Source organism: Schistocerca serialis, chromosome 5 (genome assembly GCF_023864345.2).
Source record: "Schistocerca serialis cubense isolate TAMUIC-IGC-003099 chromosome 5, iqSchSeri2.2, whole genome shotgun sequence".
NCBI classification, from domain to species: Eukaryota; Metazoa; Arthropoda; class Insecta; order Orthoptera; family Acrididae; genus Schistocerca; species Schistocerca serialis.
This window is the reverse complement of record NC_064642.1, coordinates 494,468,442-494,756,799: the sequence shown is the minus strand read 5'-3', so window position 1 is coordinate 494,756,799 and position 288,358 is coordinate 494,468,442. Positions and strand designations below refer to the sequence as shown.

Genomic DNA, 288,358 nt, shown 5'->3' with positions numbered 1-288,358 from the left:
CGAGGAGCTTACAAGAAGTGATTGCAATGAACTGATGTGACTTCCTTGACCCAAATTTCATGGTATAGAAAATTGATTCCAGAAACATCTAGAAGGTTCTATTAGTCAAATAATGTACTTTCCACTTTTAATAGTAGAGAAAAATTTAAATGAAATTCTTTGTCATGAATGACAAATTCCTGGAAATGCAATAGGAACAAAAGATATTTATATAGTTATGAAAATATATTAAATAATTTTCAAAATATACCACATCACAAGCTTCATAGAAATCAAGTTTGTAAACTAATCATATATAAAAGGCATATGTTACGAAAGATAATGCATCAGCATCAAGAAGGAAAAAAATCAAGATGACTTTTGTACTTTATGATGAAATTTTTAGGATAATTAATTTTGGTAGCACAACACTAGTCAGTAGAATGTATTAAATTATTACTACACAGTGGACAAATACTGAAAGATGTAGAACTTTTGCAGTGAAGCAATGTGTTGTGTAATTATGGAAAAACGTTTATACATATTTTGTATCCAAAAATTTCCATAAAAATTACTGAAAAATGAAGAAGTATCGCAAATTTCTCTTATTCCATTAAGTTACTGTAAAGCTTGGTTTGTTATAAGTGTACGAAAGCCAAGAATTGTTCAAAACTTGCATATATTATGACACTCTCAGAAATTTTTTGATCTGATCTCAGTTCTCTAATTTTAGTTCATTCAATAGTGTTTCTTGCAAACATAAACGTTTACGCTTCTTTATCCGTTTCTTCACACAAACACTTATTTATTCTTAAAATTTTGTTCATCACGTTTTTTTTTCTTCAACTATAATAACGCAAGCATGGTGGCAGCTGTTCTGCATTTTGCACATGACACTGTTAACTTCAAGGATGTAATTCTAGTGGAAACACTTCTGCAATTACTTGCAGCAGGCAACTTGCCCAAGTGACTAGTAGAAAGAAATCGCTTATTTTTTTCTTATGTAAACACCTCGATAAGAACTTACAGACACTGCTTATGGAATTTACTTGCTATTGGACACTAGCCTTCAGGAAACAATCCAGCCTTTAGAAATCTTCACTCTTAGTCAGATTCTGTTAGTAGAAGTCACAGTACAATAACAGTAAATCCGTTCGCAAATGCTTGGAGTATGATCAGGGCCGGTAAGGCACAAGCCTCATTAGGACACTAAGCTCAGAGAGGTGCCAGGTGCTCCACAGCTGTAAGATTTGTACACAGGACATATCACAATTGGTAGTGGACGCTTGGGGCGCCGAGCTCAGAGGGGCGCCAGGGCCGCACAAGTGCAACATTTGTACGTAGTGTGTTTCATAATTAGCAGAGAAGAATGACATGATTGAAAGAGTACGAAGGAAAAGGTGGGAGGGGAGGGCACCAAATGATAAGTCGCTTGCGTGCAAAAATGTTGTCGAACCAGCCCTGCGTATGTTTTCATTACTAGCCTGACCCGTGATTATCGATAGCTCTGAAAATCCGCCCGAAAGCGTCTGCCTCCGTAGGGTAGCGGTAGCTTTACCGCCTACCGGGCAAGGTTGCCTGGGTTCGATTCCCGGCAGGGGACTGGGTGTTGAGTGTCCTTCATCATCGTTTTCATCATCATTGACACGCAAGTCGCCGAAGTGGCGTCAACTAAAAAGACTTGCAATACAGCGGCCGAATCCCGAAGGGGATATCCCGGCTAACAAATGCCAAACTTAAAGCAACATCACCTTTGGTTTGTTACCGTGAGCTTCGTGCAGAAGATAGTCCGTATCGGGATGTGTGATGCATGGTTGCGGGTAGTGTACGGTTGACGCTAAAATAACGTTAATATGTCAGGATCTATAGAAATACCACTCCGTGATACAAGTGAAGAGGTAACCGAAATGGTTTAGTGTGTTGTACTCTCCTTGTTGGTGGTGCAAACGCTACTGCAGAATCGCGCGAGTAAATTTCAGCAATTGCGTACATTCGAGCTTCGAAATCACAAGCGGAGAAATGTTTATCGTTACAGCATTTGATGGTACATTACCAACGAGTTAATTGTGTTTTTCCCATCCGTAGGTGATAGAACTAGATTTGGACCAGCTACCAGATGGCGATGAACTTCTTGGTATTCTGCGACAAGAACATGCCCAGCTCAGTTACTGGGTTAGTCTTGCGGTAAGTTCAAGTGTTTATATTGCTTTTGTGGTTTTAATTTCTGTGCTACTCTTAAGTTTCTTGCGGTTTCATTTTGAAACTCGTATCTACACATAATCAATCTATTTTTAGTGTTTCCTTCCTTCGTTGTGAGAAGATGTAGAACTCTAAAGGTTGCAAGAATGCTGTATAGAGCTTAAACTACTTCCATTTGTGTGTTTGTAGCAAGATATCATTGGTATATTTATGCAAAAATTAATTCTCCCATGTTTTCTTTATGACACCACAACGAAAATATTTTCATCTGTGATGTTTAATATTTGAAACTATTAAGCCCAGATAGCAAAGATTTAGGAATCATACATTTTTACCATAGCGAGCTTAATACCAGTTTTGTTCAGAAGTAAATATTGTTTGAAAACTTGTATGTAATTCAAATCGCCCTATTAGTTTGTCCAGGACAAGAAATAGCCCTTGGTAAATTATTTCTCTATTTTTTAATACTATCAGAGGTGTTAGTTATTTTTAGCCGTTGGACATCGATGTTAATATTGTTTCTTGTGTTGTTATTGTGGTATTGAAATACACACACACTTACTCTTTGAGATATCTACTGATATGCCTCCATAATTTGTGTTTATTTAGGCCTATATACTTTCAATGAAACAACAATTTTCATTGTCTTATTTAGGTGCTCTTATTGAAAATATAACTGAAATGCGTTTGTGTATTTTAATTTCGCTTAAAATTGTGTGTCCATGATTTGCATAAACAAAATGTTTCCAGTTTCCAAGCATTGTAAACAAATTCACATTTGAAATAAAATATCATTTCAGTATACATTCTCATCTCAAATAACATTTCTTCCTTTTATTCATGAAGCACAATCATCTCTCTTGTCCAATATTCCCCTTCCAGTGGCAGTATTTGAACTTAATGTCAGCATTTTGCTTTGTTTTCTGTTGTTTGTTTTCCATTTAGTGGTAGTGCGATGTACTCAGCCAAAGGCGGCAAGAAAGGGATTTGTGAACCCATGGACCATGTCAACATATGCATTCTTCTGATACAATATGTTCTGCATCATGGAGTATGATTGATGTAGAATTGTTTGCTGGCCTGTAACTAAGTAAATAATTCAGAGTTAATTAACAACATGATACCACATCCATAGACAGATGATGTCATTAACATTGTGAAGATACAAGTGTGAAGAGCTGACCAATAGTTGGCCACACCAAGAAAAATTAGTGAAATAAGATCAGGCAAACTAATAGAATATCCAATGGAGTTGTAGATTTTAGGTTTGCGGTGTTCTTGGTACTAATACTTACAAACACATTAAAAGCTTGAAAATGTCAAACCACAGTGGAAAACAGGTGTTATGATCAGAAGTTCAACTGTAACTATCTATTGCGAATTGTATATTAAAAAATATTGTTGTGGCATATTTGCTGGCATCGCCAGCTTGCAACAAAATGGTCACCACACTACCTAACCTCAAGACTATAATTTAGCCTGGCACCGCAACCGTATAAAATGAATAAGGTACATAGATCATACATATATAGACTGAAGCAGTGAATGAAAATTTGTACCAACCCGGGACTGAACCTGGGTCTCCTGATTACTAGTCAGGTGCTTTAGCCACTAAGCCACCTTAGCACAATGGCTCACACAGGTGCGTGGATTACTATGGCATGCCTCCTTCCTTGATCCAAATTCTAACTACTGCCCCATTCTACTTTAAATTCTTCCTTATACACAAATAGAATTGTCAAGGCACTCCATATTCTGGAATAGCACCTCAGCATCTAATGTAAATGGGGGATTCAGCCTGGATTTTGGTATCTGTACAAGTACCTGCACCTGGGTTTCAGGTCGGGTCCCCCCTTTACATTTGATGCTGAGGTGCTATTTCAGAATATGGAGAGCCTCGGCAGTTCTGTTCATGGATAAGGGTGAATTTAAAATAGACTCCGGTGACACTGAGAATCTGGATCAAGGAGAGAGGTGTGCAGTTGTATGAACTGCTGTGCCAAGGTGGCATAGTGGCTAATGCACCTGACTAGTAAGCAGGAGAACTGGGTTCGATTCCCGGTCTTGGTACAAATTGTCATTCGCCACTTCAGTCTATATACATAAAAGCATATCTGTATGAGACCAGTAAGTCTCCGACATTGTGTCATTTCATTTGTATAGATCAAATATGAAACAAAATCCGAAACATTGTTTCCCACATTGGATAGCTAACTCCTCCAGACCTATATAGGTCCAGTTAAGAAAAAATCTAAGCCATTGTCCATAAGAAATAAATGACATATTATAAAAGAAAAATATGCAGTTGATATTTACAACTGAAACAAACAAACAAACATTCCAGATATCATTTTCTTAAAATATGATGTCACATTTTACAGAATATTGTGACAGCTTCTCTTATTCATTAAACCAAATAATTCCTAAAAACTTGGAGGATGACTCTATTGATCTAGAGAAAACGATGAATCGCATCAGTACATCCACTAGCACAGTGTTGGCACATTGCTTTAAGACCGCAAACAGTGTACATATCTGTTGTGTGAGTGAGTGGTCAACCAGAGATACAGTTTGCATCAAGTAAACATGGAAGATATGAATCTTCTGGATACAGTTGAGTTCGTTGAGTGCCTCTGTCTTTAGGTATGGTTATCTGCAAATCTTCATGTATATCTACACTCTGCAAACCATCATGAAGTGCATGACAGAGGATATGTCCCATTGAACCAGTTATTAGGGTTTCTTCTCATTCCATTCACATGTAGAGTGCAGGAAGAATGATTGAATGTCTGTGTGCGCTGTAATTCTTCTAATCTTATCCTCATAATCCTTATGTGATCAGTAAGTGGGGGGTTGAAGTATATTCATAGTCATCATTTCAAGCCAGTTTTTGGAACTTTGTTAGTAGACTTTCTGGGGGATAGTTTGTCTTTCTTCAGGAGTCTGGCAGTTCGTTTCTTCAGTATCTCTGTGACACTTTTGGGGCGGCAGGTAAATATCAAACAGGTTGTTTCTTCTGTTGCATTAGTGTTTAAAGGACACATAAGTTATCTGTGCGTACATTACACCTGCGTTCACCATTTACAAAAGCCTGAAAACTATTTTTGCAGTCAGCCAGAAAGCTCCTTAAAAGTGGAAAATAATCTCACCTCTTGCAATGTAGTTTTGTCAACATTCCGGTTGGCACACAAGCAGCTACTTCCATGAAATCCAAGCAATGCAGGATGGTGTACAATCCTCAAAAGTTCGCTTCGTACATTTATCAGAAGCACTTTTGGTAGCTGCTTGGCTCACACCGTCTGAGGCACAGCGCGTGCAGGCATTTGACTGGCGCAGGCAGATTAATATCTCAATGTGAAGTGTCCCTTCTTCTGCCTCTCTGGCTATACTTATATGTGGGCACAGTGGACTGCCAAATGGAACATGTGCTATAAACTGCCCTAGCTACAGGTAGCAGTATTTAAATTGCTCCTTTCTTGGTCCTGGCATTAATTAATTGCTCTGTCATTCAATTCTCAGGCCGTACAGTGTTAACTTTAATACATTGAAGCATACACTGATGAAGTTCAGTAAAGTTATTTTACTTTTGAATTTCACTCTTAGATTAATGTGCAACGCTTTGTGCATTAAGCACATGCGCATTATGACAATGTGGTGCTGGTAGTAGTGAACTGGGGTAAGCCCTGTCACAGTTGCTCGCCTCTATCTCTCACAGTGATATAGCTCTTGATTCACCTCGCACTCTCCCACGGATAAAACCGTTTTGTGACCATTCATGCTGCCCTTCTCTGTATATGTTCAATATCCCTGTTAGTCCTATTTGGTATGGGTTCCACAAACTCGAACAGTATTCTAAAATCATTCATTTGAGTGACTTGTAAGCAATCTCTTTTGTTGACTGACTGCACTTCCCAGTATTCTACCAATGAACCGAAGTGTGCCATCTTTACCTACTACTGACCCTATGTGATCATTCCATTTTGTATTCCTACAAAATGTTACACCCAGGTATTTGTGTGACTTGGTCAATTCCAGCATCAATATTTCAGTCATAGGATACCACATTTTTTTCATTTTGTGAAGTGTACAATAATTTTATGTTTCTGAACATTTAAAGCAAGTTGCCCATCTTTGCACCACTTTGAAATCTTATCATGATCTGACTGAATATTTCTGGAGCTTCTCTCACAGTACTTCGTTATAGATAACTGCATGATGTGTAACATGTGCAGCAAGGTTCCCAACACACTTCCCCGGGCACCCACAATTACTTCTACATCTGACAATGACTCTACATCCAAGATAACATGCTACATCCTCCCTATCAAAACGTCTTCAGTCCAGTCACAAACTTCGCTTGATACCCCATGTGATCATGTAGGTGTGGTACTAAGTCAAATGCTTTTCAGAAATCTAGAAATACTGCATCTATGTGACTGCCTTGATCGATAGCTTTCAGTATTCATGCGAGAAAAGTGCGAGTTGGGTTTCACACAGTCGATTGTTTTGGAATCTGTGCTGGTTGAGGTCATTCTGTTCGAGATACATCGTTATGTTTGAGCTCAAACCATATTATAAGACTCTACAACAAATCAGTGACAGGAATTTTGGATAGTAGTTCTGTGGATCACTTCTACTATCCTTGTAGACAGGTGTGACCTGTGCGTTTTGCAAGAACTGGGCACAGTTTTTTGTTCAAGGGGTCTGTGGTAGATTATAGTTAGAAGAGGGTCTAACTCAGCTGCAAATTCACTGTGTAATCTGATATGGCTTCCATCAGGCCCTGGAGCTTTGTTCAGTTTTAATGATTTCAGCTGTTTCTCAACACCACTGACACTATTACTTATTTCACTCATCTTCTCAGTGGTACGAGGATTAAAGTGGGACAGTTCTCCTTGGCGTTTCTTTGTAACGGAGTATTTCAAAATGGAGTTAAGCATTTCAGTTTTTGCTACCCTCAATTTCAGTTCCTGTCTCCTTCACTAGGGACTGGACACCCTTTACACACAACCAGAAATTCTTTGTATTTTGCGAAAGATAATGTGATGGTATTCTGCTATGGTAATCATTGAAGGCATCATGCATTGCTGTCTTAGACAGCCAAATGCGTTTCATTCAGCACCTCTTTACATATGGTCCTATGCTTTGTTTTACACCTATTACACTGTAATCTCTGTTTCTTTAGAAGTTTCTTTACAGTGACTGTATACCATGGAGGTTCCCTCCCATTTGAACTGTTCTACTGGGTACATATATATCCTGTGCATGGTCAACTATTTTTTAAACTTGAGCCATAGTTCCTCTACACATGCTCCTGCCCTGTGCTAAAAGTTTCAAGTTCCTCATTGAAATATGGCACAACAGCTTTTTTTGTCTAGTTTACTGAACATACAGGGTGTATCAGGAAGAATCTTACACAGTTGCTGTTATACGATGTCTCATTTCACTCATTGATGTGGGTAACGAAGGCGTATAAACAGTGTGTTTCATAAACCCCCACAAGAAATAATCACTTACAGTCAGGTCCGGTAACTGTGGAAGTTAGTAATGGAAGGCTGAATCATTTGGTCCAGTGCAACCAGTTCGTCATTCAGTAATCCTTTGATTTAAAAATTCCCGCACTTCCAGATGCCAATGTGGTGGTGTCCCATCCTGTTGGTTAATGAAGTGTTTCAAATCAGTCTCCAACCGTGGAAAAAGAAAGTTCTCAAGCATATTGAAAAATGTGCTTCCTGTAACAGTGGTTGTTGTTGTTGTTGTTCTTGTTGTTGTTGTGGTCTTCAGTCCTGAGACTGGTTTGATGCAGCTCTCCATGCTACTCTATCCTGTGCAAGCCTCTTCATCTCCCAGTACCTACTGCAACCTACATCCTTCTGAATCTGCTTAGTGTATCCATCTCTTGGTCTCCCTCTACGATTTTTACCCTCCATGCTGCCCTCCAATGCTAAATTTGTGATCCCTTGATGCCTCAGAACATGTCCTACCAACCGATCCCTTCTTCCAGTCAAATTGTGCCACAAACTTCTCTTCTCCCCAACCCTATTCAATACCTCCTCATCAGTTACTTGATCTACCCACCTAATCTTCAACATTCTTCTGTAGCACCACATTTCGAAAGCTTCTATTCTCTTCTTGTCTAAGCTATTTATCGTCCATGTTTCACTTCCATACATGGCTACACTCCATAAGAAACGACTTCCTGACACTTAAATCTATATTCGATGTTAACAAATTTCTCTTCTTCAGAAACGCTTTCCTTGCCATTGCCAGTCTACATTTTATATCCTCTCTATTCGACCATCATCAGTTATTTTGCTCCCCAAATAGCAAAACTCCTTTACTACTTTAAGTGTCTCATTTCCTAATCTAATTCCCTCAGCATCACCCGACTTAATTCGACTACATTCCATTATCTTCGTTTTGCTTTTATTGATGTTCATCTTATATCCTCGTTTCAAGACACTGTCCATTCCGTTCAACTGCTCTTCCAAGTCCTTTGCCGTCTCTGACAGAATTACAATGTCATCGGCGAACCTCAAAGTTTTTATTTCTTCTCCCTGTATTTTAATACCTACTCCAAATTTTTCTTTTGTTTCCTTTACTGCTTGCTCAATATAGATTGAATAACATCGGGGAGAGGCTACAACCCTGTCTCACTCCCTTCCCAACCACTGCTTCCTTTTCATGCCCCTCGACTCTTATAACTGCCATCTGGTTTCTGTACAAATTGTAAATAGCCTCTCGCTCCTTGTATTTTACCCCTGCAACCTTTAGAATTTGAAAGAGAGTATTCCAGTCAACATTGTCAAAAGCTTTCTCTAAGTCTACAAATGCTGGAAACGTAGGTTTGCCTTTTCTTAATCTATTTTCTAAGATAAGTCGTAGGGTCAGTATTGCCTCACCTGTTCCAACATTTCTGTGGAATTCAAACTGATCTTCGCCGAGGTCGGCTTCTACCAGTTTCTCCATTCGTCTATAAAGAATTCGCGTTAGTATGTTGCAGCTGTGACTTATTAAACTGATAGTTCGGTTATTTTCACATCTATCAACACCTGCTTTCTTTGGGATTGGAATTATTATATTCTTCTTGAAGTCTGAAGGTATTTCGCCTGTCTTATACATCTTGCTCGCCAGATGGTAGAGTTTTGTCAGGACTGGCTCTCCCAAAGCCGTCAGTAGTTCCAATGGAATGTTGTTTACTCCCGGGGCCTTATTTCGACTCAGGTCTTTCAGTGCTCTGTCAAACGCCTCACGCAGTATCGTATCTCCCATTTCATCTTCATCTTCATCACATCCTCTTCCATATCCGTCATATTGTCCTCAAATACATCGCCCTTGTATAGACCCTCCGTATACTCCTTCCACCTTTCTGCTTTCCCTTCTTTGCTTCGAACTGGGTTTCCATCTGAGCTCTTGATATTCATACAAGTGGCTCTCTTTTCTCCAAAGGTCTCTTTAATTTTCCTTTAGGCAGTATCTATCTTACCCCTAGTGAGATAAGCATCTACATCCTTACATTTGTCGTCTAGCCATCCCAGCTTAGCCATTTTGCACTTCCTGTCGCTATCATTTTTGAGACGTTTGTATTCCTTTTTGCCTGCTTCATTTACTGCATTTTTATATTTTCTCCTTTCATCAATTAAATTAAATATTTCTTCTGTTACCCAAGGATTTCTACTAGCCCTCGTCTTTTTACCTACTTGATCCTCTGCTGCCTTCACTACTTCACCCCTCAGAGCTACCCATTCTTCTTCTACTGTATTTCTTTGCCCCATTCCTGTCAATTGTTCCCTTATGCTCTCCCTGAAATTCTGTACAACCTCTGGTTTAGTCAGCTTATCCAGGTCCCATCTCCTTAAATTCCCACCTTTTTGCAGTGTCTTCAGTTTTAATCTACAGTTCATAACCAATAGATTGGTCAGAGTCCACATCTGCCCCTGGAAATGTCTTACAATTTAAAACCTGGTTCCTAAATCTCTGTCTTACCATTATATAATCTATCTGATAGCTTTTAGCATCTCCAGGATTCTTCCATGTATACAACCTTCTTTTATTATTCTTGAACCAAGTGTTAGCTATGATTAAGTTATGCTCTGTGCAAAATTCTACCAGACGGCTTCCTCTTTCATTTCTTACCCCCAACCCATATTCCCCTACTATGTTTCCTTCTCTCCCTTTTTCTATGCTCAAATTCCAGTCACCCATGACTATTAAATTTTCGTCTCCCTTCACTACCTGAATAATTTCTTTTATTTCATCATACATTTCATCAATTTCTTCGTCATCTGCAGAGCTAGTTGGCATATAAACTTGTACTACTGTAGTAGGCATGGGCTTCGTGTCTATCTTGGCCACAATAATACGTTCACTATGCTGTTTGTAGTAGCTTACCGGCACTCCTATTTTTTTATTCATTACTAAACCTACTCCTGCATTACCCCTATTTGATTTTGTATTTATAACCCTGTATTCACCTGACCAGAAGTCTTGTTCCTCCTGCCACCGAACTTCACTAATTCCGACTATATCTAACTTTAACCTATCCATTTCCCTTTTTAAATTTTCTAACCTACCTGCCCGATTAAGGGATCTGACATTCCACGCTCCGATCCGTAGAACGCCAGTTTTCTTTCTTCTGATAACGATGTCCTCTTGAGTAGCCCCTGCCCGGAGATCCGAATGGGGGACTATTTTACCTCCGGAATATTTTACCCAAGAGGATGCCATCATCATTTAACCATACAGTAAAGCTGGATGCCCTGGAGAAAAATTACGGCTGTATTTTCCCCCTTGCTTTCAGCCGTTCGCAGTACCAGCACAGCAAGTCTGTTTTGGTTAGTGTTACAAGGCCAGATCAGTCAATCATCCAGACTGTTGCCCCAACAACTACTGAAAAGCTGCTGCCCCTCTTCAGGAACCATACGTTTGTCTGGCCTCTCAACAGATACCCCTCCGTTGGGGTTGCACCTACGGTACAGCTGTCTGTATCGTTGAGGCACGCAAGCCTCCCTACCAACGGCAAGGTCCATGTTTCATGGGGGGTAACAGTGGTCTCAGCAAAGAAAAATGGACCATACACCTTTTCCCGTGAAACTGCACAAAACACATTAAATTTTGGAGAGTCCTTCATATGTTGTACAACTTCATGTAGTTGTGCCGTACTCTATAATCACACATTATGACAGTTCACTTTTCCATTTAAATGGAAACTGCAACTGTTTGGCAGTTATCATGTACTGTGAAGAATTTCAACAGTTGCTGTTTCAGCCATGTTTAAAATCTTGATTTAAATGGAATGTTACCTCGTTACTAAACACTAAGAGTGGAAGGAAACTGTCATTCTACATCTTGCTAAGAACGAAATTGCAGAACTCCATGTGTCATTGTTTATCACCTTCATGAAGGGTTTTAGTAGCTGAATTTTGTGTGGTTTCATGTGTAAACATCAATGTAAGACATGCCAGATGGACATTGGAGGTATGTTGAGCTGTCAAGCTGCATGGCGAATGTACGCAAACAGCGTGTTTCTTGAAATTGCCCAAGCCATTGTCTAATGCTCTGCACTGTAGGAGGATCCACGCCATACTTAGTACGAAAGTCACGCTGAACAGTTATTACCGACCCACACAGTGCAAAATGTAGAACAAAAAATGCTTTCTGTTGTCCCGACACCATTCTTAGTACAACTGAAGTGGGTGTACACTGGAGCTACCTAGTGGAAACAATGTAAAACTTGAGAGTTTGCTCTTTCCAACAATGCATTGTTCACACACATATCTCATTTTGCACTGCAGTGCTCCAAGGAGGTGCCACTCACCCAAATTGGAAGAGGCTGTACTGCATCAACGAGTACATGGGCAATTTCTTGGGCTATTAACAAGTGGGACTGTAAAACAAGTGATGTACTGGGCCAATCCTAATCAATTAGATATAAAAGTGGTCGCATTACCAACGTGTTTTCAAATGGTTGTTGCATGGAAATGATACGTTTCCAGATGTGGGTTGCATTTCAAAGTCTACTCGCTCCCTTCTACGAGTCCTGGAAGTTTCTAATGGGAATTTCCAAACACCGTGTATTTCATCTGTTATAAGTAGTTTTCAAAGAAGGCATTTAGTAATATTTCACAGGATGTCTTACCATGCCCACCACTAACAAAACTGTAATTTTCACAGTTGATTGTTGTATGATTAAAATCTCCACTGATGATTACAGTATGACTGGAGAACTTACATACAAGTGAACTAAGGTTTACTGTAAGTTTTTCAGTTCCATCAGGATATGAGTGGTGAGCGATAGAACGATACAGTTCTTATTTTATGCTCATCCATGATACTTAGTCTAGCCCAAACAGTCTCACATGCAGCTTTAGTTTCTATCTTGGTAGGTTTGAATCTGCTGTGACAAATACCCCATCTCCATTTCCCATTTGCATATCCTTTTGATTTACACTTAAATTTTCCCCAAAAATCTCACTGCTTTTAATTTTAGGTTTCAACCAGCTTTCTATACCTAGCTGTGTGTGAGCTTCACTGCTTTTCAGGAGCACTACAAACTCTGGCACTTTGTTGTGAAAGCTTTGACAGTTAACCAAGAGGATTTTAGTGCTCTCACCTGTGGGAGGCACTTCTTTCAATCTTACACTGTTGTGTCTGGGCTGCCTTCAGCTATCGTTTATCTGGATTGGATGGAGAGTCGCCTAATCTAGGAAAAACCTTGCGTGCACCCCACACACAGTCAGTTACCTGACAGATAATGGATTGGAGATCTGCGAACAATGTCACTCACTTTGTAAATGTTGTTTAATGTCTAAACACAGTGGGCTAAGGATTATCTTGCCATTGTCGTGTTCATTTCAGACAGTAGCAGACGCCATATCGATATAGTGGTGTTCACATAAGCAGTTATGTGGCGGTGTGGTGCACAGTGGCTCTGGCCAATAGTGTCTTTCTGCATAGGTTTTTATGTTAGTTTAGGTATGGTGAAGGTACTTAGCCACTATAATGTTCATCACAGGTGGCATAAAGTAAACATCAACTGTTGCGATAGTTTTTCAAGCATATGGTAATTTTTCCAACAAGAACAGCGACCCAGGTCAGCACTTGCCACAGTGTTTCCAATTACTGGGGTAAGCAGTGGGTAGAGCGCTCATCTTTGCAAAGCACACTGCATACCTCCCTTCTTTCTTGCACACCACTATAGCAAGAGGGAAACTTGCAGGCATTTGAGTTGTGTGGTTCATGTGCACCTTGAGGCTAGTCTCAAAGTTGATATTTTGGGGTCAGTGATGGTGTTTCCCCTTAAAATTACTTGCTAGCTGTCCGTACTCACATTTTGTCGTAAGGATTGTTGCAGATGGAAACAAATGTGTGATAGAAGTTTGGAGGTTGTGCATCTCATGTAGTCTGTTTTGGATTATTACTAGTATTACTTTTAAGTCATTATAATTTTTACTAAAACTGTTGTAGAACTCTCACAACATTTTTTCAGTTTCCTACTGAAAGTGCCATCAAACCATGATTCTTTTTTTATTATTCTGTTTTTGTCTTGAACCCAAATGTTGCTACGCTTGGTTTTATTCAAGAAGGAGCTTCTGTGCAAAATTTTGTTCGGATTGGAGATAGTCAGTTGGGGTCCATCGGTCCACTTGCTGTGGATCTGCTTTATATAGAGATACAGAACATTCATCCAAAAAGAGCAGAAGCTCTGGCTTTATGGGGTTGGTCCTTATACCCCAGCCTTACCATCCAGCTGTAAGGGCAGGTACATGGAAAACTGCATTTCAGCAAAACAACTGGATCATCCCAAGCCATTAATTCATCACTTTTTTCTGGTACTAATACATGCCTTCAGAATGTATTGAGAACAACATATTTCAGTAGAACTTTTGGATTATTGTAAAAAATTGATTTGTTGCTTTTCTCTTATATCACAGATAGTGTAGTGCAGTGGGAAGTGACCAACAAGTGGGCACTTTTAGATCTAAATAAGTTAAAATTACTAGACAACATGATCCCATACCAATAAACAAATGTCATCAACATTATTAGATGCAGAAATGAAAAGGGGGGGGGGGGGGAGAGAGAGAGAGAGAGAGAGAGAGAGAGAGAGAGAGAGAGAGAGAGAGAGAGAGAGATGCACACTCTCACAAGAAAGTGCGTGCCCACACAGTCTCTCTTCTAAGAGTTGTCAGGTGCATTTTCTCTGACGTTTCAGCAGATATTTTCAATTTTGTTTATGCAATGTGTAACTGGAGTCAGCCAAACAAATATTGCTCTTCATGCCCTTTAAGCAACACCCATTGTCAGTTTGCTTCCCATTCCAAACAAAATTATTTTTACAATGAAATTTTACATGCCCATTTGATACAGTGGTCTAAAATTACCTTAGTGCAATATTTGTTTTATTGATATTTATGAACAGAAACAATAAAACATGAAGAATAGTCAGTACTCCAAAAGCGACAGGACCATCATAGCCCATGTTGGCTGCTACCACCGTACCTCAGTGCTGATGGAGTACTTTGTCAATTTTCATGTTTTACTGTTCCTGTCAATGCATACTGATAAAATAAATATAGCACTAGACTAAGTTGGGGCTGCTCTATCGAATGGGCACATAAAATTCTGCTTTAAAAATGATTTTGTTTTTTAGCAGGAAACAAATTGTTTCTGTTGGCAGTGGGCATTGCATGAAAGACATGGTGGGCAGTATTTGTATGGAATGACTCCAGATATGCGTTAAAAAAACGAAATTGCAAGTATCTGTCAAAATACCAGAGAATATGCCCCTGACTCTTGTAAGTGACACCATGTATATGAGACAGAATTGTTGACCAGTACAAGAAATCTCAGTATTATCAAAAGACACATATAAAAGTACATACACTATCCTAACTTTTGGAGTTAATAGTTTGTACCTCAGGGAGGGGAAATGGGTAGATTGGGAGCAACTAACCTCTTGTGAGATCGAGGGGAGGCCTTGTTCCCTTGCCCCCTGCGGGTTCAGGGGTTAGAATAGGCCCGCGGTATTCCTGCCTGTCGTAAGAGGTGACTAAAAGGAGTCTCAAAAGTTTTGGCCTTTATGTGATGGTCCCCTGTTGGATTTGACATCCATTTTTCCAAATTCTTCCGCAGAGCGAGCCAATTGGGGAAGGGCACCGTACATGGTGCATTTTGTCCATCGTGCATTAAGACCTCTAGCCCGCTTTCTTGTCGTCGCATTGCCGTCCCGCTCGTTCTCCATCTCTTGGGCGAGGATGTGTTCATGGATGCAGTTTTCACTATGCACTGTGTAGTGTTGCTTTTTGTGGAGACGACGACCATGGACTACGTGTCACCTAAAATCCAGCACGGTAGCCAGTCCGTTGTGGTGGGCTGCCAAGTACCCTGTTGGTTGTAGCCCCCTGACAACACAGGGATCGCTCTACTGATGCCTGCGCCGTTAACTCCCCACGTATGCCAAGGAGTAGATGCCCATCTCCCTGGGGCATCAGGACTCCCGGCCATGGCCATCCTGCCAGGTGGCCTTTGCTGAGGCTGGGTGGCACCCATGGGGAGGGCATCAGGGCGGATGACCCGCAATGAAGCGTGGTACATCATCTCTCGCTGGTGGCCTGCCGCCAGCAGCCTCTAAGCATTCTCGGGCTCAATTTAATGCTCAGAAGTACGATCCGAAAATGTTCCCCTCCCTGGCCACACCGTGGGAGGAGCGTAAGTCTCAGGGTGGCAGTCACAGTTATTCGCCCCCATTCTTAGTTTGTACGAGAGCTGATGGGGAGTCTTTTCTATCCACAAAGCCTCAGTTCTTCGTCGAGCATTTAGAGGACAAGTTTGGGGAGGTGGAGGGCTTGTCTAAAATGCGCTCTGGGTCAGTTTTGATAAAAATGGCATCCTCTGCCCAGTCACACAGGTTACTTGCTTGTGACAGGTTGGGGGATGTTAAAGTTACCATCATCCCAAATAAGAGTTTCAATATGGTCCAGGGTATTATTTTCCATAGGGACCTACTTTTGCAGTCTCATGACGAGCTGCATGCCAACTTAGAACATCGAGGTGTCCATTTCGTCCGGCGCATTCATCGGGGTCCGAAGGACAATCAGGTAGCTACCGGTGCCTTCATCTTGGCCTTCGAAGGTGATACATTACCAGAGAAGGTCAAGGTGATGGTCTACCGATGTGATGTCAAACCCTATATCCCTCCCCCGATGCGGTGCTTTAAGTGCTGGAAGTTCGGCCACATGTCTTCCCGCTGCACTTCCAGCCTCACATGTCGAGATTGCGGACGCCCATCGCATCCCAATACTCCATGTGCCCCGCCTCCCATCTGTGTCAACTGCGGAGAGACGATTCACCTTGCTCGCCAGACTGCAGGATCTTACACAAAGGGCGCAAAATTATGGAATATAAGACCCTGGACTGACTGACCTACACTGAGGCCAAGCGGAAATATGAACGACTACATCCGGTACGAATGACTTCCTCCTATGCTGCTGCAATGACAACCGTGTTAGCCCCATCAGTTCAGCATATTCCAGCCACATCACAGAGCCGTACAACTCCACATGCCCCCTTGCCTGTGGGGGGCACTATCACCCCTGTTGCTCCTGTGCCACCTACCTCAGGAGCAACACTCCCCCACACATCAGGGACATCCATCCCCGCTTCTCAGCCGGAGAAGGGTCCAACTTCTTCGGCTTCTCACGCTCGCAAAGGGTCCCTTGGGGCCCTCCATTTCCAGGTTTCCACAAGCGGGAAGGCCGACAGTTGCGTAAGTGCCAACAATCAGCTGGTCATAGGGCTTCGCGATCCTCCTCCGTCCCGGAGACTGAATCGGTGAAGCCCTCCCAGCCAGTGAAACCCAAGGAGCAGCGTGAGAAATCCAAGAAGAAGAGCTCTAAGCCCAAGGAACTCGCGGTGGCACCTACCCCACCGCAACCTTCCAGCTCTACGTCTGAGGACGAGGTGGAGATTCTGGCGTCTGCTGAGGACCTCGATCTCGCGGATCCCTCAGATGCCATGGATAGCACTCGCACATGTGCTCAATCGGAGGCAGCAGGTGACCCAGCGGCGTAATTTGCCTTCCCAGTCCATTCACGCCTTTCTCAGTTATGGACAATACCATCCTCCAGTGGAACTGCAGCGGTTTCTTCCACCATCTAGCTGAGCTCTGACAACTTATCAGCCTTCACCCTTTCTTCTGCATTGCTCTTCAGGAAACTTAGTTTCCTGCAATGCGAACCCCTGCCCTCCGTGGCTATCAGGGTTATTATAAGAACCGGGCAGCTTATGAAAGGGTGTCTGGTGGCATCTGCATCTATGTCCTTAACTCTCTTCACAGCGAGTCTGCCCCTCTACAAACAGCTTTAGAGGCTGTCGCTGTTCGGGTGTGGACGCCACAGGCTGTTACCGTCTGCAGTCTTTACCTTCCACCAGATGGTGATGTTGCGCAGCATGTCCTGGCTGCGCTGATAGCCCAAATGCCGCCACCTTTCTTGTTACTGGGCGACTTCAACGCCCATAACCTTCTGTGGGGTGGGTCAGTGGCAACAGGTCGAGGCGCCACCGTTGAGCATTTATTGATGCAGCTCGATCCTCGATTTTAAATGATGGTGCCTGCACACACTACAGTGTGGCGCATGGCACATACTCCGCCATCGACCTTTCGATCTGCAGCCCTAGCCTCTTACCGTCTGTCCAATGGAGTGTGCATGACGACCTGTGTGGTAGTGACCACTTTCCGATCTTTCTGTCACTCCCACGGTGTCATTCTTCTGGGCGCCCCAGCAGATGGGCTATGAATAAGGCTGACTGGGACTTGTTCTCCTCCATTGCCGCTATTGAGCCTCTCTCTAATGACGACATTGATGCGGTGGTTCACTCAGTCACCACCAGCATCGTTACTGCCGCAGAATCTGCCATTCCCCTTTCTTCTGGGTCCCCTCGGCGGAGGACTGTGCCTTGGTGGTCGCCTGAGATCACTGAAGCGGTTAAAGATCGCCGGCGGGTGCTCCAGCGTCACAAGCAACATCCCTCCATAGAACACCTCATCACCTTGAAACGGCTGCATGCGCAGGTGCGCTGCCTTATCCGCCAACGTAAGCAGGAGTGCTGGGAGCGGTATGTTTCCACCATTGGCCTCCATGTCTCTCCATCGCAGGTCTGGGCCAGGATTCGACACCTCTATGGCTATTGAACCCCTGTCAGCGTCCCAGCGCTCTCACTGAATGGTGCAGCGCAGTTTGTACAGACTCCGACGTCATTGCCAACCGCTTGGCAGAGCATTATGCTCCGAGTTCCACTTCTGCAAATTACCCCCTGGCCTTCCGCTCCATTAAAGAGTGGATGGAACGTCGGATCCCTTCGTTTCGCACCCACCATCCAGAATCGTACAATGTTCCATTCAGTGAGTGGGAATTTCGCAGTGTCCTAGCCACTTGCCCTGATACCGCTCCTGGGCCAGATCGCATCCACTGTCAGATGCTGCAACGCCTTTCAGTGGACTGCCAGCAATGGCTCCTCGACCTTTACAACCATCTCTGGGTCGAGGGTGAGTTTCCGTCGCAATGGCGGGAAAGTATTGTTATCCCCATTCTGAAACCTGGCAAGAACCCTTTGGAGGTGGACAGCTACCGTCCCATTAGCCGCACCAACGTTCTTTGCAAGTTGCTTGAACGGATGGTGAGCCGGGGCTTGGAATGGGTACTGGAGTCTCGGGGCCTTCTGGCTCCGTCTCAGGGTGGGTTCCGTAAAGGCCGCTCCGCCGCCGACAATCTGGTGAGCCTGGAGTCAGCCATCCGTACTGCCTTTGCCCGCCGTCAGCACCTGGTCGCTGTCTTTTTTGATATGCGGAAGGCGTATGATACGACATGGTGTCATCACATCCTTTCTACGCTTCCTGGATGGGGTCTTTGCGGTCCACTGCCGATTTCCATCCGAAATTTTCTGTCGCATCGAACCTTCCGCGTGCAAGTCACAGCCTCACATAGCTCCTCCCGAGTTCAGGAGAACGGGGTGCCACAGGGATCTGTTTTAAGTGTCTGCCTGTTTTTAATAGCAATTAACGGGCTTGCGGCAGTGGGAACGTCATGTCTCAGCGTCCATGTATGCTGAGGACTTCTGCCTTTACTATAGCTCTATTGGCATTGCAGCCGCTGAACGTCAGCTTCAGGGCGCTATCTGCTAGGCGCAGTCTTGGGCTGTAGCGCATGGCTTTCAGTTTTCGGCTGCCAAGACCTGCGTTATGCATTTCTGCCAGCGACGCACTGTTCACCCGGAGCCACGGCTTTATCTTGAAGGCGATCTTCTTGTTGTGGTTGAGACGCATAGGTTTTTGGGTGTAGTTATTGATGCCCGGTTGACTTGGCTGCCTCATATTCGGCAGCTTAAACAGAGGTGTTGGCGGCATCTAAATGCTCTGCGATGCCTGAGCCACACCAGCTGGGGCGCCGACCGATCTGCCCTCTTACAGCTCTACCAGGCGTTAATCCAGTCCCGTCTGGATTATGGGAGCCTGGTTTATGGTTCGGCATCCCCTTCTGCGTTGCGGGTGCTGGACCCACTCCTACACAGCGGGATACGACTTGCCACTGGTGCCTTCCGGACCAGCCCTGTGGACAGCATCCTCGTGGAGGCAGGTGTCCCCCCACTGCTGTTACGGTGCCAACTTTTGCTGGCCGCTTATGCTGCCCATGTTTTTAGCTTGCCCGGGCATCCAAATTATCGTCTTCTGTTCCCACAATCGGTTTTCCATCTGCCAGAACGTCGGCCCTGGTCAGGTTGTACGATCGCGGTCCGCGCCAAAGAGCTTCTCTCTGGGCTTGGGGTTTTCCTTGTTCCGTCTCCTTTCAGGGTCCCTTTGCGTACACCCCCATGGTGTGTTCCTCGCCCTTGCCTTCGGCTCGACTTGGCACAGGGCAAGAAGGACTCAGTCCCTCCGGAGGCATTCCGCCGTCGCTTTTATTCCATCCTGGCCACGTATCGGGGCTCTGGCGTTGTTTACACTGACGGCTCGATGGTTGCTGGTCGTGTCGGTTATGCTCTGACTCTAGGGGACCACTATGAACAACATTCATTGCCAGCTGGCTGCGGCGTTTTTACTGCTGAGCTGGTTGCCATCTTTCGTGCCCTGAGCAGTTTACGAGCTATTGACCAGTGTTTCCCTCGTTCTCATCTGGTGATGGCTATGCAGGATTCCCTGCATACTCTTGCCTGTTTCAGCCGTTCTGTGGTCTTTGTGTGGACCCCAGGCCATGCTGGGATACCCGGCAATGAAAATGTTTAACGCCTGACGAAAGGGGCCACTAGTAAACAATCTCCGGACGTTGGCCTCCCGGAGACTGATTTGCGAGCAGTCTTGTGCCGCAAAGTTTTCGCGCTATGGGACGCTGAATGGCGCGGTCTGACCACCGCTAACAAACTCCGTGCCGTCAAGGAGACGACGACTGTGTGGCGCTCCTCCTTGCGAGTCTCTTGCAAGGAGTCTGTCGTCCTCTGCCAACTGTGCATTGGGCACACACGGATGATGCACAGCCATTTATTGCGCCGTGAGGACCCCCCTCTATGTCGCTGCGGCTTGGCATTGACAGTGGTCCACACTTTGTTGGGCTTTCCACTTTTAGCTGTGCTCAGGCAGACGTTTGCGCTACCTGATACACTCCCTGCCCTTTTAACTGATGACTCTGCTATGGCAGGTTTAGTTTTGCGTTTTATTCGGGCAGGGGTTTTTTATCATTTAATCTGAGTGTTTGTTATGTCTTTTCTGTTTTGATTCTGGCCTTTGGCCTATGATTTTAGACTGAGTTTTTTGTAATGTGTTCTCGGTGGTTGGCTTTTCCTTTTTTTTTCTCTCTCTCTCTCTCTCTGGTCGGCCAACCACCATCACTCTCTGTGTGATTTTAATTCGTTTTGTCTTGTATCTGTATAAGTCATTCTTGGCTTGTGTCGTCTGTCGTCCTTTCCATTGTCGTTTATATTCTGTGTGGGTGTTTTAGTTTTGGAAAAAGGGACCGTAGCAGTCTGGTCCCTTTAATCCCTCAAACCAACAAACCTTGTTCTCTCTCGTTCTGCTGTCTAAATGTGCCTTCCTCAATCTCTCTCTCCCCTTCCCGAGAACGAGACTATCAATTCCTAAAGCTAGAATAGAATAAGTACTTTCACGAGTGTGTGTCAGTAATACTGACATTTCTCCTGAAGTACTAGCCAGCCTTTCAGTCTTGTAATATGAATGTCGTCTTGTGAGAACTTTCCTTTTGAAACGTGTGTGGTTGAAATTAGTCAGTCTTGAGAGATACAGTATCTACCGTATGCTACTATAACAAGTGACCAGCTTTAAAGAGATGGAAAAGATTTTGATGGTTCTCATTAATCCCATGTTGCAGGCAAATCCTCATGAATAGGTTTAGGTGAGCAATAACCAGCTCTGCCTCATTTGAAATTGCAGCTGAACAAAAAATCAGCTACTTAAAGATACTGTCTTGCTCAGTGGAAAGCCTTAACAGATTATTTATTGAGACCGAAATTTACATATTGGCAACTAAAACCGAGGCACACCCAGAGATGCTGTTGGGAAATGATAAGACCATTAGGGATGCTTCTAAGAGGTAGTGTCTGCAAGAAAATGAATAGTAAACACTACACCTGTTTTTATAGACAAAGATCTTGCATTAGCAGAAAGAAGACCATGGGAAATAGGTGCAGATCTATAGCAACCTTACTTCTCTTTTTATGGTGTTACACATGGGTATTATTTATAGAAAATAAGTACATTGTTAACATCTTTTGTCATATGTGGTGTATCCGTGAGAATAATCACAGTATCTTTACATTATTTCAGTTGGAATATTATAAGCAAGAAAAAATTGATGACTTCATTAAGATATTGGAAGCATCTCGGACCGATGCTAACATCGATTACAGAGACTTCGAAAAAGACCAAATGCGAGCTTTGGATATGCTGGCAGCATATTACGTACAAGAGGCCAATAGAGAAAAGAACAAAGATAAGAAGAGAGAGCTCTTCACTAAAGCGACATTGCTCTACACAACAGCTGACAAAATTATTATGTATGATCAGGTACGTATTCATTAGCCACACACATTAATCATTGAAGTGTGGAAGTTTAACACATCCTGTAGTTTTGTGATGTGAGTTGTTGTCTAAGGCATAATGCTTTGATTGCCATTGTCTTGAATGATTTTTGTGGCAATAGGTCGTACTTTATTCCAGTTGATTCATTCTTATTTGTTATCTACTTCTCTTATTTTTAACTCTAAATTTGAATAAGTTATATTCTTAATACAGTGGTTGACAATATTTTTTTCTAGTAATCCTGCTGATTTCCTTTCTTATCCTCATTCAGCTGAGATAACACTTCATCCCATGTTGTCTCAAAGATGAGAATTATGAAGCCTTATTGTTACATTCTAGACTGATTGATGTTTCCTATAACATTATTATTATTTTGCAGAACCATCTTTTGGGTCGAGCATACTTCTGTCTGTTGGAAGGCGATAAAATGGAACAGGCAGATGCACAGTTTAATTTTGTGCTAAATCAGTCCCCAAATAATATTCCATCATTGCTGGGTAAAGCCTGCATTGCGTTTAACAAGAAAGATTACAGAGGAGCTTTGGCTTTCTATAAGAAGGCACTTCGCACTAACCCACAGTGTCCAGCTGCTGTTAGGCTTGGTATGGGGCATTGTTTCATGAAGCTTGGAAATCAGGAAAAAGCTAGGTAACACATTTTCTTTCTGTCTCAGTGCGTGTAACTATCAGAAATATGTTAAAAATATGTATAATGATGTAATATGAATGTGATTATTGGGCTTCCAGTACATAAAGTGAAGTTGATTATTTCCTTTCTAGAAAGAACAATACACATAACTGTGCTACTAGATGCATACACTGTTTTGAGTAATTTCCTAGCTAACAGTATTTTTCATCTGTCGGTGACAATGCTAGATTTCATGTTGTATGGTACAGCTCAGATTTTTAGTTCACATTTTTAATTTTTGTACAGTAGTATTTACATAAGTAGTAGGTTAGATAATCATCCATTACTATTTCATTCCAAACATTTTGACACTGCGGTATTCCCTAGCCACTAGCCGTGTTAAGGATGAAATTTTGTACTGAAGGGCATTGTGTGCAGAACACTATAGTCTCTTTGCTTCAATGTAATATTTATTATCTGTCAAGAACATGAGTGGAATTACTTTCAGTTTAAAAAAAATCTTTATCTTTAGAGCTACATGCAAGGAAGAAACAGCAACATGAAGTTCTATTTTTAAGCTCAGAGACATATGTTAAAGTATTGAAATGTATGCCAGAACACAGCTGTCACTAAAATAGTAATAGGTCTACACAATGTACATATTGTACAGTGACATGTAGTACATATTTTATTGATAGGTGAAATCAACTAATAATTATGTAGTCTGAAAGCTGTTTATCTTCTTCAATTCAAATCCTTGCTTATTTTGCTTTCCTATGGCTACTAAACTCTTTTACTACAAAGTGTTATTGAGTAACCACTCTGTATATCTAAGTAAAGTAGTAGATTCCAAATGTGTTGTATATCATCCTTTGAGGGTGAAATCAAAAATTGTTCTAAAATTGCCTTCGGCAAAGTGTCACATGTCTAACGGCTTAGGAAAATGTTTCCTTAATATCTCCAAAGCTATTGTGTGTTAGCTATTTACAACAATTGCTAGTATGGCTTCTGTCTAAACTACGTAATTGTTCCCATGACATAGTGCAGAGGTGCTGAGTCACAGATAGGTACAACAAAAAGACTGTCACAAATAAAGCTTTCAGCCATTAAGACCTTCGTCAACAATAAATCACACACACACACACACACACACACACACACACACACACACACACATCACATTCATTGTTTTACCTTGTTAAGATTTCACTTGTATTGATCGAGTACTCAAATCAGTTATGCTCTTTTTCTTGACAACTTCTTTCCCTACATCTTAACAGTGGAACACTTTCGAACAAACAGCATTTTTGTGCCAACATTTAAAGTCAAACAATACTTCAGCACATGAGCAACCACACACACTTTTAGCCTATTTTAGTTTTTACGATAACTTTATATTTATGACATAGCCATGTATACAATTGTGTGACATTATTTTCTGAATATATCTTAAAATTCCTTTCTGTGAAACATTTGTTACATGTCCCTTTCATTTGCCCTTCATTAATAAAAAAAAGAGCATACACACTGTGCACCGCTGCTTGTTTTATTGTATCCTTATAGCTTATGTTACAGCTTTTCGTACAGGATACTGTCATTGATATCAAATTGCTATGTGATATTTACAACAGCATAAGAATTTTATGAATGCAAGGTAGTGAATGATAATTTGAAAGGAATTGGCTATGTCTCCTAATTCAGAAAGTTTTTGAGAATTGATTTGGTGTTATGACTAAATGTCTCAAGTAGTGTAATTTGCTTAACTTCTTGTAGTCTTGCCCACATTTTCATAATTTGGCTTCAGATTACATCCGTAGAAATGAAACTTAAGTATTCTGTTGTATAAATTATAAACGTGGAGCTACCTTTGCCCTCTAAAAGTGGAATAAATTACCTCTTGCCCACTGCAGTTTTATTCCTCGATGTTAATTGTAGACCCACTGTGAATTATGTGTGCAATACATATTATGTTCCAAGGTTGGCATTTGAACGTGCCTTGCAGTTGGATGCACAATGTGTTGGGGCACTTGTTGGATTGGCTATTTTAAAATTAAATCAACAAGAACCAGAATCTATCCGAACAGGAGTTCAGATGTTATCTAAAGCATATACAATAGACTCAACAAATCCAATGGTACTAAATCATCTAGCAAATCATTTCTTTTTCAAGAAGGTATGTTAATTATGCATAAGTACTTGTTTTAAATTATCTAAAAAGTATTGATCTTAATAGTCACTAAAATACCGATGATTTGAGTATCCAAGTTGCTCATTTTTTTGACTTACATATTACTAAAAGTTTGACATTATTTTCTCAGGATTACAACAAAGTGCAGCATCTGGCACTACATGCATTTCACAACACCGAAAATGAAGCAATGAGGGCTGAAAGCTGTTACCAGCTAGCACGTGCATTTCACGTTCAGGTAGTCTTTCAGATAATCTTTGAGATATGTGGCAATATAAATGGGAAAGTGTCAACAGCACTTTAATATAAATTAAAGCTACTATACTGTAGGAAATTTATACTAGATGAGCAACTGTGTATTAAATTAAAATAAAATAAGATAAAGATACAATAAAACCTTCATTTAACAAATGGCAACATACCTAAATGTGAACAAAGGCGGCAGAAACACATTTGTTGCATTTCCTATCTTTTCATCTGGCATCATTACTCTGTAGAAAGCTAAAAGAACCAATAACTTTTTTCTTCACTCTTTGAGTATACGGTGGTTTCGTAGTTCATTTTCTTCATAATGAATTAACAAACCAACATTAACAAAACCCACCTCTACTAATTTGTCGGAAGTGAGGTCCACCAGTTACGCGAAACAGCATTTTTTTCTCAGTACCCAAACATGTTTCAGCACCACTGTTCCATCATCAGTGGGTTTCCATTTTATTTATTCTGTAATGTGAACGTTTTTATTAAATGATTATAAAACTATGTGGATGTTTAGTTCAAACAGTAGTTTGTTTCTTTTTGTTAATACCTTTACACTTGGCGTGCATGATTTTTCTGGATTATTCACTACAGGTAGCTTGTCATCTGCAACCAAACGATGTTGATGAGAGATTTTGCTGAGAGTTAACCTATCATCTAGAATGTAATTTAGCTTGTCATGATATTTCGTGCCTAGATTTGTTTTTACTTAAGTTTTCGTGTGGCAAGCCCTTCTCCGCATCATGGTGAGGTGTCGTGATGCACACATAAATATAACACGTATTTTCCACAAATAAGCTCGTAAAAGCACTTTTCACTTCACCAAAACAGTGTGATTGTGGTTTGTTGTGTGTCCCAGCCCAGTAGCTGTCCTGTGTGTGTATGTGGTTCATCAATCAGGCATATGTTGATGGCATAATATGCCTGATTGATGAACCACATACACACAAAAAACAGCTACACTATGAAATAACTTACACTCAAAAATTAACTTCACATTAGAAACGGAAATTAACAACACACTACGTTTTCTAGATCTCACCATACATAAAACAAACAACACACGCAACTTCACAATATTCAGGAAACCAACAACCACAAACACCACCATTCACAACCTGTCAAATCAACAATTGACACATAAGCAAGCACACTTCAGATCCATGCTCCATGGATTACCATATTACCGCACCTGAAAAATGAAGCTTGAAAACAAGGAAAAAAAAAAGTTTCCGTAATGTAAGCTGCACCTGAAATTTGAGACCCGAAATTCAAGGGAAGAGAAAAGATTTAGATCGCACCTCCAAATCGAAACAAAGTTGGTGCATTGTAATGTGAGATGCAATTTAGGTCGAATGGATGAAGGTACAGCTACAGTAGTTTGGTTCGAGTCGTAAGCTTAGCAGTTAAGCTTTACCAGGTAGCTATTGCTGTGCATCCGTATTTATAGAGGTACCCATCCTTTTTCATGTGCTTCATCTGGTTTGAATCGTTTGCTTATTTTGCTTTGATCTGATATGTGCGTTCTCTTTGCTATAGGTGTTTATGTCACTCTAAGCTGCATTATTGTACTGTGTCATGCATTGTTCGTGCATTCTGGTAATAAATGTTTACGACCTGTCGCCGCTCGCAGCACGGCTTGCTTTTGTGCACACTACCACCGCTTGCAATAAAAAAAGAGAGGAATTGTCTCATTAGCGAAACAGTGGCAAGTGACTGCTATTTGTTGTTACTTACACTACTGCTTTCTTTGATAATGATCAACAAGAACCAAATAATACACTCCGTATGACAGAAGATGTTCAGAACGAGATTTTAGTGAAAATTTTTCTCCATTTGAAAATCTTTGCAGAAATTAGTCATCTTAGATTTAAAAATCTAGTCAGTTGCCGTGCTTCATTTCTGACTGTATCACTATTCAGCATAAGAATAATACGAATATAAACATGACCTGACATGTATATTCTTCCACGTTTGCTGTTGTCTCACTCTAGTTTCGTAGTTTATTAGGCAGACAGGATTTAATTTTCTATCCTGTGCAACGCAGAGTAGCAACGCTTATAAAATAGGAATGAAAATAACTTAGAAGTTAAATGCTGTAATTTAAAATAAAATTTTATTAGGTTTGTAATACATCTTATACAAAATGTTTAACATACTAGCATGATTCTGAATCACTATGACTCGATTCTTTGTTACTAATTTCTTCATACAGAGCATCGTCCTCCATACCATCTAGTGCATTGGATATCGAACATTTTTTAAATGCTTGTTGCACAGTGATTTTGAACACACTTCCAGGCATCATAAATCCATTGGCGCACTTGGGACAAACTTGTGCGTTTTACATGTCCTGTTGGTGTCAGTTGTCTGTCACTTTTCGAAAGCCAGTCTGTGTACATGCATTTAATCTTGTCCTTAAATTGTTTATTCAAACAGACGTCAAATGGTCGCAGAATTGTTGTCATCCCACCTGGAATTACTGCCAAGTACGTTTCGCTTTCCTCTAATCTTCATTTTACTGCAGGTGTTGTATGGCCTGCGTACACGTCTAATACCAACAGACTGCGTAAACCAAACATTGCGCCAGGACGACGATTCCTCACATGCCTAATCTATTTCACCACCATGTCCTCCGAAAATCACCCAGTTTTGTTTGCTCGTACAATTACAGTTTTTGGAAACATTTCAGATTTCAGTAAAGTCTTTCGCTTGAAAACTATGAATGGGGGTAATTTATGTCAATCTGCTGTGCAAGCAAGCGATGATGGAAATCTGCTTTTTTTCACCCCCTGATGTAAGAACACTTATATCTTTCTTTCCTTTGGTGTCAACCATATAATTTGATGGCATGTCAAAATATACAGGAGTTTGGTCAGCATTTCCTGTCTGACCAAGAAGGTATTGCTTTTCTGTGCACCACCTAATTATGAAGCACTGAAATTCCACACGTTTTTCTTCATAATTTTTCAGCAGCTTCTGTGCAACTGAAGTTGGTTGGTTTGGGAGATTAAAGGGACCATACTGCTACGATCATCAGTCGCAACTGAAGTTCGCCTCCGAAGTGAAAAACCCCCAGCGCTTCATAAACAGATCAATCCAGCTGCGACTAGCCTTAAAATTTTCGATTTTTTGCTCTCTAGCAATTTCATGTGCCTTAATTTTTAAAATTTTGGCACTCACAGGCAGGAATTTCTGACGCTGTTCCGTAACAAATTCATTTAAAATCACTTCTAATGCATGATATAGGCCACACTTTGGCCCACTAAATGCTTTTCTTCTACTTGAATATTCAAATAATTTGTTTCTCTGTAGTCGCCATCGCCTGACGTTGCTCTCATCAATCCTGTATTGCAGACCTGCAGCACGATTAGAACTTTGTTCTGCAAAAGAAATAACTCCCCTCTTGAATTTGGCACTATAATGAAACCGCTTCATTATGGTTCACTAACACCAACAAGTACTTCACAAAATTCCACGAAGCAATAGGTGCCGCTACTTGAAATCTTAATGCGACCCAGCGTATCAACTTGTGCAAAAATCCTAAAGCCTTGTACATTGGTGGTATTTTTGTGTGAAGAAATTGTTTTGTTGCTACGAATATGTGAAAGGCTGCTACATTCGAAGATGAATGATACGGAATTTGTGTTTACTTTGTTGGATAATGTATGAAAATGCAATGGTCGAAACTTGGGGCGGAGAACAAATCTCATCTTCTACCTTTTTTTAAAATTTTGTTTACTGATGTAGAGGTTTTGGTGCCAGTATTTATCTTTGTGCCTGCAAAGCATGCCTGTGTAGCACTACAAACATTCGATGGCAGAAGTTAGTTGAGGCAGCACCTACCAACATTTTGCAGAACTTCCGCTTGCTTTGCACTCTATTCTAAGCCACAGACGGCTTTTTGGATTACAAAAACCGGAAAAAAAGTGCAGCTTACATTCGAGTAAATACGGTAAACAGAACACGCGTGAACAAACAGAACTACACACAAGAACTAAACACAGTAAAAGAAATAACAGTAGAAAATGGTTATGATACTCATATGGTAGACAAGTTTAATCACAAACTATGTAAACATTACAAAAACGAACATACCACACACACATACACACACACACACACACACACACACACACACACACACACACACACCCCAAAAAAAAACACAACAGAGCAACAGCAAACACACAAAACGAAATGGCACATACACATAGATTTAAGAATACAAAAGCCCAGCCACAGCCTATACTGCAAAATTGAGGAAAATTTCCCCATACAGAAGGCAATAGCAGAAGTAAAACAGGTCTTAAATGAATACACTACACTCTGAAAGGGCACAGTATTTAACACATTAAAGAAATTTTACAAAGAAGACAACAGACAACAGAAACAGACACACACACACACACACACACACACACACACACACACAGAGAGAGAGAGAGAGAGAGAGAGAGAGAGAGAGAGAGAGAGAGAGAGAGAGAGAATGTAAACAAACTTCAAATTTGGCACCGAACACTCTGGTGAACAAATGAACACTGACTGGGCTGGGACACACAACAAACCACAATCACACTGTGTTTTGGTGAAGTGAAAAGTGTTTTTATGACCTTATTTGTGGAAAATACGTGTTATATTTACTTGTGCACTATAACAACTCGCCATGATGCTGAGAATAAAAGGGCTTGCCACACGAAAATGTAAGTAAAAATGAATCTAGGCACGAAATATCGTGACAAACTAAATTACATTCTAGACGATAGGTTAACTCTCAGAAAAATCTCTCATCAACATCGTTTGGTTGCAAATGACAAGCTATCTGTAGTAAATAATCCAGAAAAATCATGTACACCAAGTGTAAAGGTATTAACAAAAGACATGAACTATTGTTTGAACTAAACATCCACATAATTTTGTGATCATTTAATAGAAATGTTCACATTACAGAATAAATAAAATGGAAACCCACTGATGATGGCATAGTGGTGCTGAAACATGTTTGGGTACTGAGAAGAAACAGTGTTTTGCATAACAGGCGGACCTCACATCCTACAATTTTAACTGCAAACACGGTCAACATAAGGATCTACAAATCCTAATGATGAATACCTTACTCTTCTGTTAGTTCCAGTGAAACTGCTTTCAAAACAATGTTATTGAAACCTCTTTTAACCTAGTTTACTTTCAAGGAATGTGAAAGAACAAATTATCAAATTAAAATATAAGAGATGGTAGCTCTTCCTTTTCAAGCAGGTTATGGTGAATTGCTAAAAGAATAAATAGTAGAAATCTGCAGTTAATTATTTTGGTGGGTATGCAGGTAATATACCAATCTCTATTCTAGTGTGTTTTCATAATGAACTTCTAAATGTGTTAGTCTCTCTCTCTCTCTCTCTCTCTCTCTCTCTCTCTCGTGTGTGTGTGTGTGTGTGTGTGTGTGTGTGTGTGTGTGTGTGTGTGTGTGTGTTTCTTTCACTTATAGGACTTTTATTTGGTGCTCGATTGACATGGGTAACACGTATGTCAGCTTAAAGAGAAGTGCCAGTTGAAACTTAACACACTCCACTGCCGAGTCACATGTAGGGTAGGGACCTCACCACCCTCTTGTGTCTGTGCATAACAATAGTGTTACCCTATGTGGGATGTGGGTGTCTGATCTATGGATCAGCTGCCCCTTGAGCTTTGCAGTTACTGGATCCAGTTCACCACTACAGTATATAGCTTGTGTCCAGACTTTATGAATGAGCCCTGTGGACTACCTCTTTGTAGAGGGTGGGGTTCTTCCCCTATGAATTGGACGTTGTCAATTACTGCTAAATTATGCAATATGTATATGCAATTACCCAGTGAAATCATTATATCCTTTTCACTGACTGAATCTTTACCTCCGTTATGGATGACCCGGTTTCAGTGTTCTAGTAGCATGGACCCTATGTCAACCCTAGACCTTGCTGTCAGTGGGGTGGCTTGTGTGCTTTGGTGATACAAAAGGCCATACCGCAGGTACAACCACAATGGAGGGGTATCTGTTGAGAGGCCAGATGTGTGGTTCCTGGAGACGGGCAGCAGTCTGCATGATTGACTGATCTGGCCTTGTTACATCAACCAAAAAGGCCCTGCTGCACTGGTATTGTGATGTAGTGGGAATTAGTGAAGTTTGGTGGCAGAAGGAACAGGACTTCTGGTCAGGTGAGTACAGGATTATAAATACAAAGTCAAATAGTAGTAAAAGCAGGAGTGGATTTAATAATGAATAAGGAAATAGGAATATAGATAAGCTACTATGAACAGCATAGTGAAGACATTATCTTAGGCAAGATAGACATGAAGCTCATACCTACTACAATAGTACAAGTTTACATACCATCTATGATGAAGAGAGAGAAGAAATTTATGATGAAATAAAAGAAATTATTCAGATAGTCAAACGAGGCAAAAATTTAAGTGTGACGAGGGACTGGGATTCAGTAGTAGGAGAAGGAAAAATTGTAAGTGAATACGGACAGGGAGAAAGGGTGAAAGAAGAAACCGCTTGGTAGAATTTTGCAAAGAGCATAATTTAATCATCACTAACACTTGGTTTAAGAATCATAAAAAGTCATATATGTGGAAGAGACCTGGAGACATAAGAAGGTATTCAGATTGATCATATAATGGTTAGACAGAGGTTTAGGGACCAGACTTTAAATTGCAAGACATTTCCAGGAGCAGATGGTGACTCTGGCCACAATTTATTGGTTATGTACTACAGATTAAAACAAATAATTGGAAAAATATAGGAAGTTAAGGAGGTGGGACCTGGATAAGTTGAAAGAACCAGGGGTTGTTGGAAAGAACGAGGGGTTGTTGAGAGTTTGAGGGAACATTAGGCAATGGGTGACTAGAGCAGGGGAAGGAATACAGAACAACATGAATTGGAAGTTTTCAGGGATCAAAAAGTGAATGAATGTAGCAGGGTATCAGATAGGTAAAGAGGCAGGATCTAGTAGAATTCCTTGAATATCGCAAGAGATGTTGAATGTAATTGATGAAAGGAGAAAATTTAAAAATGCAGCCAATGGAACAAGTGAAAGGGAATAAAAAATAAGATTGACAAGAGGTGCAAAATTGTTAATCAGGAACGGCTAGAGGACAAATGTAAGGATTAGAATCATGTTTCACTATGGGAAAGATGGATACCACCTACAGGAAAATTAAAGAGGCCTTTGGGAAAAAGGGAAGCAGCTGTCTGAATATCAGTAGCTCAAGCAAAGAAGGGAGAGCTGAAAGGTGGAAGGACTATATAGACTGCCTTTACAAAGAGTTGACTTGAAAGCAATAATATAGAAAGTGAAGTGGACATAGATGAAAATGAGATGGGAGGTATGATATTGCAAAAAGTATTTGACAAAGCTCGGAAAGACCTAAATTGTAACAAGGCCCTGGGGTATACGTATTGCATCAGAACTACTGAGAGCCTTGGGAGAGCCATCCATGACAAAACTGTTCCACCTCATGTGCAAGATTTATGAGACAGGTGAAATACTGATTTCAAGAATAATGTAGTAATTCCAATTTCAAAGAAAGCAGTTGCTGACAGATGTGAAAATTATTGAACTGTCAGTTTAATAAGTCATGGGTGCAAAATACTAACACATTATTTACAGAAGAATGCAAAAACTTGTGGAAGCCAACCTTGGGGAAGGTCAGTTTGGATTCTGGAGAAATGTAGGAATACACAAGGCAATACTGACCCTACGTCTTATCTTAGAAGATAGGTTAAGGAAGGGCAAACCTACATTTATAGCATTTTTAGACTTAGAAAAAGCTGTTGATAATCTTGACTGGAATACTCTCTTTGAAATATTGAAGGTAGCAGGTGTAAAATACAGGGAGCTAAGGGCTACATACAACTTGTATGGAAACCAGACGGCAGTGATAAGTGTCGAGGGGCACGAAAGGGCTGCAGTGGTTGAGAAGGGAGTGAGACTGGGTTGTAGCCTATCTCCCATGTTATTCAATATGTACATTGAACAAACAGTAAAGGAAACCAAAGAAGAATTTGGGCTAAGAATTAAAGTTCATGGAGGAGAAATAAAAACTTTGAGGTTTGCTGATGACATTGTAATTCTGTCAGACAGCAAAGACTTGGAAGAGAAGTTGAACGGAATGGACAAGGTCTTAAAAGGAGGATACAAGATGAAATCAACAAAAACAAAACAACAATAATCGAATATGGTTGAATTAAATCAAGTGACACTAATGAAATTGCATTGCGAAATGATACACTTAAAGTAGTACATGAGTTTTGGTTTTTGGACAGTAAAATAAATGATGATGGCTGAAGTCGGGAGGGTATGAATTGTAGACTGGCAATGGCAGGGAAAGCATTTCAGAAGAAGATAAATTTATTAACATCAAATTTAGATTTAAGTGTTAGGAAGTCTTTTCTGAAGGTATTTGTCTGGGGTGTAGCCCTGTATGGAATTGAAATATGCATGATAAACGGTTTAGATGAAAAGAGAATAGAAGCTGTTGAGATGTGGTGCTACAGAAGAATGCTGAAGACTAGATGGGTTGATCACCTAACTAACAAGGAAGTACTGGTAGAATTGTGGAGAAGGAAATTTGTGGCACAACTTGACCAAAAGAAGGGATTGGTTGACGGGGCACATTCTGACACATCAAAGGATCACTGATTTAGTATTTGAGGGAAGTGTGAGGGATAAAAATCATAGAGGTAGACCAAGAGGTGACTGTAGTAAGCAGATTCAGAAAGATGTAGGTTGCAGTAGTTATTTGGAGATGAAGGGACTTGCTCAGGATAGAGCAGCATGGAGAGCTGCATCAAACCAGTCTTTGGACTGAAGACCACAACAACAGCAGCAGCAGTTCTTATGTAGTCTCTTCACTGTCTTCCACTTCCCCCCTGCTGTGGTGCGCAGGGGCACGACAACTATGCTGCACAGGCAAGGAAGGGTGCCGCTTGTGCACATGTCCATGACATTGCTGGACACCTAAGTTACTGGCAAGTCACCAGGGGGGGTACCGGGAGTGAGGAGCCTCACCAGCCATATCCAGAGGCTGCTGTGGTACCGCTTAGTCACACCCCTGCCGGTCATGTGTGTTGATGTTAGCACATCTCTTCTAGAAGTATGGGTATTTAAGCAGACACAGTGATCACAGCGGGCAGTTCCCATCACTGCGAGCTGGCCTCTTCTTGTGCTGGCTGCACTGCAGTCCCTCAACAGCTCTCAGCTATGTGTCAGCGAAGTAAGACAATGACCGGAATTGAAGCTTTGTTTATAGTGCTATCTGTGTAGATTGTTTATTTTCTGCCCGACTCTTGGGCACTAGCCAGAGTCCAGATTGTTAGTATATGTGTCATCCCTCAGGAGGAGTGGATGTTTGTTTCTTACGTAATTTTTGTTTTTTGTTGACCCTCCTCGAAGGAATAAAGAGCCATAGTGAACTCCCGCTAGGGCTAGTCGTTAAGACCCAGTCTAGGAACATAATACCTCCACTGAACCATCTCATCCTGTTACGTTCGTGAACCCACCCGTGGTGCTTATCTCGTCCAAAGATCTGGCTGGATCTTTCCATTACCATAGAGAATGTTAGGCAACTCTGCATTTTGGCGTTTGTTTCTCTCAGTTATTGGCGAATTCCTGGTTCAAAAGCCATCCAAACTGATGAAATTTTAATGAAATCCAGACCTTTAGTTGCTTACAGGTGTTGATAAATATCAACGGGGACAGTTGAAAAATTGTGTGCCCTGACTGGGACTTGAAACCAGGACCACCTGCTTCATGGCAGACTCTTTATCCAACTGAGCCACTGAGGACACAGACGATAGTGTGACTGCAGGGACTTACCCTGGGCATGCTCTTCGTGGGACCCACACTTTCCAACTTTCTGTCCACACACTATATTTGTAGTGCCCCTGCCCATCATACTCGTTACTCGGGGTAGTCAATCTACCGATTCCCGTAAGAATTGGGCAGTGTGAGTGCATCTGCACTGAAGACGATCATTGGCTGATAAGCCTTATTTGTATGAAGCTGATATCTGTACAGATATCATTGGTGATTTTGCAGCTCTCGAAGAATGAAATTATAATGAAATCTAGACCTTAAGCTGATTACAGGCATTGACAAATATCAACAGGGACAGTTGAAAAATGTGTGCGCAGACCGGGACTCGAACTCGAGACCTCCTGCCTACGTGGCAGGTATCTGTCTGAGCCACCGAGGACACAGAGGATAGTGCGACTGCAGGGACTTATCTCTGGCATGCTCCCCGTGAGACCAACACTTTCAAACTTTCTGTCCACACACTCCATTTGTTGTGCTCCTGCCAACTATACTCATTACGGCAGTTTTTGTAATTTCATTCTTCGAGAGCTGCACGATCACCAATGGTATCTGTTCTTTCCGACATGTCTGAAAGAACAGATACCATCTACATATAGATAAAGCTTACTGGCCAGTGATTAAGTGGGGATTCACTCACATTGCCCGAACTCTTACGGAAATCGGTAGATTGACTGCCGTGAGTAATGAGTATGGTGGAGAGGGGCACTATAAATACAGTGTGTGGACAGAAAGTTGGAAAGTGTGGGTGTCACAGGGAGCGTGCCAGAGATAAGTCCCTGCAGTCACACTATTGTTTGTGTCCTCAGTGGCTCAGTCGCATAGTGTCTGCCATGTAAGCAGGAGGTCCAGGTTGGGGCACACATTTTTCAGCTGTCCCAGTTGATATTTATCAATGCCTATAAGCAGCTAAAAGGTCTGGATTTCATTATAATTTTATTCTTTGAGAGCTGCACGATCACCAGTGGTATCTGTACAGATACCAGCTTCATATTCATATCTATACTGATAGCTCAAAGGTCGACAATCACAGGAATTATGCCTTCACACATTCTGGGGGCTACGAACTACTCAAAAGTATTTGTGTGTTGCCATTATCCAAGACCACATCTACACACACACACACACACACACACACACACACACACACAAATATTCTATTCTTTAGTGACTCTCTAAGCAGGCTGTAAGGCAATGCTATCCTTTGAACCCATTGGTTCTGATGATTCACAATCTTCTTTGTAGCCTCTGTTATGTTGGGAACCCTGTTGTATTCATGTAGACTCCAAGATCCCTTAACAAAGAAAGCTACCGAAATGGAAACCCTGGAGATGAGGATGCAGGGACACAGCTTGCGGTCAACATTACAACTTCAGCTTTTGGAGACTTGAAACAAGGAATGGCTCTCTGTGGTCACTACAAACAAGCTATGAACCACAAAGGCAGTCCTTTCTTTTCTTTTCCTGCAAACGTTTGGTCTTCAACTATTAAAGAGAGAATTGGACTGATGAACTTGATGTTTAGTCCCTTTCATTCCCCTTAAAAATTCATTCACTGTAGCATGTTCACTGGTAAATGAATGGTCGTACGTCAAGTCATTGTACCAGTTGAAACAACTGCATGATTAAAAAGATACAAGTCTTTACGTTTGTTGCTTGCTTGCTCATTTAGATTTATGCCTAAAATATACATCTTTGTTAAAAGTAAGTGGTGATTTGAGAAAACCTTCCAAAAGTGCCATCTTTTTTGCAGAAAGTGTGGAAGTAGATAGTTGCTGTGATACAGATAAACAGAAATGTGAATTTAATTTTATATATCAATATCTGTAGGAGAAGCTGCAGGATTATGTAGCAGCTCACACATTGCAGGCATTGCATTCAACTTGTAAAAACCAACAAAAATTCACTTAAAATGAGATATTTCCCTAAATGTGTCGTGTGGAAGATGAATTAAATAGTAATAATGCCACCAACACCAACAAAGTTTTGAATTGAAAATAAATCAATCATCACATTCTTTTCTGTAACAAATTGTATGTCTGTGAAAGTGTTATCATTATTGCCAGTAAACGGAAAACTTAACATTTAACTGAAGCCATCAGTTATTTGCATATTGAAGACAGTCATAATTTAAACCCTTTTATTTAATTGTACAGATAAAAAAATCTACTCACCAAGTGGTGGCAGAACACACACATAAAAGACGGTCTTAATTGGCGAGCTTTCGGAGCCTGTGGCTCCTCCTTCAGGCAGAAGGGATGAAGGGAAGGAAGAGGGGTGAAAGAAAGGGACTGGAGAGGTCTAGGAAAAGGGGTACATTTTGGGAAAGTCACCAAAAACTGCTGGCCAGGGGAGACTTACCATACGGTAAGTCCGACTCTTTGGCAGTAGCCAGAGTCCAGATTGTTAGCGTATGTGTCATCCTGCAGGAGGAGTGGAAGTTAGTTTCTGTGTAATTTTTGTTCTTGGTTTACCCTCCTCAAAGGAATAAAGAGCCATTGTAAACTACTACCAGACCTAGTCGTTCAGACCCACTCTAGGAACATAATAATACCTCCAATGAACCCTCTTGTCATGTTACCTTCATGAACCCACCCATGGTGCATATCTTGTCCAAAGATCTGGTTGGATCTCTTCATTGCCATAGCTAATGTTAGGCACCTCTGCATTTTGGCGTTTGTTTCTCTCAGTTATTGGCGAATTCCTGGTTCAAAAGCCATTTATACTGATGGCTTAAAGGTTGAAAATCACATGAATCATGCCTTCACACATTCTCCCCTGACCTACGGCTCTAGGTGACTTTCCCGACATCTACCTCTTTTCCTAGACCTCTCCAGTCCTTTTCCTTCACTGCTCTTCCTTCTCCTTCAACCCTTCTGCCTGAAGAAGGGGCCACTCGCTCCGAAAGCTTGCCAATTACAGTTGTCTTTTATGTGTGCGTTCTGTCACTGCTTGGTGAGTAAATTTTTTTATCTATCCAATTAATAAATTTGTCAACAATTGATTGTTTTCATTGTTATAATTTAAACCCTGTCACAGAGCAATGAAATTTTGATATGAAACTGCCTTCTTTGAGTGGTATATTGAAAAATAGAAGTTATCCAGAACATTAAATATTTTTTCCTAGTACCTCTTGTCACATTAATCATATGCCATAAGTTGGGTGGAACAGTTTATTCATAAATACTATTTCTTCTTCTGTTGGATGTTTGCTTACAAATCAAAACAATGTTTTGTGGTTTTGAAGGATATTTAAAAGTATAATCCTGCCAGTTAAAGTGAGGCTATAGATTAATTTTGAGCACATTACATGCTTATTATTAGTGTTTATATATCATGGTAAATGTTGCTACATTTCTGTGTTTGGGTCAATTCTTCAATGTAGATGAAAGTAATATCCACATAAGGCAACCTTCGTTTAAAGAAGAGGTATTTAGGTACACAGGCTTGTAAATTTTTTTAGCAGTAAATGCCTAAAATAGGTTTTTATAAAGCGTTAGAGAATTTTCAAGGCCAAAGGGAAAATACCACATTGCACTCTTGGTAAAATCCCAGTTGGAGGTGATTTCCAGCTGCCTTCATGTGTTGTCAGACTGTCTTCTTTCACCTAACATTGTTTAGGTGTTACTGATTTAACTTTAGTGACTAACTGAAAACAGTTAATCTCATGGCCTTGAACTAGTTTTTTTTCCATCAGTTCTTGGTTCTGTTCTTCTGCTGTTTCTTGCCTTGTCAATGTATGGCCATTGTTCATCAGTATTCAGATTCAGGTAGTAAGTTGAAAATTACCAGATCTTTTAAACTGTCCTTTTTTTGGGAGGGGGGGGGGGGAGGGAGAGACAAAATGTCACTCACTCCAGGCTGCCTCTGTCCACTGTGTGACAAAACCACCCCCAGGGGGCTCGCCACTCATTGGTGGGTTGATGCTTGGCTACCAAGGGGCTTCAGCCTTTGCAGCATCTTTTCTCTTCCATGCTGCATGTCTATCCTCTTGTTATTCTTTTTCCCCCTCCCCTGGGGAACATGTCTGTGATGTTTTTGGGAACGTGTTCTGCATTTTCAGTAAAAGACATCAGAACAGCCTCTCCACTGTTTTTAGTTCCTTTTTTCTTTCTTCGTTCCCTTTCTTCTATTCTTCCTCCACTTCAGTGTTTGAGGTTCCTCTGTTTCTTCTTCCCCCCTGTGTGCTCCTGAAGGCTGAAGGCTGGCCCACACGTCTGATGTGTAAAAGGTGATGGCTAATGTGTAATTCTCAGCCCCTGGTCAACAGTTAAGGTTTGCATGTACGCAATGGTACAGGCCAGCCTTTCCAAATTGCCAATTGGTCTCTCTGTCCCGAGTATGGGAGGTGTGACCTGAGGTGTGAACAATCACATAAGGCGGGTGCACCCCCTCTGAGGGGGTGGGGGGGGGGTTGGGGGGGGGCATTAGAAGGAGTGCATCTTTGGCAGCACTAGCAAACTTAAACAGAATGAACCTCAAGATTCATGGACATCTCAGCTGCACCACGGTTCCTCGTGGTTTCACGTACTGACGACGGTCAGTCCTTTGCTGTGATCAATCTGGAAAAAGTGCCTTACCTGGTCGCTCACAAGTTGTTGGCTAGTTAAAAACTCCATGTTCTAGCATCTGGCACTTACAGTACTGTTATTGCCACATCTTGCTCCACAGAGGACATGGCCACGGTCACAAATTCAGCATCGCACTTGTAAAATTGCCCAGTGTCACAGTAACATCCCCATCTCCTCCTTCAGCTTTGCAACAAACCACCAAACTTTTGCCTATTAGGACAAGTAGCCTGCTACACACCTGACATGCTGGAAAGGACAGAAGGAATACTCCTGCTAAGACTTCTTACATCCCGCCAGCCAACAAACATCAGATTCTTCCTCTGCCAACCAGAAAGGTTCCAATAAATCAAACAAAGGCAAGCGGTCTTCTCCTTAACCGACTCAGAGATCCTCTTCAACAGTATTACCATGTGATACCCTCACCAGGCCGACCACAGTGTTACCGGTGCGAACTGCCAACTTTTTTTGCCCTGGACTCCACAGACAGACAGATAGAGGGAGAATGCCAATGCCTCTATAGATCCCATGGAGCAGGATCCTCCAGCCTGTGCACCATGTAGCTGTGAGTCATCAAAGGCTGTCACCCGGCAGCCCCTTCATTTTTCTCTTCTCTCCTCTCCTTTCCTCATCATGACTCTCCTCCAATAGAATGTTCATGGTCTTAGAGCCAGCAAGGAGGAATTGCTCTTGGAATCACAGCGTCCACTTTTTCTCTGTCTCTAGGAAACAAAATTGCATCCTCATGGCCACTTCGAGCTCTTATATTTCTTTCCTGTCCGATTCAACCTCCCCCACTCTCCCTCCCCCCCTCCTTGAGGATGACATTCCATCCCATGGGGAAACATTCCATCCCATGGGGGAGTCATGCTGCTCATCCGGGATGACATTCATAGTCTACCCATCTCTCTTACTACCTGACTTCAAGCTGTTGCAGTCCACATTTTCCTACCTCACTTCACCTTATCCCTCTGTACCTTTTATATCCCTCCATCATTCGGTGTCACTGGGGTAGACTTCCTCCAGCTTATTGGGCAATTCCCTCACCCCTTTCTGCTGCTTGGTGACTTTAATGTGCACCATCCCTTTTGGTACTCCCACAGAACCTGTCAGAGAGATGCCCTCTTGGATGATCTTCACAGTCAACTGGACCTCATCTGCCTTAACACTAGTGCACCCACGTTCCTTTCAGACACGATGCACATCTATTTCCATTTGGACCTCTCCTTCTGTACTGCCCAGCTTGTCCATCATCTCAAGTGGGCTGTTCTCTCTGACCACATACTCTAGTGACCATTTCCCTACCCCACCTCCGTGCACAACCAAATGAGTGTAAGGCCGACCGGAGGCTTTATTCATCCCTGGCAACCTTTGACAAACATTCACCTAGTTGTGATGACAAGGTAGAATATCTTACAAATGTTCCATTCCTCACATTTCTCTTTTATTGCACTGTGTCCCGGTTCGTTGGTGGTCCGAGACACGCCGCAGCGCAACTCGCGCAAGGAGACGTGCTCTCCGCATTTTTAACTGTTGTCCTACGATGGCAAACTGCATTCATTACAAACAGTTGTGCATGCACTTTCATCGCATTCTTCGAGATAGCAAAAAAAGCTACCTGGCTTTCATTTACTAGTCCTTTTAACAGTTACACTCCCTCTTCTGTTGTGTGGGCACACATTCAGTGGCTCTTTGGGACCAATTTCCGGCCTGACCTTAGCAGATGATGTCATAGTGGACCCTGTTGCTATCTCAACGCTTTGGGCTGCTTTTCTGCAGAGATTTTGAGCCCCACCCACTATCACCCTGCCTACCTCCATCAGAAACAAGTGGAGGAGGCCCGAGTGATACCCTTCTCTTCTCAGAATTGTGAGTGTTACAATACCGCTAGATCATGCTCTCACTTCATCTCGGTTCTCCACCTAAGCGCCTGATTATGTTCATATTCAGATGTTGCAGAACCTTACTCTTGCGGAAAAGGACTTTGTCCTTCATACATACAATGGCTTCTGGGCAGAGGGCATGTTTCACAGATGCTGGCTTTTGAAGCCTCTGTCATACCCATACCTAAACTCAGAAAGGACAAACACTTTCCATCTAGTTATCACCCATTTCTCTCACCAGCTGTATTTGCAAGGTGATGGAACATACAATTCATGCCTGGCTGGTATGGTGGCTCGAGTCTCGCAATTTACTAACCTCTGCCCACTGTGGATTTAGAGCGCACTGTTGTGCAGTTGATCATCTCGTTGCTTTGTCAACCCGTGTCATGAATGATTTTCTGCGGGAATTCCAGACTGTAGCCGTGTTTTCTGATTTGCAGAAAATGTGCGACACCTGCTGTAGGACTGGTATCCTCTGTACTCTCTACACATGGGGATTCCTTGGCCACATGCCCCGTTTTCCTTCAGGAATTTATAAAGACCGATTTTTCAAGGCACATGTGTGCTCTGCCTTCAGGAAAATAGTGTGCCACAGGGTTCCAGCTTTTTCATTGACAATTTGGCAGTCTATTACAATTGTTCACGGACTTGTCTCCTTGAGCAGCATCTTCAGCATTGTCTCGATTGTATTTATTCATGGAGCATCATCAATGGTTTTCGCTTTTCCCCTGACAAAACCAATTGTATGAATTTCTGGTGGCGCATTTTGTTTCTTCCACTGTTTTTTACTTCTTGGGCCTATTGCTCTTCCATTCATTGAGACTATGAAATTCCTGAAGCTCATGCTCAATAGGAAATTTTCTCGGTCCTCCCACGTGTCTTACTTGGCCACCCACTACACGCGGTCCCTCAATGTCCTACATGTCCTCAGCTGTAATTCCGGGGAACAGATCTGACCACCCTCCTCTGTTTGTACCAGCCCCTTTTCCATTCAAAAAAATACTATGGGTGTCTAGTTTATGCATCTGCACATCCATCCCTCTTACACCATCTCAATACTAGCCACCATCATGGCATCTGTTTGGCCACTGGCACCTTTTACACTAGCCCAGTTGATTGTCTGTATGCAGAAAATGTTGAACTACCACTGTCATACCGCTGTAACTTCCTCCTTAGCATATACGCATCCCATTTGTCAGCCACTATACCTCCTTCTTCGATGATGCCTTTGATCACCTGTATGGGGCATATCCCTCTTCTCTGCTACCTCCTGGAGTTTGCTTTCAGCTATTACTCTGGCAGCTTAACTTCATGCTACCTGCCACTTTTCCAGTGGGTGTGAACTCTTCACTACCTTGGTTTCATATGGCGGCCCGTGTTCATGTTGACCGAGGGAGGTGGCGCAGTAGTTAGACACTGGACTCGCATTCGGGAGGACGACGGTTCAATCCCACATCCGGCCATCCTGATTTAGGTTGTCTGTGATTTCCCTAAATCACTCCAGGCAAATGCCGGGATGGTTCCTCTGAAAGGGCACGGCCGACTTCATTCCCCATCCTTCCCTAATCCGATGAGACCAGTGACCTCGCTGTCTGGTCTCCTTCCCCAAACAACCCAACCCAACCCGTGTCATGTTGACCTTCATTTGCTTCATAAGGATGCTATTCCAATCTCGCTTATTGCCTTCAGTTTCACGACCTTCACTTGGAACTTATTGGTAGTACCTTTGTGTACACTGATGGCTTCTCAGACTGACCATGGTGTCGGGTGTGCCTTCGTCATCGGCACTGACGTTTTTCGGTATTGGCTTCGTGAACACTACTCAGTATGTACGGCAGAGCTCTTTACTCTGTATCAGGCAACACAGGCTTTTCAATTGTGTCATCTGTTCCAACTCTCTCTGTGCCCTTCAGAGCTTCTGTGAGCTGTACACGGTCCATCCTTTAGCGGAACGGGTCCAAGAGAGCTGTCACGTACTCATTCTTGACGGAGCCACTGTGATGCTTATGTGGATCCCTGGTCACTTTGGTCTCATGGGAAACAAGGCTGCTGAGCTGCTGCCAAGGCTGCAGTCCTAGTACCTCGGCCTGCTAGTTCATTCATTCCCTCCGATGATCTCCGTTTTGCTATCTGTCAGCAGGTGGTGTCACTTTGGCATCACCATTAGTCCTCGCTTCCTGGGAAAAAGCTCTGGGGAATTAAACCTCTCCCAGCAGCTTGGACGACCTCCTCTCACTGCGAGGAGATTATTTTCACTAGGTTGCATATTGGGCACTGTCTTTGTAGCCCACATCATTTGTTAAGTGGTGATCCCCCACCACTTTGTACTTCTTGTCCTCAACCTTTGACGGTTTACCATTTCCTGACGGAATGCCCTGTTTTTAACCACTTATGTTCTCATTTAGGTTTGCCATCTGAGTTATCAGCTGTTTTAGCAAACAGTGCATGGGCTTTTTACTTTTCATGGACAATATGATGGACATTTAATCTTTAGCTCAGGACCTCCATTTTTTTATGGTGTATTTTATGGACCTCTCTCTAACTCCCTGCTTTTAGCTGTCTTTCCTTCCATCAATTGGGCCCCCCAGGGGTCCACAACTCTTTTGTGGATACGTGCGTGGCGAGCACAGGGCCCCGAGCTATTGCAGCCTTCTTTCTCTCCAGGGCTGCATTTCCTTCCCCTTCCCCTCCTTTCCCCTCCTTGCTCCTTTCCCCTCGCCCTCTCCTCTCCCTCTCTTGGTGTCCTTGCTTATGTTGGCCCCCGCTATCCTCCTGGTTCTGTTGGTTCTACAATTTGGCTTTGTTGCGTAATCACCTCTTCCTTTTGGCATTCCCTGGTCCCCCTCTGGAGTTTGACCTCCATTCCTAAATTTCTCCTCCATAGTGTGAGCCGTTTGGGGAAGAGCACCTTACCTAGTGTCTCCGATGTGTGCCCTCCTAGTACATTCCACCTCTTTTTTTTTTTTTTTTTTTTCCACATCATTGTCTGATGCTAGGGTGCATAGCCAGCACGGTAGCCAGCCCATGTGGTTGGGTCGCTATGTACCCTTTTGGTTGAGCCCCCTGAACACACAGGGATCACACTTCTGATACCTGAGCTGTGACCTCCTCATGCATGCCTTGGAGTGGTTGCTCGTCATCCTGGAGCATCGGAACTCCCGGCAATGGCCGCCATTCCAGACGGCCCTTGCTGTGGCTGGGTGGCGCCTGTGAGGAGAGCCCCTGATCGGAGTAGGTGGTATCAGGGCGGACGCTATGCAAATGAAACGCATACGGGTCCAGATCTCTGGCCATTCTTCTGCGGCCGTCTCTCTGCGTGGAACTGTTTTTCTCGAGTGCTGCTTCTCTTGCCCCTTCAGTCTTCCCTTCCATGGCTACCCCCTGGGAAGAGGGTCAGGCCCGTCGGCTAGGGGCGAAACCTTTCCCCGGTTATCTAGTTTGCACCAGAACTGATGGGGATACTTTCACCAATACCAAACCTTTATTCTTTGTGGAACACATTGAAGACAAGTTTGGCGAAGTGGACTCCCTGAGCAAGATGCGGTCGGGGGTTCGTTGCTGATCAGAACTGCTTCAGCTGCCCAATCTGTGGCCCTTCATGCCTGTACCCATCTTGGCACAATTCTTGTGTCCATTACCCCCCACCACATCTCTAAATATGGTTCAAGATGTGATTTTTCACAGGGACCACATCCTTCAAACTGATGAGGAACTTCGGGACAATCTCAGACGGTGGGGTGTTCACTTTGTTTGGCGTGTTCAGAAGGGTCCTAAGGACAATCGCATTGATACTGGTGCCTTTATCCTGGCCTTTGAAGGGGATACCCTCCCTGAGAAAGTTAAGATCATGGTCTATCAATGTGATGTGAAGCTGTACATCCCATCTCCTATGAGGTGTTTTAAGTGCTTGCATTTTGGACACGTCTTCCCGCTGTTCACAGGCCCCTCTCTGTTGTAACTGTGGACGTCCACTCCATGAGGGGAGTCCCTGTGTTCCCCCTCCTGTGTGTGTAAATTGTCATGGCAGTCATTCTTCACATTCACCAGATTGCCCAGTATATAAGAAGGGAAAGAAGATACAGGAGTATAAGTCCCTTGATTGTTTAACCTACACAGAGGCCCGTAATAAGTATACACGTCTTCACCCTGTGTCCATGACATCTAGTTACACTTTGGTTACATCTTCACCCCTTCCTTACCCCCATCCCAAACCCCTCTCCTCCCCCACTCCCCTGCGGCTCCCACACCTTCTCCTCTGGGCACTGCTCCCCCTCCCCAGCCGGAGAAGTGTCCCACTCCTTCGGCATCTGCCGGTCAAGGGCGCCTCTCCCAGGATGCCCCTTCCCGGCACCTTCCAGGCCAAAGGTCTGCTGCCACGCGACGACCGCGAGAGCCGCGGTCTGTCGGCCCTCAGGTCGCCCGGTCTCTCTCTGTTCCCGATCTTGCTGCAGCTGGCTCCTTTATGCCACACAGCCCTCCTGATCTCAGCCTGAGAAGAAGAAGAAACATAAGTCCTGGGACAAAGAGCCTCTGGTGTCACCAGAGGTCTCATCCCCGGCTTCACAACCGGATTCTGACCTGTTGTTCATGGATGTCGCCCCCTCCTTGTCCGTGACGGGTGAGGACCCGGCGGTATGACTGGCTGTAGCGTGTTCAGCCCCCATTTAAATCATCGTTCTGTGGTTCTCCAATGGAATTGTAATGGATACTATCGTCACCTTCCGGAACTGAAATCCCTTCTTTCGTCTTACTCTGCAGCTTGTGTGGTTCTACAGGAATCTCATTTTACTGATGCTCACTCACCAACCCTCCGTGGGTTCTGTCGAAATCGGGTCGGACCCCTGCGGGCTTCTGGTGGCGTTTGTACGTTGGTCCGTACAGACATTGCTAGCACGTGGATTGCTATTCAAACTACATTGGAAGCGGTTGCTGTTAGGGTCCACCTGGACTCTGAGGTCACGGTTTGCAATCTTTACCTCCCTCCTGACAGGACTCTTACACCTGCTGCCTTAACTGCCCTTCTTCAGCAACTTCCTCCTCCCTTCCTCCTCCTTGGGGATTTTAATGCTCATCACCCCTTGTGGGGCAGTGCCTTTCCATCTAGACGAGGTCTTCTCATACACCAGTTTATTGCAGACCACGACTTGTGCCTTCTTAATGATGGCTCCCCTACTCATTTCAGTGCCGGTTATGGTATCTTTTCTGCCATTGATCTTTCTCTTTCTTCTCCCTCTCTCCTCCCTTCATTACACTGGTCGGCACATGACTACCTTTGTGCTAGTGACCGTTTCCCGTTGATTCTCTCTCTCCCTTCCCGCTCCCCGATGGACAGGTTACCTCGTTGGTCTTTCCAACGTGCCGATTGGCCTCTATACACCGCGCAGGTCGTGTTTTCTCCTTCTTTGTCAGGTTGTATTGATGACGTCTTACGTGATGTGCCTGACGCGATTGTTTGCGCTGCTAGCCTGGCTGTCCCGCACTCATCTGGACCATTTCGTCGCCGGCAAGTCCCATGGTGGAGTACGGCCATTGCCATTGCCATCCGTGATCGCCGTCGAGCTTTGCAACATTTTAAGAGGCACCCATCCATAGCCAGCCTTACTACCTTCAAACGCCTCCACGCTAAAGCCCGTTATTTAATCAAACAGAGCAAGCGGATATGTTGGGAACGATTTGTTTCTTCCCTCGGTTCTACTGTCCCTCTGTCATGGGTATGGGCTACACTTTGCTCTCTCCAAGGTTGCCATCGGCAGTCCACCCTCCCAGGCCTTCACCTCCCAGATGGCCTTTGTACGGACCCATTAGTTCTTGCAGAACATCTTGCGACCCATTTTGCAGTGGCATTAGCATCAGCCTCCGATCCAGCTGCTTTCCTTCACCAGAAACAGCAGGCTGAAGCTTCCACCTTATGTTTTACCCCTTGTGAGTCAGAATCTTACAATGAACCTTTTACTGAATGGGAATTTCTTTCTGCTCTATCTTCTTCTCATGATACAGCACCTGGCCCAGATTCCATTCATAACCAACTGCTTCAACATCTCAGTGCTCCACAACGGCAACATCTTCTTCGGGTGTTTAACCGTATCTGGCTCCAGGGTGGCTTCCCTTCTCAGTGGAGGGATAGCATTGTGGTTCCTGTCCTTAAGCCTGGTAAGAACCCCCTATCTGTTGACAGCTATTGGCCAATTAGTCTGACCGAAGTTGTTTGTAAATTACTTGAACAAATGGTAGCCTGTCGGCTCAATTGGGTCCTCGAATCTCGGGATCTATTGTCCCCTTACCAATGTGTCTTCCGAGAGTGACGGTCTCCAATCGATCATTTACTTCGCTTGGAATCTGCAGTTCGGCAGGCTTTTTCCAAGCGCCGCCATTTGGTTGCAGTGTTTTTTGACCTTCGCAAGGCCTATGACACAGCCTGGCGCCATCACATCTTGCTTACCCTTCATCAGTGGGGTCTTCGGGGCCCACTCCCGATTTTTATCCGCCAGTTCCTGTTCCATCGGTCATTCAAGAGTTCAAGTTGGTACTGTTTTTAGTTCTCCACGGACCCAGGAGATGGGTATCCCACAGGGCTCTGTCTTGAGTGTCCTTCTTTTCTTCATTGCTATCGATGGACTTGTGGTCTCTGTCAGTCCTTTGGTCGCCCCTGCCCTGTATGTGGATGATTTCTGCATTTGGGTTAGTTCCTCTTCAATGGCATCTGCAGGGCGGCAGCTCCAGGGAGCTATACGGCGTGCCTCTGCATGGGCACTCTCCCACGGGTCTCAGTCCCCCTTGGTTAGTTCCTTGGCCTCGAATTCGGATGGATCTCCGCCGAGGTCCGAAAGATTCCATCCCCCTGATGGTGTTCTGTTCCTTTTTCCGCCAAATTTTATGGGAGTTTCGGGATGCTGTTGTTTTTTACACTGATGGCTCTAAATCTGCTGATCATGTGGGGTATGCCTTCACGTCCTCTGTTGGAACGGAAAATCATCTGCTGCCACCTACATGTGGGGTGTTTACTGCGGAATTGATGGCAGTTTCCCAGGCCCTTACCTTTATTAAACAGTCCCAACACAACCGCGTTTTGTTATGTACAGACTCAATGAGTGGCCTTCTTGCTATTGACCGCTGTTTTTCGCGCCATCCCTTGGTCTCTGCCATCAATGACCATCTCGCTGTTACTCACCGTGCTGCTTGTTCCATTGACTTCCTTTGGGTCCCTGGCCATGTGGGTATCCTGGGTAATGAGCTCACTGATTGTTTGGCTGGGGGAGCAGTCACTTACCCCCCGTTTTCTGTAACACCTCCTGCAGCGGATTTACGGCTTCACATCAAATCCCACTTTGCACAGTCATGGGCCAACTCTTGGGAGGCTACTCCCCTGTCTAATAAACTTCGTGCGTTTAAGGTGACACCAGGCCCGTGGCGTTCTTGCTTTCGCCTCTCCCGAAAGGACATGACCACACTGTGTTGTCTCCGCATTGGCCATACCAGGCTGACCCGTGGTTTTCTTTTGCAGGATGAGCCATCCACACTTAGTGGTTGTGGAGCCTTCCGGTCAGTAGCCCACATTTTGGTTGAATGCCCCCTTCTTTTGGCTCTGCGTGCTAAGTACAGACTCCTCCACACTTTACCTTTGATGTTGGCTGATGATTCCCGGATGGTCTCTCTGGTTTTCGATTTCCTCTGGGAAAGTGGTTTTTATTCTCAGTTTTAAGGTTTTTAATCTCTCTCTGGTGTTGGGGCAGGGCGGTGGGTGTTTGGGTGTCTCCCACTGTAAGCTGTGTTTGGAGATTTCGGACTCACCTCCCTGCCCGAGATCCTCTTTTCTTCCCCTTTTACTCTGTTTTAACCCTTTTTTTTTAAGGATTGGTTAGTCTCCTTTTCCCATACGTACTTCTACATTCTAGCGGTTGCACCTTTTAAGTCACAGGTGATCTTGCCTATGCTGCTTCAGCATAGTGTTGGGTTCGTTCTCTTGCTGACTTCCCTCATTTTGTTTTTACCGTTGACAACATGACTGCCCTTTTACAGTTTTAGCCGTTTCCCTTTTATTGTTCTGACTTTCCTGAGATGTCACACTGGTGGAATGGACCACATTTGCAACAAGGGACTGATGACCTTGCTGTTTGGTCCCTTAAACCCCACACAACCAACCAACCATCAATTGGGCTTAATGTGTAGTCATTTCTACCTCCTTTTTTGTCTTTGTGTTCTATGGTTCTGGCATGTGTGGGTATGACCCTAATTGTTTTTGCACCCAAAAAGAAAAGAGAGCACACTGTCCAACAAAGCTGGTAATCCTGCTTATAGCGAATATCCAATATTTTGCAGAATCTTATTGGTGCCAAAGGTGCGTGAGAAAGGTTTAAATTTTTCCCATTTTACGAAGTCAGAAATGCAAACTTTTTTATTTTCATACCTCTACTACTGCGGCAAATCATTCAAAGAAGTGTTCAATACAGTGCAGTTTGATACTCGGTTATTTCTGTGGTCACTCTTCTGTCTGCATTGTTTTTAAACTAAGAATACATTAACAATGTTAGTGCTATCGTTTTTGCATATACTTCTTTATATTCATGTGTTGCACGACACAATTTTGATTTCATTATCGTTCATTCTCGCTGGTCTCTATGTAACTGTGCTGTATGCTGCTTGTTAAATGAATGTACAAGAGCAAAATCATTTGATTATATGATAACAGCCACAAAAAGACATAGTTATTTGTTACAGAAAGCAGTAGTTATGGTGTGGTACTTTTGCTTTAATGATAGTATTTTAACTTCCTAACTTGTAATTCAGGAAATAGGTGGCATAGAATATAATGTATGTAATGGCAAAAAAGACACTAGAAGCACAAGACTAGAGAAATGTGTTAACTTTGTGGTGGAAACATTTAAAGCTTTTCTTTAATGTTGATAATTTACGATTATGTGTGTTATGTTCTTTTGATTGTTTTTGGCAGGGAGATTATGACCAAGCCTTCCAGTACTACTATCAGGCAACCCAGTTTGCTCCACCTTCCTTTGTTCTTCCACACTTCGGCCTTGGACAGATGTATATCTACAGGGAGGACAATGAAAATGTAAGTTGGATCAGCAGACAGAAAAAAATATGCTGAAAGGAAGCTGACTTGTCACATAAAAACTATAACTTGACACTGAATTATATGTAACTTGTGCATTCATATTATTGTAAATATTTTGAAGTTAAGACTGTCAGTATGAAGAAAGTCTTAGTGTTTGCAAAACTGAATATAAATACTTTTCTTACAGGCAGCTCAGTGTTTTGAGAAAGTGCTTAAAGCCCAACCTGGAAATTATGAGACAATGAAGATTTTGGGTTCACTGTATGCAAATTCAACAAGTCAGTCAAAACGTGATATTGCCAAGAGTCACCTTCGAAAAGTAACAGAACAGTTCCCAGATGACATTGAAGCTTGGATTGAACTTGCACAGATCTTGGAACAGTCTGATTTGCAGGCATCTCTCAATGCTTATGGAACAGCAACCAAAATACTTAAAGACAAAGTACAAGCAGAGATACCACCAGAAATTTTGAACAATGTTGGAGCTTTGCACTACAGGTATAATACTTAATTGTTGATTGCAGTATTTGATTTGCAAACAACAGAACAGGACTCTGCTGTGGAGTAAGTGCACTAATGAATGACAGCTTGACCTTGTGTTGGCTGTGGTGCAATACGGGCCACGTGTCAAGGTCCACCTCCTAGCTTTAAGTCTGAAATTAGCTCCCTCTAATTTTACAATGTTCATGATGTGCTTGTGCCTGTGCCTGCTTGCTAGGTTACGAAATACCAGTAGCCCCTGATAATTTAAAGAATCAACTCCCTTGTATAAAACTGCTTCAAATTACTGACTACTTTATAAATGCATTAACGTGTTAATTATTTGACATTTAGCATGTAAGCGAGAAAAAAGTTTAGAAAAGATTTGAAATTATGTGTCAAGCTTTTTGCAAATCAATAAGTACTCTCATTTTCATATACTAGATGAATGTGGTGTAGGTATTGATGGGCGGTTGAGTTATGCTGCCTCAAGAAATACACAGTTTCTAACTGTAATACTTCTCTTACTATGTGCAACCTTTAACAGAAGAGTATACCTCATAATTAGTAGATTGACATTTTCAATTTTTTAAAATTTGGTCAATAATTACCATATATGAAATATCGAAAATCAAATTTTTGCTTGATGTTAGCTGAGCAACTTACAACTAGCACCAAAAGCCATGAACTGGGTTAGCTGTTCAGTAAATATAGGTGATATAATTTAGATGGTTTAGTCACAATCTGTGACTTTCTGTGAAAAATTCAGATGATTCCACATTTAAAGCACGGAACTGATTTTTCAAGAGAGCTGGTCTCAACTCAGTTTCATCCATCTTAACATTTTTTTAGTTCCCTAGTCACTGCAGACAATTGCAGGGATGGTTCCTTCTGATGAGCCACGACAGATTCTGAGCTAGATCATTGTCTGATGGAACTAATACTCCAGTCTTATGATTACCATATCAACAAGATACTTAGCTGTAACCTGCCTCCCAATATTGCTTTATGTATTAAACTTGTACACTATAGCAAGCTTGCCATAAAGAACTTGCTTGACATTAAAACTGTGTGCCAGGCTGGGGCCTGAGCACAGACCTTAGCTTCAATGAATAACACTGAACAATCCAGGCATGCTTAATGGTCTGACCCATTTTCTTTGTATCATAACTTCTCTGAGTTGTCAGATTGAATCTGAGGATAGGCAATGACTCAGAAGGTGAAACTTCATCCCTGAAAGTTATTGGCACTACTCCCCTCAACCCTTTATGCAGAACGTTTTTCAGGGCTTTAAAAATCAGAAACAGCTGATAAGGGATTGTTTTGCATCTGGTTTATTGTTACTGCCCTCACAGATGTGAGGATATGAGATAATTGTAACCTCCCTTGCACCTCTCTCCCTCCGCCCCTGTCCCTCCTATTTGTCCCAGTATATTGAACTCCATTGTCAACTTTAATAATGGGTAACAAAGGTCATTTTTTCCTCTATTGTTGTAGTTATGGACATCACTATTATTCTTAAATTGTGATTATTTATGACAAATTTCATTAGGCAATGTATGTATTGTTATGGTGCAGCAAAAATGCCGAACTCCTTTAGTAGGTGCCTACGTGATGACCATGGGTGAACACAAGGCATTATTCTTACTGCTTGCTATTGTGCAATCAATACCTTCTTTCTAAGTGATGAGTTAAACCAGAAAATAATTCCATAAGACATTATTGAGTGGAAATATGCTAAATATTGATAGAGGTTGATTTGTTTGTTTCTAAGACTAGCAAAAGTAGCTGAACTTATTTTTATGATCAGCTCAGTAGTATCCTTCTTCCAGTTTAACTTTTCATCAGTATGTACACCCAAAAATTTAGACATTTCTGCCCTGTTCACTGACTCCTCTTTGTGTGCTATGTAAATTATTGATATATCTCTTTGTTGTAAATGAGTGGATATAGTGTATTTTCTCAAAATAAGGGAAAGTCAGTTTTCAGAGAACCACTAAATAATGCTTTGAAAAACATTGTTACAAAGTATTCTGTTGCTTTCTCTTTGATGAGATTCATTAAAACCAGCCCTGCTTTTCTGGGGGATGCATACCCCTAAACTTTTTTGTCGACAAAATAATTTTTTTACGATGTTGAGAACTTGGAAGAGTGCCAAAGATTTATTTCATGGTCGAAAATTTTTTATTTCATTTTTCTGTGTTGGTAATTGCAATATGAACGATACCAGTGCAGTTTTTGTTGGGAAAAGCGATGTCATTGACTGTTTCAAGCATTTCGAAGCTGTGGCAATCGTTCTCGACAACTGACTCACTGGCAGCCAGTTCAACAAACATGTAGTGCCCTCACCTGCTAATAGTGAGTGATGGTAGTGCTAAATGGATATGCGTACGCTCAAATGCCGAGCTACCGATAGATGTCTCTACGGTACCGCTATATGATGATGATGTTGATGACATCATGGCTAAAAGCAGAGGAGTGATATCCCATGATTCAGTTATTAGTAATTTTCACTGCATTATAACCAATGTCAGATTACCCTCAAACTTTTTTTTAGAAAAAAAGCACTGATTAAAACACTAGTATCATCTGTAAAAGTACAAATTCTGCTTAATGCATGTTAAATGAAAGGTCATTCACATATATAAGGAATAGGAGTGGATCCAAATTTAACTTTCCTTTGTGATTCTTCCCCAGTCACTAAAATTTCTCTCCTTTCAGTATTGCTAGACTTATTGAGCACAACTTTTTGTATTCTCTTTTTTAAAGTATGAGGTTTGGCTTTTTAGAGTTTTTATAATTCTATAAATTTAAGTGAAGCATGTTGGTGCTGCCTCTAGCTGCTTAGTTATGTGAAATGACATTGCTAATATATTCTCTTGCTTCTTACACTAAACTATTGAATCCTGTTTTTGCTGCTACATTTAGAAAGTTGTTCAAAAAGTGCTTGCAACTTAAGAATTATCAGTAAGAACATTGCTATTTAGTTTGTTGTGGTATTTTGTACACGGATTGATTTTCCTGTCTCCTGTTTCACAGTATCCCATATAGTTTTAATCTTACTATCTGCATTTTATTTTCTAGCAGGATATGCATATTTCCGGACATTTTAATGACTTATTTTAAAATATTCCAGTACTTTTTAAAGAATGCAAGTAACAATGGACCTAGACTTATTCTGGTCTCCATATAAATTCCCTCTCCCTCTTACGTGAAATTTTAATTGCTTTAATTATCCCGGGCTTACTTTTTTTCTTAATGGACTTTCTGGATAACTTTTTAGGAAAGCTATTTTCGGATGTAGACATAAATTTATACACACACACACACTCATCCATTACCCACCGCTTAGATCTTACTGTTAAAACATTGTACCCTGCTCACTGCTGTGTGTGAACATTCCACAGAGCTGTAATGTAGCAGTGGCTCTGCTGAGCTGAATACACCATCTGATCACCACCATCAGGCTTGGCCAGTATTTGAATGGGTGACCGTCTGGGTATGCCACATGGTGTTGACAATTTTTTTCTTTGTCTTTATGGGAGAGGGGACAGGGCGGGTAGCGGCATGAAGTGCCTGATCATTCATGTCTGTGCCAATGTCCTGGCTTAAATTCCAAAACTTTCTGCAGTGTGTCATGAAGTGAGGGCTTGCCACACTGTGGGTGATGATCCATCCTGCAGATGAGGTTAGGTTAGTGTCCACATGATCCATGTTTATGTTTCGTGAGTTTGCTGTTTTCTCTTGGTTTACAGCTCTCACGTCAAATGAAAACAAAACAGCTTTCTGTGACTGGGAGCTATCAAGTGAATTGAAATACATTCAGATAATTATGGAAGACTAAAATATGTTATAAGTTTCAGTTTTCTTATTTTATTTCATTTCCTCATTATTGGCAATCCAGCATTAATCATCGTGCAGAACAATGAAATTATTTTTGTTGGTTTGTGACAGAAATTTGGCTTTTATTAATCTTTTCCTCAGAGGCAGCCAGTTTATTTGAAGCAAAGTGTTTCATCCCACACTGTTAGCTACTTTCAACTGTCTTCTGAATTTCAAGTGCACATTTTCATCTTCTGACATATACGGCATAATGCCACAATAAAGAACGACACTTGAGGTAATACAGCACTTCTATCCAAGAAAACTGGCGTTCTGAAAACCATGCTGAAAAGTTTAATACCAGGTAGGGGCTGACTTCAGCATGAATCTGGACAGATCAATGTGCGCTTCACGCCAAATTATGCATTTTAATGAGGTTTACAGAATTCCAAAGCTCTTAGAATATTCTTATGTCCTGTGCCTTTTATGACATAATGTAAGATCTGTTAATGCTATATTTCAAATGTATGTAAGTGTTCACTTGAAAATGATGAACCAACCAAATTTAGTTTCAATTATTTTGACAGCTTTAAGAGAATTTTACAAATTGCCTTTCATGAAACACAATATTTTATGATCACAAGACATGTTTCAGCACTTGTCTGGTAAGTCCTCTAGGCTTGACGTTACTTCTTAATTTGTGTTGTTTACGTCTAAATTTACAGAACACCATTCTTCAGTAAATTATAGGCTGTCAGCACACGATGCTTTATCATCGTAACTCCCACAGGGCTTTGTATTTTCTCCTGGAGTAGAATATAAAGTGCTAGACCAAGGATGTGTTCCAGAAGAACAGCTATAGTGACCGCCAAATTCGACGCGCCTTCAAGCAGAAGACCACACCACAGCCAACACCTGATGATGATCCACTGAAAGCGACAGCCTACATACCATACACGGACAACGTATCTGGAAACATAGGCAGGATTCTAGGACGTCATAACATCAAATGCGTCTACCGCCTGCCGCCAAAGATAAATTCCCTTGTAGGGACAGTGAAAGACGATTTAGGACTCCGGAAATCTGGAGTTTATTTCATACCATGTGAGTGTGGGAAAGCATATGTGGGGCAAAACATTCGCATGATCGAGGAAAGGTGTACTGAACACAAACGGCACACCGATCTCCAACAGCCTACAAAATCTGCAATTGCAGAACATTGCCTCCAGACAAATCATTGTATGAAATACGAGAATACAGAAGTCCTGCACAACACATCCCGCTTTTGGGGCTGTGTATACAAGGAAGCAATTGAAATCCGGCTGCACGAGAACCATATTAACAAGGACAATGGATTTCAGCTCAGCCAAGCGTGGAATCCAGCAATAAAAGTTTTGCAGGAGCAGTGGAAACAGAGCACCCCACCCGCCGAAGGCGGCATGCGTACTGATGCCCGTCAGTCATCTCGTCAGCGCAAGCTACCCCCACCACTGCGGCCTGCACGTCCCTCAGTCCATATGCGGAGTCAGTGGAGGGGAGAGGCGACAGGTATATATACCACACCACCCGCCGGCCTAGGACGTCAGTCAACAGGAGTAACCTGATGATGATGGCACTTTACGCCGCTGAAAATTCGTTCTACAATAACCAGTCAACCCGGCTGCATGCCTGAGAGACCTTCAAGCATGTAGGATGGGTGTTGATACCATAGGTGAGGATTGCTTTCTTCCATTAACAAACGTAGTTGCTTGGTCAATTCAATATTACCATAACTATTTGATCCAGCAAATGTTGGACTACCTTTTATTGATCACCTTCTCACTCTCTGTATTGGACATTGCAAAGCCTAAGTACTAGGATGCCAGGAAATGAGTAGAAAGGGAAAACAGTACCCAAAGAGCTATTGGGTCTCTAATCACATTGCATTCATTGACACATTTTTCTTATTTCAGCGTACTACCCACGCACTCTTTCAGCAGTCCCTTGAATAGGGGACAGGTAAATTATGTTTGTGGCATATTAGACGTGCTGACTGAGCACATAGAGCACTGTACCCAATTAAATTACACTGCAGATGCCCCAAAACTCTCCGTCAGTCTCTAGACAATTACCATAAGAAATACTTACATTAATTTCAAATCTCTGTGATGTAACCTTTACTTTCATATTGAGAGCTATACTGCTTGTTCTGAACACTGCTTGTCTCATACTACGTAACCTTCTGTTATCTTTCCACCCAGCCTCCAAGGACTTGCTGCTGTTGTCAGTGTTGCGTCGCTGGTTGCCCAGCAGGATATGATGCCCTGTGATGTTCCACAACATGATGTAGCATGGCAGAAGCAAAGGCCCACTGGTGCTGGGAGAACCAGTGGAAATGGCTTCTGGCACCCGGGTCACCCACACTAGCTCTTCTGACACCCTCTTCACAGCCTTGAAATAATTTCTAATTATTAACACATTTAGTCTGTGATGAAAACCACAATGATTTGCCTTGTTTTGTTACATTTTTACTTAGGTTTTCTTCATCCTGATTGTATCTGTATTGCTGGCAAAGAAAAGAAAAATAAAGTTGTGTGACATGAATGGCTGGTATTATCACAACAATTAACAATAGTCAGCATCGGATTTGGTTGATCCAGTCTAGCTTGAAAACTAGAATTTATCAGGTAAATCCTGAGGGATTGATAATAGGACAAGTGGGCTTCCAGTAAAACTGAGCTCATATATGAATAGGTAAACTGTTCTCAGTTGCATTTTTATGAGTGATGGGATGCAAATAACAACAAAATATATTATTGTCATCACAAATAAGAAAATTAGTAATGGCATCTAACCAATTTATGCAGCATATCCATGCTTGCATGGTAATCTGAGGTCAGTCATTTCTGTTCTGTTCTGACATTATGTGGTACGACCATGTATACACTAGGAAGCAACTATCACATACCTGTAATGTGTGACACTTGCTCTCTAATGACAGTGCAAATTGCTGTGCAGATCAGCTACTTGTGCATCTAGCTGCATAGGACTTGTTTAGTGGCAGTTTCTTGTCTCCTGCTTACCACAGAGGGTCTGCTTTCCAGTTATTGTATATGCTGCCAGAAGAATTAGTGGGACTGGTGTGTCCAAACTTTTCTGCACAATGCAGGTCATTCTGATTATTTGAAGAAGACACTCAATTTGGCAAAGGATAACTAAAGAAATAAACTAATCAGATGGATTTTATTTATTTATTTTTTTTAATTGTGCCTACATCAATTGTAGTACAGCTATAGTTCGCTTCAACTTTTACTGCAAGTATAAATCGAATACGATTTCTGTAGTTCTAAAAGGAAGAGCCTCACATTGCAGGTTCATTTGCAGTCATGTGTTTGTCATCTATTGCTCAGAAAGGGAGTAGTACTGGTACTACCAACAGGAGAAAATCCCATATTGGGACTGTGACAAGTGACAAGTGTAAGTATGCTGGCTGTCTGTGTCCCACCATACACCCAAGGCCTCCACTGTCTTATTATGTTATGGTGCCCAACCTGCCTGTCCCACATCACACCACCCTGCATTTCAGTATACATGCAACCTGTGGGCATCACTGTGCCAAAGTCATAAATTTGTTACATTTGCTTTTGTGACATTGAATAGTACACTTCTTTCAAACTGATTTAATAATGGACATTGTATTTTCTCCTACTGTCACAGCAGCTCATTAGAGTTTTTTTTCCATAGCAGAGAACATGAAAAATTAATCTGGCTATTCTAACATGTTTTAAAACAGCCATTTGTGCTATTTTATGATTTTGGTATAAATGTAAAAGATACATAGGACAATCTGCGAAGTACAGAAAAGTGAGAGATAATTGAGCCCCTTAAAGCTAGAGTAGTGTAACTCAACATTTTGTAATTTTTTAGTGGAGTCCAGATCTTATTCAGCTTTTGCCTTTCTGTTAATGGTGTAATTTGTAAATCACATAGCAACCACAATTTTATGCTGTAAGCAAAGACAGCTCTTTGTTGACAGATGAAGTGATGTAGTTGAGAGGGATGAATGGTGTTCAGTGTGATTCACAAGTTATTGTGATAAAAGACAGCATCCTGGAATCAGTTATTAGGGACTATAATGGATCCAGTAGGAAATATTTTCCATCACACTGTCATCCAGTGCTGTTCAGTGTTCTATATTTTCTCATTACCTTATTACTTTACATCAAAATTAACAGTTTCTTGTCCGCAGCTCGTGGTCGTGTGGTAGCGTTCTCGCTTCCCGCGCCCGGGTTCCCGGGTTCGATTCCCGGCGGGGTCAGGGATTTTCTCTGCCTCGTGATGACTGGGTGTTGTGTGATGTCCTTAGGTTAGTTAGGTTTAAGTAGTTCTAAGTTCTAGGGGACTGATGACCATAGATGTTAAGTCCCATAGTGCTCAGAGCCATTTGAACCATTTTGAACAGTTTCTTGTGTATGTGTTAGTTTGCCAGCGTAAAGCACATCTTAGACATAAAATTGTTGATAAATTATACGTTGATATGTGCCCAAATGAAACAGAAAATGCCTCCACATTGATCACCAACAGTTGGAAATTAACATTTTTCATGTGACCATAGCTGGAGGAATTGAAATAGTATGTAAAAATACCTTTAGGATGCCTCAAAATCTCTGATGTTAGAATGACTGGAGCCAAAAAAGGTAAAACTTACAGAGCCTTCAGGTAAGACAAATGAGACAATTAAGTTCCTGGCAACAAAACTTCAGAAGAAAAAATGGCGGTAGTATGTGAACACATACTACTTCTTCATCATATCAGTAACACTATGCAGTATCCTACAACCCAAACAGAAGATATTTGCTAGAAAATTTGAATGTTTGGCTCCTCTATAATTTGTACAAAGACTACTTCAAAAGTCAAGGAAAAGAGCCTGCTGCAGAAGTCATTTACGATAGAACACAGAGTTCAACTTGCATTTCCACGGCTATCCCAAGAACACTTTTGTACAGTGTGATACTTTTGCTAACAAATTCAAGCATTCAGCAGATGAACAACCAAAGATACAGCTTCAACAAGACCACGAATTGCATCTATGTAAGGCTGAAATGCTCGGGAGTCCATGAAAGTGCACACTGAAGAATCAGTTCATTATAGCTCATGCTATGTCTTTACTTTTGATTTGGAGAAGACACACTCCTTTCTTAGACTTGCTGTGTCAAGTAGCTTATTACAACTGTAATTTATATGTTTATAGTTTGGATTACAAAGAGCTATCATCAAAATTAGGATTTATATACTGCTGGATCAAAATGACTGGATCTCAAGATTTACTCTTTGGTCAAATACATCGAAACAAGATCACTGCCCACAAAACATGTTGTACTAAATAGTGATACTTTTACAGGACAGAACAAGAATTGGAGAATAGCCTTGACATCAATAAAAAAAAGTTTTAAGTGAAAAGAATAATACTGAAATCAAAGACCAAAAGTTCATGATAGTGACAGTTCCTCTCTCCCCAGTGATGGTGATTTTGTCTTAGCAGAAAACTATAGGAAGTTACAACAGATATTTTATCCCAAAGATTGGTACAATATTATTGCCAAGTCAAAGGAGGACAAACAATGATTTCTTGTCTGCGGAAAAGTGTTGAAAGTCAGTCACCAAGAGAAAAAGTAATGATGAGAAACATCCACGGTCATCGTTAAGGATGCAATGGATTCAGTATCAAAAGAGTGATACGTTCACACTCTTTTTTGAGGAAACACTTTCACAGGTATGGGATTTCACTAGTGGATCTAGGATTTAAAAAAACTATACATATTTTCTCTAACATAACTCGAGAAAGTCAAAGCCTTGAAAGTCCAGGCTGAAATAATAATGATGTGGAAAGGTAGATTGCTACTTACCACATAGAGCAGGCACTGAGTCACAGGCAGGTACAGTCAAAAATAACGCAAGAAATATTATCAGCATTCAGAAGTAGAGCTCTTACACATTCTCACAACTCTCACAGCACCTGGAGACACTGACCATGTATATGTGAGGCGCTCTCTCTCTCTCTCTCTCTCTCTCTCTCTCTCTCTCTCTGTGTGTGTGTGTGTGTGTGTGTGTGTGTGTGTGTGTGTGTGTGTGTGTGTGTGTGTGTGTTTCCTATTTCAGAAGGAAGTATTGTTCAAAAGCTTAATATTTTAGTAGTGTTCTTTATAATGACTGTCTGTGATTCACCTCTGCGTGGTGAGTAGCAATATATACTTTCTTTATTGTTGCTATACCTCTGGGAACACTGTGCCCAAAGACCTCAGGCTGTTAAAAAAGAGAAGAACAACTTGAAAGAACTTTTCTCTTCATTTCACTTGTTCTTCACCACTACGTTCAGAGTCTTCTTTCATCTGATGATGCTGAAGACATTAAGCCAGTGAATGGAAATGATAGTATTGATGATGAGTAACAAAGATTATGTAAGTGCAGTATTGTTGACTGCCACGTATGTTTTCATAGCAAAAACATTTTACCTGTTTGTATCACAAGAGGTGTAACTTCATTTTGGCCCTTATGTCACAATTATAATTGGAAAAAAGTATTGAAATTGTTAATTTGGGATAGAAAAAACTATTCCAGTAACATACAGGATGTACATAAAGTCCGGCAACACTTTCAGTTATTCATGGCACAAGAACAAAACATTGACATATGTCATTTTGAAGGGAAACCCTGAAAGTTGTTGTTGTTGTTGTTTTCCATGTATACTGCCGCAACGTAGTATGGTAATTTGCCGATAGTCAGTCCTGGTCGCAAATATGGCGAGTTCAGGTGCAGAGCGAGCTTTCTGTGTGTTGCAGTTCATGAACTGGCCTCCCCGGTGGGGACGCATTGAAGATTTGGTGTATGTCCCATCTCTACCACGCGATGTAGCAAAGCTCCAGGAGAGAATATGGGAAACAACTGCCACAGTCGATGATGCCATGCTAGGATGGGTATGGCAAGAATTCGATTACTGTATTGATGTCTGTTGGGTCACTCATGGTTCGCATATCAAATCTTTGTAAAAAAACTTTCAGAGTTTCTCTTCTAAATGCAATATGTATGACATCTGTACAATGTTTAGTTCTTGTGCAATAAATAATTGAAAGTGTTCCTGGACTGTATGTACACCCTGTATATGATTAAAAAAAACTAATACAAAAATACTGTTGAATCCTAGTAAATATCTCAAAACAAGAATAGTGTGTGTTACACCACGTGGTCTCTAAAGGTCTGATTTGCTATTGAAACTTGCACCATGTAAAGTATTTAATTTGTAGTATTGGCTACTTGAGCTGAAAGGCTGATATTCTTGTTCATTTTTCAAGTGGCAGAAATGATGGATTGAATGCATTAACTGCAGCAGGGACAAAATGTAATTCATTTTAGTAATATTGGATCTCCAGAAAGTTCAAGGGAGTTTTGTGGGCATGTTAACAACATTGCAAGGCCATGCAAAATGAGCTGTATGAAGTGATATGTCTCTGTTTAGTGTGTCTTTGAAAAAGAATTTCGTTGACTCTTAATTTCCAAAACTATATCTACATCATTTTAAACCAGCTCACATTGTGATATAAATGACTGCTTTAGTGTAAGAATGTCTGCAGTTAGTTTATCTTTGAAAGGGGAAGGGAATGGAAGGGGATTTGTGGCAGCACCTTGCTGACTTCTGTTGTTAACTGTTTCAAATCCAGTATCACAGGAATACAAACGATTTTATATTATATGTAAACATATTAAGCTGATTTTGAAGTTGTCTGTATTTTCAATTTCTGTGCTTTACTAACGATATACTTTCTGGTAGTTAGTGCGAACATGAGGTGAAACTGACAGTTTTCACTAATGTAATAGTAGCACTAATCCCCCCCCCCTCCTCCCCTCCGCACACGCACGCACGCGCGCGCGCGCGCGCGCGCGCACACACACACACACACACACACACACACACACAGATCGTCCATTTTTGCAATAACAGGGAATTTATTATGATAATCTTAAATATCCCTATTTTTACAAGTCATTTAAATGTTAAAAATATTTTTAATCAGCCCATTTTCTACAATACCAAATCCTTCAGTATACCTCTCTCAATGACTGAGATCTTTTCTTAAGCGTATCTCCCATGAGAAAGATAATTTCTAACCACTTTGGAAGGAGGAAGGGTAGCTGTCATCAGCACCTAAATTCCAAGTAGAGTTCACTGGCCAATATTATCTTCTTATCTAGACTGTGCTAGTGAAAATAAAATACAAAATCCAAGATCGTTCTTTCTTTAAATAGTTAATATGAAATAGAAATTTGAAACACATTTAGTTGGTGCTGCAGCATTTTAAAAGTTTACAGTTGGCTCGAAACAGCTGGATTTTCATTGTTTATTTGTTTTTCTGTGTTAAGCCTTAATTCACTTGGCGTTCTGTTTCCTACCGCACAAGAATTTTTGAACTGTCTCTCAAAGATCAAATCTAGCAGTATGTTTCTGTAACCCCCCCCCCCCAAATCACCACCACCACCATTGACCACAGACCACTTTAAATAACCAACCCTGCAAATGTCTTATTGTTGGTTGCTTTATCACCTCTTTGTTCATTGTTGCCACATGTTGGGATGTTTTTTTTTAAATGGAGGAAAATGTCAATGATACAACTCAAGAAATAGACAAAAAATATGGTGATTTGCGATAGCCAATGATTACAGTTCTGCAAGCAAAAGGCTCATTCAGAGGAAGAACTTCAGTACAACGGTGGTGGAGTCCTTTCTGTTTCGCCAATAAAATACTTGAAAGGTTAGTTAAAATAAAGTATGTTCCGAGTGGTGGTAAAGTAAAACGTAGAGCCCAGCACTGAATGTCAGTTTAGCACATTTTCTTTTTGTACCTGTAGAGTGCAATTTTTATGTGCAAGTTTAAATCCTGGAATTTAGCTGTATATGAAAATTTACTAGCTATAGAGATACTATAATTTTTCAGGGTGTAAACTTCAGTTCTCTAACAGTTTATGTGTTCAATTTAAATAACTGCGCAAAAATACCTGATTTTGTATGATAAAAAGTAAAATAGAGCGGGCTTTATTTAGTGCAGTAAAATCAACAGGAAGCATTTAAATAACACTTACACAATTGTAAAAATAAATGTTATGTAACATGCATTAAATTTTCTGATGATATTCCTTCAATTTCGGTTTAAGCGTAGGGTTCCTCGAGTTCACAATTTGTAGTACGTTTTACAGAATAGTCACTTTGTGACTTATGGGTTAAATGTGTTTGAGATATGTGGTATGTCATTGTATGGAAATGCATGCCCTGTGTGAAACGGATTTTCTAAGGTATAAATCTGAAATAGGAATAAAGATATTTGATACCAGTTCCAGTACATTGTTGTGTTTTATGTATTGTTATGCATAAAGAAAACTTAATATGAACAGTAAAGGAATATTTGTTTGTGTTATTTGTAGTTATCATGTTTTCTACATGGCTGATGTAATAAAAGTTTAACTCCTCGCATTTAATTTGCTGTTTTGAAAATGTTGCAGGTTTGTTTGTTTGTTTGTGTGTGTGTGTGTGTGTGTGTGTGTGTGTGTGTGTTTTGTAGTAGTAGTAGTAATACTAATAGTGAAAAATATTATCTAATCTCTCTTTCTTCCAGATTAGGGAATTTGGAAGAAGCAAAACAGAACTTGGAAGAATCATTAAATAGATCTAAAATTGAAGCAGAGCAAGATCCAAAATATTACAATGCAATAGCAGTAACAACAACCTACAATTTAGCAAGGTTATATGAGTCGCTGTGTCAATTTGATCGAGCAGAAAAACTTTATAAGGACATCTTGAAGGAGCATCCAAATTATGTAGACTGTATGTGGAAAATTATTGTAGTTGTTTTTACGGGTCTCACTGGCCAATGTACAAATTTTGTAACCAATTCCCATCTCAGGTTATTTACGTCTTGGCTGCATGGCAAGAGACAAGGGTCAGATATACGAGTCTTCAGATTGGTTCAAAGAAGCACTGAGAATTAACAACGAGCATCCTGATGCGTGGTCATTAATGGGAAATTTGCATTTAGCAAAAATGGAGTGGGGTCCTGGCCAGAAGAAATTTGAAAGAGTTCTTAAAGTGAGTGGATGAGTATTGATAATTGATAAAATTACAAAACAGATGACATGTAGCAGTAGAATTCTCACTTATCAAGGTATTTAAATTCTGGCTTTCGCCACTGTTAGTGGTACAAGTGGTAGCTGCATAGTCTGAATTTAAATCCTTAATAATTGTAAAGCAAACGTGGACACTGTGGTCACAAAAATGAAAAATTCTTACTCTTTTAATGGACATGCAAAAATCAATATTGGTTTTATCTGTTCTAACAGTTACGCTTACAGATTTCCCCTTTTGAACACTGTGAAGTTATAGTATCTCGTGGCTCTTCAGTTAAACGCCATTGCAACATTTGCTCTGTGGAGGCAATTAGCATTTATTTGAGATATGAATGAGGAAACTCGAGAGCAAACAAGCAGTGCTGTGGCCCAAGTGCCAATATTCAGAGGCCTATGTGGCTCGCTGCTGCATTTTGTATCCTCTTTAGCTTCTGTGCTTTCCAGTGGATCACGATGCGAATAACATATTGATTCCCAGTTTAATGTGAATCATACTTGTGTCCTTACCCAGCATAGTAAAAGTAAATACACAGTCTCTGATGTCTTTATTATTAACATTACCTCAAATGATGTAGCTTGCCAATACTTGTCAATATGTAGCCCATTGACTGCTAAAGATAGAGGCAGTATCATTTCATAACAATGACCATAGATTTTGTATTATTGGTTTCCAAGAGAAGGTTGTTTTGTTAATTGTTTATCAGTTTAATAAGAGTGGCCAAATGTATGTGGTATAGGCTCATTGCTAGGTATAATGGCTAGTAATTTTTCAGATAAACATTAATCATAAAAAAAATTCTGTACAATCTCCAGTAAAAGAGTAGTGATATTTTTTTTAATTCAATTTTTGTGGCTATGCAATAGTGATGCTTCATGCCAACATTGTTCTTGTTCACCATTGTCATTTTTATAGTGTAACAAATAGTTTCCCATGTTATTAGCTGTAAATTACTTCCCTAATGATAAAATATAAATTTGGCCCCCAGAAATTCATAAACTAAATTAGAAGTATACCTGACAAGCTTTTCCGTTTGTAGATTACCTGAAAATTAGATTTTTGTATTTACAAATATCTGTTAACATTTTAAGAAGTAATGATCATTTAAATAAGCCTCCCATCATTCACTTCATATTAACTGCTGTTTTTCAACATTAATCAATATAACCACATGATTGTTAAGCAGATAGCAGTAGATGAGTAGTATTCTTACAGAAACTAGAACACTTTCCTCAGTAACTATTTTTGTCCTGCCACATATATAATACACTATTTTTCTGGTCCTATTAAGTGCAAGTAGTTTATAACAAGTGCCTCTGACAAATCGATGGAAGCTGTTCATCATAGGTGCATCTCTGTGGTAATGTGTGTTTTGAGCCATTTCTCACTTCTGAGTCCTTCTTCTTTGTCTTCTTTTTCTTTTTCCTCTTCTTCCTATTCCTCTCTCTCTTCCCCTTCTTCTTCTAGACAATATCTGAGGAACACATTGTGTTAATCTATAAATGTATGGATTTCTGGTTAACTGCCCCATCTTCTTCTGCAAAATGTTTGTAAAAGATGTTTCAGAAAGACGTGGTAGCATAAACTAATTCAGATAAGACATTCTGTATGACTGTTGTCCAATTGTTATTGGTAACAGACATGTAGCTGTTAGAATGTAACTCAAATAATGCTTACACAAGATCTAAAGCAAACCGAAAGCTCAATGTTGATTTTCATAAATTCCACCTAGACTTCATAGCACTTTTGAATTTTCTTGTCTTATATGTCTTGGTGAGGTCATCTTGGCATTATTTTATAGTGGCAACACTATTTTTAATAGGTGAAATCAATTTGTCTCTTGCATTTACTTTTTGTATGGAGATTTCGCCTTTCAACCACCTCCACAGGCAAAAATCTAAAGGGGCGTGGTCAGGAGACTGTGATGGTCCAGAATTGTGGCCTTCTCACCCAGTTCATCTTCCCGGGAAAAGTAGGTTTAGATGATGTCATCTGACAACTAGAATGTACAGTGGCCCCATAACACTGGAAGAAAATACCTATTCTTGTAGCCAAGGGAACATCTAATTATGCTGGAAGCTAGTTTTCAAGATGGACCAGTGTAAGACAGTGCTGTTAACACAACAGGTGTCTGTCATACCACACTACACATTTGCAGCAAAGTGTTCTTGAAACACTTTCTCCTCAAAAGCATGTAGGTTTTCATCAGACTACCAATGTTAGTTAAGAGTCTTATTCACACTGTCGTGAATGAAAATAACTTCACCAGTAAGCAGTATTCACAGATTTACTCAGCAAATTGCATGTAGCAAATGATGAAATTCCTGTTGTTTACCTTTTTCCCTCACTTGAAGGTGTTGTACCCACTGGAAATGACAAGGATAGAGGCCACATATGTAATGTCGCATATGTTCTTGTATGTAGAACACCAAAACATGTAGAAATATTAAATTGTTGTTTGAGGACTGTGGTTACCAAATAAATAGCATCTGCTTCTTCAACACTCATTTCATTTGCACATTCAGATAAAATATGACTGCTGGGCACTGCATTAGTGTCACACAGTGTAGTCAAAATGCGAGTAAGCACCCTCGAGTCTGGTATTGTGCAGTTAGAAAATCATGTACTGTATTCAGTACAAATAGCACCAGCAGCTTTTGTGTTGTAAAACATCTACACAAATTGCATATCTGAATACCCATCATTTGTAAATATGTGTGACATGCTTTAAAGATACAGTAGAATTGACCAACAAATCACAGTCACAGTTGAAAAATTCGATTATGTAAACTCAGGCACAACTTTATGGCTTGAACTTCATAGCAAAGTGCCAGTCGATAAAAGGACCCATAGAAACTGCAGTACCAACACATGTAATAAACAAAAAATGCACGCATTCCATGGCCTCTGCCCAAATTAGTCTATGCTACCACCACCTAAATATTTTATTGTTCCTATGGAAACACTCTTATGTTTCTCGGTTGTATGTTCACTCTACTCACTGAACAAAATAATCTTGATGTTAAAAGCTTGAACTGTAGTGGATTAGGATTTTTGATCTTTTCCAGCTTGTTGGTATGCATAGTATTCTGAATTGCTTGTGTATCTCAGACTACAATAGTCATTATTATTCAAATTTGTTCCTTCTCACTTTGTCCTGGTTGCTGTAATAAGACCTTTGGTCTATCTTGTATTTTGCAGCTAAGGCACAGAGACTAGTAAGAATATTCACCAGTCCTATGAAACATGATGAAAATTATAGCTTGTTCAAAGACTGAGTTCTAACAGAATCCTCACCCTGCAGATGAACTGTGATTTGCAGCATTTAAGTATGGTTATGAAGATGATCTGTAACAAAGGTCAAAACTGGTAATCCAAATATATATAAAAAGTGAGCCAGACAGAATATGTTTATGTTTGCTGTATTAAAAGTGGTCATGATGCCCTCAGACATCATATCTACAGTTAGAAAATTATAGCTGCCATGCAACAATATTTAGATGTTAGCTTCATTTGGAGAAAATGACCTGTGTCTGTTGTAAATGAAATTTCACTTATCATATTGGGGTAAGGAACAGAAGAAAAGCCAAAGACTTTCAATCAGCTTACTCTATTATTTTTCTGTTGCAGAATTTGAATTAAACTGCTAAAAAAAGTATTGCACTATCTGCATATCAACAAACATTTGTAGTCTTAGATACAAAGAGAGAAATGCATGAGAAAACAAGCTCCATGGAAAAAAAAAAATGTAATAATCAAAATAAAGGCAGTTTGTTCAAAAAAGTGCATCTTTGCAAATTTGTAAATCAACTCTGCTGCTGGTAATATGTTTTGACTGTGCAGCTGGACAGAAGGTTAGAGGATCCTGTCCTGATACTAAAACAGCCCTCAAATTACCATTGATAACTATGAGAAGTATCAGACATCACTGAGCTGAAACAATACTAACTCACTTCCCTGCTGAGTCTGCAGGACTGTATATCTAAGACGTGCTTTGGTACCAGGCCATTGCACAATTTTCTGTGGCAGTCATTAGGTATCTGACAAATCCTGCACTTGTTGGTGATAAAGCCTGACAAAATTTATTCGTGCTCCACTCCTGGTATTCCGTTGCCCATGTTATTTATGCTACATGGTATGGGCAGTTTTAGACGGTTGTTCATAATGAACACATTGAGGCAAAATTGGTGGTGAAGAGACAGATATCAAAAGTTTAAGTTAAAAATCTAACTGTACTTTTTACTACCTGTGCATCATAACTTTAAAGAAGTATCTATTACACTGGCCAGTAAATTTAATTGTGAGTGGTAAAGTTATGATCTGTCAGCAGTTGATCTTTTATTAACTGGACCTTTAGGTATTTGGTGTCACAAAGAATGCAGTAAATTGTACGAGTGCATTTATCATTACATCTAACACTGCCAAGATTCTGACAGTGAAACCTGTTTTTCCATAGAATCCTGCTACATCAGCAGATGCATATTCCTTAATTGCTCTTGGTAATGTATGGCTGCAAACTTTGCATCAGCCAACCAGAGACAAGGAGCGAGAGAGAAGACATCAGGATCGTGCCCTGGCTATGTACAAGAATGTTCTTCGGAATGATCCTCGCAACATTTGGGCTGCCAATGGTATAGGTATGTTTTTCACACATTGTTTGGTAGTCCAATGTATGAATTTATTTTATTGTTTTGTGAACTGACATATTTCTGTTGAAATTGTAGTTAGCCATCATTTGCTACAAAATAGTATGAAAGGGTTGTATATAGTTATACTGATTTCTCACCACAGTATTGCCGCTTGCTGATGTAGGAGACAGGTAGGGTTTCTAAAATGCATTTTAGATTATTATTATTCCGTTATTTTGACATTTTTCACAGTTTCAATTCCAGAGCTTTGAGTAATTTAAGGTTTAGCTATAAGTGACTCTCTTTGATAACTGCTACTTGATTTCTGCTATGAAGTACAGGGCATGAAATTAAGACACACAATGTCTTACAGTACTGAGCAACTATAGTTGAGCAGGCACCTTGTTTTGCTTTTCCTTCACTGTTTCTTGTATAACTTTTCCTAACATACTAGTTAATCAAACATGTGTTGGAACTGTATGTCGCATGGGGGTTGCCAGTAAGCATTTCTCAGTAACCGTGTGACAATAGTTTTGGAAACTGAACTATTAAACTTGTATGTTAAGAAATGAAAATGATTATTTAAACTAATCAGTATTGTTAATGAGCAGATTATGTAAATTGTTTAAACAGGTTGTTGTTTGTCTTGACTGTGCTGCTTAGACACTTAAGTTCTGTAATTTATGAAGCAGTATATTTTACTGCAAATTAATTTTCAAACTGTGTTCTTGATTTGAGAATATTTTCTGTACACACAAAAATTCAACTGTGTTAGTAAATATCCATAGTTATGGATTCTTCCATCACTTCTTGTTAGGGCAGTTCCATATTTAAGGCTGATTAATAAGTAAAAAAATCAGTGGAACAAAAACAGTTTACTTATTATTCAAAATTAAATATCCTTAGGTATTTTTGTCTTCTTTACCATTGTCATTTTTATACCTTCTTTAAATTTCTGTCTCTCTCTCTCTCTCTCTCTCTCTCTCTCTCTCTCTCTCTGTGTGTGTGTGTGTGTGTGTGTGTGTGTGTGTGTGTGTGTGTGTGTGTGTGTGTGTGTGTGTGTGTGTGTGTAGAAGCAACAGCTGTAGGAGAGAATGATGATGCTGGTGATTCGACAGTCCCTAGATACAGCAGAAGAATACAATAAAGTTTCAAAATTAGTCTTTGATTACTTCAGTCCATGCTGGATGTATGTATTTCTGGTGTTACTTAATATGAACAGTTTGTGTATTGGAATACATGTCATACTATTCATTAAAAGAAGAAAAAGAATCCAGGTTTTGCAGTAAATGTCCTTTCCATTAAAAGAAGAGGTCATATCATTCAGCGAGCCTTCTGAATTTTTTACAGGGGCTGTTTTAGCACACAAGGGATGCATCAATGAAGCTCGTGACATATTTGCACAAGTAAGAGAAGCCACTGCAGACTTCTGTGATGTCTGGTTAAACATTGCCCACATATATGTAGAACAGAAGCAGTATGTTGGAGCAATACAAATGGTGAGTGTGCAAACTTACTTATATGTAATATCTTCATTTACACAGATGTATGGAAAAGTGATTTGTAATGCCGAAAGCTTAATATTTCTAACTGTTTAACAAATGAGACTTAATTACAGAAAAGCTACTGCAGACACTGACGTTTTATTGTTGTATTAGAAATTTGTGTCTTGAATAATAGCGCACTCTGTGTGGTAAACCCATCTGCTTTTCTTCTTTTCTTCTTATTAATTTATTGAAAATACGGTTAATTTGATGCTTGTACAGTTCTGCTGCTATTGAATGTCTTCATGTGGCCTTTGGATCTCTTATTAAACATCCCATAAGTCTTCAAACTGTAAACATAATCTAGAAAAGTATAAAGAATTGACAGTTAGATGCAGAAAAATCATGTTTGCTCAATTGCAAAGGCTGAAGCAGGCTTTATACACAAGAACATGATTGTTCTCATGCTTGTGGAATTTTTATCATTTCCTTCATCAAGAGAAATAAAAACCTGGACCACTCAAGTGATGGGTTTCCTATCTTCATTTTGAAAAAAAGTTAAAATACAAGTGTAAACAGAAAAAACTCATTCAGTTTATAAACAGAGAACCTACACAAATTTCCTTCCATGGGACAAAATGAAACAAAAATAATTCGCAAATAATAGATGGGTGATTAGCCAGTATTAGCAGATCAGGCTACATGTGGGATAAACTTTAAGGGAAAAAAGAGGGGAGAAAAATACAGGTATTGCAAAAAAGGAAACATTACCACAAGCCACAGATCAGAAGAAACACAAGGATCCAGAAGTTGCAATGGGTTCATGTGCTTTCCAGACGTAACACTGGACTAATTAACATTTAAAACCTAGAGAGTACTGATAGTGAACTGTTGGTAGATAGTAGGTTGAAAATGAGGAGGAAGCTCAAAAGTTTACAGACATAAAATTGAAACAAAGAACACATTAAATAGAAATAGGATGCAGATAAAACTGTGAATAATAAACGAAAAGAGGTGAATTTTGAAACGTGACAGGCAAAAATGCAGATTGTAAGAAATATGAGAGAAGAAAGTGGCAGAAGAGTATGGAGATGCCAAAAGGGAAGAGATAATCATATATTAAAATCAACTGCCTGCTCTCACAGATGTTATTCTCTCTTCTATGCATGTGTACTGCCAATTGTGGATCTGAACATGATACTGACATGGTGCATTGCACAGTTTTTCAAATAGGTCACATACACGGGTAAGAGATATGGGGTAAGGAGGCAGCATAACAATTATACTGTGGAAGATTCAGTGGATAGTACAGAATATGCTTACACATGAGCTCATCATGGTAGTTTTGGAACACAAAATTGACATTACATTTAATTAGATGTTTTGTAACATAACAAATCTGTTTTCCACATGGTCCAAGTCTGTGGAAGAGGAGGCAGTTGCCAGGTTGAAGGAAGGTAATGTTTTTTTAGTGGGCTTTTTGTGAGATGGAGTGTTGTGATAAGAGATATTAGTATTGAAAATATTAATATGGATTTTGGAGAAAGGCAGTATGAATTTTGTGAGAAAGGAGTAGCTGAACTGCTAAAGAAAAAGAAAGGGAGGTTCAGTTCAGTATGAAAAATAACAATATGTTAATCTAGACTGAATCAGAGGGTGCCAACCATTGGATACCAACAAAGCAGCCTCCATGATACTGGTTCAAATGATTGGCACAGAGGATGCCACATATATGTTCATCTGGTTATATACCTTCTTTTTTGAACTTGGGAGTGAAACCATTATTATTAAAAATGAAGTTGATCAGAATGACAGAAGAGTATGCCTTACATTTACAATAAAAGGGCAACAGACAGCAGTATGTCCTGCAGACCATACATGCTGAAGATTGGTACAGAATCATGTTGTGTCGTACTAATCAGGAGGGTATTTGATAATAGTGGAATGGAAGAGACTGAGGCTGAGACAAGTGTCAAACAGGGAGGTGGACTTTCACTAGTTTTGTTCAACATACCATTGGTTGAAGTGATCGGACAGTGGAGAGTAACAAACAAAACAAGAAAAAGTACCAAAGAGAGAATGTGACTCAAGTGGACTGTTTGCAGGTAACATAGTTAAAGTGATTGAGAGGGAACAAGATAAAAAGAAACGACTCAGCAGTGTGATCAAGATAGCCAGAAGGGTAGGAGTGGTCATAGCCTACAAGGCAAAGACACTGGATTCCATTGTGGGCTGGAAAAGACTAGAAGGATCCCTGTGAAAGATAGCGAAATTTAAACATCTGGGAGAATATAGAAAAGGAAGAAATGGGAGCAGTGAGCAGACAGTCAAGAGAGGATAAAGAAGATTGGGAAAGACATGGTGTGGATGTAAAACTCTAAAAGAGTTGGTGAAAATGGATGTGAAAACTTTGGGAACAACTGTGTTACAAGTACAAAATACGAAGTAATCAGACCGGAAATGGTAGGATTCCCAGGATGTGATGTAAATGGATACAGACAGAATGACCAAGATACTGTGGAAGACAAGATGAGAGACAGAAATTTTCTTTTGGAACTCTGGAAGGATTTGTCTGACATACGACTCGAGGTGAAAGGGAAGGAAAACTGGAAAAGCAAGTAAATGCCTAGCACTGTGCCAGAGACCAACAAAAGAAAAGGGTGCTGACAAAGATTGGAGTGCCATCAGGGGAACATGCAAGAGAAGAGGATACTGAAGATCTCAGAAGAAAAACTAGAGAGAAGGAAAGGGGTGATATTCTGGGATGAGAAGATGAAAGAAAACATTCACAAAGGTGCTACCCATGGTCTTACAGAGACCGTAACAAAAGGACGAGAAAGTGATACTAAATTTAGTTAACAACTAGTTATTCATCTAAATAACAGAAATATTGCAGCAGGTGTATGTTTAACCAAAGCAAAACCAAATTTGATGAGGAACAATATTATTGTGTACGTTCAAAACTCATTACTAATAACTCAGAGCCATGGGGTTTCCCCCCAGGGTCTCAGCATTTGGTTGCTGGGTACAGACGTGATGACCCCAGGTTCCTGAGCTGGAGATTGGTAAGTGCCATCAGTCCTCTGTTGCTGTAAGCTCTGGGCAAGCTTCAGTGACCACCATGCAGCGCAGCAGTGGAATGTTGTGTGTTTTTGAGATCCCTCAACATCACCTGATTTAATTCAACTGCATTCCATTATCCTTGTTTTGCTTTTGTTTAAGTTCAACTTATGTTCTCGTTTTAAGACACTGTCCATTCCGTTCAACTGTTCTGCCAACTCCTTTACTGTCTCTGATAGAATTAAAATTGAATAACATTGGGGATAGGCTACAAACCTGTCTCACTCCCTTCTCAACCACTGCTTTCTTTTCGTACCCCTCGACTCTTGTAACTGCCATCTGGTGTCTTTACAAATTGTAAATAGCCTTTCGGTCCCTGGGTTTTACCCCTACCACCTTCAGAATTTGAAAGAGAGTATTCCAATCAACATTGTCAAAAGCTTTCTCTAAGTCTAAAAATCCTAACATAAGTTTGCCTTTCCTTAACCTACCTTCTAAGATATGTCATAGGGTCTTCATTGCCTCACATGTTCCTACATTTCTTCAAAACCCAAACTGATCCTTCTCGAGATCAACTTCTACCAGTTTTTCCATTCGTCTGTAAAGAATTTGTGTTAGTACTTTGCAACTGTGACTTATTAAACTGATAGTTCAGTAATTTTTACACCTGTCAGCCCTGCTTTCTTTGGGATTGGAATCATTATATTCTTCTTGAAGTCTGAGGGTACTTCGCCTGTCTCATACATCTTGCTCACCAGATGGAAGAGTTTTGTCATAGCTGGCTCTCCTAAGGCTAAAAGTAGTTCTAACAGAATATTGTCCACTCCCTGGCCCCTGTGTGAACTTTGGTCTTTCAGTGCTCTGTCGAATTCTTCACACAGTATCATATCTCCCATCTCATCTTCGTCTACGTCCTCTTCCATTTCCATAATATTACCCCCAAGTACATCGCCCTTGTATAGACCCTCTGTATACTCCTTTCACCTTTCTGCTTTCCTTTCTTTGCTTGGGACTGGTTTTCCATCTGAGCTCTTCATAGTAATACAGGTGGTTCTCCTTTCTCCAAAGGTCTCTCTAATTTTCCTGTAGGTGGCATCTATATTACCCCTAGTGATAGAAGCTTCTACATCCTTACATTTGTTCTCGAACCATTCCTGCTTAGCCATTTTGCACTTCCTGTCGATCTCATTTTTGAGATGTTTGTATTCCTTCTCGCCTGCTTCATTTATGCATTTTTATACATTCTCCTTTCATCAGTTAAATTCAACATCTCTTGTGTTACCCAAGAATTTCTATTAGCCCTTTCTTTTTGCCTACTTGATCCTTTGCTGCCTTCACTATTTCATCTCTCGAAGCTACCAATTCTTCTTCTACTGTCTTCCTTTCCCCATTCTTGTCAGTCGCTTCTTAATGCTCCCTATGAAACTCTGTACAATTTCTGATTGTTTCAGTTTATCCAGGTCCCATCTCCTTTAAGTCCTACTTTTTTTGCAGTAGTTTCTTTAGTTTTAATGTACCATTCACAAACAATAAATGGTGATCAGTGTCCACATCTGCTCCTTGAAATGTTGTACAATTTAAAATCTGGTTCCTAAATGTCTGTCTTACCTTTATATAATCAGTCTGAAACATTTTGGTGTCTCCAGGTCTCTTCCACATATACAACCTTCTTTCACAATTCTTAAACCAAGTGTTGGTGATGATTAAGTTAAGCTGATTAATCTAGCAGCTGAGAAAGATGCTGGTAGATTACTACTTTAAGTGGATGAGGTCCTTGTTGATGCGTTTTATTTCTTAGAGAAGAGTATCAAAAGAAAAAAAGTCTTCAGAAATTTCAAAACTTGCACATTAAAGAGGCAAAGAAAATTCTGAAACATGTATGGACCAGGTGGTTACCTTTAGGCAGATGTTTCGAAACTTACTGGATCAGTGGGAACCACATCTTTTCTTCAGTGAGGAAGTAATATTATGTACCCAAAGAATTTCTGCAAGCTTGATATGTTACAGAATATCTAGAGTTGAACAAAGTGGATCCAAAGAGTATCACAAGAAGAGAATTCTTGATTCTGCTCCTACACATGCTCCTAAGAGAATAGCATGTTCTTCCAGATGTGACAAACCCATCCTAAAAAGTAAGACTTCTGTTATAGCTTGGGAGGAAAAATTGTTTATGTTCCTGTCCTCAAACTTGAACAAGGCCTTTGGTACTTTCCTTCCTGTGGCTATTCCTGTATTGGACAAATTGAATGTTGGCCTTCAGACTTCTTCCCCTCAAGTTCACTTTTTGTTAGAACTTATAATGGATTTGTTATAGCAGTTGTTCACCGAATTTGTTAAGCGTAAAATTGTCAAAAGCTCCTCTTTGCTTGAAATTGAATACAACCTGATTCAAAATCAGAGAAGTGATGATGAGTTAGTTATTGGCATTCAAACTTCGAACATAGTGATACAGATAAATCCCTTTTCTTTTCATCAGTGAGAAACTACTTTTGTACTGCCTGTGACTACATCATCAAGTTTCTACTCAACGATGATGTTTTAAATCATGCTCAAGTTGTTAGGTTGGACCAAACTGAAGAGGAATATTTTTCTTCCATTTGTTTTTTCTTGGAAAAGTTCTCTTTCATGTTATGCAAGGCAGTGAATGAAACTACAGATGAGGTGGTGAATGAGCTTCAGAGGCAGTTTACAGATCTTCAAGTAGATGACACTTTGGCTGCAAATCGAGATTCCAATTGGGCACAAATATAGAGAATTCTTGGAGCCAATGGACTTCTTAAGTATAACTGAATTTCTAGAGTAATGCTCTCTATTCTTACCCATATCAATGCAGAATGCGAACATGTTTGCAGCCTTGTGAAGAAAAATAGAACAAAGTTCAGATCACCCATGTCCAGTGAATCTGTGGAGTCTTTCTATTTTGAAGACCAGGAGTTCTGGTCCCTGTTATGACAAATTTTCTCAAGTCTTTTTGCAGGAAGCTAAAAAGGCAACAGCTCTGACTTCAAATTCAACTAGCATGTGATTTGCAGTGCGTGTTATATTATTTCTTTCCTTTGTTACATTAAATAAGTTTCATTGTGTAAAGCCTTTTAAGTTATTGCATATCTGCTTAATTTATCAAGAAAGTCCTGTTATGTACACTCCGAACCAATATTCACCACGCCTGCTGGTGTTTAATGTGGATTTCTTCTTGATTGTTATGTTCATCTACAGATCATTGGCCTATGATGTAAGTAGATGCGATTTCATTGAAGTATCCTGTTTAAAGCATTAATTATCGTATTTTGTTGCCCAGAAGTATTATTATTTTCATCAAGCAGGGGATGTTGCAAATCGTCAGATTTTTTTGTCGTGCATGAGTATTACTGATAGCCTTTTTCAAAAGTTGGCAGCTACCCTGTTGCTTAGAGTGCCATGAATATTTGACATTTAATGAAAGACAATTCCATTTTCCACCTTGGCTGCTATGCAATCACTTGTATCTGTCATTTCTATACATTTGCAAGCTGTTATAGTGTAAAAAAAACAAGGAAAGGTACACACTCATGAAAATGACAAACTGCTGAAATCAGTTGAGTGCGAAATAAATGACAGTGATTGTATAACAGTGGAGGTGAAAAATGGAATTGTCTTGCATGTAAAAAACACCTTACAAGGTAAACTCTGAATTACAAAACCCACTTGTAAGAAAATTCCCCTTTTAACAAATATTTACATTGATTGTGGCAAAACTCCCATAAGAACAATGACGTTCCTCCCCACTGTCCCATTTTTAACAAGCCCCGCTTTAAGCAAACTATCATTTTTCAGGAATAAACCTGAAAAACACTGCAAATTCAAATCCACTTTTTATGCAATTCCGCAGATGTCTGATTGAGTTTCTGATTTCTTTGTTTCACACAAGTCATACTTTGTGTTACGTGACATAGTAAATGGTAATTGTCTCAGTCTGTCGGCACATTCCGTAGATCATAGTCATTACCTTGACTTCTATTGTATTGATACAAGCTGATGCACTGAATGAAACAGGAGGAGATTTACACCCTGCCTAGTATGACCTGACATCACAGTTACTGATTCTACGAAGTGTGAAAAGTGTAATTTTTAATTGAATTGCCAGAATTGTCCGTTTTGTGAAGTTATGAGCTGCAAACCTAGAAATCTTACAATTCAGCAAAAGCTGACAATCATCCTGAATATCAGGGACAATTGTAATATAAAACTTTTCAACATGACGACGAAATAAGATTTAACACCATCTGCATGTACATGTGTGGCATACCCAGAAAATAAGTAAGCGTTCTTGAATGCTGAAGCTATTGCTTCCTGCATATCCAAAAGCAAGACCATTCATTTGTCTGCATGTGGTGATATGGAAAATATTCTTTTAAAGTGGGTTCAAGGAATGAGAAGTGACAGCTCCTGTAAATGAAAACATGTTGTGAAAGAAGGCTTATGAAATTTCCATGAAGATCAGTGTTGGAAATTTCAGTGCATTGAAAAGCTGGCTGGATTGTTTTAAAAAAAGTCATGATCTGTCATTTCAAAGTGTAAACAGAGGAAGTGATGTTGAGGTCTTAGAAAGTGTAAACTATTGGAAGAACATTACATTGCCACAACTGATACAAAATTATGAGCGTACAGCCATTTTCAACACTGATGAAACCAGCATCTTTTGTGATTTATGTCCTGCAAAATCATATTCCATTAACACAACAGACTGTTTTTAAGGTACACAAAGACTGATTGCAGTACATCAGTTGCTGTTGAAGACCGCTCTCCTGAAAGAAAGGATATTGCGGAGACATGGTTTAGCTACAGCCTGGGGGATGTTTCCAGAATGAGATTTTTACTCTGCAGTGGAGTTTGCGCTTATATGAAACTTCCTGGCAGATTAAAACTGTGTGCGGACCAAGCACTTGCCCGTGAAAGACAAAGGTCCAGAGTTCGAGTCTCGGTCCGGCACACAGTTTTAATCTGCCAGGAAGTTTCAAATAAAGGATGTGTTCTATGAAAAGTGTGATGATTACATATTGACCACATTTACATTTGTAGCACAAGATATGGTAATTTTGTAATTAAAAAGCACTTATATTGCCTATATTCTGGGTCCCTCCTTCTGTTTACTCTGGTAAAACCCCCATGTAGAGGAAATCCTTTTTAAGGAAAAAAATATTTGTGTCCTCAGAAATTCGTTAAAAATAGGTTTTACTCTATGTTGACATTTAAACTCATTATGTGATTTTAGTTTCACTAGTCACTTCTCCTTCTTTACCTTTCTGTCACATTTGCACAAGTTCCTTCTCCCATTTGCTGTTTACATTCAGACTTTCCTTCTATCTGTGTGTGTCTCTAACTACTTCCTCCTCCCCCACTCTCACCCCAGCCACACAGAAATTTCGAGCAGATTATAGCTGTAGTGCTGGTGGTAATTTAGCTGTTCAAGGACCATTTTTACAATGTTATAGAAATTGGGAGCATCATACAAGAAAAAACATATACAGAGACATACAAATGTACACAGATATGTTTAAATACGATTGGTCAGCCAATGGGGCATGGCCTTGTTTGAGGAACCATCCCAATACTTTAAATGGTACAGACCATGAATTTATCTGGACTCTTTAACTCTTGTGAACAACACATCTCACAACTTGACTTCACAGATTCTATTCTAATTCAATAAAGGCCAATAGGATGGATTTGCCTCAGGTGGCAATATCGAATGTCATGCTACTCTAAATATGGGGAGAATTCTTGTTTCTTGAATTTCTGTATTGTGCAGCTGTAGTCTGTTAAGATTGTGTTATCAGCACTGGACAGAGTTTGAAACAGGCCTTTTTGTGGGCCTCCATTTGGCTTGCTATTGGAATTATGCATTACGCAGATTTGTGGGACATTTGAATATGAGAGTGGCCTGATGTTGGACTGCATCATAATGGTTCCAATCAACCACATCTGATCACTTCAAGGGGAGATTACCATATTGTGCGCCAAGCACATTGTAACACCTTCACATCCACACCTGCTATAACGGCCTTCCAGCAACCTCTGTGTTATCCCGCACCATTCATCAGAAACTAACAGCAGCCGAACTAGAGATTCACTGTCTCATGCATAGGCTTCCATTAACACCACAATACAGGCAGCTGAGTGGTGCTGTAACTGGGAAACATGTGCTGCTGATGAATGGCATTGTATTATGTTCAGTGATGAATTACAGTTCTATATTACCCCATATGACCGTAGTTGGTGAACATTGTGGAGACCTGGGGAGAGGCCCCTTTCTGCAATGCTTTGGAGAGGTCCAGCAGTGTTACTACTGGTGTCATAGTGAGGGGTGCCATTGGGTTTGACTTCAGGTCGTGGCTGGTAGTGATTGAGGGAATTCTGATGATGGCAAAATGGAATGTCATGGACATCATGTCTCCTCATGTGTTACCTCTCTTGTGACAGTATTGAGGTGCCATTTTTCAACAGGACAATGCTTTTTCACACATGGCACTTTTTTCTATGAACTTTCTGCGTGATGTTAACGTAGTCCTCTGTGCAGCAAGATCCCCATATGTGCCTTGATAGGACACGTGCAAGATCAGCTCAAATGTTAACTCTGTCCCAGTGCCAATAACCAGAATATCAACAGTTGTTGGCCAGCTTGCTTCAGGAAAGGATATGACACTTTTATAACCCCTGTCCCAGCTGAATCAGTGCATGCGTAAAGGCCAGAGGAGGTGAAACATCATACTGATAAATGGGCTCACATTGGCAAGTTCTTTGTAAATTTTGCCGAATATTGCAATCTCTGAAATAACATCATATGCCCTTCCTGTCAGTGAAGTATGTCTCCATTTTGTCCTCCTCTTCTGGTTGCTGCCCTTTTTTTCCCCCAAGCAGAGAATTTGCCTGCTGTCCAGTCTGCACTCATCCTCACAACTGGTAGGTTCGTCACTCTCTGGGATTTGAGTGAACTGCCCTCCTTCCTTACTTTCACCAACCTCTCCCTATTTCCTCTGCAAGGAAGGAAATAATGCTACTGAAAATTAGAATATTTATTAAGTTCTTGTAATTTTATGTGTATGTATCAGCAGTACTCACTTTTGTATCCTGAAGGTGAGTACTGACTATCCAACTCTGTCTTCTTGTAATTTGATAACTTTTATTCCCATTTGTGAATATCTGAATGTATTAAGATTTTAAATTAGATCAAGCCTTTCTAGATCAAGATACTGATATAGCTAAATTAATATATTATTTTAAGTTGATGAATGGTTGTTAAATTTTAATTCTTCTGTTTTGTTTTATGTCTTCATTGAATGATTTCTCATTGTATTGAGCTTTACACTAGTGTATAATCAACATTTGTCATGTTTATTTTACAGTATGAAAACTGCCTAAGAAAATTTTACAAGTATCACAATGTCGAAGTGTTGCAGTATCTAGCTAGAGCCTACTTTAAGGCAGGGAAGCTGAAGGAAGCAAAAATGACATTTCTTAAGGTAACTAAGGGTCCTACTTTAGTGATTAAACTTGAATAGGTGTAGTAAGTTCTGATAGGGTTAATAAGAAAATACGATTACAAATTAAAGTGGGAATGTTCAGAGTAGATAAAAACATATATTAATAAATGACTCTGTTCCAGACATTATAGAGATTTAAGTGTAAGTGCAACAGATGATAATGAGACACTGAAGCAGTTCTTGTCCATGAAACAGTTGTTTGAGAAGCGTGTGATAATAGTACCAGTATTTAGATACTTTTGTGTATCACATATTTTTAAATGTTCATAGTTTATTTTAAAAGTTTAAATGTCTTGACTTGGCACACAAGTGCCATTGATATCAATGAAATTTTGTTTTCTTATGTTGATACGTGTGTAATAATGTGATTAAAATGTCATCTGGTTCCTGTCAGCTGAACATATTTCCTGTTTGCGCCATACAGCACAGTCACTTTCGAATCACAGAAAATTTTCATCTTAACTTGACAGCAATACAGAAGGGAAAAACAAGAAATTCGGGAAGGTGCTGAAAGGTACTAGCTTGTGCTTCTAGTACTCTCTCAAAGTCTGAGATAAATACTCTTCAACCAAGAGAGAGTACCTTGCAATTGTTTGGGCCATCTACATGTTCCAGCAGTATTTATTTGGCAAATTGTTCACTGTTGTCACGGGCCACCACACTCTATGCTGGCTGACTAGCCTGAGGGATCCATCGGGTTGACTGACAAGATAGGCACTGATGCTTAAAGAGTGATATGCCACAGTGATATACAAAAGCAAACACAAAGACTACCTTTCAAGGAATCTGGAAGAACACAGCAGTGTGAGTAAAAAAAGAGACTGGTAATCCTGACTAATGAAGAAAACTGATAGCATACAATCTAATATTCAAGTGAAGTGACAGAAATCTCTCTCTCTCTCTCTCTCTCTCTCTCTCTCTCTCTCTCTATCTATCTATCTATCTATCTATCTCTCTTGCTGTCTTTTTCTGTGCCTTCTTTTTTGAGGCTCTGCAGGCTGTGTTGAGTGTGTGGCAGTAACTGTAAAAATCAACAAGGTCAGTGAACATCCATTATTCAATGTACTGCAGATAATATTTCATTACTTATAATGAAGAGATGATACATTGCAGTTGAAAGGACTGAAAAGCCTGTAGAGTCCCCCATCATGAAGAGAGAGACAGAACAATGCACCTGTGAAATTTGCTATCAGCTAAGAACTGTTACCCTAAATGAGATATTCAGTAAGGCATTCTACAATATCAAATAGGATTCATTGTTCTCATAATGTGTGTAAGAAAACAATCCTCGGAAACATCTTGTCATTATAGAGATGAACTACATTTCTCAAGTACAATGTACTTCAGATACTATTCTATTTTGCACCATAAGGGAAAAGATAGTGCATAACAGATGGAAGTGATCCATTGTAATTATGTGATGAATTAAATTACAAATAACATTGAAAAAAAAAAAAGTATCAGAAAAAGTAGCCAGAAAAACTGTAGCTCATGTGCATCTGGGTGTGATGTTTGAAGGAAACGAATCTGGAGGACAAATGTAATCGCAATGATGATGATTCTCTCATACTTCCTAGGAATGATCGTCGTGGAGACAGAAATGAAAATACGAGTTCATATGAGTCAAGGTACAAATCTTGATATAATTTTTATAAATATGTTTCTTCCTAATGATGCCTTCTTGATATGCTGATGTGCTCTTCTCTCATCATCTAATGAAGTATTTTTTCTCCAGAAGATAGTAGAATAATATGCTTCTCAAAACACACTAGGCACACTGTATGTTGTTGCAGTTGGTATCCTGAAAATATTTCATGACTTCAATAACCATGTGTGCATATTTACCCATTGTTGTTAAGTTTGTTTTGATGTTTTGTGAGCTTTTTATACCACAGTGGTAGAGTTACAGCTCACCATTTCAATTTTTCAGGCTCGACGTGTGGCTCCGCAGGATACAGTACTCCTCTATAATATTGCCCTTGTGCTGCAGAGGCTTGCTACCCAAATTCTGGAAGATCAGAAGTCCACTTTGGAGACAGTGTTGCAGGCTGTCCATGAGCTTGGACTATCACACAAGTACTTTTGATTCCTATTATTTCTCTGAGTATTCATTCTGTGTACAAATTAAGCTTAGAATAATATTATCATATAGCAGAAATAATTAGGTGCCCTAATCCTAAAATGGGAAAGTGTGGACATGAAATTTTCATGTTACAGATTGTTGTATTTTTCTCAGTTTGAAAATTCTTGAACTGTGTGAAGATGTCTTAAATTTGAACGGATGAAACAGGCATTGTTGTGAAACTTCCTGGCAGATTAAAGCTGTATGTTGGACTGGGACTTGAACCTGGAGCCTTGATTTTAATGGCCTGTGTTCTTACCGACTGAACATCCAGGCAAGATCCATACCCGGGGTCATGAATTGTGCCTGGATAATTATCTATATGAACACTGCTCTTGTGCTCTTGAAAAGACTGTGTTTTAATCTGCCTGTAAGTTTCATAACAGTGCATGCTCCACTGCAGATCGAAAAATTCATTCAGGGTGTTTTTGTTGGAAAGGGGGGGGGGATGGTTAGTGGGGAATATGCCAAGTCAGACTGCTTTCTTCCAAGAGAAAACTACAGGCTTTCTGAGTAATCCCTTACAACAGGCATACGTAGTATCAGGAGATCCATCATTGTGGCCATGGCTGTTAAATTTCAGCAATCCCATTATACCCATTCTGAGATCAGTCTGAATCACAAAGAGTTATTTTCACACTAGGTGGTTGGTTAGTGAGTTAAAAGTATCATAATAACGAGCTCTGGAATATTAGATTTGCATTGTCATATAGGTTGAGGTTCTAGACACACTGATTGGTGTCGTTGTCTGAGTGGTGGCACACACTGCATCTCTCTCTCTCTCTCTCTCTCTCTCTCTCTCTCTCTCTCTCTCTCTCTCTCTCCCCCCCCCCCCCCCCCCCCTCTCCCTGTATCTATCTATCTATCTCTCCATACCGTGCCCCTTTTCAATAGGAATTTTAGTGTGTTGCAGGCTGAGGATTACATTTTTAACTGAACGGTTAAAGAACATTTTTTCATTAAAAATTCTGAGCATCTGCATATTTTGTATTCAAATGAAGCATAATAATCTACAAAACTTTTACTAGGAAGTTCCATTGAGGTTTTGTGTGCAATGCTTATTCTGCTGTATCCCGTTTTAGGGTTATTTTTTCCTCTGTCCCTCCTGTATGCAACTAATTCTTTCTGTCAGGGTTGGATGATTTTTTTTTTTTTTTTTTTTTTTTTTTAAATAGTCTTTCCGCCACGTTCTTGAAAGCCTCAACCTGTGAATAATGCAGGTAATTTGCCATCGGCAAGTCCTAAATTCATAACTGTTAGTGAAATGATACATTTTCTGAATGAATAGTGCCAAATGCCTTTTGCTAAAAGTGAAGTACTGATTTTGCAAAACTGCTTTTCCAAGCTTGTAACCAATAACCATAGGTACCAGTATCTTTACTGCAATAATTCCTGTGCACAGTTTGGTGAATTCTGTTAAAAATTGTGTCTGTATAGCAGAGAATTCTACACATTCTTCAAAGGAATTTGAAGCTGACATCTGTCATTAATACTGCCACATGTTTACTCCCTGCACTTACGGCTTCTTCATATGAGTCTCATTATACCTTTACTGTGTTGAACATATGTGCTCAAAACTGTCATTCTTTTTTTTCCTTCCTCCAGTTTTCCTCCCAATATAAATTTTTTGCCCCCTCTCTCTGCCTCACATTTCTTACATTTCTTACATTTCTACTTCCTCCAAATGGGGTAAATATAGAATCTTCTATGTTTTTGTGGTTTTCTGTAAACAAATGGTACGTATTTGATTTCTTAAAACTAATTTGATATTTCAGATATTTCCAGTACTTATCAGTACATGGAGATCGTTTAAGATATGATGTTAACATAGCAGCACAAGAAGCTAATAAGTGTCAAGATCTGTTGTCACAAGCTCAGTATCATGTGGCACGTGCCCGTAGAGTAGATGAAGAAGAACGACAACTGCGTCGCAAACAAGAAGAAGAGCGCGAAGCCTTTAGACTTAAACAAGTTGAGGAACAGGTAGGAGGCATAATTCAGAAGTTTTATGGACAGTCATAGATCATTATCACTGTAAAATGAAATGATAGTTTAAAAAAAATTCTATTTAGACATTGAGATCACTGTGACAAACTTTGTGTATCCATATCCTTTTTTCTTCTTCTTCTTCTTCTTCTAAATGGCTGGTTAATCTGAATGATAGATATTTAGATACATTTTCCTGCCTTAAAAGTGTTTACTTAGCAGCAAGTGCCTTCTGGATGTAACGTGATTGCAGAAATACTGGAAAATAGATGTAGTCTGACAATGGCTGGTGTCTGAAAATTGAGTTTCTTGAACTGACATTTACTATGCATAGTTACTATACAGTTTACCACAGGCATTTTAGTGATAGTACCTACAATATTCCAGGAGTTGGTTTTTATTGGTTACCTGTTTTATTGTCTGACAGAAAAAACTGGAAGAAAAAAGAAGGCTGGAAATGGAGGAGATGTTAAAGAAACGCCAAGAGTTCAGAGAAAAAACAAAGAATGCACTTCTCTTTGGTGAGATGCCAGCTGAAAAGCCTGGAAAGAAAGGAAAGAAGAAGACTGATGTATATGTTTCAGATTCAGGAGGAAGTGATGGAGGGAATGTTGATAGGGAAATCAATCGTGAGAAAGGAAAGAAACGTAAAAAGAAGTGAGTAACAATTTTTCTCTCTGTAATTAAATTTGGTCCTTACTTACAGAGCCTGATATTTTATGTGGATATTTAATACACATTGCCCATGGGAACCATTACATCTACAACCCTGATGTAGGGTCTATATAAGCGGTAAGGTTTTAAACTTGCTGCATGTTTTTAGTACAAGAGGTTTGGTACTGCTTGTAATGTAAGTGTTCCTCTCTGTGAACTATTATTTTTATAATTTTCCGACATAGTGAGTTTTGTATGCATTGTCTGAGTGTTTTATCAAATAATTTCACTTTTTGTGAGCTTTAAATATATTTGCTTTTGAATTATTTTGCTGCCATCTATATAGAGGTATAACAGACCTAATTAATGACAGTATTTCTTTTAAATGGTAATTTTAGTTCATATGCATTTAAATCATAGACTTATCTGTGTCAAAATGAGTACTGGAACTGCAGCATATGGGTAAAAAACATATATTATAAAGAATATACACTGTACAGTTGAAATGAAAGTAATGGTCTATCTGTATAGTTATTTGATTCTATCTCGCTGCATTTTTCCTTTTTCTGTTATTGTTGTATATTCTTCTGCAGACTGACTGCTCTTGATAGACGAAGAATCACGCATGTTTTTAATATTATTTTGTCATTTGACAAAGTGGTCAATTGGCTTAAGTCGGAGTCATTAATCCAATATTTAAATAGGATACCCTTTACATATAGGCTAATGTCTATCTAATAATTCTCTTACTTCTTATGAACATCAGCAGAATGAGATTCTAGAACTCCGCATTGTGTTTCAACATTTTATTTAAATAGTCTTACTTAAGATGGAATTTGAATTACATTGTTATTTTTGTGGAACAGTAATCTTGATGGAGAGAAGCGAGGCCGGAAGAAAGGTCCTGGAACAAAGAAACGGCGTGATAAACATGCCAGAGATAACAGCTCTGGATCTGATGAAGATCGTCCAAAGGCTCCAAGGGGTCGAAAGCCACGGAAGGTGGGATAACTTTTATGTAATGATATATTTTCAAACAAGAAACAACTTTATGCCAATGTTTCCCTTTGACAAAAAATACACTCATGAAAATATATATTTCATTGGAAACTAGGCTATTTTTATATCTGTTTTCTGAGGTTTTATTAAATTGAAATACGAGGGTCGGTCAAAAAGTAATGCCTCCCATTTTTTTTCTACTTAAAGAAATTAAGTTAAGTGAAAAATTTGAATTTGGCGCCATTCCTCAAACCTTCTTCTGCAATCCACTGCAGTAGTAACTTTCTGTGTCAACAGGTGGCAGCACAGCAGAAGTTTGTAAGATGGCCGACATCGATGTTCGTTTGAGACAGCGTTGTGTGATTGAATTCTTGAATGCAGAAGGTGAAACGCCCATACGCATTCATGAAAGACTGAAGAAGGTGTATGGTGTTGTGACAGTGGATGTCAGCACTGTTAGACGATGGGTTCGTCGTTGTAAGGAAGCTGAAGGGCAAACACCGTTGACTGACGAAAAGCGGAGCGGCAGGCCGGTGAGTGCAGTGACTCCACACAACATTCAGCAAGTTGATGACATCATTCGTGGTGACCGTCGGGTGACTGCAGATGAAGTGTGTCGCATTATTTCTCTTAGTAAAGGCAGTGTGATCACGATTATTAAACAATTGGGGTACTCAAAAGTTTGTGCACGGTGGGTTCCAAGAATGTTAACCGATCAGAATAAAGAGGCAAGGAAAACAATAGCCTCCCAACACTTGCAGCGCTTCCGTTTGGAGGGAGATGAGTTTCTGAAAAAAATTGTGACCGGGGACGAAACATGGGTGCATTTTTTTGAACCCGAATCAAAGAGGCAGTCAATGGAGCGGCATCACACAAGCTCGCCGAGGAAGAAAAAATTCAAAACTGTGCGATCGGCAGGGAAAGTTATGGCAACAGTTTTCTGGGATACAGAGGGTGTGATTCTGGTTGATTTTTTGGAGCAGGGATGCACAATAAATTCTGTTCAATACGTCACAACCCTCAACAAACTTAAAGCACGTCTTCAGCGAGTTCGCCCAACAAAATCAATGGCAGATGTTCTTCTTTTGCATGACAATGCAAGACCACACACCAGTCGTCACACCTCTGACGAGATTGTCAAAATTGGATGGGAAGTTTTGCCTCATCCCCCATACAGCCCTGACCTGGCACCATCAGACTTCCATCTGTTCGGGCCACTAAAAGAAGCTCATCGTGGGATTCATTTTGAAGATGAGGAGGCCGTCAAAACATCCGTGCGTCAATGGCTTAGGAAGCAGAGCTGTGATTTTTACCGTGCTGGGATACATGCCCTTGTTCAAAGATGGACCAAAACTGTAGAGATGGGCGGAGATTACATTGAAAAATGACAAAATGATCCTCAATGTTGTGGTTTTCAACCTATGTAATTGCATTTAAATTTCCTGACAATTAAACGTAGAAAAAAAAATAGGAGGCATTACTTTTTGACTGACCCTCGTATGTTACAGACTTTGTACAAAATACTCAAATGTAATTAGATTTAGGTCACAGATAATTGATAACCCATCTCTGTGATTTCTTACGAAATAATGTTTTTTCTAGGAAAGGGAACCAAAACCAAAAGTTAGAAAGGCAAAGAAGAACGACGATGGAATTCCAGCTAAACTTAAGAGCCGTATTGTATCAAAAGCTACAATTTCCACCAGCGAATCTGACAGTGACAGTCACCAGTTAAAGATTGCTAGTGGGTAAGTTTTGCTGCTGATTTGTCCATAGCTGTTTGAAAAAATACAGCAGTGATATATTGCTTGAGTCTGAGTGCCTTCTGCTGGAAGAGCAACACATGTATATCAATTGATTTTTTGGCATCGGATGTCGATATCTGAAAATTTAAGAAACTTGCTAGAGTTGTCCAGCTATAGTGCACTAGCTTTGTGATGTCAGTACCTGTAAATTTAAGAAACTTGCTAGAGTTGTCCAGTTATAGTGCACTAGCTTTGTGAAATACTCTGGGGTGACCACAGTAAAATTAAAGCTTCCTCATCAGTAAATTTTTGAGAGGTTTCCATATCCAGTTAGGTGGATGGCCATTGTGTGTAATTTAAATTTATTTGCAAGGCTGTTATTTCAAACTCCTTGTCTGTTCTTCCAAGTTGAACACTTTCCATGATTTCCCTAAATCACCTAAGGTGAATACAGGGATGGTTCATCCAGAAGGGCTAGGCCAGTTTCATTCTCCAACCTGAGCTTGTGCTTTCCCTCTTATGAGCTCAACATTGATAGACTGTTAAACTGTGAACTTCCTAATTTTCTTGCTTTTTTTTTTATTTATATCCGTTGCACAACCATTGTACTTACAGAAGTTTAATAAAGTCAGCTACTGGCAATACAGTTTTCTCTGTTACTAGCATCCGAGTAAGTTAGTAGATAATTAAAATACAGGAATGAAAAATAATAGCCTGAATCCAGAGAATATTAAGATTAAAGATTCAAGATTCTTTGACCATTGTTCTCTTACAACAGAATAGGTCACGCCACCAAATAAGATAAGGATTACGAGCATTTTTCTATAGCAAAATTCTTCTAACAAATGGGTACTGTTAAATCATTATTCTTAAAATTTAAGGTGATTCCAGAGAACCTTTATGCCAAAAAATAGATACCCCAACACCAGTTAACTGTAACTTTCCACTGGTAGAAGGGCATGAACTGTCTTTTTAAAAATTGTAGATATGCTGTTTTATATGAACTGTGTTATGCTTTGCTGTATTAATATCCAGTATATTTCTTATGTTGTGATTCTGGATGTTCCCGAAAATGCAGTTCCAAAATTTAATTTCCTGAGAAGTAACATTCCATTGAGTTACTCATGTTATTGTCACTAAATTACTGGAAGAAGTTAGTACTGTTCACGAGTTCCAGCATAACTTCAACAGATAGTTTCGAAATTACACTATATCCTTGTTTTACAAATTTTCTTCAGTTAGCAGTTCATTATACTGCTTTCTACACTGATTTTCTTGGCATTTTACAGTGTCTGCAAAAATGTACAGAAGCTAACTAACAGGAATGGAAAGTGTTACACCATGAAAAATCAGTCCAAATTAATCATATTTTCTGAAGATGTTCATCAGATAACAGATACAAAATGATAAAACTTTCATTATACTAGGAAATGATGTCCATTATAAGTATCAGTAGTAGAATGAAGCATGATCCCCAGAGCCATGTTTTCTTTGTGGTTTGGAAGCGAACAACCTCTGTCATCATGAGGAATTTCTTACATGCCTGAAACACTTGCTGTATAGGTTTGTGAAGACTAATGGCTGGAAACTTCCCTATGCGTTCCAGCCATGCATTAAGGGTGACAAATCAGGGGACTGGGCAGGCCAGTCTAGAACCTTCAACATCCTCAAGGCATTTTTTGCATGAACTGCAGATAGGGGTCTTACAATATCCTGCATGAATTACCATTTGGTAACCTTGTTATCCCCCCCCCCTCCCCCCCTCTATGAACCATGGACCTTGGCGTTGGTGGGGAGGCTTGCGTGCCGTGCCTCAATGATACAGATAGCCGTACCATAGGTGCAACAACAACGGAGGGATATCTGTTGAGAGGCCAGACAAACGTGTGGTTCCTGGAGGGGGGCAGCAGCCTTTTCAGTAGTTGTAGGGGCAACAGTCTGGATGATTGATTGATCTGGCCTTGTAACACTAACCAAAATAGCCTCGCTGTTCTGGTACTGCGAATGGCTGAAAGCAAGGGGAAACTACAGCCGTAATTTTTCCCGAGGACGTGCAGCTTTACTGTATGATTAAATGATGATGGCGTCCTCTTAGGTAAAATATTCCGAAGGTAAAATAGTCCCCCATTCGATTCTCCGGGCGGGGACTACTCAGGAGGACGTTGTTATCAGGAGAAAGAAAACTGGCGTTCTACGAATCGGAGCATGGAATGTCAGATCCCTTAATCGGGCAGGTAGGTTAGAAAATTTAAAAAGGGAAATGGATAGGTTAAAGTTAGATATAGTGGGAATTAGTGAAGTTCGGTGGCAGGAGGAACAAGACTTCTGGTCAGGTGAATACAGGGTTATAAATACAAAATCAAATAGGGGTAATGCAGGAGTAGGTTTAATAATGAATAAAAAAAATAGGAGTACGAGTAAGCTACTACAAACAGCATAGTGAACGCATTATTGTGGCCAAAATAGACATGAAGCCCATGCCTACTACAGTAGTACAAGTTTATATGCCAACTAGCTCTGCAGATGACGAAGAAATTGATGAAATGTATGAGGAGATAAAAGAAATTATTCAAATAGTGAAGGGAGACGAAAATTTAATAGTCATGGGTGACTGGAATTCAAGCGTAGGAAAAGGGAGAGAAGGAAACACAGTACGTGAATATGGATTGGGGCTAAGAAATGAGAGGAAGCCGTCTGGTAGAATTTTGCGCAGAGCATAACTTAATCATAGCTAACACTTGGTTTAAGAATCATGAAAGGAGGTTGTATGCATGGAAGAACCCTGGAGATACTAAAAGATATCAGATAGATTATATAATGGTAAGACAGAGATTTAGGAACCAGGTTTTAAATTGTAAGACATTTCCAGGGGCAGATGTGGACTCTGACCACAATCTATTGGTTATGAACTGTAGATTAAAATTGAAGAAACTGCAAAAAGTTGGGAATTTAAGGAGATGCGACCTGGATAAACTGAAAGAACCAGAGGTTGTACAGAGTTTCAGGGAGAGCATAAGGGAACAACTGACAGGAATGGGGGAAAGAAATACAGTAGAAGAAGAATGGGTAACTTTGAGGAATGAAATAGTGAAGGCAGCAGAGGATCAAATAGGTAAAAAGATGAGGGCTAGTAGAAACCCTAGGGTAACAGAAGAAATATTGAATTTATTTGATGAAAGGAGAAAATATAAAAATGCAGAAATGAAACAGGCAAAAAGGAATACAAACGTCTCAAAATTGAGATCGACAGGAAGTGCAAAATGGCTATGCAGTGATGGCTAGAGGAAAAAATGTAAGGATGAGAGGCTTATCTCACTAGGGGTAAGATAGATACTGCATATAGGAAAATTAAAGAGACCTTTGGAGAAAGGAGAACCACTTGCATGAATATCAAGAGCTTTGATGGAAACCCAGTTCTAAGCAAAGAAGGGAAAGCAGAAAGGTGGAAGGAGCATATAGAGGGTCTATATAAGGGCGATGTACTTGACGACAATATTATGGAAATGGAAGAGGATGTAGATGATGATGAAATGGGAGATAAGATACTGCATGAAGAGTTTGACAGAGTACTGAAAGACCTGAGTCGAAACAAGGCCCCCGGAGAAGACAGCATTCCATTAGAACTACTGACAGCCTTGGGAGAGCCAGTCCTGACAAAACTCTGCCATCTGGTGAGCAAGATGTATGAGACAGGCGAAATACCCTCAGACTTCAAGAAGAATATAATAATTCCAATCCCAAAGAAAGCAGGTGTTGACATAAGTGAAAATTACCGAACTATCAGTTTAATAAGTCACAGCTGCAAAATACTAACACCAATTCTTTACAGACGAATGGAAAAACTTGTAGAAGCCGACCTCGGGGAAGATCAGTATGGATTCCGTAGAAATGTTGAAACACGTGAGGCAATACTGACCCTACGACTTATCTTAGGAGAAAGATTAAGGAAAGGCAAACCTACGTTTCTAGAATTTGTAGAGAAAGCTTTTGACAATGTTGACTGGAATACTCTCTTTCAAATTTTAAAGGTGGCAGGGGTAAAATATAAGGAGCGAAAGGCTATTTACAATTTGTACAGAAACCAGATGGCAGTTATAAGAGTCGAGAGGTATGAAAGGGAAGCATTGGTTGGGAAACAGGGTTGTAGCCTCTCCCCGATGTTATTCGATCTGTATATTGAGCAAGCAGTAAAGGAAACAAAAGAAAAATTCGGAGTAGGTATTAAAATCGGTGGAGAAGAAATAAAAACTTTGAGGTTCGCCGATGACATTGTAATTCTGTCAGAGACAGCAAAGGACTTGGAAGAGCAGTTGAACGGAATGCATAGTGTCTTGAAAGGAGGATATAAGATGGACATCAACGAAAGTAAAACAAGGATAATGGAATGTAGTTGAATTAAGTCGTGTGATGCTGAGGGAATTAGATTAGGTAATGAGACACTTAAAGTAGTAAAGGTGTTTTGCTATTTGGGGAGCAAAATAACTGATGATGGTCGAAGTAGAGAGGAAATAAAATGTGGATTGGCAATGGCAAGGAAAGCGTTTCTGAAGAAGAAAAATTTGTTAACATCGAGTGTAGATTTAAGTGTCAGGAAGTCGTTTCTGAAAGCATTTGTATGGAGTGTAGCCATGTATGGAAGTGAAACATGGACGATAAATAGCTTAGACAAGAAGAGAATAGAAGCTTTCGAAATGTGGTGCTACAAAAGAATGCTGAAGATTAGATGGGCAGACCACATAACTAATGAGGAGGTATTGAATAGAATTGGGGAGAAGAGGAGCTTGTGGCACAACTTGACTAGAAGAAGGGATCGGTTGGTAGGACATGTTCTAAGACATCGAGGGATCACCAATTTAGTATTGGAGGGCAGCGTGGAGGGTAAAAATCATAGAGGGAGACCAAGAGATGAATACACTAAGCAGATTCAGAAGGATGTAGGCTGCAGTAGGTACTGGGAGACGAAGAAGCTTGCACAGGATAGAGTAGCACGTGAGAGCTGCATCAAACCAGTCTCAGGACTGAAGACCACAACAACAACAACCACCTTGTTATGAAGTGACAGCAGGGTTATCTATTCTCGTCACAAGATAGCAAGCATCGGCCTCCCTTAAAGAATTATCAAGTCAGTCTTGTCATATTCAGTAGCTCCCCAGACCATGATGACAGGAGTTGGAGAGGTATGAGTCTCGAGAATTGTTGCATCCTGTGTGACATTTCACTAGCTCATCTGAGAACACATTGGTGTAGAACTGGAACAGAAGCAAGACTCATTGCAGAACACCATGGAATGCCTTTTGATTTCCCATTTAACCCTGGCTCAACACCATGAAAGTCTTTGTTGTTTGTGATATGGCATCAGCACACGGCAGCACGTGTTATCAACCCAGCTTTCAGTGATATGTTCCTAATGATTTGTGGTTGAGTCCATCTAGTGTGACCACTCAGTCTGCAGTCATCAGTATGTTTCTCATGCTAATGATTAGACTTTTCTCAAAGTCCGAAAGGTGGGGAAAAGTTGCAAGTGCTCATTGTTTGGCAATGCTGCTTTATGATCTCTTTCTGAGGAGTTCCATTAATGTTACAGACCCAATAGTCATCTCATATGCATACCATTCTCCTACTGTAACAATGGCTTTTCTATGCTGAAAGTAAGCTCGCCTAAGGATGAAATTTTAATTAACATATCATAAAGACATAGACATACTGGAGCATCAGTTTGATAACGTTCGGTCATTGTGTTCATGATGTAACACTTTCAGTTTCTGTTACTGTAATAAAAAAAAATGGTCATGAAGATACTGAAAATCTTTTCTTAGTGTATAGCTGATGCCAGGTATTACTCTAATCTTTACTCAAGGGAGTTTAAAATCACACCGTGTTTTAATGGAGCAAATAGGCAAATGAATTATATGTTGATATTTATTTGTATGTGTAAACAGTTGCAGTAGTTGTAATTAATTATAATTAATGAATTAATTTGGACCTTCCAGTGGTGACAGCGAAAGTGGAAGCGATCGGCCACCAAAGGGAAAGAAGAGACGCATTGGATCCAACTCGAGCCGTTCTCGGTCTCGATCAGGCTCAAGATCAGAGAAATCTCGCTCTCGGTCACGTTCTGGTAGTGGCTCAAGGTCTCGTTCAGGAAGCAGATCTGTTTCAAGATCCAGATCAAGGAGTCATTCAAAATCTAAGAGCCCATCTCACTCCCGATCTGCTTCGAGATCACGGTCTCGATCTAAATCTAAAAGTGTGTCACGTTCAAGATCAAGGTCAAAAAGTGGTTCACGCTCCAGATCAAGGTCAAAAAGTGGTTCACGCTCCAGATCAAGATCGAAAAGTGTCTCACGATCTAGATCAGGATCAAGATCCAGAAGTGGTTCACCCAGTGGTTCAGCAAAGTCAAAATCACGGTGAGAATAACTTCATTGTATAAATAATTGTTCTTTCATTAATTCTAAATTTTGATATATCTAAGGAATTGAGCATATATTATTAAAAATGAAACAGGAAGTTATTGATTTGCTTCACAATGAAATCATTATTGCAGTTTGTGTGACCAGAAATGTAATCATATTTTTGAAATCCTTCTGCGTGCCAAATTGTGAACAGCTGGTGGAGACAATCAAATTTAAAAATAAGGTTGCGTATCTAGTATTTGGAATTTTCTTGTAAATTCCTTCATTAGGATAAAGATGAAAAGCATAGGAAAGAAAGGGCACTTGTACGGGTGACTGAAGGGAAGGAAATGTCACTTAGAGCTCCGGACATGTAAAGAGACAAGGGACTGGGAGAGATCAGAAATTAACTCTTGTCAGACAGCCAAGATTAAAATTTCAGAGTACTACTGGTACTTGCTGAAATAAAAAAAAGGTGTTCATAGCAAATACTCAGGAAAGAAATAACATGTGAGAGAAAAAGTGCATGCGATAAGGACCTGGAACAGAACATGAAATGGCTAAAAACAAGTAAAAAAGAGGAAGGGGAGGGGAGAGATTAAAAATAGGTGCATGTTGATATCACTGTTGGAGAGCTCATTTCCATCTCCACAGTGGTGAGATACAGATACACAAGTCGTCACTTTTGTGTTCAAGTGCCTACCTAGCATCATGATATTAAGTATGTTGAAACATGTTTAGTTTACTTTCTATTTAAACCTTATAAAATATGGCTTTCATATTTTGGGAATGCTCTTGAAAATTGAACCACGCAAGACACACTGACTTCAAATGAGTATTGAAAGAGAGAACCATGTGAAAGCTGTTATATAGTGTTGACAAATAGTCTGGTTAAGTTGGTAAAGTAACATTGTAGACTACATAGCAATAGAATGAAAAGGGTAGTTGTTACCATACAGCAGATACACTGAGTCACAGAAAGGCACAACGAAAACTGTCACACAATTAGTTTTTGCCCAACAAGGCCTTTGTAAAAATTAGACAACATACACACACGCTCACAGTAACACAAACACAACTCACACACACATGACCACAGTCTCTTGCATATGGGGCCAGACTGCGAGCCGGGGAAAGAAGGTTGGGGCGGGGAGGGGAAGGATAACAGGGAAGGGGTGGGAGATGATAAAGTACTGCTGGAGCGTGCAGGGAAGAGGTGGAGAGTGGGGCAGCTAGGTGCAGATGGGAGGTCAGACGGAGAGTGGGGGAGAGGGCGGGGGGGGGGGGGGGGGTATTTAACTGGAAAGGAAAGAAGTAAAAAGATTGGGTGTGTTGGTGAAATAGAGGGCTGTGTAGTGCTAGAATGGGAACAAGAAAGAAGCTAGATGGGTAAGGACAATGACTAACGAAGGCTGAGACCAGGAGGGTTACGGGAACGTAGGGTATATTGCAGTGTGAGTTCCCATCTGCACAGTTCAGAAAAGCTGATGTTGGTGGGAAGGATCCAGATGGCACAGGTTGTGAAACAGTCACTGAACTGAAGGATTTCGTGTAGGGCTGCATGCTGAGCAACAGGCTGGTCCAGTTTCTTGGCCTCAGTTTGTCGGTGGCCATTCATGTGGACAGACAGCTTGTTGGTTGTCGTGTGCACATAGAATGCAGCACATTGGTTGCAGCTTAGCTTGTAGATCACATGACTGGTTTCATAGGTAGCTCTGCCTTCGATGGGATTGATAATGTTTGTGACAGGACTGGAGTAGGTGGTGGTGGGTGGCTGTATGGGTAATGCCTTGCATGATGGTCTGTTAACAGGGACATGAACTATGAGGTAAGGGGTGGGAACAGGGGTTGTATAGGGATGGACGAGAATATTGTGTAGGTTCGGTGGCCAGCGGAACCACTGTGGGAGGAGTAGGAAAGATAGTGGGCAGGGCATTTCTCAATTCAGGGCATGACGAGGGGTGGGCGAAACCCTGGCGGAGAATGTAATTCAGTTGCTCCAGTCCAGGGTGGTACTGAGTCACCAACCAGACGTAACCAAAGACCAGTGTTGAACCTTGCCTGACTCAGTTCACTCCTCCATCCAACCATGATCCACCTCCACTGCCCCCAAATCATCCCCTGTTAACATTCCAGAATTTCTTAATCTCAAACCTTGCCTCACCATCATTCCCCAAATTCCTCAAAATGCGAATCAATCTTAAATCCACAGAAAGATCTGCAATCCATCACCAAAGAACTGACTCCGACCTTGTTATCCTACCCGCTGACAATTACTTGTTTTGAACCACAAGGATTACCTGGCAGAAGGACTCCACTGGCTGTCAGATTCATTCACATACAAACCCTGCCTCAGTGACCCCATTCCAGAAATCCAACTGGATCTCCAGTCTCTACTCAAATCCTTAAGCCCATCCCAGAACCTCTCCCCAGAGTCCCATCTCTCTCCTCACCCCTACTATTCCTTGCACGCCTATTTTCTGCCTGCTTCCTTAAGTCTATAAACCTAACCACCCAGGATACCCCATTGTGGCCAGTTACTGTGCCCCCACTGAGAGAATCTCTGCTCTCACAAACCAACACCTTGAGCCCATTACCCGCGACCTACTCTCCAACATAAAAGATATAAACCATTTCGTCTACCGACTCTCCACAGTTCCTTTTCCTTTACCACATGGTGCCCCGCTCATCACTATTGATGTCACCTCACTTTACACTATCATCGCTAATGCCCATGGCCTTACTTCTATTGAACACTACCTTTCCAGACGAACCACCTCCTTCCCAGTCACCAAGACCAACTATATCCTCACCCACAATTACTTCTCCTTTGAAGGCATTACCTACAAACAAATCCAGGGGATAGCTGTGGGCACCTAAATGGCACCGTCCTATGCCAACCTATTCATGGGCTATCTAGAGGAATCATTCCTAAACACCCAGAATGCCAAACTCCTCATCTGGTTCAGATTCATTGATGACATCTTCATGACCTGGATCAAGGGTGAGGACAGCTAATCCACATTCCTCCAGAACTTCAACACATCCCCCCCCCATTTGCTTCACCTGGTCCTATTTCCTCAATGTTGACCTCCACCTCAAAGACGTATATATCAGAACCTCTGCCCATATCAACCCTACCAACCACCAGCAGTACCTCCACTTCGATAACTACTATCCATTCCATACCAAGAAGTCCTTTCCACACAGCCTAGCCACCCATGGCCATCACGTCGTAGTGACGAGCCGTCCCTCTTGAAATATACCGAGGATCTCACTAAGGCATTTACAGGTCATAATTACCCTCCCAACCTTGTGCAAAAACATATCTCTCATGCCTTATCTTTCCAGTCAACCACCTCCTCCCAGAGCCCCACCATCAGATCATAAAGAGGTATTCTCCTCGTACCTCAGGACCATCCATGACTGGAGCAACTGAATTAAATTCTCCACCAGGATTTCAACTATCTGTCGTCCTGCCTTGAAATTAGAAATGTCCTGCCCACTATTATTCCTACTCCTCTCACAGTGGTATTCCGCCGTCCACTGAACCTACACAATATCGTCGTCCATCCATACACAACCCTTGCTCCCAACCCCTTGCCTCATGGCTCAGATCCCTGTAAGAGACCATGATGCAAGGTATGACCCATACATCCACCCACCACCACCTACTCTAGTCCTGTCACAAACATCATCTATCACATCAAAGGCAGGGCTAAATATAAAACAAGTCTTGTGATCTACAAGCTAAGTGCAACCAAGTGCTACGTTCAATCTGGGCATGACAATCAAGAAGCTGTCTGTCCTCATGAATGGCCATCGACAAACCGTGGCGTAGGAATGGGTCCACCGTGTTGCTCAACATGCCGCCCAACATGATATCCTTCATTTCAGTGACTGCTTTACAGCCTATGCCATCTGGATCCGTCTCAGCAACACCAGCTTTTCTGAATGATGCAGGTGAAACACTCTCTGCAATATATCATATGTTCCTGTAACCCTCCTGGTCTCAACCTTCGTTATGCATTGTCCTTACCCATCTAGCCTCTTCCTTGTTCCCATTTGAGCACTACGCAGCCCTCTATTCCACCAACACACCCAGTCCTTTCATTTTTCTCCTTTTCTGCTAACCCCTCTCCCACGCCCTGCATCTAACCTCCCAACTGCATCTAGCTGCCCCACTTTCCTGCACATTCACAGCAGAACTTTATCATCCTCCACACCTTTCCCGCTATCCCTACGCCTCCCTGCCCCAACCTCCTCTGTACCCCGGCCCAGTTGCATCCCCCATAATGCCCTGCTGCTTGCAGTTCGGCTTCAGCTGCGAGAGACTATGGTCATGTGGTGTGACCTCTGTTTGTGTGTCTGTGTGTATGTTCTCTTAATTTTTACAAAGGCTTTGTTGGACAAAAGCTAATTGTGACAGTCTTTTTGCTGTGCCTTTCTGTGACTCAGCATCTCCGCTATTTGGTGAGTCGCAACTATTCTTTCCATTGTTTAGTTACATTTCATCCTGGATTTTCCTTTGTTTATAAAACAAGGTAGGTATTAGCAACATTCATACACACCTATGCATCTTTAATGCAGTTTTGTGGGTGGAAAAGATAACTATAATCGTTTGCACTCAGAATAAGAAAGTCCTAAGTTGGTTGAGAGAAACTTGTCATTGAAGAACTGAATTATTATTGCTATTGTACTGAATGAAATTAATGCTCTGTGGGATTCTTTCTGAAGAACAGATTTTTTTTTCCATTTGTTTTCCAAGCATTGTGGCATCACACTTATTTTGATGTTGTTGTACATTTCATCAAAGCAGCTTAGTTTAAAACAGAAAAATTGGATACACAAATAAAATGTTCAAGTTTGTGAAAGAAAATTTTCACTTTGGAATAACAAAAAAAAAAAAAAAACTTCATTTGGTATGTGTTGCTACATTGGTCAAAAGAATTATGGGAGCAGGTTCATCATCTTCCAGTTAACTCTGTTTTGATGCAGGCAATATGTGTGTTCTTATTGCATGGCTTGAGATCTTCACTTTCAATTTAGGCAACAATTAGTCATTCGCCATCTGTTGGCTGCATTATGCATTACATTGTCAGGTGACCCCTCAGAAAGAAGTGAGTACTGGTGTCCCAGTGTTTTCTAGCAAGGTACACAGATGGAAGTTGTCACTTGTGGACATTGTATTCTACCAAGGTCATGAAATGCTACATCTTAGTGCAGTACAAGTTGCAAGGGTGACTTTTTGATCCAAAAAGGGTGGACTTTCTGTTGTGTTGCTGCAGAGGCCAGCGCCTCTCCATGTCATCCATAGGTTGTGGATACACTACAGAGAGACAGGTCACTACACAAGGCAAGTTGGACTAGGTCACTGATGCATTACAATCCTACCGAAGATCGATATCGGACTATCCGATCAAACTGTCATTAACAGGTAATGAGAAAAGACGTTACAGCCAAGATGATCTGTCAGAGTACCCCACTTGACAAATAATCATCTTGCAACTTGCCTTCAGTTCTGTCATTCCCCTGTCAACTGGCAGCTATGTCACTGGCATAATGTTCTATTCACAGATGATCCAGATATCCTGTGATGTAAGGTGATGACCATGTTCCTATGCTGAAAGTTTTTGAGGAAATTGACAGATTTCTGAAGTTCTGTATGTTGTGAGGAGGCTTCAATGTTGACAGCTACACATATCTTGTCATTGGCCGTAGTCACCATATCGCCAGGCAGTACATCGAATAGATCCTGTTGGACCAGGTGGTGGCTGCTGTGTGTGGTGGTGGCGGCCCTGAGTGCCTTGTAATGCCAGGCCCTATGTGGTGGGCATCAGCAGGGATGTCTTGCGAAGCCTGGACATTGAAGTATTGGAACATCTGGTGGTGAGTCTCAACGTAAACTCCTTCGTGCATTTGTGGGACATGGCTTTACAGGTGTGTTCATGACCATCCTGTTTCACCACAGATTCTCCAAGAACTATCATGGGCTCTTATTGAAGAAATAGAATGGATGCTGTTTTGTATGAGACGGAACTATGGGCCTCGTGGAAAAAGGGTGACCTGGCTGAGTCACGCAATTTGACTCTTGGTCTGATCACTAGGTGTGGCCATTAATTACACGCGTTGATCACGTAGGCTGACATGAGGATCAATGAACTATACTTGGCGGGATGTATCTGGAACATTTTAGGTGATTGGAAAGTTAGTAGACAGGAATACAATTAAATACTTAGCTTTAATTCAGCATCAGGGGTGAACGTCAATCTTGAGTTTGCACAATAATATTTACAAGTGCAGTTATAGACTGAACTGCGAATACCTCTTTACAATTCTGATTGCTTCACACATATAGATCAATTGTCAATGCATAAACTGTATGTGGTGCCTGGCTAGGTTGTAACTACTGACTTAGCTGAAGGCTATGCTAACTAGTGTCTCTGGAAATGAGATCTCTGAATCTATAACAAGTGAACCATTCCTATTAAAGTCGGCAGTAGAACTGGCCAGTGTGATAGCTTGTCTCGTAAGACCGGCCGAGTGGCAGCGCTTGGTCTGCTAGTGTCGACAGTGGCGACTCGCAGGTCCTATGTGTACTGATAAACCGCGGCTGATTTGAAGCCTACAACCTAGCAAGTGTGGTGCCTTCTGGTGACACCACAGATGCTACAGGGTTACCTTGCAGACTTACACAGAGCATCTCACATAAAGTGCCAGGCAGTGATAAATGCTCACGGAGGGCATACAAGTTATTAAAGCTTGCAAAGTCCAGTGAAGAGTACCCAGGATGATGAGATGAATTATTGTTTGCACTTTGTTTCGAACACCTGTCAGACTTTTCAGTTCTTTTTATATAAATGATCAAGCATGTTATAATGTTTTGTTGTGTACATTATTTGTGAAAGATAAAGGTATAATTTGGTAACATACCCAATTCTCAAGCCAGATGCCCAAAGTCATGTTCTCCTAATTCTTTTGAGCAGTGTATTTTAAATTTTGTGACTATTTATTTCTGTGTTTTGTTTGCTTGTTCAAATCAGATCTAGGTCTCCTGGATCAAAAAAATCTGGATCAGGGAGTGAAGCTGGATCAAGACGGTCCAGCCCTGCCGCAAAAGGGTCAGGTCAGTTGAAAGTCATTATAGTCTGTAGACTGTTTCATAACAAATGTGAGGAAAGTTCAGTGTTCCAGGAAATGATAGAAATGGTTACTTAAAGCAGTATAGTCAAGTTAGGCAACGTTTTATTTTGAAGGGTTTTTATCACTTGTAAATGTTTTATCATCATTATGAAATAGTATTACGTTGTGAGTCGTGTTTGCACGACAGTATTATTTATTTGTCTGATTACAGTTATCTACATTAGATTTGCATTGTTTCGCAAAACATTTACTACAGTTTACATTAAAGTGGCCCATCAGTGTTACTTAACTATTGTAGAAGTATGAAAACATATTGCATTACTTGTCTGAGTACATCCTTTCTGAAAATATTAGCAGATGAGCTCATATACCCACCTTCTGTATAGTTTTCACTTCATCCCATACCATACACAAAATCTTAACAGTGATAAGTCGGGAGATCTTGAAGGCCAAATAATGGTACTGCTACAATGAATCCACAGATAAGGGAACTACAGTTGTTGATTCTTTCATATGGTAGGATTTGAAAGAGGACCATCTTACAGGAAGCACTTAACATCATTCAGTGAAGTTGATACAATGTGCTTTAATTATTCATATGACATATTTTCCACCAAAATAACAGATCTGTAAATCACTTGTCAAATCATATCATACGCTGGGGATTCAATAAGTAATGCTATATATTTTTTTCTGAACGCAGGTTGGTTTTATTTGGGATTCCAATACATCATATTATTCCCTAGTCATTTGACTACAAGAGGGTCTGTATGTGTGCATGGTACCACTCTGTTGGTTGATGTCAAGCAAACATCTAGCTGCATCAGCAACCTCTGTGCCATCCACGTATGGCTGCCCACAGAGCGCATCCTTCATTGTGCCAAACAAATGGAAGTCAAAAGGTACAATAGCCAAGCTGTAGACTGGATGAGGAAGAACAGTCCAACGAAGATTTGTAAACTGCTGTCGGGTGCACAGACTTGGGTGAGGCCTTGCGTTCTCATGGAAAAGGAGAAATTTGTTTGCATTTTTGTAGCAGTGAACACACTAAAGTTATTTCTTCAGTTTCCTGATGGTAGCACAATACACTTCAGAGTAGATCATTGCACCATCAGGGAGAATGTCAAACAGAATAATCCTTTCAGAGTCACAGGAAACTGTCTCCGTGATTTTACCAGCTGAGGGTGTGGCTGTGAATGTCCTCTTCAGAGGAGAAGCGGTGTGGTGCCACTCCGCGGATTGCCATTTGGTTTACAGTTTGAAATGATGAATCCATGTCACATTGTCTGTGACAATGTGTGACAAAAATTGTTACGATCAGCTCCGTAATGTGCAAAAAATTCCACACAGATGGTTCTTTGTTGCTGTTTCTGGTCTCCTGTTAGGTGGCAAGGAACACAGTGGGGTCACACCTTTAAGTATCCCAACTGGTGGAAAAATGTGTCAGCACTACCAATAGAGACGTACAGTTGAGCAGTGAGATGTTTGAATGGGATCCATTGCTCACCACAAATGAGTGTGTGTGCATGTTCCAACATTGCAAGAGTGATGGCTGTGTGTGGAAAGCCGGCACGTGGGAGATCGGACAGGTTTGTGTGACCTTGTTGTGACGATGACAGTCACCTCACCAAACAAATCGCCATGCTTTTATTCACTACCAGGACTCTGTAGACATTCTACAGGTGCCTATGAAAATCTGCAATGCTCTGGTTTTCCATCAAACTAAACTCGACAGCTCTCTATTTGAAACACCTCTCCACTAGATGCTATTTTGAATGCTGCATATAATGCTGCCACCTGTCAGAACCTCATAAAACTAAAGGGGCTGAAGTGGGAATATTTGATATCACACAACAAATTCCACATTTTTTTCACTCAAAACTGCCTAAGAAAAAAAAGTGTTGCATTACTTACTGAATGTCCCTCGTAGGTTTGTAGAGAAACTTGTGCAAATTTTGCTATTCATATACCTATTCACTGCAGACCTTTTTATATGCATTATTCCCTGGTATTCTTTCGCTTGGTGCAGTTAGTTTTTCGTACATTGCTTCGGAGTGGGATGGCACATTGGTTAAGACATTAAAGTTACACTATATTCAGGAAGAGAGGGGATCAAATCCCCATCTGGCCATCCAAATTTAGATCTTTCATTTTACCCTAAATCAGTTAAAATGAATGTTAGTATGATATATTTGGATATTCCAAGACCAATTTCTATCTGCCTCCTTGTGCTATCAGGTTGTGTTGCATCTCTTTTGAAAATACTGTCATTAGACCCTGGTCTTCCGTCTATTTTTCCTATTATTTCAAATCACAATTATTCAACCAGTAGCTGCATAAGAACATGCTTCAGAATCTTCATCTTTAAAACTTAAAAATATGCCAGCAGTGTTCTGTGTAAGAGACACTGGGTAGACATATTTAAGTTCATATTTCAGTTCATCAAGTACTGTAATAAACACTGACAAACCAAAACATTATCACCACTGGCTTCATAGTGCTTTGCTCCAACATTGGAATGCAGTACAGCAGTAATTCTCTGTGGCATGGATTTGACAAGTCCTTGATAGGTTTCTGAAGGTATGTGGCACCTGATGCCTAGACACAGGTCACACAATTCCCGGAAATTGTGGACCAGTGGTTTGTGAATACAGAGTCAGCACCCAGTAGTGAGTTACTATCATTCTCTGTAAACCAGTGTTGCATGAATCTGGCATTGTTCAAGTGGTCCAAAGTAAAGTTCAAGCCCAAACGAATGTACCCCACAGCATAATATTGTATCGATGGCATAGTGTGTGTTTAGAGTTCGCCTTGATGATGGTGAATTCGGTCATGACCGTCAGTCTGATGATTCATCTGACCAGACGACTCATTTCCATTGATCCATACTCGGGCCTCAATGATCCCATGCTCACTGCAATCATAATTCATGATGCTGTTTGGTCAGCATGCAAACATAGGAGACAGCTGCTGCAGAGCCCCATGGTCTGCAAAGTGCACTGAGTGGTGTGTTCAGAAACATTTGTGCCTGTTCCCGCATTGTACACTGTCCTCACATCAGCCACCTATCCTGGTTTACAGAGTGGACAAACCTCTGACCTCTGTGTTCTGTGACAAGATATGGGCATCCAATACCTTGTTGCCTGCACTTGGTTTCACTGACCATCAGCCAATTTCCATAGATGCTCATGACAGTAACATGCGAACAGATGGTGAGCTTTACAATTTCCTGGGCGCTGATGACCACACTGTTTAGCGCCCGAAAACCTCAAACCACACACACACTTTACAATTTCCAAGATGGTCATTCCTAGGTGCTAGTTCATAACAATTTGTCTTTTTTAAAAATATTTTGTCAGTGGATTTCTCCATACATGGTCTGTATTTTCGCTAGAACGATTCCCCATTCATCTCTGCTCCATTTATACACTTCCCTTACTGATTTATGTGCCCACACCAACAGGCAGCAATAACATTTGGAACCCAGGGAGATGATGGTATAATGAAGTGGGAAAATAAAGGAATTTAAGCCAATTACAAGAGGAACAGTAGACAATTGCCCTGTGATAAACTGGAGATAGATTATATAATGGTAAGACAGAGATTTAGGAACCAGGTTTTAAATTGTAAGACATTTCCAGGGGCAGATGTGGACTCTGACCACAATCTATTGGTTATGACCTGTAGATTAAAACTGAAGAAACTGCAAAAAGGTGGGAATTTAAGGAGATGGGACCTGGATAAACTAAAAGAACCAGAGGTTGTACAGAGATTCAGGGAGAGCATAAGGGAGCAATTGACAGGGATGGGGGAAATAAATACAGTAGAAGAAGAATGGGTAGCTTTGAGGGATGAAGTAGTGAAGGCAGCAGAGGATCAAGTAGGTAAAAAGACGAGGGCTAGTAGAAATCCTTGGGTAACAGAAGAAATATTGAATTTACTTGATGAAAGGAGAAAATATAAAAATGCAGTAAGTGAAACAGGCAAAAAGGAATACAAACGTCTCAAAAATGAGATCGACAGGAAGTGCAAAATGGCTAAGCAGGGGTGGCTAGAGGACAAATGTAAGGATGTAGAGGCCTATCTCACTAGGGGTAAGATAGATACCGCCTACAGGAAAATTAAAGAGACCTTTGGAGATAAGAGAACGACTTGTATGAATATCAAGAGCTCAGATGGAAACCCAGTTCTAAGCAAAGAAGGGAAAGCAGAAAGGTGGAAGGAGTATATAGAGGGTCTATACAAGGGCGATGTACTTGAGGACAATATTATGGAAATGGAAGAGGATGTAGATGAAGATGAAATGGGAGATATGATACTGCGTGAAGAGTTTGACAGAGCACTGAAAGACCTGAGTCGAAACAAGGCCCCCGGAGTAGACAATATTCCATTGGAACTACTGACGGCCGTGGGAGAGCCAGTCCTGACAAAACTCTACCATCTGGTGAGCAAGATGTATGAAACAGGCGAAATACCCTCAGACTTCAAGAAGAATATAATAATTCCAATCCCAAAGAAAGCAGGTGTTGGCAGATGTGAAAATTACCGAACTATCAGCTTAATAAGTCACAGCTGCAAAATACTAACACGAATTCTTTACAGACGAATGGAAAAACTAGCAGAAGCCAACCTCGGGGAAGATCAGGTTGGATTCCGTAGAAACACTGGAACACGTGAGGCAATACTGACCTTACAACTTATCTTAGAAGAAAGATTAAGGAAAGGCAAACCTACGTTTCTAGCATTTGTAGACTTAGAGAAAGCTTTTGACAATGTTGACTAGAATACTCTCTTTCAAATTCTAAAGGTGGCAGGGGTAAAATACAGGGAGCGAAAGGCTATTTACAATTTGTACAGAAACCAGATGGCAGTTATAAGAGTCGAGGGACATGAAAGGGAAGCAGTGGTTGGGAAGGGAGTAAGACAGGGTTGTAGCCTCTCCCCGATGTTGTTCAATCTGTATATTGAGCAAGCAGTAAAGGAAACAAAAGAAAAATTCGGAGTAGGTATTAAAATTCATGGAGAAGAAATAAAAACTTTGAGGTTCGCTGATGATATTGTAATTCTGTCAGAGACAGCAAAGGACTTGGAAGAGCAGTTGAATGGAATGGACAGTGTCTTGAAAGGAGGATATAAGATGAACATCAACAAAACCAAACAAGGACAATGGAATGTAGTCTAATTAAGTCGGGTGATGCTGAGGGAATTAGATTAGGAAATGAGGCACTTAAAGTAGTAAAGGAGTTTTGCTATTTGGGGAGCAAAATAACTGATGATGGTCGAAGTAGAGAGGATATAAAATGTAGGCTGGCAATGGCAAGGAAAGCGTTTCTGAAGAAGAGAAATTTGTTAACATCTAGTATTGATTTAAGTGTCAGGAAGTCATTTCTGAAAGTATTCGTATGGAGTGTAGCCATGTATGGAAGTGAAACATGGACGATAAATAGTTTGGACAAGAAGAGAATAGAAGCTTTCGAAATGTGGTGCTACAGAAGAATGCTGAAGATTAGATGGGTAGATCACATAACTAATTAGGAAGTATTGAATAGGATTGGGGAGAAGAGAAGTTTGTGGCACAACTTGACCAGAAGAAGGGATCGGTTGGTAGGACATGTTCTGAGGAGGCATCAAGGGATCACCAATTTAGTATTGGAGGGCAGCATGGAGGGTAAAAATCGTAGAGGGAGACCAAGAGATGAATACACTAAGCAGATTCAGAAGGATGTAGGTTGCAGTAGGTACTGGGAGATGAAAAAGCTTGCACAGGATAGAGTAGCATGGAGAGCTGCATCAAACCAGTCTCAGGACTGAAGACCACAACAACAACAACAACAAACTGGAGAGAGAACCGAATTGTTGTGACTCTATCTGCAGAGGTCATAATGGAAACAAAAGGCTGTTTGGTTTCTGTGGAAGCAAGTCCACTGTTATAAAGGAATAAAATTATTTTTTTTATTGTCTGCTTGTAAAAATTGTTTTGTTGCTCTAAAGCATTAGTGATGGTAAGATAAAGGAAATACAGGGCTATTACAAATGATTGAAGCGATTTCATAAATTCACTGTAGCTCCATTCATTGACATATGGTCACAACACACTACAGATACGTAGAAAACCTCATAAAGTTTTGTTCGGCTGAAGCTGCACTTCAGGTTTCTGCCGCCAGAGCGCTCGAGAGCGCAGTGAGACAAAATGGCGACAGGAGCCGAGAAAGCGTATGTCTTGCTTGAAATGCACTCACATCAGTCAGTCATAACAGTGCAACGACACTTCAGGACGAAGTTCAACAAAGATCCACCAACTGCTAACTCCATTCGGCGATGGTATGCGCAGTTTAAAGCTTCTGGATGCCTCTGTAAGGGGAAATCAACGGGTCGGCCTGCAGTGAGCGAAGAAACGGTTGAACGCGTGCGGGCAAGTTTCACACGTAGCCCGCGGGAGTCGACGAATAAAGCAAGCAGGGAGCTAAACATACCACAGCCGACGGTTTGGAAAATCTTACGGAAAAGGCTAAAGCAGAAGCCGTACCGTTTACAATTGCTACAAGCCCTGACACCCGATGACAAAGTCAAATGCTTTGAATTTTCGGCGCGGTTGCAACAGCTCATGGAAGGGGATGCGTTCAGTGCGAAACTTGTTTTCAGTGATGAAGCAACAATTTTTCTTAATGGTGAAGTGAACAGACACAATGTGCGAATCTGGGCGGTAGAGAATCCTCACGAATTCATGCAGCAAATTCACCAAAAGTTAACGTGTTTTGTGCAATCTCACGGTTTAAAGTTTACGGCCCCTTTTTCTTCTGCGAAAAAAACGTTACAGGACACGTGTATCTGGACATGCTGGAAAATTGGCTCATGCCACAACTGGAGACCGACAGCGCCGACTTCGTCTTTCAACAGGATGGTGCTCCACCGCACTTCCATCATGATGTTCGGCATTTCTTAAACAGGAGATTGGAAAACCGATGGATCGGTCGTGGTGGAGATCATGATCAGCAATTCATGTCATGGCATCCACGCTCTCCCGACTTAACCCCATGCAATTTCTTTCTGTGGGTTATGTGAAAGATTCAGTGTTTAAACCCCCTCTACCAAGAAATGGGCCAGAACTGCGAGCTCGCATCAACGATGCTTTCGAACTCACTGATCGGGACATGCTGCGCCGAGTGTGGGAGGAACTTGATTATCGGCTTGATGTCTGCCGAATCACTAAAGGGGCACATATCGAACATTTGTGAATGCCTAAAAAATCTTTTTGAGTTTTTGTATGTGTGTGCAAAGCATTGTGAAAATATCTGAAATAATAAAGTTATTGTAGAGCTGTGAAATCGCTTCAATCATTTGTAATAACCCTGTATGTATCCATGTTCAATTCTGTTTCCAATGCCATACAACACTGAAACATTATTGTGTATTTATTTGATGTTTTCTGCTTTTCCTTGCAGACGATGAGAGAAATTCTGGCAGTGGCAGTGACTAAAAGATCTCAACATACATTGGAACATATTTTTAATCCTTTGCAGTGGATTATTTCATATACTGTTGCATACACAAATGCTGTGCTCAAAGTACAACATGGTTTTAAAATATATGGTTGTGTAATGACAACAGACTCAAAAAGAAGTACTATTTTAATGAAACTGTATAAAATATTTCATTATTACTATTTAGAATTAGCTGACCTGTATAAATTTATTTACATATGCATGTAAAGTATGTTTTTTATTTGTGTACAGATTTTAAAAGATACACTGTCTTTCCAAATGTTCTATTTACTTTATATTTGAACATGAGACGTAATTTGGACTCCTTGATAATACAGGCTCAACACCTCCCCCCCCCCCCCCCCCCCCCCCTCTTCTCCGTACTTGTGCCCTGATACTCAAAGGAGGACACCAGTTTCCCTTTGTATCATAAAAGGAGAAGGTTGTTCCAGATGTTTTGGACAATTTTATTTGCTGGGTATATTTCTGAATACTCTGAAGGGCAATAAAGGAATATGAGGAAAAAAAGGGAGTTTAAGGCTGAATCTCTTCTCGTTTGCAACATTGCCTTGAATATGCTGTAAAGCTAGGCATTTAAGACTGTAGACTGAATTGGCAGAGAAACAATGAAGAGACAACAGAGAAAATAGCTAAGACATTGACTGCCCTTGAAAGCTTGAAGTGATAAGTGAAAATAGCCCTATAAAAAATGTCACGTGTAATACTACCTTACATCTACTATTGTTGCAAGGAAAACACTTGTGATGCTAATAATGTTGTGACCAAAAGATACCCTTTACTTGTAATTTTTGTTTGAATTTTTCAAATTTTGACTAATTGTCCCCGAGGCTATAAATAAGGTGTCGAACATCTTTCAGTAAATACCACAATTCTCTATCAAGTAACAGTGATGTAATACATTTCTATATATAAAATGAAAATTCAGTTGAAAAAAACTAATGACGTGAGACAGAATTGTTGGCCAGAGCTTACCTTCACGAGGCGAAATGTTTAGCACTGCCGGTAGATGCATATAACAATAAAAGTGATGACACCATCCTAGCTTCTGGGACTATTATTTCTTTCTTCAAGGAAGAGAGGGGAATAGATTGGGAAGATGTAAGAGGAAGGGCAGGTAAGTCACCCTCATCTTGGGGTCAAACAATAATACTAAAGACTGAGGCTTGGGGGAATAACTTAAACTTATAAAAATAGCATATTGTAAGGAACTGTCACTGGATGGAAAGTGACGACTCGTGGGCATTTGTCACAAATGCGGGGTTTGGACTGAACTAATACAGTATTGAAACAATAAGATGGAAATACTGTATGCACCACAAGTCATGCTGGCAAGTTCTTCAAAATGTTTAGAACCTTTAAACCTCTTTATTTAAGAACTATTATGTTTGTTAATCAGTATATTTTGTGGGAGAAAAGAGGCTTTGGAATTTTGCTGATTCTTTCTGGCTGACAACAGTGTTACCAGGGAGCAGTTATGTTAAAACGATGGGACACACACACACACACACACACACACACACACACACACACACACACACACACACACACACACTTTTTCCAGGCAAGAACCTGTACTCCCCTCAATGTCATTCGTATCTAACAACGCAGCAGCGTCGGTAGTGCTAGATAGTGTCGTACCTGTTGTAGGGGAAAGGAGATTAGTAGAAGGTTTGTCAGGCTGGCTGGTATGGTCTCCTCACCACAGGAATGTGTGTTCTCAAGTGGGAAGCAGGAGCTACACTCTAGTTGGAACTAGTTGATTTACTTCTCTTGTACAGCGTACACCGTAGGTCCAGTGCCCATACGCACCATGCAGGAGGTGGGCATTGAAGCCATGGTTCTTGGCAACAGTGTGCTGTGAAGCTCCCTGCCATAGCATGTAAACAGTGCAGCATGTCTTGGAACACTGCTAAGCAGGCACCTAGCATACTGTTGATGGTGAGTCAGTGCTGACCAAGCAGTCCTGCCGAACACCTTAGCAACAGCTGAGTGATGTTGCTGGCTGGTCTGGCTGTGACTTGTGGCAAAGCTGGTCTCATCTAGGGAAGAAACTCTGGCCCCCTGATAATTGGTGGTGATGCCTGACAATATGCTAAGAGTGTCAGTGGTTGCAACTGAGTCGTATTAGCGGGTGGTCTCATAGATTGATGGACACTAGTGACTGTACTTACAGACAGCAGTAGAATGATGATGCAATAGCCCACTCCTCAGCAGCCAGTACTCGCACATGCTAAGGTCAAGTGTATTGACATGCAGATGCCTCAGGCATCATGCCCTGTCCAAACACTGCTGGAGCATCTTGGATTTCAGTAACACTGCCGGTTGTCTACCTGGCGGTTGTCTACCTGGTTGTTGTACCAGTGAAGTGAGTCCGGCCATAGTGGTGAAATGAAGCACAAGCTGATAATGGCATTCGGTGTGGTTGCAGCAGTAGTGGCTTTTCCTGGTCAGTGCTGCTATGCAAGCATCAGTTAGTTGAAAGGTTGCAGCCAAAACAGAAAATCATAAACAATATTGCATGCTCTCGGTAATATCTTTCTGGTAATACTGTCATGTCACCATATAAAGTAGTAGAATACTAAAATAAATGTCACTTTGGTATTGGTGTAGCTGCCGTATGCATACAGACTGATTTTCCTTGAAGTGGGTGCTTCAGTTCATTGTATTTGTAATGGTGTTATAAGACCACTTCCTAATATTTTATGGTCTGTAAGTGCACTGGTTGATGGTAAAAGAGGGTAAGAGGATGTATGAGTTACACTGCTTGCTTGCAACTGGCGACAAGCTTGTGAGAGCTATGTTATCACTCTGTTAGTTGCAGGAAGGTAACACCAGTTCCACACCTGCTATTTATTTAGATGAGTATGGCAGTGTCCAATAAGACCATAGCCCAGTGATCCCACTTTGCTTGTCACACTGGGATCACTGGCAAGAAGGAAGTCAGGAGCCTGTTGCTATCTTCTCTGTATATGTTAGGCTGCGTGAAGATTTCAGTTTGTTCTCTTATTTTGTGAGTGCATGTCTACAACTGTCTTGCAAGTACTCGAGCTTTATAGTTTGTACTCTGATATGTGGATGCTAATTGGTCTCACAGTTTCTCCAATGCGGGTGGCGCTCCACTAGTTAGTATATGTCCTATACATCTCCAGTTTTCAGAGCTTTTACAGCATCCTTAACGGACACTACCAAATTCTGGTCCTGTAGCCACTCTGGAAAATATTATTTGATGTCTCCTTCCCGAAGCATTCTGTATACCTAATAGCCGACGTCCTTGATATAAGCTAAATGCACCACCAGAAACTTTTTTCACCTAATAGTATCCAAGTGAATATTACAACATATCAAGTAACAGCATCGAATCTTAGTTAATTACATTGATGGCAATTGAAATTACCACACAGTGAAGGTGGCATGAAGTTTATTATACCCTTGGATGTGCAAATGATTAGTATCTCAGCACAACCATACAAGTTTCTGTATATAAAGAAGGATTATGCAGCAGGTTTCTCACATAGAAGTAATTCTTGAATGTTGGTCAGTAGTGAGAAGATAGTGTTATAGCTTGTGTGAGGAGGAGAAACATCTCACAGCACATTTCAGAATTAGACAGTGGCAGGATCATTATCTATTGAGACTGCAGTTTTTCATTACAGAATATTGCTGCTTGTGTTTGTTGGGGTCTTATGACTGTCATACAAATATGGAATCTGTGACCGAGTGACATGGTGCAGTGGTTAGCACACTGGATTCACATTCAGGATGATGGTTCAAATTTACATCTGGCAATCCTGATAAGGTTTTCTGTGATTTTGCTGAATATCTTGATGCAAATGCTGGGTTGATTCCTTTCAAATGGCATGGCCAATTTCCTTCCCCATTCTTGAAACATTCCGAACTTGTGTTCAGTCTGTAATAACCTCGATGTTGACAGGACATTAAATCCTAATCTTCTTCTCTGGAATCTGTGTGTTCAGAAGGACTGTACTCTAAGCTATGCTGGATCTCAATGGCCCCACATAACAATACCAAATGGATGTACAAGGGGTGACTGAAATGCTCTTGTCCCACCCATTGAAGGTTGAAGGTTGCCAGTAGTTCAAATGTTCATGGCTATTTTTCAATGTAGTCCTGTTTTAGGGCCACACACTTTCACCACTGATGCTGTATGCCTATTATTCCCTCCTTACAGCATGGCAAAAAAAGTCCCCCATCACAGCCATGATGTCATTGTCTGGTTGAAAGCTGGTTGCACATACATGTTTCTTGAGCGTAGGGAAGAGATGAGTCAGTGTGTGCCGAATTGTGTGAATAAGGTGAGTACCAAAGCAGTTCAAAGCCACAGGACTTGATGGCAGACATTGCAGATACAGGTGGGTGCGTGGGCGCATTACCCTGTTGAAGGAACACTCATTTTGTCAACACCCCGGCATGTTTCATTTTGATGGCCTCTCTCAAATGCATTAGCTGAGCAGCACAGTATGCTCCATTCACTGTTCCAGCTTTTTTGAGGTATTCATTGAGGATAACACCCTGATTTTAACTTCATGGAAGTGGGTGAGGAGGGATATTTCTGCTGTACCTTGGGTTTGGGGTGAAAGTAGTGAACTCATCGATTGTCATAAAACATTTGAGAAATGTCTCAGTATCTGTCTCAAAAGGGTCAAGCTTTTAGCGGACAAGATGTGTCCTGGTGTTTGTTTCCTGCTGCCAACATTCCTGGACCCCATTAACATGAGACCTATGCATGTGAAGTACTACGCTTATGATGTGTCCAATGCATTTATAAGATTGCCCACACACTCAGCAATGTAGTATTCTGCCATATGCCAGTCTGACATGATGATATCGTGGATTGCAGTGACATTTTCCTCCAAATTGGCCTTTAACAGTCTTCCGCCGCGAGTTGCATCTTGGTCAGAGGTGTTGCTCTACAATTCTGCAATCCAATTTTTCGCAGTGAGATAGGAGGGAGAATCTTCCTCTGTTCCCATCATGTCATTATGGTTCTCCTGTGCACTCATGCCCATTTTCAGCAGGTACTGCAAATTGTTCTCTTTATCCATTTTTCAAAATGTGTATGCCTTGAACACTTAAAACTCCAATATTTGAAACAAAAAATATTAATGAAAATTTTTTTACATAACCTAGCAAAAAAATGTACTATTAGTTGCTAAACTGACATTTGGCTAGTACAAGTATTTTATGGGTGGGCTGGGAACTTTTCAGTTGCCCCTCGTACACATTGTTTGATTAGCTGTGCATGGTCACATGCCTGTATTAAGGAAATTAGTGTATTTGTAGCAAGGTAAATATCCATGTGGACATTGTGACAACATCTGAACCACCACAGACTACTACCACAATAACCATTTTTGCAGCTTCCTTTGTCCCGGTAACAGAGGGAGCTGTACCGACAGTGATGTACACTTTGACAATACTAGGCAAAGGAGCATCTCTACAATGTATTTTCAGATAAGTCCTTTTTCTGCGCATACAGCATCATTATTAAAATTTCATCGGCAATCCTCCAGGTTTTTATTTCTTCTCTCTGGATCTTAATTCCTACTCCAAATTTTTCTTTTGTTTCCTTTACTGCTTGCTCAATATACAGATTGAATAACATTGGGGAGAGGCTACAACCCTGTCTCACTCCCTTCCCAACCACTGCTTCCCTTTCATGCACCCTAGACTCTTATAACTGCCATCTGGTTTCTGTACAAATTGTAAATAGTCTTTTGCTCCCTGTATTTTACCCCTGCCACCTTATTGGAAAGAGAGTATTCCAGTCAACATTGTCAAAAGCTTTCTGTAAGTCTACAAATGCTAGAAACGTAGGTTTGCCTTTCCTTAATCTATCTTCTAAGATAAGTCGTAGGGTCAGTATTGCCTCATGTGTTCCAGTATTTCTACGGAATCCAAACTGACTGCTGAGGTCGGCTTCAACAAGTTTTTCCATTCATCTGTAAAGAATTCGTGTTAGTATTTTGCAGCCGTGACTTATTAAACTGATAGTTCGGTAATTTTCACTTCTGCCAACACCTGCTTTCTTTGGGATTGGAATTATTATATTCTTCTTGAAGTCTGAGGGTATTTTGCCTGTCTGATACATCTTGCTCACCAGACGGTAGAGTTTTGTCAGGACTGGCTCTCCCAAGGCTGTCGGTGGTCCTAATGGAAAGTTGTCTACTCCCAGGGCCTTTTTTTGACTTTGGTCTTTCAGTGCTCAGTCAAACTCTTAATGCTGTATCATATCTCCGATTTCATCTTCATCTACATTGTCTTCCATTTCCATTTTATTGTCCTCAAGTACATTGCCCTTCTGTATACTCCTTCCACCTTTCTGCTTTCCCTCATTTGCTTAGAACTTGGTTTCCATCTGAGCTCTTGATATTCATACAAGTGGTTCTCTTTTCTCCAAAGGTCTCTTTAATTTTCCTGTAGGCAGTATCTATCTTACCCCTAGTGAGATATGCCTCTGCATCCTTACATTTGTCGTCTAGCCATCCCTGCTTAGCTATTTTGCACTTCCTGTCGATCTTATTTTTGAGACGTTTGTATTCCTTCTTGCCTGCTTCACTTACTGCGTTTTTATATTTTCTCCTTTCATCAATTAAATTCAATATTTCTTCTGTTACCCTAGGGTTTCTACTAGCCCTCATCTTTTTACCTATTTGATCCTCTGCTGCCTTCACTATTTCATTCCTCAAAGTTACCCATTCGTCTTCTACTGTATTTCTTTCCCCCATTCCTGTCAGTTGTTCCCATATGCTCTCCCTGAAACTCTGTACAACCTCTGGTTCTTTCAGTTTATCCAGGTCGCATCTCCTTAAATTCCCAACTTTTTGCAGTTTCTTAAATTTTAATCTACAGTTCATAACCAATAGATTGTGGTCAGAGTTCACATCTGCCCCTGGAAATGTCTTACAATTTAAAACCTGGTTCCTAAATCTCTGTCTTACTATAATATAATCCATCTGAAACCTTCCAGTGTCTCCAGACCTCTTCCATGTATACAACCTTCTTTCATGATTCATGAACCAATTGTTAACTATGATTAAGTTATGCTCTGTGCAAAATTCTAGCAGGCGGCTTCCTCTTTCATTTCTTATCCCCATTCCATATTCACCTACTACATTTCCTTCTCTTCCTTTTCCTACTGTCGAATTCCAGTCACCCATGACTATTAAATTTTCGTCTCCCTTCACTATCTGAATAATTTCTTTTATCTCATCATACATTTCATCAATCTCTTCGTCATCTGCGAAGCTAGTTGGCATATAAACTTGTACTACTGTGGTAGGCGTGGGATTCATGTCTATCTTGGCCACAATAATGTGTTCACTATGGTGTTTGTAGTAGCTTACCCGCATTCCTATTCATTATTAAACCTATTCCCTATTTGATTTTGTATTTAAAACCCTGTATTCAGCTGACCAGAAGTCTTGTTCCTCCTGCCACCGAACTTCACTAATTCCCACTATATCTAACTTTAACCTATCCATTTCCCTTTTTAAATTTTCTAACCTACCTGCCCAATTAAGGGATCAGACATTCCAAGTTCTGATCCATAGAATGCCAGTTTTCTTTCTTGATAACGACGTCCTCCTGAGTAGTCACCACCCAGAGATACGAATGGGGGACTATTTTACCTCCAGAATATTTTACCCAATAGGACGCCATCATACAGTAAAGCTGCATGCCCTTGGGAAAAATTACGGCCATAGTTTCCCCTTGCTTTCAGCCGTTCACAGTACCATCATAGCAAGGCCATTTTGGTTAGTATTACAAGACCAGATCAGTCCGTCATCCAGACTGTTGCCCCTGCAACTAATGAAAAGGCTGCTGCCCCTCTTCAGGAACCACACGTGGCTACAACGAAACACAACTCATTAGCCAGTATAATTGATGAACTATGATGTAGAGGTGAAGCAGCATAGAATGCTGTACCTACATCTGTCACCCAAGCTCTGTTCAACTCATTGAGCACCTGAGTTAGATCCATTGTCACAGTCATCAGAAGTGGCAGCTCTGTGTACTAAATTTCATGCCTGGTATACCACCCCCCCCCCCCCCTCCCATCACCACATAACCTGTAAATTTAGTCATGTATGCTTCCTACTGTGAAGAAAACACAAGATAATTTTGAGTGGAACTCAATAAGTAATGCAACACGTTTTTTTCTTGACCATTTTCAATTCTAAAAATGCAGGATTTGTTACAGGAGCCTGTGGAATATTCCCACTTCAGCTCCTATAGATACATGAAGTACTGATATGTGGCAGTGCTATACATAGCATTCAAAATGGCGTCTGTAAAGAAGGTGCATTCCAAGCAGGGAGCTGTCATTGACTCCTTGTGGCGCAAAATGAGAGCAGATATTTATAGGCACTTGCAGAATGTCTACGGAGACTTGGTAGTGAACAACAGACCACTGAGTCATTGGGTGAGGTGTCTGTCATCATTGCAACAAGATCAAGCAAACCTGTCCAATCTCCCATAGCCAGCCAGTGGCACACAACTGTGACTCCTGCAATGTTGGAAAGTGTAGACACTCTCATTCAAGACGATCACTGGATCACAAACAGACACCTCGCTGCACAACTGGACATTTCTGTTCGTACGGCTGATACACTTGTCCACCAGTTGGGATACTCAGAAGAGTGTTCCTGCTGGATTTCTCACTGCCTAACAGAAGACACTAGAGAGCAATGAAAGACCATCTTGTAAGTTATAATCCTGATGATGAAACGTGGGTTCATCATTTCGAACCAGTGATCTATGGAGTGGCTCCACACCACCTCTCCTCTCCAGAAAAAGTTCAAAGCCATACCCCCAGCTTGTAAAGTCACAGTGTCAGCCTTCTGGGACTCTGTTTGGTGGACTTCCTGGTGGCGCAATGATTAACTCTGAATTGTGGTGTTTTACCTTCAGGAAATTGAAGAAACGACTTCAACGTGTTCATCATCACGAAAGTGCAAATGAACTTCTCCTTCCCCATGACAATGGAAGGCCTGAGGCAAGTCTGTGCTCCCAAGAGAAGCTCATAAAACTTAATTGGACTTTCTTCCTCATCCATCCTAAAGCCCAGATCTCACACTTTCCAACTTCCATCAATTTGGCCCAGTGAAAGATGCGCTCACAGGAAGCAGTACATGGACGTTAGGGTGGTTATTGATGCAGCAAGAAGTTGGCTCTGACGTTGACCAGTAGAGTGGTACCATGTGGATGTACAGGACTTCCCAGTAACGTGGCACAAGGCCATTGCATAGAACAGAGGCTATTTTGAAATATAGGGTTTTGTAGCCAAGATAGCGGGGAACAATATGACATATTGAAATCCTGAATAAACCCGACCTCCTTTCAGGAAAAAAAAAAATGTGTTGCCTTATTTATTGAATACTCCTCATCAAATTTCATTCCCAGTGTTGCATTTTTATTGGCCAGCCGTGTAAGTTGCTTGGATTCGTAAAATGAGCCATTTTTTAAAATCTATAATTCCATTCTAAAATTATAAATAAATCTTCAGACCCATACTATTCACTTGTGTACCCTTGACTTCTGACATGAATTTAACTGATATTAAATCACTTGATAAATGAAATTACTGCAAAAAAAAAAAAAGGTTTGGCGTAACAAAACGTGCATCTGGAAAATCAGATGACTCCTTGCTGAAGCACCTTGCATACTTGATCATTATCACCCACAACATGAGTTAAGTAAGCTGCCGGAAATTGTTCCATTTCGTTTCCTATGTCTTGCTTTCTTCTATTATTATTATTATTATTATTTTTAAATCCAGAAATAATCTTCCATATTGCCCCTCAGTCTCTTTTATCACAGACCACTGGTATAATGGCTAAATCATTCTGCGCCCTTTGAGGAAAACCACTGCACTATGACCAAAACATGAGCGTGGTATTTTAATTAGATTGACACCAACCACAGAAGACTCTGTATTTATGACATTGCCCAAGGCTCCTAACTACTGATTAAAAAAAAGAAAGAATTGTCACCAACCTTAATGTTGGTTTGAACGTCAGAGTGGTCCTATTGGAGATGCTATATCCTTGCCTTTCTCCGACCTTTGAACTGAATTAACCAGCCAATTATAGGAAGACCTACAGTGTAATGTGGCCTCTGGACTGTTGTACAACTTGCATTTTTCACATTACAAACACTGCCAGAAGTCATAAATGACCAATAAAAATCCCAGGACTGACCAGGGATGAAACCCCTATACCTTTGGACCAATATTTTGACAGCTGTTAACTATGCTGTTAATCGCTATAGCAAAAATTGGAACGCAATACACTCCACTATGAAATACCATTCTCTTGCAAGTAACAATTAAAAAACATACACAAATTTAATATTGGAACTATATAGCTTTGCAAGAAAAGTTTGTATGACTGAGATGTGGCCACAAAATAGGTGCTTGTCATAGGATGTTATACTTCCCGGTAGTATTATATTAGGGGGGTATAAATCATTCAATGTTTAACACTGTTGTTACACATAGCAAACCGGGCAAGAAAACATCTGATCATTTGAACGTTCTTCTGTTAAGCTACTAAATTGCAATGAGTCATTTTATCATAAGATATTATACTTACTTTATGATAAATGGTTGGGTAAATCAGTCCAGTCTGAGGAAGGACCGTGGTAGTCAAACTGAACTTTGGGTTGAGGACAGCTTTATTACTACTAGTGCATACATACATACATACCTACACTTATTAACTGCTGCTTGTTGACAAACAGTTTTGTAATTTGTGCATAATTACAGTAAGTGAATCATTATGCCTTAATAAATAAGGTTATTTTAACTCTGTCATCAGATTCCTGTATCTCAAAATTTTTGTACGTCGCATATTGCTCCATCATGAAATATGAAAAGTGGGGCCACCATGTAGGCAGAGATTGTTCTGGTCCCATCCAAGCGTGATCCTGTGGTAAAATGAAGTTGAAGTTATTTACCAACTGTTACTGCAGATCAGCTTTACTAACACATCACATTTTATTGTGCTTTGTGATTTTTCTAATAATTTGACAAAATTCAGTGATGGTACTTTATTTGCTTCATGTTTCCACACATCATAAGGAATTGCTCTAAAATTCCATAAGAGGTGATGGTAAAGTTGTAATTTTATGTTTCTTGCAGACTTTCTTCAAGTCCTTTGATGTCTCATTAATTACGTTTATGTAAAATTCTAATCCTCCAGCAATGCATTTGAACACAGTAAAAATGTACAGGGTAGGTGAGAAGTCCCTGTAGCATCAAATGCTAATTGATTTCATTCATTTTAGAACAAGTACTTATGTATTAAGTGTCCAACATACCAGAATGTTCCCCAACATGCTGTAAACACATCCATACACCTTCATCTTGGTCTTGACATATTTTTGAGCAGGAGTTACAGTGTGAAATTTGTTCTCAATAGCACTGTGCAGTTCTTCGTTTGTAGCACAGCAATGTGCAGACACATGCACCTTAATGACTCCCTATAAAGAATTGTCAGGTATGATGAGGTCAGGGCTCCTTGGTGGCCATTTCAAGGGGCCTGGTGTGGCCGATGAACCACAACCTCCCCACTGTCCTGGAAAGTGTTCATGTAAGAATTATGCACTGCAAGAGCATAGTGAGGAGGTGCTCCATCTTCCTGCAACCATATGCATTCGGTGAGGCCCCTTTTCTTTAAGCTGAGATACTAACCATGTTTGTAGCATGTGTAAATAATCTGTGTCATCCACAGTCTCTTCAAAAAAATATGGTTCAAGAAGATGTTGCGACATCATCACTGCTCACATCATTAAGTGAGGTGGTTTCCTTTCAAACTCAACTGTGAAATGAGGATATTTCTAGCATGTGAGCTACAATAAATGGCTCATTCATCTGAAAACATAACCTTGGTGTGGTTCACTGCATTTGGAAATTGAGTTAAGAAAGCATGATGCTAAAACATACTCTTTCCAGTATGTATCTGATAACTCATTTACGAACGTCGGTCAAAAGGGTCTGACCTTAAAGTCTTTTCATGTGATCTCACAATGTTGTCCTCAGTATACCAAGTTCTGAAGCATGTTTACACATCGATTTCATAAGAGATTGTTCATCCAAAGTAGAGACTCCAGCACACGTTTCTTCTCGTCTTTCTTCCCTCTGTTCCATGATCTGTCTTTAACACTGTCAAAAGCAAAATCACGTCTTTCCCAATCCAGAAGTGCTGCCTTTCATGGTTATGCCTTATTAAATCTTTCCTGGAATGCTCCCATAATCTGTCTCATTGTCTGACCTGTGTGGTGTTGTTCATGCACCCACATGCTTGTCACTAAGCACTCCTCAATAGTGTAACTATGAATGCTCACATCTGCCATGGACAGAAATTAATACTCAACTGCAACTGGAAACATGTAAACATGAATTCCAGCAAATGATAAGAAGTAACATAGCTACCAACCAGCATAACACCATTTGATCTTAAACGGGAGTTTGGGAACTTCTTGCCCATCCTGTATATTCCAAATAATTACTGAGGTTAATAATGGTCTTTTGCAAGAAAATTTAAAACTGTGTAGTTATGCATTGCCATACATAATTTTCAGTTACAAAAATAATCTCGCCGGAAGAATTTTTATTTGATTAGTTAGTGTCCATAAGCAAAACATTATGAAACAGTAAAGTTTTGCCATGGAGTGTACAAACCCCCAGCTGCCTGGCATCTTTTCTGTGTATTTGAGGCTAATATTCTGATAGCTTGAATTATAAATCTTACATTTTTTATACAGTATACTGAAATATCTCTCTTTCCCTCCCCAAGTAAGTCTTTTTAATAGAAGGAAACATTCCACGTGGGAAAAATTATATATAAAAACAAAGATGAGGTGACTTACCGAACAAAAGCGCTGGCAGGTCGATAGACACAGAAACAAACACAAACATACACACAAAATTCGAGCTTTCGCAACAAACTGTTGCCTCATCAGGAAAGAGGGAAGGAGAGGGGAAGACGAAAGGAAGTGGGTTTTAAGGGAGCGGGTAAGGAGTCATTCCAATCGCGGGAGCGGAAAGACTTACCTTAGGGGGAAAAAAGGACAGGTATACACTAGCACACACGCACATATCCATCCACACATAGAAATATGTCTGCTTGTGTCTGTATGTGTGGATGGATATGTGCGTGTGTGCTAGTGTATACCTGTCCTTTTTTCCCCCTAAGGTAAGTCTTTCCGCTCCCGGGATTGGAATGACTCCTTACCCTCTCCCTTAAAACCCACTTCCTTTCATCTTCCCCTCTCCTTCCCTCTTTCCTGATGAGGCAACAGTTTGTTGCGAAAGCTTGAATTTTGTGTGTATGTTTGTGTTTGTTTGTGTGTCTATCGACCTGCCAGCGCTTTTGTTCGGTAAGTCACCTCATCTTTGTTTTTATATACAAGTAAGTCTTTTTCATCATATGAATCTTCCAGATAAACTCTAGGATTTGTTCCATTTGGTGCACTTAAAGCCTTGAGAATTTTGCCATAAAATCACCACTTGCAGTAGTGCAATTCAAATAGTGCTATGTCCTCATAAATTTTATAAGAAAACTCTCCCCATATAAATTGTGTAATGTCTCGAGTAAACTAAAGTTGCTAAATAGGGAATGACCATTATATTATGTATGGAGATAAACCAATTTGCAGAATGTACTAAGAAAAAACACTGAAATCACAAACAGTGAAGATCTTAAAATAATAATAATAATAATAATAATAATAACAACAATATAGCAGATGTTATATGAGAAATGTCTTAGAGGGAAGGTTAATAGCACATTCCTACTTATACTACTTTCTCAAAATAACACCCATTAAAGTCAATAAATCTTTTCATCCTGTGGGGCAGTGCAAAGTCCATGATTTAATTTTTTTGGCTGCTTGGTACATCACTGTGCCAGCCTTATGAGAAGAGTTCAGCCCTAGAAAATCATTGCTGTTGCAACTGTGATTTCCTGTGTGAAAACACAACAAACTTGCATGAGACAAGAGTGTGCATTAACATTTGTGAAAATTGCAGCATCAAATTTGTACATGTGACTAGTACTAACTTGACAGTGTTTTTGTACATGATAACATGAAAGTGATGGGGATTACAGAATTGCTCTTGATCTCTTGACTTGGATAATTCAGTGTGAAGTCCCCTCTGCTGAAAACTAGATAGAGCTTCTACGGGTCATGGCATGTAATTAAAGAGGGACTATATATATACCTGGGAAATCTTCGCCCTTATTTGTGTGTTAATTTACAAAGCATAACCAGTTGTTTCTGCAGTATCATGACAAACAAGTTGCTTACAATGTCCCACACATTATGATCAAAGGACAAAAATGCAACCAATGGAAGAGGTACGTACTCTTTGAAACAGATTTGAAGATCACTAGATGTACGTAGTCTAGTGTTGTCATACTGAAATATGACACATGGAGTTGTCTGTGAGAGTGGGGCAGTACCTTGTCCTCTAAAACTTTTCTTATGTAGTGTGGTTGTTTTTCAGATTGCTCTGAATAACTAGAATTCAAATTGTTTGTTGTATCTGATAGCGGCACACTTGCATGCATGCCCCCCCTCTCCCCCCTCCACACACACACACACAAACACACACAAAACAATAGCATTCAAGCACCCACTGCAATCTGTGGTTTCAGGATAATGGAAGCTGATGCATTAATATACAAGCCACCAGCACTGCCTGCAATAGACAGTCATACTTGTCTATGCAGACAGATCTACATCCATCGCAGTGCTCCACTGTTAAACCAGCTTGGTGGATGGGAACAGTATGCTTGGTTACTGCCATGTGGAGAAGATGGCAGTGATCAAGTTCTGTGTTCATATTGCACAGTCCAGTTTTGCTTGTTGACTCATATTAGCTTCTTTTAGTTTTCATTCCACTCATGCATCAATGTAACAACAGTATGTCCAGTATGAACTCAGATGCCATGATAGAGCCAATCTGTTCCCTGAAACTTAATCTTTTCAGCTTCTTTTAGCATAGATAAGGCATACTTACACTTTATTTGTTTCCTCTTCAGTTTATGGATCTTCAGTGACTAACATAACACTGTTTCCACTGACATGAGAGATGCCACTGTTGGATCTACTTATACATCATCTCCCTGTAAACTGTATTACCTAATGCTGGTACACTGTTGTCTGCATCATCTGGGTTTGGTTTCATTCTGCCCATTATTTTTCAGTCTCTCAATTTCCACAAATATTAATGTACACTCCTGGAAATGGAAAAAAGAACACATTGACACCGGTGTGTCAGACCCACCATACTTGCTCCGGACACTGCGAGAGGGCTGTACAAGCAATGATCACACGCACGGCACAGCGGACACACCAGGAACTGCGGTGTTGGCCGTCGAATGGCGCTAGCTGCGCAGCATTTGTGCACCGCCGCCGTCAGTGTCAGCCAGTTTGCCGTGGCATACGGAGCTCCATCGCAGTCTTTAACACTGGTAGCATGCCGCGACAGCGTGGACGTGAACCGTATGTGCAGTTGACGGACTTTGAGCGAGGGCGTATAGTGGGCATGCGGGAGGCCGGGTGGACGTACCGCCGAATTGCTCAACACGTGGGGCGTGAGGTCTCCACAGTACATTGATGTTGTCGCCAGTGGTCGGCGGAAGGTGCACATGCCCGTCGACCTGGGACCGGACCGCAGCGACGCACGGATGCACGCCAAGACCGTAGGATCCTACGCAGTGCCGTAGGGGACCGCACCGCCACTTCGCAGCAAATTAGGGACACTGTTGCTCCTGGGGTATCGGCGAGGACCATTCGCAACCGTCTCCATGAAGCTGGGCTACGGTCCCGCACACCGTTAGGCCGTCTTCCGCTCACGCCCCAACATCGTGCAGCCCGCCTCCTGTGGTGTCGCGACAGGCGTGAATGGAGGGACGAATGGAGACGTGTCGTCTTCAGCGATGAGAGTCGCTTCTGCCTTGGTGCCAATGATGGTCGTATGCGTGTTTAGCGCCGTGCAGGTGAGCGCCACAATCAGTACTGCATACGACCGAGGCACACAGGGCCAACACCCGGCATCATGGTGTGGGGAGCGATCTCCTACACTGGCCGTACACCACTGGTGATCGTCGAGGGGACACTGAATAGTGCACGGTACATCCAAACCGTCATCGAACCCATCGTTCTACCATTCCTAGACCGGCAAGGGAACTTGCTGTTCCAACAGGACAATGCACGTCCGCATGTATCCCGTGCCACCCAACGTGCTCTAGAAGGTGTAAGTCAACTACCCTGGCCAGCAAGATCTCCAGATCTGTCCCCCATTGAGCATGTTTGGGACTGGATGAAGCGTCGTCTCACGCGGTCTGCACGTCCAGCACGAACGCTGGTCCAACTGAGGCGCCAGGTGGAAATGGCATGGCAAGCCGTTCCACAGGACTACATCCAGCATCTCTACGATCGTCTCCATGGGAGAATAGCAGCCTGCATTGCTGCGAAAGGTGGATATACACTGTACTAGTGCCGACATTGTGCATGCTCTGTTGCCTGTGTCTATGTGCCTGTGGTTCTGTCAGTGTGATCATGTGATGTATCTGACCCCAGGAATGTGTCAATAAAGTTTCCCCTTCCTGGGACAATGAATTCACGGTGTTCTTATTTCAATTTCCAGGAGTGTAATTGCAGGGACAATTAACCTCATCATAAATTGCATTGACATAAATGTAATTATTGTCTTTGAATAAAAGTGTTATTTCCATTTGTCTCATTTTATATTTCTTTCAGTTACCTTCTGCATTATACTGTAGCAGGTCTTCCTATGTACGATTCAGGTTTCATCGAGCTGTGCTACTTCGCAGTGACACATCATGTGAAAATTACTTTCATCCTTAAGTTTTGTGCATCATTGTAATTTAATCCTGTTATTAAACTCCATGTAGGAAAAGACAGGTTGCTACTCATTGTAAAGAAGACATGTCAAGTTGCAGACTGGCACAATTAAAAGACACTTACATAAGCTTTCAGCTACAGCCTTCATCAGTAAAAGAGGGGGGACACGCCATTCACACACACCATTCGGCACACAAGCAAGCACATCTCACATACACACGACTGCCAACTCCAGCATCTCGGGCCGAAATGCCTTTTTATTGTGCCTGTCTGCAAACTGTAAACGGTAAGTAGCAATCTGTCTTTTCCTACATTGTTATTGGTTATTTCAGCTTCCTCATCAGATTCTGTGTTAATGATTTCCATTTGATTGTTCATAACTTCTTTCATGCCCATTAACACTAACAAGATGCCAGCCTACTGCATCTGTGAAATGCTAGGGTGTTTGGTGTTATTTCCCTGGCTAGCCTCCATTGAGTAATTCAGAGGCAGCACTGGCTCAGTTAATCTAGAAGGATCAAAAACTTGGCCTTTGTTATGTGCACCGAGTGTCACTTTGGTTAGATGCTGGTATTTAGGCACTAACTGTGTCACTGAGAACTGCATCCACTCCACAATGCCCAACACCAAACTTCTGCATCAGCCCCTTGTGCTCATTGGTGACTCAGTATTTCTGGCCTGCTCCAGCAACCCTTTTGGGGTCTTATTCTGTAGACTTCCATCTCTATAACCCTCTCATTCCTACCCACACTCTGAGATAGCTGACCCCTTGCCATTTCATTGATATCTTACACTTGTATTAATGAAGCAATGTTACACTACCTGAGTAATCTTTACAGACTGACTATGCTAAGAGCTTAGTGAAAAACAAGAATCAGCTGTCACTAATTTTTCTGGTCTTCTTGGAAGAAGCGAAAAGGTATTTTGCACAGTAACCCTGTCTGCTGGGCTAAAAGACCGTGGCTTTCACTTACTGTAAAAACTTCCTTAGTTTTTAAGCATTATTAGCATACAATAAGATTAGATTAGATTAGTAATTGTTCCAAGTAAGACAATCAAAATAATTCCTCACTGAATACTGGTGGCCTTTGTTAACATTTTGAGGTTTCACTTCTCAGGTAAACTTCTATGGACCTAACTGGAGATCCATGTTGTGTGGAGGCTGAACTGCGGAAGTGTTGCCGTGCTCTTGGAGGCCAGTTAAAAAGTGAGAATAACTGCTCTTGACAGATTTTATTTTAAACTACTTGTCCTAAGAAAAGGATCTACTGAACAAAGTGGCACTACTTCTATGACCAATCTAACTGGTTTTTTGCACAAATTCCGAAAAGACTATTCTGGGATGTTAGTTTGCCAGGCTATGGTGACTTTTTGCCGCCAAAATTCGCCTTGCAGGTATGCCACCTGCATGTGAAGACAGGCTTTTCTTACATGTTTGGCAATAGCTTGTAATTTGTGAGTGCTGTTATCTATCAACTCTCAAAAACCAGAAAAAAATATCCCTATTTCTATGGAACATCATTTTATTCTCATTGTCTCTTGGTCGCCCTTGAAACACACACAAAATGAATATTCAAGTTTTCACACTCATTAATTAATAAAGATTTGTCTTTATATTAGTTTTGATGCATCATCTCATTTGATTCTACGTAATTATGGAATGTAATCTATATATTGTCACCCTTTGAAGGTGTGGGATCACACATGCAAATTTTCAGCCAACCTTAATTAAGATGGCACAGTAACTAACAATGGAGAGAAAACTGTACAAGCCACTTGCAGAACTTCTTTAATTATTTGCAGAGTTAAAAATATGAATCAGGAACACAGAGTATTGACAATGAAAATGATGAGATTGTAGAAGTGATGGAGAATGAAATGAAGCCATTCAAAGTACAAACAAAGTTAAGCTGCTTGGTGATGGGGTTGTGTTTCAACAGAAATGTCTTACATATGGAGGCAAACTTATAGGAAAGGAGAAAAATGTTTACCAAATATTTGCAGAGGAAGATAGTTACCCTAAACTAGAACAAGGCTGTAATTATATTACTCCACAAGAGAGAAGACAAACATGGCATGCATAGGAGACTATAGATCTTCTATGCACAGTGTACAAGATATTTACTAAAATTATCAACTGCACAGAAAAAAACATTACACTACAGTCAGACAAAGCAAACAGCTAACTGTAGAAGTTTGTAGAGTACAATAGACCTTTTAATGGGAACATTAAAAGTTACCACTCACCAAATAATTGAGTGGTCAACAGGATTGCAAACAAGAGTAAAACCATTGATAAGTTTTCAGACAATGACCTTCTTGAGAGCCGACAGGCTACTGAAACATGTACACACATGGATACATTGTTACAGCACTGCATTCTGACTGGAGTGAGAGGACTGAACATGCGGTTGTCCATTATCCTGCTGAAATGTATGGTTTCACAGGGATCAAATGAAGGGTAGAGCCACGGGTTGTAACACATCTGAAATGTAACATCCACTGTTCAAAGTGCTGTCAATGCGAACAAGAGGTGACCGAGACGTGTAACCAACGGCACCCCATACCATCACGCCCGGTGAATCGCCAGTACGGAGATGACAAATACACGCTTCCAATGTGCATTCACTGCGATGTCGCCAAACACAGATGCGACCATGGTGATGCTGTAAAACCTGGATTCATCCGAAAAAATGACGTTTTGCCATTCGTGCACCCAGGTTCATCGTTGAGTACACCTTCGCAGGCGCTCCTGTCTGTGATGCAGTGTCAAGGGTAACTGCAGCCATGGTCTCCAAGCTGATAGTCCATGCTGCTGCAAATGTTGTCAAACTGTTCGTGCAGATGGTTGTTGTCTTGCAAACATTGACTCAGGGATTGAGATGTGGCTGCACGATCCGTTACAGCTATGCGGATAAGATACCTGTCATCTCAACTGCTAGTGATACGAGTCCATTGGTATCCAGCATGGCATTCCGTATTACCCTCCTGAACCCACCGATTCCATATTCTGCTAACAGTCATTGGATCTCGACCAACGTGAGCAGCAATGTCACGATACGATAAACCACAATCGCGACAGGCTACAATCCGACCTTTATCAAAGTCGGAAGCGTGATGGTACGCATTTCTCCTCCTTACACGAGGCATCACAACAACATTTCACCAGGAAACGCAGGTCAACTGCTGTTTGTGTATGAGGAATTGTTTGAAAACTTTCCTCATGTCAGCACATTGTAGGTGTCGCCACTGGTGCCAACATTGTGTGAATGCTCTGAAAAGCTAATCATTTGCATATCACAGCATCTTCTTCCTGTTGGTTAAATTTCACGTCTGTAGCACGTCATCTTCGTGGTGTAGCAATTTTAATGGCCAGTAGTGTATTTCAGATGTAGAAACATGCCTACCGACTTTTGTTTATGTCACAACTCATCCTCGGTGTAGCAACTTTCTTCTGTCTGTTTATAAGTGGTGACACATTTACATTCTATAGCATTATCCACAAATTCTGGTTCTTTTATAGGTACTATGTTATGTCATGGATGAATGTCTATTATTTTGGTAGTCCCTTCAGTGTCTCTGTGACAGTTTGTTGCAAGCATAATTTTGTGTCACATATTTCATTATCTATGTTTTTGGTTGAATAAAATGGCACATAATAATTTTCTTCTCACTACGTTTCTCCTCCTCATACACGACACAATCTGTTCAGTAATTTCAATTATTTGATGTGTCCACTTGGATCATCTGATCATATTATGATTATGGAATTCCAAGCGAGCTTGTTTTGTTACAAAATTCACGAGATGACACAGGTGATCTATGGGCCTCAAGTTTCATGGCGTCATAGGCAGTATGAGCACACTGGACAAAATATTATTCACCCCCAGAAAACATCACACTGATACCCTGTAACACCACCTCTAACCCTGATAATGGCCCCAATTAAGTGAGGAAGAGGGTACACAAGGGTTTTTGAAGTATTGGGGGAGAGGGGGGGGGGGGGGGGGGCTGTTTGTTACATTTTACTTACTGTTCCAAATAGCGTCAGACATTTTCTATGGGATTAAGATCATGTAATTTAGCCGGCCAGTCAAGTTGCAATAGGGTGCCTGAGTGTTCATCAAATCAGGAAGATGCTTATGCATGTCTTGTGAACACAGCTGTCATCATCTTAAAAGACAGGCATGTCCACAGCATACTCATCACATGGGTCAAGGGGCATTACTTGGTTTTCAAAAACGCTGAAATAAACTTTCTGGTCCATGTTCACAATAAACTAAAAGAATCTTGTACAAAACAAAACACCCCCTAAAAATCAGAGAACCCCTTCCACCTCGCACTACACCATCCATACCCCGCAGGTTAAGTGCCTTATAAGGCTGTCGTTGCCTTATAGCATTTCAAAAGACGCCAAATTGACACTGCACATCTTCAGTCAACTACTGTCCAGTTTCAATGTTGTCTGGACCATGGCAGGCACACAGCTTTAATTGCCGCTGTCAACAATAGCCTTTTGTGAGGTACCCAACTCCAAGGTTTATTACATGTAGTTCCTTTTGTACGGTTCACTTGGAAACTGGTTGATATGAACCTGCATTTTCCTGACAGCGGAAATCCTTACTGGGCTCGAAACAAATTACCAATGACAAAATGATACACTCGTCTCTGGCCCCTGTTGGTTAGGATCTTTTGACAACCGTTCTTACATTGTGCTACAAGTGGTACACCATTCCTTGTAGACACCTTTGGCACTCCATATTGGTACATGAACAAATAGGAAAATGCATTCACAGTGTGACCAGGAGCATATCTGCACAATGATACATGTTACTGCATGATTCCAGACAACCTACGCACATACACATTACTTCACTATCATGATTAAAATCAGCAGTGGAGGATCACATGACTGCCTGGTATCAATTCAACACCATCTGCAGTGCTTCAAAGTGGCCTGTGTGCCCTTGTAAGGGGGAATGACTAATATTTTGTCTGATGAGCTTATTTGTGGTTTCATTATATTTTATTTTACATTAACACACAAATTGCAATTAGTTCTGTCTTGTGTACTGCTTTTGAATTATTATATTTAAAATTTTTGTGTGAATTCACATATATCAGGCGATAATATAAAAATTAATTATTATTTAATTTCAAGTTTACTTGTTTCATTGAAGAACATGTAATGTTATGCACAAGATCGATGGACTTCACGTTGCATGGTATTATAGTAGTTGTATTAGTAGTTTTATCATGAACCTATCCAGTATAACTGATTACTTATCACATACAGAGTAAACCTTTGGTAGGTATGGCATGTACATATTTCAAGGACATACCGAACATTTGCTACAGTGTCACTGCATATGAAATTGTTTTAACGTTGGACACTGCTTGCCCTTTTCTTTCCCTTACTTAAGTTTGGTGACAGTAATTGTGATGAGGTACTTTATATTAATTTAGGTGCATTTGAACTTGTGAATTTTAATATAGTTTACCTCCATAACTGATGTCTAATGGTTTATTATTGTTGTGAAATACTTTGATAATGGCATTGGCCAAAAGATGTAAGGAAAATTTATTCAGTAAAAAAATTTTTGAGGTCAAGGTACAATAATTGTGTTACACAAATGCAACCACATCTGCTGCATAGGAGTAGTGTTAATGGGGAAAAAAAGCATAGGAACTGGTACACTGGTTATTTTTGTATAAAATTACTAGGAATTACATTTGTAGCTGGGAGTGGGGGGGATCATCGAAAATGTGTCTGCACGAAAGGGGTCACTGACAGAAAAGTTGGGGAAACTGTGGTTTAGAGGTTAACTATTGCTAGTGGAAATGAGACTATTCATGTAACTGACACTTCACTTACTATTATGTCGTGTATTCCAGTTGACTGTCACACAGTGGTGCCAATCAAAGCTTAATTTTTTTAGCTTCAGAAATGTTATAAGTATTTCCTTGATTGTTCCTTTATCACATCATTTTGTTAACTGATAACATCATTTTTTACTTTAGTACAGAGGAAGCAGATGCATAATTGTTCATAATTTTTGGGTTCCGATAAGACAAAAGGTATTTTAACCAGAAAAGTCACAAGTATTTTACTGTTTCTCAATGAAAGAAAGTACACTTGGTGAGAAAGAGCAAACAGACTGAAGATTTTGCAGAAGACTGTGAGCACGTTAAAGATTTCATTGGAGGGTCCTCAATGAACCTCGCAGAAAAATAATGGGCCATTGTGAACAGGAAACTCACGGAATCTGCAGTTATAACAAAGGCATAATGATGTTTCAGTATAAAAATTTTGTGAAAACTGAGCAAATAAGAAGAATGATAACGAAGATAATATGAAAGCAAAGAATAATAAAATGCACATTGAATAATAACTGTTTCAATTCCAAGTTATCTCAGCTATACATTACAGTATTGTCTTTTCTCTTGTACGGAACTTGAGCCTAATAATTTGAACACCTCTGTATTAACAAAAATTTTCTCTTTTTGTTCATTTTTGTTGTATTTATAGCACAGAATAGTCCATAATAAAATAATGACCATACAATGGAGTACCAGAAATATATAGTAAAAGTCATATTGAGGTTTTTACAGGCTTATTGTTACACAACAGCAGTGATGTTTAAGCACAACCATTTTAACAAAGCTGTTCAGATAAATACATTTCCAACTTAAGAACAGGTATTTTTATTTACACAGCACGTGAAAGTCTGTGTAACTTCAATATCATCCATCTTTACACTGACATTTATTATATGCTATGTAGAAGTAAGACAAAGTAAATTACAAATATTTACTGTCCACGTCATGTGAAATTAAACCATGTTTTACCACTGGGCACAGTTGAAACGCACGAAACTCTTATATCATGATATAGTCCTTTTGTTTTACAACTACTTTCAGCCTTTTGGGAATATACAAAGCCAATTTTTCAGTTGGTTTAGGGTCAATATTTTTTAATTCTTTGTTGTTCTGCATCTCACTTGAACTGTTCTTTTTTAGGGTTTGGTGCTTCAAACAGTTGAAAAGGAACCCCTGAGAATCACTTCGCTGTCTGTCCATCTGTCCGATTGACCGACTGACTGTTAAGACCCCTTTTTCTCAGGAATGGGTAGATGTATTAAGTTGAAATTTATGTCACATACCAAGGTCTACAGTCCCTTAGTGCTGTGAAGAGGTGCTTCCTGTTGACCTAGAACCATGAAATTTAACAAAAACCAAGATTTCATAGTACAAGTAAAGGAAAAAATCTGGAAATTGTTAATTTGTAATTAATCATATAACTTTTTTACCATGTGTTGTCCATCTGTCTGTCTGCGCATCTGTTTAGTCCCCTTTTTTCTCAGAAATGGGCATCATGTTGAAATATATGACAGGTACACACATCTACTGTTCCCTGGCAATGAAAAATCTACACATGAATTATCTGTATATATGTTGGGCCTGGCGATCTGGTGGTAAAGCACTTGCCTGGAAACAGAGAGGTCACTGGATCAAGTCTCAGTCAGATCGCAGAGTATTCAGTCTTCTTTTCAACCCAGTTTCTATCTCTCAATGATGTGAGGAGTCACCAAAAACAACATGTGTTTCAGATTCAATGTTAAACTGTAGGTCCCCTTTCCCAAGTTGGATAACTGGGGTAGGCAAGTCACTGGAGTGGCGTCCAGTAGAAAGACTCACACCAGGCCACTAAGTCACACGAAATTATCATCATCATCAGTACACATAATTAAGCTTGTACGGAACTCTCATAGTGTGAATCCTATTCACATTTGTCCAGCTTTTTTTTCATGCTCCCTCCCTCCCCCCCCCCCCCTCTCTCTCTCTCAACAACCCCTCTCCCTCTCAACAACATGTACATTTCATAGATTCTTAGCTCAGTTCCAAGATCAATTTATGCATTTTAAGATAATATTCCAAGCTTCAAGTTTTGAGATCGATATCTTCATAAAATTATTTCTATAGCAAGTTTTGTAGTATTTTGGCATAAGTGTTGCTTACATATGTCACATTATTGTTGATGGGTCTTTTTGCATTTAATACGTGATCCTTTTTTGGTGGATGAAAATACTTCAGATTTAAAGAGTTATGAAAAACCTTACCTTCTAGCTGATCCATAATATATTAATCTTGAAAATGATATTTTCCACATGTCATTTCCATACTCTAAGTCATCTGCAACCTTTTCTTGTTGCAGACCTCATTGACAAACTGATATCACTCTCAAGAACATTATTTTTTCATATTCAACTGCCTTTCAAGGTCCATCCTCTCTCATTGCGCATGTTACAGCCTTTCTAATCTTTCCTCTCTTTTAAGCCTTCTTGCAATGATGTTTGTAAAATTAATACGTGCCTTATTGCGGTGTGAATCTGTCCCTCTGCACTGCGAAAAATAACTGTTGTATCTGCTCAAAAGCAGAGGTTAATTTGTACGATACTTTCCCATGCAACAATATTTCTTCTCTCGTCAGGTCATACCTGAGAAAAAAATGTCAGCATCACTATATACTGTGTGTTCAAATGCATTTGGTAGTAGAATATTTCCAACTATTTCCAAAGGGAGTCACTCTGACAGGCTACTTGAAGGGATCTTCTATTAAGATCCTCCTCATTTGGATGATCATTAAATGAATTTGCACTCTATAACTTAGCTTGCAGACTTACCCCAATCTGCCATGTAAAAATATGTGGTGTTCAAAAATTAAAGTGATAATCTGTGGAATGGTTTCACACTCGTATTACATAAAATTGTTATGCAAAATATTTTTTACAAATACTTCTATTTTTCAGTTAAATTGTGGAAAAGTGAAGGTATAAAATTATCTTTTACATCTGATTTGTAGTGCTACTTCAGTATGGAGCACATTGAAATAGGTGAACTTGATAACACCAGGTGGTGAAAACAGACAAAATTCATTAAATTTTGCTTCTGAGCTGCTATAGTAAAGGAAGCATTTTTCCAGTTCACTTTATTTCTAATGACATTTCACACAATCAAAATATTAATACCAGTTGTATTCCAACAATTTCAACTCCCTGTTCTGCCACTATGCTGTTGTAAAAGATAGTCAATATCCATCAACCAGGCCACAAGTCTCTCCAGATATCCAGCATCTTCTTGGAAAACCATCAGCATCATAGTCATGTACTTCTTTGACTGTTCAGTTTCTAACACAGCCTTGATCCGCTTGTCCCTGAGTGACAGCCTGGGGGGAAAAAGAAATACAGTATATATGAACTGTAAGAAATATGTGATTCAGAGTTTTCTCTCCAGTGATTACACAATCACACTCTTATCATTTTTCTATTGAATACTGTAGATCAAACTGCGATGAATAATTTTATTTTGAAATAACAAACTTACATTCACACTGGTGTAACCTCCAGAATGGTACATAAGTAATAAATTGCTAAGCTTTCATATGCAGTTGTTCGTGGTAATGCAAACAAAGCCACATTGCAATACAACTCCCCATAACTGATCGACACAACAGATAATAAACAACAGGTGCATGCACAGGCATGCGCGCGATAGTTTTTTTGTGTGTGTGTGTGTGTGTGTGTGTGTGTGTGTGTGTGTGTGTGTGTGTGTGTGTGTGAGTGAGCATGCACACGCACGCTGCCAAACCTACACATACAGCAGGACCCTGGTATGTAGTTTCAGTACACAAGATCCAGTTAAAATTGAAATATTACTGTACAGAAAATTTACCACAATTGGTTCTAGAATCAAACAAAAAAGGGTACCGTCAAATACTGTAATGCTGAGATAGGTCTAAAAGAGGAAATGATTCCAACATTTTTGCAGTAAACATTTCCTCTTGCTAAAGAAGAAAATTAAGAGATAAAGGCTATATGAGATAAACCGACCACACAGAATGATCTACCAAGAGACAACAGGGCAGTTCAGTAACACAGTTTTAAAGGAATACATTTCATGTACAAAATAGTAGAAAAGTTCAGTTGTATTCACACTATGCATCAATACAGACACAGCTAAAGTAGTTAAAAATGTTCAAGATGTAAAAGAGCTAAGCTGAGTTTACATGGAAAATTTGTCAAATGACACTGTTTTCTAGATTTATTTATTCAATACACAAAGTGTAAAAGTCATATTATTATAGTTAAGCACATTTTCTGATAACAAAGGAAAATATCTTTCTACTTTGGAGAAGAAGAAGAAGAAAAAAAAAGGAGAAGAAATAATACTGTACCTAGTGTATTCAACGTAAATACAAGCTATCATTTTTGGACAAGGAGCTTCACTGTGTTATCGCGTAATCAGTCAAAATTCCCCATTTAGCGTGATTCCATTCAGCTGTCTTGTCTTCTTAATTTTATGTAGTTCATTTAATCAGTTTTGAAGACAAAAATTATGGTTCTTTGATAATCACCATGATTTTATATATTTGCTATCATTTGTATGAACTGCCTGTCTCACACAGTGACAGAGTAATGTTGCCTCTGATTAAATTTTGTATCATGGTAAATGCTTTCCAGATACTCATCCCACAGTTTATATGATGCAAACAATGGATAATGTACAATTTAACAACTTCAAGAAGACACTAGTGCTGCTGCACTTCTCCTAAATTATTTTGGCAAATACAAAATACTGAAGCCATACTTTCCAGCATCTTTGGTCTACGAAATAAAAGAAAGAGTTTTCTTCTGTATGCACTTTATTTTAAAGTGTTTCCCCAATTTCTTCTGCTCTGATTTTTAGTTTTCTGTGTTAATTTCTTTCTGGTGAATTATTAAACAAAACTATATACACTTTTATCTGACCTTAAATTCAATTTACTTTTGTAACCTGCTGAATCTGTCTCTGTGCTAACAAATACAAATTACTTTGTCAGTTTAAATTGTGCTTCTCATTTCTTGTAAACTGAATGCTCTTTCTACTCCTGTTGCTGAATATTACAATTGGTAAACCTAAATACTAAATAACTGAGAAAGCACACCTGCAAATAAGAAATTAAGCCAATGATCTTTACAGTCAGACTAATTAAAAGTTTCATCAAACTCTACTCTTATTCTTTTAGCTGACACTGCTATTCCTGGTTACGGACAGTTATAGGACAACTAAAAGAAAAAAAAGTAAGTCTGCGGGGAAAAAACATGATAATCATGTTCCGTGTTATTTCATAATCATTTTGCTATTATTTGATGGCTATTTCTCCACCTGCTGTTTTCTTTCTAGATTTGTACCAATTCACACTTCTTACTATCCTTGAATTGTGGTAACTGCTATATTTTACCTTTTCAATTGTCTGATGTCTTTTCTGTCAATATTGCATCCTTCCTTTTTACACATCCTGGGTTTCCTCTTAAACACACACACACACACACACACACACACACACTTTTTCTCTGCCACTACCAACTTTTCTGCCTCTTTTTCTCTCCCAGAGAAAGCTATGGATACTATTTTTTAATCTTTTTACAGACTTTTCTATTGATTGTATTGGAAGCTCCACCCCCTGAAGTTTAAGTACTAGTGAGCTCATCTTTCTCATTGTTAATTTAACATATATGATAGTATTTTTTCCACTGACTATGAAACAGATAAACTTGTATTTGGTATAAGTGACTGGAACACATCTGTGGTTTTATCAAAAACAAAAGAACAATTTCTATGATTAAGAAAAGCAAATAACACAATTACTGCAGGAAGTCTTCAAGCAATTTCTTCTTTTTCTTCTTCTTCACTTTCCTTTATGCTCAGTTTTCAGTAGAGCCTTACTGATGGAATATGCAATGTTAGTGTACCTGCTGCAACTCACCTCACCTCATGGCCACAACCAAGTTCCAGTTCAAGAGGAGTAGTGTCAGAGTAGTACACCTAACACTGAAAGCACATTTATTATGGATATCCATGTACAGAGAGAACAGAGCTGCCTCCTGGATGGGGAGTGCTGCTAAACAATAGAATATTCCAAGATATGCAAACAATTTCAAGAACCTCCCAGAAATGATAAATATTAATAACAAATATTTGATGGTGACTGGATTTCAAATGGTGATCACTTCACACCTGCAAGTGATGTTAACCACTACGCCCCACGGGATGAAGCACAGATTGTAGCACTGCCCTCTCTGCTACATAAAGAGTGACCCTCTGTTTCACAATTTATCTTTACAGTTGACTACAGCATCTTAGATCTACATCTTGTCCGTGACTTGTCGTGTTGCGTTGTCACATATTCTTCACTGTGATGAGCACTGAAGATAGCCCCTCCCATCGAAGTTTTCCTGAATGAGAAGCCTCTATGTCAATCTACACCTCAGGACTGTAGTAGGGCACTATATGGAGGACATGGATGACATCTCTGAGCTTTTTGTCTTCTTATTAAGTGTCATAATTGTTGACTGTCTGTGACATCTGACACGCGATGAAGGACACAATAAGGCCCAAAGTAACTCTTCTGATTGTCCCACTTTCTACCGAGGCATAAGAATCCATTCAAAGTATACTGGGCTACATCTCATGACCCATGCATGCTGTAGTGCTCTAGGACCTTCTCTTTGGTGACCAGGGTGACAGCAGTTTCATCGTACGGGTGATATTACAAAGTGTAATTACCTCTGATACTAGTTTCAACTGGAAAACTTTTCCACAATCAGAGATCACCACATAAGGTGCCCCTTGCTTCAGAGTGATGTCCTCTACAGCGAGCCTTGCAACTTCCAGAGCTTTGGCAGTTTGCACAGCTCTGATGACAGAGCAGCAGGTGAGGCAGTCAGCTTAGATTATTAACCATCAATTCCTGTTTGTAGATTTCGGGAACTTCCCTAAGAGATTGATTCCAATCCCGTGTAATTGGGCTGCTGTCGATGGTACTGATATCAGATGCCGTGAAAGTAACTGTAGTATGTGCTTCCATCAATAGCATTCCTAACAGTAGCTCATGTAATGGCTGACAGATCAGTAGAGACTTGCCCAGTAATACAAGTGTCTGATTGTGTTTAGCTTCTTCATAAATACCATGTGATTAGATGCTGAAATGTCATGGAAATACTTCAAGATAACTGGCCATAAATGAGCTGGAATGATGAGCAACCATTTCCACACCTCTGGTTCATAGTTCCTCTTATGCAAAGTTCCCTTTAATGAGTGGAATTATCCTTTGGTAGTTCCTCTTCCTTTAAGGCTTCTATGGTTTCCAGCAGTGCTGGTTCTTCCCTCTGTTCAGCAGCAATGTCATTTAATGCAGTGATGACTAAGATTTCACCCACAGTGCTATGTCCAGTAACATCCTTGAAAGGCAGCCTATTTCCTTGTGTTTGTGTCCACCAGCATTGAGAATGGTGGTCCATCACAATGGTGAATCATTTGCCAAATAAATAAGGCCAAACCTGTTGATGGACCAAACAACTGCAAGTCACTCTTCCTCAGTTGTAGAGTTATTCATCTTGGACTTGGGAAGCATAAGCTATCACCTGAACATCACCTTCCTGAAATTGCACTAGAACTGGAAATACCCCATAATTGCTAATATTGGCATGAAGTTCTGTCTCAGCTTACTCATCATACAATGTTAGGACTGTTAGCACCTCCTTAAGGTGAGGAAACATCTTTCTTGCACTTCGTTCCAAGAAAATTTGGTGTCTCCCTGTGGCAGTTCTTGCAAGGGTTGTGCCTTGATATAGAAGTCCTTTATGAGTCATCAGTAGTACAAGCACTTTCCAAGAAAACTTCTCAAATCAAAAATGTGCTGAGGAGTTGGGAAATCTCTGACTGCTTATTTTTTCTGAATCAGGACAGACTCCATCGCAATTGACTAAGTATACCAAGAAAGAGATCTGCATTCTAAACGGACTTCAAAACAGCAGTAAGATGGCTTAGATGTTCTTCAAATGTCTTTGAAAAAACAATGTCATCTAGATAGCAAAGGTACATCATCCATTTAAGGTGCTGAAGCAGGTTGTCCATCAAACGTTCGAAGGTGGCTGGAATGTTACATAGTCCCAGCAGCATAACTTTGAACTCTTAGTTAGAGGCTCGCGAATGTTTCCTGGTCAGCCTCATCAACCTTGATTTGCCAGTAGCTCGTCTGCATATCTGTAGTTGAGAAAGACTTTGTTCCTTTCAAGTAATCTAGGGTATCATCAATGTGCAGGCAATGGATAGGCATCTTTTTTAGCAATTTTGTTCAGTCATCAGTAGTGATACAGAAATGCCATGTGCCACACTGCTTCTTCATGAGGACCAAGGGAGATGACCAGGGTCTCTCTGAAGATTCAATGATGTCACCTTGCAGCATCTTCTCCAGTTCTTCCTTAACTAAGTGCTGTTCAGCCAGCTATAGAAGTGCTGACTAATTTGTGGGTGATTCCAAGTTGATATGGTGTTTACCTTGAGATACTTGGACTGTCTTTTCTCCATTCTAGATTTGAAAGTATCAAAAAATTGCACAAACAGCAACTGCCAATGTTGTTCCTCAGTTGGGTGAGATTCTATTGGCTGTTGGTAACATCTTCTTCCACTGTGTTGCGTGTAATCATAGTGGAACACAATTCTCTATCAATGGCACTGAGCAGTCAATTCAGAACAAGTTACATTGTTCCTACCTATACGGTTCCTGCCTATAGGGATCAGTTATGGTTCCTTGAGCACATGTAATGCTTATGACTGTTGCTGAACAGATTTCTTTTGTGAGCCTGAGCAGCTTTTTGAAATAGACACAAGCTTCGCAGTTTAACTGAGCATTTAGATTGATAACTGGAACTTACCTTGGGGATAATGGCATGATAACAATGTTTTCAATAGCAAACACCTGCACAGAGCAATCTCTCTTATGTGTGATTGTTGGAATAACTTCATCAATCTGGAGCTCTGACCCTTCACAGGCTATGACTGCTTGTGACGCCTGCAAGATGTCCCATCAGAGAATAATATTATGACTACCTTCTATTAAAATGATAAATTCAATGGTCTGTGACCTGTCATTGATTGCTATCCTTGCAATATGTGTTCCTGTCATTTGATTATGTATTACATTTGCAGGCTTCAGCACAACTGATTTCGTATCATGGAAAATGGTTTCTTTAGCTGGTAACATTTTAGCATTTGACATTACAGAAAAAGAATCCTCTGTGCCAACTAGTGTCCAGACAGTTTTTTCTGACACCTTGGTAATTGTTGTCTATGGAGGATTTTCATCTGTGGTGGTCTCATCTACATTGATTATTGCATCATTTAGTTTTACTCAATCTGGTGGCTACATGAGTGGCTGGTACTTCTGTACTGTGACGGTGAATAGCTACAGCATTGGAAAGCGACATTGTCTGCAATAGGATAATGGGATTTGATCCACTGGTCGACTATAATTTTCTGCAGTTGAATGACATGAATAGGAGTGTTGTCATGGTTGACGTCTTGTGGCATAGTTATCAAACACTTATAGTCATCAAACACTTGCAATTTTACTGCAGTAGTGTACGCCGTGCCCATGAAGGTGTCCACAGTGAAAACATACTGACGTATTGTTCTCCATCCTCCAAATGACTTTTCTTTTGCACGAGATTGGCTATACATGTGTTGGTCAGATTCCTAGGTTGTTATCTGAGAACTGCAGCATAAGTGAAAACTGGCATAGTGTGTTCAACAGGTGGTGGAGTCTGTGCTAAAGATTGAGATATTCTTCTTCAACATTCTCTATTACTTTCTGACATATGGGATTGACATTCATGACTGCTATCTCTTATGTACTAGGTCTGACATTTTTAGCTCTGTTTTTTCTCTTACTACATGGTGTATGAGAGAGGCAACATTGTGGTGATCTTCCACAACTGGCATAGGGATCACAGTTAGGAGTCTGTTAGACCTCTTTCAACAGACTTTTTTTATTGAATTTCTTTAATGTGCTGGCACCACTTGACGAATTCCTCTGTTGTTATAATACCTTTTACCAGAAAAGATTATTACAGTACTTCTACAACTATTTTCATCAAGTACAAGACTTTGTCAGCTTCAGATTCACGAAGTAACATAGGTCCAAAACAACCTGTACATACACGGTATCATTTCCCCACAACAGTGGGCCCTGTTTTTCAGTTGTTGTTCTGCTAAGTGACTTGCTGCTGATTGTCGCCCAATGTTTTCTTCAGTTCGACCTGAAATTTGTCCCAGCTAATGAACCTCTCTTTGTTGTTCTAGAACCACTGTTGGGCTGTGCCGCCCAAGTAAAAGTAGAGATTTGCCGAACACATAATGCCAACCCACCTGTTTATATGGCAACTTGGTTGAATTATTTCAGCCATTTTGTCGGGTCCTGACCTGCGTTTACAGAAAACTCCGATGGATGCCTTGTGTGCAGCTGACTTAGTGCTGTTTTAGAATCTATTGGTTTCCTGAATATACAGATCTTGGGGATGACATATTGCTTGTATTCCGGTTCCTGTCTGTGTAGGCGACAGCTTTTATGTTGCCTAACTGGAGTAACAGTATTGTAAAATGTTTTGAACAACACGGCAACTCCACAAAACAGTGCCATGACATGACCCACACTCAAGTTCAAATTTGAAAGGAGGGTTATCAATGAAGTACAACACTTAAAATGGAACACATTTATCACAAATACTGATGTACAGATAGAACAGAACTGAACTTCTATACAGATAGTGCTCCTATTCATACAAACATATAATATCCCAGAACACACAAACATAGGAAATTTTGAGAATCTTCCAGAAATGATAAATAATACGTAACAAACATTTGCTGGTAGTCGGATTTGAACTGGCAACTTACAGCACACCATCCACTGATGCTAACTACTACTCCACATTCCATGTGATACAGCTTGTGGCAATATAAATCTTTATTATGTTTCTGGAGGGGGTGGCAGAAGGAAATCTTTGTACAGGTGACTTCTGGATTCACAGCACAATTTGTCTAAATAAGATTCTTACACACACGGGACCACAGGTAAGCTTCCTCAGATTTCAAGGTAGCAACACAGCTCCCCAAACAGTATAAAATATTACATGTAACATCAAATGGGAGTTGAATCCAAACCCTTGTGTTTCATGAGTAAAGTTCCTACTGACTGAGCTGGCCAGGTATGACTCACAGTCTAAATTTAAGAAGTGAGAGTCTGGGCTCAAGTTCCGGTAATGGTATATAGTTTTAAACAGTCAGGAAATTTCACAACAGCATATACTCTTCAGCAGTGAAAGGCTCAGTCTGCAAGTGACTCCTAGACTATGACTGAACCATTTCTTTGGCATATCCTTTCTTCCACAAGTGCCAGTCCAGCAAGATATGGACGAGAGTTTCTGTGGAGTTTGTAACTTAGGAATAAGATACTGGTAAAACTGAGGCTACTCAGATATTAACTAAGAGGCAAATAATACTGTCAAAGTATAGTGTCGTGTACTTACATTTTTAACACAATTAGACCCAACAAGTTCCATTCTGTTGGCTTGAAAGTTATGTTGTGAGCCGACAGGCAAAAGCTGAATACAAGGCTACGTAGGTCATCACTTATGTCACGGGATGATATTCCAAATGTTGATAACAGGTCGGGTAAGCTGTTACAATGAACATAACATAATTACAAAAATGTCTATAATTATTTTTTAAATACTATGACAAAACAAAAGAGCACCAGTTTCCAGTACTTTATCCTCTAGAAAGTGTGCTTTTTTTGACATCTAAAGTTTATATGCAAGTGGAATCACAGATTTTCAAAATAATTGCAAAATATAAATACACTTATGGAAAAATCATGGGTGGAATATAAACAACAGAATAAGTTAAGGCAACCCATTTGCCATACAGAGGATATGTTGAGTAACAATCAGGCACACACACTCATTTATGTGCCTACCACTGGTCAACATGCTCCCCATGTTGAGAGTCACCTTCAATAAAAATCTGTAATATGGGTAACATAAGTTCTGTGAACTGCATAAAAAGCATATATGCTTAACTATAGCACAATAATACTGATGATAATCTGCAAGGTAATAGCTATTTTCTACAACTGGTATTTTACACAACAAAATGCATCATATGTAAAGGAGCACACCATATGAATAACAAAAAGAAATTGTTACCAATTTTGATCCAAGTAAGGTTCATCTTCAGCTCTGAGGGGCTCAAAGACAAGAATAAGATACACACCATATAAACAGATTAGATATGAATCGTGGTGGCTTATAGTCCAATTTACGAACAATGGCAGTTTGTGCATGTCAAGGCATGGACAAGGACTGCATTGTTGCCAGTTACAAGCGACAGGTGCAGTACATGCATATGTGTGCTTTGTACTTGACGAAAGTCTGTTTACTCTAAATTACGTCTCTCACCTGCTTACGCAGAATTTATTGCTTACCGCCACCATAAACAATGACAACTTACAACTAATGGAGTAAATACTAACTAATTAACTTGTCACAATCAAGCTTAACACTTGCATTGGCTACTAAATTGAAAACAGAGCACTCAGAACACTACTTACTGCTCACTGGCTGTAGTAGAAGGTGTGACAAAGGCGTGCAGAACAAGCCTAAACTTGACAGCCACTGTTCGTGGCTCCCACTATAATAGTATAAAGAACAATGTAACATTCCAGCTACCGCAAAAAAGCAGTTTACCAATGTGTACTGTTAACTGTATGGAATGTATATTAAACAAATAAGTCATTGTAACATGTAGTCACAAGGAAACCCCTAATTATGTCACATGATCATGAGCAGTCCCTGCAACACCCTCATACACTCTACATATCAAAATCACAGTACTAACAGAAAGACGAACTTAAAATTTAAAATTACAAATCTTTTGTATATGCGATTATATATGATGACATATAGTTCGATGGTTATATAAAATACTTCATTAGAAATTTAAACTATTACAGGATATATGTAGTGAAAATTGCTGCTATTATAATTTAACTACAGAAACTTCACTATCATAAATTATATTTTTCGTTTGTAAGATTTCAGAGCTAGTTGCTCATGCTTGTGAGAGAAATGTTGAAGGGGAAGGTAGAAGGTTGAAGAAAAAGGAACTGGTGAGGTTTAGGAAATGGGGAAAGTTTGAAAAGTCACCCAGAACCATGGGTCAGTGGAGACTCACTAGACAAGATGAGAAGGAAAGACATTGTTGGGGACTGCATTGAAGGATACTTTATAACCTGAGTGCTTAGAGGCAGAAAATAGAGGAATAAGCAAGACAGAAATTATGAGAAAACATCATGCAAGAGTTAATAGAGCAGAAAGCTAATTTCCTGTATGTGGTAGACATGGGGGAGGGGGAAGAGGGGGTGAAAAATACATAGATAAGAAAATAAAAGATATAGAAAACTAAAAGGAAGAGATGAAAGGAATAGTTACCGAGAAAAAATGCCGAGAACAAAGAAATTAACACAAATTAAGGCCACGTAGATGGCAAGGACCAAAGTTTGTTGTAATGCCAATTTCCACCTGTGGAGTTCTGAGATGCTAGAGTCTGGGGGAAGAATTCAGATGGCACATGTTGTGAAACAGGCATCAAGGTCACATTCTAGAACAGGATACTGTGTGTTTCCAATGTCTATTTGCATTCATCCTGACTCGACATGTCCACTGTTTTAACTCTGTCTACTCGCTACTGAGAGTTCGAATGCACATCTATTGTTTATGGTTGTTAGATCAAGCTGCCACCATAGTTACTGGGCTGATGCCACTTATATGCCAGAATAAAATCAGTCTTGGAACTTTTTGGGCAGATGGTATATGATTAAGAGGTCTTCATCAGGTAGACCACATACCATTTATTTGATTAGCTAGTCAGGTTAGTGGTGGGATATGCTTCATACGTGTTAAGCTTTTAATGTGAACAAACATGATGTGCAAAATAAAAATGATCACTACTGCCTACAATATTTACTGTAACAAAAATTAACTAATTTCTGTCTAAGTACAACCGGTAGAATTGTAAGAGACTATATAACACAAGATAAGTTACACTGAGGATGACAGAAAATACTGAAATAATTCTGAAACAATGGAAATTCCAGGTAGGAATTGTCCAAGTAGGAATCCTACATTGGTCAAATAATTCTAAGCAGGAAAATACCTCTAGTCATACCTGAACCACCTGGAGACCTTAAACTCAACAATTGTCATGGAATAGCAGCCCTCAAATATAGCAGATTACAGTTTTTCTCTATTGATGTACTCATCTCTTGTGTGATGATTGGGAAAGCTATATTTCCCAGGCACAGAGTGCTTCACTCTCTTACAAAGGTTGAAATGGAATTTTTGATGACTAGCATTTGGTTGGCATCTAAATGAATTTTTATATTTTAAGAACATACTCAGATTCTGAAATAAAAAGTATTTACAACAGGTGGTGTCAACTGCCCACAGAAATGAGCGTTATAATAAAAAAAGGTAGTGACTGTTTCCATTTCTGAGAGCTTCTGTGTAGGAGACAAGCATGCCATTTAATGACAATAACTATCTGGAGCTAGATAAATGGCATATAGCAAATTACTTTACACCAATGCACTTAAAAGGGCTCAGACAAAGAGCCTTATTCTCATTTAAGTCATGCAGTTGCTGGAAGAAAGAGCATGTGAGATGGTTTAGATCAAAGAGAAATCGTGTTGCTGGAACTCATAGGAAGGGCACACTTTCAGCTTCACACAGCTAGCAGCAAAAGAATAAATTACATAGACTACATTTTCTGCTTTGTAATAAACAACTGTACTTGGGACAGTTATAAATTGTAGTCAGTATTCGATCTATGAGAAGAAAGGAGGCAGTAATACAGGACTAGAATGAATCACACAAGTATTTTTAACTGTTTTAAAGGCCTTCAGCTAGAGGCAATTTCTTCAAATTAACTGTAACTTCAGGTACAATTTCCTATTCCAACCATGAATGTTATTCTTCTTGAATCATAAAGTAATTTCAGCTAAGAAAGTGCATACTTTTGTCTCTCCTGAATTCTTAGATGACCTTGTGCTTTCCCCTTTGTGAACCTGTCATGTTACTCTGGTTCTCAAAGATTCCTCTGCAATAACTGATATGGTAATTGCTGTTCCTGCAAGGGATTCTCAAAGACACATCATGCCAACAGAGAGTTATGCATAGTCCAAAGAATATCACAGTGGCATCTTTGGAACGAGGGGTAAATGGATACAGTGGATGCAAACCATGACTTTACTATGGGTAATCCCAAAAGTAAGGTCTCCTATTTTTTTTATAAGTACATAGACCTGTTTATTTCTACAGTGGTTTGCATCAGTTTACAGCTTGAACATTTAGCTCGACATAATCACCATTTCTGTCAATGCATTTTTGTACATGCTGTGGCAGTTTTTTATGCCCATGTTATACCAGCTCACTGCCATGCTGTTCAGAAAGTTATGAACATCACCTTTCACCCTGTCGTCGGAGCTGAATCGCTTTCCGGCCAAATGTTCTTTTAACTTAGGGAACAGGTGATAGTCACTGGGTGCCAAGTCAGGACTATAGGGCAGGTGGGTGATTGTGTTCCACTGAAACTGTTGCAGGAGAGCAACGGTTTGCTGAGCGATGTGTGGGCGAGCATTGTCATGGAGAATGTGTACACCCTTGCTCAACATTTCTCTTCTCCAGTTCTGAATTGCCCGTTTGAGTTTTTTCAGAGTCTCACAGTACCTGTCAGCATTAATTGTGGTCCCAGCAATTCAGCTCCGACAACTCGTACAACGTATGGTTCCTCTCACCGTTGTATAATGAGCTGAAGCATTTGAAATCAGGCAAGTGCCTAGAAAAAAAAAGCAGCAGAAGATGGGGAGACATCTTAACTTTTTGTCGACAATACTATTTACATTTAGCTTTCAAAGTTGTACGATGTTTCTTGTCTTTTACATGAAATGAAAATCACCACATGTGCAAATATTGTAAACCAATCGTAAGATAATTTATTGTCCACCTGACAATACTGAGAGAGGTGGTGCAGTGATTAATACACTCATTAGCATTTTGGAGGTGAGGTTTTTAAATATCATGCAGGCAATCCAAGTTCGTTGTCTGAGGTTTTCTTACATGGCTTGAGGCAAATGCTGGGGTGGTTACTTTGAAAAAATATCGTCAGATTTCTTCCCAAACCTTGATCAACTCAAGCTTATGCTCCATCTCTTAACAATCTCATTGTCAATGGGACAGAGAACCCTGTTATTCCCTCCTTGTGTGCTACCTGAAGATCAGACTAGATCTCCTAGAAAAGTGAAGTATTTATTGATTCCACAACATTTGCCACAGTCAAAGTCTTTTGCCAACATTATATGCACAACATTAAAAACAAAGTGGACTTATAATTACTATGTGTGAAAAATTCTTTTAATCTTTTACAAATATATCCATCCATATTGACCATGCTTTCACAAATATAGAGATAAAAGTGTAGTATCAATTACCAAATCAAAGCAATAAATTTTGTCTCATCCACTTCTTATTTTACTATGCGTAATATGGAGCACACAGTCCAGCAAATTACTATTTTTTATTCCCATCTGGTTGCATTTGCAGCTAAAAGAAATATTTATTTCTTTTCTTTTTTAAAAAAATTAATTCAGATTGCAAAAATTTTCATTTTACAAATGAATATTCATTACCAATACCAAAGAAAAATAAAACAAAGAGCACAGTGCACATCTGTCAAAGGTTTTGGCAAATGTCACTGCAGTTGATTTTGTCTACATGGAAAACAGAACAAAAGTCTAATAAGAAACAGTGGAGTGGGAGATAAAAGGAAAGCAACACAAATTTTGTAAAGAAGTATTATTTTACATAACTGAATAAAAATTATACCACCAATAACTTAAAAGTTTACTTCACCAAGATAGCATATACTGAGTAGTCACCCTTATTAAGGTAGTAATAATTATACGGCATTGACTGCTTACTGCTTTGAACTGCTGTAAACACAAACTTGTAATACATGATCTATGTCATTTATTTATTACCTAGATACTAATACTTACATTCTATTGAAGCGGTCCAACACTATTCTCCTGCGAAGAGCATTCTTTGAATGCAGATCAACCAGTGGGATAAAATTTCCACTGGACTCATTTTCTTGTGAGCTATCTTCAACTGAAGAGTCCTCGTAGGCAGTTTTTCCAGCAAAAAATGCCCTAACCTTCAACTGCATTTTCAGTCCCTCTTCCTTAATACTGGAATACTCTGGTAGTGGTCTCAGCTCCTTATTCTCCTTGGTAATTTTATTGTCATAATTAATATCTTCCAGTTCCAATAAATTGAGTTTCTTGCATATAGCAATGTAACGCTCTCGCATACCTGGATCCCAAGAATCACTCTCAGTAGGTTTGAAGTAATGAGTTATATCCTTGTCTGCAACCATTTCCTTCATTCTCTCCTCACCAAAAAGAAAGTACATTGAGTCAAGTGTAAACCATTCTCGTACACACTTCTCAACTAGCAGTGTTGTTAAAGGAGCTTCTTCTTGTTTATTAATATGTACTTTGGTTGCTGAATGTTTATCTAAACTTTCCTTTTTCTCTTTTTTCCGAATATTTGTGTTTTTCTTCTTTACAGCGTCTTTACTATCTTCTGAAGCTGTTTTTTTCTCCTTCAAACTTTCCAATTTGGCACCGAGGCTATGATAATCCAAACCACTTTGAATTTCAACACCACTACACTCATTTTTTGTCAGTGTTACTTTTTCAGACTGTTCCAATATATCCTCCTCTTTAATTTCATTAACTCTAGCATACTCATTCGCATTTACGCTTGCCTTAGATACATTTCCATTGCTTTCTGAAGGTAAATTGAGATTTTTACTACTTTCAGAGAGAATTTCATTAAATTCTGCCTTCATTACACATACATGTTCATTTGCAGTGTTTTGTAATCCTGCATTTATTTCAGATTCTGTTAATATAGCACTTAAATTTTTGGAGTTGTCATCTTTCAATTGTGTTATTTCATCCACAAGACTTTCTTGTTGAAAGTGTACCTCATCTCCAACCATGCCACTATAAAATAAAGGCGTAAAGAATGATGATTATTTTTTAAGAAAGCTTAAGGGTTAAATACCTAAAATTGTTAATACACATAAACAAATTTAGAACATAAAAAACAACTAGTGTCATCTTACCTTGATTTACTCATTGACAACAGCTTGAACGGTGGAATTTCTTCTTTGTCACGCAGCCAAAGTGGACTTGTCAGAAGCTGATCCTTTAGATATTTTGCTGCCTTGTAACAATGATTACTGCAGAAGTTCTGTAAAATTACAGAATCATAGCAAATTATCATAATCAAAATCCCACTGTATAGCTGATTATTAGTCTCATATGCTGTCAATTACTATCACAAATGTTTAATTGAAGATGGCAATTATTCTTTTGTAGTTTCTGCACTATGACAGATTACTGGCTGTGATGTCATGAGCTTTGCTGGATATTTCAGTACTATGTGATAATTCTAATATGACACAGTAAGTGACACATTTATTAACAAAAACACTGATCTTAGCATGAGTTGGGGAATCTATGTTTCATACACATTAACAAACTGACTCATAACATTGAGTGCTTCTCTTTAAAACAGAACAAGTATTGTTCAGAAACGGGTTTTGCATTTACTTATGGCCAGCAAATGTGGTATCTATTTTGCAAGAAACCTTTTCATGATTTATACAATACTACATGGTGCACTTTCTCACTTTGTGGAAATTACTCACTGTCACATCACACCAAATTACCAACTGGCCACTAGCAGTTCCACTGTCAATGGTTTATTATTGTTATTAACATCTTTCATTTCTGTTATACCAGTCCTACATGTATGAATTCTCATGTTGAAAAAAGGAAGAAAATGGACAATCATGTTTGCAGTTCTGAGACATCGTCCATGGGGATCATCTTCAAGAGTAGGACGTTACTACAGCCATATTTGATTTCATAAGCCTATTTCTCAGTTACTGAGAATGAAGCAGCAAACTAATTATACACCTGCACCTACTTTGGATACATTTACATTGGCAATAAACTGCCCTAAACTGGTATTCCAGTTTATCCATTTGAATGATTCATAAGCATTATTTTAAAAAGCTATACAAAAAAAAAAAAACTATTCTGGAGATCAAATTGACACACTGCAACCATTTTTCTCAGCATAAAAAAAATTATGTATTGTGGAAATTAAAAAGCTGATGAGGGCTCACACACATGCACAACAACTCCTGAGGATCCATAGCATTAAACTTTTCTTCTACATAGTTTCTAGACAAACGCTGACATAATAAAACCATGACTCCCTATAAATTACAATTTTTGATACCACTGGGCACAGATGACAGAAACATGTCAAGGCCACACAACAACAGACTGCACAGTCTACATAATCCACCATACAAATATCCCAATTATTCTTTAAAATTCTAAGATTCTAAGTTAAAGGTTGAACTTTAAATTCTCAATGAGCATGTCATATGCTTTACATGATTTTGAGCATCATATGCCAAATGTTTCTTAATTTTAGAAAATTGATTTCACAAAATTTTTCACCATTTTTTCAAAATGTTTTTTATTGGAACAGTGAAAGTATCAGCCAGTTTTTTGTTGACTAACACAAAATGTACCCGTGCACTGTCAAGAAACGAGTACCTAAGAATGACTCTATGTAAACAACATGTAACATCAAGAAAATATTTTCAGGCAACAGTACACCCCCCAGACAACACAAAAACTGCACACAGGGGTACACTAAACATTCCGAATTTTCCTGGAATGATGGCGATCATTTCACTCATCTCAACAGCACACAGCTTCTGATTGAAGTTGAAAATACCAAAGTAAATTAATCATAGAAGATACATTGGGAGAGCCAGTCCTGACAAAACTCTACCATCTGGTGAGCAAGATATATGAGACAGGCGAAATACCCTCAGACTTCAAGAAGAATATAATAATTCCAATCCCAAAGAAAGCAGGTGTTGACAAATGTGAAAATTACAGAACTATCAGTTTAATAAGTCACGGCTGCAAAATACTAATGCGAATTCTTTACAGATGAATGGAAAAACTAGTAGAAGCCAACCTCGGGGAAGATCAGTTTGGATTCCGTAGAATCCCCCCCCCCCCCCCCCCCCCCCCCATGAACCATGGACCTTGCCGTTGGTGGGGAGGCTTGCGTGCCTCAGCGATACAGATAGTCGTACCGTAGGTGCAACCACAACGGAGGGGTATCTGTTGAGAGGCCAGACAAACGTGTGGTTCCTGAAGAGGGGCAGCAGCCTTTTCAGTAGTTGCAAGGGCAACAGTCTGGATGATTGACTGATCTGGCCTTGTAACAATAACCAAAACGGCCATGCTGTGCTGGTACTGCGAACGGCTGAAAGCAAGGGGAAACTACAGCCGTAATTTTTCCCGAGGGCATGCAGCTTTACTGTATGATTACATGATGATGGCGTCCTCTTGGGTAAAATATTCCGGAGGTAAAATAGTCCCCCATTCGGATCTCCGGGCGGGGACTACTCAAGAGGATGTCGTTATCAGGAGAAAGAAAACTGGCGTTCTACGGATCGGAGCGTGGAATGTCAGATCCCTTAATCGGGCAGGTAGGTTAGAAAATTTAAAAAGGGAAATGGATAGGTTGAAGTTAGATATAGTGGGAATTAGTGAAGTTCGGTGGAAGGAGGAACAAGACTTCTGGTCAGGTGACTACAGGGTTATAAACACAAAATCAAATAGGGGTAATGCAGGAGTAGGTTTAATAATGAATAGGAAAATAGGAATGCGGGTAAGCTACTACAAACAGCATAGTGAACGCATTATTGTGGCCAAGATAGATACGAAGCCCACACCTACTACAGTAGTACAAGTTTATATGCCAACTAGCTCTGCAGATGACGAAGAAATTGAAGAAATGTATGATGAAATAAAAGAAATTATTCAGATTGTGAAGGGAGACGAAAATTTAATAGTCATGGGTGACTGGAATTCGAGTGTAGGAAAAGGGAGAGAAGGAAACATAGTAGGTGAATATGGATTGGGGGACAGAAATGAAAGAGGAAGCCGCCTGGTAGAATTTTGCACAGAGCACAACATAATCATAGCTAACACTTGGTTTAAGAATCATGGAAGAAGGTTGTACACATGGAAGAACCCTGGAGATACTAAAAGGTATCAGATAGATTATATAATGGTAAGACAGAGATTTAGGAACCAGGTTTTAAATTGTAAGACATTTCCAGGGGCAGATGTGGACTCTGACCACAATCTATTGGTTATGACCTGTAGATTAAAACTGAAGAAACTGCAAAAAGGTGGGAATTTAAGGAGATGGGACCTGGATAAACTAAAAGAACCAGAGGTTGTACAGAGATTCAGGGAGAGCATAAGGGAGCAATTGACAGGAATGGGGGAATTAAATACAGTAGAAGAAGAATGGGTAGCTTTGAGGGATGAAGTAGTGACAGCAGCAGAGGATCAAGTAGGTAAAAAGACGAGGGCTAGTAGAAATCCTTGGGTAACAGAAGAAATATTGAATTTAATTGATGAAAGGAGAAAATATAAAAATGCAGTAAGTGAAACAGGCAAAAAGGAATACAAACGTCTCAAAAATGAGATCGACAGGAAGTGCAAAATGGCTAAGCAGGGATGGCTAGAGGACAAATGTAAGGATGTAGAGGCCTATATCACTAGGGGTAAGATAGATACCGCCTACAGGAAAATTAAAGAGACCTTTGGAGATAAGAGAACGACTTGTATGAATATCAAGAGCTCAGATGGAAACCCAGTTCTGAGCAAAGAAGGGAAAGCAGAAAGGTGGAAGGAGTATACAGAGGGCCTATACAAGGGCGATGTACTTGAGGACAATATTATGGAAATGGAAGAGGATGTAGATGAAGATGAAATGGGAGATATGATACTGCGTGAAGAGTTTGACAGAGCAATGAAAGACCTGAGTCGAAACAAGGCCCCCGGAGTAGACAATATTCCATTGGAACTACTGACGGCCGTGGGAGAGCCAGTCCTGACAAAACTCTACCATCTGGTGAGCAAGATGTATGAAACAGGCGAAATACCCACAGACTTCAAGACGAATATAATAATTCCAATCCCAAAGAAAGCAGGTGTTGACAGATGTGAAAATTACCGAACTATCAGCTTAATAAGTCACAGCTGCAAAATACTAACACGAATTCTTTACAGACGAATGGAAAAACTAGTAGAAGCCAACCTCGGGGAAGATCAGTTTGGATTCCGTAGAAACACTGGAACACGTGAGGCAATACTGACCTTACGACTTATCTTAGAAGAAAGATTAAGGAAAGGCAAACCTACGTTTCTAGCATTTGTAGACTTAGAGAAAGCTTTTGACAATGTTGACTGGAATACTCTCTTTCAAATTCTAAAGGTGGCAGGGGTAAAATACAGGGAGCGAAAGGCTATTTACAATTTGTACAGAAACCAGATGGCAGTTATAAGAGTCGAGGGGCATGAAAGGGAAGCAGTGGTTGGGAAGAGAGTAAGACAGGGTTGTAGCCTCTCCCCGATGTTGTTCAATCTGTATATTGAGCAAGCAGTAAAGGAAACAAAAGAAAAATTCGGAGTAGGTATTAAAATTCATGGAGAAGGAATAAAAACTTTGAGGTTCGCTGATGATATTGTAATTCTGTCAGAGACAGCAAAGGACTTGGAAGAGCAGTTGAATGGAATGGACAGTGTCTTGAAAGGAGGATATAAGATGAACATCAACAAAAGCAAAACAAGGATAATGTAATGTAGTCTAATTAAGTCGGGTGATGCTGAGGGAATTAGATTAGGAAATGAGGCACTTAAAGTAGTAAAGGAGTTTTGCTATTTGGGGAGCAAAATAACTGATGATGGTCGAAGTAGAGAGGATATAAAATGTAGGCTGGCAATGGCAAGGAAAGCGTTTCTGAAGAAGAGAAATTTGTTAACATCCAGTATTGATTTAAGTGTCAGGAAGTCATTTCTGAAAGTATTCGTATGGAGTGTAGCCATGTATGGAAGTGAAACATGGACGATAAATAGTTTGGATAAGAAGAGAATAGAAGCTTTCGAAATGTGGTGCTACAGAAGAATGCTAAAGATTAGATGGGTAGATCACATAACTAATGAGGAAGTATTGAATAGGATTGGGGAGAAGAGAAGTTTGTGGCACAACTTGACCAGAAGAAGGGATCGGTTGGTAGGACATGTTCTGAGGCATCAAGGGATCACCAATTTAGTATTGGAGGGCAGCGTGGAGGGTAAAAATCGTAGAGGGAGACCAAGAGATGAATACACTAAGCAGATTCAGAAGGATGTAGGTTGCAGTAGGTACTGGGAGATGAAAAAGCTTGCACAGGATAGAGTAGCATGGAGAGCTGCATCAAACCAGTCTCAGGACTGAAGACCACAACAACAACAACAAGTCACGGCTGCAAAATATTAATGCGAATTCTTTACAGATGAATGGAAAAACTAGTAGAAGCCGACCTCGGGGAAGATCAGTTTGGATTCCGTAGAAATATAGGAACACGTGAGGCAATATTGACCCTACGACTTATCTTAGAAGCTAGATTAAGGAAAGGCAAACCTACGTTTCTAGCATTTGTAGACTTAGAGAAAGCTTTTGACAATGTTGACTGGAATACTCTCTTTCAAATTCTGAAGGTGGCAGGGGTAAAATACAGGGAGCGAAAGGCTATTTACAACTTGTACAGAAACCAGATGGCAGTTATAAGAGTCGAGGGACATGAAAGGGAAGCAGTGATTGGGAAGGGAGTGAGACAGGGTTGTAGCCTCTCCCCGATGTTATTCAATCTGTATATTGAGCAAGCAGTAAAGGAAACAAAAGAAAAATTCGGAGTAGGTATTAAAATCCATGGAGAAGAAATAAAAACTCTGAGGTTTGCCGATGACATTGTAATTCTGTCAGAGACAGCAAAGGACTTGGAAGGGCAGTTGAACGGAATGGACAGTGTCTTGAAAGGTGGATATAAGATGAACATCAACAAAAGTAAAACGAGGATAATGGAATGTAGTCGAATTAAGTCGGGTGATGCTGAGGGAATTAGATTAGGAAATGAGACACTTAAAGTAGTAAAGGAGTTTTGCTATTTGGGAAGCAAAATAACTGATGATGGTCAAAGTAGAGAGGATATAAAATGTAGACTGGCAATGGGAATGTAAGCGTTTCTGAAGAAGAGAAATTTGTTAACATGGAGTATAGATTTAAATGTCAGGAAGTTGTTTCTGAAAGTATTTGTATGGAGTGTAGCCATGTATGGAAGTGAAACATGGATGATAAATAGTTTGGACAAGAAGAGCATAGAAGCTTTTGAAATGTGGTGCTACAGAAGAATGCTGAAGATTAGATGGGTAGATCACATAACTAATGAGGAGGTATTGAATAGGATTGGGGAGAAGAGAAATTTGTGGCACAACTTGACTTGTAGAAGGGATCGGTTGGTAGGACATGTTCTGAGGCATCAAGGGATCACCAATTTAGTATTGGAGGGCAGCGTGGAGGGTGAAAATCATAGAGGGAGACCAAGAGATGAATACACTAAGCAGATTCAGAAGGATTTAGGTTGCAGTTGTTACTGGGAGATGAAGCAGCTTGCACAGGATAGAGTAGCATGGAGAGCTGCATCAAACCAGTCTCAGGACTGAAGACCACAACAACAACAACAACAACAACAACAACAGAAGATACATGCATTACGAACGGCAACAGAGAAGAATAAAAAATAAATGATACTTAGTAGCTGACATTACATCAAATCGCTTTGCAGCATGTAAATCATACTTTATGATAAAAACTAAGGATACATTTATTTCCCAAATGAAGCTCTGTCTGCCGTAACAGCATCTGTCCACCAATGGCAACAACATTACCTTATGAGTCATCGGCAATTCTTAAACTGACACCAATGAAATGTTAGTAAAAGCCACAAATATCAGTAATTATACTTATGATAACAGTTCATTTGCTCCCAGTAATTTTTATGCCTTGTTCTTTGGTTCTGAAAGTTTTCAATAAAGTTCCATATTGACCCATAACAAACAGAAGAGCATACAGAGTATCACACAACATCTGCAATTGGCGTGGGGAGTTCCTAGCAAACAGAACACAGCATGTCACTGTTAATGGAGAGAAATTTGAAAATATTGAAGTAGCTTTGAGTTTACATCATGAGAGTGTTAGAGAAGGATTACTTTCCCTAGGGTAATTTAGCTAAGGTGTTGATTTCAAATATTTGCAGAACCATGAAAGATATAACACTCTTTTCCCACAAATGACTTGTGAGAAAGTCCTCACTAAATGGATATGAGACTTTTTTTATAGGCATATTAATTACAGAGATATTGGTATCAACTTCACATTTTCAAATGGAATTATATTAATTTCTGCTGCTAGTGTCTTAGTTCTAAAACAGGCAAATTCAATGATGTTTCACTCTTCAAAACCCAGTTGGCAGTTTCGGAGTAATGACAATATTTAGAAGTTATGATTTATCTGTTTTGAATATGAAACCAATAGTGTTGTGTGAAAGTTCATGATTTCATACCCAAATAAGGAAATATCTCATGTTGGATAAGAAAAAAACAGTGTCGCACTGCCGCAATACCAGTATGAAAGGGGCATAGTAGGAATGTAGCTTTTATTTTGCCTCTGTCATTCATGTGCCTTGTGTACTGTGTAGGTAAAAAAAGAAAAGTTTCTTTCACAAACCGAACGAAACAAGATATACTACTTCTTTACGAAGAACGCAGAAGGGACATGAAGAGAACAGCTGAGTTGTATGCACAAACGTTTTCCAAAAGACTCTGCCCAACAATGACAGTTCAGAGAATGTGCAAAACATTGTTATAGAAAGGACACTGGAATACTACAAGGAGAGTAAGAGTGAAGATGGTAATGAAGGTGTGAGCAAAATAAATGTTCTGGCAGCTGTTGCCCATAATTGACACCACAGCTCCAGAGAAATGTTCGTGCTTAATGGAATAAGTCAATTCAGCATTGTTAGCAGTTTGCACACAAATAGCCTCCATCCATATCATATCACTTCACCAGCAGATTAACCAGTGGGATAGCAGAAGACACATGGAATTCTGTAGCTCGGTTCTGATGCGACATTTGGACAACAGATCTTTCTCCATAGAATTCTCTTTCTCAATGAAGTTAACTTTACAAATCATAGACAGCTGAATGTAATAAATATGCCTTACTGGGTGATTGAGAAATAGCAGAAACTGAGGCATGCTGAGCATCAGAGGCAGTGGAATGTGAACATTTTGTGCAAGATTATTGGAAACTATGTGATGGTCCTTATTTCACTGAATAAACTTCCATATGGGTAAAAGCCATGTAAAATTCCTTATCAAAGTTATGCCTTTAAATACACAGATATATGTGCTCTAGCACTACCGGTTGTGGCTAGGAATGTGCTCATCCAGCTCTTTCCAGGTTGTTGGGTAGGACATGAAAGGACATTGTCAAATGGCCAGCACATTCACATAATTTGATTTAATTGAACTTTTTCTCTGGGATAAACTCAAAGATGAAGTCTTTGCACATGTTCTTATGACCTAAGAGGATTTAAAAAATCACTGTTGCAGCAGGTACAATGACACAGAAGGGATCTCTCATTTAATTAATAATATTTATACCACAATTTCCTTTTTCCAAACCCATTCAATTTTTAATGTGCATCTTTCTTTTCAAGGTTCTGGCAGAAACAAAAGCAGAATTTTTATTGTAGTTGGTTAGTCAATCATCCGCAGATGGCATGAATCCAGTTATTGTACCAATCCAGCCACATTTAGCCAAGTGTGGTTAGTATCAGTTTTAAATAAAAGCTTTCTTTTGTAAATAGACTCTCTTAGCTGTGTCAAGCTGGAGCACGTCATCAGCCTGATGCGACAGTTTCATCTAACAGCACATGCTGCCACATAAGAATAGTAGTCAATTTCATGTTCCAAACAGCTAAATCCTATGTTTTAAACATTTTAATTACTCTGACATTACTAATAGGATGTTGAAGACTGGCATGCCATTTCAATGGCATGTCTCTTTTGGAATTACAGTACTAGCAGCAGACATTATTAGAGTTCCACTTGAAAAATCAAAATTGATACTGACATATCTGTAATTAACATAGCTATGAAAAGAGTCTATATGTCACCAAGTGAGACTTTTTTCATGCTGAGTAATCCTGTATACTAATGGTTTGGTGGATAATGTCTGAAGTTCCAGGAGGCTGTTTGGGCTGTAAGCTCTTGTACATTCACAAGTTAAATTTTTTTTAGCAAAATGCAGGTAAATCTACTGAGGATTGACTCTTAGTGCTGGGATTAGCAAAAGTAGTATACTGCAAATAAGTAGGCAGGAAGGCTCATTATTGCTTTCTTACATCAAACACTATCACTGGAAACAGTCACAGCCATTATATCTGGTGCATAGTGAATTTAAGCAGAATGATCCCATACAATGAATTGTAGGAAAAGCAGATGCCAGAGTGTGAGTCACTAGAAGAAGTCCTCGTGTGTTGTGTACCCATGGGGGAGGTAGCTTACAAAACCCTCATTCGACTGGTTCTTGAGTACTTCCCTGTAGTCTGAGTGCCTTACAGGTAGAATAGATGCAGGAAGTAGAGAAGATCTAGTAGGTTAGAAAGTGTCAGAGATGCTCACCCAACTCCAATGGCAGACACTACGAGAGAGGTGTTGTGCATAATAGTGTGGTTTACTGTTAAAATTTTGAGGGTTTGCATTATGAAATGAATCAACCAATATATTGCTTCCTCCTATATACATGTTTTGAAGAAGGTATAATTTGAGAGATTTGAACTTATATGGAGGCTTACCAACAGCCATTCATCCTGCACCCCATATGTGACTGAAGCAAAGAAAGAGCAAGTGTAGTAATACACAGAGTGCCCTTTGCCACACATTGTTAGGTAGCTTGCAAACTACATATGTAGATATACGCAGATATAGGTGTCTGCCACTTAGCGGTCAGGGACGTATGCATGAGGAGGAAAGACAGTGCCCAAAACAGTTTATATCCCATAAATGGAGAGATTAAAGAAATCTTCAGAGAGAAGAGAGACAGCTGTTTGAATATTAAAAGCTCAGATGGCAAGCCAGTACTAAGCAAAGAAGGGAAGGCTGAAAGGTGGATGGCATATATGGAAAGGCTTGAAAATAAATAAACTTGAAGACAATGTTATGGAAGTGGAAGAGGAAGTCGATGTTGATGTAGATGTAGATGAGATGGGAGATTCACACTGCATTGAAAGACCTAAGTCAAAATGTGGCCCCTAGAGCAGATGACATTCCTTCTGAATTATTTAGATCCTTGTGAGAACCAAACATTAGAAAACTATTATACTTGGTACACAGGATATATAAGCCTGGAAAGTTACCCTCAAAATATAATACAAATGTAATAATTCCAAAACCAAAGAAAGCAGGTGATTATGAATATGAATAGTATTGAGATAACAGTTTAATAGTCACAAAATTGCTGAGGCTTTTATGGTCACTTGTTGACATATTGTCTGTTGGAGTTTAGCTCGGGATCTTTGGCAATGTTTGTTGAATGATTTTTCTGACATTTGTCAGTACAAGTGGTCGGCATTGTCAAAGATTTACTCTCCATTGCTGCTGATGGACTAGAGTCAAGAAGACAGTCAGAGATTATATGTAACTGTTTGGGTTCGAACATGTGAAGCAGTACTGACTTACCTTAGAAGATAAATTGAAAACATGTGTTGTGACTCGCCGATTATTCAAAGTGCCGCCGCGCAATTACGCACGTCCTCTACGTGCGGCGCTGTCTGCCAGCCATGCAGCAGCTGCGCCACCTAATCGGCCAGCCGAGTAGCGGCCGCTAGACTGAGACTCAGTGTTTATTCGAATGCCGACTTGTTCACAGGTCCACTTACTCAGTGACTTATATGTGTTGTTGTGTTGTCCGAAATATATGTATTAACTTTGAAGATTTAACAATTGGCGACGAGGATGGGATTTTTCCTTGTCACCGTTGACTCACAGGGTTCCATGGCTACTGTCGAGCAGCTCTTGCAAAATCTCCTTGAACAGCAAACGCTTCTCACAGCGGCGATTCGCGATTTCGTCGCGGCGTCAAATGCGGGGCGTTTCTCGTCGTTGGCTGTACCTCCTTTTCCACCTTACGACGAGACGGCAGAAGACTGGTCTGATTGTGAAAAACGTCTTCGACAGCACTTCTTGGCATTTCATGTCACGGACGAACAACCATGTAAGTCTCTGTTCCTTTCCTGGATTTCACCTCAAATGTATCGGTTGTTGTCGCAATTGGCTCCTTTGAAGGATCCTGCGTCTTTGTCCTTTGCTCAAATGTGCTCCCTTCTGTCTGTCTATTTTCAAAAGCAAACGCATGTGGTAGCCTCTCGTGTTGCCTTTTATCGTTGTCAAAAACAACCAAATCAGTCCTATCGCGCTTGGGCTGCTGAACTTCACGGCCTCAGTCGAAAGTGTCAATTTGTTACTGACGTTCACAAAGAATCCTATGCCGATTCCATGGTACAGCATGATATTATCCGGTTGGCGCCCGACAAAGAAGTTCGGCAATGTGCCCTTCAGTTGGCGAATCCGACTCTAGATGAAGTTCTCTCCATTGCGCAGTCTTTAGAAATTTCTCGCACCGCTGGGGCGCAAATAGAAGCGTGGGGTGACGTCGGGGAAATACAACCTCTGTGCGCTGTTGACGACGCGTGCGGCGCGTCCCCGCCGGCCGACGTGGCCGCAGTACGCTCCCACGCGCAGCCTCGGCCTAGCCGTAAACAACCCACTAAGAAACTGCAGCAAAATCCCCGGCAACTTACTTCATGTCCGCGGTGTTTTACGAAACATTCACGCGAGGATTGTCCCCAACGTTGGGCTGTGTGTCACAATTGCAAAAAGGAAGGTCATGTGTCATGAACATGACGCTGATTCTGATTCTGTGTTGTCTGTCAATTGCACTTCTTCCCTTTCAGGGAAGTTATTCCTCACTGTCCAAATCCTTGGTCGAGATGTTCGCATGCAAGTGGATACTGGTTCTGCGGCCACTATAATTAATTCTCAGACGTATCTTCAGCTGGGTTATCTACCCCTGTCCCCTGTCACTCGGCAATTACGGACGTACAATAAACAGAAGATTTCTCTCTTGGGACAGTTTAATGCTGAGGTATCTTACAAATCCGTCGTTCGCACTGTTCCCATATTTGTGGTCGACCAGAGCAACGCAGAAAATCTTTTTGGTTTCGATGCCTTTCGCGTTTTTGGGTTTTCCATAGATGACTCTGTCAATATTGTCTCTGACGTTATTCCTTATGCTCAACTGGATTCCTTGTCGACGGCGTTTTCGTCCCTTTTTCTCCTGGGTTGGGCCGTGCAAATGACTTTGAAGCTCATATCACGCTCAAACCCACTGCTCGGCCTAAGTTTTTTCGGGCTCGGCTCATGCCTGTGGCCCTTCGTGATCGGGTAAAACGGGAGTTGGATCATCTCACTGCTTCAGGGGTCTTGCTTCCTGTCACGTCCAGTGCGTGGTCCTCTCCTGTCGTTGTAGTTGCTAAGCCCAATAGTGATATTCGTCTCTGTGGCGATTTCAAAGCCACTGTAAATGCTCAATGCCTCATCGACACTTACCCTATGCCCTGTCCTGAAGAACTGTTCACTAAACTCGAAGGAGGACAGTATTTTTCTAAAATTGACCTGTCGGAAGCTTATCATCAACTTCCTCTCGACGCTGCTTCCCGGCAGTTTCTGGTCCTTAACACGCCTTTCGGCCTCTATCAATACCAACACTTGCCATTCGGGGTTGTTAGGGCCCTTGCTCTTTTTCAGCGATTCTTGGAACAATTATTGCTCCCTGTCCCGGGGTGTATCAATTACATGGACGATATAGTTGTCACTGGCTCCACCACTGAAGAACATCTTCAAAATCTCCGCACACTTTTTAATGTCTTACAGACTGCCGGTCTTAAGTGTAATCTTCAGAAATCACAATTTTTTCAGGCATCTATCACGTACTTGGGGTTTCAACTATCTCGGGATGGTATTCGTCCGCTTCAACACACTGTTGCTGCGATCGATGCCCTTCCTCGCCCTACATCTGTTAAGGAACTGCAGGCCTTCTTGGGGAAAATAGCATACTATCACAAGTTTTTACCATCTGCGGCGTCGGTGGCTCAGCCGTTGCATCGCCTGTTGCATAAAAACGTGCCTTTTCACTGGTCCGCGTCATGTGACGCGGCTTTCCGGAAATTAAAGACTATGCTGAAACAGGCCCCGTGCCTGGCTACTTATCGACCTGGCCAACATCTTGTTCTTGCCACAGATGCCTCTCCATACGGGGTCGGTGCAGTCCTTGCACACCGTTTTTCTGACGGTTCAGAACAACCCATCGCTTATGCCTCCAAAACGCTCACGGATGCCCAACAAAAGTATTCTCAAATTGAGAAAGAAGCTTTGGCCATCATTTATGCTCTTCATAAGTTTGGTGTTTTTCTCTATGGCTCAAAATTTCATCTTTTTACGGATCACAAACCACTTGTTTCCTTGTTTCATCCATCAACGTCACTTCCCGACAAGGCTGCACACCGCCTCCAGCGTTGGGCTCTTTACTTGTCCCGTTTCAATTATGAGATTCATTTCCGGCCAACGGCTCAACATGCGAATGCTGATGCTTTGTCTCGCCTTCCCATGGGTCTGGATCAGGCATTCGATAGGGACGAACTTTTGTGTTTCCACCTGGATGTTGCCGAGCAGCGGGTTGTGGACGGGTTCCCCATCACTGGGGACAGGCTGGCGGCTGCTACGGGTTCTGACCCTACCCTCTCCTGGATTTTACGCTGTATTCAGAAGGGTTGGCCAGATCGCCCGTCCGCTAAGACTTCTGATCCGTTGCGGAACTACTACACTTTGCGCTACCGCCTCACGGCTAGGGATGATGTTATCCTCCTCTCCACTGACAATGCTTCGCTGCGTGTTGTGGTACCTGCGTCTTTGCGTGCTTCGGTCTTGCGCCTCCTTCACCAGGGGCACTGGGGTGCGTCTCGCACAAAATCTCTGGCGCGCCGTCATGTGTACTGGCCTGGCATCGACTCTGAAATCGCACACATGGTCGCTGCCTGCGGCCCTTGTGCGTCACAGGCCGCTGCCCCGAAGTCATCTTTGTCACCGTGGTCTTCGCCTGAGAAGCCCTGGGAGCGCATTCATGCTGACTTTGCGGGACTTCATTGTCCGTTGCACGTCACCTACCACCACGGCAACCACCAGTGCTCTCGCCCGCATTTTTTCTTTGGAAGGCCTCCCCTCTACTCTTGTTACTGATAATGGTCCGCAATTTGCCTCTTCCGACTTTGCGGATTTTTGTGCTTGTCACGGCGTTATGCATGTCACGGCCCCGCCGTTCCATCCACAATCCAACGGTGAGGCTGAATGACTGGTCCGCACATTTAAGGCTCAGATGCGGAAACTTCTGACTTCTTCTGCTGCTGATGATGCGTTTCTCCAGTTCCTGGCGTCTTACCGTTTCACCCCCATGGGCGATCACAGCCCGGCTGAGCTCTTACATGGCCGACAGCCCCGCACGCTACTTCATCTTCTGCAGCCTCCCACCTCACGGCCGTGGGTGCCTTCACTTGGCCGGTTCACCGCCGACGACCTCGTCTGGGTACGGGGATATGGCAGCCGGCCAAAATGGAGCCCGGGCCGCATCTTACGACACCGTGGCAGATGCCTGTATGAAATCCAGACGGACACGGGTGTTGCAGTGCGTCATTCGGACCAGCTTCGGCCTCGGGTGCCAGCAACGCCTGTTCCGAATGCCGCCACACCACCTTTGGCTCTACCTGATGCTCGGGATCTCGGCATCTCTCAATGCTCACAACGCAGCCCTCTCACCGTCATCGCGATGCCAGCACCAGAACGGACGCTACCAGGAGACGTGCCCATGCAGGAACCGGAGGACCATCCTCTGTCAGAGTACATCTACTCGCCTCCTCCTCCAACGGACGCCGACACATCGCCCACATCTCCTGTCATATCAACTGGACTTGCCGCAACGGGCGGATTGGTGCATGGGGCCCCAGCAGATTCGACCCCTACATCTCCTGTCATCTCGACCCATTATCATCGGGGACACTTCCATCCGTACGGGAAGCCTCCTCCTCGAGACTTTACGGCAAGTCAAACAACGCCTATGGACGTTAGCCATCTCCAGGACACCTCCATCAAGACCAGTGCAACCATTTCAAAGGGGGGAAAAGTGTTGTGACTCGCCGATTATTCAAAGTGCCGCCGCGCAATTACGCACGTCCTCTACGTGCGGCGCTGTCTGCCAGCCATGCAGCAGCTGCGCCACCTAAGCGGCCAGCCAAGCAGCGGCCGCTAGACTGAGACTCAGTGTTTATTCGAATGCCGACTTGTTCACAGGTCCACTTACTCAGTGACTTATATGTGTTGTTGTGTTGTCCGAAATATATGTGTTAACTTTGAAGATTTAACAACATGAGAGCCTGAATTTATAAAATTTGTAGATTTAAAAGGTGCTTTTGACAGCATTGACTGGAGTACAGTCTTTGAATTTCTGCAGACAGCAGGAATAAAATACAGGGAGCAAAAGATATCCACAATCTGTACCAAAACCAGACTGCAGTTATAAGAGTCGAATGACATGAAAGAGGGGCAGTGGTTGAGAAGGGAGTGAGCTGGGTTCTAGCCCTTCTCACATGTTATTCAATCAGTACCATGAACAAACAGTAACTGAAACCAAAGAGAAATTTAGAAAGAGAATTTAAGTTCATGGAGAGGAAATAAAAATTGAGATTTGCTGTTGACACAACAAAGTACTTGGAGGATCATTGGAAAGGAATGGAAGGTGTCTTGAAAGGGAAATTATCAGATGAACATCAACAAAAGTAAAATGTGAGTGATGGAATATAGAAAAATCAGACAACCTGATACCGAAGGAAATTGATTAGAAAATTAGATACTGAAGGCAAAAAAAGCATGATGTCAGAAGTATAGAGGATATAAAATGTAAACTAGCAACAGCAAGAAAAATTTATCTGAAACAGTGAAATATCTCCACAATGACTATAATTTAAATGTAAGGAAGTCTCCTCTGAAAGCATTTAAGCATTTGTCTGGAGTGTAGCTTTATATGAATATGAAATGTGGATGATACACATACAGACAAATTTTGAGGATTAGCTGGTAGATCAAGTACCTAATCAAAATGCCCTGAAATGTTGAGGAGAAAAGAGCTTTATGGCACCACCAGTCTAAAGAAAAGTATTAGTTGATAGGATGTATCTTGAGGTACCAAGGAGTAGATACTTTGGCAAAAGAGGGAAGCGGAGGAGGAGAGGGGGGGGGGGGGGGGGAGTACAGAGGGAGGCTAAGGCTTGACTACCATAAGGAACTTCAGGTGAATGTATGGTGCTGTAGTTATGCATAGAAAAAAAAGGCCTGCAAAGGACAGACTCGTATGGAGAGCTGCAACAAGTGCTATTTGGCCTGAAGAACACAACAACAAAAACTATGGTAGTGTTTAAATTAAACTTTAAATTGATAACTGTTTTCTTTTACCAGGCCACTTAATGTACTTGGGGAATTAGTTCAATCAGCTACTTAAAAGATGCATTGCCTTTGGATAGGAATGTTTTTTAAGTGAGAGGAACAGCTCATCTGACAAATCACTGGTTTGTTAAATGTCTTGCTACAAATGGTCTTTGCTGATTACATAGCTTTAGAAAAAGGAAAGCGTTTCCCAGAAAACTGTTAAGCCCACCTTACATGGAGTAACATTCACTGCCAAGTTTGCTAGGAGGTGTGCATGACTGTCAGCTAGCAGATGGGGATGACAGCTACCTTGCATACTGAGCCTCTCACCAAATGTATGATTCAATATGGAAGCTAGCTGGCTGGCTTGACTGTGTGAACGGCAAGGTGTGCAAGCCTGCCAAATTGCAATCTTTCTCAAATGAATGTAAATACACTATTCAGTAAAAAAATTGAATCCTTGCAGATCTTATAGCTTCGTTTGTCAGTTTCATGATGAACTGTCTATCATTTTGTTAATGGTCATATTTATTGTGATCTTTGAGAATTAAGTAAACTATTACAAGAATTTTGGAAAGTTTGCAGTGAAAAATAGACATCGCTACCAATTTGCGTTAAGTGCATCTTAGGTCATATGTTGCTGCATATGAAATGTAGCTAACATCTTGAATTTTTCTTTAAACTTTGAAGGATACTGTTATCTACCATAATTTCTAGAAAAATGATCATATGTAAAGCACTTCATCCTGAACTTGTGTGCCAGCAAAAATGGCAGAACAAAATATTCACAAAATTCCTCATATCTTGAAAACAGTTTCAGATACCAAAACAAGATTTTGGAAAATGATAGTACGCAAAGAGAAGAGTATTCAATGATATGGTTAATATGGGAAACTGCAATATTTAGCACGATATTCAAACAGCTATAGATTTTTTTCCAATGAAATAATGTAACTTTAAACACAATCAACAGCAGATGAAAAGAGAATTGCTATGAGTTTGGAACAACGTACGTGAAGAAATTACAGTCTATTTTTATACCAACAATGCACATTTTCATAAACTATTTATTGACTTCTCTTTCCATCAGTTGCCATTTTATGATTCTGTCTAAATTTTAACTGAATTAGAATGTAAGAGAGATGAATATTTATGAACTCTACTGTTTTTTGGTGAAAGAAGCAGATCTGAATGTGAAGATAAGGGAACTTACATATAACTCAGAACTCTTCACTGATAACACCTCCCTGAAGAAAAATTTAAAAAAATAAGAATTCTGGCAAAAATAAATCACTACTTCTGTTGAAATTTTAATGGTATCCTATAACCCAGTATGTTTTTAATCATGAATGATGTGGATTCACACTGGCCAAAAAATTTTATTTCTGTATCTCAATGATCTGAGAAATATGAAAACATTTAAATTTGTAAAATCCAGTCAACTACACATAAAGGTGTAAACAGATTACCAATATCTTCAACAAACTAAAAGACATTTGTGATGAAACAGTATACTCCTTCATTCTGTATAGGGAAAGGGAAAAAAAGATGACATGCTATGTGCTGTTAACTATTTTCATTTTTCTTAGATTACTGAGATACAGAAATAAAATCTGTTGGGCAGTTTCAATCCATATCATTCTTATTAAAAATACTCTACTGAAATTTCAACAGATGAAATGATTTATTTTCCCCAGACTTATTTTTCTTTAAAGGAATATTATCAGTGACGAATTTTGAGTAGTCATACTGTTTTTTCACCAAAATATGGCAGAGTTTATAAAATATACATTTCACTAGCATTCTAATGCAGTTGACATTGTGACAGAATCACAAAAAAAAAGCAACTGACGGAAAGACAAAAGTAAATGAAAATTTCTCATTCTCGATATAAAAATAAATTTTAATTTTTTCACATATATTGTTCCAAACCCAAAGCAATTCTCATTTTACCAGCTATTGAAGGCGCTTAAATGTTACATTATTTCATTGAAAAAATTGATAGGTGCTTGAATATTGTGCTAGATATGGAAGTTTTGCATATTAATCTTATGACTAAATACTCTCCCCCTTTGCTTACTATGATTTCCCAAAATTTTGTTTCATTATCTGAAACCATTAGAGAGATATGAAGAATTTTATGAATATTTCATTCTGGCTTTTTCGCTGGCACTTGAGTTCAGGACAAAGTGCCTTACATATGATCAGTTTCCTTGAAATTGGTGACAGATAGCAATAGCCTTCAAAGTTTAAAGAAAAATTCAATATGCTATCCATAATTCATACACAGCAACATGTGACCTAACATGCACTAAACGCAAATTGATAGGAATGTCTATTTTGCACTGCAAACTTTCAGAAATTCTTGAAGTAGTTTACTTAATCCTGAAATATCACAATAAATATGACCATTGATGAAATAATGAGCAGTTCATCATGAAGCTGACAAATGAAACTATTTTTCCTTTACAGTTGTTTGAGAAAGATCGTCCATTGGCTAGTGGCGCATGGCATTCTGTCTGGTCTTCAGGGTTAACTGGTGTTGTCTGGGAGTTCCTGCGCCTGTAGTCTGTGATGCCAGATGCCAAACAGGGATTCTGACTGACCAGCGGAGGTAGAATTCAGGGACCCTCACAAGGCTTCACAAGAAATTAGCACCAGAGCTATCACAGAAAACATGCACAGCTCCCTTTAGGCCAGCAGATGTCAGAGTCCACATGGGAGCTGTCGTGTGAGCCGGCAAGTAAGATTGCAGTGAATCTTACTCCATGTGAGATGGACTTTACCTATGGTTGGCATGTGTAACCTTCTGAATGACTTAGTGTCATTTCATTTGAACCAGGGAATGAAGGTGAAGAGTTTTTAACATCTAGTTCACCTTACAGTCACCAAGAATGGAGCACAATCCCATTACGAAAGTATTAGAGAAAGCGTATAAGCTAAAAGGGGAACTGAACCCCACTCCTGCCATAAATGAGTTCACTGTCATCTAACTTAATCTGCAAAGCATGAATTCCAGGGCAATCTTGCCTTATGATCTAATAGAAAATCAAATGAAACAAATGCTGTATATTATGTATGCTATTGACATTGTTCCATTTAGGATATGAAACAGATTCTTCAAGGCCACTGAAGGGATTGGCAGAAGAAAGTGGTAGCCCTCAGGAGCACATTTTAAGATACTGCATATTATACGCTGAGTTAAATTCAAAGATAAGAACAAAACACAATTACACAAAATAATTTATACAGTAGACAGGTAAATACTACCTACCAGCATATGGTGCATTTGAAAACAAAAGAGATAAAGTGATCAGTCTAACACTTAATAAATTGACGGATAGCACTTTCTTTCACTGACCCCTTCAATTAAAATCTTATAATGAAAACTGAGAAAAATAGCTTCAGTAGAGTATCAATAATGTAATATCGAACATTCTTCTGGCTAGCAATTTAAATCTTGCTGGAGGAGTGCTGCTTCAACTTTGCAGTCACCAATCAACACACAGGAGTTATAACTTTAATGCTGGAAAAGAAATGCAAGCACAGAAATTTCTTGTAAATAAAACGTGAATAGGGATTCAACTTGTGTGAAATAGTCTGAAAAAAACATGCAGCTTTACTTTCAGTAAAGTAGGTATATTCAAGTACTCGAAGGTCCTCTTAGTGAGTGGAAGCCTGAAGTTGTTGGAAATTAACTCGTCAGTTGCGAGTTTTATCAATCCAACAAACTGGGTTCTTATCCACAAAGGCCTAGCAAAATTACAAAGACAACAATATGGTGCCTGGTATTCTGATGAAAGAATATTCACCCCTTTCTCCCCAACATGTGCATGTGTGAAGTGAGTGGCACATTGGATTAAAGTGCAAAACATTATCAAATCACATACTGCACTGCGATGAACATTAATGATAAAATTTGCTAATTTACATGCTCAAAGTCTCTTATGTTTGCCCTTATGGGAAACACATGCCAACCTTAGAATAAGTAAATTCATGTTAAATGAAGGAAGCAGTAAAAAGCCTTTCTTTGTGTTCTCTCTTCTCGACACAACCCTAAATTGCACATATTAAACCATTATTGTGGTTTGGACAGTTACCTTTCTTTCCGTTAAGTCATAAACTTTATTCTGTGTTGTGCATATCTTATACTGTTGATTTGGAATGTTCTTCAAAATACCATTACACAAAGGGTATCCGCAAAGTTTAGTGATTGCCCTTTCTTCAACTACATCTTGAAAGTGGGTATCACTAATAAATTTCAACTGCAACAGAAAAGAAAATGTGTTTCACATTTAAGTATAAATTTCCTTTCATTTTTATAACTTACTATCAAAATTTTGAGGTTACTGTACCACTGGCATTTTCATTACAATACAGATGTAAAAGCTATTTCAATAACAGTGTCACAAGTAGTACTTTTCCAATAACAATGTAGACATTTCTTCAACTTTTTATGTCAAATACATGTTCAACATGGGGCAGCAGATACATATTGTATCTCAGCTTCAGAGCTTTTCTTTACTGTGAGTTTACATACATTGTCCAGATGTGCTTACAAATGCATACCCATACATAAATTGCAAATGGGGTAGTCAAATTACAACATCAGAAAAGGGAATAGCTACATGAGAAGCAAAAGCTGAAATGCTAGTTCAGTTATCTGATCTTTATGTGTGTTTGCCTGAAACCCATCATTCATCTGCAAGTTAGTGGTTGCTTGTTCTAATTTTCTGAAGATTTTAATCTTTGAATATGTATTATCATAATACTTCTTATATTTGCTAGTCACAATATGATAAAGTATTACAAAATACTCTCCAGAACATTACAATGTCTAAAATCTGACAACAATAGCCATACTTATGGTACGCTGCAAAAGCATAACTTAAGTACTGCAAACAGTTTATTTTGTAATGTAACATGGGTTATTCATGAAAATGACCTATGTTCCACTGAGGATATTCACACTGGTGAAAGATGGTCATGTCTCTTATAAACATTTTGTGTGGTGGGAAAAATACACTGTGAGCACCGTGATCTGTGACTTGTGCAGAAGATGTGTATGCAGTGACACAACACAGCAGGGGCATGGTGCGGCGTTTGGTGACAGCAGTGGCACTTGCTGAATGAGGACATTTATGCCTTGGTGATGCCCATTTAAGGTGTCATGAGCACCTCACAGAAAATGGACATACTACAATGTAAACTTCAAAGACAAATGAAGATTGTAAATCTTAGATCTTAAGGTGAGTTTGATGTGGTGATTGATGTACTTGAATCAATTTGGACCTGACTTCACAACTGATGTACATAATTGAAATAATTCAAAAGATTATCATTGAAGGTGTGTTTGTCATTCAGTATATGGTTGTAGTGAGACACACTCTTACAGCATCACCCTACCTGGAAAGGAAGCCAAGAGGAATAAATCTGTGTGTGACTGTGGTACAGAGTAGTCAGACCATGAGAACAAGGACAAAACAAAAAGACGACCAGACTGGAAGGAGAATAGTGTTACAACCAAGTATACACACACACACACACACACACACACACACACACACACACACACACAAAAAAAAAAAAGAAAGGAAAACACTGCAATTTACCTTAAAGTAACTGACAAAGCGAGATCATTTGTTAGATGGAACACAATCATTTCTTCCTGACAAATGTTACAGTTCTTTTTGGTTTTCTCATATCGATACTTCTTTCTGAGGCTGTAATGTATGAAATTCAATCTAAGTTTAAATATTAAAGTGGTAAAGAGAAAGCTAATCAGATTATACATATTCACAAGGAGTCAAGCAGTCATAATGAATTAGTATGCAACAGAAGTGGTACCATCATTAATTCATTCATCGTGTTCTGTAAACATAATCATGAATGAGAGTCTTCCGTGATGTGGAACAAATGAAGTTATACATTAACAGCACGAAGTAGTAAACTATACTACCATCAGCTTATGAATACTCATAATCTGCTCACACCAATAACTATGTGAATTACTTTTACTTCTGGACTATTTCATACATGTTGTTGTTGTTGTTGTTCTGTCTTCCATCAGAAGACTGGTTTGATGCAGGTCTCCATGCTAATCTACCCTGTAGAAACCGCTTTGTCTTTACTGCAACCTACATCAATTTGAATTACTGCAATCAAGCCTCTGTATCCCCCTATAATTTTGAACAATTCATTTCCCTCTGTAACTAAATTTGCAGTTGAACAAGTAAGTTGCCCAATAAAGATTACTTCTATTTGTTCATTGCTGAACTACACTAGACTCTTGCTAATCCAGTCATTCCTTGCACATACTGATGCCGGATTACTGAGTGTCTGAAATGTAGTTTAAATACACAGGGACTACACTTTATTAAATTCCAAGATAGGCTACATTGCTTGTATCTTGTTGTCAGATAATGTACTCCAGGAAGACATCTATAGCTTCAGCAGCAGAAGTACTCTCCTCCTATTACCTCTTCATCACTTTCATCATTACTTTCCTGTATACTTTTGATTATTCCTTCAACTGTTAAAGTTTGGTTTATCTTGAGTTAAAGTTTGGTTTATCTTGCAGTTTTCCACATTCAGACACTTAGTAATATCATCTTCGTCAATTTCTCCTCCTCCTGATTGCTTGTCGAACATGTCAATGTACAGTGTCAGCAGCTGATGATTCTGAATTGACTGGCTCATTACTGTCACTCCATACTAGTTATAACTCTGCATCAATGGGTAGCCACTCTTTTCTCCAGCATTTCATTATGGAAGCATTCTCCATTTATCCGATGTTATGCTGTTTGGAAACCATCTGGTAAGTTGATTGCTTTCCACATCTTCAACATAACCTTGGTACAGTCGTTTTCACATTTGTTCAGTGTGGTGACAAGAAGTGCACATCAATAAGGGTGTTTATTTGATTCCAAAATTCCCTGGTGCTTGGACTAAATCAGGGTTGTCACACTGGGAGGGATAGTGAGTGCTTGTACACCACCAGACTTTGGATTCACATATGTTGGATGACTGCGAGCTTTGTCAATTATAGGAATAGCTTTCACTGGAAGCTTCCCCTTCTTCAGCTTTTTTTTAAATCGTAGTTGATACAAATGTATTGTGAGATCACCAAGAGAATATTTCTCTGTTTATCCACTCTTTCTTCTGCGCACAATTTGACCTGGTAGTGTATTTCTGTCACTGTGTTGAAAACAAAATGGATGTTGGGATTCCCCAATCACTATGAGTTGTAGTTTATGACTCCCATTTGTGTTAGGGGACACAATTAATGTTACATGCAGTTTCTGTTGTCTGTAGCCATAAGCTTCCTTCTCGTTCCTGGCAGCTAATGTTTTTTGAAGGAACTACCTAGGGAAAGAGGCTGGTTCATCAGTACTTAGAAGGCATCAGTAGTTAATTCTTCTTCCTCTATTTTCTTCCATTTCATCTTTACAAATCATTCTGCATCTTTTTCATTATTAGGCAACTTCCCTTGTGACTGTCAGCTAGGACATGCCAATTTGTCTTCCATTTTTTTTTCTTTTTTGATAGTCAACCCTCACTCTCTACAAATAAATTTCTACCACAAAACTGTTTGTTAAATGCAACTGCTTTTTCATTTATTATCTGGCCACTGACCGGAACCAATTTTCTATGTTTTTGAACATGAACACTCTAAAAAAAGATAAGTACAGTTCTTCATTTTCATTCTTTTGCATAACCTTCCATCTTCCCAACATGCTCTCCACTTGGGTTTGGTGTTATCAAGCAACATCATATTTCTTTCTGATACCATAATTAGTTGCCTGTAGAACACAGTAAGCAGCAGCAAGGGCTTTCTATGAAGAACCTCACTTCAACTTATCTAAACCTACGAGTTTCTGCTTGAGGTATAACATAATGTGTTTCCTTTTAGAAGCTACGACATTGAACTGTAAAGAAGAACATAATTTCAAATACGTATAGCACTATTTACCATTGTAATTTACCAACACATTGTTGTACATGTTAATTCACAGTTGTGTGCATCAGGTATTCCGGAGGACAACGGTTCAAATCTGTGACTGGCCATCCCGGTTTAGGTTTTATATGAGCTCCCTAAATCGCTTCCGGCAAATGCCGGGCAGCTTCCTTTGAAGGGGCATGGCTGACTTCCTTCCCCAACCCCCCCCCCCCCTATTTGATGAGACCTATGACCTAGCTGTTTGGTCCCCTCCACCAAATCAACCACCAATCAATAGCCTCTCACGAAGAGTCAGATTATATGAATGCACTTTAGTGTCATTAATGTACGCTTACGGCCATGTTGACTTCAAAGAGACCATACTCTTGATAGTACAGTGCAGTGTAATCCGAGTAAGAAATTAGAATTTCTACAGAATAAAACAATGTAAATGACGATAAAACTCACACAGCCGACGAACCATTCTTCATTGATATCTTTCTCCAGTAAACTCTCAACTATTTTTTGGGCTTTTGCATTACATTCTCTCTTTTTCTGCAACGTTGCTTCAAGGACCTCCTTGCTAAACATACAAAATTGCTGAGTGTAAAGCATATTTCATTATATTGAAACATATTGCTAACCATATTTCAGATTTGTTTCAAACAACCTCATACTCCTAACATTTCTCGGTAGTCCTGCACGCAATGCTGCTTTACTTTTCCCTTTCCCCGCGGTTCGCGTTATGTTGGTCCCTATACTTCCCATCTTCTCCACTTTAAATATCCCTAACTATTCCTCCGCGGATTACAACAGAACAACACTAGTACACAACTTCTTCCTTTCTGTCACAACATAAATACTGCGAAGTGCATTGTAAAAGACATGACACTCGTTCTCAAACATGTTTCAGTCGGTACCCGTTGAAATACTCGCTGGGCACAAATCATTAAGTTTGGTTTTCACTTTCCTCGTGCATTCCATTTGTTCATCAAATTTTTTCAGGGATCGATGTATTTATTTATGTTTTTTTCTTATTTTATTTTTTTTACGGCTGTCAAGTGAAATTCCATTATCTTTGGTTGTGATACGGCTGCTTCGTACAACAACGTAGTACAGCACTGCGTCTACTCTAGCAGTAGTATTGGTAGTCTGCTACTGCGCGATGTGTAAGTTACGTGAGAGAGCATGAGAATGAATTTTCTTGGTGTCTGTCAATAATGTGCCAGACATAAATCTGACGTAATTTTCTATTATTGTTTAGTGTTGTTTGTCGAATTCAGACGCGTTGAAATTGGTGAGTCGGGGTGTAGTGTGTCACGACACGTTTGTTCACGTTGTAATTGTTGTTTACATCGTAATTTACGGAAGTTTTATGATGTCCAGCATATCAACCTAACCCTAAATACCAGTAAGAAATGAGCTTTCCATTTCGTGGTATTTATTACTTTGAACTATTTTCTGAAAGATGGCAGGGAATGAAAACACGACGACTGTGCAGGTGAAGGTGGAGAAACCTGATGAGACTGCTTCCACGTCAACTGCAGAAGTTGAACACAGGTAATACTGATCGACAACATTTTTTTTTTTTTAATTATCGGGTTAAAGGAAAAACCCAGTATGAGTGAGAGGCGTGCTGGACTTGCCCCCAGTAGAGCCCAACGTGAAAAAAAATTCTTGAGAACAGTCAGAAATAAGCAGATTAATTCTTTATCGGTTACTGTCTCTCGGGGGTCATTGATGACATACCCAGAATCATTTACCTTTTACCAGGAAAATGATGCGTTGCATTAACATTAATTTTTGTCCTTCGAGTAATGTTTTCCTGAGTACTTGGTTCATGGTAGGACTTCAAATTAAAACATCGAGAATATCACTATTAGAATCCCTCCACAAGACATTCTGTTAAGCTTCTATCTACACTCTGCAAACAACTGTGAGGTGCATGGCAGGGGTACGCCCCATTGCACCAGTTATAGGGTTTCTTCCTGTTCCATTCACATATGGAGTGCAGGAAGAATGATTGTTTGAATCCCTTGTACATGCAATAATTATTCTAATCTTATCCATATGATCCCTGTGCGAGCAATATATAGGGGGTTGTTGTATATACCTATAGTGATCGCCAGTTCTTGAAACTTAGTTAATAGACATTCTTGGGATAGTGTACGTCTATCTCCAAAAGTCTGCAGAATGCTCCCATGAATTAAACAAACCTGCGACCATTCGTGCTGCCCCTCTCAGGAAATGTTCAGTATCCCCTGTTAGTACTATCTGGTATGGGTACCACACACTTGAATAATATTCTAGGTTTGGCCACACAAGTAATGTGTAAGCAATCTTCTTTGTAGACTGATTGCACTTCCCCAGTATCCTACCAATAAGCCTAAGTCCACAACCTGCTGTACCCATGACTGAACTTATGTGATCATTCCATTTCATATTCCTACAATGTTACACCTAGGTATTTGTATGAGTTTGTTGATTCCAACTGTGATGCAGTGATATTATAGTTACCGGATACTACATTTTGTCGTTTTGGGGAGTGCATAATTTTACAACTCTGAACATAAAGAGCAAGTTGCCAATCTCTGCACCATATTGTAATCTTGTCAAGATCTGACTGAATATTTATGCAACTTCTCTCAGATACTACTTCATTATAGATAACTGCATCATCTGCATAAAACCTGATTTTACTATTGATATTATCTGCAAGGTCATTAATATGCAACATGAAAAGCAATGGTCCCAACACACTTTCCTGTGGCGCATCCAAAGTTACTACTACATATGACAATGACTCTCAGTCCAAGATAACATGCTGTATTCTCCTTACCAAAAAGTCCTCAACCCACTCAGTTTTTGTTTGAAAGCAGACAATGTTTTTAAGCTATTTATATTGCTTGGGAGAGGGGTTTTGGAGACGTGCCCAGGCTTAATGGGGCAGGTTAGGGGTTAGATGGGTGTTTAGAATTTGTTGGAAAAGACCAGTTGGGTTCATATTTTTCTTTTTGTAAGGTGTGATTGATTTTGCTTGTTTGCTGACTTTGTGTTTGGGAGTGATATCAAGTAGTTTGGGGTTGTTTTGTGTGTGGGAGAGGGAGATTTTTGTTTTTCTGGTGTGTGTATGTGTGTGTGTTTATGGTATTTTGTTTTCGGTGGTGTTTTGTGAGTTATGTGGGTGTGTGAAGCTTGTGGTTTGGTGGTAGATGTTGACAGCTGTGGTTGTGGTAAAGAGAAATGTCCAATTCCACTTTTTGGAGTTTTAGGTGTTGGTTTTTTAGTATCAAGAACTACGGTTGAGCTATATAGGTCATGAGGAAGGCTGATTCCACTTTTTGGGGTTGTAGGTGTTGGCTTTTTGCTATTGTGAGCATCGACTGAGCTATATAAGTAGTGTGAATTGTGAGATTCCTCCTAGTTTTGTGAGTGTGGCATTAATTTAGGCATAGTCCATATCGATTCAGGCAGTCTAGGAAAAAATCTTACCTTCATAGTCTCGGGTGTTATTGGATTTAGCATATGTTAAAATGAAGGACTAAGTAAGGAACACACTTTTTTTTGTTTTCTCTGAGCTACAGCCCTCCAAAGAGGACACTGTGCATACCATTTTTGAAAAAAAATTTAAAATGCTGTATCTCAGGAACAGTTCTAGATTTTTTTACCAGTACCATGTAGTTCTACATTCCTTGAACAGGAGAGCTTCCACTTTTAAGTTAAACAGGTTTTATAAACAATTGAAATTTTTGCCATTCATAAAACCTGTTATTATTTCCACATTATCACGTAACAGACTCATAAAAATAAAAACCTAGCCTTATTTAACATAATTTAAGTTTTGAAAGATGAGTAAGAGACTCATTTTTCAAGCATTTTAAATGGTTCCAAAATGTGCGTGAAAGGCTCAAAGACTTAAAGGTTTCAGTTTATACAACTTCTGTGGACTCTGTTTTGGGAAATGCGGAAGCGTCCGATCCCGCCCGTCTGCTTTGACCTATGACGTCACAAATATGGCGGAAACGACCATAAACAGGAAACGTTAGCGACAGCCCCGGACATGTGCACAAGCTCCGCCCATTTACCCCCCTCCACACGTACCCCCCGCCACACCAACCAAGAGCGCATCAATATGATCTTCAGGACTTGTGCACCGTCCGGGGCTGTCGCTAACGTTACGTCCATAAACCACAATTCCAATATGGCGCATATAAAGTCGTTACGTACACATTATGAGGACGAAAATACATCGAAAAACAAACACACACATTCCACAAAATGCCTAATGAGACTAACGGGACAAGTGCGGGAAATAGGGGGTTTTTGGGTGGGGACAAACTAAATACAAACCAATTTAGACACGCACCCCCATACTAAACCACGCAAAACGACAAAAAACGACATCACAAAACTCCCCAAATCCAACGAACATATCATCATCTGGAATCGGACACTTTCCTTGACTTATATAGCTCCACAGCAGCTCCCGATCTCATAAATTGGGATTGAACGCTTCCCTTGACCTGTTATCCTTAACACATCTCCACATACAGGCGTCCCTGGTCCGAGATGCCGGAACTTTAAGTAAGCCTCAATTCTTCACGACATACTGAACACTTCACAACTTCATCCAAAAATACGAATAGTTGAAGAAATTTTATTAGAGACAACGTACTGTCCCCCATCATAGCTGACAACCGAAAACTGTTGACCCTGTCAGTCATATCCATACCTACCAAAGACATAAAAAAAGCACTTTACCAAAATTCACACACGACGCCACACTGGCAAACTAAACCAAAAACATCACTTAACACACCACCAGAGAGCACCACCGATCGCCACAAAACGACACCTACAAACATGCCACTCTCACGAACTAAATTCTGCGCCATTGTGACATGACACACCACAACAGCCTTACGTCACGGGTCAAAGCTGACGCGTGGGATCAGACGCTTCTGTCGGCCCCTGTTTTGTGCTGAAATTGGCCAGCCAATGAACTAAAAATATGCTACACTTCTTCAGTATCTTATTTTGATATGAGGTGATGCCTTCCTGTTGAACCAATAGCAACTGGAGCACTTACAGTCTTCAAAACATTGTGAACAGGAAATTGACACTGGTGGTGTTGTTGATGTGCTTCAACTGGAAACCTATATCCAGCAGCTGGTCCATGTGGTAGCATAAAGTTCACTACAGTTTCGTTTAACTCATAACTTGTGTCTATAATCTCTGCAACCCACCAGTCAGTCATACACACATGCTTCAAACATCCCCCTTCTCAGGTTGTGAATGTGAATATTATTCTGCTGTTTCTGAGGTGTTAGCCAAACAAACGAAATTTCTTCTTTCTTGCTCTTTGAAGTTCATGCAATATGAGTTCGCCCATCAATTTGAGTCCAAAAATGGGTCCTCTGGATTCCTTTCACAGGTGTAGGTTGGTTGGACCATTCTTCATTTTTTCTGCTCACGAAATTCTTAGATTTCCTCTTTGAACCAAAGAATGAGGGCTGTGGGTGTGTAAGATTTCACAACTCTCGTAAAATCCTCCGCCTTCTGATTTGCAGCTGTATTTGGTCTGGAAAGAGTATGTTTTGTAGCATGGTGCTTCAGCAGGCCTCCTACACCATCACAAGGCCTCTTCCCGTGGCCAGTAGCACTGTATATCCAGTTAGATGGTACAAGTGCCCCAATTCAAACAGCTGGTAATGATTTTTAAAATGATTAGGAGCACCTTCAGAAATAATGATGATCATCTCTGTCCCTGTTTGCAGTTGAAGAATTCTGTGCATTGCTAGCAAAGCATGTGCTGAGTCATGTCCTGTGTCATCACTTATAACTGCAACACTTGTGGTCTTGTTTTGAAAATATGTCACTCCTGCAAAAATTGAAACCTAGTCATTACTCCAATGATACCTTTGTACTTCTTGTGGGAGAATTACAGACCAGTTCTCAGCAAAATCACAGTGAAGCACTAAGTGTAGTTCTTCAGCCTGTACACACCCTTTCACTTCTTCAATGTGTTGTTGTTGCAATTTCTTCAGATGCTGGTGTGTTACTGCTTTCACTGACCATTTACCAAGTTCATCAGTGAAACTGTCAAAGGCAACAGTTTTCTTAACTAGTTTATGTGCCTTCCATATAATTTCTGCAGAGTTACGTGCTAAGTCTTTCAGGCCATGTGTCTGTAAAGACAGTCCTCCCTTTCCAGGGCAGTCACCACGTCCTTGAAACAAGTAAGTCTCTCGCTTAACGTCACAGACTAATAATGACTTCACATGCCCAACCAAGGTGTTATATGTTACGCACTCCAGTAAGTTCTTCAAAGTTACCACACAGAGTTAAAAATTCGCGCGATACACACATGAACAGACATGTCTACTTCTGCATCTATGTGATTACTCTGCTATTCACAATAAAGTGCCTGACAGAGGGTTCAATGAACCACCTCCATGCTGTCTCTCTACCGTTCCACTCTCGAACGGCACGTGGGAAAACAAGCATTTAAATTTTTCTGTGCAAGCCCTGATTTCTCATATTTTATTGTGATGATTATTTCTCCCTATGTAGGTGAGTGACAACAGAATGTTTTCACAATCGGAGGAGAAAACTGGTGATTGAAATTTCATGAGAAGATCCCGTCGCAACGAAAAATGCCTTTTTGTAATGATTGCCACTCCAATTCACATATCATGTCTGTGACACTATCTCCCCTATTTCGCAATAATACAAAACAAACTGCCCTTCTTTGTGCTTTTTCGATGTCATCCGCCAGTCCCACCTGATGCAGATCCCACACTGCACAGCAATACTCCAGAATAGGGCGGACAAGTGTAGTGTAAGCAGTCTCTTTGGTAGACCTGTGGCACCTTCTAAGTGTTCTGCCAATGAATCACAGTCTTTGGTTTGCTCTACCCACAATATTATCTATGTGATCGTTCCAATTTAGGTTATTTGTAATTGTAACCCCTAAGTATTTAGTTGAATTTACAGCCCTCAGATTTGTGTTACTTATTGCATAATTAAAATTTAGCTGATTTCTTTTAGTGCTCATGTGAATAAATTCACACTTTTCTTTATTCAGGGTCAATTGCCACTTTTTGCACCATACAGATATCTTAACTAAATCATTTTGCAAGTTGTTTTGATCATCTGATGACTTTACAAGACGGTAAATGACATCGTCATCTGCAAACAATCCAAGACGGCTACTCAGATTGTCAGCTATGTCGTTAATATAGATCAGGAACAATAGAGGGCCTATAACACCTCCTTGGGGAACACCGGATATTACTTCTGTTTTACTCTATGACTTTCTATCTATTACTACGAACTGTGACCTTTCTGACAGGAAATCACGAATCCACTCGCACAACTGAGGCGATACTCCATAGGCACGCAGTTTGGTTAGAAGACGCTTGTGAGGAACGGTGTCGAAAGCCTTCTGTAAACCTAAAAATATGGAATCAATTTGACATCCCCTGTCAATAGCACTTATTACTTCATGAGTATAAAGAGCTAGTTATATTTCACAAGAATGATATTTTCTGAATCCGTGCCGACTATATGTCAATAAATCGTTTTCTTCAAAGTACTTCATAATGTTCGAATACATTATATGTTCTAAAACCCTACTGCAAATCTACGTTTGTGATATAGGCCTGTAATTCAGCGGATTACTCCTACTTCCCTTTTTGGGTATTAGTGTGACTTGAGCGATTTTCCAGTTTTTAGGTACAGATCTTTCTGTGAGCGAGTGATTGTATATAATTGCTAAATATGGAGCTATTTTATCAGCATACTCTGAGAGGAACCTGACTGGTATACAATCTGGAGCGGAGGCCTTGCCATTATTAAGTGATTTAAGCTGCTTTGTTACACTGAGGATATCTACTTCTAAGTTTCTCATCTTGGCAGTTGTTCTTGATTGGAATTCTGGAATATTTACTTTGTCGTCTTTGGTGAAGGAGTTTCGGAAAACTGTGTTTAGTAACTCTGCTTCAGTGGCACTGTCATCAGTGACTTCACCGTTGTTATTAGTAACTCTGCTTCAGTGGCACTGTCATCAGTGACTTCACCGTTGTTATCGCGAAGTGAAGGTATTGATTGCGTCTCGCCACTGGTGTGCTTTATGTATGACCAGAATCTCTTTGGGTTTTCTGCCAGATTTTGAGACAAATTTTGTTGTGGAAATTAGTAAATGCATCATGCATTGAATTTCGCGCTATATTTCGAACTTCTGTAAAACTTTGCCAGTCTTGGAGATTTTGCGTTCTTTTAAATTTGGCTTGCTTTTTTCGTTGCTTCTGCAACAACAATTGGACCCGTTTTGTGTGCCATGGGGGATCAGTACCATGACTTATTAATTTATGTGGTATATATCTTTCAATTGCTGTTGATACTATCTCTTTGAAAACATTCCGCAACTTTTCTACACCTACATGATCATATCGGAAGGCATGAAGACTGTCTCTTAAAAAGGCGTTAAGAGCATTTTTATCAGCTTTTTTAAATAGATATATGTTCAGCCTAGCAGCAAATGCCTTGTGGTCGCTAATCCCTGTATTTGTCACAACACTCACTATTTGTTGCTAAAAGGTCAAGTATGCTTTCGCAACCATTTACGCTGCGAGTGGGCTCATGAACTAATTGTTCAAAATAATTTTCTGAGAAAGCATTTCGGATGATGTTTTATGCCTGCCGCCGGCTTTAAACGTATAATTTTTCCAGCATATCAAGGGTAGATTGAAGTCACCACCGACTATAATTGTGTGAGTATAAAACTCTTTGCCTTTACAAATGTCTGCGTATGTGCGGATGGATGTGTGTGTGTGTGTGTGTGTGTGTGTGTGTGTGTGTGTGTGTGTGTGTGTGTGTGTGTGTGTATACCTGTCCTTTTTTCCCCCTAAGGTAAGTCTTTCCGCTCCCGGGATTGGAATGACTCCTTACCCTCTCCCTTAAAACCCGCATCCTTTCGTCTTTCCCTCTCCTTCCCTCTTTCCTGACGAAGCAACCATTGGTTGCGAAAGCTAGAATTTTGTGTGTATGTATGTGTCTGTTTGTGTTTCTATCGACCTGCCAGCACTTTCGTATGGTAAGTCACATCATTTTTGTTTTTAAATATATTTTTCCCGCGTGGAATGTTTCCCTATTATATTCATATCAGAAGTAATTATACTGTTACTCACGGTTTCTTCACAGTTATCTGTCTTGTACATTTATCTGTCTGTCTAACTTCCTGTTATTCAACAGAATGCCTAATGTTGTATACATCATCACAATATCCACAGCTTCAGAGAACTTTGAATGTCCACCATTCCCCAATACTTCAGTATCCTATTTATTCACAAACTGATTCCTCCAGATGAGTCTCTTAAATTTTAGCCTCCTCTTTGTCTTTACTAAATTGTTGGTTGATTCGGGGGAGGGGGACCAAACAGTGAGGTCATCGGACCCTGCGGATTAGGGAAGGATGGGGAAGGAAGTCAGCCGTGGCCTTTCAAAAGGACCATCCCAGCATTTGCCAGAAGCAATTTAGCGAAATCACAGAAAACCTAAATCACGCACGCACGTGTGAGGGGAAGGGGATCACATGTGCACACACTGAGATAGTGAAAATCAAGTTATTTATCTAACATAGAAGATAAAGCAACTGGACATATCTGAAAGAAAGATCTTGAGAAAAATTCTTGAGCCAGTGGAAGAAAACTGTGTGCGTAGCCTCAACAATGAATTATATGATGTACATAACGGACCAGGCACTGTCAGGTAAATTACAAGGTGTACAACTTTGCTTCCACCACTTTTTCCCCAACATTTGAGGCTTAATGAAACAAATTGGTTACACATGTATTATTCAAAGTATTTTCCATCGCTGGTCACTACTTTCTCCCATCTTTCGGGCAGTGTACGAATCCCGTGTCAAAAACACTGTTCATCTTTTGAAGCGATCCACGAATCGATCCAATTTGTGACTTCTTCAGGAGATCGGAAGTGTTGGTCAGCCAGGTCATGCTCCACTGATCTAAACAGCTGGTACTCAGAGGTATCAATGTCTGGAGAATACGGCAGGTGGGGTAGGACTCCCCATTTTAACGTTTCCAAATATGTTTCGACCTCTTTTTGCAATGTAGAGTCAAGCACTGTTGTGCTGCAATGTGGGTGCTTAGGTTTATGGACTTTAGAAAGCATGTAGAAACTAGGGTGTGGGGAGCAGTAGGGGTGAGCAGACATACGGACTCCGAGGAGAGGTTCTGGGATAGGCCTAAGGATTTGAGTAGAAACTGGATATCCTGCTGGTCATGACATGGGAGACTCATATAGATATATAGATATGATCAAAAATAAGCACACATGTATTTCTCATGACAAAAATGTCACATACAGTTGATCGTGAGTTTTGAAAACCATTATCACCAGTTTTGTGAAAGTCTTGTGGCTACAGCTGTGGAGGCCAAATTGTCTATTGTTACAGTAGGGCGAGTTTGTGAAATGGCTTCTGGTGCAGTACACTGCAAGCCACTCCCATCATGCACTGGCACTGCTGTTGCTCACAGTGTGGTTCCAGTTGCCTGAGACTGCAGTTGTGTGTGTGTGTGTGTGTGTGTGTGTGTGTGTGTGTGTGTGTGTGTGTGTGTGTGTGTGTGTGTGTAAGGGGGGGGGGGGGTTTGACGAAGGCCTTTATGGCCAAAATCTTTATTTGTGACAGTCTATTTGTTGTGTCTATCTGTGACTCAGCATCTCCACTATATGGTGAGTAGCAACTTTCCTTTCCAAAATAAAAAATTGATTAGGTGCATTGGAAACCAGCACTAAGGCAGTGCACAGCAGGACTTAATTCAAAGAACTGCACATACTGACTGTGCCTGCACTGTACACACATGAGGAAATTAAACGAATAATGCTTAAAATCAACTGCACAGCTCTGCTGGACAAAAATATGCATAATTACAGCACTGGTTCAAGTATAACTACCATGTGTACAAATAGACTTAAGAGGCAAAGATCCTGAAATGGCCACATACTGGCATTGGGGAAGTGCCCAATTCCACCCATAATGTCATCAATATGGTGGAAATGCCTCCTTACAGCATGTACAAAATGGTGCCGATGTTACTGCATACACATGCCAACAAATACCAACAAAAATAAAAGTGACACAAGAATGTCTCACTCCAGCAATAAAATGAAACTATCACAACAACTGCTGGAAATATGGGGTCTAGGGCAGGGACAAGCTAAGCATGTAACAATAAAAATCACCATGCACCATCCTAATATTAATCCATATCACTTCAGGCAGGGGGGGGGGGGTTACTTTCGTAGTCTCTGATGTTATTGAATTTAGCATATGTTAAAATTCAGGAGTAAGTAAGAAACACATATGTTTCTGTTTTCTCCAAAAAAATTCCTGCTCTGAGATACAGGCCTCCAAAGATGACATTGCGAACACCATTTTGAAGATGCGAATTTCGGAAAAAAATTTTAAATGCTGTATCTCTGAAACAGTTCTAGAAATTTTGCTAAGAGTTTTTTTATTTGAAAAACAGTTGCGTTATGATTACAATGGTATGCTCCATTTGCACACATCTGTCAAAGTTCTTTTACTGTCGCCTTTTAATTTTTTAAAATAATTTATAGAAAAAAACTTTTTCTTTTTTTCAAAAATGCCAATCCAGAAATGTTAAATTTTTTTCTGTTGATCAGTACCCAAGTGGTACTATATTCTCTGTAAAGGAGAGCTTCCACTTTCAAGTTGGACAGGTTTTTTTAACTTTCAAGGGCAATGTATGTCTTCACTGAAGTTGTTTCTTACTAATTTCTTTGTTAGTGATGTTTATTTCTATTGTCTTTGTTGGAGTTATTTCTTATCACTTTCTTTGTTGCAGTTATTTCTTTTCACTTTCACTGTTGCAGATATTTTTTACACTTTATTGTAGTTTCTTGTCAGTTTCTTTGTCGTGTTTGTTCATTGCAGGTTTCTGTATTGCCCAGTGCTAATTTGTTTACTGAAGAGGCTTCTAAGAAATCTGAGGCCATCCAGTGAGTTCTGTGTTTTCATGAGGAATTTGCCAGTTGACACAGTTGCACTGTGTTTTGTGAAAAGGACTGTTTGAAATGTCTTCTGAGTGGGGCCACAGGAGAGTGAAGTGTGCATATCCATAAAAGAGTAATATATAAGGGAAAAAAAAGGAAAAAAAAGCCAACTTTGTTCAGGTTAGGAATAAGTGTTCTCATTTGAAGACTCTTTCAAAGGGAACAAAGGGAAGGTGTTTCCAGTGACAACTTTGTGTGTTCTAAATGTTTTGACAGGATAACAGCAATGGTAGTATCTGAACAAGGTGAAGCCTCCCATGGTGCAGATGATGCAGATTTTGCATTAATAGACAAAGAAGTAAATACCATAAATCAGTCAACTACAGAGGTCGCTGTTAGTCCTGTTAAGAAACAGTGGACAATGAAGTTGAGTCATAAGCTTTATGCATCAAGAAAGTGCAGAGAAATTACCAGAGTTATGGATGCATACACTAAAGCACAACTAACCACACTCTTCAAAGTAGAAATTTCATCCTCAGAAGAAAATGAACCAATGTACTCTTGCACCTTTTGCCAGGAATTTTTCACAAATATCAATTCCTGTTGAATATTGTGCATCCTACAGTGAGAAGGTGCAGGTTTTAACTGTTGTTCCAGAGAAATTTTCAAAGAAAACAATTTTGAACCATGTTCCATCAGTATCAAAGTATATGGTAGACAAATAAAGAAATGTGAGGTCTGTAAAAGGAGTCTCTGGAGGACCAGATCTCTATTATGGTCATCTTGTAGAAGCAGCTCAAGTTCTAACTGTGCCGTCATTTTTGCTGGAAGATAAATGGGACTACTCTCGCCAGAGTGCCAACAAAAAACACTATAACAGTAACAGATGAAGGTCAAAAAGTTGTAAAAGTGAAGAGGTACATGACTTGCAGTATTAAAGAAACTTCTGCAATTTATAAGAGCAACTATACAACTTCACATACTGGAAGATCAAAATTTTATGAGCTACGGCCTAAGTGGGTAGTTCCACACAAACCTAGAGTGTCAGTTAGACCGTCAGCGAGAGCACACCACAAGTTCCTGAAGGCGAGTACTCCGTTCGTTTGTTGCATATTTTTATGAGTTTAAAACAGGAGCAACTGCAGTAATGGATAGGAACTGTGACTGTTGCGTACAGATGCGAGCTGAGGAGGCGACCCTTCGCTCACAGCTTCAGGCTGCGTTGGCTTCCATCACACAGCTTGAGGCTGCTGCCAAGGGGCGTCACTGTGGGGGATCGGACTCGGGGATGCGAGGGACGTTGAGCACGTCCCACGTGTCCTCCCATCGGTCCACTGCAGTGACCTCTCCGGGTACTGCCTGCACTGAGGTTGACCACTCACCCGTGGTCGAGTGGGAGATCATTCATAAGTCCAGCAGGCAGCGAAAAACTTTCCGAGGGGCCGATCATAGGGCCCCCCCCCGGTTCATTTTGCGAACAGGTTTCGGGCATTATCTGTGGCTGACGGTGGCTCTGAGCTGGATGCAGTCGTCCAGCCTGTTCCAGAGGAAGCTTCCCGGCCCTCAAGGTCTGGGCATTCACAGAAGGTGGGTTTGCTGGTAGTTGGGAGCTCCAATGTTAGGTGCGTAAGGGGAAGGAAGCCAGTGTGCACTCCGTGTGCATTCTGGAGGGAGTCATTCTGGATGTGGAAAGGGTGCTTCCGGATGCCATGAAGAGTACAGGGTGCAGCCAACTGCAGGTAGTCGCTCATGTCGGTAGCAATGACATGTGTCGTTTTGGATCGGAGCAGATTCCGCCTGGTCTCAGGTGCCTAGCGGAAATGGTAAAGGCTGCCAGTCTTGTTTCCGAGATTAAGGCGGAGCTCACCATCTGCAGCATCGTCAATAGAACCGACTGTAGTCCTTCGGTGCAGAGCCGAGTGGAGGGTCTGAATCAGAGGCTCAGGCGGTTCTGTGACCGTGTAGGCTGCAGATTCCTTGACTTGTGCCTTCGGGTGGTGGGTTTCCGGGTTCCGCTTAATAGGTCAGGAGTCCACTACACACAGGAGGCGGCTGCATGGATAGCGGGGGCTGTGTGGAAGGGACTGGGCAGTTTTTTAGGTTAGAGGATCTCAGGGAACCACAAAAGGGGCGTCCGTCTACAAGTGGGCAGGTAAAACACAGTAAGGTAGTTGTAGAAACGATTGGTACTGTAGTTGTAAATTGTTGTAGCTGTGTTGGGAAAGAACCAGAGCTCCAAGCCCTTAATAGAAAGCACTGAAGCTCAAATACCGTAGTTGTAGGTGCAGAGAGCTGGCTAAAGCCGGAAATAAGTTCAGCCGAAATTTTTTCAAACGATCTAACAGTGTTCTGAAAGGATAGATTAAATACAGTTGGTGGCCAGTATTTATTGCTGTCAAAGGTAGTTTGCCTTGTAGCGAAACTGAAGTAGATAGTTCATGTGAAATAGTAGGGTAGAGGTTATACCTGACAATCGGACTAAACTATTAACTGGATCATTTTACCGACCCCCCGACTCAGAAGACATAGTTGCTGAACAGTTTAAAGAAAACTCTTTGCCTTTACAAATGTCTGCTTGTGTCTGTGTATGTGCGGATGGATGTGTGTGTGTGTGTGTGTGTGTGTGTGTGTGTGTGTGTGCGTGTGCGTGTGCGTGTGTGCGTGTGTGCGAGTGTATACCTGTCCTTTTTCCCCCTAAGGTAAGTCTTTCCGCTCCCGGGATTGGAATGACTCCTTACCCCCTCCCTTAAAACCCACATCCTTTCGTCTTTCCCTCTCCTTCCCTCTTTCCTGACGAAGCAACCATTGGTTGTGAAAGCTAGAATTTTGTGTGTATGTATGTGTCTGTTTGTGTTTCTATCGACCTGCCAGCGCTTTCGTATGCTAAGTCAAATCATTTTTGTTTTTAAATATAGTATAATTACTTCAGTTGATTGACAAAAAAGACTGTATATAAATGTTCGGAACAAGACAGGAGCACAGCAAGCGATATAAGATGTTTAGGAATGAAACAAAAACTAAGTGCAGGGAAATCAAGGCGAAATGGCTGCAAAAAAAAAAAAAAAGAAAAAAAATTGAGAAGGATATAGTCATATGAAGGACTGATTCAGTATGTAGAAAAATCAAATCATTCATCATTCTTCAGCGAAAGCATTAATATAAAGGCTGCAAGTGTAATTCCACTGTTAAATGGATAACAGAAAATGGACAGGTGGAAAGAGTATATTGAAGTCCTCTGTGGGAGGGCCCAGCTGTTATATCTGTACATTGAAGAAGCAATGTCAGGGAAAAAAAATTTTCAGGAATGTGATTAAAATTCAGGGTGAAGGGATGTCCACAATAAGACTCACTGATGACATTGCTACCCATAATGAAAGTTAGGAAGAATTACAGGACTCAGGTGTATTAAATGCACAGTCTAATCTACAAAGAATATGGATTGAGAGTAAACTAAAGAAATATAAATGTAATGAGGCTTAGCAAAAATTAAAGTAGCAATAAACAGTAAAACTTTGGACACATAGTAGGTGAAATGAAAGAATTGTGCTGCCTTTGAAATAAAATCACAGGTAAAGGACAAAACAAGGAGGAAATAAAAGTAGACAAGCCCAAGCAAAGAGGACATTTCTGATCAAAAAATATCTATTAGCCTCAAATGTCAGTCTTAATTTGAGGAAGAAATGACTAAGAATATACGCGTGGAACACGCATCATATGGAATTGATACATGGAATATAGGAAAACTGGAAAAGAAGAGAATCAAAGTGTTTGTGATGTGCTGGTATAGTCGGATGTTGAGAATTGTGTGTAGTATTAGTTAAGGAGTGAGAAGGTTCTCTGCAGGACTGACGAGAAAAGAAATGTGTGGAAATAGTCGGATGCTGAGAATTTTGTACTATTAGTTAAGGAATAAGAAGGTTATCTGCAGAACTGATGAGAAAAGAACTGAGTGGAAAACATTGACAAGAAGGGACAGGCTAACAGGATCTGTGATAAGACATCAAAGAATAATGGAACTGTGGAGGATAAACTGTAGGGGAAGACAGAAATTGTATTGTATCCAACAATTAAATGTCTAAGTTTGGTAAAAATGCTAATCTAAAAATAGTTTGGCGCAGTAGAGAAAATAAAGTTGTCGCAAGTCACACCAAACCAGTTGGACTGGTGAAAAAAGGAAAAAAGAAAACTGCCACCACACTTTGATTTTGCCAACTCACAGTTAGTGTCATCATCGAACTGAAACTATGCTTCAAACTGTGCTACTCTTCAATCTATCATCAACCCTCCAGTTGGGGGGAGGGAATACTCTTGTCATTATGCTTTCATAGTATCCCAATCTCAAACAAAACATTTATCTTCCCACCTAACCTATACTCTGGACTACTCTACAGATCATTGTCATCACAGCTTCAGAGAAAAAGAAGTCAAAGCAGACCTGCAGTGTCGCTATCTATAATCCAGTTGTAAAAACATTCTCTAAGTCTTTGAGCTTCCCCCCTGGTCTCACTGTATCTTCAATAGAACTAAGAACTAAACAGTGTATTGTAAAAAACCAACTTGAATTGCATCTACAACTGAAACATCGTAAATGCAATCTGTGCATCATACTTCAAGGAAAATACCAATGTGTCACATTGCTCACTAGACCCAAGACTCCTACCTACCAATTTTCACACTATGTTTCTACTGAACACAAAAGTATTGAATTAGTGTTTTTAAGTTACTGATGTACAACAAACTCTCAGTTATAATAAAGGTCATGTATCAGATGTGGGGTTAATTTTGCCACGCTTACAAGGGCATCGAACTTATTACTTTTGCCTAGTCTCACAATGTCTGTTTTCATCTGCCTGGAGGTGAAACCATGCTTCTCTAATCTGTTAAACTGTCTCAGGCGTAATATGCAGACAAGCCTTGCAAGAGATATGAACCGTTGTACAGTGCCAGAGAAGTGCAAAAACTTGAATGATGACTCCAATTTTGGGTCAGGAATTTAATGTAACATTTGAAGAAAATGATACAGGCAACAAAGTTCACAAAAATTTCGTATTCATGAAATTATTATTTTATTGTGCTCCAAAACTATCCATGTTGGCTACATAGCTTCTGAAACCAAAAGCACATCCTCAGCATAAACCTATAGCAAGATAATGTAAAACGAACATGCTGCGTCAAGTGTTCTCACAAAGATGGAACTGAATTGAACTAGACTCTTGGAGTCTCCTCCTTGATGCCTTCAGAGGTGATACATGGAAATACAACAAGGTCCACGGTTTCTGCCATGTAGGCATACTGATCAATCAGGGAAGCAACCAACAAATTTACAGGCACTGCATCTCCAAAATGAGTCAAAAAAAGACAGCTAAAGTGCGCGTCATTTATGTTGGCGGCCGAGTTTAGGTTCGTTCTGCGCATCTGACGTCACAAAACACAGTCAGCCAATGAACAGAGAACGACGTTGCCAGATCTCGACTGCAGTGCAGAGCATGGACGAGTGTCTTCAGTTTTAGAAACGTTCAGTCATAAATAACGTAGTAGAACAAAAGCAATGTCTTGATAGCAGACTTTCTTTTATACTGCTTTTTCGCAATAAAGAACAGCAGTAATTGTTTATTTCCTATTGTACTTCGACGAAGCGTGAGTAATTCATACTTATACCAACAGTGTTCGTCAGTATTTTGCGTGATGTGTTAGAGTCCTCATGGCATGTTTAAGGCGGCGAGCCGCGATAGCGTAACGGTTAAGGTGTTTGGCTTCTGTGTGAAAGGTAATGATTTCAAACCTTGTGGGATGCTTAAAATTTTCATTATTTAAAAACAATATCGAAGTGCCGTACTTCACGAATTATATTCGTTTGAATGCAATTTTTTGAAATTTCTAGTGCTTTGTCTCTTCATTAACCCTTTCGCTGCTGCAGACACGTGCTCCCCGCATTCCACGCTGTGGGCGATTTTGTCATCACTGCACTGCTCGCCTGTGCAGACACATGGTGTTCCCACTACTTTGACACGCTTATCATTCGATTTCTCAAAAACTATTTGGCCCAAAAATTTCATTTTTACACGTCTTCTTGACTGATACCTTCCCCCCATAAATGACTTAATTTTGTTTCGATGTTCAACGCAGTTATTATGCAGCATTAAATGTAGTAAACAATTGCACGAAATTTTGAAGAGTTTGCAGAAGTAGAAGTCCATAGCGTATACTTTCTGTATTGTCGATTTTATTTGCCACAATGTTGAGAATGAAATGTGGACAAGATACCTAAATTTCATATAAAATTTACTGTATAACAATATCTCATTTAATTTAAGTACCACATAGGTGTCGTATGTCATATTGAGAAATATTCCGTCTTTCGCGACTGTAATAAAAGTTTTATTTACACCGGACGCGTTTGGCTTTATTTTAAAGCACTTCAATCAATGAAAGGTATGGCACATACACAATGGTACTCATGTTCTCTTTATTGTTTTTGTTTCACAGTTGCAGTTTTACCAATGGTACTGAAATATATTCCTCTTCTGCAACTGTAATAAGCGACTTATTTAGACCAGACCCGTTTTTCTCTTTTGAAGCATCTTCAGTGGACAGTATTTTGTGTCCTCCATTGCCAAGTCACCTTTCGTAGTTTTGTGCTGCGGTAACACAATATTCAACGTTTGTGTTGGCTGATCAGTGTTTTAGCAAATAAATGATGTTTGAGTGTGCCACACACAAAAAATATATTTGACATAGCTCAGAGCACTTCACTGATAGACGGTATATTCAAGTCCTAATGTTTTTGTAAGTCCACAGTTTTGTTTAATGTATTTTGTCTACTTCCTTTTGATTGATTGAAGTGCTTTAAAATAAAGCCAAACGTGCTCAGTGTAAATAAAACTTTTGTTACAGTCGCGAAAGACGGAATATTTCTCAATATTACATACGACACCTATGTGATACTTAAATGAGATATTGTTATACAGTAAATTTTATATGAAATTTAGGTATCTTGTCCACATTTCATTCTCAACATTGTGGCAACTAAAATCGACCATACGGAAAGTATACTCTATGGACTTTTACCTCCGCAAACTCTTCAAAATTTCGTGCAATGGTTTACTATATTTAATGCTGCATAATAATTGCGTTGAACATCAAAACAAAATTAAGTCATTTATGGGGGGAAGGTATCAGTCAAGAAGATGTGTAAAAATGTAATTTTTGGGCCAAATAATTTTTGTGGAATCGAATGATAAGAGTGTCAAAGCAGTCGGAACACGATGTGTCTGCACAGGCGAGCAGTGCAGTGACAAAATCGCGCACAGGGCGGGAGCACGTCTTTGTAGCAGCGAAAGGGTTAATGCGGCCGTGGTGGCTTTACTTCATGAACTGCGCGCTGCCCCCTAAACGTGAGCTTGCGAACTATATACTATGGCGCTGCTTCTATTGGCGCATGCGTCGTGTGCAACTGGCAACGCAGCAATCTCCCGCGTCTGGGCGGGCATGCGCGAGCCCCAAGATAAAAGAATTGAACTATAGCTGGCGACTTAGGCTTTGAATCTCTCTCTCTCTCTCTCTCTCTCTCTCTCTCTCTCTCTCTCTCTTTCACACACACACACACACACACACACACACACACACACACACACACACACACACAAAACCAACTCCTTATCGCCACTGTTTCACCTCGGTGGAAGATGCAAGGAAAAAATAAAGTAATCCCTCACTGTTTAGATGGCTCCCATCTTATAATGGAACACTGAAGTTGGCAGACAAGCACCTACGTACGTGTCTGCAAGAGAGATTTTAAGGAATCTGATTCCACTGTGCATAGATCTTGTGCCCTAACAGAAGTTCAAGAATTTAACAATGTGGTAAGGCAGTGTCAGTACTGGCTTTTGGTGTTCGTGCAAGTGTTTTATTTTCTAAATGTGTGTCTCAAATGCTGACATTCTGTGCATTGAAGTAAGAAGCCACTTTGAATGCTTAAGAACTCCATAATTATATTAGGCTTGACTGTGTTCAAAACATACAGGTAATATATCCCAAGTGTAACTTTTAAGCCTTGCTTTTATTTGGATGTGTATATTTCCTTTTGTGCACTTAATTTGCTCATTTCTCAATTTTTTATTCTTTTTTCATCAGTTAAATTCAGTATTTCATCTGTTAACCAGAGCCTTGTCTTTTTTCCTGGTTGTTCTTTTTCTGTCTTTAGTCTGTCAATCTTTTGAAGCTATCCATTCATCTTCTGATGAATTGATTGTCTCTATTTTCCTTATTTGTCATCTAATTCTTGCTTTGAAACTCTCAACGACCTCTAGTTCTGTTATCTTTTCCGGTTACCATTTCCTTAATTTCTTATATTTCTGAAATTTCATCACTTTTAACCTGTAGTTTATAACCTTAATCTTATCTGCCACTGGAAATGCCATGCAGTTTAAAATCTGCTGTCACAGTCTTTGTCTTACCATTATACAATATTTCTGACACCTTTCCAGTCTCCAGTTCTCTTCCAGGTATGCAACCATCTGGTGTGACCCTTAAATTGTATGTTAGCAGTGATTAAATTGTTCTGTGTGCAAAATTCTACCAGGTGGCTTCCCGTTTCATTCCTTTGCTCCAGTGCATGTTCCTCTGCTACTTTTTCCTTCTGTTCCTTTTCTTACTATTAAATTCCAGTTCCCCATAACAATTAGATTTTTATCTCCCTTAACATACTGAATTACATTTTTTATAGCTTTTCAATCTCTTCATTATCTGCAGAGCTAGTAGGCATATATACTTCCACTGTTGTGATGGAACTTGGTTTTGTTTCTGTTTTGGCTATGATAAGGCATTCACTACGCTGTTTGTATTAGTTTACCCACATTTCTATATTTTGGTTCTTCTTCTGCTTTTACAGCCTCATTGAACCACTTCAGTCAGTCATTTTCTGCTCATCATCTTCAATAAGTTTTCTTTCCGCATTGCCCAGTGCCTTCTTTCACACTATGATCTTTGTTGTTGTTCATCTGTGAATATAATTTTCATTGTACATTGTTTGTCTATTTTTATGGTTTTTAGTTTTGTTTCACAAATAATCCATAGTTAATTTTAGCTCTTTCATATCCACCCTTATTTTCTTTATCCATCCTACTCATTGTTTCATGTTCCAAAGTTTCTCTATAATTTTTATTGTATATCTGGTTTCAGTTGTCCTCGTAACATGACCACCCCCCCCCCCCCCCAAAAAAAAAAAAAAAAAAAAAAAAAAAAAAAACACCCCTGCCCATATAATATCTGTAATGGACTTCAGTTTTGCTGTACAGCAATTCATTTTGCTCTATCCACTAATGTCCATCTTTCTGATATGTCTTATTTATGCATGTTATAGCTGTTCTTCTTTGTATGTTTAGGAGTTTGTTGATTCTGTTTTCCTGAGTGGCTTTGAAAAGAGATGCACTTCCATACGTCACCTCTGATTGAACCACCGTCTTACGTTTGTTTGGTGTTGATTGATAGACATTTTTATTGTATGCAGACCACACTGATGTTTGAGATTCTATCATTTTATTAGTTCTCTCTTACCATACAAGTTTCTCATCTAAGTTGTATCTTGTAGGTATGTAAATTGTTCACTGTTTTTCCTTTCTTGTTATGTACCGTTATGTGGTTGATTACTAGTGGACCTGCTAACATTATCTCAGTCTTTTTGAATGATATCTGGAATCCTGTTTTTTGTGCTATATTTCGTAGGATTATTATTTGATTTCTGCCTTCGTGGATGTTAATAGCTAGTAATGCTAAGTCATCTACAAATCCCAAGCAATTTAAGTTCATTTGATCTTCCTTGGTTCCAACTCATATGTTTTTAGCATTTTGCTTGTACCATTCCCTCATTCCAGAGCACAGTTGGAGAGTAGTGGTGATAAACTGTTTTCCTGTTTTAATCCTGTCTGGATTGTAAATGGCTCGGATATATCTCCTATGAGCTTTCCTTTAGATTTGATGATTGTTAGAGGTAATTTTATCATTTTTATTAATTTGGGAGTGAGACCGAAATTCTGTAATATCTTCATCATTGAAGATCTGTGCAAACAATTGTAAGCTTTTTTGAAGTCTACAAAGCTTATGACTTGTACTGTTTGTTTTAGATTGGTAATCCATTATCAATTTCGAAGAAATTATCTGCTCTGGGCAGCTTCTCCAGGATGTAAATCCTCCTCTGTATTCTCAAAGTTTCAGTTCAAGCTGATCTTTATTGTATAGAATTCTTGACATAATTTTATATGTGATATCCAAAAAGGAAATTTCTCTGTAGTGTCTGGATTTGGTTTGTCTCCTGTTTTATGTAATGGATGGATTATAACTGTAATCCAATGTTTTGGTAGTTCTTCTTTGTTCCAAATTTTCATTGTCCATTGATGTAATGATGTTTTCACTGGTTCTGCTGCATATTTTCAAAGAACTGCAAATGTTTGATCTTCTTTACTTGCTTTGTAATTTTTGATCTCGTTCAAAGCTTTGCAAACTTCATGGCCCACAGGTGGATTCATATTTCCTGCTGGTGTTTTAAAGGGGTGTCAGTGTTTATGTGAAGTAGTTCTGGAGGATCTTCGCAATTTAGTAATTTGTTAAATGTTTCTGGCAAAATATCCGTATTTTTCTTGTTATTTTTCTTATTACTTTTATCCTTTATTGTTGTGCTGGAGGGTTATTATATCTTTGTAGTTGTGAGCTAACAATCTTTTTTGTAGTCCCCAAGTTTGTTTCCTTGCTATTTGTCTATCATGAGAAGTATATCTTTTCGGTATTTGCGTTTAATCCTTCTTGTTGTCAGGCTATCTTTCTTTGTTCTGTGAGTTCCAATCTCATTCATAATTAGACTACTGAATTTTTATTTTTTTATTTTGTGTTGGTAACCATGTACTCGCCTGATAAGAAATCCTGTTCTTCCCACTGCACTTTACTAATTGTTGCTATACCTAACCTCAGTCTGTCACTTTCTTGTTTGAAATTCTCATGCTTAAATACACAACTAAGGGCGTATAAGTACGTGGTATCACGTAACATTCTGCCAGTGCGGACAGTATTTGCTTCGTGATACATTACCCGTGTTAAAATGGACCATTTACCAACTGCGGAAAAGGTCAATATCGTGTTGATGTATGGCTATTGTGATCAAAATGCCCAACGGGCGTGTGCTATGTATGCTGCTCGGTATCCCGGACGACATCATCCAAGTGTCCGGACCGTTCGCCGAATAGTTACGTTATTTAAGGAAACAGGAAGTGTTCAGTCACATGTGAAACGTCAACCACGACCTGCAACAAATGATGATGCCCAAGTAGGTGTTTTAGCTGCTGTCGTGACTAATCCGCATGTCAGTAGCAGACAAATTGCGTGAGAATCGGGAATCTCAAAAACGTTGGTGTTGAGAATGCTACATCAACATCGATTGCACCCGTACCAATTTCTATGCACCAGGAATTGCATGACGACGACTTTGAATGTCGTGTACAGTTCTGCCACTGGGCACAAGAGAAATTAAGGGACGATGACAGATTTTTTGCACATGTTCTATTTAGCGACGAAGTGCCATTCACCAACAGCAGTAATGTAAACCGACATAATATGCACTATTGAGCAATGGAAAATCCACAATGGCTACGACAATTGGAACATCAGCGACCTTGGCGGGTTAATGTATGGTGCGGCCTTATGGGAGGAAGGATAATTGGCCCCCATTTTATCGATGACAATCTAAATGGTGCAATGTATGCTGATTTCCTACATAATGTTCTACCGATGTTACTACATGATGTTCCACTGCATGACAGACTGGCGATGTACTTCCAACATGATGGATGTCCGGCACATAGCTCGCATGCGGTTGAAGCGGTATTGAATAGCATATTTCATGACAGGTGGATTGGTCGTCGAAGCACCATATGGCCCACACATTCACTGGATCTGATGTCCACGGATTTCTTTCTGTGGGGAAAGTTGAAGGATATTTGCTATCGTGATCCACCGACAACGCCTGACAACATGCGTCAGCGCATCTCAATGTATGTGCGAACAGTACGGAAGGCGAACTACTCGCTGTTGAGAAGAATGTCGTTACACGTATTGCCAAATGCATTGAGGTTGACCGACATCATTTTGAGCATTTAATGCATTAATGTGGTATTTACAGGTAATCACACTGTAACAGCATGCATTCTCAGAAATGATAAGTTCTTAAAGGTACATGTATCACCTTGGAACAACTGAAATAAAATGTTCAAACGTACCTATGTTCTGTATTTTAATTTAAAAAACCTACCTGTTACCAACTGTTCGTCTAAAATTGTGAGCCATATGTTTGTGACTATTCCAACGCCATCTATCACAAAGCGAAAAAAATGGTCCATCGAAAACATTCATATTTCTTTACGTACTACACCAATATGTAATAAAAAATGGGAGTCCCTATTTTAAAAAAATGCAGTTGATATCCATTTGACCTATGGCAGCGCTATCTAGCGGGCCAACCATAGCGCCATCCTGGTTTCCCCCTTCAAGCCAGGCAAGTTTCGTTCTTTGTAGTTGTTTTGTTTGATGCTTATTTCGTGAGATATTTGGCCCAGTCACGATCAATGGATCGCCCTGTATAACAGCTGTATTTTCCTCTTGCTTTCAGCTGTCCACTGTACCAACATTACGATGACATTGGCAGTAAAAGTTACATAATGAACTTCCCTTGAATTTTTCTTGGTTTATGTACGGTATAAAATGTGTGGGAAAAGTAATGAGACAGACAACACTATGAGTGATCTGGCAGTGCTGTGTTGTTTTGCTTTTGTAGACTGGTGTGTTCATCCCTTCCAGATGCTCATTCCAAGTTTCAGATCCATGCAGCCATCATGTGATTTTTGAGAGTGCCTTCAGTGAACTTGTGTTTTTGTTGTGTGTTAAGAAAATAAAACAGCGAAGTGTAGAGCAACGTTTCGCAATCAAGTTTTGTGCTAAACTAGAGGAATCCATGAGTTTGACATTTGGAAAGCTTAAATAGGCATATGGGGAAAATTCTTTACCAAGAGTACAAGTTTTTCACTGGTACAGATTATTTTTGAAAGGCCAAGAATATGTTGAAGATGAACCTCACTCAGGGAGACCTTCAACTCCAAAAACTAACGAAAACGTTGAACGTGTGCATGCTCTTAGGAGATTAGACCGATGTTTAACAATAAGAGTGATGCGTGACCTGTTAAACACTTTCACCGTACATCAAATTTTGACTGAAGATTTGCACATGCGAAAGGTTTGTGCCAAAATGGTGCCAAAAAACATCACAACTGAGTGGAAGGACAATCAAAAATATGAGTGCGTTGATCATCTAGAGAGGATTCCCAATGTCTATGAATGGTTGAGTCATTTGGTCATAGGTGCTGAACATGTGTTTTCACCTTTGATCGAGAGACAAAGTGGCAAAGTGAGGAGTGGCTCACTGAGACATCTCAGCCGAAAAAAGCTTGAATGAGCAAATCAAAGATTGAAACAAAGCTAACTTCCCTTTCTGACAGTAGGGATATTGTGCACAAAGAATTTGTTTTTCCAAGAAAAACCGTCAGTAAAATGTTTTACAAAGATGTCCTTGAATGGCTCAGGAAAAGAGTGAATCGAATGAGACTGCACATAGCAGAGAAGTGGATGCTGCAGCACAACAATGCCCCATGTCACACAGCCACTTCCCTCACAGAATTTTTGAGCTCAAAAGGCACTCCTTTTATTCCACAGCCCTCCCCACCCCCTATTCACCTGGACTGATTCCTTGTGGCCTTTTTCTTTCCCTGAAATTGAAAAATGCCATAAAAGGATGTCATTTTGGGACTCTGGAGAACTTTCATGACTGACATTTTAAAGGCTCTACCAGTTGAAGCCTTTCAGTGCTGCTACGGAGATTAGGAACAATGACTCAGCTGGTGTGTAGCTGCCAAAGGGAACTACCCTGAAGGGGGCAGTATTTTTGTTTGAAAAAAAAATAAAAAAACTTTGGTAGATAAAGAATCAACCTCATTACTTTTCTCACACACCTCGTATGTACACATTATGCATCAGAATACTCAGTGGAAACTCGTGTATTAGCTAATGTACGTCTACGGAATTTGTCTTTCAGTTCTAGTTTCTACCATGAAACGTGTGTTAAATGTTGCAGAGGTGGTTAAATATTGCACTAACATAAACATTAGGCTATGCTACAGGTCAGTCTGTTACCACAACAATCATTTGGCTTTCACATTAGGTGGTCTCACCAACTCACAACCAGATTATCACCTTTCAATCTAACGTAGACCTTGGCCTACACTACAGATTAGTCTGCCACCACAGCTAATATCAGTATCACAGTTTAGTCCACATTACTTCAGACAGTTCCTTAATTCTTGCAATTAAACTGACATTGATATAATTTTCACATAAGAAGACCACATGCTATGCCTATACTTTAGTTTTCACATTACATACTAAATTCTGCATTTTGTGATGACTAGATTTTTATTAAATTTTTATTAACTGATTGTCAGAAGGAAGCAAATGCTGTAGATGATGGAGAACAAGATTTCCTGTCTTGAAGTAGCAATTATTTAGAAGAAGCGGTTATTGAAGGCTTATTGTAATAGTAAATGCCCAAGAGGAAACTACTGAAATTGATAATGAAACGTGTACATTATTTTTATGATCTACAAGGCGCACAATGAATTTAATTGTATATGGTTAAATTATTAGAAAGAGACTGCCTTTGTCATAAGAACATAATGTTGCCATACTCTTCTTAAAATAATAATTAGAAACACCCTTGCCTTCAGTGGCTGTTTCCCTCTTGCTGAAAGTAATAAATTTTCAGTTGCTCCACAATTGTTTCCAGCTAGTTGTTCCTGCGTTAATAGCACGCCATTTGTTGAAACTGAAAAAATGCAGAGGTATGACAGAAAATAAAGATGTGTGACGGACGCTATTATGGATACATTTAAACACTTCCAGCTCTGTTGCTAGCTATTGTGCCACAATACAGGAAGCACCTTAAATGTATGGAGGGTGGAGTATTAAAGAAGAAACATAATAAAGAAAATATACCATTTATATAAGTTAATCATGTGAAATGAATTAAGGATGCTGAAAGCTGCATACACAGCTTTACAAGTTTTGAGACAACGAACACACGAGTGTGAACTATGTTACAGTGAAGGAATTCAAGAGCCAGAAATTTCAAAATGGAATGCAACTTCAGAAAATTAAAAAAATACAACAGAGAAACTATATGATTGTGAAACTATTGCATTCATTTGTTGCAGCTTAAGTGACAAACTATTATGTTTTCATCATTTCCTTGGGAGTGATCACATTCACATTCATCTGAACACCTTGATCGGGAAAGGAGGCATATCACACTCACTTACCTGTCATACAAATTAGCTACTTCGATAAGACATTCCTATCATATGAGACACATGCTGTCACTAATGCCTTGTATGACACAAGACGTCTTTTCCACAGGAGCATTCAGTTGACTTGTCGCCTCATAATCAAACGTTTACGTTTCCCGTGCAAAAGCCACTTCCTTTTGGCTGCTAACAGAGTAGATGTGCAGAATCAACTGCCATTGACAGTCAGTGCTCTTGACCACTTGGCCAAGATGCCATTATGTCAACTGCTCCTCAAAAATCCCTCATGCTCTATGCTTTCACAAGAAAAATGCTGGTCTGGTGCTGTGAGCAATGTAGCACTCACATCAGAGCATGCTCAGTTAATCACAGGCAGTCTTGTCCCTTCTCCGAGCTTAACATAACGTGGCTGACGATCATTTCAGCACCTCACTGTTGCAAATACGCCATGACACAGACACAGATTTGAATGAAGGATTGGAGGTTTGAGTGGTGCTCACCCACTTGGCAGTTCAACACTGTAGCCATTTAACCACAACGCCATTGCTCTTTTGGCTGCTCTATATTGCATTTCTTGTTCTTGGACCATTCACTGTTTCTAGTTTGCTTTTTTTTTTTTTTTTTTCTTCACAGTTCAGTATTCCTTCTTCCTATTTGCATGCTTGATCTGTGTTCAGTTTCTGATTGGCTACACACTGTGGCCTCTTATCACTAAATCTGAGGAGGTGTTATGGGGAATGTCCCTTGTTAGAAGAAGTATTATAGTTATTTTTGTTTGAAACTGTCTAAACATATCAGTGAAATGGGAGTTATAATAAAGGCTTCAAGCAAAATATGAAAGCTTATGTATGCAGTCTAGTATAATTTTACCAGTGTGCTACAATGTGGTAGCCTAGCCTCACCACTTACATTAGTAACTGTAACTAAATTGAATATATTATATTTACGTTTACAAACTGAACTGTTTAAATATATTTAAATTTTTAATTAATTATTTAACATCGTGAGGAATAAAATAAAATGAAAAAAGAAGGAAAATGATGATAACTGCAGGAATTAAACCCAAATTCATGAATTACCCATCAGTGGGCTTGATCACTGGGCTACCCTACTGATACATGAATTCTACTAAAAAATCCTGCATACTCTGCGTGTTAATCTTCAGACAGCATTTTATCTTTTCCTACAGCCCTCTCACACAAATTATTCAAGGAACTTGAAAGGGCATCTACCTGCTACTGCTTGCACAGTTTGAGCCATATTGGTGAGGCTCGTCCCATGCCCTTCTGTTGTTAGATTTACATATGAAATAAATTTACCTAACACTTTAAGTCTCACTTTCTCCTTCAAACATCTACTGGAAAAGGGCCTCTTTAGCAGATCAAGAACATTTCATCAACAGAAAACATTTTCATAGTAAATTTCCTCATATACTCGCTTTTTTTACTATCATCTGTAGCCTTTCGACTTACAAAGGTAGTAATTGTAACTAAATTGAATATATCAATTTTACATTTATAAGTTGAATTATCAATATATTTAGTAGTTTAACATTGTAAGGAATAAAACAAAACAAACTGAGCCAACAAATTGACAGTCAGTGCTCTTGACCACTTGGCCGAGGTGCCATTATGTCAACTGCTCCTCAGAAATCCTTCATACTCTATGCTTTCACAAGAAAAATGCTGGCCTGGTGCTGTGAGCAATGTATCACTCGCGGTGCTGGAAGGGATCGCAAAACATGAGAGCATGCACAGTTAACCACAGGCAGTCTCGTTCCTTCTCTGAGTTGATCATAACGTGGCTGACCATCATTTCAGCCCTTGACACTGGTTTGTAGTTATTGTGAGAGAGCACTACAAAACGTGTTTTCACCCATGTATGTGCATACCAGCACACATTCCAAGAGAAATGGAATGATTTGTGACTCGCATTCAAAGAGAAATGGCGTAATTTTAGTTTGATATTTACCGTGTGCTGTAGCACATTACCACATGATAACTGTCCGCCACTCTATGGAGTAATATATCAAGTGGAGCTTCAGCAGCTCTTCTTGGATGGTTATGGTTTCCTTCCTTTTGTTACTCTAATATCCTCTTATGCTTTCAGAGTGTCAGATTATACTTTGTCTTCTCTTTTGCTAATTTGTTCTAGGGTTATTGCCTTGGCACAGAAAATACCAAAGGGCATTTCTGACAAAGATATACAAAATGAAATGCCGGATTTGCAGCCGCAACAGAGAGCCACTGTAATAAACAAGTTACTTGCACAGGTTAGTTGTTTGTAATCTTTTGCTAGGTCTCTACGAAAGCTGTATCTTGAATAATATCAGATGGGTAGTAATAAATGTTGATAGACTTTTGCATTCATAGATAAGGATGAAACACCTGTATTTAGAGGGTGCTAATTAAATCTGGAGGTTATTAAATGTATTCAAATTTATCAGTATTTAGTAGCAATAATTTTTAATCTTTGGTATGGCGCTTACAAGTAGTTAAAACATACAGAAATTCATTGTTGCTGAGGGAGGCACAGTTATGACTGGGCATGCATGTGACATCATATGCAACACAAACTGGTATTCTTTAAACTCTCTAACACTGTAAACATTTTATAATTTTCCATACTCTTCATAATGTTTGGTAAGAACTGCACTAGGATCCAGGAGAAGAGTGGTTCTAATACCCATTTGCCCTCCAGATTTGGGGTTTCTATGGTTGCTACCTTCTACTTGTGATAATTCTGTTATAAAGTAGATGTCCAGTTTCCTTCCCAATCCTAGTTTGTGCTCAGTCGCTAATAATCTCATCATCAACAGGATGTTAAACTATAACTCTTCTTCCCTTCCCCTTTTTTTGGTCTTGATCACAAGGGTAGTACAAAGTATAAGGAAAAAAAAAACCCATCTCAAAGTGAGTGACACACCTTACTTGTGAATGGAGGCATGCAAGTCTTATTAATCTCATGTTTTGGTTCATATAGCTGTTCATGCAAGTTGTTATTGTTATTATTATTAATCTTCAACAGTATTATTAGAGTCTGGATATTATGTAATTACGTATTCTGTTCCTTTGTTTGTATAATTTTTTAAAAAAGAGAAAAATCTAAAATGTCAACAAATTACACTGAAAGAACCCTTACTTCAAAGTTTTAAATTACATAATTTTATAGATTGTAATATTACTGTGGAATTATTATACATTTTCGTCAGTCTCATACATTTCCGTTGCATAGCGAGAAAGGAAAAGAAAGTTAAGTTTATTATTGTGTTTCTCATACTGTCATCAATCACGTTACACTCCAAACTAAATTGCACAAGTTCTGAACATGCTGTCCTTTCTTGTTCTCAAATGCTACGCAATGTGTAGCAATCAGTTGCATTTAAGTTAGCTATGGCACCAGTTGTTTCTTCATTGTCATCAAAGCTGATAACATGAATGTCTATTGAAAGTACTTTAACAACCAATGGTAAAATAGTCTTCAGCCAGACTTGTGATAAACTTATAGGATGTATGGTGAAATCTCAAACCGAACGTCATTTACAAAGCAGCCTACATGATAGGCATTACCAATAGATTTCTTCAAAGAAACGGATTCTACTTACACAGTTGCAGGAAAAGTAATAAATACTAATAGTAAATTTTACAAACAACTATGTTTTGTGTTGGTTGCTGTGACACATACCCTGGAAACTTCAGGTACCTAAACTTAAACATTTCTTACAGAAATACCACACCTGCATATTCCCAATGAGTCCACTCTCAGGAACAGTTACCTAAATTCTTACTATGTTGATATATTAGAAAAAATCAGTGCTGACATTGACAAATCACCCATATGTATTTCTGCTAATGAGACAACAGATGCTATAGGCAGTTTCATTTGCTAATCTAATTGTGGGCAAGCTGGACTCTGAGGCTGCATCCAAGCCCTACTTAATTTATTGTAAATCTTTGGGGACAACAAGTAACTCAGCAGTTGCCAGATTCATTTTTATTATGTACCTAGGTACCAGGTCAGATGGCATAAAAGAAGAGGGTTCTACTGATGTACACAGGTGCAGCTCCATAAATGTTGAAATCAGAGAAATTACTTGATGTATTTTATCCTAAGTTAGTGCATGCTACATGTACAGTTTGTCCGTTGCAATGAGTGGCAGAAAATCCCCAGAAGTAAATACACTGATATCAGCAAGGAAGAAGATTTTCTTGAAATGTTCTTATTGTTTACAATGCTACAAGCAGCAGCTGTCTGATGTACTTCTGCCTCTCTCACTTTGAAGCTGTGAAGTCAGTTATGGAGAACTTTTCTTATGATCTTGTAATGTGTGTGAGTGTATCCTAGTCAGCATTAAACAGTTTAGTGCTCAGTTTAGTTTCACACATAGCAAGTCAGTTCAGTTGGTTTCCTGATAGTATCAGGAAACTGAAGACTTCAAGTATGCCTCTCTGAGAGGCTATGGAGATAATGGAAGATGCAGTTCGGAAGGTCAGTGTTGTACCAGGTGAAGTGGGTATGTAGTTTCCAGCAAACCGCAATCCATGCAGAATAAGAATCCAAGATACTCAAATCTGATTATTTTGTCTTGCTTATTGAATGGGGAAATTGTAGATCCCCATGAGAATATTATTCTTAGCGCATAAATATTACTGGCATTTAAGTATGCACCATTGACTTCTTGTGAAGGTTAGTCAGACAGGAGACTGCATGCCAACAGAATGTCTGGAACAATGTAATGTAATTAATTGTGCATCCCATTCCATTGTGACTTAAATGCCTCAATAGAAGACACTTGTACTTCAGTACTTTGTAGCAGAAGTGAACTGATTAAGAATTAATGTTTGATTAGCCCACCTGTAAACTTACATTATCTAGCAAAAAAATTAAATTTTGGATTTTACAAATAATTGCTTCATTACATATTTATTTACATATTTCACCAATTTTTGTTACATCTTCTTATATGCTTAGTTCTTAATTTGATTTAATAATAATAATAATAATAATAATAATAATAATAATAATAAGAGCCTGGATGTTATGTAATAAGTCACTGTTACTACCTGTTTGGAATGGAGTGAGCCGGCCGAAGTGGCCGTGCGGTTAAAGGCACTGCAGTCTGGAACCGCAAGACCGCTACGGTCGCAGGTTCGAATCCTGCCTCGGGCATGGAAGTTTGTGATGTCCTTAGGTTAGTTAGGTTTAACTAGTTCTAAGTTCTAGGGGACTAATGACCTCAGCAGTTGAGTCCCATAGTGCTCAGAGCCATTTGAACCATTTTTTGGAATGGAGTGCCACTACATTGGCTTTAGTGTACAGTCTTCTAGAAAAGGAAAACATTTTCTTGACATCTGCAAGGAATAAATGTGATGAGATGCCAATCTTCCTGGTTTTGTGTACATTTGTGTGTGCATCCTGCTTCTGTTGTGTGAGCAGTTGGCCTGTGTCTGAGTCAGTTCTGTTGTATTTACAGAAACAGGAAACAGAGCTTGCTTGTGCAATTGCTGAAAGCTATTGCAAAGCAACGTTAAGGTGCCTCTCTTATACCACACCCATAGGACACCTTCTCCCCCCCTCTCCTCCATACCACCCCCCCCCCCCCCCCCCCCGAGGGGGGGTTTGTCCTAGGCAACCACAGGGCCCCAAGCCTTTGTAGTATCTTTTCCCTTTCATGCTGCCTGTCTACCCGCTTGCTATTATTTTCCCCTCCATTGGGGAACAAGTCTGGGGTGTTAATGGGAATGTTCCGCATTGTCTGTTGCTAACATAAGAACAGTCTCACCACTGTCTTTCATTCCCTTTTCCTTTCTTAGTTTCCTTCTCCTCTCGTTCCTCTGCTTCGGTGTTTGAGGTTCCTCTTTTTCTTCTTCCTCTCTGTGCGCTCCTGATGGATGGCCCAAGCATCCGATGCATAACAGGTAACTGGGCAACACATAATTCCCAGCCCCAAGTTGACAGGTACCCCCCAAGGGGTCCACAACTCTTTTGTGGATATGTGCGTAGCGAGCACGGGACCCCGAGCTAATGTGGCCCTCCTTCCTTTCCGGGCTGCATACCCTCCCTTTCCGCATCCTTCCCGGTCCCCCATCTTCGCCCCCCCCCCTCCACCTCTTGCTCTTTCCTTCCCTTTCTCCCCTCAGGGAGTATGGTTTGTGCCTACGTCCGGAGACGGACGCTCGAAACTGTTACAAATTCCTTGCTTTCTATACTTGCCAGTCTTCGTCCTTCCTCTGTCCTTCTCTTTTCCTTCCCTCTTCTCTTTGCCCTTTTCTCCGCTTAGGCGTTTGAGACCCCTCTTCTTTCCTTTCCCTTTCTCTTTTTTCCTCCCTGTGCGTGTCTGAAGGCCGACCCACACACTTCCATGCGTAGCCGGTGACGGGGTAACGCGTAATTCCCCGCCCTGGGTAGACAGGTAGGACACGTACGTACCCCCTGGTAACGGCCAGGCCCAGGGAGGGGTGATTACCCGAGCTGATACCTTCCAAAAGTGCCGATTGGTCCCTCTGTCCGTTTGTCGGGAGGTGTGACCTGAGGTGTGAACAATCACCCTCAGAGAGGGCCCCCACAAGGGAGGAGCGCGCCATCAGAGACGCCGGTAATCATGGGGGATTCTTCCGCAATGGTTTCCTCACCTTCCACTATGTCTGCTCACAAGCGTAAGTTCACTGAGTCTCAGCCACAGACAGTTCTTCCATCGTTGCCACAGTTCCTTGTTGTTTCTCGGTCTGACGAAGGTCACGACTTCTCCACGGTCAACCCTTTCATTATTCAGAAAGGTGTCGACGCAATTGCAGGTTCTGTAAACTCTTGTTCCAGATTACGGAATGGCACCCTGTTGTTAAAAACAGTCAGTGCCCTCCAGGCACAAAAATTGCTGCGTACCTCACTACTACACACCTTCCCTGTCCGGGTGGAACCACACCGTACTTTAAATTCCTCGCGTGGAGTCGTTTATACACGCTCCCTCGAAGGATTGTCTGACGAAGAAATTCAGCACTACCTGTCTGACCAGGGCGTAACGGCTGTTCATAGGGTTATGAAAAGGGTTGACACGAACATCATTCCAACCCGCACTGTCTTCTTGGTATTTGACAAAGTTCAACTCCCATCGAAAATCAAAGCAGGCTATGAGATAATTTCCATTCGCCCTTACGTCCCAAACCCTACATGTTGCCATCAGTGTCAGTGGTTCAATCACACCAGCCAGTCCTGTACCAATCCGGCCAAATGTGTTACGTGTGGCAAGGATGCCCATGAGGGTGCTTGTCCACCTCCATCCCCTTGCTGCATCAACTGTATGGGTGACCACGCTGCTTCCTCTCGAGATTGCCCCATTTTTAAGGACGAAAAGCTCATCCAGGAAATTAGGGTGAAGGAAAAGGTGTCTACCTTTGCTGCTCGAAAATTATTCGCCCCTCGACAGCCCACCGTGCCTCAGACAGGAAAATACAGCACTGTCCTTGCTTCTCCTCGGCCAACAAAGGAGGCGGCCACACAGACTTGCGACCTCACCTTTAGTGCCACGGTCGTCAGATTGGCCAGTGCAAAGATCGCCCGTTCAGCCTCACCACTTTCGCCTGCCCACTCTCTGGCTCACCCTTCGTCGGGTTCTGCTAAATCTCGAGCCCAAAAGTCGGACACCAAGACTTCGAAAAAAGAGCATACTCGTGAAGAGTTTTTACGTACCGCAACTTCCCAACCATCGGTTCCTCCTTCATCTAAACATCATACTTCCAAGAAGGCTACAAAGAAGCCCAGTTCCTCTCCTTCTCCACCAAGGCGTGTCCCATCTACAGCACCACCTGGCGGAAATCGCCCTCGGCCGTCTTCTGTGTCGCCGAGGCGCACTGCTTGGCGGCCGATCAACCAGCCGATCGCTGGTGGCAGGAGCTGCTCCTGACCAACCTATGGATCAGGATCTTCTGCCTTCGGCTGAATGCCATTCCATGCTGTCGGTCGCAATCTCTGAGCAGTCTTTGAGTTGACAGCGACCTTGGTCACATTCCTCCATTTTCTGTTCACCCTATGTCCATTATCCACTGGAATATCCGCGTATTCGAGCCAATCGGGATGAATTGTCGATCCTCTTATGAACCTACTCGCCGGTCATCTTCTGTCTTCAGGAAACAAAGCTGCGTCCCCATGACCGCTTTGTTCTCCCTCATTTTCAGTCCGTCCGATATGATCTCCCCTCTGTTGAAGGCACTCCAGCACTTGGAGGACTCATGATTCTTCTCCATGAAACTCTCCATTATCACCCAATCCATTTAAACACTTCCTTCCAAGCTGTTGCCGTCCGTCTTTCCCTTTCCGGATACACGTTCTGTCTTTGTACTGTATACATTCCATTGTCCACACCAATGGCACGAGCTGATCTCCTTCATCTTCTTGGTCAGCTTCCACCCCCCTGTTTGCTGGTTGGGGACTTCAATGCCCACCACCCGCTTTGGGGATCTCCACATCCTTGTCCACGTGGCTCACTATTGCTAGCCGTCTTCCACGAAGCGGATCTAGTTTGCCTCAACAAAGGGGTTCCTACATTTTTGTCTGCCTCCACGACAAATTTATCTCATTTGGACCTTGCGGTCGGTACTGTTCCGCTAGCTAGGCGCTTCGAATGGTTCGCCCTTGATGATACACACTCGAGTGACCCCCCCCAGGGGGTCCACAACTCTTTTGTGGACACGTGCGTAGCGAGCACGGGACCCCGAGCTAATGTGGCCCTCCTTCCTTTTCCGGGCTGCATACCTTCCCTTCCCTTTCCGCATCCCTCCCCGTCCCCCATCTTCGCCCCCCCCCCCCCCCCCCCCCTCACCTCTGTCTCTTTCCTTCCTTTCTCCCCCTCTGGGAGTATGGTTTGTGCCTACGTCCGGAGACGGACGCTCGAAACTGTTCCAAATTCCTTGCTCTTACACTTGCCAGTCCTCGTCCTTCCTCTGTCCTTCTCTTTTCCTTCCCTCTTCTCCTTGCCCTTTTCTCCGCTACGGCGTTTGAGACCCTCTCTTCTTTCCTTTCCCTTTCTCTTCTTTCCTCCCTGTGCGTGTCTGAAGGCCGACCCACGCACTTCCATGCGTAGCCGGTGACGGGGTAACGCGTAATTCCCCGCCCCGGGTAGACAGGTAGGACACGTACGTACCCCCTGGTAACGGCCAGGCCCAGGGAGGGGTGATTACCCGAGCTGATACCTTCCGAAAGTGCCGATTGGTCCCTCCGTCCGTTTGTCGGGAGGTGTGACCTGAGGTGTGAACAATCACCTAAGGCGGGTGTGCCCTCGGTGAGGGCCCCCACAAGGGCGGAGCGCGCCATCGGAGACGCCGGTAATCATGGGGGATTCTTCCGCAATGGTTTCCTCACCTTCCACTATGTCTGCTCACAAACGTAAGTTCACTGAGTCTCAGCCACAGACTGTTCTTCCATCGTTGCCACAGTTCCTTGTTGTTTCTCGGTCTGACGAAGGTCACGACTTTTCCACGGTCAACCCTTTCATTATACAGAAAGGTGTCGACGCAATTGCGGGTCCTGTAAAGTCTTGTTCCAGATTACGGAACGGCACCCTGTTGTTAGAAACACACAGTGCCCTCCAGGCTCAAAAATTGCTGCGTACTTCTCTGCTCCACACCTTCCCTGTCCGGGTGGAACCGCACCGTACCTTAAATTCCTCGCGTGGAGTCGTTTATACGCGCTCCCTCGATGGATTGTCTGACGAAGAAATTCAGCATTACCTGTCTGACCAGGGCGTCACAGCTGTTCATCGGGTTATGAAAAGGGTTGATTCGAACATCATTCCAACCCGCACTGTCTTCTTGACATTTGACAAAGTTCAACTCCCATCAAAAATGAAAGCAGGCTATGAGATAATTTCCGTTCGCCCTTATGTCCCAAACCCTACGCGTTGCTATCGATGTCAGCGGTTCAATCGTACCAGCCAGTCCTGTTCCAATCCGGCCAAATGTGTTACTTGTGGCAAGGATGCCCATGAGGGTGCTTGTCCACCTCCATCCCCTCGCTGCATCAACTGTATGGGTGACCACGCTGCCTCCTCTCGAGATTGCCCCGTTTTTAAGGATGAAAAGCTCATCCAGGAAATAAGAGTGAAGGAAAAGGTGTCGACCTTTGCTGCTCGAAAGTTACTCGCCAGTCGACAGCCCACCGTGCCTCAGAAAGGTAAATACAGCGCTGTCCTTGCTTCTCCTCGACCAACAAAGGAGGCGGCCACGCAGACTTGCGACTTCACCTTTAGTACCACGGTCGTCAGATCGGCCAGCGCAAAGATCGCCCGTTCAACCTCACCCCTTTCGCCTGCCCACTCTATGGCTCACCCTTCGTCGGGTTCTGTTAAATCTCGAGCCCAAAAGTCAGACGCCAAGTCTTCGAAAAACGAGCATTCTCGTGAAGAGTTTTTACGTACCGCAACTTCACAACCATCGGTTCCTCCTTCATCTAAACATCATACTTCTAAGAAGGCTACGAAGAAACACAGTTCCTCTCCTTCTCCGCCAAGGCGTGTCCCATCTACAGCACCACCTGGCGGAAATCGCCCTCGGCCATCTTCTGTGTCGCCGAGGCGCACTGCTGGTGGCCGGTCAACTGGCCGATCGTTGGTGGCAGGAGCTGCTCCTGACCAACCTATGGATCAGGATCTTCTGCCTTCGACTGAATGCAATTCCATGCTGTCGGTCGCAAGCTCTGAGCAGTCGTTGAGTTGACAGCACCCTTGGTCACGTTCCTCCATTTTCTGTTCACCCTATGTCCATTATCCACTGGAATATCCGCGGCATTCGCGCCATTCGGGAGGAATTGTCGATCCTCTTACGATCCTACTCGCCGGTCATCTTCTGTCTTCAGGAAACAAAGCTGCGTCCCCATGACCGCTTTGTTCTCCCTCATTTTCAGTCCGTCCGATATGATCTCCCCTCTGTTGAAGGCACTCCAGCACTTGGAGGACTCATGATTCTTCTCCATGAAACTCTCCATTATCACCCAATCCATTTAAACACTTCCTTCCAAGCTGTTGCCGTCCGTCTTTCCCTTTCCGGATACACGTTCTGTCTTTGTACTGTATACATTCCATCGTCCACACCAATGGCACGAGCTGATCTCCTTCATCTTCTTGGTCAGCTTCCACCCCCCCTGTTTGCTGGTTGGGGACTTCAATGCCCACCACCCGCTTTGGGGATCTCCACATCCTTGTCCACGTGGCTCACTATTGCTAGCCGTCTTCCACGAAGCGGATCTAGTTTGCCTCAACAAAGGGGTTCCTACATTTTTGTCTGCCTCCACGACAAATTTATCTCATTTGGACCTTGCGGTCGGTACTGTTCCGCTAGCTAGGCGCTTCGAATGGTTCGCCCTTGATGATACACACTCGAGTGACCACTTTCCATGTGTCCTTAGACTGCAGCCTCAACTGCCATACATGCGCCCGCGACGCTGGAAGTTTGCCCAAGCTGATTGGACACTTTTTTCGTCTCTAGCGACATTCGATGACCGTCACTTTCCCAGCGTCGACGATGAGGTCACACATATTACCGACGTTATTCTTACAGCTGCGGAACATTCAATACCACGCACCTCCGAATTGCCCCGGCGCCCCCCAGTTCCTTGGTGGAACGAGGCATGCCATGATGCAATACGTGAGCGGCGACTTGCTCTTCGCGTTTTCCGCCACCATCCTACTTTGGCCAACTGTATCCGCTATAAGCTGTTCCGAGCGTGATGCCGTCATGTCATCCGCGATAGCAAGAAGGCAAGCTGGAAAGTCTTTATTAGCTCATTTAACACCTTCACTCCCTCCTCGGAAGTTTGGAGTCGGCTTCGACAGTTCTCAGGCGTGCCTAGTTTCTCCCCGGTCTCTGGGCTCACTGTCGCGCATGACACACATTAGTGGACCCCGTCGCAATTTCTAACTCGTTGGGTCAGCACTTTGCTGAGATTTCGAGCTCTTCAAATTACCCGCCAGCGTTTCTCCCGAAGAAACGTGCAGCGGAAGTGCGACCTCTTGCTTTCTCCTCTCAAAATCGCGAAAGCTACAATACTGTTTTCTCCATGCGGGAACTCCAACATGCACTCTCTTCTTCTCGCTCCTCCGCTCCAGGACCGGATGGTATCCACATCCAAATGTTGCTGCGTTTATCAACCCATAGTCTGCGTTACTTCCTTCGCCTTTATAATCGAATTTGGAGCGACAGTACTTTACCCAGACGATGGCGGGAAGCTATCGTCGTTCCTGTTCCGAAACCTGGAAAGGACAAACATCTCCCGTCTAGCTATCGCCCCATTTCTCTCACGAGTAATGTCTGTAAGGTTTTGGACCGTATGGTGAATTACCGTTTAGCGTGGTGGCTGGAATCCCACAGTCTTTTAACACCTGCCCAATGCGGATTCCGAAAGCATCGTTCTGCAGTTGACCATCTTGTTGCTCTCTCCACTTATATCATGAACAATTTTCTCCGGAAACGCCAAACAGTAGCAATATTTTTTGATCTGGAGAGAGCATACGATACCTGCTGGAGGACAGGCATCCTCCGCACACTGTTCTCTTGGGGCTTTCGAGGTCGGCTGCCCCTTTTTCTTCGCGAATTTATGGCAGAGCGCACATTTAGGGTGCGGGTGAACACTACTCTCTCCCGTACTTTCTCCCAAGAAAACGGGGTACCTTAGGGCTCCGTGCTGAGTGTTGTACTGTTTGCCATTGCCATCAATCCAATTATGGATTGTCTCCTTCCTGATGTCTCGAGCTCCCTCTTCGTGGACGATTTTGCGATCTACTACAGCTCTCAACGGACCAGCCTTCTTGAACGACGTCTTCAAGGATGTCTCGATCGCCTCCACTCTTGCAGCATCGAAACCGGCTTCCGTTTTTCTCCCAGTAAGACCGTTTGTGTTAATTTTTGGCGACGTAAGGAGTTTCTTCCGCCCTCCTTACATCTAGGTCCTGTCAACCTTCCGTTTTCAAACGTCGCTAAATTCTTGGGTCTTATGTTTGACAGAAAACTGTGCTGGTCCTCCCATGTTTCCTATCTTTCGGCTCGTTGTCTGCGATCCCTTAACACCCTCCATGTCCTTAATGGTACCTCCTGGGGAGCGGACTGAGTGGTCCTTCTCCGCCTCTATCGCGCCTTAGTGCGCTCGAAATTGGACTATGGAAGCATAGTCTACTCCTCTGCTCGGCCGTCTATTCTTCGGCGTCTCGACTCTATCCACCACCGTGGATTACGTTTAGTGTCTGGAGCTTTTTACACCAGCCCTGTGGAAAGCCTTTATGCTGAGACTGCTGAACCTCCGCTGTTCAATCGGCGAGCAGTCCTTCTGAGTCATTATGCTAGCCATCTGTCTTCCATGCCTGCTAATCCAGCCCATGACCTTTTTTTCGACGCCTCCTTTGATGTAGGGTATGCAGGCCGCCCCTCCTCCCTACTACCACCGGGAGTCCGCTTCCGTCAACTGCTTCATTCTCTTTCCTTCCGCTTTCCTAAAACCACCTTGACAACTTGGGGTACAGCACCGCCTTGGCTCCGTCCCCGGATCTGCCTGCTCCGTGACCTTTGTCGATTTCCCAAGGATGGTACCCCTTCACTTGTTTACCGTCGGGCATTTGCTGCTCTATGTGCACAAATGACGGACGCCACATTTATTTACACCGACGGCTCGAAAACATCGTTAGGTGTAGGGAGTGCCTATATTGTTGGCGACACCCCAAATCACTTTCGGCTTCCCGACCAGTGTTCGGTTTATACTGCGGAGCTGTACGCTGTTCTCCAGGCTGTCTACTACATCCGCCGCCCTCAGCGGATACAGTATGTTATTTGCTCAGATTCTCTCAGCTCTCTCCTCAGTCTCCAAGCTCTTTACCCTGTCCACCCTCTGGTCCACCGGATTCAGGACTGTCTGCGCTTGCTCCACATGGGGGGCGTTTCGGTGGCGTTCCTCTGGCTCCCGGGACACACTGGTATCTGTGGGAATGAGGCAGCCGATACAGCAGCCAAGGCTGCAGTCTCTCTTCTTCGGCCAGCTATTCAGTTGATCCCCTTCACCGATGTACGAAGTGTTTTATGTCGTCGAGTTGTTCTTTTATGGAAGCACATTGGTCGACACTTCCCCATAATAAATTGCGGGACGTGAAAACTCTTCCTTGTGCTTGGACCTCTTCCTCCCGAACACGTCATCGGGAGGAGGTAATTTTAACAGGGCACTGTCTTTTTAGCCATCGAAATCTTTTAAGCGGCGATCCTCCCCCACTCTGTCCCCACTGCTCTCAGCTGTGGACGGTAAGACACCTTTTAATTGAGTGCCCCTATTTTAATCTGTTACGCTCCTGTCTACAGCTATCGCCTGATATATCATCGATTTTAGCAGATGACACGCGCTCAGCCAACCGCATTCTCAAGTTTATTAGTGCCAGTGAAATGACGTCAGTCATTTGAAGCTTTTTTTGGGGACAACCAACCCCTTTCTGTAGTGGATTTTTAAGCCTTCCTTCTGATTTTAGTTTCTCCAATTTTATGACTTTCGTTCCCATTGCTTCTGGTTTTCAATTTCGGTTTTTTACTGTTTCCTAAGTCACGGACCGGGCGCTAATGACCATAGCAGTTTTGCGCCCTAAAACCAAAAAAAAAAAAAAAAAAAAAAAAAGTTGACAGGTAGGGTTCGCATGTACCTCCTGGTACAGGCCAGGCCCAGGGAGGGGTGATTGTCTGAGCTGCTATCTTCCCAAACTACTGATTGGTCCCTCTGTCAGATGTTCGGGAGCTGTGACCTGAGGTGTCAGTTATCACCTAAGGTGAGTGCATTCCCTTGTGAAACGAGCCCCCAGTTGGAAGGAGCACGCCATCGGAGATGCTGGCAATCAGGGGATTTTCTCACAATGAGACAATCATCTTCACAATCAACGTCTACAGAACTTAAACAGAATGAGGCTAATGATTCAAAGACCGTTCCAGCTGCACCACAGTTTCTCGTGGTTTCACGTACTGAAGACGGTCAGTCCTTCGCAATGGTGAATCTGTTTATTATTCAGAAAGGTGTTGATGCCATTGCTGGCCCTGTGAAATCCTGCTCTCATTTACAGAATGGCACTTTGCTTTTGGAGACTGCTTCTGATTCTCAAGTTCAACAACTGCTTGCCGCCTCACTTCTCCATGCTTATCCTGTTCGTGTTGAGGCCCATAGAACTCTGAATCCTTCCCATAGTGTTAATTACACTTGGCTGCTAGACGGTCTGATGGAGGCTGAAATCCAGTCATACATATCTGATCAGGGTGTCATTGTCTTCCTTCTGGCGATGAAAAAGATAGATTTCTCCTTAGTGGCCACCTGCAATTTTTTTCCCATCTTTGATAGAGTGGTGATTCCGTCCGAGATCAAAGCAGGCTAAGAAATTATCACAGTCTGACTGTACACCCTGAACCCAATGCGCTACTACCAGAGTAATCGTTTCAACCGCACTAGAACGTTGTGTCGACACCCAGCCAAATGTGTAACCTGTGGTAGGGATGCACATGAGGGCGATTATCCGCCTCCCTCTCCCCACTGTATCAACTGCAATGGCAGCCATGCCGCCTCCTCTCGGGTTTGTGCCGTGTATCTTGATGAGCGTGCTGTCCAGGAGATTTGGGTAAAGGGAAAAGTGCCTTACCCAGTTGCTCGCAAGTTATTGGCTAGCCGCAAACCCTGTGTTCTCCCGTCTGCCGCTTATAGTTCTGTTCTTGTTACCTCTCGCTCCATAAAGGACATGGCCATGCAGATGTGGCACCTCAAATTCAACTCTGAGGTTGTGAAATCACCCGGTGTCAATGTAGCATTGCCGTATCCCGTCCAGCTGTGCACCAAGCCATCAAACAGTACACAACCAGTAGGCCAGAAGGGACAAGAGGAGCACTCCTGTGAAAGACTTCCTACATCCCTCCAGCCAAACAACACCTGAGCCTTCCTCTGCTAACTGGAAAGGCTTGAAGAAGTCCAAGAAAGGCAAACAGTCTTCTCCCCCAACTCAAAGATCCTCTTCAATGGCGTTGCTACGTGATACCTTAGCCCGGCCGACCTCCCTGTAGCCGGTGTACACCACTAATCATTTTTCTGCGTTGGACTCTACGTACCAACAGCACAGGCAAGCCAATGCTCCTGTGGATCTCATGGAGCAGGATCCTGCTGTTTCTGTGCCCCGTAGCAGCAAGTCTTCGCAGACTGTCACTCGGCAGCTGCCGAGGAGACATCCCTTCATTTCTTCATCATCATGACTCTCCTTCAATGGAATGTTTGTGGCTTTTGGTTGCACAAAGAGGATTTACAGCTGCTTTTAGTATCACAGCGTCCCCTTGTACTCTGCCTTCAGGAAACAAAATTGCATCCTCACGACCGCTGTGAGCTTCCACATTTCTTCCCAGTTCGTTTTTATCTTGCCCCTGAGGTCGGCATTCCATCTCATGGGGGCATCATGCTGCTCATACAGGATGATGATCAATAGTCAACCCATCTCCCTGACTACCCATCTTCAAGCTGTTGCAGTTCACCTTTTCCTTCCTCACTTGCCTTTCTCCCTTTGTACCATTTATATCCCTCCGTCGTTCAGTGTCACTAGGGCTGATTTCCTTCAGCTTATTGGGCAGCTACCTCCCCCATTTGTGCTGCTCGGCAACTGGAATGCTCATCATCCCCTTTGGGGTTTTCCCAGAACCTGTCAGAGAGGTGCCCTCTTGGCTGATCTTCATAATCAGCTCAACCTCTTCTGCCTTAACACTGGAGCATGCACATTCCTTTCCGGCTCCTCGCACACCTATTCCCATTTGGACCTATCCTCCTCCATTGCCCAGCTTGCCCTTCGTCTTGAGTGGTCCACTCTTTCTGGAACCTACTCGAGCAGCCATTTCCCATGTGCTGTTAATTTACTGACTCCTACCCCACCTGTGTGTACACCCAAATGGCAGCTTACTAAGGCTGACTGGTGGCTTTACTCCTCCCTAGCGACCTTTGATGAAAAAGATTTCCCCAGTTGTGACGACCAGGTGGAATACCTTACAAACGTTATCCTGACTGCTGCAGAACGTTCCATTCATTTCACTTCGTCTTTACCACACAGTGTTCCAGTCCCTTGGTGGACTGAGGCATGTCTCAAAGCAATTTGTGCACTGAGATGTACTATCTGCATTTTTAACCATCATCCTATGATGGCAAACTGCATTCATTATAAACATATGCGTGCAAAGTGTTGTCGCGTTCTTCAGGGTAATAAAAAAAGCTTGCTGGATGTCATTCACTAGTTCTTTTAACAGTTCCACCCCTTCCTCTGTCCTGTGGCACTCCCCCACTACATTGTACACATTTCCCCAGAGTTTCAATTGTCTGCCACTTCCTGATGGACTGCCCGTATTTTAAATGTTTACATTCCTGTTTGGCTTCACCGTCTGAATTATCAGCCATTTTAGCAAATGATGCGCGAGCTGTCGACCGCAATGTACTTTTTATCGATCAAAGCAATATGGTGAAGGCCATTTAATTTTTAGTTTTGGACCTCTGTTTCCGTATGGTATCTTTTGTAGCCCTTTCTCCACGTCCCCGTGGATTGATGTATAGTCATTTTATAAGTCCTCTCTGTCTTCGTGTTCTGTAGTTTTGACGTGGGTGCATAATGCGCCAGTTGTTTTTGCACCCTAAAGCAAATCAAAACAAACAGCCATTGGGCTCTTCACTTCATTTGTTGACTCCTGTTTGTGATATGACACACAATACAAATAGTTTTAGTTATAAAAAATCAGTGCACCTATCAACAAAGTCTTAAATATATTTAAAAGTACTCGGTGCAGCACTATTACACTGAGAAGCATAGCAGATTAAAAGGACTGTGATGAATTAACATAACTTGTTAAGTAAACATTATGGCTAACTTTAAACCTGTGCAATATGTGATGGCAGCTTGTAACATGACTTCATTTGACCTTGATATTCTTTGTGAACAGAATGTCTATAATGAGATCAGATTTCAGCAGACAAAAATGTTAGACTTGGACAATCATACCATTAGAGCTCAAGTATACTGGACAAGTTAAAGTGGTTTACAAAATTTTAATGCTCCAGATGCAGATAAGACCCTTGTATGCAGATCTCATTTCTTTTGCCCACACAGGTGCTTAGCTATTGTCTACTGGCTAGACACTATCAGTCAATATTTGATCCCTTATCCTTCGACAGCTGATCTTATGTGGAAATCACTGACCTTCCAGGAAAATTCGAATGACACCCAAAATTTTGTCCATTCCACCAAGCAACAAGAGTCTTAATTATCACACAAATATACTTTAATCAATGTTTTAGCAATTTGATATAGTCTTTGACATTTTTATGTGGAGGTAACTATCACACAAATTTTTGTCCGCAAACAGTAGTGAGTAAATCTTCATATTATCTACTTCTGGTGCTTATGTTTGTTTTAACAGTTATGGAAAGGATAGATTGCTACTCACTGTAAATATGACATGTTGAATTGCCAGGGTTGCCACAGGTTCTGGAAATCAGGGAATGTAAGGGGATTTCACATACATAAGGGGGGGGGGGGGGGAAAAAAAAAAAAAAAAAAAAAACACTGGAAAAATGTCATTTTTGTCTCAGTCGATGCCTATCTAAACTCATTCGGTTTCCACTAATGTGCAGGCCCTGCCTGTTGGATATAGTCTCTCCGATCTGCCTGCAGACCGGGTCAGTTTGTGTGTGGCGTAATGGAGCGGATTTTCATGGTTTATTTACGGATCCAGGACTGCGGTGCTCCTCAGCATGCCAGAGGCCATGGGCAATGGATTTCAGGAATTGCAACTGTCTCATCACAAGTACATTGTACAGTGTGGCATTTTAACGACGTTTTATTTGTTCTAGTATATATTGGCACTCAAAAAGTAGTTTATGTGTTAGAAATTATGAACGGTAAGAAGAAGAAAATTGTGTCAGTCGCTGACAGTTTGTATGCTATATACTTATATATTTCTCAAAAGAAAAATCACAAAATACCTGTAAGATAATAGATGACACAGTGGGTAATAACCAACAATAATGAATATAGTAGAACCAGATTTTTATCGGTGGTCACCTACAGTGTTGGTTTACTCAATTCTTCCCACCTTATTGTTATTCTTCTTCCTCTTTTACACACTTCTTTCAAGAAGCTTGTGACTCCAAGGAAATGCACATTTTTGTCACCAAATGTGCTATGTTTTGTTGTAATTAAATAACATCAGTGGTTTTAATGAAAAACACATACCATTTGGCTTGCTTTCTTCATTCAAAAACAGCTCATTACAAAAGATGTTGATGTTAGTACTTCAGATTTTTGCTCACATCAAGAAACGCCATCTACTTGCAAGTTTTTTTTTTTTAGGTATTTCCTCATTTGCAAGATTGTTTCTTGTACCATAGCTGCAAAGATAGTTTTCTTACATCTAACCCTCAAAATTTGTCAGGGAAAAATGCTAAGACTTGTCTGGAAATCAGTTAACTATCAGGAAATTTCACTTGGGGAAACTTGTGGCAACCCTGGTTGCATACAGGCACAACGAAAAGACTTATAGATTAAGGTTTCGCCCAAAGCCTTCATCAGAAAAGAAAAACACAATTGCAGGTATAATAGTATATGGACAATCATACCATTAGAGCTCGAGTATATGGGACAAGTTAAAGTTTACAAAATTTTAATACTCCACATGCAAATAAGACTTGTGGATGCACTCTTGTCCACACAGATGTTTAGCTATTGTCTTGTGGCTAGACACTGTCAGCCAATATTTGAACTCTGATGCTCCATCCATAGCTGATCTTACATTGAAATTGCTGATCTTCCAGTAAAATTTGAATCACAAACAAAATTTTGTCCATTACACCAAACAACAGGAGTCTCAATTATCATGCAAATATACTTTAATCAACATTTTAGTAATCTGATACAGTAACTACTGTACAAATTTATGTCAACAAACAGTATTCAGTAAGTCTTCATATTATCTACTTATGGTGCTTATGTTTGTTTTAACAGTTATGGAAAGGATAGATCGCTTCTCACTGTAAATATGACACATTGAGTTGCATACTGGCATAACGAAAAAGACTTACACATTAAGCTTTCGGCCAAAGCCCTCATCAGAAAAGAAAAACACAGGCAGGTATAATAGTGTATGGGTAGTTCTGGTTGAGAATAACGAATTATTTGGGAATAAAGAAAACTACTCATGAAAGGCAGAAGCACTGTGTTGTTGATAGGTACACAAACAAAAGGGACAGAGCTCAGCTAGCTTTCGGAATGCACTTTCTTACACACACACACTCACACACGCACGCACGCATGCGTGCGCACTCATGCTCACTATTGTGTTGGGGATGGGTTAGGGCAGTGAGCTACCTTCAGTTTAGGCTAGGAAGATTACGAGAACAAAGGATGTGCTGTAAAGATAGCTCACATCTGCACAGCTCAGAAAAGCTGGTGGTGCTGGGGAGAATCCAGGTGGCACTGGTTGTAAAGCAGCCATTGAAATCTTGCATGTTGTCCTCTGCTTCATGTTGTGCCACTGTGTGGTTTGCCTTGTTTTTGGCAACAGTTTGGCAGTGGCCATTTATTCTAGTTGGCAGCTGATTGGTTGTCATACCAATGTAAAACACTGTGCAGTGGTTGCAACAGAGCTGGTATATAACAGCTGGCTGACCTCTGATGGAGTAGGATAAATCTGTGACGGAACTGGAAAAGGTGGTGCTGGGTGGGTGGATTGGGCTCTGCTGAAACCAGTGCACAGTGTTTTTCATTGGTATGACAACCAAACAGCTGTCAAGTAGAATGAATGACTACTGCCAAACCCTTGACAAAAACAAGGTCAACCACCCAGTGCCACAACATACAGCAGGGCACAACATGCGAGATTTCAATGGCTGCCTCACAATATGTACCATCTGGATCCTCCACACCACCACCAGCTTCTCTGAGCGGCACAGATGGGAGATCTCCGTATAGTGCATCCTCTGCCCCCTACTGCCCCCTAACATGCCTGGCCTAAAATAAGGTAACTCACTGCCCCCCCCTCCCCCCCCAAAATCTGTGTCCCCACATCAGCTAGTTGCATGCTGTTATCTCAAGCCCTAGTCTATGAAATCACGTGCCCAGCCCTCTGCAATCTGCCCCCTGTACCTGCACCTCTAGTTAGCCTCCAGATGGTGCCCCACTTTTCTGCAAGCCGCTAGACGCTAACCTCCAACCCTCTCCCTGCCTCCCCCCCTCTCTACATCCCTCACCCTACCTCACTCACTGTGGGGTGGGAAAGAGGTGGCTGTTGACAGAGCACAATGTATGGAGACAGACGTGTGTGTGTGTGTGTGTGTGTGTGTGTGTGTGTGTGTGTGTGCACATGCTTTTCCTACAAGCTTGAAAAAGGAAGTGCATTCTGAAAGCTAACTAAGCTTTGTACCTTTTATTTGGGTACCTGTAGATGATGCAGCACTTCTGCCTTTCAGTGAGTCATCTACTTTAAACACACACATTCAGAAGCGCAAGAACACCTCACACACACACACACACACACACACACACACACACACACACAACAGCGTGTGTTTTTCTTTTCTGATGAAGGCATTGGCCGAAAGCTTAATATGTAACACTCTTTTCATTGTGCTTGCCAGCACCTCGGAATGTGTCATCTTTACAGTGAGTAGCAATCTAATCTTTCCATAATTGATATTTTGCTATTGTAGGCAATTAACTATTGTTTACTGAAAGCCGATGTCATTGGTGAGCTTTCTTGGCAGCACATTCTTGTTCTCTTTTTAAATAGTGCAAATTGCTGTATTTTAACTTGTTTTACTTTAATTATTGATCTTCAGAAATGTTCAGTTGTTAAAATAAAATGTCAGACGCTAATTTAAGAAATTTGTAAGATTGACAAATTCTCTTCTTACCTTATATCCCTAGAACTATGTTAACATTTTTGGTATGGCTTCCATTTTTTTTCTAGGGATTTTTTGATCTCTTCAATCAAAAAGGAACACTACTGTACAAATTGAAAGACCCGTCAAAAAATCAGAATGTTAAAGGTGCTGACAATGAAGAAAAAGTGGTTTACAGAATCATTGAAGAGGCTGGAAACAAAGGAATCTGGATCAGAGATATAAGACATAAATCCAATTTGATACTCACACAGCTTAATAAGATATTGAAAAACCTGGAAAATAAGAAACTAATCAAAGCTGTGAAATCGGTATCTGTAAGTAAAATACTTGTTTCTCACAATTCAAAGTGTTATTTTGCTAAATCAAATCATGTATCTGGTACCCATTTTTATCTTTACGGAGACTTGGTTTCAAACTTATGACTTCTCTCTAGATTAGGAATGGTCCATCTTTGTTGACACATGGGTCTGATTCACATTTTTACTTATGGTCGTGGGCCGTCTCATCATGACATAACAGAAATACTACTAGCACATAAAGTCAAAAGTACAGAGTCCATGATGTTAATGTTGATGGAGTAATGCAACTGTTATGAATGAATCCCTTTCTTGACATGTCATGTCAAGTCAACAAACTATGCAACAAAATATGTGTTTTTGAGAGTACTCATTTTATTTTTACCCAGAATTTCTTCCATTGGCTGGTTTGAAGCCAATTGTGTGCCAGATGTAATCCATGGGCTGCCAGTTGCCCACCTGTGCTATAGATCATAAGCATGTATGTTCCTGCCAACTTACTTTTGCTGTCTCTTAAACTTTACAATTCTGAACACAAGTTTTGTTTATGCATCTCTGTGGATTTTAAGTGTTTATTTAGAGAAATATTACATTGTCATAATTGCATCATAAAGCTCATCCATGATTTTATTGCCCCTCTTGATTGTAAAACTTCTTTCTTTCCATTTAGTATATATAGATTGCTCTTTGCTGTGTGTAAGAATGAAACTAGGCCCTGCGCACTACCTGTTCTTTGGTGGCTTTATTACTCACTAAAGGATTTGAAAGAATGACAACAAAGTTTAATTTTCATTACTTCATTAAGTTGATGCAGCAGCATTATTTTGATGACTTGTCATTTGTGGGGAAAACTTTTTTAAAATTCTTGATGAGTAGAATGAAAAACGTTACATATACATTGTGGTGGAACATCTGAAACTGCTTGGAAATTATTTATCTTGTTGAAGTTAATGTGTATCTTCATGTCTCTTTCAATTTCTGCTATTCATTGTAATGAGTATCGGAAATTAATTTTTTCAGGCAAGCAAGAAAAAAGTTTATATGCTTTATAATCTGGAGCCAGATCGTTCAGTCACAGGTGGAGCCTGGTATTGTGATCAGGATTTTGAAGCAGAGTTCGTTGATGTGCTAAATCAGCAGTGCTATAGGTTTTTATTAACCAAGACTGAAGCTGCAAAGGAATGCAAAGGAGGGCCAATAGCAGCAAGAAATATTTCGTATGCTTCATCAAAGGATGTATGGAAATATATAAATGACCTGGGCATCAGCAAAGTAAGTTCATCATGCTTTCTCAGCAGAGATTTTTATTAGTTGAGAGGTGTAATGGGGGTCAACTATTTCCAGGAGTCATATACGTGGTAGTGTAGCATTGTTTTTGCAGAAACTATTCACATGTATGAAATTTTCTCAGAGAAGATTCATCCAGGCCTTTAGTTAATCTTGAAATGTTCATTCACTTTCCATATTTGAAGGTGAAGTCCACCAGTAAACAACATGATCTTTTCTAAGGCCATTGTAAATGTAATTGTTTAGGTGCTGGTAATCATTATAGAGAACTCTTCAAAAATTTTCACTTTATCACTTATTTCGTTCTGGCTATCCAGTTAGTGAAAAGGGTAATCATTTATGCAGAAAGGGGTTGTCACAAATAAGTCTTTTAAAAATATGAGAGTTATATAATAGTTTAAAGTTGTTTTGGACATAAGGATAAGCAGTCCATTGTTCATATCTACAGCTATGGATTCAAGAAGCACATAGATAGCTGACCAGGACCATTTCAGAACTTCAGTTATTTTTATCAGAAATTTTGAGATGGAAATTAAGACTTTTGTTTTTGTTTACTACGACATACATACATACAGATACCCTAGTAATCAACAGAAAGTACAAAATCTGGAACAGGATGTGTAGGTTTATTTAATATTATGGAGGAGGGTGGATGAAAATTGAAAAAGTTGTTGTTTAGAATGTTGAATAAAATAATTTATGTATGAAATGTCATCACCACTGACTTATGGCAAAGACAAAGAAAATCAAATCAAATGGAGGAACTGAAAAGCTCTACTACAGTTCCTTCTGTCATCTGCTTTTCATCACCATGGCAGGAGACAGGAAAAAGAAAATACTCACTGATCAATAATTCCAAAATGCAAACAAACTTCTCTTTCTCCATGACAATACAAGGCCTCACACAAGTTTGCACACCAGTCCACATGCCTGGTGTGACTCAATGAGAGAAGCACTGCAATTGATGATGCAAAGGTTATTGATACAGCAAGATGATGGCTCTGACATCGACTAGTAAGGTGGTACCATGCTGGCGACAGTCCCTTGCAATAAGGTGGCATAAGGTCATTGCATTGAACAGAGATTATGTTGAAAAATAGGGTTTGTAGCCAAAAGAATGGAGAATAATATGATGTATTGGAATCCTGAACAAAACCATCTTGCTTTCAGAAAAACAATGTGTTGTATTGAAACTTCCTGGCAGATTAAAACTGTGTGCCCAACCGAGACTCGAACTCGGGACGAGATACTGGCAGGAGTAAAGCTGTGAGACCGGGCGTGAGTCGTGCTTCGGTAGCTCAGATGGTAGAGCACTTGCCCGTGAAAGGCAAAGGTCCCGGGTTCGAGTCTCGGTCGGGCACACAGTTTTAATCTGCCATGAAGTTTCATATCAGCGCACACTCCGCTGCAGAGCTAAAATCTCATTCTGGAATGTGTTGTATTATTTATTGAACGTCTCTCATAAGCAACCACTCACATTACTTGATCCTCTTTTCTTATCAGATGTAAGGAAGGGCTTAAAAGCCCAAAATCTTTTCTGTACACTCAACATCTGTCTTTCAAAAACAACCTAGCAGGTCTTTTTAGGTTAGCTGTAATTTTCTACAAAATTTTTGCACCTACTTACATAGTATCTCAAGGTGATGGAATGGATTACATTTGGCTGAATTATTACTCCTCGGTTATGTGTGCAAGGAGTAATAGGCATTTTTGTTATTCATTAGTTACGGCACGAAACATGACCAAAAATACACAACAAAACTGCATCTTTCTTTCAAAAGTCTGACAGATTATTATTTTGTCTAATTTCAAAAAACCTCTGCTATTACTCTGTGCACAATATCATATAGATTAAGAAAATTGTTTATTGAATTTAGATAAAATTTGCAGACTGCAGGACTTCTGTCATGGACACAACTCATTTTGGACAGCGCAACTTTTAACTTCTCAGGTGGGGGCCTTAATGATGACTGAATTTGTTAAAAAACTCAGAAAATGTTGTCCAAGAATGAATAAATGATGCATAAATGTTTTTTTTCTGCTTTATTAGATCAAACGAAATTGTAAAAATCACTTATTTTATATGCTGACACGAAGAATTAGCCTTTCTATGAACCAAACAGTCAGGTTCATGAGTTTCGTTTTTGATCAAAAACTAAAATGGTGACTGCACTTGAGAAAGATTAAAGTATGGTGACTTAAAGTGCCAGACATTTCAAAGTGTCTTTGCAGAAAAGTCTGTGGCACAAACAGGTCCTGTCTACAACAGTTCTGTAAAGCATTCGTTGGTTCTTTCTAGGGTATGGGTGTACCATGTACATCTCAGCGTGACAGAAAAAGTTCTACTCTAGCATTTGCAGTGAAGCTAGTAAGCCACCACTTATTATGTGACTGCAACTCCTGACCGTGCACCACATTTTAAAACCAAGCGGACCAAAATGTCTCCAGCATCCATAACATTGCTCAGCTACCAACAGACAGACAGTACCACAAATTTGCAGCAAGCAGGCGCTTTGATAGATACTGTAAGTTCCTCAGTTATTTGAAAGATTTTTATTAACTGTTCATTTGCTTCGCATTTGATTTGGCATCAGACTGTTTGGAACCACATATCACTATAATAATTTTCAGAAATGTGTACCTGTGTGACACTTGGTGTCTGAATCTGCTACTACCAATCTTCAACATAATTGAACCACTGAACATATTACCAGGGCCGGATCTAGGAGTTCTATGAAGGGGGCAAGCTTAAATTTGCCACACCTTCTTTCGCCCCTACTCATAAAAATCAAAAATGTTTTAGAGTAATTTGGGTAATATATTTCAAAATAAATGTCAGTATCTGACAACATTAACTTATTTTATTAAATAAATTAAGGTCAAAGAAAACAAACAGAAACAATTTTAAAATATACAAGAATATACCATAATAATCAATCTAAAACTTTGCTTTCCGAGCTTTTTTGGCTACAAAAATATTTGATATCATCATAGTTTACGGAAATAGCTTGTTTGTGGAGATTATACTGAGATTTGTTAATCTTTGTTGAGCAGTCTGCTCCTCAAGTGAAACTTCTTTCTCCAGAGGAAACAGGAACTGGTATGGTAAGGAATATTCTTAATGTTGGGATAGCCCTCTACCAATTTATTTTTATAAATCAAATGTAATGTGGATGATGCAGTGGCATTTTGCAAGTGTCTCTCTATTACCAGGGCATGGTGTTTGAAAATTTCAATTTAAAAAATAAATTCTTCCTTGTTTCGATCTTCTGCATAGATATCAGACAGTTCTGCTACTTTGGTTTTTAAGTCCTCCACTTCCATTTCTTGAATTTGGACACCACACAGAAAATTAAATTTTGCACTAATGTTCTCCAGTGCAGTAAACCGGGTACTCAGCTCCATTATCACTCTGTCAAATCTTCCTGTGAATGTTTGGCTACTTCATCCTCACAAAGCTCATTGGTCATTTTTTTTCTTTCTTCTGATCCTTTTTTCTGGGAATACCATTGATACCTCATTATCTTCAAGCAATTTGGCCTCAGAAATATCTTCAGAGTTACAAGAGTCTCTGGAAGTTTTCAGAAAGATCAAAAGGACTTGAATGTTTCAAACAGCTTTATCAATTGTAAGGTATTCTCTTTGCAGAAACTGATTAACATGATCATTCTTTCTTTCTTCTTCTTCTTCTTCTTCTTCTTCTTCTTCTTCTTTTTCTTCTTCTTACAATATTGCATACCAGAAACAAGTTACGGCAATAAATTTGAGTTTTCTCATTTTTTTTATTTTTTTTTTTTAACTAGACCTTGCCTCTGTTTTTGTTTATGGTGTTAAGAATTGATAAGTGTTGTGATCCCGGTGCTTGTTTCGCCACACATGCCATCCCCATTCTTCCCCCAGGTACCAGTTTTTCAGAACTCCACAGGTGAAAATTAGCTCTACAATGTGGCCATAGTTCTTGCACCCGCTTGGCCCCAATTTATGTTAATTTTTCCCATCTCAGCATTTCTTCACAGGAACTGCTCCTTTCTTCACTCCATTTTAATTTTTTTGCATCATTCAATTTCTGGCCTGTCAATTTTTCGCCATCCCCCTGCCACCTCTGTTACACACAGTGAACTTAGCTTCCAACTCTTATTAATTTGTGCATGATGTTTTAGCAGTAATCTCTGTCTTGCGTATTACCCTGTCTTCCACCATTAAGCTCTCAGGTTTTCAAATCTCATGTGGTGCAGTCCCCAACAACCAGTGTTTCCTTCTCATCTCGTCTGGTACATCTTCCCTGACGAGGGTTCTGGGTGGCTTTCCCAAACTCTAACCCCTTCCATAACCTCTCTGGTTCTATTTCTTTACCCCTCTTCCTTCCCCTTCGACCCTTCTGCCGAAAGGAGGAGCCACTTGCATACGTAAAACCTTTTTTATGTGTGTGTTCTCCTGCCACTATTTGGTGAGTAGATTGTTTTATCTATCCAATTATATTATATTGCCAAATATTGATTATTTCTGTTGTTACAGTTTGTATTGTATTTCATATTCTTATGTTGAAAGGAATAGAAACTAACATATATTCACTGTCAATGAAATTGTTCTTAAGTTGCAGATAGGATTAAAGCTAGCCGGCATTCTGCCATTCGTGAACTACATTAATAGTAACCAGAACTTCTAAGAATTGTTCTCCATGACACATTTACTGTACAATTGTGTTGTTAGAAAAACTGTGCACCCATTGCATGTCATCAGTTATGAATATAAAGGAAACTGGCTAGCTGCAGTAAATACAGTTTTTGTGTGTTTTGAATAGGGAGCTGGAATTCTAGCATCTGTTTTTGGCAAAATTCACATCTACTAGGTGTATCCAGAAATTAAGATTTCTAGTGTTGTTTCCTTTAAAGTAGATGTATTTAGCAGGGAAAATTGCACATGCACAACAAATCTGCCTGGTGGCAATACTGTGGCATTTGTGCCCTGAAGTGGCATCTCTTATTCGTTCTGCCACCGGCTGCTGGGTTTGATCTGTGATAAGGTTTCTTAATGCACAAAACATAATACCCATCGAATTTCATTGTAAGATCTATGGGCCAATATCATGAGCAAATAGATGGTGCATCGCCGGTGTAGGCTTTTTTCAGAAGGTTGTCGTAGTGTCCATGATGAACAGCCCATTGGGCAACTGTCCCTCATCAATGATCACCTGATAGAGCTGTTGTGGCAGAACTTTTGGAGAACTGTGGAGAACTGTTGCTTCACGATTATGGAGCTCAGCAGCCATTTTCTGCAGATGTCGTGATCCTTGTTGTTTGAAATTGTCACTAAGCACCTGCTGTTCAAGAAATTGTGTGCCAGGTGGATGCAAAAGATCTGACACTCGAGCATGAAATGAAACTTTTTGGAGCAGTACTGACATTTCTGCAGTGGTATCATGATGATGGCGATGAGTTTCTCGAGGATCATCACAGGCGATGAGACATGGATTTCTCACTTGCCCCTGGAAAACAGGCAGCAGTCGATGCAGTGGCGTCACAGTGGATCTCTGGTCAAGACGAAATTCAAACAGACTGTGTCAGTACAGAAAGTGATGTGCACAGTGTTCTGGGACAGGAAGGGCATTCTGATCATTGACTTCCTACCCATAGGTGAAACAGTGAACACTGACTGTTATTGTGAAACGATGCAGAAACTCTGATATGCCACTCAGAAAAAGAAGTGTGGAATTCTTACTGCAGGTGTTGTGCTGCTGTATGTCAGTGCTCATTCCCATACAGCTTGGTGCTCAGCAACTGTTTTGCAGAAGTTCAGTTGGGAGCTGTTTGACAATCCAGCATACAGTCCCAATCTTGCTCCCAGTGGTTTCCATCTTTTCTTGCACCTCAAGAAATTCCTGTCCTCCGACCAGTATTTTGACAGTGACAAAGAGCTGAAGACGAATGTCACACTGGTTCCATTCTCAGGGGACAGACTTTTATGAACAGGAATAAAAAAGTTGATCCCATGATATGATAAGTGTCTCAATTCTTCTGGTGACTATGTCAAGAAATAGCTCAAACATTGCTGTACCTGTCGCCAATACAGTTTTCCACGTAAATATGTTGTTTTTGTTTTAGAAAAATAGGGAAAATTACTTTCTGGATGTGATTTATATTTTGGGCAGAATTCATTTCTATATTTGGCAAAATGATGAGACACACAGATTTAAAAGGTTATCATGTAACACGCCTGAAGATGAAGATGAAGCATTAGATTGACTGTTAAAAAAAGTGCTGATTGTGGAGGTTTTTGTCTGGAGTGTTTATTTTTGGAAAAACTTCCACAGTTTCTTCCAAAATGGTCCCACAGTTTCTTCCAAAATGGTCTTTACTTGTTTTCTTCTTTTGGCTCTATTTAAGCTTTCAACAAATGATTGTTTATGTCTGAGAAGCTGTGGCATTTTCCCACTGGCTAACAGAATGCTTCACTGATGTAAGCTGTTTCTTGACTCTTTTTTTTCTTTCCCCACACAATGATTAAAAAATCTGCAGAATATAGAGTTCAACCTTTCATGTGCACTCACAGCCATGCAGCCCATATGTGAGAATGCTACAGATAGAACCAACAAGGTACTTAGCATAGAATTAGAATGGAAAATAACTCTATTCGCATGTTAAGGGAAGACTTTCAGTGTGATCAAAATACTTTGTAGTCAAAATACTTTGTAGTCAAAATACTTTGTAGTCAAAATACTTTGACTGGTTTTGCTTCCAGTTTGTATAGTGCAGATACTATAAACTGGCAGTCGGCTGTGAGCATAAACAAACTAGAATTACGACTGCCAGAGGGGTGAGGTGTAGTGCGGGAGAACAAGCCTCGCCTCCCATTTCAGGGCAGTCAATCTATACCCATGTTATGTGTTCTGCAAAAGCAGAAATTACATTTGTTGATAGCTATCATCTATCCCATTTGCTGTTGTGAGGGTGGTAATTGATCTCCGTGATGAACCGAAATTAGTCTCTTCACTCATTTCAAAATGAGAAAGAAAACAACAATCAGTGCACAACATAAAGCATTTGTTAACAGCTACTGTGTAACTGCTTGCTGAAGTTGTCAGTGTCATAAATGATGTAGTTCAGACCTGATCTCCACCATTATTTTGCCGCAGCTACATTAAAAAACACCCACCCACCTAAACAGCCACGTTAAAGTGTCACATTATACCAGCTTTTGAATTATAGCTTGCAAACAACAAGTGTGTGTATCATCCCCCCCACCACTCTTCCGCGTTAGTGCGTGCACGCACGCGCACACACACACACACACACACACACACACACACACACACACACACACACACACACACACACAAAAGGTGCTGGGTTCTATGGTTGTATTATGTAGTGTGTATCTTATACAGATCATTCAACCGCACAGTTGCCGTGGCACTAGTGTATTAAGCACAATAATAAGTCATGTTTTACGCATGTTTTATTTTGCAGAAACAATCTTGCATACATTATCTTTCAAAATTGAGCTTTGCCATATTATGTGCAATGCCAGTAACTAAAAATGTGTACATTTTTTATATTTGTATGCAAAAGAAAGTGGTATTGGGTAGGAATTTCTTCACAATCCCAGTGAAGGACAGTCCTATTTCAAGGGTTTAGTGACCCTGCCTACTTGAGCTCATAGTTTGTTGTATTGTCTTATCAGGGATGGACCGTGACCTTACCACAGATACTAACCATTTCTACGTAGTACTTTGTTTTTCTTTGTATTTCCAAGTGACAGGGTGTGATGAAGCAAGCTGGGATATTTTTAATTTCCCTGTTTTGCCATCTGCCTCCTTAAAATTCGTTATTTTAGTTTTAACTAATTACCATTAATATATGTAAATATAATATGCATTTTCATAAAAGAGAAAGATTGGCCTTCAGTTTTAAAGAATTTAATACCAGATCTAATTTTGTGCTTAGTTTCAGGTATGTAATCGATTTTCTAATTTATTTTGACTATTCCTAGTTAGTATCGTTCATTGTAGGGTGAAATCAGTAATTGTTTTGTAACTTAAATTATATTGTTGACATATAAACAAATATGAATTCTGTAATAATTGTAAACATTTGTAAGACGAAATGCTAGTAATCTTAAAGTATTTATATGGCTCTATTCGAAAACATGTTAGCAAAGGCAGCCCTTAATTAATTCCAATATAATTAACAGTTTTGTCCAAAGTATTGTTTGCATACTTATATTTGTTAATTTCATGATTTAAACAAATAATTCGACCTAACTCTTGCAGTTAAAGAAACTATTAAAAAGAACCAATTTTTCGATGTTCTCAGTTAATTTAGTGAGTTAAGTTTTAATTGTAATTTCTGTAAATTTAACTTTAAGCAATGTATAGATTCAATACCTATTATTGTGATATATAAGGGCCTGAGTTTTGATCCTGAGACAGTCCGTCCACGGCCGAGTTTCAGACTAGGAACCTATGTTGTTTAGAATGACGACAATGCTTCAAATTAAGTGTGAAACAAGTGTTGTAATACCAATGACAGTGACATTGTCTGTTTCCATTCGTACCCGTGTATTCTTCAAGAACTGTGAAATGTTAACTGTGTGGTTAGGTTTTACTGCTCATAGATGTTCAACAGGAAATTATTGTAGCCGTATGTGGATGTTCGCCTGCAAACTATTAATGAAGCTTACGACAATTTTAAACAGTAGCGCACTGGCCATACATGTATAACTGTATTATTCGGGGATTGTGCAAGGCGAAAGTAAAATTCAATGAACCATAACTGTGCATCTGTTGGCTACATGATTTACCATAGTCAGCGTCCAAATTACAAACCTCATTTTTCAACCAGTGTAGCAACGCAGTACGTCGACACCAAGAGCAACAAACGAAGAAATATAGCAGGCGGAACCGCTACAAGGGGAAGGCAAAAAGCAGCCACCCTACTGATTTTATTTGTTCTCGAGAAAACCCATCATTGAGTTACCTGCCTTTAAACAGCCCAGAGATATAAACAATCCCCCAGTCAGTTCTTGTGGTGGGGTGGGGGAGACAGCTGCAAAACTATGAATATTCAAAAGAATATACACTATATTGTGACGTGGAATGTACAAGGATTATGCCAAACTGGAAGATTACAGATTGTGGAAAGGGAATACCAGCTAACTAAAATCAGATGGGGTGTATTCTTCCCTCCTTTCCTGCTGTTGTTTATTTTGTAAGATTTGCGGTGGGTCTTATACCAGCACTAGCTGGAAGTTGTGTCCCTGGGTGATATAAAAGGGCAATATTTTGCCTACACCAATACACCACCAGATGAAAGTAGTATTACCTTTATCCTCTCGGTGGTCTGGATCCTTCCGTGCCACCTCCCTGTCGATTCAATTGCAGTGAAGATCCCTGGAATGCTTTGTCAAGTTTTCTCTGTTGTGCTACTAAATAAATAGCCACACTTCTCACAAACAGAGGTATATTTTACACAACATTTTCATTATTACTTTTCACAACACAACTAACAATTGCTATTATAATACTGCTCCCGTGAGTACATTCAAATGTCTGTACATGCATACTGTAGGACCTGAGAGAAAAACCAGAAAAACGACTACCACTCTCCAATTGTTCATTATGCCCTTGATGGTGTGCCATTTAATCCATGGCTTTTGGATTCAGGCACTTGCTGCACTATGGCACAAATGACTCCTGCACGACTAGTGGTTGTAATACTATTTTTACTGGCCCCCATCTTGCCAGCTCCACCACAGCTCCACATTCACTGCATGCAAGAAAGGAAAAATACAGTTTCCCTTTCCCACTACATTTATACTTATTCAATTTACTCACAAGCATCTCTTGTCGACAGCATTCCAATGGTGTGTTGGGATGTTTACAAGTATCCCAAAACATTACATAGAGTATTAGGATTTGCAGAGACTCAATGAAAAGGCAAAGGCACTTTGAAAGAGCTAATAGCAGGACAGTATATGTTTGTGGTAGATCAGATAACTCCGCCAGTGGTGTTATCTTGCTAGTAGACAAGGGATGGACTGCCACAGTGATTGAATACAAACCTGTCAGTGAGCAAATAATACTAGTGAAATTCAACACTAGATCATGCAAGCTAAATGTGATACAGGCATGTGCACCTACTTAATGCTAAAGCAGAGAAGAGGAACTCATCAAACGAAGTACTTGGCTGTCATGGTTTAAGCAATAGAAATAATCATGAAAAACAACTTACTCAGTTCTGTGAGGTAAATAAGTTTCTTATAACCAACGCCATCCACGAAGACTTTACACCTAGACCTCACCAGGTGGAACATGTCTTTTCAGGTTCACTGTTCCTCGATTGGCTTAAGATGGAATTGTCAATTAAAAACATTAATACAGCTCCTGCTGCCGACTGTATTTCTGACCATCGGCTTCTATATCTTACACCGAGAATAGTTGTTGTTGTTGTTGTTGTTGTTGTTGTTGTGGTGGTGGTGGTCTTCAGTCCTAAGACTGGTTTGATGCAGCTCTCCATGCTACTCTATCCTGTGCAAGCTTCTTCATCTCCCAGTAACTACTGCAACCTACGTCCTTCTGAATCTGCTTAGTGTATTCATCTCTTGGTCTCCCTCTACGATTTTTACCTTCCACGCTGCCCTCCAATACTAAATTGGTGATCCCTTGATATGCACTACCAACCGATCCCTTCTTCTAGTCAAGTTGTGCAATAAATTTCTCTTCTCTCCAATTCTATTCAATACCTCCTCATTAGTTATGTGATCTACCGATCTAATCTTCAGCATTCTTCTGTAGCACCACATTTCGAAAGCTTCTATTCTCTTCTTGTCCAAACTATTTATCGTCCATGTTTCACATCCATACAGTGCTGCACTCCATACAAATACTTTCAGCAACGACTTCCTGACACTTAAATCTATACTCGACGTTAACAAATTTCTCTTCTTCAGAAACGCTTTCCTTGCCATTGCCAGTCTACATTTTATATCCTCTCTACTTCGACCATCATCAGTTATTTTGCTTTCCAAATAGCAAAAATCCTTTACTATTTTAAGTGTCTCATTTCCTAATCTAATTCCCTCAACGTCACCCGATTTAATTAGACTACATTCCATTATACTCGTTTTGCTTTTGTTGATGTTCGTCTTATATCCTCCTTTCAAGACACTGTCCATTCCGTTCAACTGCTCTTCCAAGTCCTTTGGTGTTTCTGACAGAATTACAATGTCATCGGCGAACCTCAAAGTTTTTATTTCTTCTCCATAGATTTTAATACCTACTCCAAATTTTTCTCTTGTTTACTTTACTGCTTGCTCAATATACAGATTGAATAACATAGGGGAGATGCTACTACCCTGTCTCACTCCCTTCCTAACCACTGCTTCCCTTTCATGCCCCTCGACTCTTATAACTGCCATCTGGTTTCTGAACAAATTGTAAATAACCTTTCTCTCCCTGTATTTTACCCCTGCCACCTTCAGAATTTGAAAGAGTGTATGCCAGTCAGTGTTGTCAAAAGCTTCCTCTAAGTCTGCAAATGCTAGAAACATAGGTTTGCCTTTCCTTAATCTAGCTTCTAAGATAAGTCGTAGGGTCAGTATTGCCTCACGTGTTCCAATATTTCCACGGAATCCAAACTGATCTTCCCCGAGGTCGGCTTCTACCAGTTTTTCCATTCGTCTGTAAAGAGTTCGCGTTAGTATTTGGCAGCTGTGACTTATTAAACTGATAGTTCGGTAATTTTCACATCTGTCAACACCTGCTTTCTTTGGGGTTGGAATTATTATATTCTTCTTGAAGTCTGAGGGAATTTCGCCTGTCTCATACATTTTGCTCACCAGGTGGTAGAGTTTCGTCAGGACTGGCTCTCCCAAGGCCGTCTGTTGTTCTAATGGAATGTTGTCTTCTCCTGGTGCCTTGTTTCGACTCAAGTCTTTCAGTGCCCTGTCAGACTCTTCACGCAGTATCATATCTCCCATTTCATCTTCTTCTACATCCTCTTCCATTTCCATAATATTGTCCTCAAGTACATCGCCCTTGTATAGACCCTCTATATACTCCTTCCACCTTTCTGCCTTCCCTTCTTTGCTTATAACTGGGTTTCCATATGAGCTCTTTATATTCATACAAGTGGTTCTCTTTTCTCCAAAGGTCTCTTTAATTTTCCTGTAGGCAGTATCTATCTTACCCCTGGTTAGATATGTCTCTACATCCTTACATTTGTCCTCTAGCCATCCCTGCTTAGCCATTTTGCACCTCCTGTCGGTCTCATTTTTGAGACGTTTGTATTCCTTTTTGCCTGCTTCATTTACTGCATTTTTATATTTTCTCCTTTCATCAATTGAGTTCAATATTTCTTCTGTTACCCAAGGATTTCTACTAGCCCTCGTCTTTTTACCTACTTGATCCTCTGCTGCCTTCACTACTTCATCCCTCAAAACTATCCATTCTTCCTCTACTGTACTTCTTTCCCCCATTCCTGTCAATTGTTCCCTTATGCTCTCCCTGAAACTCTGTACAACCTCTGGTTTAGTCAGTTTATCCAGGTCCCATCTCCTTAAATTGCCACCTTTTTGCAGTTTCTTCAGTTTTAATCTACAGTTCATAACCAATAGATTGTGGTCAGAGTCCACATCTGCCCCTGGAAATGTCTTACAATTTAAAACCTGGTTCCTAAATCTCTGCCTTACCATTATATAATCTATCTGAAACCTGTCAGTATCTCCAGGCTTCTTCCATGTATACAGCCTTCTTTTATGATTCTTGAACCAAGTGTTAGCTATGATTAAGTTGTGCTCTGCGCAAAATTCTACCAGGCAGCTTCCGCTTTCATTTCTTCCCCCCAATCCATATTCACCTACTATGTTTCCTTCTCTCTCTTTTCCTACTACCGAATTCCAGTCACCCATGACTATCAAATTTTTGTCTCCCTTCACTATCTGAATAATTTCTTTTATTTCATCATACATTTCTTCAATTTCTTCGTCATCTGCAGAGCTACTTGGCATATAAACTTGTACTACTGTAGTAGGTGTGGGCTTCGTATCTATCTTGGCCACAATAATGCGTTTACTATGCTGTTTGTAGTAGCTTACCCGCACTCCTATTTTTTATTCATTATTAAACCTACTCCTGCATTACCCCTATTTGATTTTGTATTTATAACCCTGTATTCGCCTGACCAAAAGTCTTGTTCCTCCTGCCACCGAACTTCACTAATTCCCACTATATCTAATTTTAACCTATCCATTTTCCTTTTTAAATTTTCTAACCTACCTGCCCGATTAAGGGATCTGACATTCCACGCTCCAATCCGTAGAACGCCAGTTTTCTTTCTCCTGATAACGATGTCCTCTTGTGTAGTCTCCGCCCGTAGATCCGAATGGGGACTATTTTACCTCCGGAATATTTTACCCAAGAGGACGCCATCATCATTTAACCATACAGTAAAGCTGCATGCCCTCGGGAAAAATTACAGCCATAGTTTCCCCTTGCTTTCAGCCGTTCGCAGTACCAGCGCAGCAAGGCCGTTTTGGTTAGTGTTACAAGGCCAGATCAGTCAATCATCCAGACTGTTGCCCCTGCAACTACTGAAAAGTCTGCTGCCCCTCTTCAGGAACCACACAATTGTCTGGCCTCGCAACAGATACCCCTCTGTTGTGGTTGCACCTACGATTCGGCTATCTGAATCGCTGAGGCACGCAAGCCTCCCCACCAACGGCAAGGTCCATGGTTCATGGGGGGGGGGGGGGGGGGGGGGGGGGCACCAAGTATAAAACTTTCAAAATAAAGGAAGACCTCCAATAGAATAAAGATTAAAGCAGAAGGCAGGAAATGAAATTTTTAGGCATCAAGTCTAAGAACACTTTAGACTGATCAGTCAGATAATATAACATCTGCAGAGAAATGGAATTTGCTGAAGGAGACATTAGTTAAAACAGTTGAAGAAATAGTCAAGGATTGCAAACAAGTGAAGAATAAAAGGAACTGCCTTGCTAAAGAAACTATACTTATTATTGAGGACAGAAAAGCACTGAAGATGGGGATTACAAGGAACTCGCAGTACCACAAGTTAATACAGAGAAGATGCTGAAGAGACAAAACTAATTGCATCAGGAAACATTGGAGAGAATTCAGCAATTCTGGGATTTAAATGAGACCAGGTGCGTGTTCAGTGAAGTAAATAACAAGATTGATCAAACCAAGAACATGGGTGGCAGAAGATGAAGATGGCTCACCTCTAACCAACATAGAACTAGCTCTTGATTGATGAAGAATATACTACAACAGGTTGTAATGAATGAAAATGAAAAACTTGATAGTGCAAACATTTCACTAGAGAAGGAACCTAATGTCTTAAAACAAGAAGTCTGAAAAGCTATAGCTAAATTGAAAAGTAGCATAGCACCTGGACTTGACCTTATTGCTGCTGAAATTATCAAAGCATTTGGATATTTTGGTTTGGAAATCATGCACGAAATAGGTAACAAAATATGAAATAATGGGATGTGGATAGAGGACTGGACCATGAGAAAGGACACACACAGCATTGTGAGAACTATAGAACCATTTCATTAATTTCACATGCCAGCAAGATTCTTCATCCATGAATGCCTGAGAACCTACTTGGATAAAGAAATACCACCAGAGAAAGCTTGGTTCCTGCATAATAAACATGAGAGCAGATTCTCAATGTCAGACAGTTAATTGAAAAATGTATGGAAATAAACACCCCATTAGTTCTTTGTTTCTTGGACTATGGATAGGCTTTCGACTGTGTTCAGTGGAAAGAACTGTGAAGTGTACTAGCAGATATGGGCATTCCTGATGATTATATTACCCTGGTCAGAGATCTCTATATTGATAGCAAGGCAATAATCAGACCAGATAAAACTATTTCAGGTCCTTTTGAATTTTGTAAAGGAGTTAGACAGCAGTGCATTCTGTCACCAGTTCTATTCAATGTCTATGGAGAGTATGTGTTGAGAAAAAGTCTTCATGGCTGGACTGGTGGGATCCGAATTGGAGGACGAAGAATCAGCTATTTACGGGTTGCTGATGACACCCCACTGTGCATAGAATCACATTTGGAAACGAAGGAACTACTGGTTAGAGTTAAGAGAGAAAGTGAGACACTTGGATTGTCAATTGATAAGAAAAAATATCAAGATTGTGATAATTGACAGAGGTGAGTCACTACCAGCTACAGATGTACTATCAGTATGTAGAGAAGTTGATCACATTGTTTACCTGGGTTCAGTGGTTCAGAAATAGGGTAGGTCTTCAAAGGAAATATGATGTAGAATTGTTTATTTATTTATATAATGGAAGGAAACATTCCACGTGGGAAAAATTATATATAAAAACAAAGATGAGGTGACTTACCGAACAAAAGCGCTGGCAGGTCGATAGACACACAAACAAACACAAACATACACACAAAATTCAAGCTTTCGCAACAAACTGTTGCCTCATCAGGAAAGAGGGAAGGAGAGGGGAAGACAAAAGGAAGTGGGTTTTAAAGGAGAGGGTAAGGAGTCATTCCAATCCCGGGAGCGGAAAGACTTACCTTAGGGGGAAAAAAGGACAGGTATACACTCGCACACACGCACATATCCATCCACACATACAGACACAAGCAGACATATTTAAAGACCAATATGTCTGCTTGTGTCTGTATGTGTGGATGGATATGTGCGTGTGTGCGAGTGTATACCTGTCCTTTTTTCCCCCTAAGGTAAGTCTTTCCGCTCCCGGGATTGGAATGACTCCTTACCCTCTCCTTTAAAACCCACTTCCTTTTGTCTTCCCCTCTCCTTCCCTCTTTCCTGATGAGGCAACAGTTTGTTGCGAAAGCTTGAATTTTGTGTGTATGTTTGTGTTTGTTTGTGTGTCTATCGACCTGCCAGCGCTTTTGTTCGGTAAGTCACCTCATCTTTGTTTTTATATATAATGTTTATTTATTTATTTACACGTCAAGTTCCATAGGACCAAATTGATGAGCAAATTTCCAAGGTCATGGAACATGTCAGTACATGAAATTATAACATAAAAGTAATAACAGATAAAAACAAAATGTTTATGAACCCTAAAAAAGTCAGCCCATAAGTTTAAGTAAATGCAATCAACAAAACAACAAGAATCAGCATAATTTTTAAAGGAACTCCTCGACATAACCATGAGGAAACTCTTCAGTTTTGATTTGAAAGCACGTGGATTATTGCTAATATTGTTGAATTCGAGCTCAGTGTATTGAAAATGGATGCAGCAGTATACTGCACATCTTCCTGCACAAGAGTTAAGGAAGTCCGATCCAAATGCAGGTTTGATTTCTGCCAAGTATTAACTGAGTGAAAGCTGCTTATTCTTGGGAATAAGCTAATATTGTTAACAAGAAATGACAATAAGGAATATATATATTGATAGGCCAATGTTAAAATACCCAGACACGTGAACAGGGGTCAACAAGAGGTTTGTGAACTTACACCACTTATTGCCCAGACTGCCTGTTTCCGAGCCAAAAATATCGTTTTAGAATGGGAAGAGTTACCCCAAAATATAATACCGTGCAACATAAGTGAATAAAAATAAGCAAGGTAGACTAATTTTCGTGTCGAACGATCACTTACTTCAGATACCGCTCAAATAGTAAAAATGGCAGCATTAAGTCTTTGAACAAGATCCTGAATGTGGGCTTTCCACGACAGTTTTCTGTCTGTCTGAACACCTGGAAATTTGAACTGTTGAGTTTCACTAATCATATGCCCATTCTGTGAAATTAAAACATCAGGTTTTGCTGAATTGTGTGTTAGATACTGCAAAAACTGAGTCTTTCTATGATTTTGTGTTAGTTTACTTTCTATAAGCCGTGAACTTGGGTCATGAACTGCACTATTTGAAACTGGGCCAGGGTTGCACGCATCATCCATTAGTACCAAGCTAGTGTCATCAGCAAACATAAATATTTTAGAGTTGTCCTTAATACTAGAGAGCACATCATTTATATAAATAAGGAACAGGAGTGGCCCCAACACTGGTCCCAGAGGCACCCCCCACTTGACTGCACCCCACTCAGACCCCACATCACAGCCATCTCAACATCGTGAATAATGACCTTTTGCTGTCTGTTGCTAAAGTAAGAGGTAAACCATTTGTGAGCTACTCCCCATATTCCATAATGGTCCAACTCCTGTTGCAATATTTTTTGGTCAACACAATGAAACGCCTTATTTAAATCAAAAAATATACCTAGCATTCAAAACCTTTTGTTCAACCCATACATTCACAGAGAAAAGAGAATATAGCACTTTCAGTTGTTAAATGACTTCTAAAGCTGAACTGTACATTTGATAGAATAGAAATAAGTCTAAAATTGTCTATATTATCCTTTTCTCCTTTTTTATAAAGCTTCTTTACTACTGAGTACTTTAATAGTTGAGGAAACTGACCATTCCTAAAGGAAAAATTACAAATATGGGTAAATACAGGCCTAACACGTAGAACACAGTACTTTAATACTCTGTTAGGCATTCCATCATATCCATGAGTCCTTACTTAGTCTTCAGTGATTTAATTATTGACTCAATCTCCCATTTGTCTGTATCACAGGGGAGTATGTCAGACATCAGTCTCGGAAAGGATTTTGCCAAGAAAGTTATATGATTCCCTGTAGAAATTAAATTTTTATTTAATTCACCAGTGATGCTCAGGAAATGATTGCTAAATACTGTACATTTATCTGATTTATCAGTAACAGAAATATTTTTACTATGAACTGACTTTATATCATTGACCTTGTGCTGCCGACCAGACACTTCCTTCACAATTGACCATATGGTTTAAATTTCATCCTGTGAATTAACTATTCTATTTGCATACCACATACTCTTTGCCTTCCTAATAACATTTTTAAGCACCTTACAATACTGTTTGTAATGGGCTACTGTAGCTTGATTGTGACTACTTCTAACATTTTGATATAATTCCCTCTTTGTTCTACATGATATCCTTATCCCACTAGTCAGCCATCCAGGCTACCTATTAGCCATCCAGGCTGCCTATTACTGTTTAGAACGTTCTAATGGAAAGCAACTCTCAAAGAGCATGACAAATGTGTTAAGGAAAGCATTATATTTATCATCTGTGTTATCCGCTCTACAAACATCCTGCCACTCTTGTTCCTTGACAAGGTTTAAAAAACTCTCCATTGCTGTTGGATTAACTTTCCTGCATAGTTTGTAGTTATATGTGACATTTGTTTGCTTACAAAAGCCTTTTAGTATTAAAATTTGTGCATCATGGTCTGAAAGGCCATTCACCCTTTTACTAACAGAATGCCCATCTAGTAATTAAGAATGAATAAAAATATTATCTATGGCTGTGCTACTGTTCTCCTGCACCCTATTTGAAAAAAAAACACAGTCTGCATCAGATCATATGAATTTAGGAGATCTACCAACATCCTTTTTCTTGCACCATCATATACAAAATTTATATTGAAGTCACCACACGTAACTAGTTTTTGGTACTTCCTACAAAGTGAATCAAGAACCCTCTCTAGCTTGAGGAGAGACCCATAAACAACAACAATTAGAAGTTTAGTTTCACTAAATTCAACTGCTCCTGCACAACATGCAAATATCTGTTCAGTACAGCTCCGTGATACGTCTATGGACTCAAACGGAATACTGTCTTTTCCGTACATAGCCACCCCCACCCCAATCCCGCAAGCCACCCCCACCCCAATCCCGCAAGGGATTTACTGATCCAGGTGGTGAAGCAATGAAATGGCAGTGGGTAGAATATGTCATGAGATCAGATGACAAAGCTGGCCACTGTGGCCGAGCGGTTCTAGGCGCTTCAGTCTGGAACCGTGCGACTGCTACGGCCACAGGTTCGAATCGTGCCTCAGGCATGGATGTGTGTGATGTCCATAGGTTAGTTAGGTTTAAGTAGTTCTAAGTTCTGGAGGGCTGATGACCTCAGATGTTAAGTCCCATAGTGCTCAGAGCGATTTGAACCATTGGATGACAAATGGAGTAAACATACTACAGAAGTAGTGCTTCTAGATGATAAAAGAAAGACAGTAAAAGAAAGATGATGGTGAAATGAATTGGGAATGACTAGTTGTGGTCGGAGACTGATTTGTAGCATAGTCCAAGAAATTCTTTAGGTTGGGACCCAACAACTTATTTTCACTCAAAAAAATTACCTGTATTGATTTATGTTGTAAGCTTATGTCTTCTCTTAGAATTGAAGCACATCATGTTATGGAGAGGTCATTGCTTATGGAGAATCAGCTGCTGCTCTGCCGTCTTAATGACCGATTGCTGTGCATGGCATTTTTAAGCAGCGAATTCATTTTAACATGCACAGTAAAAAGGTTATTCACTTATTGTTTTATTTCTGCATTAAGACATTATAGAAACTGTAACACTGTTATAAAAAGAAATACATAGGAATTTGTCTATGTGAATTTGTGTACTGCATGACCATGCGCAGTTGCACTCTGTGAGTTACATAAAACTGCTGTTCATGGACCTTGCTTGAGAAGTTTTAGTATCTTGCTTCAAGCAGCTTTTAATTGCCTTTAAATTTGAAGGATAAAGTGGAAAGCTATGGCAAACAATAAGTGGGGATTCAAGTGGCCGGGAGTGAGTAGACCACTTTTATTATGTTAAATTATATTTAAAAACACCTGTAATATACTTTGAAAAATGTGAGCATGTGTTTTCATTATGTGGAAAACCAGCTAAGAGTATGATCCAAAGACATATTAATAAGGAAATGGAGCTTCAGAAATATTTCTGGATTGCTATCCTGATTCATTGCCGATGATTATTAATAGAACTGATTGTAATATTTGTACAGAAATGATTGGTCTCTCATACCTTTTTACAAAACACGTGAAGTAATAATAATAATAATAATAATAATAATAATAATAATAATAATTTACTGGGTTCTGCATGAATCATCAGCCAACGCAGCTGACAGTTCGACTAGTGATGAAATATGAAATCCAACATAGTGATCTCATTTGCTGGGTTTACTGTTGTATTATCACCACCACCACCATGTATTTTCTAAAAATACAACCCATGAGTGTGATGACTATACATGTATTGATTTACACATTATGTTGTTGCCCCTTGGTAAACAGATGTGGATAGTGCATGTGGTGTTTAGTTGTAGCATCTCAAGTTTTCAAAACTTTCTTCTGCTGATTGAATCTTAGGTTTGGGAATATTTTGTCCAAATTTTAAGGTATTTAGTTTTTACAGATTAAAAAATTTGTGCATCATGGTTGTTAAATTTATCTCGTAAAGTGACCAGCTGCAGGCCAAAGCATTTCTTACTGCTTAGGTAATACATAGCTTGTTAAATAAATGGCAGTATGAGAAGAGAGAAGTGTGCAATACATCAACATTAAAAATTTGTTTTCTTAGGTCCAATTATCAGTGGAAGATATGGAAACGATTTTGGATACTCTGTTATATGATGGAAAAGTTGAACGTTCGCTATCTGCTGAGGGAAATTTTCTATACAGAGCCATTAAAAGTTTGCTACCTCCACCAGGAACTGTGACTATGCCATGTGGAGTGTGCCCTGTAAGTACAAACTGTCAGTTTGTGAACAGAATGTTGTTGAACTGTCTTAATGTCGTTAAGTGTGTATTAATGCTCCGTATAATGTGAATTAATGTATTTAAGCAATTTTACTGTTAAACAGAAAAAGTAGGATGAGGATTCTGTTCTTAACTTCAGGAGTTTTTATTGCAGTTAAATATAACAAACAATATTAGGAAAAATATATCTAAAAACAGATGATGTGACTTACCAAATGAAAGCACTGGCATGTCGATAGACACATAAACAAACACAAACATACACACAAAATTCAAGCTTTCACAACCAATGGTTGCTTCGTCAGGAAGGAGGTTGAATCTAGGAGTAGGGCTGAAGGTGAGGCCTTTGGATAGGACAGAGGTTTCGGATTGGGAGAGAGGTTTGGAGGAAAGGTTCTACTGAATTAGGGTGTTGTGGTTCCAGATTGTATTGATTAGAATTTTGAGGTTTTGGGGGGAATGGAGCTGGAAGTGGGAGATTGAGTACCCCCGGAAACCATCCTTGTAACCATTGATGCCACTTCCTTATACACAAATATTCCGCACGTCCAGGGCCTCACTGCAATGGAGCACTTCTTTTCACGCCGATCACCTGCCACCCTACCTAAAACCTCTTTCCTCATTACCTTAGCCAGCTTCATCCTGACTCACAACTTCTTCACTTTTGAAGGCCAGACATACCAACAATTAAAGGGAACAGCCATGGGTACCAGGATGGCCCCCTCGTATGCCAACCTATTTATGGGTCGCTTAGAGGAAGCCTTCTTGGTTACCCAGGCCTGCCAACCCGAAGTTTGGTACAGATTTATTGATGACATCTTCATGATCTGGGCTCACAGTGAAGAACAACTCCAGAATTTCCTCTTCAACCTCAACTCCTTTGGTTCCATCAGATTCACCTGGTTCTACTCCAAATCCCATGCCACTTCCCTTGACTTTGACCTCGATCTGTCCAATGGCCAGCTTCACATGTCCGTCCACATCAAACCCACCAACAAGCAACAGTACTTCCACTATGACAGCTGCCACCCATTCCACATCAAACGGTCCCTTCCCTACAGCCTAGGTCTTCGTGGCAAACGAATCTGCTCCGGTCCGGAATCCCTGAACCATTACACCAACCACCTGAAAACAGCTTTCACATCCCACAACTACCCTCCCGACCTGGTACAGAAGCAAATTACCAGAGCCACTTCCTCATCCCCTCAAACCCAGAACCTCCCACAGAAGAACCCCAAAAGTGCCCCACTTGTGACAGGATACTTTCTGGGACTGGATCAGACTCTGAATGTGGCTCTCCAGCAGGGATACGACTTCCTCAAATCCTTCCCTGAAATGAGATCCACCCTTAATGAAATCTTCCCCAATCCACCAAGTGTGTCTTTCCGCTGTCCACCTAACCTTTGTAACCTCTTGGTTCATCCCTATGAAATCCCCAAACCACCTTCCCTACCCTCTGGCTCCTACCCTTGTAACCGCCCCCCGGTGTAAAACCTGTCCCATGCACCCTTCCACCACCACCTACTCCAGTCCTGTAACACGATCAAAGGCAGAGCCACGTTGGAAAGCACCCACATGATTTACCAACTGACCTGCCTACACTGTGACGTTTTCTATGTGGGAATGACCAGCAACAAACTGTCCATTCGCATGAATGGACGCAGGCAGACAGTGTTTGTTGGTAATGAGGATCACCCTGTGGCTAAACATGCCTTGGTGCACGGCCAGCACATCTTAGCACAGTGTTACACCGTCCGGGTTATCTGGATACTTCCCACTAACACCAACCTGTCAGAACTCCGGAGATGGGAACTTGCCCTTCAATATATCCTCTCTTCCCGTTACCCACCTGGCCTCAACCTCCGCTAATTTCAAGTTGCCGCCCCTCGTACATCACTTGTCACTCAACAACATCTTTGCCTCTGTACTTCCTCCTCGACTGACATGTCTGCCCAAACTCTTTGTCTTTACATATGTCTGCTTGTGTCTGTATATGTGTGGATGGATATGTGTGTGTGTGCGCGCGACTGTATACCTGTCCCTTTTTCCCCCTAAGGTAAGTCTTTCCGCTCCCGGGATTGGAATGACTCCTTACCCTCTCCCTTGAAACCCACATCCTTTCGTCTTTCCCTCTCCTTCCCTCTTTCCTGATGAAGCAACCGTTGGTTGCCAAAGCTTGAATTTTGTGTGTATGTTTGTGTTTGTTTATGTGTCTATCGACATGCCAGCGCTTTCGTTTGGTAAGTCACATCATCTTTGTTTTGAGATATATTTTTCCCACATGGAATGTTTCCCTCTGTTATATTCAAACAATATTAGGAAAATGGTAAGTTACTATTCACTGTAAAGATGACCCGTTGAGTTGCAGACAGTAACAACGAAAAGACTGTTACACATTACAGCTTTTGGCCAAGCCTTCTTCAGCAAATAACAAAACAAAAACAAAAACAAAATCAAACACACACACACACACACACACACACACACACACACACACACACACACACACACACACACAGCTCTGGTCGGAGCTGCCAGTGGTGGTGGTCGTGTGTGTGAGGAGTGTGTGTGTGTGTGTGTGTGTGTGTGTGTGTGTGTGTGTGTGTGTTTTCTTTGCTGATGAAGGCTTTGGCCGAAAGCTATAATGTGTAATGGTCTTTTTGCTGCGTTGATATTTCAACCTGAAGTTTCCATTGTTTTGTTAAATATGACTGTTATTTAGCTACGCACAACCATAGATTAACAGTTGAAACACTTTGTGGGCAGATGAAAAGCTCTCAGTATACCAGCTATGTGGTAAGAATGAAATTTGATGAAATTTTTGTGCGAGTCATACTACTTGAGTGTTATCAAACAGTGGCAAATCCAGCATGGAGAACATTCGTCACTGGTGCCCAGCTGATAACATGCATTAAGCTTTATTTAGGCACACAGTATTGGCTGGGTATATGCGTGACAGACAATAAATACTTTAAACTGTGTAAGTGTGTTCTGTGATAGTCAGTGCATATAACTGAGAAACACAGTGTGTATCAGGAAACAAGAATGTAAACCAAGGAATGTACAAACCTGTATAAAAATTCTCAAAGTGTCAAAATGAAAAACACACTGGAATGGAACTGAGGAGGAGACACTTATTAGCTAGTGGTATCTATCAAAGTTTAGTAGTAGTAGTAGTAGTAGTAGTAGTAACAAAAATACATAGATTGCTACTCACCACAGAGAGGAGGTGTTGAGTAACAGACAGGTGCATTTAAAAGTAGAATAAACTACCAGGCAAAGTCTTTTCTTCAGCTTTGTAAAAAAAAAAAACACAACACACACTGCACAGTGAGACATTCATGTCAGAGTGCCTAGAGATGGATGTGGCCATGTGTGTGCAGAGAGCGACACTGTGAAACATTCAAGCCTGAGGGCGAACTTTGATGTGCCTGTTTGCCGCACAGTGCCTTGCCTATGTGTTGAATAGCAATCTATCCTATGTTTCATTATTCTTTCATCTTGTATTTTCCATTGTTTACTTTAAGGTTTACTTCTGCATGTTTGGCTCTACTTGTTTGGAGCTGAATTTCTCTAATTTACTTAGGGAAGAAATAAACTTAATGTTGAGTCAAATAAATATATCTGTGAGATGTGTAATATTAACAAGTCAAACAATATGTGACAGCAGTTTTTTTATTTTTGTTTAATTGTTTTGTTACAAAGCGTGAAGAAAGTACCTTATAAGAAACCTTTCACTTGCTTTCATTCATAAAGACATGGTTGAAATTCCTGATGTATTGAGATTTGGAAAGAGGCTATGAAAGGCATTCCTGCTGATAGAAAACATTGCATGTCGCTAGGCAATAAACTTTCCAAAAACCGAAGTTTATAAAATATACCAGTTGCACAACATTATGGACACTAAAGAATTGGAGGAGAAGTGGGAAAAATGATCATGCTGAGGTTGAGGAGAAAGTAAAGTATGGCACACGAAATGCTATTACTTTTCTCAGATTGTCGTCAGTGCATAAGACATTCTCTTGGGACTATTGGCATCATGTTAGCACAGTCCTGGGAGAATGCTATCTGGCCATAGGTGCTTAGTTTATGCAGTGGATTTCAGATGGTTCTTGCTGAAGTAGATAGCTCTGACAGCATTTGCTCTGTTGATTATCATGATTTCAGTACTTTCAGTGTGCTGCGTCAACAACATAGAAGCTTAGTTTAATATACTGAAAATAGTGTCTGTCTTGAATATATTGGCTTCATCTAATCAGAGTCTACCCTCTTCAGACATTGGAGATGTCTCCATATGTTCATAACCTTTTTCCTGTCCCATTGCAAGGATGTACAAGGTCTGTTCAAAAAATTCTGGAACATTCGTAATTTCACACCAATGGTGTGTTGAATGAAACGCTGTTGGCATCCCTGCACATGCCTGTGTTTAATGTGTAACTGCTGGGAGTTTTCTTGTTTTATGTCTGTTAGTTATTGCACAGAGCTGTATTGAGTAGAATGTTGTGTTGTAGAGTTTACAAATTTTGAGATGGCTGAGTTAGAGTAGCAATGTGCTTGCACTGAATTTTGCATGAAACTCAATAAAACTTTTGCAGAGACACACCAAATGATACAGGAAGCCTACGGTGATGAGTGCTTAGGCCGTATTTGGTGTTACGAATGGTTCAAATGACTTAAAAATGACTGGATGGAATTTCAAGATGATCCTCAATTAGGATGTCCTTTGACATCTACAAACAATGTCAATGAAATTGTGTGTGCCAGTCGAAGACTGACTGTCTGAGAGATTGCAGAAGAATATAACATTTCAGTTGGGTCATGTCATGAAATACTGACACAGCATCTTGGAATGCATTGTGTTGCCACCAAGTTCGTCCCACTGCTCATGAGTCAAGACCAGAAAGACCTTAGCCTTACAATCTGTGAAGAGCTTTTGGATTGCACAAATGACAACAAGATGTTTAAGAGAATCATAACTGGTGAAGACACAGGGTCTATGGCTATGACGTTGAGACCAAGGTTCAATCTTCTCAATTCTCCTGTACCAAAAAATGCTTACAGGTCAGGTTAAATGTCAAATCCATGCTGATAGTTTTCTGTGACCTTGAAGGATTAGTTCATCATGAATTCATGCCACGGCGACAAACTGTTAATCGCTGGTACTATCGACATGTTGCGAGAAGGAAATGGCCTGAAATGTGGCAAGACAATTCATGGCTCTTGCATTATGATAACACACTTGCACATTCATCCCTGTTGGTATGTGACTATTGCACAAAAAATGAAATCCCTGTGCTGCCTTATTCCCCATACTCTCCACACCTGGCCCTAGCAGACTTCTTTTATTTTCAAAGTTGAAAACCCCATTGAAAGGACGAAGATTTGCAACAAGAGATTAGATAAAAGAAATTCACAGACAGCGCTTCACAGTCCAGCAAGAAGCATACCAAGACTGCTTCCGAAAGTGGAAATGGTATTGGGAGTGGTGTATAAATTGTGGAGGAGAGTGTTTTGACGGAGACCATGTACAATAAGTAAAAGACAGCCATAGAAAAATTTGTGGACAGAGTTCCAGAATTTTTTGAATAGACCTTGTATTCATAATACTGTATGTAGTGTAGGCAGGCACCTCCTTCACTGCAATTAGAAACTAATCGCTGGACATGTGTAATCCAGTGCAATTTCTGACAGAGAAATTTCAATTTCGAAACATTGGGTCTTCCAGTGATTTGATAAACCCTCAATATCATGTATGTGGGTAAACATGCTGAAGATAACTTGGCATTGATAACAGTTTTACACACTTCAAATGTGAAACATGCCCTAGCAAATGTTCTGTGGGTGAATAATTTATAACAAAATTGCTGACTTCTCCTTTTTGAAAGTTACTCCAAAACTTTTGAGACTGCCATAAAATTTGTACTGTTTCATTCCTAATGTTTTGCAATGCATTCTCTCATATGCACTTTAGACCATGCATCCTTAGGAAGAAATTTGATGTAGATGTAATCACTACTGGTGGCTTAAAATTATGCCAACAGACGGTTGATTTCAGTTTTGAGAAGAAGTAAAGCACACAAGGCCGTACATGGGTGATAAGATAAATATGTAAGCGTTTCGATTCAGAACTCTTCTATAGTGGGTTTTGGTGTAGTTGATAAAGAATGGTTAGGATTCAGGCCCAACTTCAGCTACTTCTAATGAAGCTTAATGCTTATCAGTATAGCAGTTTATGGTTCCTGCCTGCATTCTTAAAGCATGCAGCATAAAAAATATATTAAATTCTTGTTGGACAAGCGTAATTGGGAAAAATCCTGACTTATGACTCCTTTCATACTTATAAGAAAATTTCTTTTATCAGCCAAGGACAGTGATTGTCCAAGATAATATGTGGAGTCTCACCACATTTGAAATTCAGCTAGATGGCAGATAGCACTTGAATAATATATAGTGCATTACAGTGGAGGTACTTTTGGGTTTAATACCCTCATACTATTGAAATGTACAATAATAAAATAGAAGGGTATGGGCACTGCATATCTTTCATGGGAAAGTGACAAAGAACAAGCACAGTCATTGAGGAATATAATTTTAAGGTTCTTCTGCCAGCAGTCGGCATCTTTGTCTGAAGATGATTAGTAGGTGCTCTATCACAATATGTCAAGTTAAGGAAGAACCATCTACTGCTGATTTTCTTAAATTCAGTTTTTGAATTACCATTTCTACTAGTACAGTGGCATTTTATATGTTGTCATATATTACAAGTTCCGTAAATGTTCTCAGTAACTGCACATACTAAGAAATCAGCAGTGGCCCTTGATCCCAATATAAATCTTTGAACATGTTTGAATACACCTCTTAGGTAAAAAAAATTGTAGTCTGGTTCTCAGAAAGCTGGTTGTCTTGAGAAACATTCGTTTTGTAAGCTTTTGTATATTGCCAGACAATGAAAATGAAATACTTGCAACATACAAAATTGTGGATGATTGCTGGTTGCTTGTCAGCAGATTAACCACCACAAACTTAACTTTTTTTTTTGGCATTGGTAGTCTTAATGCAGAGTGATTCATCTGAAAGATGTGCTAAAGTGATAAAGTATGTAAGAAATAATGTAAAAGAAGCCAGTGCTTATCTTTCAGATTTGAGAACAGTTTTTTTTTTTTTTTTTTTGTTTCAGGTATCACATTTTTGTAACGAAATTGGATCCGTTAATCCAAGAAAGTGTGTTTATATGAAAGAATGGCTGGAGTAATGAATTCCCTTTGCTGTGCTGTAGATTGAAACAGAAAATCCTTTTGAGTGGAAGAAACCAATCATCCTTCTTTGTAAACATTATTGCCTTGTTAATAAAAAAATTTATGAGCTCTAGTACATAGCTTTTTATTAAACTTCCTTCTCTCAATTAACAACTCCAGAAGGGGAAAAAATGATCCATTTTATTTCTTTTATCAATATCCTTTTGCAGGAATATCATAAAGAAAGCTGTTGTGATTAAAGGTTAATTAAAAAAAATTGTCTGCCAGATGGTATAAAGCTGTAATGAGCAGTCTCTTATATTACTTGTTATTGGAGCTGTAATTTTACTGATAAATTGCTTATTGCGTAGCAGAATACAAGGCGTAAATGATATCTGGCGATTGTATGTGTCACTCTTTAGGGAAATGTTACATTTTCATTCCAGAGAAAACTCATGTTAATCACTTTTAACAACACTTGTCTCATGGGCATTAAAGCTTCATTGTCTTGTCGCAAACCCCTGAATCCACATTAGTTCACCAAGAAAACAACATGCTAAGTGTTGCACTCTTCCACTTTGCCATTGGTGAGCTACTGACCTGCTTTGGACCAGTGATCACTGCCATCCTACATTTTGATGACTTGTGCATTTGGTAAGTTCCCAATCTGTAACCTTGGTGAACAGCAGCTCCGAGGTGCCATCCAAAAGGCCTGCATTGGATTGTTCCCCATGGCTTCCAGCTCTTTCCCACAAAAAATGCAAGTTGTGCATTTATGTTGTCGTATGCCAGTCCATATTGAACCAGCACTCTACTTGGGTATCCAGCGCTAGGACATTGTTTCTATTTTTGAGATAGCTCCTTGATAAAAAGCTGACATGGCTGACCTGTACTCACCAGCGAAAGACTAGCTACATGTAAAAGCTTATACTCTCTGCTTCCTTGCCCATACTTCGAGTGTGGATCATGCTGCTCTATTCCACATTTACCAGGCCCTTGTCATGTCCCTAAGGGGCTATGCTTGACAGGTTTATGGCTCTACAGCATCTTTGGCTCCATCATTGTGGAGTCAGACTGGCCACTGGTACCTTCCAGACTAGTCCAATAGAAAGCCTTTTTGTCAAAGTGGGTACCTCTCTTCTTCAGTACTGACAGCAGCAACTCTCTCTCACTTATGCAATCACAATCCAATACAGTCATCCAACCTATCAACTCCTTTTTCCACACGAAAGACATTGACACCAGCCCTCTTGTGGGATTACAATTGCAATGCTCCTTGAGGCCCTCTGCCAGGACTTACGCCCGAACCCCTTAGAATGCCTTCAGTGACCTTTTTATGTGTGTTCCGTTGAGTTCTTCAGGAGCACCAGGGTGCTACTGTCATTTACACTGACAGCTCTAACACCATGGGTAAGACAGGATATGCTTTTACATCTCCCTCCAGGTACATGTAATGTTAATTTTAATTTTAATAATCAACAGCCTCAGTTGCACCATTTACCTAGAATTAACCTACGTTTCAGTCAGGATAACCCAACCTTCTTCAGAATAACAGTAACTACCGTTTGTCCATAGTGGACATCGTCAAGCTAAAACTACAAATCCATAAATTATCGTCAGACTGCAAAACTTACCTGAAACTGCCTCGGCTCCACTTCGCGACCACGAGGCGGCAGCCACGAGTGCTGTACTGTGTTCCAGCTGCTGCATCGCGGTTGTGATAGTTGACGGATGTCACCGCTTCCAGACTGGGCACTTATTTTGTACTCGTACATTAATGGGGATTTTCACCTGGTTATATGCAGTAGGTTACACTTACTAATATTGAGAGATAACTGCCAGTCATTACACCCCGCATTTATTTTCTGCAAATCCTCCCCTCATTGATTTGTTCACAACTTTCGTGTGATACTACTTTCCTGTAGACTACAGCATCATTGGCAAACAATGTAATGCCGCTCTCAATACCATCAACCAGATCATTTATGTAAATCGTAAAAAGCAGCAGACCTATTACACTGCCCTGGGGCACACCTGAAGTTACGCTTGTTTCTGTTGAAGTCACCCCATTCATTCAGGACGACATACTGCACTCTGTCTGTTAGAAAACTTTCTATCCAACCACATATGTCATTGGATAGACTGTAAGCAAGCGCTTTTTGGGGCAAGCGACAGTGCGGAACTGAGTCGAACGCCTTTTGAAAGTCTAGAAATATGGCATCAACCTGGGACTCAGTATCTAAAGCCTGTTGTATATCATGCACAAAGAGGGCCAGCTGTGTCTCGCATGACCGCTGTTTCCTAAAACCGTGCTGGTTTCTGCAGATGAGCTTCTCAGAGTCTAGAAAGGTCATTAGGTCTGAACACAAAATATGTTCCATGATTCTTCAACAAATCGATGTCAGTGAAATTGGCCGGTAATTATGTGCATCTGATTTTCTCTCCTTTTTATAGATTGCTATGACCTGGGCCTTGTTTCAGTTTCATGGAACTTTCTGCTGTTCCAATTATCTCTGATAGATGATGGATAAGAATGGTGCTATATTTGTAGCATAGTCAACATATAATATTACGGGGATACCGCCTGTGCCAGATGCCTTCCTGGCGTCTAAGGATCGTTACTGTTTTACAATCCCAGCCTGTAGATTAACTAGGCAAAATAGAGGCAAATGAGAATTAAGAAGGTTGATAAGTAACCAAGTAGTTGTCTGCATGTTACAGGTTTGCACAACAAATAATACAGGTTTCTTAAATGGATGACTGTAACCCTCACAAGCAGATGTCACTTAATGTTTTTTCATAAGTTACTGCTCAAGACTCTACACAGTATTGTCCAGTTGCAAAGTGAGGAACTGGTATGACTTTAAATAGTTGTAGAGTGAATGCAATTAGTGTAAGAACTTCCCACACATCATACAGTTTCAACTTAAACTACTCATTAACTCTAGAGGACACACACTCCTTTGAATGCGTATTGATATCCCACAATCACAAAGTAAAATCACCAACATGTGTCACCTCATTACATCACAGTTATAATAAGAAAATGGTGCAACAGTACTTGAGGGAACAGATCTGTGGCAATTCAGTACTGTCTGTGAGATGAAAAACTAATACTCATCTCATGTCAGTTATATTAGGGAAGAACACTGCTCACTACCTCATCAGTCAACATTACAGAAAACCATGGCCCACTAATTCAATACCACTCAAGTCCCTTTGACAGGAAACAAAAATTACTAATTCCGAACAATCTGAGGAGGTAAAATGTGAAAATATGCCAGGAAAGTAGAAGATATAAAGTTATTGGCATAGAGGAACAAGACAAAACTCTAGAAAAGGCAAATAAAATATAAATGTATTCATAAAACTTCACAAAAAGGAAAGGAAAGAATGCAATGAGTAATTAATGAATTCATGAAGTACAAAAATGGGGTGGCTAGAATGCATTTTGTGTAACAGGGGCACAATTTGTAAACAAACTTCTAACTGGCATTGAACAGTCCACAGAGGTACTGCTGGTCCATTGCGTTAAACGGTCACAGTAATTCGGTGATCAGACAAATTGCCATTGTCAGGTGCGTTAAAGATCTCAGCTACTGAGGGCCTGTGGCCGACTTATATCCACTCCCACACAAGCTATATCCTCTGCAGTCCACGCCCGATGATGTGTATCACTAGTCATGGAAATGCTTGTGTCGGCATCTGTGGTGGTGTTGATGTAGTTGCTCTTTCTACCCTGGTCACCAGAGCATTGTGTTTGCTGAGTGTCTTTTTAATTAGACCTCGTGCTGGTTCCCAAGCCTTGCTAACTTTATAGCCGCAGTCCTGATTGACAGGATTATCCCTGGTGCGAATTTCAATGGCTTCTCTAATGACACTGTTTCAGTATTTGGAAGTATGTGCTAAAATTCTGGTACATTCATATTCCATCATGTGATTGTCTGACAAACAGTGCTTTGTGACTGCCGACTTGGTGGGATATGTAAGTGTGCTGCTGGTGCTCTTGGCATCGATCTTTGATGGTGCACACTGCTTGTTCAATATATGTCTGGCCACATTGGCGTGGAACCTGATAGACTTTGTCCTTCTGCAGATCAAGGTCATCTGCGACACTCCCCAGTAATGCCCATTTTTGTTATGGTGGGCAAAAGACAGTTCGTACATATACATTTTCAGTATAAACCAGACTTCTCCCAATATTGCAACAGTGTACAGTATAAAGACTGTGGCTACCTCTTCCTTCATGATTTTTTTCCATCTCCACAGTTCTGTAGTGGTGGAGTGAAGAGTGCAGTTAACTTGCCATTCTGAGCATCAGTTTTCCCGGCAAACAGTTATAGGGTGTTCCTATATTTGAGACAAACTCTCTGCATCTGATGTGGTGTGTACCCAGTGTACTAGTGCTTTTAGTACCCCATTCCTGCGTGCAGGGTGGTGGCAGCTATCTGCGCGCAAATACAGGTCACTGGGTGTTTTCTTCCGATACACATCATGGTCCAGGGTGCCATCAGGTCTTCTCTGAACCCATGACGTCAAGGAAAATCCCAGGAGATAAACTGAAGACTCTCAAATCTTAGAATCTTATCATCATCGCTTACATCTAGTATTAAGAGGAACAGTACCAACAACAGCAGAAATGGTGCATAAAAACACAATCTAGTATAGTAACACAAATGAAAACACTATTCTGAATTGAAGTTATAGGTAAAAAAGAGATTAGTCTGGGCTCTCAAATAGGAAAACATCCACAAAGAGAAATCTGCTCTGATGGCAGCACTTCTTGCTAATATGTCGGTACAGTAGCTGCGGCACATAGACGAGGACTGACAGCAGTGGAGTAATATGTGAGGGTGGTGTTAGGTGCGGGGTATGGGGGCAATGGTAGGTGAGGCATGAGCGGTCGGTGGTAGGTGTGGTAGCCAGGCCATATGCATGCGATGCCCACATGGCTGCGGCTTGGGCTCCGGGTGGTGTGATGGGTGGGCAACACAGCTGGATGGTGGCAACAGCATGGTCCTCAATGTGGACATCTCTGCTGGAAAGCAGTGTGACAGCACAGCCAGTCACACTGCACTCAGCAGTTGGATGGCACCCGTGGGCGACATGCTGCTGGTGTCAGGTGGCGCACAAAGCTTAGGTAAGATGCCTGCATGCTAGGCAAGACGGTGTGAATGGCAACGGCACATGGCTCATTCTCTCCCTTGCCCTCTTCACATCCCAGCTCCGGGTTAGTGCACAGGGACTGAGAAGTTGTGCCTGCTGTGAATGTCAAATGGGGGCCGGCACGCATGCAGTTGCAGTGCATGGTGTGGTTCAGTGCATTCCGTGAGGTTCGCCCCCACTGCGGTAGCCTATGCACTAGACTTTGGCGCTGGCCCTGATATGACAGGATGTGGCTGGAAGCATAGCTGGCACACTGCAGCACTCAGGCTTGGCTCACAACAAAATAACAGTGGCAGATGCTGACCAACCACACAACATCAAATATGAACTGAAGGTGGCCAGCTGCCCTATGGACCGAAAGGTGGGAGTGGATTGTGATGCTGACACCAAAGTGCAGATGGTCGAGTGGTGAGGACTTGGGAGTGGGTGTCCAAGGGCTGATATTAAATGGGAACAGGAAATTGGACAAATTCAGAGAATATGTTTCAGTATACAAGATACATGTTACCTTCTACATCTACATGTACATCTACATACATACTCCGCAATCCACCATACGGTGCATGGCGGAGGGTACCTCGTACCACAACTAGCATCTTCTCTCCCTGTTCCACTCCCAAACAGAATGAGGGAAAAATGACAGCGTATATGCCTCTGTACGAGCCCTAATCTCTCTTATCTTATTTTTGTGGTCTTTCCGCGAAATGTAAGTTGGCGGCAGTAAAATTGTACTGCAGTCAGCCTCAAATGATGGTTCTCTAAATTTCCTCAGTAGCGATTCACGAAAAGAACGCCTCCTTTCCTCTAAAGACTCCCACCCGAGTTCCTGAAGCATTTCTGTAACACTCGCGTGATGATCAAACCTACCAGTAACAAATCTAGCAGCCTGCCTCTGAATTGCTTCTATGTCCTCCCTCAATCCGACCTGATAGGGATCCCAAACTCTCGAGCAGTACTCAAGAATAGGTCGTATTAGTGTTTTATAAGTGGTCTCCTTTACAGATGAACCACATCTTCCTAAAATTCTACCAATGAACCGAAGACGACTATCCACCTTCCCCACAACTGCCATTACATGCTTGTCCCACTCCATATCGCAGTGCAATGTTACGTCCAAATATTTAATCGACGTGACTATGGCAAGCGCTACACTACTAATGGAGTATTCCAACATTACGGAATTTTTTTTCCTATTCATCTGCATTAATTTACATTTATCTATATTTAGAGTAAGCTGCCATTCTTTACACCAATCACAAATCATGTCCAAGTCATCTTGTATCCTCCTACAGTCATTAACGACGACACCTTCCCGTACACCACAGCATCATCAGCAAACAGCCACACATTGCTATCCACCCTATCTGAAAGATCATTTATGTAGACAGAAAACAACAGCGGACGTACCACACTTCCCTGGGGCACTCCAGATGATACCCTCACCTCCGATGAACACTCACCATCGAGGACAACATACTGGGTTCTATTACTTAAGAAGTCTTCGAGCCACTCACATATTTGGGAACCAATCCCATATACTCGTACTTTAGTTAGGAGTCTGCAGTGGGGCACAGAGTCAAACGCTTTCCAGAAGTCAAGGAATATGGCATCCGTCTGATACCCTTCATCCATGGTTTGCAAGATATCGTGTGAGAAAAGGGCGAGTTGCGATTCACAGGAGCGATGCTTTCTAAAGCTGTGCTGATGCATGGACAGCAACTTCTCTGTCTCAAGGAAATTCATTATATTCGAACTGAGAATATGTTCAAGAATCCTGCAACAAACCGATGTTAAGGATATTGGTCTGTAATTTTGAGGATCCGTCCTTCTACCCTTCTTATATACAGGCGTCACCATCGCTTTTTTCCAGTCACTCGGGACTTTACGTTGGGCAAGAGATTCGCGATAAATGGATGCTAAATAAGGAGCGAATGCAGTAGAGTACTCTCTGTAAAATTGAATTGGACTCCCATTAGGACCTGGCGATTTATTTATTTTCAACCCATTCAGCTGCTTCACAACCCCAGGGATGTCTATCACTATGTCCTCCATACGGGAATCAGTACGAGACTCAAACGGTGGTATGTTTGTACGATCCTCCTGTGTGAAAGATTTCTCAAATGCTAAATTTAAAATTTCAGCTTTTGTTTTGCTGTCTTCCGTTGCCAGGCCAGACTGATCAGTGAGTGACTGGATGGAAGCCTTCGACCCACTTACTGATTTTACATAAGACCAGAATTTCCATGGGTTTTCAGATTTTTTGCTAATGTATGACAGTGGTAGTGGTTGAATGCTTCGCACATCGCTCTTTTTACAGCAGCACGAATCTCTAGTAACTTTTGCCTGTCCTCATTCTCCCGATCTTTTTTGTACCACGAGTGGTACTGTCTTTGCTTCCTGAGCATTCTCCGAATTGCGCTGTTAAACCACGGTGGGTCTTTTCCGTCCGTAACCCACTTTTTCAGCATATACTTGTCCAATGCGTGATTTACAATGTGTTTAAAATTTGCCCATAATTCTTCCACATTCATCATACCGGCAGTAAATGAAGTCGATTCATTTACTAAGTGGGATGCTAACAACTGCTTATCTGCTCTTTCTAGTGAGAATACTCTCCTAGCCTTCTTGACCGACTTTTTAACTTTTGTAACCATAGTCACAATGACAACATAATGATCACTAATCCCTGTCTCAACACTGACATCGTCGATGAGGTCTGGTCTGTTCGTGGCTACCAGATCTAAAATATTTCCATTATGCGTTGGCTATCGATTTAGCTGCTCAAGACAGTTTTCGGATAATGTGTTCAAAAGTAATTCACACAACGGCTTGTCTGTACCACCTGTAATGAAGCCATAGACATCCCAGTTTATACTAGGTAGGTTGAAGTTGCCTCCGACTAATATAGCATGATCCGGGTACTTCTGTGATGCAGAATGTAGACTCCCTACTGTAGGATAGTCTAGGTGATCAAACAAGTGGGTGACAGAAGAGGTGGTGGTTTATGTTAAGGCCGGTCATGGAGTGCAGAGCTGCACTGCATTGGAAGAAAGATGTCTGTTCCCCTCAGGGTCTAGATCAGAGGGGAGGGAAGTGACTGAGTTCTGCTTTCCAGATTTCTCCAGCATACACATGACCTGCCTCCCACGCAAGCTATTGGCTAATCTGGCGGTGTGAATTTTCCAGCAAACTTCAGCAGCGAGCTGAAGGCACCTCTTGTCAGCAGCTTTAACCATATAGAACTGCCTTGGTTCTGAAAGGTAGGTAGAGTTGAAGTTACTCTGCAAGAAAACATGTAAAGACTTGACTGGGGCCTTTGAAACAGAATTTTTAAACTAATTGCCTAAAGTAGTCCTTGACTGGCTGCCATCTTGTGTGTAAAATATCCATCTCAAAATCACTATATACAAGTTTCTACGTAGAACAAAAATTTAGAATGACCAGTCAACAAAAAGTTCATTTTTTATTACATATGTCATTGTTTCTTGCATATACTCTGGGTACGTCATGCTTCTCCAGTACAGGGTGGTAAGCAGAGTGCTCCTATATCATGCCTGCACAGGTACTCACTCTTGCAAAGGTACTGCGATCGCTTTCCCCTCTTGAAGATACGCATCACGCTTTGGTATGCTTCTCCACTTGCGAATAACACAATAAATCTGCACAATAATTATTCTCTCCTGTACTGTAACTCATTTTATAGTCTTTAGTATTATTTATCATTAAGAACATGTAGGGGTACATATCACTCTTCCAGAGTGATATGTAACACCACATGGTATGTAATGTCAATGTAAACAGGACAAGAAATGCAGTGGATTTTCAGAAGGACTAGCAGTCACACTTGCAATCGTAGGCAAGCAACATGTGTCCTATAATACTGTGCAGTTTGAATCACTTGAGAATGCCAGAAGACAGTTTTTATTAGATGTTTTGTTTATACTCTTTGATGGATACCATGAGGTGTAAATAATGAGATAAGTTGTAATGAAGGCTAAAAGTATTATTCGCATAAAAGTAAATGTTGAGACTTGTTCTGGGTCCACACACATGTTGTAAGCAACTGTTTATATACAGGCCCAGTCAATAAATATGCGGAAAAGTTGCAAAGTTTGTGCTGCTTTGTTATTTTTTGCTGGTGTCCTAGAGCTATTATCAGATGGGCTTGGTGCACTTGCCTTGCAAACACACTGTTGGGATTCAGTAAAATAAGATGGCAGTAGTCTTGCAGGTTTGCACCAATGTGGAGCAGCTGAATGTCATTGGATTTCTGGCAGGTGAAGGGCTGAAACCGGCTTAACTGAAATCCTCCTTTGGTTAGCAATGCAATATGGTGAAAGCCGTTTGAGTCAAACTTGAGTGTACTAGTGGGAATTGTTAGTTCAAATGGGATTTAACAAGTGTTGAAGATCCACCATACCCAGGGCACACTCTCTATGCAGTCTTGGAAAACAACGTTGGGAGAGTTGATGAATTGATACAAGAAAACAAGTGTATTAAGGTGACTGATATTCCAGGAATGATGAACATGTCTGATGAGCCTATCATATTGTACATGACATGCAGGTAGTACAAGGCTGAAGGGGATGCAGTTCTTCACCATATTGTAATTGGAGATGAAAGTTGGTTGCATTTTTAATCCAGTGGAAGAAGCTCTTAAGTTCTTAGTGACTCGAGGTTTGCTGATGAGGAAATCAAGTAGCAGTGCATAGCTGGTTACACACATGCCCCGAAGGATTCTTTGCATATGGAACTGAGAAGCTTGACCAGTGTTGACATAAATGCATAGAACTTGAGGGAATTATGGTGAAAAATAAATAAGTGTTTTATTCTGTTCTATAGGTTCTTTTTAAAAAAATTATGGTCTTTTATTGAAGGATTCTTATCAAAAATGGTGGAAAAAGTTACCAGTTTCTTTGCATTGTCAGCAAGTGGGATACTTCACATCATGTTTTTGATTTACTGCCACTGGTAGGCAGGTTGGTTGGGTCAGCCTTGCCCTTTCAAAGGAACCATCCCGATATTTGATTGAAGCGATTCAGGAAAATCATGGAAAACCCAAATCAGGATGGCCAGACATGGGTTTTAACCATCATTCTCCTGAATGTAAGTCCAGTGTGCTAAACACTGCACCATCTATCTCACTCAATACCTGCCATTGGTATGTATCAATATGTACCACAATGCATAACTCAAGTGATCTTCTGTGCTTTGAAGAGCCCATGGATAATGTTCTTGTTGCCTTGCCAGCCCGTGTGCCCTGTGATGTGTGGCGAGCAGCAATACACTTGTTGGTCTGTAGATTCTGTACTCCATAACACGATTGTGGTTTTAGAGTATATTTTTTGCTCAGTTTGTTGTTGTCTTATCTTGAATTAATAACTTTTAGCATGCTACAGTTAGTAGTGACCTCTTTCAGCATGTGCCTGCACCACCTTTGTCATGCAACATTCATTGGACATTTATGATCTACCCACAATCTAATGCACTAATATTGTGAATCTTCCCCATCCACAACTAGGCTTATCATGATGAACAGTATGAGGCCTTATGATATCTGAGTTATGTGACTGTCATACATGGTGCCAAAGAGTTCAAATTTATCTCTTCCTGAATAATGATTACCTGTTAAATAAATGTTATTCAGAATGATTGTCAGAGTGACATCCTATTTTGTTCTGATTGTAAACTGGCCACTGAGAGACAGTTGACCTTGTGTAGTGAGGCATAAAAATAAAAATGGCTAGTCTGCAGAAGGCACATTCTCTCCCTGCACATGCAGCAAAGCTGGGATTGTGTGTAGTGTAAATTACAGAAGCAGCAAATGAAAATGTTCAGCACTTACCTGTGGCACAATGATTACTCACAGCAGAAAAACCCTCAGCTACCACTGTCCCCAATGTCTGACTAGAAGCAATAGCATTCTCAAATGTCCATTAAAGTTGTTTTGGCATAACTGTGCCTTTCATACAGTACAATGATTCAGCTGAATGTATACTAGACAATCATCCTTCCAGTAAGAAGCAGAGGGGAGGGCATCTCTTAAATTATGGTCAGCATGAAATTCCATTAAAGGAACAAGTCACGCTAACACCGAAAACATACAAAAAAGTTATTAGAACTCCACATTCATGCATGATAACACCTCTAATAGAAGATATCATTTTTGAAAGAGAATTTATGTGAATAACACACATCACTGTGTGAATCTGTTTGTCGATGTAGAGGAGGACACACAGCTCATATAATGTTAAAAAACCTGTCACACTTGTCCATACCATTCACCATTTGTGATATGTCATACAAATGAAATAAGTCATTGTATAGCATGTAATCAGTGGGGTATGTGCCCAAAAAATGAAAACAAATTGTGGACTTCCAGGTCTACTGTCAACACACAATCTGAAACTGCTGTTTATCTGATCTCAAGGTCTGAGGAACTAATGACAAAATTGATTAATTTCTCATGATTGGGGTTCAGTCACAAAACGTTTTAAATGTCATCATAGACTAATGCTGAAAATAAATAATTTCTACAGTCAGTGGTGATTTCCCCCCCCCCCCCCCCCCCCCCTCCTCTCTCTTTAATCATGCCAAAGACAAAATTGTTGGGATATCTCATTTTCCTGTTGGATGAAGATTCCCAACATTTTCAAGTAGCTAACACAACTTTTGGACTATAAAAATATAACTACATCCCCTTTTGGATAGCCAGTGCCCCCAATTGTCTTTCAAATATATTGAAAACAACTTATACAAAGAATCTTAGATGATAAATTATAAAGTTCATATTCTTTGACTGGGGCTTTGTGAGAACAGCATTTTATAAACATAAAAACATTAGTTACCATATGTCAATAGACTAGGTTCATACAAAAATAACTTTTTTCACACTATCTGAGTGTTTAGGACACACACTTAGCACCACATTGAAGTTCTAATCAAATCTCAACTAATAAATCCTGAAGCATTTTGGTATTTACTAGGGAAAGTCAACCATTATGGAAAACTCATTATGAGTGCAATTCAAATTTCATACTCCTTAAATAATTTATGGGAAGTTGACGCTATTTATTAATGGATAAAACCATACAAATATCAAAAAAAGTTTTGCAGCACCTCGGTTCCAGAACCTGTACAGAAATTTGAATAGAGATCAACATAAGCATCATTTCTGCCCTTTTATTGCTCATGAAAACCACACATTGCATGTTGTACCAAGATACAGTAGGACCTTCAGAGGTGGTGGTCTAGATTGCTGTACACAACAGTACCTCTGATACCCAGTAGCACGTCCTCTTGCATTGATGCATGCCTGTATTTGTCATGGCATACTATCCACAAGTCCATCAAGGCACTGTTGGTCCAGATTGCCCCACTCCTCAACAGTGATTCGGCATACATCCCTCAGAACAGTAGGTGGGCCACATCATCCACAAACAGCCCATTTCAATCTATCCCAGGCATGTTCGAAAGGGTTCATGACTGGGAAACATGCTGGCCACTCTAGTCGAGCAACGTTCTTATCCTGAAAGAAGTCATTCACAAGATGCGCATGATGCGAGCACGAACTGTCGTCCATGAACACGAATGCCTCGCCAATATGCTGCCAATATAGTTGCACTATGAGTCGCAGGATGGCATTCGCGTATCGTACAGCCCGTTATGGCACGTTCCGTGACCACCAGCAGCATATGTTGGCCCCATGTAATGCCAGCCCAAACCAGCAGGGAACCTCCACCTTGCTGCACTCGTTGGACAGTGTGTTTAAGGCATTCAGGCAGACCGGGTTGCCTCCAAACACGTTTCCGACAATTGTCTGGTTGAAGGTATATGCGACACTCATTGGTGAAGAGGATGTGATGCCAGCACTGAGCGGTCCATTGGGCATGTTGTTGGACCCATCTGTATCGCACTGCATGGTGTCGTGGTTGCAAAGATGGACCTCGCCATGGACGTCAGGAGTGAAGTTGCGCATCATGCAGCCTATTGCGCACAGTTTGAGTCGTAACATGATGTCCTGTGGCTGCACGAAAAGCATTATTAAACATGGTGGCGTTGCTGCCAGGGTTCCTCCGAACCATAATCTGTAGGTAGCAGTACATCCACTGCAGTAGTAGCCCTTGGGTAGCCTTAGCAAGGCATGTCATCGACAGTTCCCCCCCCCCCCTCCCTCTCTCCCTCCCCCTCTCTCTCTCTCTCTCTCTCTCTCTCTCTCTCTAGCTCCTCCATGTCCGAACAACATTGCTTTGTTTCACTGTGAGATGTCTCGACACTTCCCTTGTTGAGGGCCCTTCCTGGCACAAAGTACCAATGCGGACATGTTCGAACTGCAGTATTAACTGTCTAGGCATGGTTGAACTACAGACAACACAAGCCGTGTAGCTTCTTCCTGGTGGAATGACTGGAACTGATCGACACTCAGACCCCCTCCGTCCAATAGGTGCTGCTCATGCGTGGTTGTTTACATCTTTGGGTGCATTTAGTGACACCTCTGAACAGTCAAAGTGACTGTGTCTGTGATACAATATCCACAGTCAACATCTATCTTCAGGAGTTCTGGGAACCGGGGTGATGCAAAACTTTTTTTGATGTGGCTATCTTCTCACCACAGGAATGCTTTGTCGTGGCCAAAGGTGTATCATTGAATGGTATAGGTAACATGTTGTAACAGTTACACTGTTTAGCCAGAACATTATAACCATTGATATGTTAGTGATGTAACCCTGTGCAGGTGATAGCAGTGTCACCTGCCGGGGAATGACTGCTAGTCAGACACACCAACTGCGCATGTAGTAACAATGAGTGTGCTGTCTGTGTGTGGGATAGAGCAAGCACATGATCTACCTGAATTTGACTGAGGACAGATTGTGATGGCCTGGAGGCTTGACATGAGCGTTTTGGAAACTGCATGACTTGGTGGGTGTTCAAGGAGTACTGTGATGAATTTCTTCAACACGAGGCGAAACCAAAGTGAAACCATGTCTAGACGTTGTGGGATTGGGCAGCCACACCCCTTTTCAAATATCAGATGTTGCAGACTGGTAAAACAGGACAGGCAGTGAACTGTGGTGGAGTTAACCTCAGACTTTAATGCTGGGCTGAATACAAGTGTGCCTGAACACGCAGTGCATTCAACTTCCTAATGATGGGCCAGCTGACAATCAATGCATGTGCCAATGTTAACACCAAGACACAGGCAACTATGACTGAAATGGGCACATGACCATCAGCACTGGACATTGGTGCAGTGGCAGAGCAATGCATTGTCTGATGAGACCTGATACCTTCCTCATCATGCCGATAGGAGGGTGCAAATCCGTCGTCATCCAGGGAACAGCTCCTTTACAACTGTTCTGTCAGATGGAGACAAGCTGGTGGTGGCTGCATTATGCTCTGGAGAACAGTCATGTGAGTACCCGTGGGTCCAGTGGAACTCGTTCTAGGTATCTTGAGAGCCATGAAATATATGCTGGTTGCGACCACATACACTCCTTCATGATGGTCATGTTTCCCTATGGCAATGGCGTTTTTCAGCAAGATAATGCGCCATGGTTCAAGGAACACAGGTGTGAGTTCCAGTTGTTGTGCTGGCTCCCCAACTTGCCAGATTTAAACTCGGTCGAACACATGCGGGATGTGATTGAACATGGGGTCAGCTTATCGCTTCCATCTGGGAATTTACGGGAATTAGGTGACGTGTGTGCAGACTCCCTCCAGCAGACCTACCAAGGCCTCATTCCTTCTATGCCATGACATGTCACTTCTGTTATCCATGCCAAAAGTGGACATACAGGTATTAGGTAGGTGGTCATAATATTATGAGTGATCAGCATATGTCAATGGCACTGAACAGCCTATTGAATGTTTCACAAAAAGTCTACATTAACACAAACAAGCAACTTGTCAATAGATAAAGTGATCTTTGTAATCATCTATATAATAAGAAAATTTTGTTTACATCTTTGCCAAAAAAATTTCATCCAACAGTTGTTTCAGTCCGGTCTAAAGTCCATCACCTTCAAACCCATACTCAATTTCTAATATGCTTGACTCCCAGTCCCTACAGTAGAAACACTTTTTTGATACCAGTCCCTCCAGCCAAAATCCAACAATGAATTGTGCCTGTCCCTGTTCACACTTCTGTACAGCTAATCAAACCCTGGGAACCTTCCACAAATTCCTTACCTCCAACTTGGCTCACCATCCTTCCCAGGAACATAAACCCCTGAGCAGAGGAAAGAACAGCCATTTACAACCTTAGGACAAGTGCCATTGTAATCATCTTCTCTGCAGACAAATGCTTTATGTCACTTTAGTGATAAACCACTGTCATTAGCTGACAGAAGGCAACAGCCTATTGTATGATTCATCCACTTACAAGCCTTGCTATTGTAATCCCTTCCCAGAAGTCTAGCATAAATTCCAACACCTACTCCAATCCTTAGGCCCACCCCAGAATCTCTTCCACGAGTCCATCTCCCTTCTTACCCCAACTACTTTCTGCATACCCACCTTCTACATGCTTCCCAAAATAATAAAGCAAGTAATCTTTGACATCTCACTGTCTGGATAGTGTGGCCTTGCTGAAGAACTTCAGCTTGTTGAACAATACGTCCAATAATTGCCCACAATCTAACTTCCAATATCAAAGAGGCAAACCACTTCCTTCACCGACTCAACCTCTCCTCCCCATTACCACTTCAATCCCTATTTGTCAAATATGGTGGGAAGGAGTTCTACTCCGTAAATACTTTTTTTTTTCTTTTTACCAGTATACACACAATAGCATATCTCATAATTATGTTAAATGATTAAATTCTGATCTGACTTATTTCATAAATTTATTATTCGCAGAGCAATTTTCTGGTGACAATAATACAGGTTGTATATAAAGTCCGGGAACACTTTCAGTTATTTATTGCACAAGAACCAAACATTGTACATATATCATACATATGTCATTTTGAAGAGAAACCACGGAAATTTTTTTTTTTCCAAGTATACTGCCACAGCGTAGTTTGGTAATTTGCAGATAGTCAGCGTATGTTGAAGAAAGCTGGGATATTTTTACTTCCCCTCATTTTGCTGTCTGCCTCATTAAAATTCACTTTTTCCAGTCTCAGAAACTGACATATGGCTTGGATAGCGGTGTGCTCCATATCCGCATCCAATGACGCCTATGGTCTGAGGATGACACGGCGGCTGGTTGGTACCATTGGGCCTTCATGGCCTGTTCAGTAGTAGTTTTTTTTCTAATTACTATTAACAAAGGTGAGTATAATCTGCATTTTCATAAAAATGAAAGGTTGCCCCCTCAGTTTTAAAGAATATAACACCGGATCTAATTTTGTGCTTAGTTTTAAGTATGTAATTGATTTTCAAATCAATTTGGACTGTTCCTAGTTAGCATCTTTCATTGTAGGGTGAAATCAGTAATTGTTTCGCAATTTAAATTCTATTGTTGACTTATAAACAAATATAAATTCTGTACTAATTATAAACAACTAATAGTATCCTTAAAGGATCTATTCAAAAACATGTTAGCAAAGCCAGCTGTTAATTAATTCCAAAGTAATTAACAGTTTTGTAAAAATTGTTTGTGTAACAATATTTATTAATTTTATGATTTAAACAAATAATTCGGCTTAACCCTTGTAGTGCAAGAAACTGTTAAAAAGAACCAATTTTTTGATGTATTCAGTTAATTTAATGAGTTAAGTTTTAATTGTAATTTCTGTAAATTTAACTTTGAACAATGTGTAGTTTCAGTACCTATTATTGCGAGGATATATAAGGGCCCGATTTTTGGTCCTTAGACCTGAGTTTCAGACGAGGTTAGATCAACAACAATGCATCCGTGAAATAAGTGTAACACAGTGAGGCCATGTATTAAAACAATGACAATGTCTGTTTCATATGTACCTTGTTATTCTTCAAGAATAGGTTTTTATTGCTCGTAGATGTTCAACAGGAAACTATTGTAGCAGCATGTGGATATTCGCCTGCAACTTATTAACGAGGCTTATTGAAGGTTAAACAATAGTGGACTGGCCATATAACTGTATTATTGGGGGTGTACCAACACAGTAAGTCGACACTGAGGACAAACAAACGAAGAGAAGAAATAAAGAAGGCAAACTGTCACAAGCGCTAGTCACAAACATGGCGAGTTCAGGTGTGGAGGAAGCTTTCTGTGTGTTGGAGTTCAACAAAAACAAGCTTGCTACAGCTGTTTGGAACCAAGTATGGAAAGAATCCACCAACAAGGAAGGCCATTTACCACTGGCACAACAAATTCGTTGCGATAGGTTGGTTGTGCAAAAAAAAAAAAAAAAAAAAAAAAAAAAATTTTCAGAGTTTTTCTTCAAAATGCAATATGTACGACATCTGTACAATGTTTAGTTCTTGCACAATAAATAATTGAAAGTGTTCCTGGACTTAACATACACCCTGTATAGTTAGTTCACTAGTAAATGCATAAAGACATATTCAGCATTTACAATACACGTAGAGATTATGTTTGTCAAAATTTAAGGATGTGAAAATAATATATTTGAATGTTGACTTACTTCATTTAAAAGCCTCCATGTTCCACTTTTCAACAAACATTTTTTCCCGTAAATTGTTAATTTTAAAAGTTATTTGTATTCATTATTTTTCAGGTTCTAGACTGTTCTAATCTTAAAATATAATTATTTCCAAAATTCACTGATGCAGTTTTGTAACCCTGATTTTTTTTTTTGTCCCCGAACTGTATAATTTTACTAATATAACCTGTTAGTTTGTTAATTAGTCCACTTAGAAAATTAACGTGAATTGGAGAGGACCTCCATGGGAAATGCTGAACAAAACACTTGGGGAAAAAAAATTAGATTAAGAGAGTCTTTGTGAATGACCTGCATAAGCAAAATCACTTAGAAGAAGGAGGAGGAAAAAGAAATTACTTTCTCAAAACATTTTGGGGTTCTCGTGCACATCAAATCATTCCCTCAAAAAATAGTACACTCATGCTCATAAATTAAGAATAATGCTGATACATGGTGAAACAACGGTCTGGTGGGCGATTTGCGGGTTTAAACCACCATGGGGTATGACCTGCGGTTGTCGCATTGTGGTGTTGGCAGCAGTCCACATATGCAGAGGTGTGTTGGTGCATGTCGGAGTACGGTGCAGCGAGTAAGTGTGCAGACATTTCCAGATGTGCTAATGGTGACTGTGTGTTGAAAATTGCTCAAAGAACACATATTAATGATGTTATAAGGAGTAGAATACTAGGGCGACTGGAGGCTGGTCAACACAGCGGGTCGTAGCACAGGTCCCTCTGTGTGGCACAAAGTTTGATCTCAAGATTATGACAACAAATCCAGCAGACAGGAAACGTGTCCAGTACGGGACGTCCACAGTGTACAACACCACAAGAAGACCATTATCTCACCATCAGTGCCTGCAGACGGCCACGGAGTACTGCAGGTAGCCTTGCTCGGGACCTTACCACAGCCAATGGAACAGTTGTCTCCACACACACACAGTCTACAGACTGAACAGACATGGTTTATTTGCCCAGAGACCTGTAAGGTGCATTCCACTGACCCCTGGTCACAGGAGAGCCCGTAAAGCCTGGTGTCAAGAACACAGTATGTGGTCACTGGAACAGCGGTCTCAGGTTATGTTCATGGACAAGTCCAGGTATAGTCTGAACAGTGATTCTCGCCAGGTTTTCATTTGGGATGAACCAGATACCAACCCCTTAATGTCCTTGAAAGAGACCTGTGTGGAGGTCGTGATTTGATGGTGTGGGGTGGGATTATGATTGGTCCACGTACACCCCTACGTGTCTTGACATAGGAACTGTAACAGGTCAGGTGTATCGGGATGTCATTTTGCACCGCCTTTTCATGGGTGCAGTGGGTCCCACCTTCCTCCTGATGGATGATAATGCATGGCCCCACGGAGCTGCTATCGCGGAGGAGTGCCTTGAAACAGAAGATATCAGGCGAATGGAGTGGTCTGCCTGTTCTCCAGGCCTAAACCCCATAAAGCATGTCTGAGATGCTCTTGGTCGACATATTGCTGCATGTCTTCAACCCCTAGGACACTTCAGGAGCTCTGACAGGCACAGGTGCAAGAATGGGAGGCTATACCCCAGCAGCTGCTCGACCACATGATCCAGACGGTTTTCTCAACTTATCACCAATACTGTGGACTTACAGATCTGTGTCGTGTGTGTTCCCTATATGCCTATGCTGTTAGCACCAGTTTTGTCTAGTGCCACGTTTTGTGGCACCACATTCTGCAATTATCCTTAATTTATGAGCATGAGTGTACATTACCATCAGCTAGTTATACTTCTCCTAATTCGAAAGCTTACTTGTTTGCTTACTGTACTTTTGTTTTCTCGAATTTTGCTGTATTTTATGTAATATGCACATCTATAAACAGCCAGTGTGTACAAAGCCACAGGCTGTCAGAAGCTAGCATCAAACATCTAGGTTTCATTATGTGACTTGCAGTCAGTCAGTAATCAGCTATTATAATGTTAAGTTACTAAGCAATTAATCAATTAATTCAGACCTTGTGTTATGGGTTTACATCCACTAAACAAACAGTACAGTCACTATGTTATTTTCTTAGATTATGTGATAAATTAACTGCAAAAAATCCTGGATAAAAACTAATCATAGAATGTTACTAAGTAACAATACATATGAGCAGATAAAAAGTTAATTTCTACAGTGTTGCTTGTGTCATTTAACAACTGTTCACCAAATCCAACAATTATACGAGGATGATCAAAGAAGAAAGGCCAAGAGACTCACTCAGGTCAGTAATGCTTCGGTCACTGCCACATCCCTAAATACTAGCATCCCCTCTGCAAATGGCCTTGTCACTATCGAACAGCATATCTCTGTCGTTTAGATCCCAAACCTACTATTTTATTCCTTATGTATCTATTTAATGTCATCCTCATGCACACCTACTTCTCCTTTAGGCAAAGATGTACGAACAAATCCATGGCATGAGGGCACCCTCCTGTTTATATGCCAGCTAGAGGAAACCTTTCTAGCCACTCAAAGGCCCTTGCCTTGGTTCAAGTTCACTGGTGATACATTCATGATCTGGACCCAGGGTCAAGAGGGCCTATCATCATTCCCCCACAGCCCAACCTCAGGACTTTCTCTCCCATCCACTTCATATGGTCCTCCTCAGGCCAACATGCCACCTCCCTGGACCTTCTGATGGCTTCATCTAAACCTCTGTCCATATCAGCCCCACTAACCAGCAACAGTACCTGCATTTTTGATAGCTGATGACCTACGCTAAAGAACAACTTCGATATAATTTAGACTCCCATGGACAACGCACCTGCACTGATGAGCTCTCTCTTACACAACATGCTGAAGGCCTTCACAGACAGACATTACCTCTCAATCCTAGTCTGCAGACAGATTTCTCATGCCATGTCCATACATGTCCCCAGTCCTCTGACCACACAAGAAATCAGTTGCAAAGGAGTACCCCAATCGCCTAATATCATCCCAGGCTGGAGCAAATGAACCATATCCCTCACCAGGCCTTTGATTACTAAACATTCTAGTGGAAAACGAATATCTTATCCAAATTCTTCCCAACCTCCTGAAGTAATATTCCACTGCTCACACAATGTCCTGGTCCATCTATATATGACACCTACTCCCAACCCCTGCCACATAGATCTTGCCTATGTGGAAACGCAGGAGAAAGACCGGTCCATTATAACCACCCAACAAAACTATTCCAGTCCTGTCCACTCCATCCTACTCTGCACTGGTAGAGCTCAGTTTATGATTAGTCATATTGGCAGTAATGAAGATATTGGTGAAACATGAAGGTGGTTCCTGATGGTTGATGATGGTAATGTTCATGTAGCTACCCAAAAGCAAAGTCCAGAGCTGTACACGAGCAGTCCAGGGAGCAATCTGAATCATAAACAAAATACAGGCAAGATCAAACACTACTAATCAAGGGGAGTAGGAGCCAGCCATGACAGAGATGGGGCTAATGGTTCAACCTTCATGGGAACCCTAGTCAAAAAACTTCTGTCGATTATGCGGTAAGGGGGTCACTGTTGTTGGTGCGAATTACAAGTGCGTTAGGGGGTGGAAGTGGTTCCATCTACATCGGCTACCACTGCTGGTCACTGTCGACTCCCTGTCAATGCCGAATTCGTGGGCAGAGGTGATGCGATAGCAGGCAGACTGTTGGACAGGTTTGTCCCAGAAGTGGTTGCATAGACCTTGGCTAATCAGTAGCAGAGGGAGGGCTGAAGCCAGTTGTGATGCTTAACCAAACACACCTGCCAGCTGCAACCTCAAATGCTTCCTGGCCCCTATTACCAGTAACAATGAACTGGCTCAACCTGACTGAAAGCACGAGTTGCGTGCATAGATGGTGGGCCCACTGAGTCATGTGCAGCAGCCTGAAGAGGGTGCAGAGCCTGTGCCCATGTAAACTTTTGGCCAGGGTATGTAAATTTACGGGTTTGGACCAGTAGGTGGAGAGGAATCTGGTGAGTCTCCCCAAGGCAGCTGTTGTCATTTTCTTGCACATCTGCATTTTGAAGGTCCTGACCATCCTCTACATATATCCTCCATAAGGTATCGAAGTCTCTGAACTGTTTCGATGTCTTCCTTTAATCTAACCTGGTAGAGATCCCAGACATTCAAAGTGTACTCAAGAAGGTCACACTGGAGTCCTATACACGGTCTCCTTTATAGATGAACCACACTTTCCCTAAATTCTCCCAATAAACCAAAGTCGACCATTTGCCTTCCCTGCCACATTCTGCTCAGCTTGTGAATTGGATACAAAATGTAAAGTGGTGATGGTCATATGCTCAATGCCATTGCATTCACAAAGTTCTCAGAAATGCAGACGCTGTGAATTGCAGGCCATTCTCAGAAACCAGTGGGGTAGGTGCTCCCTCTATCGCAAATATAACACTGTGGTTGTGGCAGCCATTCATGCCACATGCACAAGTTAGAGACGTTGTCATCAACTAGCAGTCACATTGCTCCCCAGAATGGTCTTGTGAAATCAACATGTACTTTTTGCCAGGGGTGGTTAGGATGTGGCCAAGGGTTGAAACACTGTGCCAAGACTGATTGATCGTGGGTGCAGACCTGGCAGTTCTAGCCAGTGTGTTTTGTGGTGGAATCAGCATCAGGCCAGTCAAACTGATGCCATGCTGTTGCCTTCATTGTGACATACCCCAGTGTTCTGTTTGGAGGATCTTCAGTATGTGAGGGCTGAGCATGGGAGGAACCACTGCCCGGCATTCAGAATCCTATGCAGCACAACATGACACAACCAGTGACATTAAGCATGTGCCACAGTGAAAAATAGGTACGCCATTCCAGGTTGGTGCCCTTAGGCAGGTGCTCTGGCCAAACATGCTGTACAACTGGCACCCTGCAAAGTAGCAGGTCAAGGCCTGTTTCTGCAGCAACTTTGCATGCCTTAGTCAGGAATTTATTGTGGGTGTGTCACTGATTTGCATCCGAGGCAAAACACAGCTCCTTGTGCCTGTCAAACTGAGCATCTCAGTTGCATGCATAATGAAAAAGTACGTCTGCATTTGAGTGCTGTGTGGTGGTCTGTTAATGGATCTTGTAAATATAGTTACTCAGAAACAATGCCCAACTTTGCAGCCACCATGCCATCTTATTGAGAAGTTTCAAATGGGGACCGAATAGTGAAATGAGGTCTTTTGATCGGTGAAATGTAGTACAGAGAGATATATGTGAAACTGCCTGATGGACTGTATGGTAGTCAATGCCTCTTTATCAATTTGTGAATAATTTCTTTGTGCCGCATTTAATGGTTTGGATGCAAAAGCAATGGGCTGGTCCATACTATCAGCATATTTTGTGGGACAGCATGGCACCAATGCCACAATTCCAGAATGGTACACTGGTAAGTTTGGAGCCGCCCTAAGGCACTTTTTTTAATTTCCAAGAAAGCTTTCTTGCATACATCTGTCTACACAAATACACCTTTTTTTATGCAACTGATTAAGTAGATGCGAAATCTGGTCTGAATGGGAATAAATTTTGTGTAATAATTTATTTTTCCCAGAAACAAAAAACTTAGTTCTTTGGAGCTGGTAAGTTAGTGATTGTGTCCACATGATCCTTTGTGGGTGTGTTACTTTACACTTGTCTCAAAGAAACTACATTTATCAAGGTGACAATTTAGCCCCTCAAACAACATCTGTAGACTGTGCAGATGCTGCTCCCTGTGGCCCGATAATCACAAATCATCTAAATAATTATTACAGTCTGGGATACCTTGGATTAGTTGCTTAAGATGCCTCTGAAATATCGCAGGAGTGCTTGCAGCACCAAATGGCACTCTGTTACAATAATACATGTCAAATGGCATATTAATCACTAAAAACTGTGTTGTCTGATGATCCATAGGCAATTGAAAGTAGGCATTAGTGAGATCTACCTTTGCCAACAGTTCCTGTGGCCTAGAAATTAGATACATATCAACATTTGCTTGAGCATTAAAGGTAGACTTAAAATCGTGACGAATCCTAAGTGATCAATTTGGCTTCTTAGCTATGACCGTGAACATTTCCCTCTGGCTGGATGATACTGAGGTATTACTCCCATACTTTGCAATGTAGTTCTGCTTTATCTAGATTGTGCATGGTGAAAGCACTAGACATGTTTTACAAGAGTTAGGCCTGCTGATTGTTTTAAGAATGTGTGTGCCTTTGAAACCTGTTGCACAACCTAACAGGTTCAAACAGTTGCTTATATTGCACACAGAAGGTGTCAAATTCTGTGAATGGTATCACAGTTGAAACTAGATTCACTTGGTCTCGAATTTGGAAACCAAAAAGCATCCAAGCCAAAAACGTTAGTTGAGAGTGGGCGTAGTTTTTGCACCACTTCAGACAGTAAGTGCCCACTCTGGCCTTCTGGCTCAGTTATTTGACTTGCCTTGCAATGAAGAACAAAACTAGGTAAATAGACCTCCCAATCTTCATTTGCCTCTTTGAAGCAAGTGAATGGCAAAGGTGAGACAATGAAGCTGCAGCTGTAGACTATTGTTGGTTTACCACTAGTTGAAACAACAATTTCTGTTGTTGCTTTTGGGATTTTCACTGTTGCTGGAATCCCAGTGATTTTGTTACTCTTACTGCAATTGCTGCTGCCACAACTTTAGAAATTCAGGATCCATGCTTCACAGGAATAGTTGCATGATGAGAAAATCCTCCTCACCACTATTGTATCCTAGTCTGCATAGGTAGAAAACAGTTCTTGATCACTCACTCTGGCTGTAATGAAGAGGCTGGCAGAACAAACAGGCAGTTCCTGAGTGCAGAGTGTAGCAAAGTCATCTTCAGTGTACACAAACATTCCAGAGTCCAATTTGAATCAAAAACGTAATACAAGTAAGGTCAAAATACTTCACTAATCAATGGCACATCTCTAAGGCTTCAATGAACTAGTGAGAGAGACTGACTGACAAGTGTGTGGCAACTGTATTTACAGGCACCTCGTGCAAATAAGTGGCACCATACAACATGCTCGTAGATGTGGCAGCACCTCACCTAGGGACAGGCTGTGGTCAGAGTACCTCTGACCTGTTCTCCATATTGATGCTCAGGAACACCAGGGAAACTGAATCATTGTCAAATACACAGGCTTATGCTGTCCTATCAAATTGCTGAGCCAAAATTTTCAATTTCAAAGGCTGCTTCACAATCCTTGCTATCTGGATCCTTCCACCCAAACACCAGCTTCTCTGAATTACATATATGCAGTTGTTCTTGCAACACATCCTTCAATCTCTTAAATCATTCTGGCCTCAGTTTCCACAGGGCCTTGCCTCTTACCCACTTCTTTTGCTACCCAACGACCCTGACTTTGCTCACCCTGCTCTCTTCTTCATAGTCTCGCTCTTTCTTTGATCTATCTTCTCTGTGTCATCAGGTACTGTTCCTACTGCAGCCCAACTGATCTCACTAGTGACACATTCTTTAGCAGGTGTGTGTGTGTGTGTGTGTGTGTGTGTGTGTGTGACATGCACAAGCGTAATTCTATAGTTTTAAAGGAGGATTTGTCGGAAATTTAATGAAGTTTGTAGTCGTATTTATACTCCTAGTGATGACTGAGCACTTCTACTATTTGGTGAGGCATTACTTTTACTCCTCAAATTATTTCCAGAACTAAATTCCATATTAGATGGCTTTTTGCTGATAATACATCATGTTGACAATGAAAACTGATCAGCTAACTCTTGTTTTTAAGTTGTACAATTTTCTTTCCCATGGAGTGGCTGGAATGTCTTTTCTGGGCATCGTTTCTCTAACACTAGAATCCTTTTCTGCTCCGCTACAAACTGAATATGATCCACAGAGTCTGCTTGTGACAGAAACTAATACAGTAATCTCGCTCCAGTGATTCGGAGAAGATGATGGAGTTGATAAATTCTGAATTTGGAAGTTTTCTTTGGTTTGAAAGTCTTTCAAGAAACTTCAATTCCAGCCTTATTCATCACAACAGAAATTGTACAGATATTCCATTTCAGTCAAGCTGGCTGTGGTAAAAAGTTTCCCTTTATACCTACAAATTTTAAAAAAAGTACTTGCAGTTGAGTCTTTTGTCTGTGCAATGTTTCCTTCCAGCACAATGTCTTACTATGAATGTGTGTAATTATGGAAATGGGATCTCATCATTAGAAATCAGTGCAAGATCTTCTACAAAACAACTGAAAAGAAGCCTGAAATTGGGTACTTTTATGACCATCCAATTAGAACATGGCTTTGCATGTTGTTTGTTATGAACACTTGCTACATCAACTGATCATGTCTCCTTATGATAAGAACTTCACTGCAAACTGTAGTACCTTTCACTATATGGTTTCCATATTAATTTGTCAAATGATATTTTAAATATTGAAAAAAAATCATCTTTATCAGGCAGTAAATGCACTTTCTGGAGGAAAAATAACTGAACCCAAAGAGGTTAATGTTAAAATGTGGTAGCAAAGCATAGTTTTAATAAACCAGTTCGGATTTTTACACAGGCAAATATCAATTCGGTACCTGATTTCATCCACATTTACTCTGTAATTTACACATTTTTTGCAGTGATGTTTTTGTAAGTATAATTTGGTCTTCCTCACACCTTCAGGAACAATGTAAATTATTGTAAATACAAATATCACTTAAATCTTTCATTCTGGTTTGATACTGTACACACTATGCAAATATTCATATATTTGAGGAAAAGGAAGGAACTGAGGAGACTGTCACAGCTGTAATAATAATTTCCAGTTGATACCATGTTTGTGACATTTCATTTAAAAAATAGGACGAGTTCTCAGTGTGTGTCTTTTCTGTACAAGATTAATAAAGTTAAGTATATTTAGTTATAAAATAAAATAAGCGTATCACTTATGACACTGATATGTTTCAGTTGCAAAGAGCATTCACAGAATATCACAGCATCCATTCATTACAGGCACTTTAAAAGTAGTAGGAATACTTTAAGTACACATTTTTCTGAGGACATTAAAATAGCTCTCTCTCAAAAATGTTTACATATAAATACTGCATTTTTTGTACAATTCATTAAAACGTCTCATGTGATCAGGTAGGTAAACCTTCTCTTTCAAGGTTAGCGGCTTCTGATGTCCCATCAGACTCAATAGCTGATGTCACAGGACTGTCTGAGGACACTTCCCCATGCTCACTTATTGGTTCCAAGTTGTGATAATCATGATGAGTTCTCCTTTGCATAGGCATTAATGCAGCTTCTATAAGTTCAAAATCACTCTCCAACATATCTGTTGCACTTGCTGCTCGGGCAGGTGACACTGACGGTACTGGTATGGCCGCACTTGGAATGTACTGTGGAGGTGGCGGACTCTCCTCTGGCATTGTGGTTTCTTGACTTGGTACTTCTTCTGAAGCAGATGTTTTGAAAGGTAACTGCTGCGAAGCAAGGATGTTACTTATCTTCTCTTCAAACTCGCTGATAGTGTGTGTTTCAGAACGTGGCTGTATGTTGATAATTGTAGCATCCCTCTGTGCGGAAGCTATTGGAGAAGAAACAAATGTAGTAACTGGCTGAGTAGATCCTGCAGATGTTGTAATGGTGCTAGTTGTTGTTACAGTAGCAGATGGAAGGGAGACAGAAGTAGTTAACACCATATCACTAGGTACTACTGTTGCGGTAGCAGTGGTTGATGTAAAATGTGATACTGGAGGCAAGATTGTAACCACAGGTTCATGTTCAGGTTTTATGTTTGGTTCATATATATTCAGCTCTGTACACGGTGATTCACTAATTGAAATATGGGTTTCAGCAAGCTGATCAGGCTCTGGCTTTGGATGAGGGACAGTCCTTGGGGATCCCTCAAATAATTGTTGTTGTAAACTACGAGTTAAACTACTAGCCAGTTGCTGCCGAGGAATGTCACTCTTCGGATCAGAAATTTTTCTTTTTATATCTTTGACAGCCGATGAATAGGTAGAAATGGGTAAGAAGGTTTGTCGTTTAGGGGGACTATTGGGAATTATAACTCTTGTAGTCATACTCTGCTGCTCTCCTGCAGCAGCTGGTTCAGTTATAGTCACAGAAGGCGATGACGTTACACTGTCTCTCCTGTAAATGAATAAATAAAACGAAATATGTTAGCATGTCAAAATAAATCAACATTATATATTTAAAACAGGCGTGTTGTGCTGTTATTCTGCTTACCAGTCTTCTTTCACTGATCTCAATCCTCTTTTGAATATTTCTGTAACTTTTGATGATGATGGTGATGGATATGTATCTGAGACAGCTACTGAAAAAGGTAAACACGTATGTATAATACAGTCCCCATAGAACTTAAAATATTACTGTTTCTACTCTGATTTGTAACATTAGAACTGTTGCTTACAATGGGCATTACTGTTGCAGTCTGGATAGAAGGTTATCTTGCCAGAGCTACAGCTGGCATCACTCCCATCATCTGCTACTGATAAATCAACAGCCTTAATTTCAGCAGACAGATTCTGAAAAGAGAATATGACTTGAGCATGGTTCATCGGTGAAATACTTAAAAATTAGTAATAACAAAAATTAGCCTGTAAAATAGAATATTTCTGCACTTTTTTTAATTAAGCTACTAATAGCAGCAGTAGGAAATAGACATTTTTCAGATTACTATGAGATGTTGCTGATGTTCAGCATAACCACTATTTACAGCACACAAAGAAGCTGAAGAGTTACAGAATGCTGCAAGCTGCAGGAAGAGCTGGTTTGAGAACATTTCACCAAACAAGTGACTTATCCTTTGGTACCCCCTCCTTCCCCCTTTTCCCTTAAACTTTCATCCACATGAATTTTCACTTCTAACTGTGATACACACTGTTCACAAATCTTGCACCTAGACACTCCTGATGCTCCTCTCGCATTGGTGTCCCAAGCTGCTACTCCTAATTGTCTAAAGTTGTCTTCTATTGCTTAAAGTCCCGTATAAAACCCTCACAGCCTCAAATGGCCACTAGTGTCACTTGTGCCTTAAACTGGCCATGGATGCAGGTGGAGGAGCACTTTGGGGACCGCATTCTGGCTCTGGGGTACCCAGAGGCCACTGGCATGGGTTTCGATTGGCTGTCACATTCTCCGGATCTGAACACATGTGACACTTTTTTTCGAGGCTATATTAAAGATAAGGTGTACAGCAATAACCCTATTGCCGAGCTGAAAACAGCCATTCAGGAGGTCATTGACAGCACTGCTGTTCCAACAGTTCAGTGAGTCACGCAGAACTTTACTATTAGTTTGCGCCACATCATTACCAATGATGGCATCCAAATCGAACATGTCATAACCTAAATCTGAATATCTGTAGTGATGTTTACATGTTGAATAAAGTGTGTGCATGCCGTTTTGTTTCATATAGTTCAGTAATTGTCATTCTGTATATAAGATAAAGCGTTAGTAGGATGATGTGGTAGGATGTGGCGGGAGTCTGTGTTCCCCATGTATAAAAAAAACTAGGTTGGTGTGCTCATTGCATGGCATACTCTACATCTGGAAATCACATCAAGTATCAAATCTCACTACTACAGTTTATAGCTATTTTATTCCAGTTTCAATTATACTTTACTGTACGGGATGTTTTGAAAATTATGTCTCAATCGCAATGCTGCTGTTTCCCAACATTTTGAGGCTCTTCTCTATATATAACATAATGTTGATCTATACATTTGATCCATTCTGATGTTGTTGGATATGAATTGAGGTGACAAAAGTCATGGGATAGCAATATGCACATAAAAGGGCAGTGCATTGGTGGATCTGTCATTTGTACTAAAGTGATTCAAGTGGAAATGTATCCTATGTGATTATGGGTGCACAACAGGGATTAACAAACTTTGAACACAACGTGGTAGTTGGAAATGGGACATTCCATTTTGGAAATCATTAGGGAATTCAATATTCTGAGGCCCATAGTGTCAAGAGTGTGCCGAGAATACCACATTTCAGGCACTACCTCTCACCATGGACAACTCAATGGTCAACGGTCTTCACTTAATGACCAAGAGCAGCAGCATTTGCATGGCATGAACTAACTGCAGGAATCAATGTGGGGTGTATTGTCAACATATCTGTTAGGATGGTGCAGAGAAATTTGGCATTTGTGGACTATAGCAGCAGATGATCAACAGAAGTGTATTTGATAACAGCACATCAACTGCAACACCTCTCCTGGAGTCATGATGATATCAGTTGGACCCTAGATGACTGGAAAACCATGACCTGATTAGATGAGGCACAATTTCAGTTGGTAAAAGCTAATGATAGGGTTTGAATGTGATGCAGACCCTCTGAAGCCATGGACCCCCATTGTCAATATGGCACTAGGCAAGCTGGTTGCAACTCCATAATGGTATGGGTTGTGTTTACATAGTACAGACTGGGTCCTCTGGTCCAGCTGAATCAATCATTGACTGCAAATGGTTATGTTCAGCCATTCATAGATTTCATGTTTCCAAACATCACAAGGTCACAATTGGTTTGGGAAACATTCTGGACAATCTGAGCAAATGATTTGCCCACCCATGTCACCCCATATGAATCCCACTGAACATTTATGGGACATAATTGAAAGGTCAATCTGTACAAAATCCTGCACTGGCAACACTTTGTGATTATGGATGGCTATAGAGGCAGCATGGCTCAATATTTTTGCAAGGGACTTCCAACAACTTGTTGAGCCCATGCCACATCGAGCTGCTGCAGTATGATGGGGAAAAGGAGGTCCAATATATTAGGTGGTATCTCTCAACTTTTTTCACCTCAGTGTATTAGTTTATCGAGATACATGAACAACTTGGAGATTGTTTTTAACAGACAGTTTCTTCACAAAGTGTACTGCTCTGGATTTAAATAATTTCCTAGTAGTTTTATATACAATTGAATAACAGCTTGATGGTATTCTATGGTGTTCTATCATAGGTTAAGGCATATGACTAACTTGTTGGTTGTCTCACCTATCTAGTTAGATAACAATGAAAACCATCAAATGTAGTTGGGTAGACAAAATATCTACTCACCAAGCAGCAGCAGAACACACGCATAAAAGAAGATTACAATTAGGCATGCTTTCAGAGCCAGAGACTCCTCCTTCAGGCAGAAGAGTTGAAAGGGAAGGAAGAGGGTGCAAGAAAAAGACTGAAGAGGTCTAGGAAAAGGGGTAGATTTCAGAAAAGTCACCCAGAACCGCAGGTCAAGGGAGATTTACCGGATAGGATGAGAAAGAAAGACTGACTGTTGAGAACTGCACCAGACGAGATGTTAAAACCTGAGAACTTAAAGGTGGAAGATAGGGTAATATGCAAGACAGAGATTACTGCCAAAACATTGTGTACGAGTTAATAAGAGTGAAAAGTTAAGTGCACTGTATGTAACAGAGGTGGAACTAGTTCCCACCTGTCGAGTTCTGAGAAACTGGTATCTGGAGGAAGAACCCAGATGGCACCTGTCACGTTGTATAGCATACACTGCAACAGGATACTGTATGTTGCCAGTATACACCATCTGCCAAAGCCCATTTGTCCTAACTGATAATTTGGTGGTAGTTATGCCAATGTAAAATGCCTTACAGTGTTTGCACAACAGCTGTTATATGATGTGTCATTTCACAGGTGGCTTTCCCTTTGACATTGTATGTTTTGCCAGTTACAGGGCTGGTATAGGTGGTGGTAGGAGGAGGATGATGCATAGGGCAAGTCTTGCAGCAGGGATGGTCACAGAGGTAAGAGGCATAGGGTAGGGAGATGGGTGCAGAGGGAGCATACAGTCAGACAAGAATATTGTGGAAATTGAGAGGTTGACTAAAAGCAATTCTCAGTGTAGTGGGCAAAATCTCAGACAGAGTGTATCTCATTTCAGGGCATGATTTTAGGAAGTCATGGTCTTGTCAAAGTAGCTGATTAAGACATTCCAGACTGGGATAATACTGAATGACCAGTGCTCCGTGAATGATCAGTGGTGTGTTCCGAAGTCGTTTTTTGGAGGGATCAGGTGTACCGAGATTGGATGTGATGTCCAGGGAAATCTTCTTTCGAACTAGGCTGGTGGGGTAATTACATCAAGTGAAAGCCGAATTGAGAGTGGTGGCCTACTGCTGTAAAGAGTCTGCATACGAACAAATATGTTTGCCTCGAATTCCAAGGCTGTATGGGAGGGAACATTTGACATGGAAAGAATGGCAACTGTAAAAATGTAAGTAGGTTTAATGTGGAAAGATGTATGCAGCTAGGATGAGATCAGTATCAAGGAAAGTGGCACGGACCATGTGAAATTTAACTGGGAGATAATATTCAGAGCTTCCAGTAATTTTAACAGGTCAGCCTCACCATGAGTCCACATTGTAAAGATGTCATCAATGTATCTGAACCAAACCACGGGCTGAAGACTTATGGATCCCAACAAAGCACCCTCCAAGTGACCCACAAAAAGGTTGGCATACGAAGGAGCCATCCTGGTTCCCATGGACATAACCCTGATCTGTTTGTATGTCTACCTCTCAAAGGTGAAGCAGTTGTTGGTAGGTACAAAATTGATTAAAGTGAGCAGGAAGGATGTTATAGCTTTGGAATCAGGTGAGTGATGACTGAGGAAATGTTCAACAGCAGACAGACCATGTATATGGGGGATGATGGTATAGAGGCTGGTGGCAACAATGGTAATGAGCAAGGTTGTGTTGGGAGTGGGATGGCACAGATTTCAGACAATCCAGCAAATGGTTCGTAACTCTGATAAAGGAGGGAAGTCTTTGTAATATGGTTTGCAGATGCTGATCAACTAAGGCAGATATACGTTCAGTGGGTGCTTTGAAGCCAGCCACTATAGGACAGCCAGGATGATTGATCTTAGGAAGAAAGTAAGAGGTGGGGTGTGTGGTTTGGTTGGGGTGAGAAGTTCTATGGATTGAGGTGTTAGTCCTTGTGAGGGGCCTGAGGTTTTAAGGAGGGACTGCAGGTCAGTTTGAATCACAGGGATGGAATCTTTATGGCAGACGCTGCATGTAGAGGAGTCAGACAGATGGCGTAGACCTTCACTAACATACCCCTTTCGATCAAGTACCACAGTGGTAGATCCTTTGTCTGCTGGGAGGATAATGATGGAGTCATCAGCTGTTAGGGAACGTAGAGCCTGGAGTTCTGCGGAGGACAGGTTGGGATCATGTTGTAGGGATCTGGGGAAGGATTATGAAGCAATGCTGGATGTGAGAAATTCTTGAAAGGCTTGTAAGGGATGATTTTGAGGTAGCGGTGGTGGATCAAGTTGAGATAATGGTCAAAATTGTTCAATGCAGGGTTCTATGTCAGGTTCACTGTTGGAAAGGTTTTGGGATTGGGTTGCAAAGTGATATTTCCAGTCGACATTTCATGTAAAGGAAAGTAGGTCATTCACCAAAGCAGCATGATTAAATGCAGGTTTAGGACTGAAAGTGAGACCCTTCAATAATACAGATAATTCAGGAGGGGAGAGTGCTTTAGATGAGAGATTGAGGACACTGTACTGTTGTGACTGGTTCTTGTAATTACGGGTTATTCTTGGTCTGGGTGGCACTCGTGAAGGCTGTTGGATGTTAAGGAGGTTGACCAAGCTTGGTCTGTAGGAGAGCACTGGTGGTTGGTGGTGTGGCTGTGTAGGGAGCTGCAAAGGGCCATGAAGGGAAATTTGCACAAAGACGTAAAAGAATTATATATAAACAAGAGAAGTGGAAGGTGGGAAAGAAACTAGCTGTCAAATTTGTGAATAAATTTGCAAAAGATGATCAGGAGGAGGCCCTGCAGTGTAGTGGCCTGTAAATAGTTATAGGCAAATTCGTAAATAACAATGGAATTGTTATACACAAATAGAAATGGGCCCGTCTTTGTGTACAGAATTCGGTACCCTAAAAGATGTAGGGGCAACGTGTTGATTAACCTTGTTGATACAGGTAAATAAGCATGGCGATTAGCACGTAAGGTAGAAAACAGACAACCGTTCGAACAAGACAGTTGACAACAAAGAT

The 288,358-nt window shown here is 40.6% G+C and overlaps 4 protein-coding genes across 11 annotated transcripts in view; 2 read left to right on the top strand and 2 right to left on the bottom strand.

Annotated features, from left to right (window-relative positions):
* Positions 1–1,730: 1,730 nt before the first annotated feature.
* Positions 1,731–110,619, top strand: LOC126481022 (RNA polymerase-associated protein CTR9 homolog). Its single transcript, XM_050104483.1, has 21 exons — positions 1,731–1,877; positions 2,065–2,163; positions 22,010–22,249; positions 22,644–22,912; positions 24,869–25,064; positions 25,210–25,317; positions 50,589–50,708; positions 50,899–51,209; positions 64,654–64,862; positions 64,942–65,123; positions 69,616–69,796; positions 71,138–71,286; positions 81,714–81,830; positions 83,782–83,927; positions 85,749–85,956; positions 86,387–86,616; positions 87,480–87,615; positions 89,215–89,360; positions 95,348–95,767; positions 102,796–102,878; positions 110,338–110,619. The coding sequence occupies exons 1-21, from the start codon at positions 1,833–1,835 to the stop codon at positions 110,370–110,372; spliced, it is 3,630 nt and encodes a 1,209-aa protein (XP_049960440.1). The 5' UTR covers positions 1,731–1,832; the 3' UTR covers positions 110,373–110,619.
* Positions 110,620–135,114: 24,495 nt separating this feature from the next.
* LOC126482376 (putative RNA polymerase II subunit B1 CTD phosphatase RPAP2) lies at positions 135,115–176,772 on the bottom strand. Of its 4 annotated transcripts, XM_050106470.1 has the most exons (8): positions 176,497–176,772; positions 176,295–176,409; positions 171,988–172,152; positions 151,423–151,550; positions 150,287–151,300; positions 144,702–144,851; positions 136,323–136,519; positions 135,115–135,791 (listed from the first exon to the last, which is right to left on the bottom strand). In XM_050106470.1, exons 1-7 carry the CDS (start codon positions 176,592–176,594, stop codon positions 136,342–136,344), a joined length of 1,848 nt encoding a protein of 615 aa, XP_049962427.1. In that variant the 5' UTR covers positions 176,595–176,772; the 3' UTR covers positions 135,115–135,791; positions 136,323–136,341. The 4 variants fall into 4 exon arrangements, with proteins under 4 accessions (XP_049962427.1, XP_049962426.1, XP_049962428.1 ...); XM_050106469.1 differs by lacking the exon at positions 135,115–135,791 and having other exon boundaries at positions 136,075–136,519; XM_050106471.1 differs by lacking the exons at positions 135,115–135,791; positions 171,988–172,152 and having other exon boundaries at positions 136,075–136,519.
* Positions 176,773–176,858: 86 nt separating this feature from the next.
* Positions 176,859–254,744, top strand: LOC126482378 (DNA-directed RNA polymerase III subunit RPC6). 4 transcript variants are annotated; one of them, XM_050106476.1, is made up of 7 exons: positions 176,859–176,995; positions 177,295–177,386; positions 205,412–205,529; positions 225,232–225,480; positions 226,483–226,734; positions 247,195–247,356; positions 254,551–254,744. In XM_050106476.1, the coding sequence occupies exons 2-7, from the start codon at positions 177,295–177,297 to the stop codon at positions 254,623–254,625; spliced, it is 948 nt and encodes a 315-aa protein (XP_049962433.1). In that variant the 5' UTR covers positions 176,859–176,995; the 3' UTR covers positions 254,626–254,744. The 4 variants fall into 4 exon arrangements, 3 of the variants coding, with proteins under 3 accessions (XP_049962433.1, XP_049962430.1, XP_049962432.1); XM_050106473.1 differs by having other exon boundaries at positions 176,902–177,123; XM_050106475.1 differs by having other exon boundaries at positions 176,902–177,123; positions 177,213–177,386.
* A 26,072-nt stretch (positions 254,745–280,816) lies between these two features.
* The window catches only part of LOC126481042 (uncharacterized), a 544,233-nt gene continuing 536,691 nt past the window's right edge, over positions 280,817–288,358 (bottom strand). The window contains exons 14-16 of one of the 2 annotated variants that reach the window (XM_050104523.1): positions 282,722–282,836; positions 282,538–282,625; positions 280,817–282,441 (exon numbers count right to left, since the gene is read on the bottom strand). In XM_050104523.1, the coding sequence (XP_049960480.1) occupies positions 281,424–282,441; positions 282,538–282,625; positions 282,722–282,836 (1,221 nt within the window). In that variant the 3' untranslated portion in view covers positions 280,817–281,423. The remainder of the gene's footprint in view (positions 282,442–282,537; positions 282,626–282,721; positions 282,837–288,358) is intronic. The other variant, XM_050104524.1, reaches the window with a different exon arrangement.

Bases quoted from the DNA above. Each gene is read 5' to 3' on its own strand.
- LOC126482378 (XM_050106476.1), top strand. From the start codon at position 177,295: ATGGCAGGGAATGAAAACACGACGACTGTGCAGGTGAAGGTGGAGAAA. The intron at 177,387-205,411 runs GTAATACTGATC...AATTTGTTCTAG, and splicing joins ACTGCAGAAGTTGAACACAG to GGTTATTGCCTTGGCACAGA. The intron at 247,357-254,550 runs GTAAGTACAAAC...TTTTTGTTTCAG, and splicing joins TGCCATGTGGAGTGTGCCCT to GTATCACATTTTTGTAACGA.
- LOC126481022 (XM_050104483.1), top strand. From the start codon at position 1,833: ATGTCAGGATCTATAGAAATACCACTCCGTGATACAAGTGAAGAG. The intron at 22,250-22,643 runs GTACGTATTCAT...ATTATTTTGCAG, and splicing joins AAATTATTATGTATGATCAG to AACCATCTTTTGGGTCGAGC. The intron at 83,928-85,748 runs GTACTTTTGATT...TTGATATTTCAG, and splicing joins GAGCTTGGACTATCACACAA to ATATTTCCAGTACTTATCAG.
- LOC126482376 (XM_050106470.1), bottom strand. From the start codon at position 176,594: ATGGGAAGTATAGGGACCAACATAACGCGAACCGCGGGGAAAGGGAAA. The intron at 172,153-176,294 runs GTGAGTTTTATC...TTTCTGTTGCAG, and splicing joins AAGAATGGTTCGTCGGCTGT to TTGAAATTTATTAGTGATAC. The intron at 151,301-151,422 runs GTAAGATGACAC...TTTATTTTATAG, and splicing joins TTGTCAATGAGTAAATCAAG to TGGCATGGTTGGAGATGAGG.